Genomic DNA, 235,661 nt, shown 5'->3' on the forward strand with positions numbered 1-235,661 from the left:
TTGCTAATGCTGCCGTTTTGCAAAACATCAGAAATGGATTGGCTTTTATAAAGGAGGTTTATTTGGTTACAAAGTTACAGTCTTAAGGCCATAAAATGTCCAAGATAAGGCATAGACAATAGGGTACCTTTACTGGAGAAAGGCCATTGGCATTGGAAAACTTTTGTTGGCTGGGAAGGCACATGGCTGGCATCTGCTTGTTCCCAGGTGGTGTTTCAAAATGGTGTTCTCCAAATGTCACTGTCAGCTTTAAACAGCCGTCTTTAAAATGTCTCTCTAAGCTACAGCCAAGTCAGGAGTCCACAACCTCAAGCATCTCTGAGCTAAGTCAGCTACCATCTGGGTCTGTGCCAGCATTTTTAAAGGACTCCAGTGATTAAATCAAGACCCACACTGAATGGGAGAGGCCACACCTCCATGGAAATAATTCAGAGTTATCACCTACAGTTGGGTGAGTCACATCTCCATGGAAACAACTTAATCCAAAGATTCTAACCTAATCAACACTAACACGCCTGCCCATGCAAGAGTGCATCAAATAACATGGCATTTTGGGGGACATAATACGTCCAAATCAGCCCAGATGCTTTCTCAATTCTCAAGCGCATGTCCTATTTTGGAATTGCTTGAAACTGAAATCTTAGAACCATAAATAAATATGATCATAATTACAATCAAATGCATATTAAATTCTTCAGTGTAATACATTCCGAACTGCTTGTTTTGGTCTTTTTTTAGCAACGTTACCTATGTGCAATGAACTGGTAGGCAGTGCCTTGGAAATGCAAAAAGCTATGACGCCTACAGTGTCCAGTTAGGCAACCCAAATAAGTGAAGTGTGGGGATCGTGCATGTCCAGCCTACAAGAAGGCAGCTGCCACTCCTCTTAGCTCATGGTCGCCACGTGGGAATGTGGGCCCAGGAATGCCAGATTCTAAGACAAGCCAGAAATCTACATTTTGGGTGTGTGTGTGTAATCTGTTACCAATAATTCTTTTTTTAAGTTTTAAGAATATTTTAATGGACAGAAAGAATATTTCTGCTGTTCTTGCTAACTGACCAAGTCTAATTTGATCATGTATAATTCTTAAGCTCTTTGTAGTAGTAACCACAGCCACTAAAGGAGTTGAGGTGGGTGAAGGTTAATTAATTCCCCTTAATCTGGACATGAGGTTATAATGGAAACAAATTTCAGACCAATTTCTGACATATGTGCAGACATTTATTAAACAAAACAGTTCAAATAACCTGCTCTAACCTGCTCTATAAGCTTGATGAAACCATAGCTCTCTGCCCTTTAAGAGCTCTCACTATCTTCTTGCAAGAAGGGTTCACTTAGGGCAGATGTGACTCCATGCTGGAGGCTGAATTCTATAACCATTATAGAAGATGTAAGAAAACTTAGGGATCAATCTGTAGGCTTCCTGGATTCCTATACTCAGTTCCCATGCCAGGGTGGCAAGAATTTCTAAAACGTTTTAGATTTATCTTGAATATTGAATATATCCACATATCTTGAATATTGCTAATTTCATGAGTGAGATCTCATTTCTAATATCATACATGTTAGCAGCCAGAAATAAAAACCCATCTCTGACAAGATACCAATAACAGAAACTCTTATAATAGCAGCTTTTTGAAGTGTGGTCTTTCCCATGCTTTGTTTCCTGGCCACCTCTGGAACATGGAATTCTTAGTTTGGGCAACTAGAATTGAAGCTTAAACCAGCACGTTGTACATGCTGAAGTAGGTTAAAGTACATTAGAGTGAGCCTGTAGAATCTAGTTTGCCATGTTTGATGTATAGGAATTAGTCCCTGCTTTCTAGGAGTTTCCATGCTAGCAAGGGAGAGACATCATTTGAATAAGGATACGAGGAGAGAGAAACAGAAGTGCCCACACTACAGAGTATGTAGCCAGATGGAAGAAGCAGCCACACCTCCCCACACGGATCACAAAACTGGCACTGGGACGGGAGGAAGCAGTTGTGGAGGCAGTGCATCACAACTACTTTCAACTTTCCTAGCTGGTAATTTTATCCCTCAGAAGTTGATGAAGTAATAAGGAAGCTACTACTTTCTACCTAACTCTAAGTTATGAGGAACGATTTGGTTTGTGAGGTAAAAGTGATGGGAATCATGGAAGAAAGCACACACTTGCTTAGTTTACTTCAACAAACATTTATTGAGTGCCAGGCATTATGCTGGGCATAGGGTATTCAAAATGGCAGCTGGAATGATGATGGTCACCTAACCTAGTTGGGGAAAGCTTTCTGGAGAAAACAATGCCTTACTGAGACTTGAAAGATGAGTGACATACGCCTAGTGATTGAAGAAGGGATGAGGCTATGGGATGGTGGCCGATAGTATTTTAGGCAGCATTGAAGCATAAAATATCTAGAGTGCACAGAACTGCAGAATGTTTGATGCTATTGGAGTTTGAAGTGCAAAGCAGGGAGTGTCTGGAAATGAGGGTAGAAAGAAGGAAGGAACCAGTCACAGATGGCCTTGTTTGTCATCCTAAGAAACTGGAAATTTGTCCAGAAGGAATCACTAAAAGGTTTTAAGCAGAAAAGTGACATGTTAGAGTGCATTTTAGATAGTGCACTCAGGTTAAAGCCAAGTAGAGCAAGTAGAGCAAGGCTGGGAGATCAGTAAGGAGGCTCAATGCAATTTTGGCTCTACTTGGAGTTAGGTCAGACTCCACAGGTTAAGGTTGCAATCCTCAACAAGACTGCCCTCACTTCAGACACTGGTCACAAGTTCAGGAGGTTCCCAGAGTCACCCTCACTTCTGACTACCTGGCTGCAACTTGCACTACCCCCTCAAGTTTGATAATTTGTCAGAACAATTCACAGAACTCAGGAAAGCACTATACTTACCATTACAGTTGTATCATAGCAAAAAAGATACAAGTCAGGACCAGCCAAAAGAAAAGACACATAGGGTGAGGTCTTGGAGGGTCCCCAAATATGCAGCTTCTGTGACCTCTCCCCGTGAAGTCAGAACACATCACCTTTCTGGAACCTCAATATGTATTAACAGTCAGGAAAGCACACCTGAGCTTCAGTGTCCAGAGTTTTTAAATGTGGTTTTACTTCATAGATGTGATTGATTGAATAACCCCTCCCCTGAGGTTAGGATGATATGACATGGGTCAAAGCCCCAATCCTATAATCACATGGTTGGTCTTTTTGGCCTGGCCAGCCCCTACCTTAAGCCTACCTGTGTGGTCAGTCCCCCACTCCCCACCCCAAGTCACCTGGTTAGCCTATAATTAATAACAAAGACACTACTATTGATCTGGAAAGTCCAAAGTGTTAGAGGGAATCTATCCTCCAGGAACTGGGACAAAGGCCTAACCTCTCTTTGGAGACCAAATTCTTCACTATACAGGAGGCTATGCTAATAGTTTAATTAAGAAGTGATGAAGGAAGGTAAGGGAGGATTTTCATAGGATGGGAGAACACTTGAGCATGTTGACAGGCTGAAGGAAGAAACGAGAGAAATCTAGGAGATGAAATAATTGACAGAGCACAAACAGAGGATCTAAAGCTTAAGCAGAAGAAGGTCTAGTGTAACTCATCCTCTGAAACCATCAGGATGGAGAAAAAAGAGAGATGGGATAAATTCATCCTTGGAGGAATTAAGTAATGACATGTTAGAGTTCATGGGTGTGGTAGAGCTATCTTGATATTAGAAAAGCACATTTAAGTAAATTTAGAGCAAAGACTTATGGCTTTGAGTCTTACAAGTTGTGAGGCAGGCAAAAATAAAAGCCAGATCTTTACAGCTATTATAGTGAGAAAGAAAAGAGCGCATTGTAAACAGATTTCTCTGGAATTTTGGGGGGATTTATGTATTTGACTTTTGGTGAAAGGAGGGTTTATGAACAAGTTCACACAACACAAATGGCTTCCTAAGAGTCACCCAGAATGATCTGAAGGCTTGAGGAAAATGAGAAGGCCAGCCAAAAAGAGCTCATTAAATGTTACCTTCATAGAAAAAAGAATAAAGAAGATGGAGTATTACTGATTGGGAGAGAAGGCATAATGATAACAAATGGAAATGACAGAGAACAAATATAGAATTTCTTGTTTCCAAATTTTTTTATTAAGGAGCATAATCATCAAATGGGAAAGGGTAGAACAAACATTTTGTAGGGACCCTGATAATTGGACCATATTCAGAGGAGAGATAAGTCATGTGAATTGATTTGTTATGCTGTGTGTAAAATGGCTAAAGGAAGGGGCAATGCTTATCTCTGAGTGGGTTCTGGGGCATGAGAGCTATCTTTTCACATAGGAAGTGTTGACATTTAGAAAAGGGGTTATATATTTTTGTGTGGCAGTAGATATGGAAGAAAGAAAGAAAAGAGTCAATTCTTAAAGTTGCAGGAAACTGGATTCCAGCTCAGTGTTAATCACTTTCCACCTATTAGCATTCACCATACACAGTTTTCTCCCAACATTTTATTAGGACAATTTTCAAATGTACAGCAAAGTTCAAAGAGTTTTTTAGTAACATATACCCACCTCCTAGATTCTACCACTAATATTTTACTGTACTTGCCTTACCCCATATCTATCCATCTATTAATCCCTTCCCTATCCATCCATCCATCAATCTTTTTTTTCTTGATAAATTTAAAAGTAAATTCCATATATTTTTGACTGCCCTTGGGAAGACAGTGCATCGTACTCCCAGGACTATTCTTGTGGAGATTGTAAGAGATGTCATAGAGGCGACTTCTGCTTTGAGCAGATGGAGTGATCAAATCTGTGGCTTTCAAACTTTCTTGACTACTCCCCATGTAAGAAGTGTATTGCACATTCCTCTCCAGTGTGCACCACATACATAGTAAGATAAAAGTTTCAGGAAACAGAAACTAACGTGCAAAACAGGCCAAACATTTCTATTTAATTTCATTAAAAAAATGCTAGTCATGATCCATTAAATGGATTTGATGACCCACCAAGGGATTGTGATTTGCAGTCTGAAAAACATTGGACTAGTTGTGGGAGCCCTGGGCCCCCGAGTGTCTTGAAGACTGCACACAGCAGTTTGCTTGACCTAGGACAGTTAAGGTTTGACCTATTCTCCTTGTAATATCAGGTGCTAAATGTAATCTATACCCAAAACTACCTCCTCCCTGAGACTCCCTGACATACTGTTAACTACAAGATAATCTATAATCCTCCTCTTCTCCCTGTAGATTACAATCAATCCCTCCCTATGTTGCACAGCCCTGCTCCCCGCCTTATGCTCTCATACCCGTTGGAATATCGAGCCCTTATAACCAGTTTATTCAGCCCCACAAAGGGCAGGCTACTTCCACATTGTGCCCTTAACATGCCGCCATTCAGAGCAGCTCCTGAATCCATTCAGAGAAGAAGCTCCTGATTTCAGGGCAACGTGACTCGACTTCCCCACCCTGTAGGTAAGCCCCATAATAAAGGCTCATGTCTCAGAACATGTTCGGTGCTTTCTTTAGTCCTTTGGCTACAAAAGCCCTCTTGGACCGTGACACTAGTCAACCTCCAAAAAGATTCTTTTGAAAAAAATCTTGCTGGTACTACTACGATTATCCTAATCATCTCAAATATCAGGAGCCTGTTTTGAGTCTCAGCATATGACATTATGTTGCATGGCATGTGTAATTAACAGGAAAACTTTAAATGCCTGCTAAGACTTCTGCTAAGACTTCTGGGTGGATCCAATTCAAACAATCTTTAGAAGCAAGTTTACTAATTGCTTGTTATTTTTAAAAACAGGAAGATATAGTTATGTACTATCAAGATGGGTGTGAGGGCTTCAGCACTCAACTACTTCAGTCTTCTGTTAAATGTGGTTATGAAAGCCTGCTGTGGCTCTTACAAAGTCTAGAAGAGGATCAAAAGAGGAAATGGATGTGAAAGTGCCTGAAACCAACATTTTATCAATATTGTTATGTGATGCCAGGAGGCAGTGTCTTGGTATTCTTAAACCTTTCTGTTCCTATGGAACGGTTACATTAACCTATCATCAAGATGAGAGCCAGTATGAAGAGAGCAGAATCTGTGACTTTGCCACGGGTTTGACCCCACACTGCCGCGCGACACTCCTTCCGCACATGCGCAAGCGCCCCCCCTCCGCCTTCCGTGGGTTGGGCGGAACACGAAGGGCGGAGGGTGGGCCACGTGGGGTCTCGTGACGTCATCTCCGGGAGCCGAGGGTGACTGGACTTGCGGTGGGCTTGGAGGCGCGGCTGGTTGTATTAGCTGGATACCGGAGGGCGGAAGTGCAGCAGGGGCTCGATTCGGGCCTCCGCGCCGATACTTTCTGAGGCTGCGCGGGCTGTAGGAGCTCCTGGTTCGTCCGCCTCCGTGGGGCTGTGTATTTGGGAACCCGCCCCGCCAGCGCCTGGGACCTGGTTGCCTCCACCGGTGCGGGAAGCCGTGGGAGCAACCGGCACTTCGGGTAGGGGTGTGTGTGTGTGTGTGTGTGTCCCATTGTGAAGAAATTCCTGGGGGAAAAGGGTTGGGGAGGGGCCAGGTAGGTGTAAGAAGGAGGGGCGAGTGGCCGGCGGGCGGAGCGTTCCCTCGGGCGTTGATGGCTGGTGAAGGTGGTTCCTCCGGGCAGCGGTGGTGTTGGCGAGACGCCGCCCCCGGATCCCTCCGGCTGGAGGGTGTGGCCTCTGCGATCTTTTTCGTGGAATGTCAGTCAGTCTCTGATTGAGGTAGGAACCCAGGGTTTTATCGCAGGCTTTTGGAGTTCAGTTCAGAACTTGTATTTAGTTAATAGAACAGTTATTTAAATCATAATTATTTTCCAGGGCAGTTTGATTTCATCCGAAGTCAGTGGGTGTTTCCTCCAGGCAGTTTCTCTCTCATCGGCAATCATTAAGTCTCATTTTAATACTATCTAGTGATAAAGCCATTTTGTGCTGGCAGTGCACTTTCACGTACTTTAGTTACACTTTGGATTATTTTCAAATCATATCTGAACGCTGAGGAACCTGAGGAACTGGATTGGTTGTAGATTTTTCTGAGCTTTGGGGAAGCACTTGTCTTCAACAAGATTCAGAAGTCAGGAACTAACTACTCTGTAGCAGCCGAACTTCCAAGGCCTTCCCGAACTCACTTGATAAATCTGAGTCCTTGTGATTGAGGGTGTTTGGATCTGAACTGAACTATTGGTTGAATTTTGAATTTGAAGGTAAGGAAGTGTGTTGGGTTGAGATTAGTAGTTGAGGGGAATTTTCTAATTTTATGCTAAATTTAAATATGTGCTTTGATTCCCAAATTCATATTGGTTAAAATTAGGGAAAATGAACAGAATGAAACTCTGGATATGGAGTTTTAGAATACTGTACACCTTTAAAGTGTGGTTCATTTCATTAATTTAACAAATATTGGGTGGACCAAACATTAACTAAAACAGTGAACAAAATAGACATGTCTGCCATCATGAAGTTCACTTTGGGAACGGGGCGGGGGGGGTAGACATCAATATAAAAATCAATTAAAATATATGTCAGATGGTTCAAAAGTACTATAGAGAAAAGAGTGAGGAAGAATGGGGAATGTTGATGGTGTGGGTGAGTAAACTGTAATGGTGGCTTCAGAAAAGATGATATTTTAGGAGAGACCTAAAACTGATAAAGAAGGGTGCCATTTGGATATCAGTGGAAAGATCTATCAGGCAGAAGGAAGAGCAACCACAGAGGTCCTGAGGAAGGATTATGCCCTTTAGTTTGGCTGGAACAGTGAGCAAGAGGGAGAGAAATAGTAGGTAATCAGGTCAGAAACATAGTGAGATGGGACCAGGTCAGGGCCTTGTAGGACTTTGTAAGAACTTTGTTTTTTGCTTTTAGTGAGTGGATCAGTAAAGTGATCTAAGGCTTTAAAAGGATTGCTCTGTTGTTCAGACATAATGAGACCTGTTAGTACACCATTGCAGTTGTCCAAGTTAAAGGTTAATGTAACTTGGATCAGGGTTTTAATAGCAGAAGGTCATGAGAAAAGATCAGATTCTAGATTTGTTTCTAAGCTATAAGTGTCATGTAGAAGAGGGTTTAAGGATGACTTCAAAGTTTATGGCCTGAGCAACTAAAGAGTGGAATTGCGGACAATGAGATGGGGAAGACCATAAGAGGAATGGGGGAAGGGAGGAAAATCTGGGACTGTGTTTAGATTTGCGCATGTTAAATTTGAGATGCCAGCAGGTTTCCAAATGGGTATGTCAGTATGCAGTAGTATATATGAGATGAGGTCAGAAGAAGTCTGGGCTGAAGATATAAATGTGGGAGTTGGTGTATCTAAATGGTACTTAAAGCCATGAGAGAGATCTCCAAGGGAGTGGTTCATGGACTGAACCTTGGGGCATTTCAACTTTCAGAGGTCAGAGAACTGAAGAACTGGCAGAGAAGATAGAAAATACAAAACTTTTCACTTTTGGTCTTAGGGCCTTTTCATACTCTTAAAAATTATTGGGGATTCCAAAGAACATTTGTTTGTATAGGTTATATCTACTATTTACCATATTAGAAATTAAAATAGAAAACATTAAAACATAAGACTACGCAAGCACCTATTCCATTAACTATCAGAGGGATAATATCACACATTGTGCAGCCTCTGGAGAATTCTTTCTAATAAATCTGTGTATCACTCTGTGCCTGGCATGTTTTTTGTCTTAGGGCTGCATCAACTTGAGCCTGTCAAGAGTTGGGTTAGAACAGAGATTTTCAAAAGTGCAAACTAATTCTCCAGAGGCTGCTTGATGTGTGATATTATCACTCTGATAGTTAATGGATGTTTATGGGGGAACAGTAAGGGGTAATTCCTGCTGATTTAACAATATACATTCTAGAGTTCCATTGGTTGATAGCAAGGTACTGGGCAGAGGAACATTGTAGGGAGGTTTTAAGTACCAGACATTCTCCCTCTGCAAATCTTGAGTCCTCTTCTGTTACATCAGTGGTTAATTTGGGCATAAGAAGAGTCCACGTAGTCATGAGTAGAGTTCCTGTGGGAATAGGAGGCCCTGGGTTGGTGATAAAGATTTTAATGGGGAGTCAGGCAAGATGGCGGCATAGAGAGGAGTGGAAGCTAAGTAGTCCCCCTGGAACAACTACAAAAAACCAGAAACAACTAGTAAATAATCCAGAATAACTGCGGGGGGACAAACAAGACCATCCATTCATCATACACCAACCTGAATTGGGAGGAATGCCCGAGAACACAGCATAAAATCTGTAAGTAAAACCTGCGGAACCAGGTCGGGAGACCCCCTCCCCCATAGCCCGAGCTGCAAAGCCTCGTGGTGCCAGAGAGAAGCTCTCTCCCAGCAAGCGAATATAGCTCAGCTGAGCTCCAACTGGGGTTTTAAGTAGTGAGTGTGAACTGCTCACTACAGGTACGCATCCCCAAAAAACAGACAGAGGCTTTGGGTGACGACTGACCTTGGAGAGCCTTGGACTGGGTCTGAAGGGGGCTATCTGATTCTTTTTCGGCTCAGTGGAGAAAGCCATTTTCAGTTTCCAGGGCTGTGAAGCGGAGAAGGGTGGAGACAGCATGAGCAGAGAGCGAGACCATTGAAATGCTAATGACCTCCACCTGAGGGGTCTGTCTTCTCTAGGAGGAAAGGGGTGGGACCCTTTCCATTCAGAACCAGACTCCAGAGCCTGGGGGAACACGGCCACACCGCCTCACACCAGTCAAGAATTATAGGCTAACAGGCATCACCTGCTGGGCAGAAAAGCACAGTGACCCGAGGCATCAAAGGGTGGAGCAATTTTCTAACACACACCCGCAGGGAAAGCAGATACTGAATATTTCTTCCCTCTGGGACCTGAGCCTGTTCTGGTCTGGGAAACCTGATTTGGATAACCAAGGAAACCATGCCTAGACAACAGAAAATTACAACCTACACTAAGAAAAACAAAGTTATGGCCCAGTCAAAGGAACAAACGTACACTTCAACTGAGATACAGGAATTTAAACAACTAATGCTAAATCAATTCAAAAAGTTTAGAGAAGATATTGCAAAAGAGATAGAGGCTGTAAAGGAAGAACTGGACATGTATATGGCAGAAATCAAAAGTTCAAAAAACCTACTAGCAGAATCTATGGAAATGAAAGGCACAACAACACAAAAGATGAAAGACACAATGGAAACATACAACAGCAGATCTCAAGAGGCAGAAGAAAACACTCAGGAACTGGAGAACAAAACACCTGAAAGCCTACATGCAAAGGAGCAGATGGAGAAAAGAATGAAAAAATATGAGCAACGTCTCCGGGAACTCAAGGATGAAACAAAGTACAATAATGTACGTATCATTGGTGTCCCAGAAGGAGAAGAGAAGGGAAAGGGGGCAGAAGCAATAATAGAGGAAATAATTAATGAAAATTTCCCATCTCTTATGAAAGACATAAAATTACAGATCCAAGAAGTGCAGCATACTCCAAACAGAAGAGATATGAAGAGACCTACGCCAAGACACTTAATAATCAGATTATCAAATGTCAAAGACAGAGAGAATCCTGAAAGCAGCAAGAGAAAAGCAATCCATTACATACAAAGGAAGCTTAATAAGACTATGTGCGGATCTCTCAGCAGAAACCATGGAGACAAGAAGGAAGTGGTGTGATATATTTAAGATACTGAAAGAGAAAAACCACCAACCAAGAATCCTATATCCAGCAAAGCTGTCCTTCAAATATGAGGGAGAGCTCAAAATATTTTCTGACAAACAGACAATGAGAGACTTTGTGAACAAGACACCTGCCCTACAGGAAATACTAAAGGGAACACTACAGGGTGATAGAAGACAGGAGTGTGTGGTTTGGAACACAATTTTGGGAGATGGAGCACAACAATGTAAGTACACTGAACAAAGGTAACTAAGAATGCGGTTGAGAGAGGAAGATGGGGAGCATGTGAGACACCACAAGAATGGAGGAAAGATAACGACTGGGACTGTGTAACTTGGTGAAATCTAGAGTATTCAACAATTGTGATAAAATGTACAAATATGTTCTTTTACGAGGGAGAGCAAGCAAATGTCAACCTTGCAAGGTGTTAAAAATGGGGAGGCATTGGGGGAGGGATGCAATCAGCATAAACTAGAGACTGTAACTAATAAAAAAAAATAGATTTTAATGGGCATTTTTTTTATATAAACTGAGGTCTTATTACAATATTTTTGGTGACTCCTATTCCCCAGGGACCTAGGATTCCAACAAATATGGCTGCATAGGCCAGCACCAAGTCTAATTGACCTCTTTTTTTTCTTTTTAACTTTATTTATCAAAAAATTTAAAAACAAACAACAACAAAACACATTTCAAACAAAACAAAGCAAAGGATTAAGAAAAACAACGTAAAATAACTGCGTTGCTTCTAACATGTCCCTAACATACCCCAAGAAAATTAACAAACCCTAACATACAAAGGAATAAGAAAAACAAATAACTTAATAACTGCATTGCTTCCAACATGTTCCTTCCATACCCAAGAAAATTTGGAAACCATAATCATTCCTGAGCATTCCCATAACATTGAGATTATCCTCAATAGTTTATCTGCTCTTATTAGATTATCTTTCCCCCTTCAGTAGTGCTGTCTATCTTTAGATCCCCGACATTCTACAATATGAAATATTTATTTTACATTTTTCACAGAGTTCACATTATTGGTAACATACACTATCTCTCTTTTTGTGTCTGGCTTGTTTCACTCAGCATTATGTCTTCAGGGTTCATCCATGTTGTCATATGTTTCATGACCTCGTTCCTTCTCACTGCCACATAGTATTCCATTGTGTGTATATACCACATTTTGTTTATCAGCTCATCTGTTGAAGGGCATTTGGATTGTTTCCTTTTCTTGGCATTTGTGGATAATGCTGCTATGAACATTGGTGTGCAAATACCTGTTCATGTCACTGCTTTCAGATCTTCTGGGTATATACCGAGAAGTGAAATTGCTGAATTGAAGGGTAACTTGATACCTAGTTTTCTGAGGAACCACCAAACTGTCCTCCAGAGTGGCTGTACCATTATACAGTCCCACCAGCAATGAATAAAAGTTCCAATTTCTCCATATCCTCTCCAGCACTTGTAATTTCCTGTTTGTTTAATGGCAGCCATTCTAATTGGTGTGAGATGATAACTCTTTATAGTCTTAATTTGCATCTCCCTAATAGCTAGTGAATATAAACATTTTTTTCATGTGTCGTAGCCATTTGTATTTCCTCTTCAGAGAAATGTTTTTCACATCTTTTGCCCATTTTATATTGGGCTTTCTGTACTCTTGTTGAGTTGTAGGATTTCTTTATATATGCAAGATATTAGTCTTTTATCATATACATGGTTTCCAAATATTTTTTCCAATTGAGTTGGCTGCCTCTTCACTTTTTTGACAAATTCCGTTGAGGTATGGAAGCTTTAATCTTGAAGAGTTCCCATTTATCTGTTTTTTCTTTCGTTGCATGTGTTTTGGGTATAAGGCCTATGAAGCAACCTCCTAATACAAGGTCTTGAAGATTTTTCCCTACATTACCTTCTAGAAGTTTTATGGTACTGTTTCTTATATTGAGGTCTTTGATCCATGTTGAGTTAATTTTTGTGTAGGGTGTGAGGTAGGGGTGTTCTTTCATTCTTTTGGATATGGATATCCAGCTCTCCCAGCCCCATTTGTTGAATAGACTGTTATGTCCCAGTTCAGTGGTTTTGGGGGCCTTATCAAAGAGGACTTGGCCATAGATCTGGGGGTCTATCTCCAAATTCTGAATTCAAACTCATTGATCAATAAGTCTATCTTTGTGCCAGTACCATGCTGTTTTTACTACTATGGCTTTATAATAAGCTTCAAAGTCAAGGGAGTATAAGTCCTCCACTTCGTTTTTCTTTTTTAGAATGTTTTTAGCAATTCGAGGCATCTTTCCCTTCTAAATAAATTTGATAACTAGTTTTTCCAAGTCTGCAATGTAAGTTATTGGAATTTTGATTGGAATTGCATTGAATCTGTAGATGAGTTTGGGTGGATTTGACATCTTAAGGACTTTTAGTATTCCTATCCATGAACAAGGAATATATTTCCATCTTTTTAGGTCCCCTTCTATTTCTTTTAGTAAAGTTATATAGTTTTCTGTGTATAGGTCTTCTACCTCCTTGGTTAAGTTTGTTCCTAGGTACTTGATTTTTTTAGTTGCTATTGAGATGGAATCTTTTTCTTGAGTGTCTCTTCAGTTAACGTCATTTCTAGTGTATGGGAACATTACTGACTTATGTGCATTAAACTTGTATCCTGCTACTTTGCTAAATTTACTTATTAGCTCAAGTATCCATGTTGTCGATTTCTCAGGGTTTTCCAGATATAAGATCATATCATCTGCAAGTAATGACAGTTTTACTTCTTCCTTTCCAATTTGGATGCCTTTTATTTCTTTGACTTGTCAGATTGCTCTTGCTAGCACTTCTAGCACAATGTTGAATAACAGTGATGACAGTGGGCATCCTTGTCTCGTTCCTGATCTTAGAGGGAAGGCTTTCAGTCTCTCGCCATTGAGTACTATGCTGGCTGGGGTTTTTTTATACATACAGTTTATCATATTGAGGAAGTTTCTTCAGTTCCTACCTTTTGAAATATTTTTATCTAAAAAGGATGCTGGATTTTCAAATGCTTTTTCAGCATCGGTTGAGATGATCATTTTATTTTTCCCTTTTGATTTGTTAATGTGTTGTATTACATTGATTGATTTTCTTATATTCAACCATCCTTACATGCCTGGAATGAACTGCACTTGGTCATGGTGTATGATTTTTTTTAATGTGTCTTTGGATTCGATTTGCAAGTTTTGTTTTTTGAGAATTTTTGCATCTATATTCATGAGGGAGATTGACCTGTAGTTTTCCATTCTCATAACATCTTTACCTGATTTTGGTATTAGAGTGATGTTAGCTTCAAAAAATAAGTTAGGTAGTGTTCCATTTTCTTAAATGTTTTGAAAGAGTTTAAGTAAGATTGGTGTCAGTTCTTTTTGGAAAGTTTGGTAGAATTTCCCTGTGAAGTCGTCTGGCCCTGGGCATTTGTTTGTGGGAAGTTTTTTTTTTTTTTTTTTTTTTTTAAATCATATTTTTTATTGTGATTTATATGTATATATATGTATATATATAACATATATACATAGAAATGATAACTTTCCAAGTGCAATTTAACAAGTAGTTATGGAGCAAATTTCAAAGAATGTAATGGGTTACATTTCCACAGTTTCAGTTATTTCCTTATTGTGAAATCTATGTATAAAAAGGTGATAACTTTCAAATTATAATTTAATGAGTAGCTATAGAAGAAATTTCAAAGAATGCTATGGGTTACAGTTCCACCATATCAATTCTTTCTTTCTGCCTATTCTAATATCCTAGCAACTAAGAAAAGGAAAATTATATCGCGATTCAGTATTCATAATCCTTTGTTAAATTTACTTTGGGTTTTTTAAAAACTTTTTGCAGCAGAGAAGAGCTCCACAGTAGTCCCATGTCTCTATTGCTTCAGTTCCTGCCCAGAATACGAGGTCTTCCTGTAGCCTTCTAGTTTCTTTCTATTCCATGCTCTCACAGTCTGGGGAGGCCTTTTCCCCAGAGTCTCCGTAGTACCTGGATGACAGCTATGTCTTCAAGAAAATTCCAGAGCTTCAGGCAATGTCCCTATGAAACACATGTGGTTGTTGTTGTGGTACATATTTAGTGAATAGATCAATGAAACACAACTACACTGAGTCAATTGTATGTATTTGCTATGTAATAGAAATAACTGTACAGAATTATCTTTATTCAATAAAAGTTATTTGAAGAAATTAAAAAAAGGCTATTTTCGGGATACTAATCCCCAAACATTGCCTTCACTCCACCTTTAGTCCTTCTGAGCACTATCTCAGGAGTGGACCATTATTATCCTTGTAAGAAATACTTAAGCTTTTGTTGTTGTTTTTTCTTTTTTGTTTTGTTTTGTTTTGTTTTGTTTGTTTTTAGATTATATTCAGTTTTATTGAAATATATTCACATGCCATACAGTCATTCATAGTGTAGTCAGTTGTTCACAGTACCATCATACAGTTATGCATTCATCATCCCAATCTATTTTTGAACATTTTCCTTATACCAGAAAGAATCAAAATAAATATAAAAAATAAAAGTAAAAGAGAACACCCAAATCATCCCCACCATCCTACCCTATTTTTCATTCAGTTTTTGTCCCCATTTTTCAACTCATGCATCCATACACTAGATGAAAGGAGTACGATCCACAAGGTTTTCACAATCACACTGTCACCCCTTGTAAGCTACACTGTTATGCAGTCATCTTCAAGAATCGAGACTACTGGGTTGAAGTTTGATAGTTTCCGATATTTACTTCTAGCTATTCCAATACATTAAAACCTAAGAGGTGTTACCCATATAGTGCATAAGAGTGTCCACCAGAGTGACCTCTTGACTCCATTTGGAATCTCTCAGCCACTGAAACTTTATTTCATTTCATTTCATTTCATATCCCCCTTTTGGTCAACAAGATATTCTCAATCCCATGATGCCGGGTCCAGATTCATCCCTGGGAGTCATATCCTGCGTTCCCAGGGAGATTTACACCCCTGGGAGTCAGGTCCGTGGGAAGCTTTTTGATGACTGATTGGCTCTCTTTGCTTGTGATTGGTTTGTTGAGGTCTTGTAATTCTTCTCTGGACAGTCTAGGTTGTTCATGTGTTTCCAGGAAATTGTCCATTTCCTCTACATTATCTATTTTGTTGACATACAGTTGTTCATAGTATCCTCTTATAATTTTTAAAATTTCTTTGGGATCTACAGTATTGTCACCTCTCTTACTTATTATTTTATTTATTATTTTGTTTATTTGGGTCTTCTCTATTTTTTTTTTCTTTTTTTTTTATGTAGTTTTCTTTGTATAGGTCTTTTACATCTTTGGTTAAGTTTATTCCTAGGTACTTGATTTTTTTAGTTGCTATTGAAAATGGTATCTTTTTCTTGAGTGTCTCTTCAGTTTGTTCATTTCTAGCATATAGAAACATTACTGACTTATGTGCATTAACCTTGTATCCCGCTTCTTTGCTAAATTTGTTTATTAGCTCTAGTAGCTGTATCGTCGATTTCTCAGGGTTTTCTAGATATAAGATCATATCATCTGCAAACAATGACAGTTTTACTTCTTCTTTTCCAATTTGGATGCCTTTTATTTCTTTGTCTTGCCGGATTGCCCTGGCTGGCACTTCCAGCACAATGTTGAATAACAGTGGTGACAGCGGGCATCCTTGTCTTGTTCCTGATCTTAGAGGGAAGGCTTTCAGTCTCTCACCATTGAGTACTATGCTGGCTGTGGGTTTTTCATATATACTCTTTATCACGTTGAGGAAGTTTCCTTCAATTCCTACCTTTTGAAGTGTTTTTATCAAAAAGGGATGTTGGATTTTGTCAAATGCTTTTTCAGCATCTATTGAGATGATCAATTGATTTTTCCCTTTTGACTTGTTAATGTGTTGTAATACATTGATTGATTTTCTTATGTTGAACCATCCTTGCATGCCTGGAATGAACCCCACTTGGTCATGGTGTATGATTTTTTTAATGTGTCTTTGGATTCGATTTGCAAGTATTTTGTTGAGGATTTTTGCATCTATATTCATTAGGGAGATTGGCCGGTAGTTTTCCTTTTTTGTAGCATCTTTGCCTGGTTTTGGTATTAGATTGATGTTAGCTTCATAAAATGAGTTAGGTAGTGTTCCATTTTCTTCAATGTTTTGAAAGAGTTTGAGTAAGATTGGTGTCAGTTCTTTCTGGAAAGTTTGGTAGAATTCCCCTGTGAAGCCATCTGGCCCTGGGCATTTATTTGTGGGAAGATTTTTGATGACTGATTGGATCTCTTTGCTTGTGATGGGTTGGTTGAGGTCTTCTATTTCTTCTCTGGTCAGTCTAGGTTGTTCATATGTTTCCAGGAAATTGTCCATTTCCTCTACATTATCCAGTTTGTTGCCATACAGTTGTTCATAGTATCCTCTTATAATTTTTTAATTTCTTCAGGATCTGCAGTTATGTCACCTTTTCATTCATTATTTTGTTTATACGGGTCTTCTCTCTTTTTGATTTTGTCAGTCTAGCTAGGGGCTTGTCAATCTTGTTGATCTTCTCAAAGAACCAACTTTTGGTGATATTTATCCTCTCTATTGTTTTTTTGTTCTCTATGTCATTTATTTCTGCTTTTAATCCTTTTTATTTCTTTTCTTCTACTTGGTTTAGGATTGGTTTGCTGTTCATTTTCTAGCTTCTTCAGTTGATCCATTAGTTCTTTGATTTTGGCTCTTTCTTCCTTTTTAATATATGCGTTTAGTGCTATAAATTTCCCCCTAAGCACTGCTTTTGCTGCATCCCATAGGTTTTGGTATGTTGTGTTCTCATTTTCATTCGTCTCTATATATTTAGCAATTTCTCTTGCTATTTCTTCTTTAACCCACTGATTGTTTAGGAGTGTGTTGTTTAACCTCCAGGTATTTGTGAATTTTCTAAGTCTCTGATGGTTATTGACTTCTAATTGTATTCCATTGTGGTCAGAGAATGTGCTTTGAATAATTTCAATCTTTTTAAATTTATTGAGGCTTGTTTTATGTCCCAGCATATGATCTATTCTGGAGAAAGTTCCATGAGCACTAGAAAAGTATGTGTATCCTGGTGATTTGGGATGTAATGTCCTGTATATGTCTGTAAATCTAATTCATTTATCAGATTGTTTAGGTTTTCAATTTCCTTATTGGTCTTCTGTCTGGTTGATCTATCTATAGGAGAGAGTGATGTGTTGAAGTCTCCCACAATTATTGTGGAAACATCAATTGCTTCCTTTAGTTTTGCCAGTGTTTCTCTCATGTATTTTGTGGCACCTTGATTGGGTGCATAGACAATTACGATTGTTATTTCTTCTTGCTGAATTGCCCCTTTTATTAGTATGTAGTGGCCTTCTTTGTCTCTCAAAACATCCCTGCATTTGAAGTCTATTTTATCTGAGATTAATATTGCTACACCTGCTTTCTTTTGGCTGTAGCTTGCATGAAATATTTTTTTCCATCCTTTCACTTTCAGTTTCTTTGTGTCCCTGTGTCTAAGATGAGTCTCTTGTATGCAACATATTGATGGTTCATTTTTTTTGATCCATTCTGCGAATCTATATCTTTTAATTGGGGAGTTTAATCCATTTACATTCAACGTTATAACCGTGAAGGCATTTCTTGAATCAGCCATCTTATCCTTTGGTTTATGTTTGTCATATTTTTCCCCTCTATCTATTAATATCCTTTATTGTACCCATACCGAATCTCTTTAGTACTGAACCTTTCTCCAAGTCTCTCTGTCCTTTCTTTGTTTCTTTGTGTGTAGGGCTCCCTTGAGTATCTCCAGTAGGGCAGGTCTCTTGTTAGCAAATTCTCTCAGCATTTGTTTGTCTGTGAAAAATTTAAGCTCTCCCTCAAATTTGAAGGAGAGCTTTGCTGGATAAAGTATTCTTGGCTGGAAATTTTTCTCACTCAGAATTTTAAATGTATAGTGCCACTTCCTTCTTGCCTCCATGGTGGCTGCTGAGTAGTCACTACTTAGTCTTATGCTGTTTCCTTTGTATATGGTGAATTGCTTTTCTCTTGCTGCTTTCAGAACTTGCTCCTTCTCTTCTGTGTTTGACAGTGTGATCAGTATATGTCTCGGAGTGGGTTTATTTGGATTTATTCTATTTGGGGTTCGCTGAGCATTTATGATTTGTGTATTTATGTTGTTTAGAAGATTTGGGAAGTTTTCCCCAACAATTTCTTTGAATACTCTTCCTAGACCTTTACCCTTTTCTTCCCCTTCTGGGACACCAATGAGTCTTATATTCGGACGTTTCATATTATCTATCATATCCCTGAGGTCCATTTCGATTTTTTCAATTTTTTTTCCCATTCTTTCTTTTATGCTTTCATTTTCCATTCTGTCATCTTCGAGGTCACTGATTCGTTGTTCAACTTCCTCTAGTCTTGTACTATGAGTGTCCAGAATCCTTTTAATTTGGTCAGCAGTTTCTTTAATTTCCATAAGATCATCCATTTTTTTATTTAGTCTTGCAATGTCTTCTTTATGCTCTTCTAGGGTCTTCTTGATTTCCTTTGTCTCCCGTACTATGGTCTCATTGTTCATCCTTAGTTCTTTGAGTAGCTGCTCTAGGTGCTGTGTCTCTTCTGGTCTTTTGATTTGGGTGCTTGGGCTTGGGTTATCCATATCGTCTGGTTTTTTCATATGCTTTATAATTTTGTGTTGTTTTTGGCCTCGTGGCATTTGCTGAACTTCATAGGGTTCTTTTAGGATTTGTAGACCAATTGAAGTCCTTATCTCTAATTTATCAGATCTACAGCTTCGTGGAGTGCACTTTCTCTAACTAACCAGCAGGTGGCATCCACGAGCCACCTGTTCTCCACAAGCCAGTTCTCCCCTGCTTAGCCTTTTTGGTGAGTGGGGGAGTGAGTCTTGTGGGGTCCAATTGGTGTACCAAGCTTGCGTGTGTAGTTGGTGTTGCCTGCCCTATATATGGGGCGTGTTTCTGGGCAGTCAGGGAGAGGGGGGTGGCTCTAACAATCAAATCTCCCTGGTGATCCTAGAGTTTTAAAGGTTCTGCAATAGTCTAATCCTTCAGTTCAGTCCTGCCACAGTTTGTCTCTGCCACTGACCCACAAGTCTTTGGTATTGGCGTATGGCTCCTGAGACTTGCAAGTGGGCCCCTCTTCCAGGCCGTGCACCCCGGGTCCTCTGTTGAGGGATGACTGTGCTATGTCACAGGTGAGTGCCGTCCCCCCAGGGCAGTTCTGGGCTGCTGGGCTGTGTAGGGAGGCTCCCAGTCTGCTGAAATGATGGCTGAATGGGGCTTTGTTAATTCACACTGCTCCACCTTCCTAACTCTGGGACAATCAGCTGAGGTTGCAGGGAAGGCTAATGTCCACGCCCAGTTTTGTGGTGTGTGCCTGTTATTTGAAGCACTTCCATCACACTGGGTTGTCTGGGGCAGTTCTGGGCTATGGGGCTGGCGATGGGCAGGAGTGTTTCCTGTCCACCAGGATGATGGCTGTGAGAGGACACCCCCCTTTTCTTGGGAAGTTGTGGTGTTTAGTGAATTTTCTCAGCCACTGGATTATTGCGTTTTGTCTCAGAGCTCTCCTAGTTCTGCTCTTGACTTGACCTGCCCAAATTGCAAGTCTTTGAAGCTTTCTGTATTGGGCTTCTTAGAGTAATTGTTTTAGAAAAAGAAAAAAGGATTAAAAAAAAAAAAAAAAAAAAAAAAAAACGGGCTCTCCTCAGAGATCTAATAGGTTATTGAAATGCTAAGAGACAAAGCAACCAGGGCCATTAAGGAAAGGTCCACAGGGCAGAGAGATCAGCTTTTCTTCGGGATTTGCATATGCACCTCAGGGCCTGAGCTCGGGCCTGAGCTCTGCCCTTCCCCTTTCTATGTTCACCAGAACTCCAAAAATCCTCCGCTTTTATTTTGGAGTTTTTCGTGTTGTTTTTTTTCTATGCCTGTCTCCTCTCTGCTGGGCTGGCTGCTCTCAGATTGTCTGGTGTCTGGTCTCCGTCTATAGATTTCGCTGATCTCAGCAGTTCCATGTTTTCATGAGTGTTGTATGAAGTATGCCCAAAGTCAGATTGCTCTGTGGTGTCCAGTCCACGCAGTTCCTTGCTTTCTACCTAGTTTCTTGTATAGTTATCTTGTTTTCATAGACTGTCTTGACATCCATAAAGAATAATGTTTGTCAGAAATCTGTAAACTTCACTGGAGGATGGCAAATAGCGTCCGGAAAACCTCTCTTAGCTGGGAAGGCACATGGCTGGCATCTGCTCCAAAGTTCTGGTTTCAAAATGGCTTCTCCCAGGACATTCCTCTCTAGCAAGCTTGCTCCTCTTCAAATAACATCACTCACAGCTGCACTGCATCTATTTTTTATTTTGTCTGTCTAGCTAGGGGCTTGTCAATCTTGTTGATATCCTCAAAGAACCAACTTTTGGTTTTATTTATTCTCTCTGTTGTTTTTTTGTTCTCTATGTCATTTATTTCTGCTTTAATCCTTGTTATTTCTTTTCTTCCACTTGGTTTAGGATTGGTTTGGTGTTCATTTTGTATCTTCTTCAGTTGCTCCATTAGTTCTTTGATTTTACCTCTTTCTTCCTTTTTGATGTATGCATTTAGTGCCATAAGTTTCCCCCTCAGTACCACTTTTGCTGCATCCCAGGTTTTGATAAGTTGTGTTCTCATTTTCATTTGTCTCTATATATTTAGCAATTTCTCTTGCTATTTCTTCTTTAACCCACTGATTGTTTAGAAGTGTGTTGTTTAACCTCCAAGTATTTGTGAATTTTCTAAGTCTCTGATGATTATTGACTTCTAATTGTATTCCATTGTGGTCAGAGAATGTGCTTTAAGTAATTTCAGTTTTTTTAAATTTATTGAGGCTTGTTTTATGTCCCAGCATATGATCTATTCTGGAGAAAGTTCCGTGAGCACTAGAGAGGAATGTATATCCTGGTGATTTGGGATGTAATGTTCTATATATGTCTGTTAAATCTAATTCATTTATCAGATTGTTTAGGTTTTCAATTTCCTTATTGGTCTTCTGTTTGGATGATCTGTCTATAGGAGAGAGTGATGTGTTGAAGTCTCCCACAATTATTGTGGAAACATCCATTGCTTCCTTTAGTTTTGCCAGTGTTTGTGTCATGTATTTTGTGGCACCATGATTGGGTGCATCAACATTTATGATTGTTATTTCTTCTTGTTGAATTGCCCCTTTTATTAGTATGTAGTGGCCTTTGTCTCTCATAACATCCTTGCATTTAAAGTCTATCTTATCTGAGATTAATATTGCTACTCCTACTTTCTTCAGGGAAATATTTTTTTCCATCCTTTGACTTTCAATTTCTTTGTGTCCCTTTGTCTAAGATGAGTCTCTTGTAAGCAACATATTGATGGTTTTATCCATTTTAGCAATCTGTATCTTTTAATTGGGGAGTTTAATCTGTTCACATTCAGTGTTATTACTGTGAAGGCATTTCTTTAATCAGCTATCATATCCTTTGTTTTTTATTTGTCAGTTATATTTTTTCCCTCTCTTTGTTTCCTTTAACGTACGTTTACTAAAACTCTTTAGTTCTGTGCCCTTCCTCATGCCTGTTCTAGTTTACTAATGCTGCCAGAATGCAAAACACCAGAGATGGATTGGCTTATATAAAAGGGGGTTTATTTGGTTACACAGTTACAGTCTTAAGGCCATAAAGTGTCCAGGGTAACACATCAGCAATCGGGTGCCTTCACTGGAGGATGGCCAGTGGTGTCCAGAAAACCTGTTAGCTGGGAAGGCATGTGGCTGGCGTCTGCTCCAAAGTTCTAGTTTCAAAATGGCTTTCTCCCAGGACATTCCTCTCTAGGCTGCAGTTCCTCAAAAATGTCACTGTTAGTTGCGCTTGGGGTATCTATCCTCTCTTACCTTCTCTGGAGCAAGAGTCTGCTTTCAACAGCCATCTTCACAATGTCTCTCATCTGCAGCTCCTATGCTTTCTTCAAAGTGTCCCTCTTGGCTGTAGTTCCTCTTCAGAAGTACACTCTCAGTTGCACTGAGTTCTCTCTGTCCGTCAACCCATTTATATGGCTCCAGTGACTCAACTTAGACCCACCTGGAATTGCTGGAGCAACACCTCCATGGAAATTATCCAATCAGAGTCATCACCCACAGCTGGGTGGGGCACATCTCCAAAGAAACACTCAGAGAAATCTAATCAACACAGATAACCTCTGCCCACACAAGATTACTTCAAAGATAATGGTGTTTGGGGGACACAGTATTTTCAGACTGGCACAATACCTCTCTCTCCTTTTTTTCTCTGCTGGTAGGACTCCCGTTAGTATCTCTTACAGGGTGAGTCTCTTGTTAGCAAATTCTCTCAGCATTTGTTTGTCTGTGATGATTTTAATCTCTTCCTCAAATTTGAAAGAGAGCTTTGCTGGATAAAGAATTCTTGGTTTGCAATTTTTCTCTTTCAGAATTTTAAATATGTCATACCACTGCCTTCTTGCCTACATGGTGGCTGCTGAGTAGTCACTACTTAGTCTTATAGTGTTTCCCTTGTATGTGACCAATTGCTACTCTCTTGCTGCTTTCAGAACTTGCTGTTTCTCTTCAGCATTTGACAGTCTGATCAGAATTTGTCTCAGAGTGGGTTTATTTGGATTTATTATGTTTGGAGTTCATTGGGTGTATATGATTTGCGTATTTAAGTCATTTAGAAGGGTTGGGAAGTTTTCCCCAGCAATGTCTTTGAATATTCTTCCTAGTCCTTTACCCTTCTCTTCCCCGTCTGGAACACCAAAGATTCTTATATTTGTGTGCTTCATGTTGTCCATCATATCCCTGAGATCCATTTCAAATATTTCGATTTTTTTCTCTATTCATTCTTTTGTACTTTCACTCTCCAAAACATTTTCTTCAAGTTCACTTATTCGTTTTTCAAGTTATCTAATCGGCTGCTGTGTGTTTCCAGGATCTTTTTAATTTGATCAACAGTTTCTTTTTATTTACTCTTGCAAATTCTTCTTTATGCTCTTTTAGGGTCCTTTTGATGTCCTTGATGTCCTGGGCCATGGTCTTGTTGTTTGTGATTACTTCTTTGATTAATTGCTCCAAGTTCTGTGTCTCCTCTGTTTTTTTAATTTGGGCATTGGGGTTATCCATGTCTTCTGGTTTCTTCGTATGCTTTAAAATTTTCTGTTGTTTTTGGCCTGTTGGCATTTGCTTCTCTTAATAGGGTTCTTTGAGGATGTGCAGGCTTATTTGAATAATTTTCTATAGTTTGACAGAGATGCAGCTTGGTTGAGTGCACTTTCCCTGACCTACCAGCGGATGGCATCCCCGAGCCATCTATTATCCTCAAGCCAGTTCTCCCCAACTTTGTCTATATAGTGGGTGGGGGACTGAACCTTGTGGAGGTCCAGTCAGTGCACCGATTTTCCCTGAGGGTCGGGCATGTGCCCTGTGCAGTTAGGCAGGGAAGACAGCTTTAAGACCCAGAACTCAGAGGTATTCCCGGTGCTGTGACTGGAATACCCTGGGACTGTTGTACAAGTCCAACCCTTCAGCTCAGATTTCCCACAGTCCCTTTCTGCCATGGACTTTCTGCCACAAGTCCCTGAGACTGGTGTAGGGCTCTTAGCATGGACCCTGCCACTGAGCTGTGCACTCTGCAGGCCTCCATGGAGGAAGACTGCACAATATCACAGGTGAGTGGAATCCCCAAGGGAAGCTCTCGGCCACGGCACTGCCAAGGGGTGTCTCACAGCCTGCTGAAAAGATGGCTATATGGGATTTGGTAAATTCCCACTTCTGTGGTCCTGTGCCTGCTGCAGCAGCCCGTTTCTGGCTCTGGGACAAATAGCTGCGGGTGCGCAAAAGGCTATCACCCATGCCAGATACTGAGGCGGGTGCCCAGGCCATGGAAGGCACTTCCACCATGCTTGACTGCTCAGCTGTCACTGCTGGATCCACAGCCACTTTCCGGATTTTTAAACTAGTCCACCTCCAAATGCTGACCCCAGGTTTCTCCCCACTGTGGTGTGACTGCTGTTTCCCCAGCAGCCTCAAACACTCACTCGATTCCGAATGCAGTCTCTCAGTTTCACCAAGTGCACAGTCACTTTGGATGTAGCGGAACTTGTCCAGCCAGTAGAACCTGGAACTGCTATTCTGGAGCACTTTCTGTCTTTTATCTAGTGTTTTTCACAGAGGAATATTTTGCTCTCTCTCTCCTAATCTGCCATCTTGGATCCTCCCTCCTTTGACTTTTTAACATTTTTTTGAGACATGCTGTTTTTGGTTCTCAGTATTTGGGAGGCACTGTTCTAGGTGCTTTATGTTTTATGTATGTTGTTGTAAGTGCTGTTAATTCCATTCTACAGATGAGGAAACTGAGACACAATTGTTAACTCATTTTCTTGAGGTGTCACAAGTTTCCTGGCTCTTCAGTCTATGCTTTTTAACCCCTCATTCTGTTGTGCCTCTTGAGTTAAATTTTGTCCTGCCTCTGTTTAAAAAGGATTATTGAATGTTCATATTCTTTAATTTTATCCATGTACCACCTAGTTTTTCTTCTGTTTTTACTTAAGTGTATTCACTAGACTAGAGAAATACTCTCATATAATTCTTTAAAGATGAACATTTATTCATACTGAAAGATTAACATTTGACAGTTCTATACATTTGAGTTTCTGTATTTTGAGGCAGTAGTAGACTTGTTTGCTGTTTTCGTAAATTTGGTTTGCAGAGTTTCTGTTTGTGTTGCAAAGTTTATATTGACTACCTGCATTTCATGGTTTACCTATATTTATTTTACACTATTAGCTGCTTTGGCTTGGTTCAGCCCGTTTTCCCCTTGAAATCCTACAAGAAATATATACATAAGGAACAGTGGCATATGGGAAGTAAGGTACCCATATACATACATAATACATAAAGCACCTAGAACAGTGCCTCCCAAATACTAAGAACCAAAAACAGCATGTCTCAAAAAAATGTTAAAAAGTCAAAGGAGGGAGGATCCAAGAGGGCTACTCAGGGCCCCTTACCCTTCCACTGTTTGGAACCTAAAATCCACTGCAGAACTTTGGTAAACTGAAATGAAACACAGGATTAAAACCCAAGGCTACAGATGGGGTCTTGAGGTGTTTTCCCTCTCTATGATTCCAAACTCAGATCATTGTTTGGGGAGAGTCTCCCTCCTAAAAACAGGGGAGAGAGAGATACTGACCATTTCTTTTCACTGTTCCTAACACATGGAAGAAAAAAGCAGAAGAGAAGGCTGGAGAAGGATAGAGCAGGATGGTCAAGTGTTCTCCCATCTGGTAGAGTAGAGGAAAGAGAAGAGAGCCACAGCCACATGCATGGTATTTTGGTTTGTGGTAATCCCCATCTATTAATAAACACAGCTCAAATGATGTTCTGGAATCTGATTAGACAGATTACTGTTGTTTCTTGGGAGAGAAGGCATTTCCCTAGGTGGCCATACCCACTTTAATTTTGAATCCCATTCTATTCTATTCTATTCTATTCTATTCTATTCTATTCTATTCTATTCTATTCTATTCTGTTCTTATTAGGGAAGTTGTGGGTTTACAGAACATTCATGCATAAAATATAAGATTCACACATGTCACCCCACCATCAACACCTTGCTTTGGTGTGGAACATTGTTACAATTGATGGTAGCACATTTTTATAGTTGTACTATTGAAGTCCATGGTTTAACTTAAGATTCACTGTTTGTGTAGTGTAGTTCCATGGATTTTTAAAAAAAATTTATTCTGTTACCATATATATAATCTAACATTTCTCTCTTTTAGTCATATTCAGATATATATTTCAGTGCTGTTAGTTGCGTTCACAATGTTGTGCTACCGTCACCACCATCCTTTACCAAAACATTGTCATCATTTCAAATAGGAACCCTGTACATTTTGAGCCTTAATGTCCCATTCCCTATCCCCACCCTGTCCCCTATATTCTAGATTCTGACTGTGAGTTTGCTGCTTCTTATTTTTCAAAACAGTGAGATAATACAATATTTTTCCTTTTGTGTCTGGCTTGTTTCACTCAACATGTCTTCAAGGTTCATTCATATTATTGCTCATATCAAGACTTCATTCCTTTTTATGGCTGAATAATATTCCATTGTGTGTATAGACCACATTTCGTTTATCCATTCATTGTTGATGGGCACTTGGGTTGCTTCCATCTTTTGGCAATTGTGAATAATGCCGTTGTGAACATCGGTTTGCAAATATCTGCTGGAGTCCCTGCTTTCAATTCTATTGAGCATGTGCCTAGTATTGGGATTGCCTGGTGGTCATATGGTAGTTCTATACTTAGCTTTCTGAAGAACCGCCAAACTATCTTCCACAGTGGCTGCATCATTTTACATTGCCACCAGCAATGGATGAGTGTTCCTATTTTTCTGCATCTTCTCGAGCACTTGTTATTTCCTATTTCATTAATAGTAACCATTCTAGTGGGTATGAAATGTGTCTCATTATGGTTTTGATTTGTATTTCCTTGGTGGTTAATGATGTTGATGATCTTTTCATGTGGCTTCTGGCCATTCATGTATCTTCTTTGGAGAGATGTCTGTACAAGTTTTTTGCCCATTTTTAAATTGGTTTATTTACCTTTTGGTTGTTAAGTTGAAGGATTGCTTTATATATTCTGGATACTATTCATTTATTGGATATGTGGTTTCCATTTATTTTCTCCAGTTGTGTAGGTTATTGTTTTACTTTCATGATGAAGTCCTTTGAGGTTAAAAAGTTTTTGTTTGATGAGGTCCCATTTATCTATTTTTTTTCTTTTGTTGCCTGTACTTTTGGTGTAAATTCTAAGAAACTATTGCTTAACACGAGGTCCTGAAGATGCTTCCCTGTGTTTTCTTCTAGAAGTTTGAGACTCTTATAATAAGTCTTTGGTCTTTTTTGAGTTGATTTTTGTATATGGTGTGAGGCAAGGTCCTCCTTTTTTTTTTTTTTTTTTTTTAACAAATGGAGTTCCAGCTTTACCAACACCATTTGTTGAAGAGGCTATTCTTTTCCAATTGAGTGGTCTTTGCCATCTTGTCAAAAATCAGTTGGCCACAAATATAAGGATCAATTTCTGAGCTCTCCCTTCAATTCCATTGGTTTGTATGACTGTTCTTGTGGCAATGCCACGCTGTTTGCTTCTTGTTGCTTTGTAATACTTTTTAAAGATCAGGAAGTGTGAGTCTTTCAACTTCATTCTTTTTCAAGATGAACTTAGCTACTCAGGGCCCCTTACCCTTCCATATAAATGTGATGATTGGCTTTTCCATTTCTGCAAAGAAGATTGTTGGAATTTTGATTGGCATTGCATTGAATCTATGATTTGGGTAGTAGTGACATTCTAATGATAGTTAGTCTTCCAATCCATGAACATGGAGTATCCTTCCATTTATATTTATGTAGGTCTTACTTAATTTATTTTAGCAGTGTTTTATAGTTTTCTGTGTTCAGTGAGATTTATTCCTAGATACTTGATTCTTTTAGTTGCTATTTAGTTGCATAGAATTTTTTTCTTGATTTCCATTTCTGATTATTCATTGCTTGTGTACAGAAATACTACTAATTTTGGGGTGTTGATCTTGTACCCTGCCACTTTGCTAAATTCATTTATTAGCTCTAGGAGCTTTGTTGTGGTTTTTGTTTTGTTTTGTTTGTTTTTTCAGGATTTTCTGTATAATAGGATCATAGTATCTGCAAATAGGGAAAGTTTTACTTTTTCCTTTCCAATTTGGATGCTTTTTATTTATTTTTTTCCTAGGCTAAGTGCTCTGGCAAGAACTTCCAGTACAATGTTGAATAGCAGTGGTGACAGTGGGCATGCTAGTCTTGTTCCTGATCTCAGAGGGAAAGCTTTTGGTCTTTTCACTGTTAAGTGGTATGTAAGCTGTGGGCTTCAGTGGTATGTAAGCTGTGGGCTTCAGATATATGTCCTTTATCATGTTGAGGAAGTTTCCTTCTATTCCTAGTGTTCTAAGGGTTTTTGTCAAGAAATGGTGCTGTATTTTGTTAAATGTCTTTTGTGTATCAATTGAGGAGACCATGTGTTTTTTTTCCCCTTCATTGTGTTAATGTGGTATATTACATTAATTGATTTCCTTATTTTGCAAGCTAGGTGTAAGTCCCACGTGATTATGGCGTATCATTCTTTTAATGTGGTGTTGGATTCAGTTTGCTAGTGTTTTGTTGAGGATTTGTGCATGCATGTTTGTAAGAGATACTCATCTGTAGTTTTATTTTCTCATGGTATCTTTATCCACCTTTGGTATGACAGTGATGTCGGCCTTGTACAATGAGTTAGGGAGTGTTCCTAACTCTTCAATTGTTTGGAAGAGTTTGAGAAGAATTGGAGTTACATCTTCTTGGAATGTTTGGTAGAATTCTTCTGTGAAGCCATCTGGTCCTGGGCTTTTCTTTGTTGGGAGGTTTTTCATTACTGCTTCAATCTCTTCACTAGTAAATGGTTTGTTGAGACCTATTTTTTCTTGAGTGAAGGTAGGTAGTTTTTGTGTTTATAAGAATTTGTGCATTTCATCTAGATTATCTAATTCATTGGCATACAGTTGTCATAGTATCTTCTTATATTTTTTTATTTCTGTAATGCCTCCCTTTACATTTCTGATTTTTGTTATTTGTATCCTCTTTTTTTCTGTCAGTCTAGCTAAAGGTTTATCAATTTTATTGATCTTTTCAAAGAACCAACTTTTGATTTTGTTGATTCTGTTGTTTTTTGTTTGTTTTCTATTTAATTTGTCTCTGCTCTAATTTGTATTTCCTTCTCATTTTAGGTTTAGTTTGTTCTTCTTTTTCTAGTTCTTCTAGTTTTGAGGTTAGGTCTCTCTTTTTTAATGTAAACATTTGAGCTATAAATTTCCGTCTGAGCACTGCCTTCACTGAATTCGGTAAGTCTTGGTATGTTGCATTTTTATTTTCATTTGCCTCAAGGTATTTCCTGACTTTGCTTCTGATTTCCTCTTTAACCCACTGGTTGTTTAAGAGTATGTTGTTTAATTTCCACATATTTTTGAATTTTCCGTTTCTCTGCTGATTTCTAGCTTCGTTCCATTGTGGTCATTGAAGATACATTGTATGATTTCAGTATTTTTGAATTTCTTGACACTTCTTTTGTGACCAAACATATGGTCTATCCCAGAGGTTGATCCATGTACACTTGAGAAGAATGTATATTCTGTTTTCATTTGGGTGCAGTGTTCTGTATGTGTCTATTAGGTCTAGTTGGTTTAGTGTATCATTCAAATCCTGTACTTACTGATCTTCTGACTTGATGTTCTATCCACTATTGAGAGTGGTGTGTTAAAGTCTTCTATTAGTGTAGAACCATCAATTTCTCTTTTCAAACCAGTCAGTATTTTCTTCTTATATTTTGGGGCTCTGCTCTTAGGTGCATATATATTTATAATTCTTTTATGTTCTGTTGAATTGTCCTCTTTTTGAGTGTATTATGACCATCTTTATCCCTCATAACTGTCTTTTACTTAAAGTCTATTTTATCTGATATTATTACAGCAACCCCAGCTCTCTTTTAGTTACTACTTGCATGGTATGTATATTTTTTTCATATTTTCACCCTCAGCCTAGTTGTATCTTTGACTTAAAGGTGAGTCTCTTGCAAACAATGAATGGTTTTTTTAATTCAGTTTTATTGAGATATATTCACGTCATACGGTCATCTGTGGTGTACAATCAGCTGTTTGCAGTACCATCATATAGTTGTGCACTCATCCCAATCTATTTTTTTAACATTTTCTGTGTACCAAAAAAAGTAAAAATAAAAATAAAAAATAAAAGTAAAAGGAACACCCAAATCATCCCCCCATACACTATTTTTCATTTACTTTTTGTCCCCATTTTTATACTCATCCATCCATACAGTGGATAAAGGGAGTGTGATCCACAAGGCTTTCACAATCACACTGTCACACCTTGTACGCTACATTGCTATATAATCGTCTTCAAGAGTCAAGGCTACTGGGTTGCAGTTTGATAGTTTCAGTTATTTATTTCTAGCTGCTCCAATGTATTAAAACCTAAAAAGGGTTTTGTATATAGTGTGTAAGAATGCCCACCAGAGTGACCTCTTGACTCCATTTGGAATCTCTCAGCCTCTGAAACTTTATTTTATTTCATTTCTCATCCCACTTTTGGTCAAGAAGATGTTCTCAATCCTGTGATGCCGGGACCAGATTCGTCCTTAGGAGTCATATCCTGCATTGCCAGGGAGATTTACACCCCTGGGAGTCAGGTCCCATGTAGAGTGGAGGGCAGTAAGTTCACCTGCCGAGTTGGCTTAGCTAGAGAGAGGGCCACATCTGAGCAACAAAGAGGTACTCAGGAGGAGACTCTTAGGCACAATTATAAGCAGGTTTAGCCTCTCCTTTGCAGTAATGAGCTTCATAGGGGCAAGTCCCGAGGTAGAGGGCTCAGCATACCAAACCACCAGTCCTCAATGTTTGTGAGAACATCAGCAACAATCCAGGTGAGGAGGCCCAACACATCTGTATTTTCCCCCAGCTCCTCACGGGGGTCTTGCATATATATTTTTATTCTCTGCCCAAATTACTTTGGGATATGTCATTATTTCACACTAACTTATACAAACCTACCAGCTTTCGCTTCCTATTCAAAGTTCCATGTAATTATGATATTTGAACAAACTGTATGAGTTGAATTGTTTAGGAAATATAGATCCTGAACCAATTAAACATCTCTTCCTTTGGTCTTACATGGAATTTGAAGTTTTAAAACACAGTCAGAGAAACTAAGATGGCAGCTAGGTGAGACAGGGCAAAGGGACTCCTCCGTGAGAAACACTAGATAAGGACCAGAGAGTGACCCAGATACCGGCTGGACGAGATCTGCTAGTTCCCAGGGGCTGTATACTTGGGGAAACCGGGAGTCTGCATTCTGAAACGAGTGCGTAAGCTGGCTGGAAGTCCTGCAGCCACGTGGCGATCTGGGGAAGCCAGGGTTTGGCATCTGGAGACCGACGGGTTCTTTTAATAGAAAAAAAAAATAATAATAAAAGGGTAAAACCCAGGAGTGGCTGCATCTGCGATTCTGGGAACCACGCAGTAAAACACAGCAAGAGGGGGCTGGGCCTGGAAGATAGCCCGCTGCAGATATCCCTGGGGCTGGGGGAACGGAGGGGAGAGCTGGAAGCCGAATGAAACCCCGCGGCTAGCAGCTCGCTCCCAGGAGGGCTGGATAAACTCCTGCCCGGGGCCGTGCCCACAGCACAGAGCCCCGCCAGTTGTCCCGGAGCTGGGAAGGAGGAACTGTGCGAGGAGGGAGGTGTGGAGATGCCCCGTTCGGCCATTTTTGCATTAGGCTGAAAGCGAGCCAGCACGGCCCAGCAGCTCGGGGCTTCCCTTGAGGGACGGCATGCACTGTTGACGTAGCCCAGCGGCCTGGGGCTTCCCTTGAGGGACGGCGCGCACTGTTGACGTAGCCCAGCGGCCTGGGGCTTCCCTTGAGGGACGGCGCGCATTGTTGACGTAGCCCAGCGGCCTGGGGCTTCCCTTGAGGGATGGCATGCACTGGTGACGTAGCCCGGCGGACTGGGGCTTCCCTTGAGGGACGGCGCACACTGGTGTCGTAGCATGGCATTCCCTCCACAGAGGTCCTGGAGGATCGCGGCTGGGCAGGGGGACCTGCTCGGAGAACCCAGGGACACTACGCCAAGTCCGGTGGTTTGTGGGAGAGCGAGAGAGAGGGGCTGGGGCTGAAATGAAATGAAGGCTTGGACTCTTGCGGTGGCCTTGAATCTCTGGGAACCAGGGGGATTTGAATATTGAGGCTGTCCTTCCTCCCTGGCCACCCGTGCAAGCACCCCGCATTCAGGGCAGAGGGCTCCAGCAGCACACCCAGGCTGAGTTCTCCGGCTGGACCCCACAAGAATCATTTCTCCACACACCGTGGGGACAAGCTGGAGAACTGACTTGAGAGGTATAGGTGACTCACAGACGCCATCTGCTGGTTAGTTAGAGAAAGTGTACGTCACCAAACTGTGTTTCTGAAAAATTAGATAGGTTTTTTTTTTACAAATTGAAAGAACCCTGTCGAACAGAGCAAATGCCAAGAGGCCAAAAACAACAGAAAATCTCAATGCATATGATAAAACCAGACGATATGGAGAATCCAACTCCAAACACACAAATCAAGTTATCAGAAGAAACAAAGTTCCTCGCAGAATTAATCAAAGAAACACAGTCGAGGAACGAAAACATGGCAAAGGATTTAAAGGACATCAAGAAGACCATGGCCCAAGATATAAGTGACATAAAGAAGACCCTAGAAGAGCATAAAGCAGACATTGCAAGAGTAAATAAAAAAATAGAAGATCTTATGGAAATAAAAGAAACTGTTGGCCAAATTAAAAAGACTCTGGATATTCACAATACAAGACCAGAGGAAGCTGAACAACATCTCAGTGTCCTAGAAGTCCACAGAACAGAAAATGAAAGAACAAAAGAAAGAATGGAGAAAAAAATCGAAAAAATAGAAATGGATCTCAGGGAAACAATAGATAAAATAAAACATCCAAACTTAAGACTCATCGGTGTCCCAGAAGAGGAAGAGAAGGGTAAAGGTCTGGAAAGAGTATTCAAAGAAATTGTTGGGGAAAACTTCCCCAACCTTCTACACAATATAAATACACAAAGCATAAATGCCCAGCGAACTCCAAATAGAATAAATCCAAATAAACCCACTCTGAGACATATTCTGATCAGACTGTCAAACACTGAAGAGAAGGAGCAAGTTCTGAAAGCAGCAAGAGAAAAGCAATTCACCACATACAAAGGAAACAGCATAAGACTAAGTAGTGACTACTCAGCGGCCACCATGAAGATGAGAAGGCAGTGGCATGACATATTTAAAATCCTGAGAGAGAAAAATTTCCAACCAAGAATACTTTATCCAGCAAGACTCTCCTTCAAATTCGAGGGAGGGCTTACATTTTTCACAGACAAACAAATGCTGAGACACTTTGCCAATAAAAGACCTGCCCTACTTCAGATTCTAAAGGTAGCCCTACCAACAGAGAAACAACAGAAAGGAGAAAGAGATACAGAGAATTTTAACAGACATATATAGTACCTTACATCCCAAATCACCAGGACACTCATTTTTCTCTAGTGATCACAGATCTTTCTCCAGAAGGGACCATATATCTCAATAAAATGATGATTAAAAAAAAAAATAACACAGTCAGTATTGTCCCTTGGTCTTACATGGAATTTGAAGTTTTAAAACACAGTCAGTATTGTCCTTTTGGGTCATGATTTTTTATCCATTCTGCCAATCTCTGCCTTTTGACTGGAGAGTTTAATCTGTTTACATTTAAAGTCACAACTGATAATACAGGACTTCCTTCTGCATTTGGTGTTTAGCTTTTCTAAGACTTACACCTTTTTTGTCCCTCACTTCCGTTAAAGCCTGCTTTTCTATTTATTTGCATTTTTCTGTTGTATCATATTGAGTGCTCTCTCACTTCTATGTAGATACATTCTTCATCTATTTTCCTTGTGGTTACCATAAGGTTAAAATTTAACATCCTCTATATAGCTCGATCATATTTGGTTTGATACCAACTTAACTTCAATAACATGCACATGTATTCCTGTACACTTCTGTTCCCCCCACAATTTTTTCTACTTGTTTCACTTAGATGTTTGTACCTTGTATTTCCAAAAACATATTTATTATTACTTTTAATGCATTTGCTTTTTAGTGCCTGTAGGAATTAAGATGTGAAGTTACATACCAAACAATACAATACAATAATACTGGCATTTATAATTACCCATATGGTTACTTTTGTGATGTTTTCATTGATTGTATTTTTTCCCTCAATACCACCCTATTTTTAACACCTTGCAAGTTGACATTCATTTGTTCTCCCTCATGTAAAAACACATTTGTACATTTTATCACAATTGTTGAGTACTCTAGGTTTCACTTGAGTTATACAGTCCCAGTTTTTATCTTTCCTCTTTCCTTCTGGTGTCCCACATGCTCCTAACCTTCCTCTTTCAACCATACAAACAGTCATCTTTGTTCAGTGTACTTAGGTTGCTGTGCTACCATCACCCAAAATTGTGTTCCAGACCTCTCACTCCTGTCTTTTCCTGTCTGTCTGTAGTGCTCCCTTTAGTATTTCCTGTAGAGCAGGCTTCTTGTTCACAAACTCTCTCAGTGTCTGTCAGAGAATATTTTTAAACTCTCCCTCATACTTGAAGGACACTTTTGCCAGATATAGGATTCTTGGTTGTTGATTTTTCTCTTTCAGTATCTTAAATATATCACACCACTTCCTTCTTGCCTCCATGGTTTCTACTGAGAGATCTGCACATAGTCTTATCAAGCTTCCTTTGTATGTGATGGGTCACTTTTCTCTTGCTGCTTTCAGAATTCTCTCTTTGTCTTTGATGTTTGATAATCTGATTATTAAGTGTCTTAGCATAGGTCTATTCATATCTATTCTGTTTGGGGTATGCTGTGGTTCTTGAATCTGTAATTTTATGTCTTTCATAAGAGATGGGAGATTTTCCTTGATTATTTCCTCTGTTATTGCTTCTGCCCCTTTTCTCTTCTCTTCTCTTTCTGGGACACCCATGACGCATATATCCCTGTGCTTCATGTTGTCATTCAATTCCCTGAAACGTTGCTCATATTTTTCCATTCTTTTGTGTGTAGGATTTCAGGTGTCTTGTTCTCCAGTTCCTGAGTGTTGTCTTCTGCCTCTTGAGATCTGCTGTTGTATGTCTCCATTGTGTTTTTCATCTTTTGTGTTGTGCCTTTCATTTCCGTAGATTCTGCCAGTAGTTTTTTCAAACTTCCAATTTCTACCTTATGATCGCCCAGTGTTTTCTTTATAGGCTTTGTCTCTTTTGTTATATCTTCCCTGAACTCATCGATTTGGTTTTTGATTTGATATAGCATATTTCTTTGAAAATCTTTAATAGATTATTTCATTAAACTGAAACAATATCTCAACTGTATCTGGACTATATCTTTGTTTTTCCTAGTATAGCTTGTAGTTTTCTGTTGCCTAGGCATCTGGTTTCCCTGCTTACCCCAGTCAGATTTTCCCAGACCAGAACGGGTTCAGGTCTCAGAATGGGGTTATATTTAGGATGTATCTTAGAAGAATAACAGACTTTTCTTTGAGGTCTCCAGTTACTGTGCTTTTCCTAACCTGCCCAGCAGGTGGCGTCTGTCATCCTGTCGCTCCTGCCTGGTGTAAGGAGATGTGGCCCCTTCAGTTTCTGTTTTGGCTATTTTCCCCCAGGCTCTGGGGTCTGGTTCTGAAGGGAAAACTGGACCCCAGTCCTTACTCTTAGGGAAGATACACCCCCTAGGGAATTATCATCTGCGTTTGGATTGTCTCTCTGACTCTGTTATCTCCACCCCTGTCTGGGTCAGAGAGCTTCAAACTGAAAATGGCTGCGCCTCTGTCCTCTGAGCCCCTCAGATTGAGAGAGAGAAAAAGAACAGAAAGCCCCCTTTTAGAGCCAGTGTACGGCCTCCCAGTTTCACTCGTTGGCCAGAAGTAACACCTAGTCCTCTGGGATCCCCCTCCCAGGACAGATGAGTCTTCTGGTTCTTGAAGATTGTTCGACACTAAAAGCCTCTTTCTGCTTATTGGGGGTTTGTAACTTGTATTCAGCAATCCACATTTGTTAATTAAAACCCCAGTTGGAGGGGGCTGAGCTATCTTCACTTGCTCGGAGAGTGCTGCTTTCTATCACAGCGAGGTTTTGCCACTAAGCCTGCTGGGGTGGGGGGGGCTCCTGGCACAGTTCCACAGGTTATACTTACAGGAATGCCTGTAATCTCAGGCATTCCTCCCAATCCAGGTTGGTACAATGTGTGGACAGTCATGGTTGTCCCCCAGCAGTTTTTCCAAATTATTTACTGGTTGTCCCTGTTTGTTCGTTAGTTGTTCCAGGGGACTAACTAAATTCCGTTCCTTTCTATGCCACCATCTTGCCCACTGTCCCTCATTTTTGAAAGAGAGTCTTGCTGAATATAAAATCCTTGGCTGGTGATTGTTTTTGTTCAGCTCTTTAAGTATTTCAGCCAACTGCCTTCTTGCCTCTGTCGTTTCTGATGAGAAATCAGCACTTAATCCAATTGGGACCTCCTAGTCCATAACACGTTGCTTTTCTCTTGTAGCATTCAGATTTTCTACTTGTCCTTTACATTTGATAGTGTAATCAATATATGACGGGTTTTATTATTTTTCATGTTTATCCTGTTTGGTGTTCTCTGAGCTTCTTGGATGTACATATTCATGCATTTTGCTAAGTTTGGGAAGTTCCCTGCCACTGTTTCTTTGACTATTCTTTCGGCCTGTTTTTCTCTTTCTTCTCCTTCTGGGACTCTATAATGCATATACTGGCGTGCTTGATGGTGTCCCATAGCTGTCTTTGACTATTTTCTCTTTTAATGTTTCTTTTTACTTTCTGCTCCTCAGCCTGACTGATTTCAAGTATTTTGTCTTCAAGTTCACTGATTATTCTGCCAGCTCCAATCTGCTCTTGGAACCCTCCTGGGCATTTTTCATTTCAGTTATTGTGGTCGTCTACTCCAGTAATTATGTTTGGTTCCTTTTTAAAATTTCTATCTCTTTATGTAGACTCCCATATTGTTTGTTCATTGTTTTCCTGATATCGTTTCTTTCTTTCTTTTTTCATTTCTTCATCATCTTGAACATTTTTTACATCATTTTTTAAAGGCTTTGTTCATTATGTCCTTATTCTCGTCTTTGTTGGTGTTTTCTGTTTTTATCCTCTTCCTTTGTTTGGGCCTTCATTCCTGTTTCTTTGTTTATATTGTACTCTTCTGTTGCATGCGGTACATTTTAATATTTCAAAATGATAATTCTCGGATTTTCTTCCTGGGATGTCTGTTTCTTTGGTTTGTAATCAGCTGGTGTTAAGACAAGAAGGTCTGCCCAAGGCAAACGTAGCGTGCAGGGTTTTCCCTGTCTTATTGGGCCTCTGTCTTGTCCTGGGCTTTGCTTGTTAATTATTTTGGAGTTCTCCTATTTATAGGCATTTGGTTGTCCCCTCTCTTTTCCAGTAGAAAGACCTCCCTGTCTTGGCTGTTTGTTTGACACTGGCAGGCGTTTGTCCCAGACTACCCACCTCTATAGTTTTTAATACTCCTTTCTTTGTCTCACTGTGATTTTGTCTGGGGGCAAATTTTGGGAGGAGGGTCACCCCAAAGATAGCTTTCCCAAGTCGGACTTTTCCCAGCCAAATCAGGTCCAGGGACCCAGGAAGAGGGGCATTGACCATCTCCAAAGTAACCTGAGGAAAGACTGAGCTTTCCTGACTTTCCTAGCAAATGCAGCCCTTCAGCTAACTGTTCCCTGCAACCCCGAGGAGTTGCTGTGTCTTTAAATCTCTTCCACCTCTGCCCTTGTCTGGGGAGGGTGAAACAGTGTCTGCCTTGGTCTTTGTTGGGGCAGGGTTGAAACAATGGCTGTGCTTCCCTCCCCTCCCCCCCACCCTGATTTTTTCTGGGGCAGGTCGAAACAATATCTGCCCTCAGAACTGGGAACCAGCATCTAAGTTCACTAGTCAAAAGCCATGATCAGTGATTGGCCATGCATACCACTGTTCTTGGGGAAGAGGATTCTTACGTCTTTTTTTGTCAGCAGTAGCTAGCCAGGGGCTGGACCCCATGTTGACCTATTCCAAGAGTCGGGGATGGGCACCAGTAGCTAACGTGTGGAGAGAGCATTTTACAGTTCTTTACTGTAATTGATCAGCCTCTTCCTCTTGCTCTTCCCTGGATGCTTTACAGTTTTATTCTGGCCTCTGGAGTTTCAAAGTAGTTGTTTTAGACAGTTCCTGCCTGTTTAATAGTTATTTTGGTGGACTACCTGAGTCCTGGAGCTCCCTATTCCGCCATCTTTCCTGAAAGTCCCCTTGAATTGTTTTTTGAATTGTATTTTCTACTCCTTTCTTCTAAGAAGAAAAGTCATCCAACATAGTTATTGATAATGACTTCTTAAATTTAAAATCATATTTAAGTGTTCTTGCAATCTCTTAGGAAAAAAGCTCTTTGTGAGTATGAGAAAATCTGTCAGTTGTTTTCAATTAGATGTATCGTGGTTACAGAAACCACTGCATACCACCTTTATATTAGGATTCAGTTTTAAATTCATTTATTTGTCAAAGCACAAAGTTCATTATTTTCTACCACTAATAAGTTTTTTTTTTTCCAAAAAAAGCAAGCTGTTAAAGTTACCAAGAAGTAATGAGATCTTCCCTATTTTCAGTGAGTGCATTTTGTGTAATTTGCAAACTTGGAAATTTTCTGTAGAGTACAGAAGTGTGATATATATATATATATATATATATATATTCATTTGAAGGTCTATTAAGGTGCAATTATATGATGTTTGAATGCTATGTATCATATGTTTGAAATAGTGAATCGTATGGGTATATTTCAATAAACATTAAAACACTGGTATCCTGGAAAGAGCACTGGACTCAATTCAATTTACCAGAGTTCTTATCCTGTTTGACTGTTTCCTAGTGCTTTTGTGACATTGGATGGATTTTCACACCTTTCTCAGTTTATCTACTTGTAGATGATGACACTGCATTCATGTGACCTCCAAGGTGTCTTTTAGTTAATTTAAACATAGTGATGCAAAATTCAAAACTCTACTCAAGTTTTTCTTGCTAATTCATTTTTGGCAGTTTCAAGACACATGGCATTGATCAGTGGAAGACAAAAGAGAGAAAACAAGCTCCTTGAATAATTCAGTTTTAACGATTGATATTTGGCTAAACTAATAAGTTATTTAAAATGTCTCCATGGGCTATATAATGATAAATTATGAATTAGCATATGAGAGATGGAAAGTATTATTTGGGTAAGTAGAAGAATATTGAATTTTAGTATCCAGGTGCCACCTTGAGTTAGTCTGTGAACATTGGTTATTCACAGTATTCACTGTTTCATGATTTACTCATTTATTATGGTGTTATTTAGTTTTAGAACAGTGCTGGAAGACACTTGGATATTATAGAGGTCAAAAACCATGCCCCTCATACCTGGAATATTTCAGTTGGCAGACTTAGTGCTGTATTTGTGGTATAGAGAGTATCCTAAGTTCAGAGTAGACACAATTCTTATTTCATCAGGGCAGAGAATTGTAAGCTGGGTTTGCAGAGGCAGTAGGATTTGATTAAGTGAGAAAAGGGCATACTAGGCGGGGGATTGGTGGTGGGGCAGAGAACAAGGTGTTCAGAGAGCAAGATTCAGTTTTGCTAGAGAGTTTCTATAAAGAAGTGTAATAAATAATACTGGAAATATTGGTTTGGTTAAATTGTACACAAGATGATATACTGAATGGGGAATAGGTTTATACAAAGATCTTTCAAAGATGGAGAGATGTGTATTTTTGCAGAAATATATTGGATGGATGTTAAATATATTGCATGGGACAGCTATAATTTTAAGAATAAGATCGTTGGAGTTGAGCTGTATGGGATCTTAGGTCAAAGGTAAAGGGTCCATTTTGGGTGAGCGATAGACTCTTGTTCTTCTGGGGTTTGAGAAAATGATGCAAATAATTTCACTTTGGCTGTGGCTCGTTATTTGCATACAGTAGCATATGTAATTTTGAATTAATTACTTCTATGATTGCTTTAAATAAATAATAGAAGCTGCTGTACTTTTTACATTCATTCTAAAGAATGCTGATCACACAATTTTTTGAAATAAATAATCTTTATGTCATTCATTTTTTCCTATAATTTTTCTTTGCTTCATAGCATTTTCATTCATTCTTTGCAAGGATATAACTAATGCTCTTTGTTTTATTTTCAGTTTGACTTTGGTTGAAAAAAGAATTTAGCCTATATGTGCTGCTTTAACCACTGGAAGAATGACAGATGACAAAGATGTGCTTCGAGATGTGTGGTTTGGACGAATTCCAACTTGCTTCACACTGTACCAGGATGAGATAACTGAAAGAGAAGCAGAACCATATTATGTAAGTATGTAAGTGGCAAATGGGATATATAACTTTGACCGTTTTTGTAAATAAAGCTCTAAGAACCTGGAAGTGGTTACCTAACATGTTATATACAGTTAATACATGCTCATTATAATAAATTAGAAAATATAGATAAATAAAAAGAAGAAAATTAAAAACCACATATCCTATTACCCAGAGAAAAAAAACTGCTGTTTGCATATTGATATAGATCCATCTTGATTTTCTTTTTCTTAGTCGTATATAATAATATATAAATTGTAAGCTATAGTGTGTTTTGTAATAGGAAACTGTTTTGAAAATAGTTGGTTCAGCTTTCATGCTTTTGTATTTAGGTGATTCCAAGCAACTGTTGAACCAAATGTTTTTATAGCTCAAAGAATATATATATTTAGTAGTATACATTATAGATTACTGCATAGTCTTGTAGGTTTGTGTTAATGGATTATCTGTTCTAAAATGTTCCAAATACCTTCTGATTTTACTGTGCTTTTTTTCCCCTTTTCTAAGTACATATTTAATGTAAGCTTATGAATCTGTTAATTAGCAATGATGGTATCTTGTTTTTTTTACTTAGTAACTCCTAATAGGCAAACACAATCTCAGTTGTCTTTATTCTAGGTTTTCTCTTTTTTGTGTCTTGGGTACACGTAATATGTTTACCCAGGGAGGATCTGGAAAAGAAGAAATGTGTTGCTAGTGATGGAATATTTCTTCTCTTACACTTTAATAAAGCTTGTGCTTTGCTTTCTCCCCCATCTGTTTGAGAGGCAGCACTACTCCTCAGCCTGCTCCAACTATGGAAGTCAGACTGTCGGAGGAAGCTACTTAAGCTCAAATTCACTAACTTTTTGGATATAGCAACCATTTCGTTTTACTCTGCATTCTCAGCATCTGGCATGGGTTGATAGCTACTCAGTGAATGAAAGTCATCCAAGACTCATGGTGGGATTTTGTTTTAAATTGTCTCTTTGGATTTTCTTACATGGAGTGTGTGCCGGTTTGAATGTATTGTGTCCCCCAGATGCCATTATCTTTGTGGTCTTGTGGGACAGACGTTTTGGTGCTGGTTAGATTTGCTTGGAATGTGCCCCACCCAGCTGTGGGTGGTGACTTTGGTGGGATACTCCCATGAAGGTGTGACCCCACCCATTCAGGGTGGGCCTTGATCAGTGGAGCCATATAAAACATGCTGACTCAAAGAGACTGAAGGGAGTGCAGCTGTGAGTGACGTTTTGAAGAGAAGCAAGCTTGCTAGAGAGGAACGTCCTGGGAGAAAGCCATTTTGAAACCAGAACTTAGGAGCAGATGCCAGCCACGTGCCTTCCCAGCTAACAGAAGTTTTCCGGAAGCCATTGGCCATCCTCCAGTGAAGGTACCCGATTACTGATGTGTTGCCTTGGACACTTTATGGCCTTAAGACTGTAACTGTGTAGCTAAATAAACCCCCTTTTTATAAAAGCCAACCCATCTCTGGTGTTTTGCATTCTGCAGCATTAGCAAACTAGAACAGAGTGATAATGTCAGAGAATTTGGCAGTTTTTGTTACTAATACGTGGTGATCATAGCTGCTTGTATACATTTGAGTCCTTTTAACTTTAGAAATATCAACGGTTTTCTTTTCTGCCTTTAGAAAAACTTCCATACTGAGAAAATATGGTCATAGTTTACTTTTAGAATAATTTCATTAGTTACATGTATTTTTTCTGTTCTTCTTCTGTTAATATAGGTTAGTATATCACTTATGTTTTGTTTCCAAACTCGTTTTGCTATTTTTACCTTTACTTTGGATAGCTTACTAATAGTACCTAAACGAAGGGGTGTTTTTGTGTAGTCAGTCAGAATGTAGAAAACAGATTTTAGTCTGTTTACTTTTAAATCAGACTCTGATATTTGTACTTCATAACTTCCTGCAGTTAAAAAAGTAACAAGTAAAGAATATAGGGTTTTGTTGTTGTTGTTTTCTGTTTATTTTTTCTGTTTGTTTTTTTGCTTCATAAATGAATCTGTTTAAATCTGAAAAGGCTGTTGTGAGAACTGGGAAGGTAAGTTGTTTTCTAGCTGTTTCAAATTGAACATGGCAAAAGTGTTGGTAGGTAACTAAGAGGAAGAGGTTTGTTTTGTCTTGTCATTGTTTGTACTCTTCAATAATTCTTCCTAGTTCTTTACCCAGAAGAACTCCTTTATAGTTATTATGGATTGTGCTTTTGAAGAATGTTGGATGATAGGCTTATAGTAAATATCAAGCAAAAAGCTAGGGCTTAAAATCATATAGCATAGTTCAAATTTTGCTTTTTAAATACGTACATACTTAAACATAAATTAATGCATAAGAAAGAAACTATATAAAAATGTTTAACAATGGTTAGTTTTAGAATTATAGGTGAACTAAATTTCAGTGTCAATATAGTTGTATTTTGGGTAAGTGTAAGCTTTAAAATATTTTTCATTGCTTTGGTTTATAATAATGATAATGTTTTAAAGATTCTGGCTAAAACGAGGTTAAAAATACTGCAACCTGAGAGCCAGCAGACCTTTTTCCCAAACACTCCCCAAAGCTCAGGAGAGTTGACATTATTAGTGTTGTCACTGTGGCCTAAAGAGTCACTGTGGCCTGTTCAGGTGCAGGTGCAGAGTTGTCTCTGTGGCCTGTTCAGGTGGGGGTGAGTTAGGATGGGTAAATGGGAATGTAGTTTACTGTTTATAATGCTTGTAGCTCATTTCTTAGAAACCAGCTTTTGAAATATCCCTTTGTACCAAATTTGTAAGTTAAATAACTATTATTCAGAGAGTCTTCTTGAATTTTCTGTTCCCATTGTAGAAGTATATTAATATTAATGTTAAATATATTCCTGTTTATTTCTTCATTTGGAATTTGTTTCCTCTGCACATAAATCTTTTGACTTGCATCCTTTATGTGTATCATTGAGAATTATGTCTTATTTTGCAGGGATTATTGGGAAGGAAATTTGTTAGAAAGTAGGCAACTTTTCAGTTTTTATTGTTTCTATTATATTCATGTAAACTGTTGCTTTTCATTTAGATTATCCAATACAAAAACACAAATACTAATTTTCATTCATATCTTGTGACTTGTACCAGAAGAAATCATACAGTCAGACAGATGGTCATCAATGTCACTGGATCCTAAACACTGCCCAGCAGTCCTTTTGTGTTTTCCTTAGTCACCTGTCTCTCCGCTTCTCCACTATGACTATTTTAAATCTTTTGCACTCTGTTCAAACCTTGGAACCCTGACCTCATCCTTCACTCTTTAACGGGTGCCCTCACTTCCTCCTTGACCTTACTTCCTCCTTTACAAAGAAAATTGAAACCATGTAATAGAACCAAATCTACAGAGCCTATCTGCATTCACATACATTTACTTCCCTTTGCCTTCTGCTATAGTAGAAGAGATTTCTTTCTTCATATATAAGGTTCAACCTTCCATTTGTGTTCTCAATCCCATCTACTACCTTCTCAGGAAACTGGTGGTATCTAATAAATATTCTCCTCCCTCTACCCTCTACCTTTCTATTTACGTTTATTTTATTTGCAGGTTTTTCCTATATACAGGCTCCTTAACAGCATTTATGTTGTCTTAAATCCTTCCCATCCTAAAACAAACATCCTCTGTTGACTCCATTGCTCTATCTCTTGCCTTCCTTTCCCAACCAGACTTCCTGAAAAGGTTTTCTTTACTTATTGTCTCCTTCTTTCTGCCTCCCAGCATGTAGTTCAGTGTAACCACATTTCCACAGTACTCCAAGAAAACTGCTCTTGCTAAAGTCACATATGACATCTTTTTTGCCAAACCTAGGGTATACAGTATACTTAGATTTTCATTTGCTTGATCTCTCAGCAATATTTGATATTGTTGACTGTTCTCTCCATCTTGTGGTACTGTCTTCTCTTGATTTTGCCAGTGCCTTATATTCCTAATTTTGTTTGTGCCTCTCTTGTTTTTGCCAGATCTTTCTCCTTTGCTTATTCCTTAATGTTGGCATTCCTTATTGCCATGTCTTATTTTTTCCTTTTTGACTTTATTCTTTGAAACGCTCATCCATTTTTATATCTTTCTTTGGGAATCTTGCTAATTCCCAGGATGTCTCCTGAGCTCCAGACTTGTTTGTTTATCTGTTTACTGATATCCTCATTTAGAAATCTTGAAGGAATTCAAACTGATTGTATTTGAAACTGGACTCAGTATTTTTACCCCCAGAATACCTGGTCATTTGCCACTATTTCTTTCCTATTTTGGCGAGTAGACCTATCATCCATCTACTTAATTATTCCTTTGATGCTTCCTTCTTCTATATCCATGACATCTAGTCAGTAACAAAGTCTAGATGATTTTGCATCTCAACTATCTCTCAAACATATGTCCACTTCTTACATCCTCATTAACACCCTAGTCCAAATCACTAGCTAAAAACCTAATGGATTACATAATGCTAACCAACTTCCCTGCTTTCACTTTTTTGCCCTCTTCTCCATTTTCAGTTGCTATTGAAAATGGTATCTTTTTCTTGAGTGTCTCTTCAGTTTGTTCATTTCTAGCATATAGAAACATTACTGACTTATGTGCATTAATCTTGTATCCCGCTACTTTGCTAAATTTGTTTATTAGCTCTAGTAGCTGTATCGTCGATTTCTCAGGGTTTTCTAGATATAAGATCATATCATCTGCAAACAATGACAGTTTTACTTCTTCTTTTCCAATTTGGATGCCTTTTATTTCTTTGTCTTGCCGGATTGCCCTGGCTAGCACTTCCAGCACAATGTTGAATAACAGTGGTGACAGCGGGCATCCTTGTCTTGTTCCTGATCTTAGAGGGAAGGCTCTCAGTCTCTCACCATTGAGTACTATGCTGGCTGTGGGTTTTTCATATATGCTCTTTATCATGTTGAGGAAGTTTCCTTCAATTCCTACCTTTTGAAGTGTTTTTATCAAAAAGGGATGTTGGATTTTGTCAAATGCTTTTTCAGCATCTATTGAGATGATCAATTGATTTTTCCCTTTTGACTTGTTAATGTGTTGTAATACATTGATTGATTTTCTTATGTTGAACCATCCTTGCATGCCTGGAATGAACCCCACTTGGTCATGGTGTATGATTTTTTTAATGTGTCTTTGGATTCGATTTGCAAGTATTTTGTTGAGGATTTTTGCATCTATATTCATTAGGGAGATTGGCCGGTAGTTTTCCTTTTTTGTAGCATCTTTGCCTGGTTTTGGTATTAGATTGATGTTAGCTTCATAAAATGAGTTAGGTAGTGTTCCATTTTCTTCAATGTTTTGAAAGAATTTGAGTAAGATTGGTGTCAGTTCTTTCTGGAAAGTTTGGTAGAATTCCCCTGTGAAGCCATCTGGCCCTGGGCATTTATTTGTGGGAAGATTTTTGATGACTGATTGGATCTCTTTGCTTGTGATGGGTTGGTTGAGGTCTTCTATTTCTTCTCTGGTCAGTCTAGGTTGTTCATATGTTTCCAGGAAATTGTCCATTTCTTCTACATTATCCAGTTTGTTGCCATACAGTTGTTCATAATATCCTCTTATAATTTTTTTAATTTCTTCAGGATCTGCAGTTATGTCACCTTTTTCATTCATTATTTTGTTGATATGGGTCTTCTCTCTTTTTGATTTTGTCAGTCTAGCTAGGGGCTTGTCAATCTTGTTGATCTTCTCAAAGAACCAACTTTTGGTGATATTTATCCTTTCTATTGTTTTTTTGTTCTCTATGTCATTTATTTCTGCTTTAATCCTTGTTATTTCTTTTCTTCTACTTGGTTTAGGATTGGTTTGCTGTTCATTTTCTAGCTTCTTCAGTTGATCCATTAGTTCTTTGATTTTGGCTCTTCCTTCCTTTTTAATATAAGTGTTTCGTGCTATAAATTTCCCCCTTAGCACTGCTTTTGCTGCATCCCATAGGTTTCGGTATGTTGTGTTCTCATTTTCATTCGTCTCTATATATTTAGCAATTTCTCTTGCTATTTCTTCTTTAACCCACTGATTGTTTAGGAGTGTGTTGTTTAACCTCCAGGTATTTGTGATTTTCTAAGTCTCTGATGGTTATTGACTTCTAATTGTATTCCATTGTGGTCAGAGAATGTGCTTTGAATAATTTCAATCTTTTTAAATTTATTGAGGCTTGTTTTATGTCCCAGTATATGATCTATTCTGGAGAAAGTTCCATGAGCACTAGAAAAGTATGTGTATCCTGGTGATTTGGGATGTAATGTCCTGTATATGTCTGTTAAATCTAATTCATTTATCAGATTGTTTAGGTTTTCAATTTCCTTATTGGTCTTCTGTCTGGTTGATCTATCTATAGGAGAGAGTGATGTGTTGAAGTCTCCCACAATTATCGTGGAAACATCAATTGCTTCCTTTAGTTTTGCCAGTGTTTCTCTCATGTATTTTGTGGCACCTTGATTGGGTGCATAGACAATTACGATTGTTATTTCTTCTTGCTGAATTGCCCCTTTTATTAGTACGTAGTGGCCTTCTTTGTCTCTCAAAACATCCCTGCATTTGAAGTCTATTTTATCTGAGATTAATATTGCTACACCTGCTTTCTTTTGGCTGTAGCTTGCATGAAATATTTTTTTCCATCCTTTCACTTTCAGTTTCTTTGTGTCCCTGTGTCTGAGTCTCTTGTATGCAACATATTGATGGTTCATTTTTTTTGATCCATTCTGCGAATCTATATCTTTTAATTGGGGAGTTTAATCCATTTACATTCAGCGTTATAACCGTGAAGGCATTTCTTGAATCGGCCATCTTATCCTTTGATTTATGTTTGTCATATTTTTCCCCTCTGTCTATTAATATCCTTTATTGTACCCATACCGAATCTCTTTAGTACTGAACTTTTCTCCAAGTCTCTCTGTCCTTTCTTTGTTTCTCTGTCTGTAGGGCTCCCTTTAGTATCTCCAGTAGGGCAGGTCTCTTGTTAGCAAATTCTCTCAGCATTTCTTTGTCTGTGAAAAATTTAAGTTCTCCCTCAAATTTGAAGGAGAGCTTTGCTGGATAAAGTATTCTTGGCTGGAAATTTTTCTCACTCAGAATTTTAAATATATCGTGCCACTGCCTTCTCGCCTCCATGGTGGCTGCTGAGTAGTCACTACTTAGTCTTATGCTGTTTCCTTTGTATGTGGTGAATTGCTTTTCTCTTGCTGCTTTCAGAACTTGCTCCTTCTCTTCTGTGTTTGATAGTGTGATCAGTATATGTCTCGGAGTGGGTTTATTTGGATTTATTCTATTTGGAGTTCGCTGAGCATTTATGATTTGTGTATTTATGTTGTTTAGAAGATTTGGGAAGTTTTCCCCAACAATTTCTTTGAATACTCTTCCTAGACCTTTACCCTTTTCTTTCCCTTCTGGGACACCAATGAGTCTTATATTCGGATGTTTCATATTATCTATCATATCCCTGAGGTCCATTTCGATTTTTTCAATTTTTTTTCCCATTCTTTCTTTTATGCTTTCATTTTCCATTCTGTCATCTTCCAGGTCACTGATTCGTTGTTCAACTTCCTCTAGTCTTGTACTATGAGTGTCCAGAATCTTTCTAATTTGGTCAACAGTTTCTTTAATTTCCATAAGATCATCCATTTTTTTATTTAGTCTTGCAATGTCTTCTTTATGCTCTTCTAGGGTCTTCTTGATTTCCTTTGTATCCTGTACTATGGTCTCATTGTTCATCTTTAGTTCTTTGAGTAGCTGCTCTAGGTGCTGTGTCTCTTCTGGTCTTTTGATTTGGGTGCTTGGGCTTGGGTTATCCATATCGTCTGGTTTTTTCATATGCTTTATAATTTTCTGTTGTTTTTGGCCTCGTGGCATTTGCTGAACTTGGTAGGGTTCTTTTAGGATTTGTAGACCAATTGAAGTCCTTATCTCTAATTTATCAGATCTACCGCTTCGTGGAGTACACTTTCTCTAACTAACCAGCAGGTGGCATCCACGAGCCACCTGTTCTCCACAAGCCAGTTCTCCCCTGCTTAGCCTTTTTGGTGAGTGGGGGAGTGAGTCTTGTGGGGTCCAATTGGTGTACTAAGCTTGCGTGTGTAGTTGGTATTGCCTGCCCTGTATATGGGGCGTGTTTCTGGGCAGTCAGGGAGGGGGGGTGGCCCTAACAATCAAATCTCCCTGGTGATCCTAGAGTTTTAAAGCTGCTGCAATAGTCTAATCCTTCAGTTCAGTCCTGCCACAGTTTGTCTCTGTCACTGACCCACAAGTCCTTGGTATTGGCGTATGGCTCCTGAGACTTGCAAGTGGGTCCCTCTTCCAGGCCGTGCACCCCAGGTCCTCTGTTGAGGGATGACTGTGCTATGTCACAGGTGAGTGCCGTCCCCCCAGGGCGGTTCTGGGCTGCTGGGCTGTGTAGGGAGGCTCCCAGTCTGCTGAAATGATGGCTGAATGGGGCTTTGTTAATTCACACTGCTCCACCTTCCCAACTCTGGGACAGTCAGCTGAGGTTGCAGGGAAGGCTAATGTCCACGCCCAGTTTTGTGGTGTGTGCCTGTTATTTGAAGCACTTCCATCACACTGGGTTGTCTGGGGCAGCTCTGGGCTATGGGGCTGGCGATGGGCAGGAGTGTTTCCTGTCCACCAGGATGATGGCTGTGAGAGGACACCCCCCTTTTCTTGGGAAGTTGTGGTGTTTAGTGAATTTTCTCAGCCACTGGATTATTGCCTTTTGTTTCAGAGCTCTCTTAGTTCTGCTCTTGACTTGACCTGCCCAAATTGCAAGTCTTTGAAGCTTTCTGTATTGGGCTTCTTAGAGTAATTGTTTTAGAAAAAGAAAAAAGGATTAATAAAAAAAAAAAAATAGGGCCCTCCTCAGAGAACTAATGGGTTATTGAAATGCTAAGAGACAAAGCAACCAGGGCCATTAAGGAAAGGTCCACAGGGCAGAGAGATCAGCTTTTCTTCGGGATTTGCATATGCGCCTCAGGGCCTGAGCTCTGCCCTTCCCCTTTCTATGTTCACCAGAACTCCAAAAATCCTCCGCTTTTATTTTGGAGTTTTTCGTGTTATTTTTTTTTCTATGCCTGTCTCCTCTCTGCTGGGCTGGCTGCTCTCAGATTCTCTGGTGTCTGGTCTCAGTCTATCTATGGTTGGAGTTTGGATCAGTAGAATGAGTTTCCGATAAGAGCTGCCACTGCAGTTCTCCCTTCTCCTTCCTGGAGCTGACAGCCCCTCCTCCCCCGGGACTGAGCCTGGCAGGGAGGGGCGCGGGTCCCCTGGCCGCAAAAACTTACAGATTTCGCTGATCTCAGCAGTTCCACGTTTTCATGAGTGTTGTACGAAGTATGCCCAAAGTCAGATTGCTCTGTGGTGTCCAGTCCACGCAGTTCCTGGCTTTCTACCTACTCCTCTGGAGGAGTAACTAAAATATACAGCACACCAGTCCGCCATCTTGCCCCGCCTCCCCATCTTGCCCCGCCTCCTCCATTTTCAGACTGCAGTTAGAGTAATCTTTTAAAAGCTCATTTGATCTTGTCACTTGCTTGCTTAAAAATTTTAGTGGCTTTTCATTGTTTTCAGAATCCTTAATGTAGTTTACAGAGTTGTCTGTGATTTGGCAGTTTACTTCTTATACTTGATCAGTACTATTCTTTCCCAGGTGTCTATATTCCTGCCATATTCAACTTGTAACAGTTCCTCACAGCTATCAGTCTTTGTCTCTCTGGTTTGCTCCATGCCTTCTCTGTTGCAATTTCCTCTGTCTGGAATGGGCAACACTCTCCCTTTCCTCGTACCCACATCCAAGCACCCCATACCCACCCTTGTTTGGCTCACTTCGGGTTTTTTTTTTTGTTTTGTTTTGTTTTTTTACTTTTATATCCCTTTCCAACTTGCTTTTATAATATTATTTGCTTCGTCTTTGCTAGTATTCATTGTATTTGTAATATTTTCTTTTAGGATCTGTCATCTTTTCTAGCCTATAAGCTCCATGAGGGGAGGACTCTTCTTTCTTACTCAGTGATCCCCATTGCTTAGTGTGATGCCTCACACGCTGGAATTGTAAAATATTTTAATTCTTTTTTTGCTCTATATTAGTAAATCTCTAATTTTATAATTGAAAATTGTTGGGAAAAATAGAATTTGGTATAAAGAAATATTATTACAGGCACCTTTTTCAGAAACAGAAGTATTCAATACAGCTGTGTAAAACATATCTCTTTTAAGATATGTAGAAAAACAATGAATCATTTGTGTCATACTTATGATCACATTATACCAGTGCTAAATGAGAACCAACAAAGTGATATCCCCAAACAGGGTTGATCCTTTTCATATTAGAAGAATTTAAAGTAAACCAGTGTGATTCACCTAAGAAAAACAGTGAATGGTACAATCTGCAGGTAAAAGGAAGGGCAATGTCTTTTAATGGTTATTTTCTTTTCATTTTTGTCTATTTAAATATTTAGTAGATAAACTGTCTCTAGACTCTAGCAAAGTTATTCTTCAATCTTATAGATATTTCTCTTTTTCATGCAGTTTTACAGAGATATTCACATACCTTAAAATCATCCAAACTGTACAATCAGTTGTTCACAGTATCATCATATAATTGTGCAGTCATCACAACAATCAATTTTTTTTAACATTTTCATTACTCCAAGAAATAAAAATAGGAATAAGAATAAAAATAAAAGTAAAAAAGAACACCCAAAACATTGCATACTCCTTCCTTGCCTCACCCCCACCCCCCACAATTCATTTACTTTTTGTCCCCCTTTTTTATACTCATCTGTCCATACACCAGATAAAGGGAGTATGGGCCACAAGGGTTTCACAATCACACAGTCATCCCGTAGAAGCTATATATTTATATGATCGTCCTCAAGAATCAAGGATACTGGATTGCAGTTCAACAGTTTCAGGTATTTCCTTCTAGCTATTCTGATACACTAAAAACTAAAAAGGGATGACTCTGTAATGCATAAGAATAACCTCCAGAATGACCTCTCAACTCCATTTGAAACATCTCAGCCACTGAAACTTTATTTTGTTTCATTTCTCTTCCTGCTTTGGTCAAGAAGGCTTTCTCAGTCTCATAATGCCAGGCCCAGGCTCATCCCTGAGAGTCATGTCCCACATTGCCAGGGAGTCATGTCCTACATAAGGGGGAGGGCAGTGAGTTTACTTGCAGTGTTAGCTTAGAGAGAGAGGTCACATCTGAGCAACAAAGGAGGTTCTCTGGGGGTGACTCATAGGAACAATAGTAAGTAGGCTTTTCCTCTTCTTTGTAGTAATGAGCTTCATAAGGGCAAGCCCCAAGATTGAGGGATTGACGTACTACTATTGTAGTCCCCAGTGCTTGCGAGAATATCAGGAATTCCCCAAGTGGGGAAGTTTAATATTTCTAATTTTTTCCCCGTCCCTCAAGGGGGCCTTGCAAATACTTTTTATTCTCTGCCCAAATTACTCTGGGATATATCAGGGTTTTTTGCTTACCTGTACAAACCAACCAGATCTTACCCCCTATTCAAGGTTCTATGTAATTAATCTGGAACTCCATTAATTAATTACCTGGAATTCCATGTAATTAACCTGGAACTCCATTAATTAATTCCATGTAATTAATGGAACTAATTATATAGTTACATTTTATAGCATTCTACAGAAAACACAGATTTGCCACCAAATAAACTTCTCTTCCTTTGGTCTCACACAGAAGTTAAACTTTTAAAACATAGTCAATATCATCCTTTTCCCTTCATTCTGGTGTACCTTAGTCCTAACCAAGTCCTTTTTGTTCATATCCCTAATTAAAGTCTGATCTCTTTTTCAGCTTCTGTAACATTTGCTATATGGGGTAGTGCTGACATTCACAGCTGCTGAACTCTGGCTCTGAGTCTCAGGTGTCACACAGATTCCTGAAGTTCCAGAGACCAACCTGGTCATATAGAAACAGTTCATCATCTCAGAATTTAGAAATAACTGTTAGAACTCATGAATAGATGTGACTGCTGTAAGGGCTTACAATCTAGGAACCTTTACAATAAGCCTTCCCTTGATACCCTATGCTTTCAGATTCAATTCTCAGAGTTTGTACATTATAGTTAGTTCATATTAGTGAGGCGTTAAAATGTTTGTCCTTTTGATTTTGGCTTATTTCACTGTCCTTGAGGTCCATTTACCTAGTTGCATACCTCACAAATTCATTCCTTCTTGCCATCACTCAATATTCCCTTGTATGTATACACCACTGTTAACCATTCCATTTATCGGTCGATGTACCCTTAGGTCACCTCCATATTGCCGCCATGAACACCAGAATGCAATGTACTTTCATGTCCCTGCTCTCAGTTCTTCCAAATATATACCCAGTAAGGGGGTTGCAGGACCATATGGCAACCCCATAGTTAGCTTCCTGTGGAACCACCACAGTTTCATTCTACTTCCCTATCAGCAGTGAATAGATACATCCCTCTCTCCACATTTTCTCCAGCACTTATATCCCTCTGTTTATTTTTTAAACAGTTTTATTCACACACCATAAAATCCATTCTAAGCAAGCAAACGATTCCCAGTATAATCACATAATTATGCATTCACCACCCCAACCTATATGAAGACATTTCCATTTCCTCCACAAAGAAAGAGGAAGAGGAGGAAGAAAAAATGAAGAATGAAAATATAAAAGATAGAAGAAAAATAAAAATTAAATATAATGAGAAGGTTAGACAACACCACCACCAAGAATCCTGTGTTACTCCCTTATATCCCCCTCTTATAAACATTTAGCTTTGGTATATTGCCTTTGTTATAATTAATGGAGGCGTCTTAAACAGTGTTATTGTTGACTGTAGGCTCTAGTTTGCATTGATTGTATTTTTTTCCCTTACACCATCCAGTTTTCATCACCTGGCAATGTTGACATTCATTTGTTCTCCTTCCTGTAAAAACATTCTTATATTTGTACATTTAATCACCATCATTGACCACTCTAGTTTTTGCTAAGTTATACAGTACCAGTCTTTATCTTCTATCTTTCTTTTTGGTGTCATACATGACACTAGCCTTCCACTTTCAACCATACTCACATTCATCTTTGTTCAGAGTATTTAAAATATTGTGTACATCACACAGTATTTTACTATCCATTTCTGGATCTATACATCAATCCTGTTGAATCTTAAATACTCCTTCAGCATCAAATGCCCATTTTCTCACTTCTTTCTATCTCCTGACAACCTGTGTTCTCAACTTTTAACTCTCAAATTTCGCTCATCAGTGTTAGTTCATATTACTGAGTCCACAGAATATCCGTCCTTTTGTTTCTGACAAATTTCACTGAGTGTAATCTCTACTGTCTACTATTTTGTCTTTTGGATTTTATATGTTGTATCTTTATTGTTTCTCGCTCTTTCTCTCTTTACTCTTATTGATAGTCTTCTTGTCTATACTTTTCTCCAAACATCTCTCCCCTGTCTTTTCCTATCTGTCTGTAGTGCTTCCTTTAGCATTTCTCTTAGAGCAGCTCTCTTGTTCACAAATTCTCTCAGTGTCTGCTTGTCTGAGATTTTAAACTCTCTCTGATTTTTGAAGGACAGTTTTGCCTGATATAGAATTCTTGGTTGGCAGTTTTTTTCTTTCAGTATCTTAAATATATCATGCTGCTGCCTTCTTGCCTCCATGGTTTCTATTGAGAAATCTTCGTGTAGTCTTACTGAGCCTCCTTTGTATGTGATGGATTGCTTTTCTCTTGCTGCTTTCAGAATTCTTTCTTTTTCCTTGATATTTGATAATCTGATTATTATGTGTCTTGGAGTAGTTCTGTTTGGATCTGTTTGGGGTATGCTGTACTTCTTGGATCTGCAATTTTATATCTTTCATATAAGATGGGAAATTTTCAGTGATTATTTCCTCCATTATTCTTTCTACCTCTTTTCCCTTCTCTTCTCCTTCTGGGACACCCATGACACATATATTCATGTGCTTCATGTTGTCATTCAGTTCCTTGAGACCTTGCTCATATTTTTCCATTCTTTTCCCTATCTGTTCTTTTTTGTATAGTATTTCAGATGTTCTGTCCTAGTTCTTGAATCCTTTCTTCTCCCTTTTCAAATCTGCTGTTGTATGTCTCCATTGTGTTTTTCATCTCTTGTATTGTGCCTTTCATTCCCATAAATTCTTCCAGTTGTTTTTTCAAACTTTCAGGTTCTTCTTATGTTTGCCCAGTCTTCTTTATATCTTTCATCTCTTTTGCCATATCTTCCCTCAACTCGTTGATTTGACTTTTTAATTGATTTAACATATTTGTTTGAAGATCTTTAATTAGTTGTTTCAACTCCTGTGTCTCATTTGAAGTGTATGTTTGTTCCTTTGACTGGGCCATATCTTCATTTTTTTCTAGTATGATTCGTAATTTTTTGTTGTCTAGGCATCTGGTTTCCTTGATTTCGCCAATCAGATTCTCCCAGACCAGGCAAGCCCAGGTCTCAGGAAGAGGGTGTAGTCAGTATCAGGTTTCCCTGAGGATGAGACTCAGAAAGTTATCAGACTTTGATGTGAGGCCTCTAGATGCTGTGCTTTTCCTCTCCTCCTCAGCAGGTGGTGCTTGTCAGCCCACAACTTCCCACCAGTGTAAAGATGTGTGTTGCCTTTAATTCTCAGTAGACTGTGTCCCTTCCAGGGGCTGAGAGTTTCAGAAGCCAAGGTTAAGGTGTTTCTGTCTACCCCTCCCAGGCCGTAGGTTCTGAGTTCTCTGAGGCAGGGGCAACAACTTGAACTGGTCCCTGCCTCTCCCTTTTCTTAGGGAAGGTAAGCCCTTCAGGGATTTATCTCCTATACTTGACTTCTTCCAAGGACTCCACCCTTGCCTGGCACTGACAATTGAAAATGCCTGAGGCTTTCTCTAATGAGCTATTCAGAATGAGAGGAAAAAAAAAGGAAAAAGAAAACCTGTTTTCAGAGTGAGTCCCCAGCCCCCCAGTTACTGGTCAAGATCCATAGTTGGTGCCCAGGTCTATGTACCCCTTTTCTTGGGACACAGCCCTTTTCCAGTTTTCTGAGTTCAGCGAATTCCAAAGGCCTCTGTTGTTATTTATGTATTTTTTTTTCCATTGGCCCCGCCTCCTCTCTGCTTGGAGAAACCTCCAGGTTCCTTTCCTGCTTGCTCTGGGTTTATCTGTGCTTGTAGCTTGTATTCAGTAGTCCAAATTCGTTAATTAAAACTGCGAATGTAGCTTGGTTGAGCTACCTTCCCTTCCTCCTAGTAGACTGTTTCTTTTACCCAGAGTCTTCCAACTCAGCTTGCCATGCCAGTGGGGGAGGGTTAATCAGCTCCACAGTCTGAGGAGCTTTTACTTAGCGTTCTTATGTTGTGATCTCAGTTGTTTCACCCATTCCAGACTAGTGTACGATGTTTTTCCGGTCACAGATATCCCCCAGCAGTTGTTCAGACTATTTACTAGTTGTTCCTGGCTGTATGCTAGTTGTTCCAGTTGGCTGACCAAATTCTGTACCTCTCTATGCTACCATCTTGCCCCATCTCCATAGATATTTCTTAATGTTACTGTAAACATTTATATTAGTTATAGATTACTCCCACAGACCAATTTGGAATAGATGATTCCAAGTACATTTCAGTGTGGATCCTTCTTTATGAATAGGATTTCTTTCGTTCGTTTGTTTTTGTTGACAGCAAACTCTGGTTTTATTTGATTACATTCTTTTTTTAATTATTGTTTTTGGTTCTTTGCCTCAATTAACTTCTGGCATCTCTGATTCGTTCATCAGACATTTATCGTGCACTATTTTGGGCTTTCGGAACATAGCAGTGAACAAAACCAGCAAAAATCCCCATCCTAATAGAGCTTACATTCTAATGTTCTTCATTCCTTATTTTAAAGAAGTAGTTGTTTTGTGAAAAACATTTGTGAATTTTTCAGCAACTTTGGACCCTAGGCATGTAGTATTGCACTCTCCAAAATCAGGACCTGATATTTCATACTCATTAGCTGTGATGTGTTTTCTTACCTCCTTCATAGGTTTATGTCATTTGTTATAGAATAGATTACTATGGAATGCCCAACAGTCATTTTAAATTAAAGTTCTAGATTTACTAATAGAAAACGTATTGAGCTAATTGATTATACTTTTTTTATATTTTCAAAATGGCTAATTTACCACGCTGTTTTAATTTCTTGAGACTGTCTGTGTCATATGTTTACTGATTCTGTCATTTCTGACTCCACCAATTCTTTTCTCTGCCATTTACATAATAGCATATGATTTTGGCAAGTTACTTAAAGCTGTCTGTAAAACAACTAGTGCTTTTCCTGATACATGGTTTTAATTTCCTTTTCTTTTCTTCCCTAATCATATTCTAGTTGTTTCTTTATAAAAGAGGAGCACATGTTCCGTTAAATCCCTTATACTATCCAGCTTGTTCATAGTACCAATTCCTGAGCCAGCCATCTCCATCTCACTGCCTCCCCACCCCACCCTTATACCTGATGGCTCCTAGATCAGTCATGTCCTCCTACCTCGATGGGGCCTATTATCTTGGTCTTCAGTGACTAAATAGTAATTCTTTCAACCAAAATATTTCTTTGCGTGTATTCACCAGCCCAGTAGTTCTTCTTGGATTTGCTGATGAAAAGATATCATCTTGAAAGAACAGCATGCTGAATGGTGTAAGTAGATCACAAAAGCAGAAGAAAGAGAGTAAAAACAATTGGCAAAAGCAAAGGGAGGCAAACGCTTAGGAAAGCAAGAAATAGTTACCAGTGACTACTGTAAAGGAATAAAAACATTACTTTTTGCCAACTTCTTTCATTTGCTTGTGGATTCTTTTTTTTTTTTTTTTTTTTTTTGACTTTTTATGGTTTTATTTCACACCAATACAACTTGCATACCAGCTTTCTATTCATTTTCTGTGCTGTGCAGCCGGGCATTGGGGTTGGTGACTCTGATGGCCAGCTGTGCTGCTCTTTCCACGATGACTTTGTGGTTCTTGGAAGAAACATTGTGAGCAGTCTCAGCACAGTAAGATTTACTGCACATCAGTAGCACTTCCAGCTCCTTGACATTGTGAACCGGAAACTTTCAGAATCCACTGGGCAGTATGTGCTTCATTTTCTTGTTGCTCCCATAACCAGTGTTGGGCATCAAGATCTGGTCCTTGAATCTTCTCTGCACCCTGTTGTCATTGCCTCTGGGTTTCCTCCAGTTACACTTAATTTTGACATATTGGTCTGACTGGCACCGGGTGAACTTCTTGGTCCTCTTTTTGACAATCTTGGGCTTTACAAGGGGTCTGAGGGCAACCATGATGCTGGGTAGGAGATGGCTGCCACCTCCATGGGCAGTGCCAAGGAAGAAGAGTGCTTGTGGATTCTTTATATAAAATAATAACTAGTTTTCCAAAATCTGTTTTCTTTGCTTAACTTTTCTTGGGGAAAAACACTGACAGCCTTCATACTCTTCCAGTTGAGACTTTACCTTGCCCAGCATTCCCTCCCAGACTTCTGTGTCCAAAGTCCAGGTCCTACTATAAGGACAGAATGAGGGAATTGATTGATAGTAGCAGGATCATCAGTCTACCAGCATTATACCCTAAGCTTTATGGTAGTTTATGAGATTTAATGTGTTGCTCGAGAGAGTCATCTTTACCTTATCTTTTTCATTTTCCTTATTAGCAATCACCAAATTCTTTCTATTCCAACTGGTTTCCAGACCTCCAGGCTTTCCAGGCTTTCCAGGCCTTCATCTTTTTGTGTAATACTGCCTTATAAGACTTCCTGTTTATAATCTCATCTTCTTTCAGTCTTTTTAATATACAACTGCTAGAATATTCCTCAAGTACTATTTTTTATTCATGGTGTCTTAGTAGGTTTCTATTGTTCATCAAATGAAAATTTCAGGGTGACCTTTAAAGCCCTTTCTGTTGCTGCCATCTAGTATTTTTATAAGTACTTTTTATGAGTAGTTTTCTATCTCTACTTTATTTTAGCCTCAAATAGAAGTGGAGAGATTGTATCTTTGTCTAGTGTTATTCTCCATTGCAACTAAATCTGATACCTGGTAGATTATCAGCACATGATGAATTAGTTGAAAAGCCTCAATTGATAAGTCAAGGCAGACATCAAGACTGAGTTGCTTATCTTCTCGGAACAGTTTCTGAGAAGTTTCTGAGAACAGTGATTCTCAGAACTCATGTGACTCACTTTAATTTTTAAGTTATATGTAGCAGAATTATTAAGTATCCTAAGTATTATGACAGCTGATTACATTGTATTTTCATTTGAAGAAAAGTGTTACAGAAAGGCTGTAGATAGGATTGTGTTGTTTATTCTGGATTCTAGGCATTTACTCTGCAAACTGTAGTTACAGTAATGACCTCATAAGAAAATTTAAACATTTTAGCCTCTAGTCTTTGATTTTCTATAAAAAGTAGTTGGTCAAGATGAACTAATTACAATATGTAAACTCATAGACAGAACACATATTATGTAGGTTACCAAGATATAGAATGAGGCTAATGAATGGGGTGCAGTTACCTAATATGTGCAGAATGTTTAGTGTGAACTTAAACGTTTGGAAATGGACAGAGGTTGACGGTAGCACACTATTGTGAGAATAATTAACAGTGCTGAATGGTGTGTGAGTGTGGTGGAAAGGGGAAGTTTAGAGTCATGAATGTCACCAGAAGGAAAGTTGGAAGTTAAAACATGGGAGTGTTTAACACAGTGAATCTTGTGGTGTATAATGTCTGTGATTAACTGTACAAATATAAAAAATTTCTTTCACGAAGTAGAGCAGATATATGACACTATTATAAGGAGTTAATATTAGAGGGGTATATAGGAAAAAATGTACCTATTGCAAACTGTGGACTGTAGTTAACAGTGATATTTTAATAGTCTTTCATCAACAGTAACAAATGTACCATACCAATGCTATGGGTCAATAATATGGGGGGATAAAGGAGTGTGGGAGGATTAGGGGTTTCTTTTTTTATTTTTGTTTCTTTTTTGGAGTAATGAAAGTATTCTAAATTTGATCATGGGATTGTGTACACAGCTATATGATGATCCTGTGAACCAGTGATTGTATACTTTGGATGATTTCTATGCTATGTGAATATATCTCAATAAAATTGCATCACAAAAAATGTTAGTTCACTGTGGAATATTCAAAATAGTGCAAAGAAAATGACTGTTTTCCTTAAAACTCAAAAACCTATTTAGTATATATATATTTTTTTTTTGGAAAAAATAAACTAATAAATAAATATGGTTTTACAAATTTTCATTTCAGTTGCTTTTGCCAAGAGTAAGTTATTTGACGTTGGTAACTGACAAAGTGAAAAAGCACTTTCAGAAGGTTATGAGACAAGAAGACATTAGTGAGATATGGTTTGAATATGAAGGCACACCACTGAAATGGTGAGTGAATTTTTCTACATTATTAAACACTGAGTATAGCTAGCTTTAAGAAGGTATAGTTTGCTGAAGCAGTTGTAAAAAGTTCCATGAGGAAAAAAATCACTAGCCTAGCTCATATAATACACTGAATTTTAAACCGTTATTAGAATATAAAATTGAAAATATTTTGCCTTCTGTTTGGATATATGGGTGACTGGACTGATTCATTCTTTGCCAGCAATAGTTTTTTTTATGGCACAATAATAATAGTATACTTGGTTATGGGTTTGTTTATATTTTTTTTCCCCAAGATGTATTTAAAACTCCCTTGTGAATGAGTTCTCTGTCTCCCAAGTCTTTGTAACAGATCTTTATAAGCAGGTGTTTACCTAAAATGGCATCATTCAAACTGATGGCCATATTTAGTTGACCACTATTTCAAAAGATATCTTTTCTGGGCTTGGTTTAGTACTTAAAATGTATTACTTTCCTTTTTTTGTGAAAAATAATTTTTATTTTGTGTGTTTTTTAAGAGCAGTATTGAAAATAATGTGCAAATACTGTTTCTTTTGTACTTCCTCTCTTATAGGGGGTTCGATTCATTGCATTTCCAAAAATATTTGATGAACTGGAGAAATAACAGAGAAAAATATTTTTTAAATGAATGAAGGTATTGAAATGCTGCAATATGGATGTAGTAGAATGAAAGAGATACAGACTGAGACAAAACTTAAATGAAATCAAGAAAAACATAAATAGGTTAAAAATGGACTTGCTCTCTGAATCTGGGAATACTAAAACTCTTTTTGTAGCCTTCTTTATTAATCCAATCAGAATACTAAGCTTTATGATCATTAGAGCTCTTCTTAAATAGTTGTAGATCTCAGATAGCATAGATGACACCAGTGTTTTCTTTTTATTTCCAAGAAGAATTTGAGGTTTTGTAATGGGAAGGTGGCTTAGAAGCGTAAGGGGAGCTAGGATCGGGAGAGTAGAGGGAAAGGAGGGAGGGGGAACAGTTGTGGGTAAGTAGCTTATATAATGTAAGCTAAAGAATAGGATATATCTGTATATATTTGATTGTTTTTTCTATACTACAGTTGAATGTTGAAATTGTATTACCTTATGTATGTTAGTTATAGGTTCCCATAATAATTCATGTGACTAACATAAGGCTTTTCAATTTTATCATTACAAAGCAGGGTTTCTCAACAGGATCACTACTGACATTGTGAATCAGAGAATTCTTTGTTTCGGGGATATCTACTCTGTGCGTTGTCAAATGTATAGCAGCAACCCTGGCCTAGTGCCAGTAGCACTCCCTCCAGAGTTGACAACCGAAAATGTTGATAACCAAAAATTGCCAAATGTCCCCTGGGGGGCAAAAAAGTCCCCTGGTTGAGAATCTTTGGAAATTATGGGAAAACCTAAGTTTATCATGTATTGTAAATAATAAGCTAAGTCAAGATCTTTCAGCTGCTGTTTTATTCTGTCTATGTAATGTTCACTTTTGTAGTTTGATATGATTTGTATTCCATTGGTTTCTATTCTAGATAGAATAGACACATTTCTGTTATTGTAGAAGGTCTTTTACTAGCGAAGGAAATTATTTTCCCCTTTAGAGAGCTTACATGGAAGTAACTATATTCAAGTATTTAATTTTCATTTTGGGGGCATTACTTTTTTTACATATAATACCTCTTTCATAGTTATGTCATGCTATAAGCTAGTTGCATTTGATGACTTTTGATACAGCTTTTCCCTTAGTGTTTTTAGGTACTCCGTATATTTGAGCAATCAGTAACTTTCAGAGCCATGAATGTAATTCAGGTTCTCTGTGCTAAGTTTCAATCTTTTTTCTCTTTGCTCCCAGCAGTAGCCATTTTCTCCTGTGCTAAAAAAGAAGAAATAATCTTCTCCTGGAATTAGGCTATCACTGTAAAAATCTAGCTCGTGTTTAAGCAGTGGGCTTCATAGAATAGGATAATCCTTATAGGAAAGCAGCTACCAGTTTTGTAGGACTGGGGCACTTGAAACCATATAAGCATCTTATGAGTGGAGAACTATTTTCTTGTGTAGAATTACATCTTTCCTGTACTTGATTGTTTGGAGTTTTAAATAAACTCAAGCAGGAAAGGAAATCGGACACCAGTTCAGAAAATCATAAATTGATATTCCGTCTCTCTCTACAACCCTGTCTTTAGTCTTGTCCCCCAATTTAATTACTTAAGATTGTCTCTTTATCTAAGGTGACAGTTCTCAATTAAAGAAAAAAACTGCAGTCCTAGTCAAATCATGCCTTTTATCATACTAAGGTGGTAAAAACGTGACTTTATGTATAAACGAGTACAAGGAGGCTTTGTGGGGTGATAGAGCAAGAGTGTTGACGATCTTTTTTTTTCTTTTAAATAAATGTCTTAGATTTAAAGCTTTTTTAGAAGTATTTTATGTCAAATTATCAGTATAAAAGATAATAGCAGAACAGCGTATTCTTAAAGCAGATTTTATTTTCCCTTTGCTGTTAATTCTTTATCATTATACTTTATTCTCCAGCTTGACTGACAGAGACTCTGTGTGAGAAGGGAAAAATAATCCCAAACATATAATTAAAATTTTTTTTCAAGTTCATTTTATTAAGGTAAAATTCATCCTTTTTAGGAGTATAGTTTGTCATATGTGTAACTACCACCGCATTTATAAATAGAACATTTCTATCTGTATAACTACTAAGAACATTTCTATCACCCCACAGAGCCTCCTTGTACTCATTCATAGTACCTGTTCCCAGCCCTTGGCAATCACTGATCTAATTTCTGTCCCTGTAGCTTTGCCTTTTCTAGGATGTCATATAAATGGATTCATATAGTATGTAGCCTTTTGTATCTGGCATTTAAAGATAAAAACTTTAATTTTGGTTTCTGCATGTTTATTGTTAGTATGTAGGAATGCTATTGATTTTTGTGTATTGATATTTTCTCCTATTACCTTGCTGAACTCACTTATTAGTTCCAGGAGGTTTTTGTAGATTCTTTGTGATTTTCTACGTAGACAGTCATGTCATCTGCAAACAGAGATGGTTGTATTTCTTTCTTCCAGTAGTATTGAGTAAGAATGGTGAGAGTGGACCTCCTTATGTAGTTCTTGATTTTGGGGGAAATTCATTCAGTCTTTCCCCATTAAGTATGCCGTTAGCTGAAGTTTTTTTGTAGATGTTTTCTATCAAGTTTTTATCCCTAATCTGCTGAGAGTTCTTGTCATGAATGGGTGTTAGATTTTGTCAGACGCTTTTTGTTGCATTAATTGATAGGGTCATGCAATTTTTCTTCCTTTTTTATATGGTGGATTATGCTGCTTGATTTTCGAATGTTAAATCAGCCTTGCATACCTGGAATAAATCCCACTTGCTCATGGTGTGCGGTTCTTTTTTGTACATTGTCATATTCTGCTTGCTAATATTTTATTGAGGATTTTCTGTTTAAGTTCATGAGAAGTACTGGTCTGTAGTGTTCTGTTTTTGTGTACTGTCTTGGTCTAGTTTTGATATCAGGGTAAAATATGTTGGAAAGTATTCTCTTGTATTTTCTGGAAGAGAGTATATAAAGTGGTATTGATTCTTTAAGTGTTTGTTAGAATTCTCCAGTAAAACCATCTGAGCCTAGAGATTTCTTTTTCAGGAACTTTTAAATTATGAATTCAATTTCATTTATGCATATAAGATTATTCAGATTGTGTATTTCATCTTTACTGAGTTTGGGTAGTTTGTGGGTTTTGAAGAATTCATCCATGTCTTCTAAGATGTCAAGTTTATGACCATAAAGCTGTTCAGAGTATTTCCTTATTATCTTTTTCATGGCTGCAGAATCTCTAGTGATATCCCATCCCCTAATCTATTCTTGATATTGATGATTTGTGTATTCTCTCTTTATTTTTGTCAGCTTTGTTAGAGCTTTATTAATTTTATTGATTTTTTTCCCCAAAGAACCAGCTTTTTGTTACATTGATTTTTCTCTATTGATTTCCTATTTTCAGTTTCATTGATTTTTGTTATCTTATAATTTTCTTCCTTCTGCTTGCTTTGGGTATGTGCTTTTTCTAGTTTCTTGAGATTTGAAACCATACCTCATTTTTAATGTAAGCATACATTGCTATACATTTTCCTTTAAGCCCTGCTATAGCTGCAGCCTACAAACTTTGCTGTGTTGTTTTTTTACTTTCATTAAGTTCTATGTGTTTTTTAAAATTTCCTTTGAGACTTCCTCTCTGATAAATGGATTATATAGAAGTGTGTTGTTTAATGTCCATGTTTTAGAGATTTTCTTGTCTTTCTTTTATTGATTTTTATTTTGATTTCACTCTGTATGGTTTCAGTTATTTTAAATTTGTTAAGGTTCATTCTTCAGTTTTGATTCTTTCATTATCCAATCCTTAGATTCTAACTTCTAAATATGTCTTAAATTTCCCACTATTGCTACGTAAGTTCAGGCCCATCTAATTTCTCACTAGGATATTTTAGTAGTCTCTTAGTTTGTCTTCTTGTCTCCAGTGCTGTTTTCAGTTTATCTTCCCAAGTACCATAAATGATATTTTAAAAATGCACATCTGGCATTGCTGCTCCCCTTCTTAAAAACCCTTTTCTGGCTTCTAATCATCTATAGGTGTAAATTCAAACCCTATAGCATGACATGCGCATTAGGCCCTCCATGAACCCACTTATTTCTAGGTAAACTAAACTGTTTGTTTTAATGAATGTTGGATATATTTTGTGCTTCTTGCTTTGCATATGTTGTTCCCAGAATCTTTGTTGGTCTCCCCAGTGTCTTTTTTGTCTTGTTCCTCTGAACTCCTATTCATAACTTCCACCTTAAGCATCACCTCTGTTCTGATTCCCTTAGCCAAAAGTCATCATTTCTATCTCATGTCTTCTCTATAGTATGCACGCATTTCCTATATGCTTGTCATTTCTATCTCATGTCTTCTCTGTAGTATGCACATATTTCCTATATGCTTGTCATATGTCACTGCGTATTGTAATATAATCCAGGGTTCAGATTCCAGCTCTATGACTTACTAGCTGTGTAACCTTGGGCAAATTATTTAATCTTTCTGTGTTTCAGTTTTTCTTATCTGTAAAATGGGGATAACAATTGTACCTCCTTCTGTCAGTTTGTTTTGAGGATTAAATGAGTTGAACACCTAAAGTGTTTAGAAGAGTGTCTGGCACAGAGCAGTCCTCAGTAGGCCCTAGCGATTGTCATCAGTGTCACATTCCTCTTCCTCCTCATATTAATTGTTGTTATAATTTTCTAATCGTCTATGTAACATACTTAATCAGAGGCTTTTTATCTTAAGTAATAGCATATAGGAGGCACTAAATAAATGTTTATTCAGTGGATGAGTGAATGAATCTAGATTAGTCCCTTCATTTTATTGAGAAAACCTTCAAACAGGTAAAGTAACTTGTTCAAGTAATGAGCAAGCAGGAGTAGTTTTGAGCTTTTCAGTTCAGTACTCTTTCCACCACACCTGCTGACACTGTATTTGTTAGGGGTTTTTTTGCCCCCAACTTTGTATCTGTTCTCTCTAATTGCCTATGTTAGTTTGTCCCTATTAGAATAGAAAAAATACTTAAGAACAGTGATATTACATGTAATGCCTACTTAATGAAGGTATTATACCAAGGAAGTATTATTTTATTAGCACATTATCCTGTGTATTGCTTTGTCCCTTAAATTTTAACTTTAAGAATTATATGGCTGAAGTGGACAGTGCTGTGTTAACTCAAAATAGAAGAATCTGATTTTTGGACTGATACGACTTCATTAGTCAGCAGAGGGTGCTCTGACATTGCTTTTTGAGTGGTGAAGTTTCTTGGAACCACAATTCAAGTGTTCAAAAATTTGTGTTTGTTACTGTAATATTAGGATTATTTTAAGAGAACAGTTTTTGGTTCTTCTAAAAAACAGTAATACTTAATGTTACCTTAGTAAACACTAGTGTTTGTTTAGATTCCAGGTCATATGTAAACAAGTCTTGCTAATGGGAAATTATTATTCTGTGTAAATTACCTTATTTTCGAGACTGGTTGATGAAATAATAAGTCGAAATTGCTTTTTGAATTAAAAAAAAAGAACAAATATTGATGCTGATATTAAACATAGACATAATAGAGTGACCCAGAATTTAATACTATACCTCTGTGATTTTAAAAGTACATTTTAGCAAAGTGCTTTGGTGAAAACTTTTGTACAGTTTTTCTTTAAAGATTTTTAGTAACTTGAATATGTTAATTATAAATATAATGTAGACTTTATCGATTTATGTCAGTCACATTTTTAAGGTTATGAATTTCTAGAATTTTATGAATTATTTTGTAAACTTAGATTTTGGAAATGTGGTTTCCATGGCATTTTGTACTGGTGTCCTCTCGATTAGTTTTGTACTGTTTAATGTATAATAATTGGATTACATTGTTCATTTTAGATAGAATTAGAAAGCTGTGGCTGTTCTAAAAGTGTTTGTGTTTGTATCATATATAGAATAAGGCAAAATTGATAGTAATCATTAAATTTTTTTGCTTTAAATTTGAAGTTAGTTACACCCTTTTTTATTCAATGAAATGTAATTCTGTTTTTAATGAATTGCTAATGTAACAAACCCATGAATAGTTATGCATTTATTTAAGTGAAATGAGTTTGGGCAGTTTTCTCTAGTGTATGGGGAATATTCCTTTCAATGTTGATCTTAGATGAATAGTGGTTTGCTGTCTGACTGCAGATGTTTAGACTAGAGTAAGCACCCTTGGTTGACTTAAGAGCATATCTATTAATTGTTTCATTGTGTACCAGTACGTGTGTGTGTGTGTGTGTGTGTGTGTGTGTGTGTGTGTGTGTGTGTACTAGCAGTATTTAAAGGGTGAAGAAGAAGAAAGAACGTAATAAAAAAATGAAAATATTTCATTTTGATAATTGGAACTGGAAAAGACTAGAGCAATGTAAAGAAGAGGAATAAAAAGAATAAAATGTGAACATAGACCTAACACTAAATATTCAGCTGCAGTCATTATAGGGCCACAGATATTCCAGGTTCAAATCCTCATTTCTTTCTTTCTATTAAATTTAGGTTAGATGGCAGGAGGAATAGCAACATAACAGCCGGTGACTACATTATTATTTACTTAGAGTTAAAGTTATGTGGTTTTCTTGTGGGTTTAGGAACCTCCCTACTGTAAGGTAGCTACATACAGTGTCTGTCAAGAGTTGTGAAAATCAGTATTTTTGAAATCCTTGACATAAATCAGGTTAAGGAGCAAGAGAAACTCAGTACCTTTAATTTTTACCAGTTTTCTTCTGTAGATTTTCTTGAGTATGAATAGAATTATCAGAAATAAGCAATCTGGGAACCAATTAATTCAGAATAGTATATTTATTAGGATTTAGTATCCTTATATCAAAGTCATTCTAGCATGAACACCTACATTGAATGTATGACCTATAGAATTTGACAATAGAAATAAGTAAATGGTTATTTTACTCCTAAGTTTTTCTGGTTCAGTTTTATTTTTAAAGATTGTTATAGAATAATTATTAACTATTATATCATTTAGAATGCTTTTATGTTAATATTTTCTATATATTTAAATGTAAATGTAATTAATTTTTAGAAACTATAATATTTAAATTTCCATCCAAATCCTTAGTATATCAGGAAAAAGAGCCATCATCATTTACTATCTGGGTCCAATGAACTTTTTTTTAAGTCATTTTATAAATAATTTAGAGAAGTAAGAATAAAGGAGTAGTGTATAACAACTTTATTAGAAATTTTAAAAAGCAGTTAAATAAAGCACATTCAAATTTTTATTCTGTATTTTCTGGTTTTATAGACATATATATGTAAATGGACAACTCCTCTGAATCCAATTAACTGCTCATCAGTTGTCATACATAAACCTAGAAAATATGCATCTTCTAAATATTGATTCTAGGTTTCAAATAGGTCTCCTAAGAGATTCTAGCTTATCATTACTTCTGGCTCTTCTTGCACCTAACAGCAATACTTGATTTTGTTGTAAAATATTTTCGTTTTTAAATTAAATAAACCCCAATTAGAATGATCAACCCAATGAATTTTTCTCACTTCTACATCATCTTATTCCTTCCATTCATCTTTTTATACAAATCTGCCCTCGGTACTTGCTCACCACTATTAAGTAAATTACAGTGCACAAATAGCATAAAAGATGAAAGAATACTGTCACATATCCTTTTAGCAAAATAGAATGGTCTAGGTTCTTGTTAAAAAATATTGTTCGATGAAATCCTTTCTGTTGAGTGACTGAATGGATAAGAATACTGTGTGTCCTTTATGTCTTTAGAAATATATTGTTGACTTATCAATTCTTAAGTTCTATAAAATTCATCTAGGATGTCATCGTCTAAGATTTCACTTCAGTTTCACCATCATTAAAGTCTAAAGTATTGCTGTCTGTCTTTCTGCATTCATCTTCTCATTTGTCTAGTAACTGAAACCTCTTCCTTTTTCAGTTTTCTGTTCCTTGCCATTACAGGCAGAAAATGAAAAATTCTGAAATTTCAATTTTGTTAATGATTGCTAAAAGCAGACTCCAAAAATGGGGTCTCCATTCTTATTTTACACTGTCTTGAAAAATGATATAAATCTCCAGGCAACACAGTAAGAAAATGGGAGAAAGATGTAGTAGTAATGACTTACTTTATTATTGTATCTATCATCTTTCTAGGCATTCTTACTATTTTAATCATTTTTTAACATAGCTGGGAATAATTCATTTTATAATGATGAAATAATTCTTAGAATGATCCAGAGGAGTCATATGGCAATTGCAAGGTGAATGAAGTTTTTGTTTGTTTTTTAATTATTTTTCTATTTGTTGTTTGAAAATTCTTTAAGAAAGAATGAATAAAAATCATGAAGTCTCAATCCTTAAAATAGTTAGGTGCTTTAAAAGTATGCTTTAAAAGTAAACTGAGAACCTAAAGTTTGGGCCATTGGCTTTTGATGGTATACTTGAAGCTACCTATTTTGTGGATCTTTATTGATTTATGCATTCAGCAGTGATTCATTGATTATCTACATTGTTTGAGGTTCTGTACACTTAGAGTCATTATTTTTTAATATTGAGATTAAAAATATTGATGATTAAGTCTTATATTTAATTTGTATTTTGATCCTAATATTTATTTTAGTAACTGTATATGATTTTATGTAACATTATAGATTGCTTTAAGATATGGTATTTGATTTAGTTTTAGAATTTGCTTACAGTTCCATTTGTGAATGACAGGGAATGTGTGCAACACTGAATTGCTAATTATTTGATGAGATCCCTGTGGAATCTATCCAAATGATCAACTACATTGTTTGCTAAAGGAATTCTGTATAATCATTTTTGCAGTGCTACATAAAATTTGGTAAAAGCAACATGCTTTTGAAATTATTTAGTTTATTATGAATGTCAAGTAAATCAAACTTTTTGCCCACATTCATTCTTAACCTAGTTGTAGGTATCTAAAAGGGGCATTCTAAAAAAAATTTGGCCTATTTTGTAAAAGTACAAGGCATTATATAGAGCTAGTACAATTTTAATGGTTCTGAGAGAAAGACCAGAAAAGGAGAGAATCTGTAACTTGTCTTTAGTGCAATATATTTTAATATTGCTTAGTTTTAATATATATTTAATATATCATAATTATTGTTTTTATTTTAGTTTTTGACTGAGGCCAGGGTTTTCTGTGGTTTCAAAATTTATTGAAGTAATGATAATATAAAGAAACATTCTATTACTTAGAAAGTCCAAAAACCCACTAGGTGCCTGGAAAGTATACCATCTTCTAGGCCTGGCACGTAAGTGTAATAACTGTATAAAATGTTACCTTTCTGTGATTTGCAACTGTAGCCCCTGACATTTGATATTAAAACATGCTGGAAATTTATTTTGGAAGTAATAACTTTAAATACTTATTCTCTTAAAATATATTCTTTTATTTTTAGGCATTATCCAATTGGTTTGCTATTTGATCTTCTTGCATCAAGTTCTGCTCTTCCTTGGAACATCACAGTACATTTTAAGGTATAGTTTAAATAGCATTTCCCATTTGTCCCACTTGTGATAATAAATTCACTTAGAGTAGGATTTTTTAATAAGTAGAGCTGTTTATTGCTTATCCCTATATTTTAGTTGCTAAGCTGCCATCAGTGTCTATAAAATATCTTTCATTTCTTCCCTATTCTTGGTAGAACTGTTTAAACATTTAATGTTTAAATACCTTTTCTTTGTTGTTAGAGCTGAGTATGCCATCTTTAAAGTTTATAATATTTTGGAAATTTTATCGTAATTAAAAAAAAAAAACCTCAAATAGAAAGAACAACAATCCTAGGTATAGGTGTGAACGTGGGAGTAGAAAGGAAGAAATCTAACTCTTTAAGTTAATTCTATGGGTATTTTGGTTGCATTCAGAGAATAGTTAGGAGATACAAGTCCAAAGGCTTGATGTAAGTCTGTTTTAAAAAAGACCAATTTTTGTAGTTTGTAACACCAGGCCAAATAGTTTAAACCTAGGTGTAGCTTAATTCTGTCTCAATATATTATAAAGTGCTGATTCTGAATTTTATCCTTTCTCCCTAATCACTCCTCTCCCTGCCTGCCTCTCCCATCCCCACCTCATATCACAAGCATCATTGAAAGATCAGAAACACTTCTATTAGTGGATCACTAGGCAGAGATTCTCAAATGGCAATGGGTAGTGGAGGAATGCCTATGCTGTTTGAAAAAGTCATTTAGGTGTCTCTGATTTACCTTACCATGGGGGCACCCATTCAAAATCACTGCCCAAATGCTGCTCACCCATTCTTGCTCTAGATGCTTTTCAGTCCTACTGAACTTGAGCTTGTGGGTTATTATTGCTCTCTGAAATTTAAGAGCCATTGCTGTTCTCAGTAGTCAGGTGAAGGGATTTAGGAAATGCCAAAGGGAAGCAAGAAACACAACATTTCAAATTAAAGTATGTTTGTTATTTTCATGGAGTAGGACAATGATGCAGGGACCAACTTAACTAAATGAAATTTTACACATTTGAAGGAGTTTGTCATTGTGCAGCACTGACAAAATTATTCTCTTAAAACAACAAAGCATCTTGATACAGGTTAGCCTTTGAAGTGAAGGTCTGCATTTTACACTTGTATTGAAACTCAGTTATGCTCTCTTAAGAAAGTCATAAGGGAACTTTCAGGTCTTTATTTAAGCTACCAGCACAGTGGAAGTGTTCATGCCCTAGTGAGACTTCCGTACTCTTAGAATGAATTTTGTTATTATTAGATCTAGATCTCAGGAATATAGCTATTAAGTCTATTAAATTTTTGACATGCATAGAATTGATATGCTGGCTGGAGGGATTTGAAGTTGGATTGAAAATAAAATTAAAATTTCTTTATATTAGATTAACATACAGGTGGCTATCATTGCTCAAAATAAGAGGAGTATTTAGGAGGAAACTAAAACCACAGTAACCAGTGAAAAAGTAGATTTTGAAAAGGGCTATGAAGAAAAAGAACAGTGAGAAAAGAAAGAAAAGATTAACAAGATAAAATAATGGGGCTGGACTCTCAATGAGGGAATAGATCTATTTAAATTTGGGGAGTCAGTCATTGCAGATGTCACTAAGAAAGTAACTGTATGATTAATCCTAAAGGATGAGAAATGGTTAGGTGGATGAAGGTTAGTTTGGAAAGACTTTATAATGTATGAAAAGGTAATTTTATGTTGTTAGCACCAGTGATTTATGTTCATAGCCCTGTGGAGTCCTAGATGTATAAGCTGAGCATTTTGATTTGTTTATTGAATCTTAGTGTATAATGATTAGCTTGTATAAAAACTGATATGGTAGTTGTAAAGTACTGAGTAACAATATTACTAATTTCCACTTGCTTTTCTGACTCATGACCTTAAAAAAGTCCCTTAAACTTTGGAGCTTGTTCCCCTATACATTTGCACTAATGTGTTTTGTATAGTACCACGTCACTACAGGTTTCATTTATGGTGGAGCCGACTGTAGAGAGCAAGGACGTGGTTACAATGTGCATGCAAAGCAAGCACTGTCCATATATACAATGACTTAAGTCTAGAAGTTAAGTGAGAAGGTAAAACTACTCCAAGTGTGTTAAGGGCAGAGGTTCCTTATTACCTAACAGAGCTTTCCTGTTTTGTTGGAAAAGAGAAAAAATAGTTGCAGTAATTAAATTGTTCATTTTTGCATGTGTGAAATGTGCTCTAAAAGACTTTGAAATCTAGGTTAGAGTATATCATAGTTATCCATTTATTTATTCATTCAACAAATATTTGAGAGTCTACTTTGTATCAGGTACTGTTGTAGGAGTTTGGGATACATGAGTGAGTGAAGCAGTCAAAAACAACTGAAAAACTCATTTTATGGTACCCAGCATTTCTTATAGTGCATAATAAGCCCTCTGTAATTTATTGGTTGGGTGAGTCAATATATTTTAATATGATAGGAAAGCCTTGGGATTGTTATGATTGGTATATTGCAGTGGTGCTCAGAGTGGTCTGTGGATGCCTGGGGGTTCCCAAAACCCTTTCAGGGGATCCATGAGGGCAAATATATTTTCATGGTAATATTAAGATGTTATTTGCTCTTTCCACTGTCTTTACCTTTGCACTGATGCATAAAAGCAATGGTCGGTAAAAACTGTTGGCACCTTGACACAAAACAAGGCGATGCTGCAAACTGTACTGGTGGTCATTGTATTCTTCACAGCCACACTCTTGCAGTAAAAAGAATGTCTGGATGACTGTTCTGGATGAAGCAGTACAGATTATTGATTAGTATTAATATCAACTCTTATGTACATACATGTCTTTTTGATATCCTGTGTGATGAAATGGGAAATACACAAAAGCACATCTGCTGCATATCACATATGATGGTTGTCTTGCGGAAGAGCGTCTGTGCCATTATTTGGAGTTGCAAGCCGCCGAACTAGCCAGTTTTTCTGGGGAATACCATTTCTTACTTGAAAGAATGAGTGACAACTTGTGGGGTTTTCACACCTGGATATTTGTCTTGAAAATTAATGAAGTAAACTTCTCTTGCAGGGAAATAACTGATAATGTGCTACTGATAAAATCTGAAACTTTCAAGTGAAAAGTAGAATTTTGAAAACATTTATCTGAGACGCCTGAACTTGACAGCTTTGTGATCTTAAAGAAGTTTCTCATGATTGGTGGTCATTTAACAAATCTGATTTTTAAAATAGTTTTGTATAATGGAATGTGTTAACATTTGGAGATTTAATATAACTTAGTGAATGAGTACAAAGTAATGCATGTGCAAAAGACCCATTCCAAATGCAGTATTGAACAAGGGTTTCTAATGTAACAGAATATGAAGTATTCATTGATACAGTTTCAGATTCCACATTAATTTTACAATAAACTACACTGATTGACTTTTGTTGTAGCATCAAACAAGAATATCCACAGATCTCTAAATGTTATGCAAATATGCTTTTCCATCTACATGTTTATATGATGCTATTATTTTCTTCCTGTACTTCAACCAAAACAGATCGCAGAAGATTGAATGTGTAAGCCAATAAGATAATCAAAAGATGTTTGCAAAACTATAAAACAATGCCAGTCTTCTCACTGCATTTTTTTGTTGTTGTTGTTCTGGAAAATGTAGTTATTTTTGATGAAAATATAATTCCTAACATAACGGAGTTAATTGTTATTTTAAATGAATTAATAACTTTAAAAAGTCTAATTTCTAATATGATATATATTGATAATACAGTCCACATAAAAACAAACTATTTGGGGTCTTTAATAATTTTTAAGAGTGTAAAGGGGTTCTAAGACCATAAAGTATGAGAATCGCTAGTATAGTTAAAAGAAGAGATATTATATGTGGTATGACTTTAGATGCATCGTTTAACCTATATGAGTCCCTAGGAAAAATAATAACTATCAAATAGGTTGTATTGAGGAACAAATGATATAACATATGTAAAGTACTTGCCAGTTGCCTTGTATGTGGAGGGTAATCAATAAACTTTTCCTTTATTGAGTGATTTTCTAGCTTTGCTTGCCCTAAATCCTTCAGGGTCAGCTCATTTAGATATGGTCAGGTATTGTGAAAAATATGCATCCACTATGTTGATATGCATATGAGATTTGTCCTAAAGTACATGAAACAATTTTCTTTGCTAAATCAGATCTCCAACTGGGACTTTGGTCATTTGGGTAAGTTCTACATTCTCTTCCAAGTAGGGAATTTTATTTGAGAAATCAAAAAGAAAGCAGAGTCTTAGAGCTAGTAAAGAAATCATAGAGGAAATTTTAAGTTTTCTCAAGCTGTCAGTGTGTTTCTATCAGCTACTCTTGTTCTTTCTGTCTCTGGTCAGTGTTGATGAAAAATTACTGCACAGATTTCTATCTCCTAAATATATAAAAGCCTTGCTTACCTCAAAAGGTTGTCCTCAGATGTCAATTGATAGTTTGTATTGATGGTGTAGGTCTCCTCTATTGTACTACCTTATGACTTTTAATTGATTATAATAAAACTGGGTAAACATTAATTGGCAGGTAGAAAAGCCATGTTTTTAGAGTATGAGAGCAACCTCTTTTTTCTTTTTAAGTTTCTAGAAAATAGTTTATTCATTCAGCAGGTTGAACTTACCAAGCAACAACTTTAGCTCAGCTGGGTGTCAGCATTTATTTTTATGATGTATGGGAGACTTGAAATGATGTGTGTGTGTTTACATGATTGCTTGAATTTCTTATTTGTTTCACAGTTGTTTTCAAAGGTATTAATAAATTAGATTTAGTGTAAAACTAACGGCTCCAACATAACCCCCTACACAAACACACACACACATTTGGATTAGTTTGTAGTACAGACTGAGTTTGGTGCCTTTCATATTTTCTCTAGCTTTTAGTTGTCTTTGATGCTTATTTGAATAGATTTATAATGTTTACAGTAAATGAGTTTTAATGTCTAGAGCAGTACTTTTCAAAATGTAATGTGCATGCAGATCAGCTGTATGTCTTGTTAAAGTTCACATTCTGATTCTGTGGGTTTAGGATGTGGTCAGAGGTTCTGCATTTCTAACAAGTTCATAGATACTGCCTATATTGCTGGTCCTCTGGACCACATATTGAATTAACAGAATTTGGAGAACAGTGAAGATTCAAACGTTAATAATATTGTCTATAGAACCAAAAGGTTGTATGAATGAATTAGAAAATGGATGTTTTTGGGGAATTTTTGGATTTTATTTTGAATTCTGAGAGAAAAGCTGTGTAAAGTGTTGACTCTTAAAATATGTAGATTTGGATGGCTGTGAATTGAGCCAAATGTGAATGGCTGTGAATTGCGGTAGTGGGGTCAGTGTGTGTGTGTGTGTGTGTGTGTGAGTCCTACGTGACTTGGTTTAGCTGGGTACTGTTTTTTTTTTGTTCAACTAGTGTGTCTTGTTGACAAAATTGTGCACAAGTAAAAGCAACATTCTGTTATGCTCAAATTGTTCACTAAAGTATCCATTACATGGGAACAAATTTGCATTTTTCAAAGCAAGCATTAGAGCAGAAGCGTGTTTATCATTGTACTGGAGGCCCTTGGCAGTTCAGTAAGGCAAGAAAAAGAAATAAAAAGCATAAAGGTTTGAAAGGATTTGCTGATTAGTTAGAAAGGATTTGCTGATTCCATGATTCTCTGTATAGGAAATCTTAAGGCAGCTATAAAAATACTGCTAGAACTAATGCGTCATTGGGTAAAGGTCAATATACACAAATCTCTTGGATTTTGATGTAAGAGCAACAAATGATTGGAAAATGAAATGTAAAAAGTAATTTCATTTATAGTAGCAGCCAAAAACAAAATACTCAAGCATAAATTTAACAAAAGATGTACAAGACCTCCGCACTGAAAACTAAAAATATTTATGAGAAATTTGAAAAGATCTAAATATAGGTATATCAGCATATTCATGGATTGGAAGGCTCAATATTGTTCTGAAGTCAGTTCTTCTCAAAGCAATCTGTAGATTCAACATAACTCTAATCAAAATACCAGCAAGCTTTTTGTAGAAATTTGGCAAATTAGTTTTAAAATATATATAGATGTGCAAATGATCTGGCATGGCCAATGCAATTTTGAAATAAACAAAAAAGAGCAAAACACTCCCTGATTTTAAGTCTTACTGAAAAGCCTCAGTAATCATTGTAGTGTGCTAGTGGGGTAGAGCTAGACAAATAGTTAAATAAGCAGAATAGAGTCCAGAAGTTGACCCACACCCCTGTAGTTATTTGATTTCTGACAAAGATGACAAGGTAAATTCGTGGAGAAAGGATAATGTTTCAATAAAAGACACTAGAAGAACTAGATATCTATTTCAAAAAACTAACAAGATCCTTTATGATCCTTGGCACTTACCCAACACCATGTACTGGTTAACTCCAAATCTACTATAGACCTAAACTCTAAAATATCTAGAAGAAAACATAGGACAAATTCTTAGTAACCTTAAAGCAGAATTTCTTAGGCAGGAAACAAAAAGCACTGACTGTAAATGGAAAACAGTTGATTAATTGGGCTTCATAGAAATTGAAACTTCTGTTTTTCAAAAGATTCCATTTAAGAAATGAAAAGACAAAACACAAAATGGGAGAAAATGTTCTCAGTGTCATTATCGAACAAAGGTCTTGTATTCAGAGTATATAAAAAAGGAAAACTTTTACAACTCAATCATAACAAATAACCCAATTAAAAGTGGACAAAAGACTTAACTAGATAAGTCAAAGATGAACATATGTGAACACCCAATAAGCACATAAAATGATGCTCAACATCTTTAGTTATTAGTGAAATGTAGATTAAAACTACACTAGATATTGCTGCATAGTCAATAGAATTACTAAAATTAAAAAGGCTGACAGTACCAGGTTTGAAGACACAGAGCAACCAGAACTCTCATACATTGCTAGTAGGAATGTAAAATCATACCTTTTGGAAAAGTTTGGCAGTTTTAAAATAAATTTAAACATACACTTGCTCTATGATGCAGCATTTGTATTCCAGGTATATACCCAAGAAAAATGGAAACATATGCCAAAAAAAGGACTTGTACACTAATGTTCATAGATACTTTATTTATAATAGCTGTAATTTTGATTCAAATTGTGGTGTATTCATTCAGTGGAATGCTACTTAGCAATAAAAAGGAACGAACTACTGATCCATTCATAACATGAGTGAATCTCAGAAGCAAAGTGTCACATACTGCTGTGGTTCTATTTATATGCTGTTCTGTTATTGGCAAAACTAGTCTATGGTGATACAGATCAGGTCACTGATTGCCTGGGGTGGGAATGAGGGAACTGATTGCAAAACGGGCATGAAGGAACTTTCTCAAGATGATGGTAATGTTCTATGTCTTGTTTGAGCTGACAGATACACAATGTCAAAACTCATTAACTGTAAATGTTTAAAATCTCTGCATTTTATTGTATGTGAATCATAACTCAATAAAGTTGACTTATAAAACATTTATTGGGAGAGGACAGAGAGGTGGGAAGAGGAGTCATGATCTTTGCATTATGGAGTTTTCATACTCAGGTAACATAAGGATTTGTCAATAGGCATTATAATATTGACAAATAAATGCTATTATGGAGTCAAGTATAAGGGCTTTGTGAACTTAACCCATACTTGGAGAGAGTAAGGAAAAGTTTCTTGGAGGAAGCAATGGAGAAGATGAAGATTGAGAAGTATTTTTTAGGCCAAGTGTGTTAAGTGGTTGGATAATAGACAAGAGGAAGAGTGCTCCAAGGAGAGGGAGCAGTTTGTACAGAAACACAGAAATGAGAGATTATGGCTAAAAGAACTGAAGCAATGTTTGAGAAGTTGACAGGTAATTAAGATAGTTGTAGCAGAGAATGTGTCTGTGCTGGGAGAGAGGGGTGGAGTGTGTGAAATGGCAGTGAGAGGTTATGCTGGAGAGGTTAGTAGAGCCCTAAGTCATTCAGAATCTTGAAGGCTTTAGAAGGAGTTTGATTTTATTGTAAACATACAGCTTTAAAGAGTAGTGAGAGGAAGATCACTCTGGCTCCAAATGTGAAAATAAAGGTGTTAAGACTGTAGGCATGGGGCCCAGTTACGAAGTTTTTCTGAAATCATCGGAGTTGCCAGTTTGTGCTAGAAATGTAGCATTGGGGATGTTGAGAAGTGATTGAATCCCAGGTCTGTTTAAGAGGTGAACTCAAAATAACTTGACTGGATGTAGGAGAAGAGAATAAGGAAGAGTCAGAGGGGATAACCATTAGTTTACTTTTGGATTTGTTGAGTTTCATATGCCTGGGGGACATGTGGGACATATCTGTTAGATTAATGGATTTACCGGTGTGAAGGATCTTGACTGGAGACAGATATTGGGATTTATTAGTCCATACATGGTATGGAGATAGGTATGCTTATTCAATGTGAGTATATGAAGTGAAAGAGTGAAGAGATTCTAGGCTAGAAACTTGAAAAGTACCAGCATTAAAGGAATGTCAAAGGAAGAGGCTATTGCAAAAGAGACTGAGAAGAAGAGATATGAGGAAAATCAGAAGAGTGTGATAGCAGAGAAACTTGTGGAAGACTGCTTCAAGAAGAATGATCATTGGTATTAGATGCTTGGTGAGGGCTCACAACAGTTAAAGACTGAAATTCCAGGTACCATTGCTGACCTTGAAGACACTAGTTTCATTGGAGTGGTAAAGGTAGCAGACAGATTGCAGTGGATTGATTAAGAGCTGAATGGCCTTTGTGAGTTGAACGTTGGCTGTGAAGGAAAGGGAAAGTCAGGGTCGAAAAAGTTTTTCTTTTTCTCTTTCTTTTCTTTTTTTTTTTTTTTTCAGTAGTCATTGTTTTATTTTTAAGATGGAAGAACACTGATGGGAGCAAGTAATTAGAAAATATTTAAAGATATTCTTACAGGAAGGGAGTGGGGGATAATTAATTGAGCTGGGTTCTAAACATCTAGCAAATTGGATTTCGGGCACAGGATAAGCAATAGCCCTTAGATTGTAACAGCAAAGAAGGAGATGATTGATTGTAGGTAACTTTGTTGATTGGATCTTAATAGAATTGGAAGATTTAAGAGATTTGAGCAATTTTTTAAAACTTGAGCATTGACTCAGTTAACCTTTTTCGTGGTATTCACTTCTCTCATCTTGAAACTGATACTTTGGAACCATTTGAAAAAATCTCCTTTCTCTCCTCCTCTCAATACCTCTCCTGCCCCTCCCGCAACACAGATACACCAAGGTAATCTTGTAAAGAATACTAGGTTTTTATAAAACTAAACTTTTTAACTGTGGTCTCATATTTTCCCTGTTAGAATGCTGAGTCTGTTAGAGGTGATTCAACAATAAAATAATAGTGCTCTGGATTGTCTACTACCAAATGATTGATCAGATTTTAGATTCTTTATGGGTCTTATGGAAAATTCTTTGCTTTGCTTTCTTGCCTTAATAGAGCACCATGAACTTGCAGTGTTACGGATAGAGTGAAAGTATTTTTTTTCCACTAACTTGTAAGTAGTTTTAGTTTAGTGCTGTTTGGTCATCTCTAGTGGGTCTGGACACATTCCAGTCTGGATTAATATTTTAGTTAAAGGCCACGGTAATAATATCTAAGTAAATGGAACCTTTCAGATCACTTCTATAAAAGTGAAATTAGATTTAGTTTATCAGGCATTCTGACCTGGAAGATTAATGAAAGCAAGTAAACATGGTGTCAAACTCGCTACCTTAATGCAAGCAAGCAAATGTGGTGTCAAATGCACTACGTTTATTTGCAAGAATTTGTTTGGACTGAAAAGATAGGCATTTATATACAACTGCTAATGTATGTAAGAAGAGATTAGAAATGTAATGAATCAAGAGTCTATTGGTGACTTTATTGTGAAACTTTTTAGAAAGACCCCTTCACTCCCATGCTAATCATGGGAAGAGGAGCATTTCATTAGTGGGAGGTGAGGGCAGTTTGGCTGAGACATCTGTCTCCTTATTCATTGCTACAATTGATTCAGCTGCTCTGACTGCCTAAATAGATATTTCCTTTTTCTGTTATTGCGCTTGCACATTTCCCCTGAGTTCATTTCACTAAAGAGTTCACTTCTCTCCTAGACAGGTAGAACATTCTTTGCTGAAGGGTAGGTATACCAAAATCTACACTCTTCTGTTAGATGTCTCATTTGGTAAAAGGTTAGTTATTTGTAACTGTCAGATATCAGTTAATAGATGTCAGCATTGGTTGAGCTTAGAGACCTACAGAGCAATGGAACTCTTGAGAAAAGTAAAACTTCAGCACCTTCTCTGGTTACAGGAGCTATTGGGATTAGTAGCCTAGGCTGAGGCAAAAAACACACCAAAAATATTTTTTGCAGCCTCCTCAAGCCACTGTGTTGAGAGCTCTTAACTCCTTTTTTCATAACCAGTTTGTATAATATTTTAAGAAATTCTTTAAATCTACTTTTTGTTTAAGAAGTAAAATTTTTCTTCCAGTTCCTTTTGTACTAAAATAAACAAGAATTTCATTTATGTATTTTCTCCCTAAAAGTACTTAAGTTAAATAGGTGGTGAACTGAAACTATTTGAAAATGGTATTTTCTTTGGAATATGAACATTCATATTTTCAGCCATGCATTTATAATTGAACCAAATAATCTATTGTACAATAAGAGAATTGTACAGTTCCTGAAAAACTTTTAATTTTATAAATCAGGTATGCCATATTCAAAATTTTCTAGACATATTGTGTTCTATATTTATAGTATACTAGAACTTCTCTTTTTCAATTTGATGAACTTTTTATTTTTTTGAATATTGATTTATAGACCTGAAATGGAAAACAGTTGACCTTAGCCATCATAATGTGAATCCATTTGAATATAATAGAGTTGATATGAAATATATTTAATTCATTGTCCTGGCCAGGAACCCAGAACAAATCCCCTCAGTCTACCTTAAGCAAAGGAAATATTACTGATTGTAAAGTCAAGTAAAGCAGCCCTCCTCTCCCTCTCAACTGCTCCTATCCCCTCCCATCTTTCATTTCTGCCTTTCTCTCTCTCATATGCATTCTTCTGTTTTTGTGATCAAGTCTCTAAGGCCTTTGTATGCCAGTCTGGAAACATCCACCCCTATTCTTTATGGCTTTTGGTTCAAGAGCACCACAAATCTGGAGTCTGTGTTTACCTGAAGAGATAATTTGATTAGCTTATCTTGGATCAGGTATTCACCTCTGTTTCAGGCTACTGTGGCTCACCATTTACTCAGTAGAGGCTAATTTCAAACTCTATGAAAACAGACCGAGATATGAGCAGGGCAGGCAAATTATTAAGTCTCTCCTCTATTGTTAATTCCTGATGATTTGCATTTAAAAAAATCTACTTTAGGGACTAGCCATAGGTGGTTTGGCATCGTTTCTCTTGGTAGAGAGATATCTACTATAAGTTTCACAGTCATCCAGCAGCTTTGTTGTATTTCTCCCCCCATTTTCTGTATCACAGTTCCATAGCATGTATAATTGAATATTGTCTATTAATACAGTAACTTGAGTAGACTATAAATAAATGCTGTTTTCTGCCATTATTATGTAACTCAGTTTTTGTTAAAGGACTTATGAACAATAACTTTTTGTAAAATAATGTTCGATTGTAATGATTATCTAAATGTTTAGGTCTTAGACAAGAAGTAGTATTGTACAGTGATTAAGAGCTAGGACTCGTGAGTCAGACTAGGTTTAAATCCTAGCTCTGCCACTTGCAACTGTATAACCACTCTATCCACTCTTTGAGCCTGTTTCTGTTTGCTAAAGCTTCCAGAATGCAATATACCAGAAATGGATTGGCTTTTTTGATGGAGATTAGGTTGCAAATTTACAGTTCTACATTCTAATTGGAAAATATCCAAATTAAGGCATCAAGAGGTAGATACTTTCTTTGAGGAAAGGCCGAAGGCATCTGTGGTTCCTCTCTCACATTGGAAGGCACATGGCTGGCTCTGCTGATCCTTCTCTCCTGGGTTTAGCTTCTGGTTTCAGTGGCTTTCTCCAAAATGCCTCTGGACTTCTGTCTCAGCTTCTCTGAGCTCTCTCCAAAATGTCTCTGCCTTTTATCCTCCCATAAAGGACTCCGGCAAGGGGATTAAGACCAACCCACCTTCAACGGATGGGGTCACATTTCCAGGAAGACAATCTAATCAAAAGATCCCACCCTGAATAGGTCTGCCCCCACAAGATTGTCTTAAAAGAACATAGGCTTTTCTGGGTTACATAACAGATCCAAACCAGCACAGAGCCCTAATTTTTTTCATATGTAAATAGGAATAATAATATTGTTTACCTCAAGAATTGTCATGGGGCTTGAATTAGATAATCCATATGAAAAGTCTTAGTACAATGTTCAATAAATTTTAGGTATTATTGTTATCATTGTTTTTTGTTTTTTAGTTAAAATCATGTTAGTCATCTCATTTACATAATTGCTTATCTGTTCAATGATTGGTGCCTCAATTGCCTAAAAGATGTAGTGAAAGTATTTGTTGTAAATTTAGCTACTTTTTAGCAGCTTTTTGAGGTCTAATTGACCTATAATAATAAACTTCAGATATTCATTGTGTTCAGTTTGATAAGCTTACACCACAATTTGTTTATCCAGTCACCTATTTTAAGAAATGATGAAATTGTTTTCCAGAGTACTTGTCCCATTTTACATTCCTATCAGTAGTATATGAAAGTTCCATTCCACATCCTTGTCAGCACTTGGTATGATTTGTCAGAAAGATAGTTCTAAAATTACTACCTTTTAATGCCTTTTTCCATGTTGTTATAAACACATATGGTATTACATAAAAGCTATTTGGAAAATGTACACATGTGCCAAAGAGCTAAAGACATTTAATTAAGTTAATTTAAAAAGTATTTGGAGTTGTGCTGAAATCTCTTTTGGGGATGCTAAGAGATGATTTGTTAAAAATATTGGGAAATTGAGGGGATGCATTTCTCCTTTTAAAAAGCTAATTTTCTAATGTGTGTTCCTATTTTCTTTTGATAGAGTTTTCCAGAAAAGGACCTTCTGCACTGTCCATCTAAGGATGCAATTGAAGCTCATTTTATGTCTTGTATGAAAGAAGCTGATGCTTTAAAGCATAAAAGTCAAGTAATCAATGAAATGCAGAAAAAAGATCATAAACAGCTCTGGATGGGATTACAAAATGGTAAATACAGCAGCATTTAATTTCATAGTAACATGATTTAACTGTATGATGTAAACGTAACCATGAAGTGATTAGTGCATCTTAATATTGGTGTTACAAGTTTAAATTCCAGTCTCCAAGCCCAAAATTTTGCAAAGAAGCGACCTTTACTTACTCCTCACATTGTACCCTCCCAAATCCCTCTGTTTGTGGAGTCCGTAGCATTAGACTGAGCACTTTGCCCACAATATATGACCTTGACAATGTACCGAGGTACTTCCACTTTGGTGGAACCCGAACTTCAACCTCTGCTTTTTTGGCACAGTATGGCTGTTGCTTTATGCTTGGATTCTGTCTCCTTGCTGGGATTTATAAAATACAACCACATAAAGCTAGGGGGAGTCTGGAGCTCACCTCTGTGTTCCCCATCTTTTGGAGTCCATAGTGCCTTAATATTGCCTGTATTAGTTGTCCTCCAATCCTTTAAACACTTGTTTTATATTCAGACAGTCCTTATTTTGCACAGTTCAAATATGCGTGAATTTCGTTTACCATGTGTTTTGCTAGTGTTGCTGTTATGCAAAATACCAGAAATGGATTGGTTTTTATAAAGGGGATTTATTAGGTAACAAAGTTACAGTTTTAAGGCTGTGAAAATGCCCAAATTAAGATAACAAGAGGATACCTTCACTGAAGAATGGCCGATGGTGTCCAGGATACCTCTTGTCAGCTAGGAGGGCACATGGCTGGTGTCTGCTGGTCCTTTGCTCCTGGGTTGTGTTTCAAAGTGGCTTTCTCCAAAAGGTCTCTGGGCTTTTGTCTTAGCTCCTGTCTCTCAGCTCCTGTGCATACTTGTTTCTTTCTCCCAGGGCATTTCTCTCTTAAGTGACTGGGGGACCTCTCTTAGCTTCTCTGGAGCAAACTCGGGGCTTCATCTCTTAGCTTAGCATCTCTGAAGTTCTTTTGTCTGTATCTCCAAGCATCTCCAAGTGTCAGGAAACATCTGGGGTCTGTATCGACTCTTAGTTTCTCTCTCAAATACTCTAGTGAAGTAATCAAGACCCACACTGAATGGGCGGGGCCACACCTCCATCAAAAATTCAGTCACAGCTTCCACCCTAATCAACAGACTAATCAGTCTTCCCTCACAAGACTGCATTAAAGAATAGGGGGGACATAATTTTCTGGGGGACATAATATATCCAAACCAGCACACCAGGTTTTGGTTAAATAACACCAATTCCCCAACAACATGGTTCAAATTGCAGTTACTGTGGTGTATTATCTGAACAATTACATAAAGTACAAACTTATTGTTAGCTCTTCAGTCCACAAGTCATTATTTTACAAGGCTATGAGCATCATATCAGTGACCAATCACTTCACTTCTTTCAAAGTCATCACTGTATATCTGTCACTCAGTTCATCCACATTCAGGAAGGTGTGTAGTTACATTACTTCCTTGTCTCCCAGCAAAAAACTCCTGACATTTTATAAAAATGGGTAACTGAAAGGGAGAATTGGGCAACAAAGATGAAAGTGCAGCAGAGAAACAGAAAGTGATAATGCTGGAAGTAAAATTTGATTAGAATGTAATGGAGGTACAGAAGAAATAGCTGACTGTGGGAATGTTGACCCTGCCGTGGTTCAGGAGAATCTAGATATGCAGCTAGAAGAACTTAGTGAAGGGAATGTATTGACATAAATGAAGAAAGTGGTTATGAGGAAAAGGATGAAGATGTCCCAGAGGAAGTGACTCTGGCAAAAACCTTCACAATAAGGAACTCTCAGAGATATTTTATGACATTGAAAGCACAAAGGATATAAAATACTGAAAATCGATCCAGATTTAGAAAGGAGTATGAGAGTTTGCCAAGTCATAGAAAAGATGCTTGCTTTTAAGTTATAAATTAAGAAAGCAAGCACGATTCAAACTACACTTAAGTTTTTTAAAATGAAACACTTTTAATTCTTAATGTTTCTAATGTTCTAAATTACAGTGTACTAGGTTTCCCTTATGCAAGCTCCAGCTAGACATCCCAAATGGCCACAGTATGCCATGCCCTTACCAAAAGTAGTTCCCAAATACTTAGGTCCCTACCTAAGATTGAATAAAAGATTCACTCACTAAGTTTTATGTCTCAGAATCTTAAATCCACCAGAGTGTTCCTGTACCAGACAAGTCCTAAAACCCAGGGGCAATAACCTCTGTAAGATCAGCAATTAGATGCAGCCCCCTCCCCATACTGTCAACACCCCCTTCCAATATGAACAAGTTAGGGTGCTTACTGCCTAGACACCCCTGAAGATTGCGAAAGAGATTGAGAGGAAGGGGTAGCAACACACAAGATAAGACTGAACAAAGGTCAATGAATAATGAAACTTTATATAATTACATATATATATATTTTTGGATGCTGGAGTGTTGGAATGGCTGGAAGGAGGTAAATGGCATGGTGGAACTGTAGCCTGTAACATCCTTTGGGATTTGCTCTATAGCTGCTCACTGAATTGTGTCTTGAAGGTCTTCACCTTTCTGTTATATACCTTATATTGCATAATAAGGAAAGAACTGAAATTGTGGAACTGTAACCCCTAACAATTTTTGAAATTACCTAGAAGACTGCTTGTTGAGCTGTATATCAAGGGATGACACCTTTCTGTATGTATGTTATATTTTACAATAATGGAAATGGCTGAAGTTGTGGAAGTGTGATTCATGACATTGTTTGAAATTTGTTCTCTAACTGCTTGTGAAATTGTACATTGAAAGTTGTCACTGTTATGTATATGTTAAAGTTCACAATAAAAAGAAAAAGAAAAAAATTACAGTGTACTAAATAAATATTAGTTTTACTTTTTAAAAATTTTCTTACACATTTATAATAGTATTTTGACATAATTTTTTAAAGATTGCAGAACAATCATAATTGTTAAGATCAGTTGGCATAATTTCAGCTTAGTGTCATTGTTCTAGTCCTGTATTTCTGTGTAATGTGAGGACTGCCTATATTTTGTCCATCTTTGATAGTTGCTTTCAGTCAAGGAGTTAGTCCAATATAAGCTACGTTTTCGTGACAGAACTAGAATAAAATAGAAGAATCCCTCTCCACCCCACTCTTGAAAACAGCAAAACACAGGATATCTGTGACCTAAATAGCACAAAAGGCACGTATTTTATGACAATGTGTACTGTAAAATTTTCTCATTTCTTTATTCTTTACATTTCATGGAGTTGTTCCTTAGTTTTTTGTTTTTATATCTAGCTTTCCCTTACTAGATTATAAGCTTCACAATGGCAGGCCCCAGGCCTTTCCTTTCATCTCTGTTGCTTTAAGAAGGTGTATTTTTTCCTTTTTCTTGTTGGCTATTTGATATTTTTGGTGACTTGTGAATAAGAAGATAGCCTAAAGGGAAGAAGTGAAGGGATCATGTAAAGAAAAAAGGGGTCTCAGAGTAATTTGGCTTCAGGATCAAATTGACGTATATAATTTAAATGGCTAGATAGGTAGATGTTCTTGAATATGAAAAAGAGTGTGAATGTGTTGAGTCTGTTTTCATGAGCTCAGGGATTCAACAGAGGATTCTAAAAATGATTGAAATAGTTCAGTTGGGACATTGGAGGATTGGATATGGAGGGTTATGGTTAAGAGTTGTAAAAAGAACAGGGACCTGGTATTTAGTCTCATCTCTACTAGTAGCTCCTGAGGGCAAGTTACTCAACCACTTTGAGCTTCAGTTTTTTAATTTTTAAAACAAAAGAATGAATATCTAGTATGTTGTCTTACAGATGTCTGTAGAGACTTTAAGGAAATACTAACAGTTTATGTGAAAGTGTTTGAAAGGAAGTAAAGCCGTCTTGAGGAAAGAAATTATTGAGAAGCCAATTTGAGATTCTAGAATAGGGGTTGGCATACTCTGATCACAGGCCAGCCACATATTTTTGTAAATAAAGCTATACCCATTCATTTATGTATTATCTGTGGCTGCTGTTAAATAGTTCTGTTAAGAGACCATGCAGCCCTCATGTCTGAAATATGTACTACCTGCCTGGCCCTTTAAGAAAAAGTTTGCCAAACCCTTGAAGGCTGACCAAACCATAGCTTATATTTATCATGTGTCAGACTTTGCTTAATTACTGCCTTCATGGCTATTTTTTTAGGCATAAAATTCTTTTTTTCCTATTTCTGCTTTAGCTCATATTCTTTGTTGGATATGTGACTATTGTAAAGTTAACTTAATTTTATTAATTTTCAGGTGGGGTTGCTCATTAAATCTGACTTAATGGCATGTGGTTAAAATATACTTTATTCCATTTTTATTTCGGCTATAAATTATTTTTGTAGCTATCAAGTTTTGATTTGTTGTAGTGATTGAACTTACACCATTCATAGTGTTATGAGTGTGGATCTAAAGACCTTGGCATTTTATTTTCTATTTTTTGAAAATTAAAATATTCATTTGGGAAATCTTCAGCTAAGTAAATGTTGTTTGTGGAAAATATATTTTGGAGTAACATGCTGAATGTTACTGAAGGTAATTGGTGAAAGGTGGGTGTGGTTCATTCTGTTGCTTCTGCCTGGAATGCCCTTTTCCTACTTATTTTGACTCTACTTTAACTGTACTCATGTTTTAATGCTTACCTCTTTTTTTATCTTCTATGTGAAGCCTTCCCTTTTTCCTTTGCTTATATAGTCAGATATTTATTGAATACCTAATGTGTCTGACACTGTGTTAGGTGCTAGCGATCATTCAGCAGTTTCAGAACAAAGGTGTCTTGTGTTTTCATGGAGCATTGACTAGCGGAGACAGAACTATTTATCCTTTCATCCTATCATGGCTACTTCTCCATAATAGATGTTTTTGCTTTTGTATTTTATCACACTCTAGTATAGTTATGTGGTTTACATATTGTGCTAGAATATAAATTTCTCCTGGTCAGATTATATCATATATTTTGTATCTCCAGCATCTAGTAGAGTCTTAGACATAAAAGAGACAAAATAAATATTCACTAAATCACTCTTTTATTCTTTTCTAAAACTGCAAGTAAATGATATTAACAGCTTTTCATAAATACTTTAATATTAGTATACAGTAGAGGATAAGTGCCTTGTTTGAATTTATTTATGGCAGTGGATTTTAGGTTTGGTAATTTTCTTGAAAAAGAAGATCCTATAAATTTGTGAAGTCAGAGATATTTTATCTTTTGGTTAGCATGATTGTAAATTTGTCACAATTGAGACATAGCAGATGGTAAATTTATTTCATTCAGAACTGCACCTGTAGAGCATAATGACTAATGATTTAAACAATTTTTGAATGCTTTCAAATGCTAATTTTAATTTCACAGATCTCTGTGAAAGAGAAATAAGAAAAGCTTATGAAACCAAGAAAACTCATTTAAGACATACTGTGCCTTTCAGTATTTTTTGTAGGTTTTCATTTTAGATATAAAAATATTTAACCTCCCTGTGAAACAAAGTCAATGACCACAAAAAAAGAAAAGAAAGTAGCATTTTTATTATTTATAAGGCAGTTGCCATACATGTGTAGGCTATTTTTTGTATTGAATGTTGAACTATTTTTCCCATAAGTTAGAGATTTGAGAAAATCACAAAAATATGTTTTGAACATAATATGACTCAAGTTTTCAGTCTTTTGTCAATTTATATTAATAATTATTTAGAAAGGGATGGCAATAAACTCAGTTAACCTTCAAATAAAGGCAAGATTTGACTGCTAAATATGTTGAAAATTTACATTGTTTCTAAATTGTGGTTAATCTTTTTGAGCTAATTAATTTTTAGAGACATCTATTATTTGAAAGTGTCATTTTAACTTAAAAATGGTTTCTAAGAGGGATAGTAATTAGCCTAATGTGATTTTATAACAAGTCATAGCATTTTGAAAATATATTTGGTAAGTAATGAAAAAGATAAATGCAATTGTTGCTCCTTGGAAACTGATGGGTTGTAATTGCCTTGCTTTGGTTTATTTTTAATTCATTGTGTATTGTAGAATAAGTATTGATTGAGTATATTGGTCTGAGAAGGAGCATTGGACCTGATGTATTCTTTGCTGTCTCTCTTATTAGTTATGTGTCCCTGACAAATCACTTTTCTCTCTAAGCTGGAGTTTCCTTGTGGTAATACCTCACAAGGCTCAAATTCAAGGGTATAAAAAGGTCACATAATTCTGATGATAGATATTCTCAGTTGGTTACAGAAGGACTTCCTAGAAGAATAATTATTGTTAATAGGTGGTATGGAAGGAGATTCCTACCTAGAATTATCAGTAAGTGGCATAAAGTATACTACTCTTGAACCTTTTTGCCTCAATGAAGGGTCAGTATTTGTTCAGCTTCTTTGTTTTAAAGTTTTTCTTCAGTAAAATTAAGATTTTTGCAAGTCATGAGAACACTGAGATCACATTGAGCATGTAGAAAATTTTTAAAGATTTTAATATGGAAAATTTCAAATGTAAACATTGCAGAGAAAATAGTATAATGAACCCTCATGTAACCATCACCTGTCCTCAGCAGTTATCTATATATGGCAAGTCTTGTTTCATCTGTTATCTTCTTTTCCCATTTTGAGTTTGTAGACATTTTTATTCTTTCATCCAGTGTCACACATATTACTCACATATTTATATTCTTCACAGATTTTATACTTTGGTATTCAAGTAAGTCTTGGGAACAACATTGGTTATAGGAGAATCATGCCCAGAGCCTGATAGTGTGGTTTAAGCAATAACAATAGCCAGCCATGTGCCAAGCACTTTGCCTAATCACAGGGGACACAAGTTGGGTGTATGTGAGTGAAACAAGCATGGAATTTACAGTCTAGTGGAGGAGACAGACATTAAACTGATAGCCTTTAAATAATTACATTTATATTTGGAGTTTTAGAGGAAGGGATAGTTGATGCAGAGGGAATGACCCAGACTAGGCTCAGAAGTGGAAAAGAGCTTAAATAACTTCTGGGAGCTGAGAGAAGGCCAGCTTAACTAGGGCATGGTGTTCAAGATTGAGAGAGGCAAATAGATAACACTGGAAGTTAGAGACCCTATCTATTCAGAGCCTTTTGGGTCATTTTAATGATAGTGGGCGTAAGGGACAATTGCAAGATTTTAAGAAGGAATGTAACAAAATTAGATTTTCCTTTTTAAGAGATCCCTTTGACTACAGTATGGTTCATGGATGAGAAAGGGGCAAATATGGATTTTAAAACCAAGTAGGAGTCCATACCAGTCAATGGTCGAGTGAAAGATGGTAATTGTTAAGGCCACAGTGGTGACCTTGGGAGTAAAGAGACATGGGCAGATTTGAAAAATATTTCAGATGTAGAATAATAGGATTTAATGTAAGATAAACCACTTTTTTGATAGCCAGTCCTTTAATAGTATCATAAAAGGAATATAGGTTACTTTGATACCCTACATATTTTCAAATTTATGCTAATTTCTAATTATTTTGCTTCCTGAATGCTCATTATTTTGCTAGGGATTGATGTTGAATTTACCAGTCAATAAAATGCATTTGCATTTTTAAATTGAAACATATGCCTGTCTCCTGACCTCTGGTACCTCTTCCATTTTCCCTTGTTTCATGAGATTAAAGACATTGGTTCTGTAATCATATCTTTATTTTTTTTTAGTGCCCTCTGAAATAATTCCCATTTATTTGAAGATTTGCATTAATTTAGACCAGCAGAGTATCTGCCATTACCTGAGCCTGTCTAAGCATCATTTTACCATTGCTGTATGTTTTCACCCTTTTCTCTTTGAAGACCATTCTGTACTTGGAGAAAATGGGAGTTAAACAGAGGTTGAATGGTTGAGCTTTCTGTCATCTGTTAATATGATACCACCTTCCCCAGTGTTTTTTACGCATTCCTTTTTTCTTACCCAAACACAGTTTATGAAGTTCATTTTGTTTTTCTTATTACTTTTTACAAGCCTCTTCTCATGCTTGGTGTAAGCCACTGTTCTAACATGTTCTTGCTGTAACTTGGTTCATAATGTTGTACATTTGTTATAATTAATCAACCAATATTGTTACATTATTAATTTAAGTCCATAGTTTACATTAGGGTTCACTCTGTGTGTTATATAATTCTGTAGGTTTTGACAAATGCATAATGTCATGTATCCACCATTATAGTAGTATCACACAGAATATTTTCACTGCCCTAAAAATACACTGTGTCCACTGATTCATCCCCTACCCCCAACCCCTGGCACCCACTGGACTTTTTAGTGCCTCTGTAGTTTTGCCTTTTCCAGAATGTCTTATAGTTGGAATCATACAGTTTGTAGCTTTTTCATACTAGGTGTCTTTCACTTACAAGTATGCATTTAAGGTTCCTCCATGTCTTTTTGTAGCTTGATAGCTCATTTCTCCTTATCTGTTGTATGGATGTACCACATTTGCTTATCCATTCGCTATTGAAGGCTTTCGATTTTTGACATTTGCAAATAAACCTAGTATAAACATTTGTGTGCAGGTTTTTGAATGAACATAACTTTTCAGCTCATTTGGGGAAATATGTAGGAGTGCAGTTCCTGGATTGCATGGTAAGCCTATAGTTAGCTTTATTCCAAACTGTCTTCTCAAGTGGCTTTACCATTTTGCATTCCCACCAACAATGAATGACAGTTCCTGTTGCTCCACATCCTCCCCAGCATTTGATGTTGTCAGTATTTTGAATTTTAGCCTTTTAGGTGTCTTGTGGTATCTTGTTTTAATTTGCAGTTCCCTAATGACATAGGATTTTGAGCATCTTTTCAGATTCTTATTTACCATTTGTGTACGTTTTGGGGGGAGGTGTCTGTTCATATCTTTTGCCCATTTTATAAGTTTATCTTCTTACCATTGAGTTTTGATAGTTCTTTGTGTATTTTGGTTATAAGATACGTGTTTTGCAAATGTTTTCTCCCAGTCTGTGGATTGTCTTTTCATTTTCTTAATAGTGTCTTTTGCAAAGCAGAAGTAATTAAATTTTAATGAAGTCTAGTGTAACAGATTTTTTTTTTTTTTCCTTTCATGGATCATGCTTCTGGTGTTGTGCTTAAAAAGTCATCACCACACCCAGGGTCACTCATATTTTCTGTTATCTTCTAGAAGTTGTATAGTTTTGAATTTTACATTTAGGTCTATGATCCACTTTGAGTTAATTTTTCTAAAAGTTGTAAGGTCTGTGTCCGTATTCATTTTTTTGTATGTGATATCCAGTTGTTCCAGCACCTAGTTGTTGAAAAGACTATCCTCATTCTGTTAAATTGCCTTTGCTGCTTTGTCAAAAGATAAGTTGACTGTATTTATTTAGGTTTAGTTCTAGTTTCTCTTTTTTGTTCCATTTGATATATTTTTATCTATTCTTTTAACCAAATAACCACATTTTCTTGACCATTTTACCTTTATAGGAAGTGTTGAAGTCAAATTGTGTCAGTCCTCCAACTCTGATCTCTTTAGTATTACAATGGCTATTCTTGGTCTTTTTCTTTTCCATGTAAAAGAATCAGTTTGTCAGTATTCACAACATAACTTTCTGGGATTTTGATTGGGGATTGCATTGAATCTTGGGAAGAATTGACGTCTTTCTTTTTATCCTTTCTCCCTGGCAGTTCTCATGACCTTTCACTTTTTTCCCCACTTGGAAGACTACTTTGTATTGATAGCAGTTTTCATTGGTCTCTGGCCTTCTTTGATTCCCTTAGATGCAGTTCCTTTTGTCTGAGATGTTCTCCTGCTTATATTTAGAGACTTCTTTAAATAGAAAGAAAATACAACAACCTTTCAGTCTAGTTTTATACTTAGCCTACAAAGTTTCTTGAATTGGATGGGGAGTGGAGGAACCATACTTGGACCATCATGAGTGATAAGAGTTGGCTGTGTAATTTCTAGGATTGTCTAAAGGCATTTTCTGGTTGGATCAGTATTTACTGCTGTCAGGTGGATCAGTATTTACTGCTGTCAGGTAGATTTTTAAAATTAATTTGTTAACCAGCTTTTAGGATGTGTATATTATCATCATTTACTTAACATTTACATGGTGTTTTACATTTTATAAAGTGGACTTACATAACTTTTTTTAAAAATCTCTTTTTGTCTTTATAACAGCTCTGTAAATTTATTATTATCCTATTTTGCAACTGGGGAAACAGTTGTTGAGCAATCTGTTAGATCTCAGAGCAGTTCATTTAAAAGTGGGTCTTGGAGAGGAGCTAAGATGGTGGTGTAGAGAGGAGTGGAAGCCAGTTACTCTCCCTGGAATAATTCATAAATGACAGAAAAATTATTAAATAACCTGGAATAACTGCGGGAAGACAGACATGACTGTCCACTCATCATACACCAACCTGAATTGGGAGGAACGCCCGAGATCACAGCATAAAATCTGTTAAGTAAAAACTGCAGACCCACATCGAAAGCCGAGAGCCCCTCCCTACAGAAGCCTCACGGTGCTAGAGAGCAGAACTCTCTGAACAAGCGAGTCTACCACAGCCCAGCTCCAGCTGGGGTTTTAATGTTAACAGCTCAATACAGACAGCAAATCCCCAACAAGCAGACAGAGGCTTTTGGTGATGACTGACCTTGGGAGAGTCAGGGGACATATCTGTCTCAGGTGACGGGTGAATCTGGGGGCTTTCTGTTCCTTTCTCTCTCTCTCAGTCTGGGTGGCTCAGTGGAGAAAGCCTCAGCCGTTTTCACCTCGCAGTGCTTTGCAGTAGAGAAAGCCTCAGCCATTTTAAAATCGCAGCACTCTGACCCAGACAAGGGTGGAGATAGCAGAGTCAGAGAAACAAAGAATCTATTTATATGCAAATGACCTCTCTCTAGGGGGCATAGCTTCCCAAGAGGAAAGAGGAGAGGCCCAGCTCTACTACCTGCCTTACATTCAGAACCAGACCCCGGAGCCTGGGGGAGGAGAGCCGCAGGCCACACCCCCTTACACCAGCCTGGAGTGACAGTCTGACAGGCACCACCTGTTGGGCAGAAAAGCACAGGGTGTGTCAATCCTCTAAGACACACCATCACTGAATACTGAATATTTCCTCCTCCTGTGACCTGAGCTTATTCTCGTCTGGGAAAACCTGATTGGGGTGGCCTAGAAAGTCAGATGCCTAGATAACAGAAAACTACAACCTACACTAAGAAGAAAAAGTTATGGCCCAGTCAAAGGAACAAACTTACACTTCAACTGAGTTACAGGAATTTAAACAACTAATGCTAAATCAATTAAAAAAGTTTAGAGAAGATATGGCAAAAGAGATAAAGGCTATAAAGAAAACAATGGGCATACATAAGGCAGAAATCAAAAGTTCAAAAAAACAACTGGCAGAATCTATGGATAATGAAAGGCACAACACAAGAGATGAAAGACACAATGGAAACATACAACAGCAGATCTCAAGAGGCAGAAGAAAACACTCAGGAACTGGAGAACAAAACACCTGAAAGCCTACATGCAAAGGAGCTGATGGAGAAAAGAATGGAAAAATATGAGCAACGTCTCCAGGAACTTAAGGACGAGATGAAATGCAAGAGTGTACATATCATTGGTGTCCCAGAAGGAGAAGGGAAGGGAAAAGGGGCAGAAGCAATAATAGAGGCAATAATCAATGAAAATTTCCCATCTCTTATGAAAGACATAAAATTACAGATCCATGAAGTGCAGCGTACTCCAAATAGAATAGATCTGAATAGGCCTACGCCAAGACACTTAATAATCAGATTATCAAATGTCAAAGATAAAGAGAGAATCCTGAAAGCAGCAAGAGAAAAGCATTCCATCACATACAAAGGAAGCTTAATAAGACTATGTGCGGATCTCTCAGCAGAAACCATGGAGGCAAGGAGGAAGTGGTGTGATATATTTAAGATACTGAAAGAGAAAAAACACCAACCAAGAATCCTCTATCCAGCAAAACTGTCCTTCAAATATGAGGGAGAGCTCAAAATATTTTCAACAAACAGACAATGAGAGACTTTGTGAACAAGACACCTGCCCTACAGGAAATACTAAAGGGAGCACTACAGGGTGATAGGAGAAGACAGGAGTGAGAGGTTTGGAACACAATTTTGGTAGATGGTAGCACAGCAATGTAAGTAAACTGAACAAAGATAACTATGAATCTGGTTGAGAGAGGAAGGTTGGGAGCATGTGGAACACTAGAAGAAGGGAGGAAAGATTAAGACTGGGACTGTGTAACTCGGTGAAACCTAGAGTGTTCAACAATTGTGATAAAATGTACAAATATGTTCTTTCACAAGGGAGAACAAGCGAATGTCAACCTTACAAGGTGTTAAAAATGAGGAGGTATTGGGGGAGTGATGCAATCAACGTAAACTAGAGACTATAATTAACAGAGTCATTGTTTTATGCCCCCTTTAATGTAACAAAGGCGATATACCAAGGTAAATGCAGATAAGGGGAGGGATAGGGGAGGGATGTGAGACACTTGACATTGGTGGTGTTGTCTGACTCTTTTATTCTACTTTGATTTAAGGTTATCTTTCCTTTTGCTGCTTCCTAGCTGTCATGTTTTTTTCTTTCCTCTTTCTTTTCTCTTTTTCTTTTGCCTCTCTACCTTCTTTGACTCTTCCTCCTGTTTTGTGGAAGAAATGTAGATGCCCTTATATAGATGGTGGTGAACACATAAATATGTGACTATGCAGGGAACCATCGATTGTTTACTTAGGATGGAATGTATGGCATGTGAACAAAACCATCTAAAAAAAAAAAAAATGGGTTGATGACGAAACCTTGAGGGCAATATACTGAGTGTAATAAGCCGGACACATAAGGACAAATATTGCAGGGTCTCACTGATAAGAACTAATTATAATATGTAAACTCATAGACATGAACTATAAGTTACCAAGATATAGAATGAGGCTAAAGAATGGGGAGTGGTTGCTTAGTATGAACAGGATGTTCAACTAGGATGAAGTTTAACACTTGGAAATGAACAGAGGCGCGGTAGTGCATTGTGAGAATAACTAACAGTGCTGAATGATGTGTAAATGAGGTGGAAAGGGGAAGCTCAGAGTCATATATGTCACCAGAAGGAAAGTTGGAGGTCAAAAAGATGGGAATATATAAAACTGAATCCTATGGTGGGGCAATGTCTGTGATTAACTGTACAAATATTAGAAGTGTCTTACATGAACCAGAACAAGTGTACGACAATACAACTAGAAGTTAATAATAGAGGGACATATAGGGGAAAAATATATACCTATTGCAAACTAGATACTACAGTCAGTAGTATTTCAGTGTTCTTTCATAAACAGTAACAAATGTACTATACTAATACTATGAGTCAACAATAGAGGGGGGGTGGTTAGGGATATGGGAGGATTTGAGTTTCCTTTTATTTATTTATTTTTTTCTTCTTTGTCTTTATTTCTTATCTAGAATAATGAAAAGTTTCTAAAAATTGGACAAAAATTAATTGTGATGGATGCACAGCTGTATGAGGGTATCAGGGGCAATTGATTATACACTTTGCATCTTTGGATAATTGTATGGTATGTGAACAGTCTCAATAAAAATTAAAATTAAAAAAAAAAAAACAAAAAACAAAAAACAAAAAACAGGACCCAGCCAAATTTAACCTTGTATGTTTAGACAGCAAAGACCACCATTTGAAGAGATGGTCCTGATCACTGCAAAAGAAAGACTGGCAACTTTTTATGTAAAGACCAGATAATAAATATTTCAGGCTTTGCAGACCAGACAGAGTCTATCACAAACTAAATCAATTCTGCTGTTGTAGTTGTGAAAGCAGCCACAGACAATTTCTAAGAGAATGGGAGTGACTGTGTTCCAATAAAACTTTTTTATTAAAAAAAAAAAAAAGTGGGTCTTGTACAATTTTTTAAGAAAGTTACTTAAAGCAAATTTGTAACTGCTTGAACATTCAATTAAGTTTTACTTTGGAACAAACAAGCATTTTACTATATACATTACATGTTTCAAATCAGTCTCTCAGTGTTCTACTTTCTGTAATTAAAATAATGGTGGAAATCTTAAAAAGTCTATGCGTTTGGCTTTTTGACATAAGGCCATAAAGGTAATTTGCTAGGCTTCTGGAGAAAGATTGCTCTTTAAGTTACATGATTTAAATGAATAAATAAATTTTGTGATAATTTGGATCATAGTCTCTTATAGGTGCTTTGGATAGACTTGGCAGTAAATATAGATAATAAAACAGTAAAAATTTTTGGAGAGTTATTTCACAATACAGTAAAAATTATACTAAGATAGGCTTGTTGGCAAGAATCTGTTAATAACAGTGAATGGTCATATATCCCAGAGTTAAAAAATGATAGGGAATACATTGTTGCAAATGAGATTCAGTTGATATACTTATAAATCTCTATATGAGTAAGTTGATTAGTAATTGAAAATATTTTTTTAATGAACGCTTAAAATAGTTTACAGAAATGCAGAAGTGTAGCTTTGTAATGCCCTTTTAAAATAAAATTTTTATCATTTAGAGTGAAAGACTGCTTTATCATATCTTTTGTTTTATATTTGGTCCAGTTTAAAGAACTTTTTAAAACTTATGGCTTCCTAAGATAGTGTCATTTTTTAGAAGTTAAGTTTGGGAAGGTGCAAGAAGCTTTTCCTTAGGAATGTTGATAACACTATATATAGAGGAAATGCAGATAAAAATTTGTCTAATCAATGATTCTCACTTTGAAGTTAGGACCTGTCATTACTGTTTGAGTTTACATCAGGATTCTTCTTTTATCCCTTAAAAAAAGAGACACACAGGCATATACAGATACATGCAGGCATATATAGTTTAACTTGTTTTGTTTTTGAATGAATCTTTTGTTTTGGAACATCTCCCTAAGAGAACAGAACGTCCTCTAGGTGTACTTAGTTTTCCTAATCCTTTTTTGTTCTGTCAGTTAGCTTCTCATCAGCTTTCTCTGGAGCAGTGGTTCTCAAAGTGTAGACCCTGGGCAGGAAGAAAAAGGCATTACCTGGGAACCTATAAGAAATGCACATTTTCAGGCCTCACCCTAAACCCACTGGATCAGAAACTCTGGGGTATGGCCAGGCAACCTGTTTCAGCAAGCCCTTCAGGTGATTATGATGTGTACTAAAATTTGAGAACCTCTGCTCTGGGTCAGGATCTCTCAACTCCAGCACCGTTGACAGTTTGGACCAAATAATTCTTTGCTATGTTGGCTGACCTATGCATTGTAGGATGTTCAGCAACATTCCTGGACTCTACTCACTACATGCCAGTACCCCTCTCCCCCATCATGACAATTAAAAATTTCTTCAGACATTATGAGATATTCCCTTGGGGACTAAATCACCCCGGTTGAGAACCTAGAGAGAAGTAATGCAGAGGATCACTGTCTTCACACCAGCCAGACCTGTATCTAAGCCTTCCCATTTAAGAGGTTATCAATTCTAGCAACTCAGCCCTTCACAAGAAGTGTGTTCAGTTATTATAATGATTCATTGGACTGTGTTTGGAACGATATTCTTTTTTAAACAAAAGGAATGTGGCATATAAACAAATTAAACATTTATTTTAACCAGTTACCACTTCTTATATGTAAGCTTAATGATTTAAACTATTACTTGTAAATTTTGCCTTAATTGTTTCTGGATGATGGTGGCTATTTTATTTTTGCTGAGGTGACTATTGAAAGACAAATGAATCAATGGTATGTTGCTTTTTAAAAATAGGTAACATGTATCGTCTATATTTTTTCTTTTCCCTCTTCTGTTTCCTTTCATTTAGTTCTTGATCTAGATCTGGGTATCTTAATAGTACTTCTTTCTTACCTCTAATTTAGCTTGTCCTTGTCCCATTCTTTCATTATCTTTCTATGGTCTGGATGGCCAGATACACATTTTAGCTCAAAAATAAGTAGTTAATACTGGCTTAATTGGTTACTTCTTCCCAAACATCATGTGCTTTTTAAATGAAGGTCTGGAAATTAGTTGTATTGAAAATTTCAGGATTTCAAGACCCCCACCCCTGGCCCCAGTGTTCTGTTTACTCCATCTCTGCCTCTGCAGACTAGTCCTGACTAGTGGCTGTGATGGCTGTGATGACTAATTCTGACTGTTAGAATTCAACATATTAAGGGTATTATTTCCTGAACCAAAGTCAGTACAGTTTTACAGCAGTGCTAGTTTCTTGTTATGTATCACATGCCTTTACTTTTTTGCTATTTTAGAAGCTGTAGAAGATTCAGAGATCCTTTTATATGAAAATCACATTTAAATATTATAAAACTGTTTATGCCACTGTTTTGATTAGCATTCAGAGAGTTGTAAGATTTTTACCCAAACGCTAAAAAACCAAACAGCCCACACAAAAAAATGAGTACAAGATAAATGGGTTGGTTCATTTAAAGATGCAGCTTATTCAGTCAGGTCCTGATTATTATCTTCAAAGTGGCTTTCTAATTAAGAAGCATTTCTTCCAACAGGGTCCATTTAGGAGCCAAGCTATTCTTGAGTTCCTGGAGCTCTTTCATATTTAGATTCATTTCTGTCTTTTCCATTATTAGAAGAATACCAATAAAATGTTCCAAACAGTGTTTCTAATTGGAGTTGATTTCCATACAAGATTTATCAAAAAGATTTCACTTCATTTCAAGTCACTGTAAGCCACATTCAAGACCTAACTTCAGGATTTTGTGGCTATTTTTCTTAAACTAGCTCCTTGTTTTTGTTAATCCTTAGATTTTCTTTCTACAGATATATTAGCCTGCATTTACTTTTCATTTCTTTTAAAATCAAATTATTTTTATGTAGGATTTTAAAAATATCTTTATATACTTTTTGGAAAGATAAAAGATATTTACAGTTGTCCACCTGTAATGTGAGTCTAGGAAGTAGGAAGAGATGGGAGACAACTTCATAGGCTTGTTGAATTAAAGAGGAAAGGGGCTTTACATTTAGAAGAAGCCCCCCCCCATACTTTATCATCATTTACTCTTAGCCACTACTATTCAAAAGAATACTGTGTAGGATTCAGATATTGGAGTTATAAATGCATAATTTTAGAATAATTTTAAATTTTAGTGAATGTATTCTCATTTTTATTGTTAAGGATTCTTGGGAATCATGATTAAATGTTTGTGTCTTGTATGATACTTTATGTATTTCACATCACTAAAAGCTACTGGATACATTTAAAATAATATTTAGTCTAAAATGAACTCATAGGATGTGATAAAGTATGCTTTATAAAATATTGGGTGGGCCACATTTTGAGATGTTTCAAGAACCAACTTTGTTTTGACAATGAATGAGTTGCTATAACAAATCTAATGCTGTAGAAAACTCCACTTGAACAATCCTGGTAGCTAGAAGTTGAACTATGAATTTTCTAGTTTCACTCATTGTCTTTATCTTAAGAGTGATTGATGCTTTAATTGAGTGATGTTTTTAATTGATTATCACAGTGTTACTTCTCTGTGTACTCATTGGAAAATTATGCCTTAATGAACATGTTGAAACCAATAGTATTTATTTTTCCACAGCTACTACTTTCTGTTCAGTTTTGTAATCTGTGACAAAAGGGACAAGAGTTTTTAAATTACTATACTTAACCATGAACTTTGAAGCATAAAACCCAGGAATTTTTGGTAATATGTACATTTCATTCATTAACAATTTCCCAGATTCCTGTTAATCATAAGTCATTGAATTGGCTGAACTTTGGATTTTACCAAACAGACAGTGCTTTCATCTATAAAAATATAACTGAAAATTTTCTGCAACTTGTTAGCATCACTGAGAATCTACTGGCCTGATAACCATGGGCAAATTATTTACCTTCTTTGGACCACAGTTTTTTCTCCTTTAAAATGAGGAACAACCTCACTAAATTGCTTAGAAGAAAATGGGAAATGATATAGGGAATGATTGTGGAGTGGGACCACTTCAGTTAGGATTATGAGGGAAATCCTCTCAGGAGGTGACACTTGTGTTGAGACCTGAATGTTAGGAAGGAAGATTAGAAAAGCGAGGATTCCAAGCTGCTAAAACCATGAGATGGGAATAAGCTTGGCATTTTCTAGGAACAGAAAAACAGAAGTATGACTTGCAGTTTAGTAAGCAGATTGGTAGGCAATGAGATCTCAGAGGAATGCAAGAGTAGTGTTCTTCCAGGGGCCTGGGGGGATGCTGGTAGGATCCCTCCCTCCTCTATCGTCATTGCTTCCCACCCGCATTCCCCCAGAAGTATTTTATTACTGACATTATTTATGGTTACCTATGTGTGAAGTTTGGGCAGGGAACAGTCCGCACCACTTGCACACCTTGTGAGGGTGGGGTGGAGATAGTGGGTTGTTTTCCTTTAAAATATTGGAGTACTTAACTTCAAATATGCATATAGTTAAAGTGAATCATAAAGCATTCCTTATGGTCCATTAGAGCAACATTTGAAAATTTATTAATTAATGATACAATTTAATTTATGTTTAAAAAGGGCATTCTGAATGCTGTGTGGAGGGGATAAAAGTGGAACTTTTGGGGGTCTGTTGCAATAGTTCAGGTGAGAGATGATAGTGATTTAGAGGAAAGTTGTAGCAGTGAACACGGAGAGAAGTAATTGGATTCTAAATATATATTGGTAACTGCCCTTGACACCAGTTTTCCTAGACTTCTTTTGTAGGGCAAAAGATAGTAATATTACAAAATAATGGATAATCCAGTATAAACGACACTTGATTGTATACTCATTCTCAGCACTCATTTTCTTTTACTGCAGTTTTTATCAGTCTTATTAATAACTTTTACCAGTTAAAGTTATTCTTTGTTAGTGTTTTTAGTGTCTACTTTACATACTTAAGAACAACATTTTTTTTAGGATTAAAAATTAGTATTAGTTAATACAGATATTTTATCATATCTTTATACCTTTTTTAAAATAGTTTTATCAGTCTGGGTCCAGTCAGGAGACAGAAACCACAGAGTGGGTTAAGCAGGATAAGTTTTGTATAAAGGATTAATAAACTCTGATAGAAGAGTAACTGTAAGATATGAGAATACTGTATATGGTACTCTAGGGCTGAGGCAGAGTATGCAAAAGAGGACAGACTTGGAAAGGGGGCCCTTCCCTAAGGCTGGGGTTCAGATCTCGTTGGAAAAGGCATAGTTCAGTCCACTGGGTGAGTAGAGAAGTTCACTCTGTTTTGCCCAGGCAGGAGCTGGTCTCCAGTCATCAGGCAATCAGGCAACAACCCTCTGGATAGTGCAGGTGGAATTGAGGTGATCAGCATCTGCTGGCATGGATTTATAGAGAGAGTAGTGGCTGTATGGAAAATGCAGGCAAGCTGCCTGCTTGGGCTTCCAGAGGAAATTAGGGTGACCATAAGGGCAAGGGCCTTCCATGTGCCTGTAGGGGCTGGAGACATCTGGTGTGCTGATTTCTGTGTTGTGAGGGCAGATTATCACCATGCCATACTGAGGCTGCAAGGATGCTGTTAGACAGCCTGTCTGGATGTGTGGTTGGGTTGGGTAGCGCTCCACCTGAAGTTCTCACTCCACAGTGCTGCTGAAAACTGCAGGGAATTTCCTTCCTCTGCAGTGTTCCTTTTACATACTCTACAGAGAAAGCTTAATGGCATTCTCACTGTAAAGGAGAACTGCTTGCAGGAATTCTGTCCATTATGGCAGTACATATATTGAAGGGTGAATTGAGCTGAGAGGCAATAAAGTGATAACCTGCACGAGAGTGTTCCTTTTTCCAGTTTTTTTTTTTTTTTTTTTTTTTTTTTTACATAAATAGATGTGAAGAATTTTTACTTTTTAACCTTTCCTGTCTTTTTATTGTTTGTATTTGCTTTTCTTCCTTTAGCCCAGGGTTTCTTAGTCTCAGGTGTTTGACATTTTTGGTCAGATGATTCTTTGTAGTGGGGAGCTGTCCTGTGCATTGTAGTATATGTAGCAGTATCCCTGGCTTCTATAGAAAAGTAACACACAAACACACACACACACACACACACACACACACACACACACACACACACACGTCCAGTTGGGGCAACCAAATAGGGCTCCAGACGTCACCAGAAGGCCCTGGGGGAGCAAAATCTGGTTGAGAACCGCTTCTTGAGCCCATGGTTTTTCTCTGTTGAAATCAGGACAGTTTTCAATTGATTCATTTCTAGTCCCATGGTTGCACAGCTAGAATTAGAACCCCGTTTTTTTTTTTTTTAACTTTTTTTTTTAACTTTTTATTTTGAAATAAATTCAAACTTACAGGACAGTTGCAAAAATAATAGAAGTTCCATACACAGAACTCCAGCCTCCCCAACCCCCCTCCACCAATACCCAGGTCTACCAACTTTAATATTTTGACTTTACCATTTCTTTTTTTCCCTGCCTCCCTCCCTCCGTATCATCCATAATCTATTGCTCTGTCTTCTGAACATATGAGAGCAAATTGCACACATCCTTGAGCAAATAATGTAATTCACATATACTTTTCCTATGAACAAAAATATTCATTTATGTAATCACATTAAGTGTAGTTAAGAAATTGAAGAAATTTAACATTGATATAAAGCTTACATTCTATATTTCATTTTTTTTCTTATGTCCCAGTTGTGTCCTTTTGAGCCTTTTCTCCTCTTTTCTTAGATCTCATCCAGGATCCTCTATGGCATTTAATTGTAATTATCTATTTAGACTTTTTTTTCAATTGTGGAAACATATATACAGCATAAATCTTCCCATTCCAACCTCTCCCAAGCATTCCATTTAGTGGGAATAATCACACTCACAATGTTGCAATGCCACCACCTTCCCACCATCCATTACTAGAAATTTCACTTCACCCCAAACGGAAGCCCTACATTCATTTCTTATTAACTCCCCATTGCCCCTTCCCCCACTTCTCATAACCCATACTCTACTTTTCATCTCTGTGATCCTCTGATTCTTTCTTTGTGTTTACCATGGGGCCTAAATTTAACATCCTAAACCTATAACAATCTTGTTTTCTTTGATACCAACTTAACTTCAATAAGACATACAAACTATGTTCCTATACTCTTCCATTCCCCTACCTTTATGTAGTTCTTGTCAAAAATTACGTATTTTACATTGAGTCCAAAACAACTGATTTATCATTAAACTTTATGTATTTTAGATCCTGTAGGAAGTAAATAGTGGAGTTACAAATCAAAAATACAGTAGTATTGGTATTTCTATTTACCATGTGATCTTTACTGGAAATCTTTATTTCTTCATGTGGTTTCAGTCAATTCTTTAGTGTCCCTTTCTTTCAGCCTGCACAGTTCCCTGTAGCATTTCTATAGGACTGATCCACTGGTGATGAAGTTCCTCAGCTTTTGATTATCCAAGAATGTTTTCATCTCCCCTTCATTTTTAACTTCCAGGTGTTTGTGAATTTTCTAAGTCTGATGGTTGTTGACTTCTAATTGTATTCCATTGTGGTCAGAGAATGTGCTTTGAATAATTTCAATTTTTTAAAAATTTATTGAGGCTTGTTTTATGTCCTAGCATATGGTCTGTTCTGGAGAAAGTTCCATGATCACTAGAGAAGAATGTGTATCCTGGTGATTTGGGATGCAATGTTCTATATATGTCTGTTAAATCCAATTCATTTATCAGATTGTTTAGGTTATCAGTTTCCTTTTTGGTCTTCTGTCTGGTTGATCTATTTATAGGAGAGAGTGATGTGTTGAAGTCTCCCACAATTATTGTGGAACCATCCATTGCTTCCTTTAGTTTTGCCAGTGTTTGTGTCATGTATTTTGTGGCACCGTGATTGGGAACATAAACATTTATGATTGTTATTTCTTCTTGTTGAATTGCCCCTTTTATTAGTATGTAGTGGCCTTCTTTGACTCATATAACATCCTTGCATTTAAAGTTTGTTTTATTTGAGATGAATATTGCTACTCTTGCTTTCTTTTGGCTGTAGCTTGCATGAAATATTTTTTCCATCCTTTCACTTTCAATTTCTTTCTGTCCCTGTGCGTACAGTGAGTCCCTTGCATGCAACATATTGATGGTTCATATTTTTTGATCGATTCTGCAAATCTATATCTTTTAATTGGGGAGTTTAATCCATTTACATTCTATGTTATTACTGTGAAGGCATTTCTTGAATCAGCCATCCTATCCTTTGGTTTACGTTTGTCAGATATATTTTTTCCCCCTCTCTCTTATTGTCCTTTAATGAACCAATATTGAATCTCTTTCGTACTGAATCTTTCTCCTTCTCTCTCTCTCTTTTCTTTGCTTCTCTGTCGTAGGGCTCCTTTTAGTATCTCAAGTACGGCAGATCTTTTATTAGCAAAATCTCTCTGCCTTTGTTTGTCTGAAAAATTTAAGATCTCCCTCAAATTTGAAGGAGAGCTTTGCTGGATAAAGTATTCTTGGTTGGAAATTTTTCTCTCTCAGAATTTTAAATATGTCATGCCACTGCCTTCTCACCTTCATGGTGGCTGCTGAGTAGTCACTACTTATTCTTATGTTGTTTCCTTTGTATGTGGTCAGTTGCTTTTCTCTTGCTGCTTTCAGAACTTGCTCCTTCTCTTCAGCATTTGAGAGTCTGATCAGAATATGTCTTGGAGTGGGTTTATTTGGATTTATTGTATTTGGAGTTCACTGGGCATTTATGCTTTGTGTATTTATATTGTGTAGAAGGTTGGGGAAGTTTTCCCCAACAATTTCTTTGAATACTCTTTCTAGACCTTTACCCTTCTCTTCCCCTTCTGAGACACAAATGAGTCTTATATTTGGACGTTTTATTTTATCTATCATATCCCTGAGGTCCATTTCTATTTTTTCGATTTTTTTCCCCATTCTTTCTTTCGTTCTTTCATTTTCTCTTCTGTGGTCCTCAAGGTCACTGATTCATTGTTCAGCTTCCTCTAGTCTTGTACTATGAGTATCCAGAATCTTTTTAATTTGGTCGACAGTTTCTTTTATTTCCATAAGATTATCTATTTTTTATTTACTCTTGCAATTTCTTCTTTATGCTCTTCTAGGGTCTTCTTCATGTCCTTTATATCCTGTGCCATGCTCTCGTTGTTTGTCTTTCGTTCTTTGATTAACTGCTGCAAGCACTGTGTCTCCTCTGATCTTTAATTTGGGTGTTTGGGTTTGGGTTATCCATATTGTCTGGTTTTTTCATAAGCTTTAAAATTTTCTATTGTTCTTGGCCTCTTGGCATTTGCTTTACTTGATAGGGTTCTTTTAGGATATGTAGAATTATTCAGAGACTAATCTCTAATTTGTCAGATCTACAGCTTGGTGGCATACACTTTAACTAACTAGCAGATGGTGTCTGCAAGTCACCGATTCCCCTCAAGTCAATTCTTTCCAACTTTGTCTTTGTGGTGTGTGGGGGTCTGCTTCTTGTGGAGTCCAGTTGGTGCACCAAGTTTGGGTGTGTTGTTGATGCCCTCCACCCTGAATGTGGGGCATGTGTCTGAGGGGTTAGGGAGGGAGGGCAGCTTTAATATTCAAACCTCCCAGGTGTTCCTGGAGATTTAAGGCTGTTGCAAGAGTCTAAACCTTCATTTCAGTCTCGCCACAGATTGTCTCTGCCACTCACCCATAAGTCTTTGGTATTGGCTTATGGTCCCTGGGATTTCCGAGTGGGTCCCTTCTCCAAGCTGTGCCCTTCTAGGGCCTCTGCTGAGGGAAGGTTGTGCTATGTCACAAGTGCACACCGTCCCTCAAGGGAAGTTCTGGGCCACCGGGCTGTGTAGGGGCATTGCCAGCCTCTTGTAAAGATGGCTGAATGGGGCGTGTAATTTCCCCCTTTCACACAGCTCCACCTTCCCAGGTCCAGGACAATTAGCTGTGGGTGCATGAAAGACTGTTGTCCATGCCTAATATTGTGGTGTGTGCATGTGTTGCTGGAAATACTTCCTGTCACACTGGGTTTTTTGGTGCGGCTCTGGGCTGTGGCACCTGTGCTGGGCAGGAGTGTTCCCAGCCCACCGGGAAGATGGCTGCAAGGGGCATGGTTTTTTCCCCTTTCGGCTCTCCTCTGCCTTCCTCGCTCGAAGAAAATTAGCAGCGGGTGTGCGAAAGGCTATCTTCCACGCCATATATTGAGGCATTCGCACAGCCCATTCCTGCCACGCTTCACTGTGCGGTTCTCGCTGCCGTATCTGCAGCCACTTTTGTGTTTTTTAAAAAAGAACTAGTCCGTCTCCAAATGCCAACCCACAGTTTCCCCACACCGCAGCATGGCTGCTGGATATTCAGCAGGCTTACTCACTCGTTCCAGATCACAGACTCCCGGTTTCACCAAGTGCACTGTCCCTGTGGATTTAGCAGACCTTGTCCAGCTGGTGCATCACTGTAACTGGTGTTCTGGGTCACTTTCTGGCTTTTATCTAGTATTTTTCATGGAGGTGTTTTTTTGCCCTGTCTCTCTTAGCCGCCATCTTAGGTTCTCCAGAACCCCCGTTTTTAAAGTGAGAATTATGTTTGTAGAATTCTATTATATTCATTAAGTCAAGAACATTTATTATATGCCTAAGGAATGCTAATGCATGCACTATGCTAAGTGTTGGAGATTTAATGATGAGGCAGTGGGTATAATTTATGTATGCTATTTTATTTAGCTATCACATTCTTGCTTGATAGCTGATAGTGGAAAGTCACTTGATAAAAAGCACTGAAAGCATAAGACTGAAGATGGCAGCATAGAGAGGAGTGGAAGCTAGTTAGTCACCCTAGAACAACTAATAAACAACAAGGAACAGCTAGTAAATAATCTGGAATAACTGCAGGGGGACAAATGTGACCATCCACTTATCAGACACCAGCCTGAATTGGGAGGAATGCCCAAGATTGCAGCATAAAATCTGTAAGTAGAAACTGCAGATCCAAGCCAGGAGCCCCCTCCCCTCAACGGCCCGAGCTGCAGAGCCTGGCAGTGCTAGAGAGCAGCTCTCTCAGAGCACGTGAATACAGCTCAGCTGAGTGCCAACTGGGGTTTTAATTAACAAACGTGGACTGCTTGATACAGGGCAGCTATGAATCCCCAACAAGCAGACAGGCTTTGGGTGATGACTGACCTTGGAGAGCTGGAGGGTGGCCGCGGACTGGCCCTGAAGGGGGCTTTCTGTCCCTGTTTTGGCTCAGTGGAGACAGCCTCAGTCATTTTTAGTTCCCAGTGCTCTGACCCAGACAAGGGTGGAGATAGCACAGGCAGAGAGAGACCTTGAAATGTTAATGACCTTTCCCTAGGGGGTCTATCTTCCCTAAGAGGAAAGAGGTGGAGCCCAGCTCGACTACCTGCCTTCCATTCAGAACCAGACCCCAGAGCCTGGGGGGAAACAGCCAGTGCCACACCTCCTTACACCACTCTGGAGTTACAGGCTGACAGGCGCCACCTGCTGGGCAGAAAAGCAGTGACCTGAGGCCTCAGGGTTTACCAGTTTTCTAAGACACACCCTCAGGGAAACCGGATATTGAATATTTCTTCCTTCTGGGACCTGAGCCTGTTTTGGTCTGGGAAAACCTGATTGGGGTAACCAAGGAAATCATGCCTAGACAACAGAGAACTACAACCTATACTAAGAAACATGAAGTTATGGCCCAGTCAAAGGAACAGACTTACACTTCAACTGAGTTACAGGAATTTAAACAACTAATGCTAAATCAGTTAAAAAGTTTAGGGAAGACATGACAAAAGAGGTGAACCATATAATGAAAACACTGAGCATACATAAGGTAGAAATTGCAAGTTCAAAAAACCAACTGGCAGAATCTATGGAAATGAAAGGCACAGCACAAGAGATAAAAGACACAATGGAGACATATAACAGCAGATCTCAAGAGGCAGAAGAAAACACTCAGGAACTGGAGAACAAGGCACCTGAAAACCTACACAGAAAAGAACAGATAGAGAAAAGAATGGAAAAATATGAGCAACATCTCCAGAAACTTGAGGACAAAACAAAATGAGGAATGTACATGTCATTGGTGTCCCAGAAGGAGAAGAGAAGGGAAAAGGGGCAGAAGCAATAATAGAGGAAATAATCAATGAAAATTTCCCAGCTCTTATGAAAGACATAAAATTACGGATTCAAGAAGTCCAGAGTATCCCAAACAAAATAAATCTGAATAGGCATACTCCAAGACACTTAGTAATCAGATTATCAAGCATCAAAGATAGGGAATCGTGAAAGCAGCAAGAGAAAAGTGATCCATCACATATAAAGGAATCTTGATAAGACTATGTGCACATTTCACAATAGAAACCATGGAGGCAAGAAGGAAGTGGGGTGATATATTTCAGATACTGAAAGAGAAAAACCACCAACCAGGAATCCTATATCCGGCAAAATTATCCTTCAAATATGAGGGAGAGCTTAAAATATTCTCTGACAAACAGACAGTGACAGAGTTTGTCAACAAAATGCCTGCTCTATAGGAAACACTAAAGGAAGCACTGCAGACAGAAAGGAAAAGACAGCGAGGTTTGGAAAACAATGTAAGTACACAGCAATGTAAGTACACTGAACATAGATGACTGTGAGTATGGTTGAAAGAGGAAGGTTAGGACCATGTGGGACACCAGAACAAAAAACGGAAGATAAAGACTGGGACTGTATAACTCAGGGAAACTTAAGGTGCCAAACGATTGTAATAAAAGGTATGAATATGTTTTTACATGAGGTAGAACAAATGAATGTCAGCATTGCAAGATGTTAAAAATAGGGTGGGGTTGGGGGGGAAATACAATCAATGCAAACTAGAGACTATAATTAACAAAAACATTGTATTATGCTTCCTTTAATATAATAAAGGCAATATACCAAAACTAAATGCATACGAGGGGCAGGGGAATAGGGGAAGGGTATGGGACTCCTGACATTGGTGATGTTGTCTGATTCTTTATTCTACTTTAGGTTAATGCTGTCTTTCCCTTGGTTGCTTTCTAGCTGTCATGGTTTTTTTTTTTCCCCGTCTCTTTTTTCTTTTTCTTGTCTCTCTGCCTTCTTTGACTCTTCCTCCTTCTTTGTGGAAGAAATGGAACTGTCCTTACGTAGATAGTGGTGATAGTGCTGAATACATAAATACGTGACTATACAGGGAACCAACAATTGTTTACTTAGGATGGAATGTATAGTGTGTGAACAAAACCATCTTAAAAAAAATGGGTTGATTAAGAAACCTTGAGGGCACTATGTAGAGTGAAGTACGACAGACACATAAGACAAATATTGCAGGGTCTCACCAATATGACCTAATTATAATATGTAAACTCCTAGACATGAAATATTAAGTTACCAAGATATAGAATGAGGCTAAAGAATGGGGAGTGGTTGCTTATTATGAGCAGAATGTTCAACTAGGTTGAACGTAAATGTTTGGAAATAGACAGAGGTGATGGTAACATGTTGTGAGAATAAGTAACAGTGCTGAAAGGTGTGTGAAGGTGGTGGAAAGGGTAAAGCTCAGAGCCACGTATGTCACCAGAAGGAAAGTTGGAAGTTAAAAGATGGCAATGTATAAAACAGTGAATCTTCTGGTGGACAATGTCCATGATTAACTGTACAATACTAGAAATCTCTCTCATGAGCTACAGCAAATGTATGGCACTGTAACTAGAAGTTAATAGAGAGGCATATAGGAAAATTATATATATACCTATTGCAAACTATATACTACAGTTAGTGGTATTTTAACATTCTTTCATCAACAATAACAAATGTACTGTACCAAAACTATGAATCAATAATGGAGGGGGTTGGTTAGGGGTATGGGAGGATTTGAGTTTCCTTTTTTTGTCTTTATTTCTTTTCTGGAGTAATGAAAATGTTCTAAAAATTGAAAAAAAAATTGTGGTTATGGATATACAGCTGTATGATAGTACCATGGGCAATTGATTGTACACTTTGAATCTTTGGATAGTTGTATGGTATGTGAACAATCTCAATAAAAAAAAATTAAAAGCAAATTAAAAAAAAGCACTGAAAGAATAATTGTTTTATATATGAAAGAACTTTGGTCAAAGGAGCACATTTTAGCATTAAGGTGCAGTTTTGTGGCTGCATCTATTAAAACATTTGTGAATATTTGTGAACTTTGAATCAGAAGACTAAGATTCTGGTCTTGGACATAACGATCTGGACCCTTAACTGTCATCTGTGAAACTGCACTGGACTAACTGGACTCTAAATTCCCTATCTTTCCAGTTCTAATATGCTGTGAGTCTTCCCCCCAGATTGGAGTTGGGTATTAGAGCAGAGAAGGCCTAGAACCTGTCACAGACTTTTATGACAGGCCAATAAGAAGAAACAACTAAACTTTTCCTTTATTTAGTAATGATAGCCTAAGTAGTATTAATAGATAGCCAGTAAATTGTATTGAGAAGAATCAAGTGGTAGAGAAAGGGCTTGTAACATTAAATTGAATTGAAATCCTGGAGCCATTTATCTGTTCTACAGAAATTTTATTGTAAGATAAATTTCTGAGTATAAAAGGGATTTTATTTTAAGGTAGGATTTTTGGGTTGAGTTTAAAAGGAGTTACTTAAAAGACAACAACCCACAGAATGGGAGAATATACTTGGAAATCATATATCAGATAAGGGGTTTACAAAGAATTCTTATAATTCAACAATAAAAAAAGAACCCAATTTAAAAATGGGCAAAGGAGTTTTGAATAGACATTTCTGCAAAGAAAGTGTATAAGTGGCCAATAAGCACATAAAAAGATACTCAACATCATTAGTCATCATGAGAAATGCCAATTAAAACTGCAAGATACTACTTCACATCCACCAGGATTATTATAATAAAAAAGATGAACAATAGTAAGTGTTGAAGAGGATGTGGAGAATTTAAAACCATTATACCTTGCTGGTGATGATGTAAAATGGTGCAGCCATTATAGAAAACAGTCCGATAGGTCCTCAAAAGGTTAAACATAGAACTATCGTAAGACTGAGCAGTTCCCACATAGTTATATACCCAAGAGAATTGAAAACATGTCTACACAAAAAATTTGTACATCAGTGTTGGTGGCAGCATTATTCATAATAGCCAAAAAGTGAAAATAATCCAATAAATGAATGGATAAACAAAATGTGGTATCTCTGAACATTGGAAAGTTATTTCGCTATAAAAAGGAATGATGAAGATGTTAGATTTGCTACATCTAGACTTTAGAAACTCACGCAACACAGGCACCCTAATCACGGCTTACAGTATAATCAGTATGAAGATGAGGCTGATGAACCTAGTTAATTGTCTCGTGTGTCATGTGAAAATATCCCTGAGTGCAAAACATTTATGTTTGTAACAATGGTAACTCTTATGCCATAATTTCAGCAGCTTTACAGAAACTGGTCATTCAACTGAAGGATTTTTCTGTTGTGCTACGTGTAAATGCCTGAAAAGCAAAATATTCTGTGTATTTCTATAATGTCTATGAAGGATGAGGCAGTGCTGTTTTTCCTTGTTTGATGTGAGTGGTGATTTTGCTAGTTGAATTGGTTCTCTGTCCTTTGTGAAGAGATTGTGCATAAGTCAGATTTCTCGACAATGGCTTGTTTGCTTGCTATTTCAGGGATGGTAAAGGAAAAAAAATATACTTACAATCTCAAACATCCAGGTCCCCAAATAGGAAAATAAAGATACATAATGACTTTTCTTTTATTTTTATTCTATGATAATTAATTTTAAGTATCATGGCATACTTTCCAAAAAATCTACTGTGTAATAAAGGGAAAAAAATGTGGCTCTGTAATCCTGAGAAGGTGGGACCCTTATTTCCCAGCCTCATTCTTCAGGTCTATCTGAAGTCAAAGGGATGTCACTCACAGATTTTGGTTTAGAAGAGTCTCTCAGAGCCTTTCCTCAAATAATATCAATTTGTAGTATCCACCTCCAATTATGTATGCAGGGTATCTTAATTAGCATTTAGAATCCCTACAGGAGTTATGATGTATTGTCTAAAGTTAGAGCCAGAACAAAATAGGAACAGATTGTGTTCTTTGGTTTTATACTATATTTGGAATTTGCAGCTTAAAGGACCCTATCGTCATATGCTGGTAAAGAAAAGAAAAAGAAAACAAAACACAACTTTGGCTGTTATCTGGAAGCTATTTTCCTCTTGATTTAAGTTTTCCCTTCCATGGTAGAAATTACTGTTTAATTTTACCTCCTACCTGTTTTTGTTACCTTCCGAAATCAAAGTACTTTTTTAGAATATGATGTCTGTTTATGTCTCATGTTGATCTAAAGTCTGATACTCAGTATTGATTAACTAGTCCCAGTCTCCTGAACACATTCACTGTATCCATCCTTTGTTACCATTTTCTCCCTGCTTCAAATGTGCATGCTTGCTTGAGAGAAACCTTGGGAAAAGTCAAGCTTATGGATGACATAGACTTTTAGAGGATCAGATCAATATTGTAATTTGGTAAGTAGGATTTTCATTTTTTAAGGGTAGCTTCACCTACTGTTTTAAATGAAGAATCCCAAATAAGAATCTTGACACCAGTCACATAAAGGTATTGGAAAAAAACGAATCTGCACACCCTAGACCAATGTTCAGAAGCTGCTGTATGAGTTAGAGAGCCCAACAGGTCATTCTTCACTTCTCCCCCAGGCACTCATGAGAGATGCCAAGTTTACAGAATGAGTATTTCTTGGTGATATAGGGAGAGATGGAGTCTTTGTGCTTACTGAGGAGTCCCAAAAGGCAGGGACAGTTTTCAGTTTTTGTAAACGTTAAGTATTCTCCATCATACAAGAGGCTACTTGAGGAACTTAGTTTTGGAGGAGGGGGTTGGATGGGGTAGAGTCTGAAGAGGCCAAGAATGCCCTAATTTGGTGACTGCATTCTCTCTTTTGTACCATCTGCTATCTCTGCAGTGTTTTCCACAGCTTTTACCCTTCCAGAGCTAAGAGCATCCCCACCTTTCCCTGAATCCCCTCGGTCTCTGAGATAAAAAGTATACATTGTTTGTATGCGGCAGCATGTTAGAGATTGTGTATCTGTCTCTGTAATCCTCAGTCACCCTCCTTTTGCAGAGAATGATACCCTCTGGAACTGATCTCAGAACACTGCCTTGCCTGCATGTGGTTTATGCTTAAAATCTGATATATCAGCACATATCGAAATCTGTGATTTCAGGAATCTCTTAAACCCTGAAAAGAAGTCTTTCCAAATAGGGAGTTTGGCAGGGAAGATGACTGGGTTTTTAATTCAGAAACCTACTTACATACTGTTTAAATTTGAAGTATTATAGTTTATGCTAAAAGATAATTTAGTACTAGGAGTTTCTTTGCAGTCCTTATCATGATAAATTAAGTAATAAATACGGTGAAAATGATTCAGTCACCCAGGGGAGTGAATCTCCCTGGCAACGTGGACTTTGACTCCTGGGAGGAATCTAGACCCGGCATCATGGGATGGAGAACATCTTCTTGACCAAAAGGGGGATGTGAAAGGAAATGAAATAAGCTTCAGTGCAGAGAGATTCCAAAAGGAACCAAGAGGTCACTCTGGTGGGCACTCTTACGCACAATATAGACAACCCTTTTTAGGGTCTAATGAATTGGAATAACTAACAGTAAATACCTGAAACTATCAAGCTACAACCCAGAACCCATGAATCTTGAAGACGGTTGTATAAAAATGTAGCTATGAGGGGTGACAATGTGATTGGGAAAGCCATATGGACCACACTCCCCTTTGTCCAGTGTATGGATGGATGATAGAAAAATGGGGGCAAAAAAAAAAAAAAAAAGGCACCCAGTATTCTTTTTTACTTTAATTGTTCTTTTTCACTTTAATTTTTATTCTTATTATTTTTGTGTGTGTGGTAATGAAAATGTTCAAAAATTAATTTTGGTGATGAATGCACAACTATATAATGGTACTGTGAACAACTGAATGTACGCTTTGTATGACTGCATGGTATGTGAATATATCGCAATAAAAATGAATTTAAAAAAAAAAACCCTTCAGTGAAATGTTCAGATGTTGGTTGTGGTGATGAATGCACAACTATATGATGATCTGTAAACGACTGTACTCTTGGGATGATTATATGGTGTGTGAATATATCTCAAAAAAATTGCAATTTAAAAAAAAAGTAAAAAAGATTGTCAGTAAATTATAATGAGTTTTTTATTTTGTGGTGTTTATCTGCACTTTGTGTATATGAAAGTATACAAATATGTAAATAATTTTGTGTTATTCTTAATCTAAATTGCTACAATACCTTTAATGTATATTTACACTCTATTTTAAATTACTTAAAAAATAAACTTTGTACGTTCATTGTAATTCAGGTGGAAAAAGGGATGAGAGACAGATACATGCTACAGCATGGATGAACCTTGAAAACGCTGTGCCAAGTAAAAAAAAAAAACAGATGTGAAAGACCACATATTGTATGACTCAGTTTACATGAAATGTCCCAAATTGACAAATCCATAGAAATAGAAAGTAGGTTAGTGATTGCTACAGGCTAGAGGGGAGGGGAAAAAGGAGAATAGCTGTTATTAGGTATGGAGTTTCTTTTAGGGTTGATAATGTTCTGAAATTAGATAGCAGTGATGGTTGCTTAACTGTGTGAGTATATTAAAAACCACTGTATTTTAAGCTTTAAAGGATGAAATTTATGGTAGGTGAATTATATCTCAGTAAATATGATTTTTTTAATGAGCCTGACAAATAAAAAAAAGTTAATCAGTCTGAAATTAAGCTGCAGTTGACTGTTAGAACTATCAGTTCCACATTTCTTTAAAAGCCTTTCCTGAAGCTTATCTTCTTTGTTCTTTAATGTTTACTGTGTTTGGTATTTTGACTTTGTTTCTTTAAATAAGCACTGCTTAAAATTTGGATCACTTGAAGCTGTGCCTTTATAGGTTAGACGGTAGGATCAAAGTAATCAAGACATCCATCCCTACCTGCTGTTTTTTGCCTTAATACAATTAGCCATATATCCGTGTAGGAAAAGGAAACAATAATATAGAAAAAAATTAATTTTATATCTAACTTAATGTTTAGTTAATGGAAAGATAAGTTAGATTAAGAAAAAATTACATATGAATGATGCCCTTTTGAAAAACTTTTAGGAAGCTGTTTACAACTTTCAACCCTTCTTCATATGAGGTATTATATTATGATGTTCATTTTTAATGACAAATAATTTATCATTGCAGACAGATTTGACCAGTTTTGGGCTATCAATCGGAAACTCATGGAATATCCTGCAGAAGAAAATGGATTTCGTTACATCCCTTTTAGAATATATCAGGTAGGAAGTAATGTTTTTATTTAAAATATCCAGATGTGATAGCCTTAGATGACATCTTGAAGCACTCTAGTTCAAAACTAAGTTTGCAAAGGCAATGAACAGTTATGTATAAGGGCTTTCCAGATCCGCGTCTTTTGACAGCAACCAAATCGGAGAGTACAACTGAAATACTTGACTCATTTATCTATTTGTTTTAGATGGTGAATTCTCTGTGCTGTGGAACAAAGTATACAATAGGCTCCCACGTCTTCCTTATAGCCCACCTTCATGGAATAAAGAAAATCCTTTGTTTCTGTAGAGTACTTTAAAAATCCTATGTGTTTGTCATGTAGCAAATGAATGAATGACCTTCCAGAAGGATAAGAAAAAACATCTAAGAACAGGAATTGAAACATAGTTTCACAGGCATAGCAGAACTTAATACTCAAACTCACATCAGACTTCCTTTAAAACTCAGAGGTTTTAAAGGTTTTCTTTGTAGCCATTTCTAGTATCCCATAATCGTTACTAATATTTCCTTTTATAGTTATTTATTCTTTTATAGACCCAACATATTCAAAGAGGAAAACAAATTGTCTAATTGAAAACAAGCAAACAAAAACTCCAGTATACTAGAAAATGAAAAGTACTTCTGGTTTAGTGTTACTACTTACTTTTCATTTGTTTCATTGATATAATGACAAATAGGTAATGTTTTCTATAATGGGGTCATAATTGGACAACAGAAATAAAATCAGAAGAATGCCTGAAGGAGTAAGACCAACTGATGTAATTAGCCACCCACCTCTGCTTTCTCTCTTATAGGAAAATAAGTTTTTATTTAATTCACATACCACACATTGGGTTTTAGAAATAGCATAGTATATTTATGTATACTCTGCTTTGTGTCAGGAAGGATCTGAGGCTATTTACAAGAATATGTAATCAAAATAGAAAACAAATGTAAAAATCAAAGGCACTGAAATATGCAGCAGAAATTCAGCATGAAATTATGTAAGCTATATAAATTAGTGAGACCCTCACATTTATTAAAATTGATCTATAAATTTGACCCCATCTTCTTAGTAGTGAGAGCATGGACCAAAAAAAACGTGTGATGAGATATAAAATGATAACCTGCTAGTTTGTCAGGGAAAGCTAAACTTTTTAGGGCATTGAATAGGGAAGAAATTTCTCATGTGCTTCATTTAGAGGAGACAGTAAGTAGTATACTGGACAATATCCTTAATAACTTACCCTATAGTAAAAATATAATAGTAGTTTCCATAAAACTGCTTCCTAAAATGTCACTCAATGAAAGCTTTGTTGCTGTACCATAAGCCAAGGATCATCCTACAATATAATAAAGAATTGAGTGGGGTTATGGAGAGGCTGAGACTGAAAAGGTATTTAGGCTATTTTTTGAAAGAGTGCGTATATAAAATAAGAGGGAAAATAATTGATGGAGCAAGGCAGAGGGATTGGGATTAACAGTAAAGGTTCAACCGTGGTTGGAGACATTTGCAGAGAAATGTTAAGGAAAAGGTAGAGGAAAGTTTGGTGCTGCTCATATTGGAAAGCCTCCATCCTCTCTCTACAGTTACAAAGGAAGCCATTTGCTGAGGAGAAAGGTGATGCAGTTTTGGTGACTCCTCTGTTTGACAGTGGACAAGTAGAACAGTTTCTGTATTTGTATAAAATAAGGGGAGAAAGGTGGCTGAAAGCCAAGTTGTTTGTGTTCAGAGAATATCTCATACTAGATGAATCTGTATTTGCCTGCTAGGTATTACCTAAAAGAAACTTCAGTAGTAATTTTACAGAGCTGGATTCAGTAGTGATGTACTTTAGTTATTCCACAGATAAAAGCCAAAATAGAGCCAGACTTTATGGAGTAATAATATTGTATTACAAGTGTAATAGTTAATAGTTAGTAGGATTCTTTATGTAGGCTATAAATCTCATTGGGAGAATCTACTTCTTCACCATGGCTGATGTCAGTGATTAAATTTAGTAAAACAATAACAGATTATCATAGAATTTTTAGAGTAGTCCTTTCATTTTCTGAATGGATTTCAGATTTTTTTCCTTTAAGTAGCAGCCCACTTTGGAGCTGAGCTTGGAAGGATGGGTGGGTACAGGTGCGCCTGGCCCAAATGCTTGCCTTCTCTCCTAGGGCCAATAATTGTAACATCAAATATTTATGGCAACTTTGAAGCACAGTTTCAAAATCACCTATCCGTCTAGGATTAGACAGGTTCACTGCTTTGCCCTAGCTTGTTCTTGGTTATATTAATACCCTCAATATGATAGTGATCTTTGAAGATAAGATTAAATTTTTTTTTCTAATCCATATGCAGTAGGATTTAGCATGGTATTGGTTATACTTTAAGTGCTTCATAAATATTATTTAATCATATCCTAGGGTATTATAGGCATCAAAGATCACTTAATTTTAAAGCTGAAAAGGATTTTATAGTTCATTAAATCCAAAATTGCAAAAGCTGGCAGAATTCCCATGATTTTATATGTGTGGTGGCTTTAATAGGGATAGTTGTAGTTGAAGAAAATGAAACCTTTTAAAAATTTACTAAAATGATGGGAGAAGAGTAGGAGCAAGCAGAAAAGAGCTTTTGGAAGGGTTGCATTAAAAAAAACAACAGTACACAATAGATCAAGATCACTATTTTGCCCCATTCACTTCAGTTTTCTAGCCTGAAAATTTGTACTTCATCTCCCTGAGCTCAGAAAATTGCAGACTATTTGAGACATTACACTGAAGTAATTGCCCTTGGAAAAATGGTCTGTTTACTAGAAAGAGAACTGAAGTAGCAAGGAAGCTATGCTAGATCTGACACCAGCTGTAAAGCATGGGAAGTTACTCTGCCTTTCTGCACCTGTTTCCTCATCCACAAAATGAAGGGAGCAACTGAGTGAATTTATATGTCCAATTGCAGTCATTCTTTAACAAAATCATATTATACATTATTATTACAGAAGTGGCATTTAAAAAATTATAAATTGTTTTAGGACTTAAAATATCACTTCAATGCTAAAAAATCATATCAGATATGGAAATAAGGCACAATAGTAGGTGATATGTCCATTTTAAAAATACTTTTTAATTAGAGAAGTTGTAGGTTTATAGATCAATCATGCAGAAAATAGAGTTTTCATATACCCTCTCCACTCCTTCCACACCCCATTTATGCACATAGTTTTTCCTAATATACTGTTAACTATAGTCTGTAGTTTACAATTGAGTTTACTGTTTGGGTTGTACAGCCATATATTTTTTTTAATTCTGGTAACATTTACAATCTATTATTTTCCCCCTTTTAACCACATTCAAATATATAATTCAGTGGTGTTAATTACATTCACCAAGTTGTGCTACCATTACCACCTTCCATTGCCAAAGCTTTTCATCACCCCAAACAGAAACTACACCAATTAAGCCTTGTTTCCCCATTCCCTATTCCCACCTTGGCCCTTGGTAACTTGTATTTTAGTTTCTGACTCTTTCATTTACTTATTCTAATTATTTCGTATCAGTGAAATTGTACAATATTTGTCCTTTAGTGTCTGGCTTATTTCACTCCACATGATGTCTTCAAGGATCACCAATGTTGTCTCATTGATCAGAACATCATTCCTTTTTATAGCTGAATGATCCATTATAAGTATATACCATATGTTGTTTATCCATTCATCTGTTGGTGGACAATTGTGAATAGTGCCACTTTGAGCATCGGTGTGCAGATATCTGGTTGAGTCACTGCTTTCAATTCTTTTGGCTATATTCCTATAAGTGGTATTGCTGACTCATATGATAAGTCCATGCCTGACTTTCTGAGGAATTGCCAAACTGTCTTCCACAGCGCTTACACTATTTTACATTCCCATCAACAATGAATGAGAGTTTATATTTATTCACATCCTCTCGAACACTTGTTTTTCATTTTTTAAATATAGACATTCTAGTGGGTATGAGATGATATTTCCTTGTGTTTTGATTGGCATTCCCCTAATGGCTAATGATGTTGAGCTTCTTTTCATGAGCTTATTGGCCAGTTCATATCTTCTTTGGAGAAATGTCTATTTGAGTCTCTTGCCCACTTTTTAATTGGGTTACTTGTCTTTTTTTCTAGAGATCTAGTATTTGTTCATACATTCTGGATATTAAACCCTTATCAGATATGTGGCTTCCAAATATTTTTCCCCATTGTGTAAGTTTTCCTTTTACATTCATAATGAAATCCTTTGATACGCAAATGTTTTTAATTTTGATGAAGTCCAATATATCTATTTCTTCCTTTTGTTGCTCATGCTTTGAGTGTAAAGTCTGAGAAACCATTGCCTAACACAAGGTCCTGAAGATGCTTCCCTATTTTTTCTTCTAGGAGTTTAGGGTTTTATTTCTTATATTTACATCTTTGATCCATTTTGAGTTGACTTTTGTGTATGGATTTTTGCAAATGGATATCTAGTTTTCCCAGCCTCATTTGTTGAAGAAACTGTTTTTTCCAATTGAGTGGACTTGGTTCTGGATTTTACAGGGTTTTCTGTATATAGGATCATGTCATCTGCAAATAGTGAAAGTTTTACTTCTTCCTTTCCAATTTGGATGTCTCTTATTTCTTTTTGTTGCTTAGTTGCTCTGGTTAAAACTTCCAGAACAAACACTGATGAATAACAGTGGTAACAGAAGGCATCCTCATTTTGTTCCTAATCTTAGAGAGAAGGCTTTCAGTCTTTCCTCATTGGGTCCTGTGTTAGCTGTGGGTTTTTCATATATGCCCTTTATCCTGTTGAGGGCATTTCCTTCTATTCCTATTTCTTTAAGTGTTTTTATCAAGAAGAGGTGCTGGATTATGTCAAATGCCTTTTCTTTGTCACTTGACATGACCATGGTTTTTTTCCTTCATTCTATTGGTATGGTGTTATACATTAATTGGTTTTATTATGGTGAACCGCCCTTGCATACCAGGGATAAATTATACTTGATCATGGTATATAATTCTTCTAATTTGCTGTTTAGTTCAGTTTGCTAGTATTTTGTTGAGGATTTTTACATCTATATTCATAACAGATATTGGTCTGTAATTTTCTTTTCTCCTGGTATCTTTATCTGACTTTGGTATTAGGGTGAGGTTGGGCTCAAGAGGTAAGTTAGGAAGTGTTCTGTCCTCTTCAGTTTTTTGGAAGAGTTTGAACAGAATTAGTGTTAATTCTTCTTGGAATGTTTAGTTAAAATTCACCTGTGAAGCCATTTGGTGTCTACATCAGCAAGATTACTGATTCAGTCCCTTTACTAGTTAAGTAAACTGTTTCTTCTTGAATCAGTATAAGTAGTTTTTGTGTTTCTAGGAATTTTTCTGTTTTCATCTAAGTTATCTAATTTGTTGGCATACAGTTTGCTCTAGGTTGAATCTGTTAATGTGCCCTAGAAAAACCATGGTCTTTTAATCCAGTCTTGTGGGTGCAGACCTATTGTGAGTAGAACCTTTTGATTAGGTTGTTTCCATGGAGATGTGATCCCACCCATTCAAGGTGTGTCTTGGTTCCCTTGCTGGAGTCCTTTATGAGAGATAAAAGGCAGAGACATTTTGGAGAGAGCTCAGAGAAGCTAAGATACGTAATCCAGAGTTTCCCCCCGGGAGAAGCTAAGAGAGAATCTAAACCATAAGCCCAAAGACATTTTGGAGAAAGCCATGGAAACCAGAAGCTAAACCTGGGAGAGGACCAGTAGACTCCAGCAATGTGCCTTTCTATATGACAGAGGAACCCCAGATACCATCAGCCTTTCTTTAGAGAAGGCTTCAACGTCTTGATGCCTTAATTGGGATATTTTCATGGCCTTAGAACTGTAAATTTGTGAACTAATAAACCCTCATTTTAAAAACCAGTGCATTTCTGGTATATTGCATTCCAGCAGCTTTACCAAACCAAAACAGTTGTTTATTGTATCCATTCAAATCCTTTTTTTGTCTGTGGGGTCAGCAGTAATGTCCCTGTTTTCATTTCTGATTTTAGTTACTTGCATTCTGTCTCTCTTAATCTAGCTAAAAGTTTCCCAATTTTATTCATCTATTTTTTTTATTCTCTATTTGATTTACTTCTCTAATCTTTATTTCCTTCTGCTCACTTGAATTTACTTTGTTCTTCATTTTCTATATCTTCCAGTTGTGAGGTTAGGTCTCTGGTTTGGATCTTTCTTCTTTTTTTAATGTAAGCTTACTAATGTAAGCATTTCCCTCTTGGTACTGCCTTCATGCTATCTCATACATTCTGGTATGTTCTGTTTTCATTTTCATTTGCCTCAAGATACTTCCTAATCTGCTTTGTAATTTCTTCTTTGACCGATTGATTGTTTAAGAGTGTTGTTTCCACATATTTGTGAATTTTCCAGGTCTTCTATTACTGATTTCTAGCTTCGTTCCGTTGTGGTCAGAGAAGATATGTTGTATGATTTCAGTATTTTTGAATTTATTGAGACTTGTTTTGTGACCTAACATATGGTCTATCCTGGAGAATGACCCATGTGCATTAGAGAAGAATGTGTATTCTGTTGCTGTTGGGTGAAATGTTCTATAAATGTTAGGTCTAGTTGGCTTATAGTATAGTATCATTCAAGTCTTCTGTTTCCATCTGTCTGTATGTTCTATCCGTGGTTGAAAGTGGTGTATTAAACTCTCCTAATGTTACTATAGAACCATCTATTTCTCCCTTCAGATCTGTCAATATTTGCTTCATGTATTTTGAGACTCTGTCATTAGATTTTTATTTATAATAATTTATAATTGTAATTCTTTCTTGTTGAATTGAACTCTTTATGGTTATTTGGTGGCCTTCTTTGTCCCTCGTAACAGTTTTGAATTAAAAATCTATTTTATCTGATATCAATATAGCTAACCCCAGCTCTCTTTTGGAAAACTATTTGCATGGTATATTGTGCTGTTTTGGATGTATTATGTCCCCCAAAACGCCATGTTCTTTGATGCAGTCTTGTTGGGGCAGACATATTAGTGTTGATTAGGTTGGAACCTTTGGATTAGGTTGTTTCCATGGAGATGTGACCCATCCAACTGTAGGTGATAACTCTGATTAAATAATTTCTATGGCGGTGTGGCCCCACCCATTCAGCATAGGCCTTGATTAGTTTACTAGAGCCATATAAAAAAGCTGACAAACAGAAGGAACTCAGTGCTGCAGCTGAGAGACACATTTTGAATACGGCCGTTGGAAGCTGACACTGACATTTTGGAGAATGCCATTTTGAAACACAACCTAGGAGCAAGCAGACACTAGCCACATGCCTTCCCAGCTAACAGAGGTTTTCGGACGCTATCGGCTATCCTTCAGTGAAGGTACCCTTGGACGCTTTATGGCCTTAAGACTGTAGCTTTGTAACCAAATAAACCCCTTTATAAAAGCCAATCCACTTCTGGTATTTTGCATGCTGGCAGCGTTAGCAAATTGGAACATATATATATTTTTTTCTATATTATTTTCACTTTTAGTCTATTTCTGTCTTTGAACTTAAAGTTTCTTGTAGACAGCATAAAATTGGATATTGCATTTTTATCCATTTTGCTAAACTTCGTCCTTTTACAGGAAACTTTAAACCATTTCCATGGGAAGTAATTACTGATAATGTGAAACTTTATTCTGCCATTTTGTTATTTGATCTTTGTAAGTCTTATATCTTTTTTGTCCCTAATTCTTCCATTGATGCCTACTTTCATATTTATTTCATTTCTTTTGGCATACCATTTTGAGTCCCTTCTCATTTGCTTCTCTGTAATTTTTCAGATGTTTTCTTGGTGGTTGTCATGGGGCTTAAAGTGTCTATAACAGCAGGTTTGTTTTGATACCAACTTAATTTCAATAGCTTACACAAACCACTGTTCCTATACCCCCTCTGCCTTCCTCCATTGTTTGTTGTATTTGTTACAACTTAAGTCTTTATACATTGCATGTTCCAACCCATAGATTTATCATTACTTTTATATATTTGCATTTTAGAAGCTGTAAGAAATAAAAAGTGGAATTACATACCAAAAAGTATATTAGTACTGACATTTATGGCTACCTTTACTGGGGGTTTTCATTTCTTTATGCTGCTTTGGTCTAGTATCTAATGTCCTTTCCTTTCAGTCTGGAGAACTCCTTTTAGGATTGCTTATAAGGCAGGTCTAGTGGTCACAAACTCCCTCAGCTTTTGTTTATCTGGGAATATCTTAATTGCTGCCTCATTTCTTAAAGACAGTCTCATCCAATATAAAATTTTGGCAATTATTTTCTTTCAGCACTTTAAATATTTTGTCCCACTGCCTTCTTGCTTCCAGGGCTTCTGATGAGAAATTGGCACTTAATCTTATTGGGACTCCCTTGTATATAACATTGGTTTTTCCTCACAGCTTTCAGAACTCTCTCCTTTTCTTTGGCCTTCCACAGTTTGACTAATATGTGTCTGGGCATGGTCCTCTTCAAGTTTATCCTGTTTGGTGTTTTGAGTTCTTGAATGTATATATTCTTTTTTTTTTTTTTTTTTTTTTTTTTTTGCCAACTTTGGGACGTTTTCTGCTATTATTTCTTTGACTATTCCTTCTGCCTATTTCTTTCTTCTCTTTCTGGGACTCCTATGATGTGTATATTGTTATGCTTGATTGTGTCCCATAGGCCTTGTACTGTTTGCTCTTTTTCTCATTCTTTTTCCTCTCTGCTCCTCAGCCTGAATCATTTCAGTCGCCTTGTCTTTGAGCTCACTGATTCTTTCTTCTCCCAGGCCCAAACTGCTGTTTAAACTCTCTGGGGAATTTTTCATTTCTGTTATTGTGGTCTTCAACACCAGTAATTCTCTCTGGTTCCTTCTTAAAATTTATCTTTCTTTATTGAGAAATTCATTTGTTCATTCATCATTTTTCTGATATCCTTTGATTTCTGCTTGTGGAATTTTCCTTCTTCCCCTTAAGCATATTAAAGATCATTTTTTTGAAGTCTTTGTGGATATGTCCAAAGTCTTGTTTTCTGCCTTTTTTATCTTCTGAATTTTTTATCTTCTTCCTTGGGTGGGCAGTCACTTCTTGTCTCTCTATTTGTCTTGTAATCTTTTTCCCACAGAGTACATTTTTTAACATTTTAATGTGCTAAGTCTGGACTTTTGTTCCTTTGCTGTCTGTTGCTTAAGTTTGTATTCAGCTAGTGATATGACGAAAATAACCTTGAGTGCCAGGAGCTAACAGAACCAAACAAACCAATGTGAAAAAACACTTTTCACAGTGTTTTCAAATTGGCTCTGAGTTCCCTGCTGCTCTCCTTCAGTTTAGCTGTCCGATCAAGATTAGCAAATGCAAAGTGCCACCTCCTTTCTGTGTCTAGGTCTTATTTTGGGCTTGAGCTTGCTTGTGGCCTGAGGAATTCCCCCTTTTATAGGAACTGGAATGCCCCTCTACTCCCTGTGAAACAGACTTTCTCCCCCTTCTGGGTACTCTATTGTATGACTTAAAAACAGGTAAATCTTTGCCCCATGCCATTTAGACATAATTGTTTCTCATACTTATGAAAGCTGTTTCTGCCCACAGGGCAGATTCTTGGAGAGTGACCCAGAGGGGAGTTGCCTGATTCAGTCTTCGTGCTGCCGCCAGATAGGTCGGCACCAGCATACAGGCAACCCCAGTATGCTCATACTGGTTTCTCTGCTCCCTCAGGAAAGGATCAGGGACCCACAATGGGAAGTGCTGGCCAGCTCTACACCATGCTAGAGAGGGAGTGAGTGAGGGGCCATCAAGGGTGCCATGAGTTTCCAGAAACTTTTTTAAAGCTGTATTTTCTTGATTCAGCACTGGCTGAGTTACTGCAACCCTTTAGCTGTTTTCTGGAGTTTTGAAGAAGATGACTCTGCCAGTTTTTGCTAATGGTTCAAAGATTCTGTGGGGAATGGCACCCTGGAGCCTCTCATGCCACCATCTTGGTTGAAAGAAGTAGATATTCTTATTTTTAAAACATTTTTTAATGTGATTTTATTGAAATATATTCATATACCATACAGTCGTCTAAAGTGTACAACAACAGTTCACAGTTACATCATATGGCTGTGCATTCAACACCACAATCAATTTTTGGACATTTTTATTATTCCAAAAAATAAAATGGGTCAGCAGGGCTGCCAATTGAAAATGCCTGAGGCTTTCTCTAGTGAGCAGCTTCGAATGAGAGAGAAAAAAAAAAGGAAAAAGAGCAAAAGCCCCTTTTCAGAGCCAGTCCCCAGCCCCCGGCCCCTCAGCTTCACCGGTTGACCGATGTTTGTACTCAATTCTCTGTGCCCCTTTTCTTGGGACACAGCTGTTTTCCGGTATTCTGAACTCATCTGTCTCCAAAAGCCTTTGTTTTTCTTTAGTTATATATTTTTTTCTTCAGCCCTGCCCCCTCTCTGCAGGAAGGTTCCTCAGACTCCTGCTTCCTCAGGGCTTATCTGTGCTTGTAGCTTGTATTCAGTAGTCCAAATTTGTTAAATTAAAACCTCAATTGGAGTTTGGTTGAGCTACATTCCCTTTCTCCCACAGCGAAGTTTTGCAGCTCAGCCTGCTGTGCTGGGAGGGGTGCCATCTCCAAGTCTTAACTTACAATTTTTATGCTGCAGTCTCAGCCATTCTACCCATTCCTGACTGGTGTATGATGTATGAACAGTCACGGATGTCCCCCAACAGTTGTTCCAGACTATTTACTAGTTGTTCCTGGCTATTTTCTAGTTGCTCTAGAGGACTAACTAAATTCCACACCTCTCTATGCCGCCATGTTGCCCTGCCTTTAAAACATTTTAAACTCTTGCCTTCAAAACAAATTTACCATCCTTAACAATAGATGTAGTCCTTTCCGTTATAGTACTGTTTTGACTATCAACCTTTGTGGTACCATATGGCTTTTAATCATTTCTAAAGATGAAAATTATAATATTCAGTGGTTCATATTTATCATGAAGGCAGGATAATTGTTTTGTTCTTGCTGTTTGTTTACAGTCAAGAAAAGTGCCTGGCACGTAGCAGGAATTTATGAATATTTGTTAGTTTATTAAATCGGTCATCAGCCATTAACTGTTGATTTGAGACTCTTCTATTGTGCCATGAGCTCCATGACAACATGCACCAGAACAAATCCCCAAGCCTAACAAATTATCTTATTCGTGGAATTTTGTTGAATAGAATATGGCACAGACTGTAAAGACATTTCCAAAAGAAGAGTTCCAAAATTATTTTGAGATATATACCACCATCACCACCACCACCCCGCCCCCACACACACACTCACACTCATTTGGATGGAAAAGTTCTGGAATGTATATTTAACTATACTGCAGTTTCTGTATTGTAAATATTTTAAGCTCTTATGTGGGGAAAGTATTATACTATTAATTGAGAAAGTGTTACTGTCAAAATGATTGTGCACATATACTGAAGAGAGGCCTTCCTTTTTCATATTTGTAATTCTCTTTCAGGGGAAATTGTCAGATTTATCCATACCTCTTACATGCATTATTAACAGAGAGAGAGAGAGAGAGGTGGATGCAAGAGAGAGAATGTGTATGTGTGGTGGGGTAGGTGTATGGGGAGAAATGGAAAGGGAAAGAAGGAATATGTTTGTGAGAAAGAATGACTTTTACAGTGTTTATAATTATATAGAACATGGGAAGCCAGAGAATTCTCAAAATTTGCTTGACAAAACCCAGCTGCCAGGTGTGGGCTCTGTTATGGCCGAGTTTGTTGCCTGATCTTAAGATTTTCCTTAAACAGAAAGAGGCAAGGAGCCTGAGGACTTTGTTTGTTCTCAGTTGGTTTACTTGTCTTAGTGTGATTCTGACCTACACGACTTTGCTTTCAGCTTTACCCCTTTCCAATTTGGTTCCTATTTGAATTTGATTAAAATTTTACGAGTAAAATACGTAAGTGAATATGAACCATTACAAGGCCTAGTTTTTGCCAGCTTGTTATTTCCTGGCTTTCTTTCTCCATTTTGTATTTTTGAATCTTTATTCATACCTTCACCAAAGAAGGATGGGCTCTGCTTTCCCGTTTCCTCATGATATGCTCTAAATGCATCATTGGGTTTCTTTTGCGAACTCCTTTAAATCTGATTAGTTTATATGGTTGTGATTTTCCACTGATTAAGTATAACTTTTATTTATGCAGCATTTTGATTAATCAGTAGCTTTCATTTCTCATCAGTACTAAATTTATTTTAGTAACATACCGACAACCTAAAATTTTCCCTTTTAGCCTCATTTGGATCTTAATTCAGTAATGTTAATTACATTCACAATGTTGTGCTATCAGTACCATCATCCATTACCAAAACTTTTCTATCTCCCCAAACAGAAATTTTGTACCAATTAAACATTAATTCCCCATTCCCTGCCCCTCCCCAGCCCCTGATAACTTTTATTCAAGTTTCTGGCTTATGAATTTGCTTATTCTGATTGCTTTAGATCATAGAGTAATTTTCCTTTTGTGACCTTTCGTTTCTTTAACACACTAAATATAAATCCTTGTTCTGAGACCATAAATTAGTAGATTTTAGCAAAATCTGAAAATCCGAGTTTAGAATGAATAGATGAAGGACTTCATTTTTGCTAAAATACTTATTTTTCTTTGCAAACAGATTCCTAAAGAATTCCTAAATAGCAAGGGGTATAAGAAATGGGCTCTAAGCATGCTCGAATGAGACCCATTTTATCTTGTTGAAGCCTCAGAGCCACCTTATGATATTGGAGTCATCTGGTTATACATATGAGGAAGCAGAAGTTGAGGGCTCTTAAGTCACTTGTCCAGGGTCACACAACTTAAAAAAAATGGAGGAACTAGAATCAGATCTAGATTTGACTTAGGAACAAAGTTTGATTTTATGTATAAAAATTGTTTCAACACAGAATTTTCAGGTATAACTAACACATAAAGTCAAGTCCTCCTGGACCAATTAAGTTGATATAAACCTGGAATACTGACTGGTAGTCTTCAAAGATTGGCTTTTGTACAGATTGTTGGAAACTAGTTCTTTTTTATCTGTAATGTGTTTATCATGGGCTCAGAAGGACTGTAATCAAGTGACAGTTTTAGTGGTAAAAGTTAAATATGTCAAAAACCATCCTAGAAATGTTGAAAGACCAAAATGTACCAGTTCTGTCATTTACATAGCAGTTTAGTTTGGTGTGTGATTTTCAGGCTTGTGTTCCTGAAATCCAGGTGCTTAATATTTGCTAGTATTCTAGAGATTGTTAATGGCAGGAAGTGTTTCAGAGATGTAACCAAAATATTTAGAATAGCACTTGTAAACAGATGGTGATTGATGAAGATGTCTGTCAGAAAGATTTGTAAAATAACCGTGAAGTCCTCAGGCAATAGTATTTAGATTTTAGAGTAAAAATAAGGCAAATAGTTTTTGCTTTTCAGAAAGCAATTAATTCATAAATTTATCCTGTCAAAATATTTTGGGTAACAAAAGTTTTGTTTCTTTCATTCATTCAAGTTCACTTACTCACAAATATTTGCATGGTATATACCATGCTATGCTCAGGGGGTATGAGTGGTGATTAAAATCATACATAACCCCTTACAGACCATGTAGTCTGAAAGTAGAGAGAGATTAATCCACAAAGAGATGTAAAATTCTAACTGATTGGTGCTGTGAAGGAGAGGTATGTAATCCAAGAAGTCTCTTCCCCTAAAGGAATTTGATTTTGTTTGTGAAGTCAGAGAAGGCTTCCTTGAGGAAGTATTGTATCTCCTGAGATCTGACAAACATGTAGACTTAAAGTAGGCAAAGAGTGATGAGAAGGGAACTTTCCAGGCAGAGGGGACGTTGTGAGTATTAGTCTCAAGCACACATAGTTTGGGAAGATGAGGCTGCAAAGATAGGGGTCAGGCCATATAAGGAGTTTTATCTTTATCCTGTAAAGAATGGAAAACCTAAAAAGTTTTTCATTCATATTTATCCATTCATATTTGTTCAGCAAAGTTTATTTAGTACTACTTCACTCTAAATTTTATTCTATGAAGAAAATCATGATCCTTAAAACCTAACATTATTTTTGGTTTTAAAAAAAAACCACAAAGCTGAAAAAAAGTGTTTCATTTTCTAATAAAGTTAAAATGGCTCCTACTTGTCTTTGGAAGAAATACATTATCAGTTATATAGTAGTAAAACTAGAATTGAACTTAGTTTTGCTCTCTTTCATAATCCCCACGATGCTACTTCCTTTCCCGTTTATTTCAATGTAAAATTGTTAAATTATGTCCTTAAAACTCCATTAATATTTTAATTCTGTTTGGAGGGTTTTTAAAGCCATTTTATTTAAGCAAATCTATGTAATGTCTATTTGAATATGCTGAAATTTTTAAGAATTTGGGGGGAGAAAGAGTACATTTTTAAAAATGGAAATCAGGATGTTAGAGTTAAATTTGGCACTTCCTAAACTGAAGAAGGAGTAAAAATTCTAGATTCTGATTAGTTTCCAGAAATGTTAAATTATGAATTTTGAAAAATGAGGACAGTGGAAATGTGTGGCAAATTTAATCGGTGTTTGTTAGGATCCCTCCTCCTCCAGGGTTCTGGCAGTGTTGGTGAGAAATTGTAATTCTCTTCTTCCATCGATTTCCAGTTTAGTTGATATCTTGTGATAATATCTATCAGAAAAGCCAGAGGCTGAGCAGAGAGACCTTTTGGTCAGGAAACTGAATATTATTCCTTTTAATTGGTTTTTCAGTCGTTTCAAAAAGACACCGTGCATAATTTTTAATACCTTTTGAGCCATGCAGTTTAGTAGAATGTAAATATTCTTTGTTTCACACTTGAACATGTTACTTAATTTTTAACTTATCATAATAGCATTGACATATAGCTAGTGAAGACTATGTAAAGATAAAGTATAATGATTGATGTATTTTTTAGTCCCGAATTATTTTAAAGTCTGTCTTTGTTCATGATTAAAAATTATTGAAATGAAAATATCATTTGTGGTAAATGGGATTCTTTTAATGTTTAAATGTCATTACCAATTTAACAATTTGTTAAGCTATTTCTTTGACTAAGGAACTATGGAGATACAATAGTAAGATATGACCTTAGTCTTCAAAGAGTTTAGTCCCAGAAAGGAAATGTTTTATATATGTGAAAACTACATTACAGTGTAGAAGTGATCAATATTGTCAGAATTTGTGATGAGAAGTGATTGCCTCTGAATTTGAGTGTGATAGTAGAAGAGTAGAGAGGACTTCATACCCAGTGATTTGAGCTAGGCCTGAGGATAACTAGGGTTTGGATAGTTGGAATTGTGACTGGAGGGGCAAATTTTTGGTAGCAAGAACATAAATAATTCTATTGCCTGGCTTCAAGTCAAGCTATTTCCCCATTTGGCTAGTCTTGGGAATCACTATGGTTTATTGAACACCACAGTGCTAACTATGTTGCATATATTGTCTTATTTTAATTCTTATAATACTTTTTTTTCTGTTTTACAGATTATGGAAACAGGCTTACATAGGTTAAGTAACTTTTCCAAGGCAACACAGATTACTAAAGAGGCAGTAAAATATGCTAATAGTTAAAAATGCAAGTAAGCAAATAATTTAACTTGTATGGTCAGTTTATTCAAACACTGTAATTACATGGAACTTTGAATAGGAAGTGAGATCTGGTAGGTTGGTACAGGTTAGTATGAAATTCAGATATATTCCAAAGTCATCTGGCAGAGAATGAGGATGTATTTGCAGGGACCCCTGGGGAACTGGGGAAAAATGCAGAAATGTTGGACTTCCCCACCTGGGTTGTTACTGGTGTCCTCACAAAAGTTGAGGACTGACAGTTTGGTAGGATGAGCCCTTGATCTTGGGGTGTGCCCTTGTGAAGCTTGTTGCTGCAAAGGAGAGGCTGAGCCTACTTCTAATTGTGCCTAAGAGTCTCCCCCAGAGAACCTCTTTGTTGCTCAGATGTGGCTCGCTCGCTCTCTCCAAGCCCACGTGGCAGGTGAGCTCACTGCCCTCCCCGCTACATGGGACTTGACTCCCAGGGGTATAAATCTCCCTGGCAACATGGGACATGACTCCTGGGGATGAGCCTGGACCTGGCATTGTGGGATTGAGAAAATCTTCTTGACCAAAAGAGGGAAGTGAAATTAAACAAAACAGTTTCAGTAGCTGAGAGATTTCAAATGGAGTAGAGAGGTCACTCTGGAGGGCATTCTTATGTGCTATATAGATATCCTTTTTTAGTTTTTAGTGTATTGGAATAGCTAGAAGGAAATACCTGGAACTGTTGAACTGCAACCCAGTAGCCTTGACTGTTGAAGATGATTGCATAACTATGTAGCTTACATGGTGTGACTGTGTGATTATGAAAACCTCATGGTTCACACTCCCTTTGTCCAGTGTCTGAACAGATGAGTAGAAGATGGGGCAAAAACTAAATGAAAAATAGGGTGGTATGGAGGGGGGTGATGGAGTGTTTTGGGTGTTCTTTTTTTACTTTTATTTTTTATTTGTTTTTGGAGTAAAAAAAATTGTTCATCTGTGAAAAATGTAAAATAAATGGTTTATATTGTAGAATGTAGGGGACCTAGTGATAGATATCAAATGGTGAAGAGGGAATGATAATCTAATAAGAACAGATAAATTATGGAGGGTAAACTTAATGTTATGGGAATGCTCAGGAATGACTATGGTTTGTTAATTTTTTGGGAGGTGTGGTAGAAACAAGTTGGCAGAAATGTAGTTATTTTAGGTTACTTGTTTTTCTTATTCCTTTGTTTGGTTATTGTTTGTTTATTTTCTTAGGGTAGGGTAGAAACATGTTGGAAGCAATGTAGTTATTTTAGGTTATTTTGTTTTTTCTTATTCCTTTGTTTTGAATTTGTTTGAAATGTATCTTATTGTTTTTTAATTTTTTGCTAAAGTTAAAAAATTTTTTTAAATTTAAAAAAGGAAAAAAGAAAAATGTTCAAAAGTTGATTCTGGCAATGAATGTACAATTATATGATGGTACTGTGAATGATTATTGTACACTGGATGATTGTAGGGTATGTGAATATATCTCAATAAAACTGTGTTAAAAAACAAGTAAATAAATTATGAAAAGTAATGTTGATATTAGATGCAAATAAATAATGAACACTGACTTTTAAAAAAAATGCAGGTAAGCTCTGGAGTCAGACTTCCTGAATGTATGGACTTCTGCAGTTAAGAGGTTTAGTCTTTCTGTAAAATGGGAATTCATTCATTCAGCAAATATTTAGTGACCCTTGTGTGTCAGGCATTATTCTGAGAGCAGGTATATCAATGACTTAAAAAACAAATAAACAAAACACAAAAGAAACTTCCTACCTTCATGGAGCTTTCATTTTTATAGGTAGGCAATGAAGAAAAAAAATAATGATGTGTATTTATTACAAGAAGATAAGGGCTATGAAGAAAAATGAAGCACAGAGTGGGATAGAAGTTCTGGGGTTGTGTATGAATTCAGTAAGGAAGTTGGGGGAGGTCACATTGAGAAGATGATATTTGAGGAAAGACTTGAAGGAAGTAAGGGAATGACCATGTGGATTTCTGAGGGAAAGGTATTCCAGGTAGAGACCCTGATGTGGCAGTGAGCCTTGTATGCTTGAGGAACAGCAAGGAAGCCAGCATGGCTCACGTGGAGAGAGCAAGGGTGAGAAAGTAGAAAAGTCAGAGAGCTAGAGGGCTTTGTGGGGACGTGGGCTTTCACTGTGAGTGACACAGTGTGCCATTGAAGGATTCACGGCAGAGGATAATGTGACCAGACTTAAGTACTTAAAGAGTTATTTTGGCTGCTGTGTTGAGAACTGACTTAAGGAGAAGAGGGATAGAAACAGAGAGAGCCTTAAGAATCTAGTGCAGAATCCAGGTGATAGATCATAATTTTGGTTTGGACCAAGATGTAGCATTGATTCAAGAACAATGCCCCATTTCTAGAATAAACAAAAACGTGACAGATCTTAGTAGGTCTGTCATCAGTCTTAGGTTAGAAAATTAGAACTTTAGAGGGTACAGTTATCAATGTTTTCTTTCATGTTGTCACTTTGATTGCACTAAAATTTTAATTTTTAAAATTAAAAACTGCTTTTTGGCTGTTTTCAGAAATAGGAAGTAGTCAGTGGCATTTGTAATTCACATATGGTCTATATTTTAATTTAATTTTCTGTATTTGATGTTTTTAAAATACAACAATATGTTCTTGTTCTTAAATGAAATAATACCATATTAAAGATATATTAGTGAGCTAATGTATCTCTTCATCCATCCTTAAGATCGCCCCAGTTTTCCCCTTGCTGATGTTACCAAGGTTAACACCTAGAGTATCTTTCCATACCTTTCTCCTTATTCAAGCATAAATATTATGCATATTTATTTATATATATATGTATAACCACATATACACAGTTACTTGTTTTTACCAAGATAGAGTCATTTTATACACATTACTTTACTTGAAAATATATGAAGGGCAGCATTACAGGTTAATTGATACCTAATTTCAGTAATTTTGTTATATTTGTGCAATTTTACCTAAATGGAGTTTTGTCTTATACTTGTTAAGGTTGTTTTATTTTAGTGTACTCTTTGTTTTCTTTTATCATTGCCTCTTCAACCATCTCCTCCCACTCACACACACAATTCCCAATACTCCCTTTTGCTCCAAATGACTGAACAACCCAGAATTTTTTTCATGTTCAAATAACCAGGCATATCCAAAAGTATCTGTTTGTGTCGGGATTTTATTATTTAATCATTGTCTGCTTTATACATTTAGGATCATCTTATATTCACTGACAAAAATTAATTTTTAAAAAGAATTAATTAGTGGTCTACTAGGTGAAAGTAGCCCTGGAAAGAGATCTGTTGTGTAGGAATTGGAATTGGAAATGGAGAGGAGAGAAGATACATTAAGCTACCAAGTACCCAGCATCCCTTTCATATATAGTTGTTAATATCTATGCTGAAAAGTATGATGTGTACTCATGTGTGAAGAAAGACAAGAAAGTATAGAATGGTTGCTCTGTTCTTAAAATCACTTCACCTCTGATCCAAGTGAAGATCGCAATTATAAAGGTAAGTACTGTTGACAGGAGATCATTCATTTTCATCTTTATGTGTAGATATTCGTGTAAGATCAGTTTATGAAGTTAATTTCACCCCCCCCACCAGTACTTTAAACAGTCAAGGAGAATGCTTCTTTAGTAAATATAGAGAAACTAAGCCTCTGTACTGTACTTGTATTTTGTGCTCTTACCTTACACATAAGGGATGCTTAATAAATATACAATAAATGAATGAGCTAAGGAGTGATTGTCATTCAGACTTTTAATGTATTATACCATGATATTTATAACATAAATTCTTACTGTAGAATTCTGGGTCGGATTTTTAGTCAGACAATTACTTTCATTCTCTACTATTGCTCTGAAGTTGTAAGACAAAGCAACATGGGATATATAATATAAAATAATTTTGTATTTGCATAGTACTTTATAGTACCTTGTTTGATCTTCACAACACCCCTGTGAGGTAGACAGGTCAAATTTATTACTTCTTCTAAGTGACAATGTTTAAGCTTAGAATATAATGACCAGACAAAAGACAAAAAGCTAATAAGCAAGATCTGTCACTAAATCAAGTGACAGATCTAGAATGCAGATCTGTCAAAACAGTTATGTGCACATGCACACATTATAAAGGTATATCTTTTTGCAAGAATATGAATATACATATTGAGGCTTTAGCAGTTGCATATGAAATTAATGTTTTATGGGTATAGGTTAGTTCAATTAATGAAGAGTTGGAGCATTATACAGTACTTTGAATTTTAAAGGATTAAAGAAATATAGCCAACATTTTTTTTTATTTGATTTTAGTTTTGCTTTTATTTAAAATTTCCTTTTTGTAATATGTATTTTGATGTTAGCTCATAGTTTCATTTTTTAAATTAGTTGGAACTTAAACTAATTAAATTAATATGATTTAGCAGAGTAGAACAGGGGGTCTGTTTAAGGCACAGAGTGGGTGTTGAGTAGACTGTAAGATCAGATTATGCTAAAAATCTGAGAATTTTTAAAGCCAAAGGCTCAAGAAGTAGTCTCCTTCAATTTATGGGTCTGATAATTTCCATGTGTGTGTGTGTAATTTTTCATGTATGTGTGAGTACAGATATTAAGTTACCAGATACACTTAGTTACTGCTTTGGACAGGCACAATCCTGCTTGCTGGTGATATATTAATTCCGAAAACAGGAATTGTGTTTGCTTTCATGGGGCTTGGAGTAATAGACAGAGCAAACTGCATATATTTAGAGTAGAATTTAGAAAATCCTTTTCATATGTTGCTATACTTTGTATTTGGTTTTTGTTGAGGATTTTGCATCTATATTCGTTAGAAATACTGGTCTGTAATTTTCTTTTTTTGTGATGCTTTGTCTGGTTTTGGTATTGGAGTAATGCTGACCTCATGGAATGAGTTCTCTTCTGTTTTTTGGAAGAGTTTGTGAAGGATTGGTGTTACTTCTGTAAATGTTCAGTGGAATTCATTAGTGAAGATATCTTGTCCTGGACCTTTCTTTGTGGGAAGTTTTTTATTATTAATCAAATCTCTTACTGTTTTTGTTATAGGTCTGTTCATGTTTGCTCTTTTTTCTTGAGTCAGCTTTGGTAATTTGTGTCTTTCTAGGGATTTTTTCATTTCATCTAGGGTTATGATAATTTGTTGGTATGCAGTTGTTCATAATATTCCCTTGTGTTTTGGTTAGCTAAAGCTGCTGGAATGCAATATACCAGAAATGGGTTGGCTTTTTCAAGGGCGATTTATTAGTTTACAAATTTACAGTTCTGAGGCCATGAAAATGTCCAAATTGAGGCATCAAGATGAAGATACCTTCTCTGAAGAAAGGCTCCTGGCATCTAAGGTTCTTCTGTCACATGAGATGGCACATGGTGATGTCTGCTGGTACTTCTTTCCTAGGTTCTGGTTTCAGTCACTGTCTCTCTCTCTGCTCCTCTGGGGGCATTCTTCTCTTTTATCCTCTTAAAAAGGACTCCAGTAAAGAATTAAGACCCACCTTGAATTGACCTGTGTCACCAGTCAATTGAAATAACCTAACCAAAATACCCCACCCACAGTAGGTCTGCACCCACAAGAATGGATTAAAAGAACATGACCTTTTCTGGGATACATAACAGCTCCAAACTATCAACCTTGTAATCCTTTTATTTTTGAAAAATTGATAGTTATGTCCCCTCTTTTCACTTCTGATTGTATTGATTTCAGTGTTCTCTCTTTTTTTCTAGGTCATTATAGCTAAAGGTTTGTGGATTTAGTTGATCTTTTCAAAGAACCAACTTTTGATTTTGTTGATTTTCCCTACCATTTTTTTATTTTCCATTTCATCTGTTTCCTCTCTAGTCTTTATTATTTCCTTCTTTTTGCTTGCTTTGAGTTTAGTTTGCCCTTCTTTTTGTATTTTCTTAAGATGAAAGTTTAGGTTCTTGATTAGAGATCTTTTTTAATATATAGGCATTTACAACTATAAATTTCCCTTTAAGCACTACTTTACCTGCAACCTATAAGTTTTGGCATATTGTGTTTTATTTTCATTCAACTCAAGGTATTTTCTCACTTCTCTTGTGATTTCTTCCTTGACTCATTAGTTATTTAGGAATATGTTATTTAATTTCCACTTATTTGTGAAGTTCCTTCTGTTTTTGATTTCTGTTTTTCTTCCATTGTGGAGAACATACTTTTTATGATTTCAGTACTTTTAAATTTATTGAGACTTGTGTTATAGCCTAACCTTGTGATCTATCCTAGAGACTATTCCATGTGCACTTCAGTTCCACAGTTGTTAGGTGGAATGTTCGATAGATGTCTGTTAGGTCTAGGTGGTTTATTGTTGTTCAAGTCTTCTATTTCTTTGTTGAGCTTCTGTCTAGTTGTACTGTCTATTATTGAAAGTGGAGTATTGAGATTTTCAACTGTTATTGTTGAATTGTCTATTTTTTTCTTCAATTTTGTCAGTTTTTGCTTCATATATTTTTGGGTTCTGTTGTTAGGTGCATTTATGTTTATAATTGTTCAGTCTTATTGATGGATTGACAGTTCAACATTATGAAATGCCCTTCTTCATCTCTATCAACACTTTTTGTCTTAAAGTATGTTTTATCTGTTAATTAAGATCTCCATTCCAGCTCTTTTTGATTACTGTTTCCATGGTATATCTTTTTCCATTGTTTACTTTCAACCTATATATATCTTTGAATCTAAAGTGTTGCTCTTAGATACAGCATATAATCAGGTCGTGTTTTTTAATCCATTCTGCCTATCTCTATCTTTTTGTTAGTGTTTATTCATTTACAGTGAATGTCATTCTCATAATCTAGGATTTCTTTTTCTGTCATTTTGCTATTTGTTTTCTATATACATGTCTCATGTGTTTTTATTCTGCTATATCTCATTTACTACCTTATTTTGTGTTAAATATTTTCTAATGTACCATTTTAATTCCCTTGCCATTTCTTTAGCTTTCTTTTAAGTTATATTTTACTGATTGACCTGGGGATTACAATTAACATCTTAATTTGTGACAAACTAGTTTAACTTAACACCAGTTAATTTTAGAAGTTCACAAAAACTTCGTCTTGTATAACTTCATTCCCTCCCTTCCTTCTTTGTGCTGTTATTGTCATGCAGATTACATTGTTATAAGTGGTATGTCCTTCAACACATAATTGCTCCATGTAGTTGTCTTTTTTTTTTTTTGGAAGAAAATACTAGAACTTTAAAAAAATTAATACAGTAGTAAATGTATATACTTTACAAATAAATATCTACCTATTGGAGGTACAGGTGCCAAAATTTTGATACAGTCGCAGGTTCCACAATCAAAAATATATGGAGATCACTGAATTAAATCATGTGTTATAAATGTCATAATTTGCTATTATTCTTATATCCAGATATCATGATTTTTTTTTAATTTAATAAATTTTACTTTGAAATAAATTCAGTCGTACAGGAACAGTTGCAAAAACAAACAGTACAACCCCCATACATAGAACTCCATCATACCCCAACCCCCCTCCCCCGATACCCCGATCCATCACCTTTAAGATCCTGTCACACCACCGTCTCTTTCTTTCCCTCCCTCTCTCCCTCCCTCCCTATCTATCATCCATCATCTATTGCTCTGTCCTCTGAACATATGAGAGCAAGCTGCACATATCTTTGAACAAACAGTATAATTCACATATACCTTTCCCATGGACAAGAACATTCTTTTATACAATCTCATTAAGCACAGCTAAGAAGTTAAAGAAATTTAACATTGATATAAAGCTTACATTCTATATTTCCTTTTTTTTTTTCTTGTGTCCCATCTGTGTCCCTTTGAGCCTCCTCTCTTCCATCCTCAGATCCCATCCAGGATCATCCTTGGCATTTAATTGTCATCTATTTAGACTGTCTTTTTTTTTTTTTTTTTTCCAATTGTGGAAACATATATACAGCCTAAATCTTCCCATTCCACCCCCTCCCTAGCATTCCATTAGTGGGATTAATCACATTTAGAATGTTGCAATGTTATCACCTTCCCACCATCCATTTCTAGAAGTTTCCCTTCACCCCAAACAGAAACCCTACTCTCATTTCTTAACTCCCCATTGCCCCTTCCCCCACTTCTCGGAACCTCTACTCTACTTTTCATCTCTATGGTCATATTCGCTGATACTTTCTTTGTGTTTACTGTGGGGCTTAAATTTAACATCTTAAGTCTATAACAATCTTGTTTTTCTTTGATACCAACTTAACTTCCATATGACACATAAACTATGTTACTATACTCCATCATTCCCCCACCTTTATGTAGTTCTTGTCAAAAATTACATATTTTACCTTGAGTCCAAAGCCACTGATTTATCATTGCAGTTCATGTATTTTAGATCCTGTAGTAAGTAAATAGTGGAGTTATAAATCAACAATACAGTAGTATTGGTATTTATATTTACCATGTGATCTTTACTGGAAATTTTATTTCTTCATGTAGTTTCAGTCAATTGTTTTAGTGTCCCTTCCTTTCAGCCTGCTCATTTCCCTTTAGCATTTCTTATAGGACTGATTACTGGTGATGAAGTCCCTCAGCTTTTGATTGTCCAGGAATGTTTTCATCTTTCCCTCATTTTTATCCTCCAGGTGTTTGTGAACTCTCCAAGTCTCTGATGGTTATTGACTTCTATTTGTATTCTATTGTGGTCAGAGAATGTGCTTTGAACAAATTCATTTTTTTTTTTTTTTTATGTTATTGAGGCTTGTTTTTATGTCCCAGCATATGGTCCATTCTGGAGAAAGATCCATGATCACTAGAGAAGAATGTGTGTCCCAGTGACCTGGGATGTAATATTCTATATATGACTGTTAAATTTTTCTATATCTCTCTCTCTCCTTTCTTTGTTTCTCTGTTGGTAGGGCTCCCTTTAGTATCTGAAGTAGGGCAGGTCTTTTATTAGCAAAATCTCTCAGCATTTGTTTGTGTGTGAAAAATTCAAGCTCCCTCAAATTTGAAGGAGAGTTTTACTGGATAGAGTATTCTTGGTTGGAAATTTTTCTCTCTCAGAATTTTAAATATGTCATGCCACTGCCTTCTCACCTCCATGGTGGCCGCTGAGTAGTCACTACTTAGTCTTATGTTGTTTCCTTTGTATGTGGTGAATTGCTTTTCTCTTGCTGCTTTCAGAACTTGCTCCTACTCTTCAGTATTTGACAGTCTGATCGGAATATGTCTTGGAGTGGGTTTATTTGGATTTATTCTATTTGGAGTTCACTGGGCATTTATGCTTTGCGTATTTATATTGTATAGAAGGTTAGGGAAGTTTTCCCCAACAATTTCTTTGAATACTCTTTCTAGACCTTTAGCCTTCTCTTCCCCTTCTGGGACACCAATGAGTCTTAAATTTGGACATTTTGTTTTATCTATCATATCCCTGAGATCCGTTTTTATTTTTTCGATTTTTTTCCCCATTCTTTCTTTTGTTCTTTCATTTTCTGTTCTTTGGTCCTCAAGGAGGCTGAGTTGTTGTTCAGCTTCCTCTAATCTTGTATTATGAGTATCCAGAGTCTTTTTAATTTGGCCTACAGTTTCTTTGAGTTCCATAAGATCTTCTATTTTTTTATTTACTCTTGCAATATCTTCTTCATGCTCTTCTAGGGTCTTCTTTATGTCTTTTATATCCTGTGCCATGCTCTTCTTCATGTCCTTTATATCCCGTGCTATGCTCTCATTGCCTGTCTGTAGTTCTTTGATTAATTGTGCCAAGTACTGTGTCTCTTCTGATCTTTTGATTTGGGTGTTTGGGTTTGGGTTCTCCATATCGTCTGGTTTTATTGTATGCTTTAAGATTTTCTGTTGTTTTTGGCCTCTTGGCATTTGCTTTACTTTGATCTTCAATTTGTCAGAATTGCAGCTTGGTGGCGTACACTTTCTCTAACTAACCAGCAGATGGTGTCCGTGAGTCACCTATTCCCCTCAAGTCAGTTCTCCCCAACTTTGTGGTGTGTGGGGATCTGATTCTTGTAGGGTCCAATTGGTGCACTTAATTTGGGTATGCTGTCGGTGCTGTCTGCCCTGAATGAGGGGTGTGTGTCTGAGTGGTTAGGGAGGAAGGGCAGCTTTAATAATCAAACCTCCCAGGTGTTCCCGGAGATTTAAGGCTGTTCTCTGCCACTGACCCAAAAGTCCTTGGTATTGGCGTATGTTCCCTGGGATTTCCGAGTGGTTCCCCCTACCCTGCTGTGCTCTTCCAGGACCTCTGCTGAGGGAGGGCCGTTCCATGTCATAAGTGTGCGCCAGCCTCCAGGGAATCCCTGGGACGCCGGGTTGTGCAGGGGTGTTCCCAGTCCGCTTCAAAGATCATTGAATGGGACGCATTAACTTCTTCCTTTCCGCACAGCTCCACCCTCCCAGCTCCGGGACAGTCGGCCGTGGGTGTATTCAAGGCCACTGTCCACGGCCGATATTGTGGCGTGTGAGCGGTGCTGTGGGAAAGACACCCTGTCACGCTGGGTTTCTTGGCGCAGCTCTGTGCTGTGGGTTTGGCCCGGGCAGGAGTGCCTCCGCCCACTGGGGAGATGGCTGCAAGTTGTGTTTTTTTTCTCTCCTTTTGGCTCCCCTTTGCTCCCCTGGGCCTGAGACAATCAGCAGTGGGTGTGGGAAGGGGTATCCTCCACGCCAGACACCGAGGCGTTAGCCCAGCCCGTGCCCGTCGTATCTGCAGCTGCTCCCGGGCTTCTTTTTTTTTTTTAAAGAGCTAGTCCGTCTCCAAATGCCAACCCACCATTTCCCCACACCACAGCGTGGCCGAGGGACTCTCACCCGACTCACTCATTTCAGACTGCAGACTCCTGGTTTCACCAGATGCATGCTCCCTGTGGATTTAGCAGACCTTGTCTGGCTGGTGCTACTCTGGAAGTGGTGTTCTGGGTCACTTTCTGGTTTTTATCTAGTATTTTTCACGGAGGTGTTTTTTTGCACTTCTCACCTAGCCGCCATCTTATGACCCTATTTGTAGTTGTCTTTTAAATCAGATAGATAGCAGAAGAAAAGTTATTTAAAAAATACATGTATACAGTCTTTTACATTTATGTATGTAGTTCCTTTTACTGTTACTCTTCATTTCTTGAAGTGGATTTGAGTTACTGTCTTGTGTCATTTTATTCAGCTTGAAAGACTCCCATTCATATTTCTTGTAGCAATAAATTCTCTCAGTCTTTATTTATCTCAGAATGTCTTATTACTCATTCTTTTGTAGGAAAATTTTGCTGGTTATAGAATAGTTGGTTGACATTCTTTGTCTTTCAGTGCTTTGATTATGTCATCCCATTGTCTTTTGTGCCTCCATCATTTCTGATGAGATTTAAACCGTTAATCTTATTGAGTATCTTATATACTTTCATGTCGCTTCTCTCTTTCTTCAAGATTCTCTCTTTGTCTTTGGATTGTGACCCTTCAATTATGATGAATATGCTATCTGCCCTTTTCTCTCTTGTCTCCTTCTGGGCCTCTTATTATGGGTTTATTAATGTGCTTGATGGTGCCCCACAGGTCTCTGAGACTTTATTCAATCTTCTTCATTGTTTTTTCATTCTGTACCTCAGAATGGATAATCTCAATTGACCTATCTTCACGTTTGCTGATTCTTTCATGTCTGCTCAAATCTGTTCTTGAGCCCCTCTAGTGAATTCTTCACTTTAATTATTGTATGTTTTAGCTTTAGAATTTCTATTTGGTCCTTTTTTATATAATTTTTCTTTCTCTGTGGGTATTCTCCCTTTGATGACACATCATTCTCATACTTTCCTTTAGTTTCCTTTAGTTCCTAAACATGGAACTACAGCCCGGTGTCTGATCTTCCTCAGGAATAGTTTCTGGTGACTGATTTTTTTCCTGTGTTTGGGTCAGTCTTTCTTGTTTCTTTGTCATAATTTTTTGTTGAAAACTGGACCCTTTTATGTTACTATAACAAAGCAACTCTGGAAATCAGTTTTCCCCCCTCCCCAGTTTTGGTGTTGGTGGTGGCTGTTTTTGTTATTGTTCTATTTGTTTGGTGACTTTCTTGAGCTAATTCTTTAAGGTCTTTACTTAACTGTCATGTGTTATCACTGAAATCCCTGCTTAGTTAGCTTTGTGATCATCTAATGATTACAAGAGGTTTCCTTAAATGTTTGAAAACAGTAAGCCTCCCTATCTTTGCAGAGGGACTGTGTACATGTTCAGGCTTGCCTTTAATGCTCAGATAGGCTGTTTACTACTACTCTACCCTAGCCCCTAGCTTTTACTTCCTGCTTGTACAGAGCCTCAATGTTAGCCAGAGAGAGGTAAGAACTTAGGGCCTTCACAGGTCTTTCCTGAGCATGTGCACACAGCCCTTCATATGCATGTGGCTTCTAGATTCCCAGGAATATATTGGAGCTTTTCGAAGATATGACTATGGTTGTCATTCTCCAGATTTTCCTTTAAATTTTTTTCAGTTACGTTGTTATTTGACCCAACTGTTACTGCCCCTCAGGCAGCGGTGAGGTTAAATAGTTGCCACTAATTTTTTTTTAACCAACACTCCTGGGGAAAAAAAGGCTCTTCATACTGTCTGAGCTCTGAGTAAGGTCATATAAGTAAAGTCTTGTGAGTGGGGTTTTCCAGAGAATTGCCAGACAGGTCATATAATGACAGTTCTCTGTGAATGGGGCTTTGAAAGAGCTTTGACCCAATTTGGACCCTTCCAGTGGCTGCCAGTCTGCTGGTTTTCAGTGTGATTGTGGACTGTTGATTTTCAAGGCTACCGCAGAGCTGGGGAGAGAGGAGAGAGGGTGGGATTAGGGCAAGTTCACCACAGAGTTCACTTTTCTTACCTACCTAGATTGAGCCATTTTTCTTGAATAAATGCTCTCAAGGTTGTTATAAGCCTTGGTTTAATTCCGAGAGCCCTTAAAAAGTTTTATTTTAACAGCAGTGCTCTCACTGCTTTGTGTAGGAGAGGATATTTGAGGTCCTTACTCTGCCATTATCAATGACATCACTGCTTCTAATGATTCTTAACCTACAGGTTTGGCTAAGTGGATTTTGTAAAAATTTGGAAAAGAGAGTGAAGACTGAAGGGTTTTCTAAGTTTTCTTGATCTGTTCTTTCCAATTTTTTCTAAAACACAAAAATTTTAATTCTCAGTTTATTTCTTAAGAATTCTCAGTGTATTGCTTTTATAAAAGTTGCATAGTCTTGATTTTTTTTGCAAATTTGTTTTCCCACGTAGATTCCTTGATAAAGAACCTTGAAAATCCTGAATGAATTGGAGGGCCTTTGATTTGGTAAATCTGACATTTATATCCAACTAGGTGTGTGATTGGGGTATCCACCTCACATCTTTGAGCCTCAATTTTATCATCTGTAAAATAGAGATAATGATATTTCAGAGGGTTGTTTTAGAGATTAAATGAGGTAATGTTTTTAACACAGTGTTATACCTGGTACCTAGGAAGTAATTTGTAAATTATATGTTATTATTGTTAGAATATTTTTTTTACTTAAATTATTGCACTTTTGCTGAGAATTATTTTATCAGCAGGGATGATGGCTTACTGCGCCTACTATGTTCTTTTATTTTATGTCTAATGGAACATATATGGTAAACAGCTGATAATTTATTGATGTATTTCCTGCCTTAGAATAGTCTTCCCCATGAGTTTCTAACTGATCCCAAAAAACTACTTCCCACCATTACCAAATACTTAAATAAATGACTCCTGTTTGAGTTCCCTGTTCCTTTATTGCTTTGCTTCATGTTCCCAGACTTGATATCTTGGAAACATTTTTGATCAGTTTCTTAGAATTATAGTCTAATGTATTAGAGCCATTCTGTTTATCCTCATCTTGCCATTTTCGCTGACTAACTTAGTTCATGTCCCCTGATTCCTAGCTGAAGTATTTTACTGATTCTTAGATCTTTCTGCCTCCTTTCTCTCCCTCCAGTCTACTAGTTTTTACACTAATGCTAGTTAAATCTTCCAAACACAGAGCTAGATTACAACCAAATAATGCCATACATTATTCCCTAAAACATGCTTGATGTTTTATTTTCTTATTCCACTCACCACTCCTAGGAATGGCCCAATTCCCAGCATGCTTCTAAACTCACCTCAAATGTGACCTCTCCCAAGAAGTTTCTTGATTTTCTCCACATATGCCCCAACCCTTGAGACCATCTAGAAGTTGTCTTCTTTCTCTGAACTTACTTAAATAATTTCCATTTACCTTTTGTTATGGCAAATGTAATGAATAGAATATTAGAGCTGAAGCAGCTTAGGAATCATCTAATTCAGCCCTCTAATTTTAGAAATAAGACAACTTGTACAGAACTGACTTGTACAGTATTAAGCAGGATATTTGATGACAGGGGCAGGAGAAGAACATGGATCTTGGATCTCTGGTCTATGTTTTTGTTTTGTTTTGTTTTTTGCTATACCCAACATTATGGTATAATATAGACATTTCATAAGCCATTTTGCAATATTTCACAATGATTCTGTTAGTCTCCTTAACATCTTTGTAGGCAATAACCTATGAATTCCTTGGAGGCAAGAATTCAATTTTCTGTCCTTATAGATGGTGCTCAGAGACTGTTTCCTACCACAATGAATGAATGAATGAATGAATGAATGAATAAAAAACTAATGTACTTCAGAATTTATTTATTTAGTAATATACTTCAGTACTTTCCATTTGAGACTGTTCCCAGTTTTACAGTTTTTCCAGTATTAATGTTCTTAATGTAAAACTTGAATAAAATTTTCCTTAGACTTTTTAAAAGATATTAGGTACATTGAGGCCTGTAGGGGGCAGCCCAACACAACAAGTTTTGATTGCTCTTGCTCTATAAGCCATTTACTATTCTCTGAGATTTTTTTTTAGATTTAAATTTCTTCCTTTGTGGACTTTTGAAAAATGAAAGCAATTATTGATTATAAATTATTTGTCATGTGTATTTTAAAACTATTATCATGTATAGGAATAGGAACCGTTTGATATAAATGATTTGCTATTTTGTTTTCAGAGCACTGGATGAAAGCAAATTATATTAGATCTTTTATTTCTTTATTCATGAATTTCAGAATAACGTTTGTAATCTGAGGGCAAAAGTTATCCCTAATTTATAGCTGGAGAAACTAAAATGTGCTGAGTTAATGATGTTATCCCACACTACTAGAGTTATTAAAATCAACATTTTCTCATTACTAATTATTGCATTAAGCTGGGTCATTGTTTTATTTAATATTTTCAAGATTAATTTTAAAATATTGCTAGTAATTAAAGCAAACATAGATGAATAATAACAATAATAGCTAACTTTTGTTGAGTACTTCATTGAGTACCAGGTACTATTTTAAATATTTTGCAAGTACTAGTTCATTTAATATTCGTTTTAATCCTTTGTCTCCATTTTATAGATGAGGTAATTGAGATACAGATAAACATGCCCCAGGGTCACTGAGCTCTAGTAAGTGGAGAAAACTGGTATTTGAACTTAGGCAGTCTGGCTCCAGAACCAGTGACTCTTAGTCTCTATTCCCTTTGATATATTAACAGCATTACTTTTCTTTTCTTACCCTTTTGTATCATATCTTTCCATTTGAGATTGTTGTCCAGTTTTACACACATGAGGCTTCTCCCCTCATTCCCTCTAGTTCTGTCATTCCCAGCCTTCAGTCTGTTTTTCTTTTAATAGAGAAAATGAATGGACAGAAAGTAAAAACATCTTCCCTTTGGGGTGAAGAGATTGAAATGGATTGCTAAAATTGAGGTGTTTTTTATTTATGGAATGTTCTTTTTATATTTACCAGTGAAGGAATTTTTAGTGATCACATGAAAATATGAACTCTCAAATTTAGGGGTAGAATGAATGTTAGTTTTTATGTTTATGCATGCATTACTATGGGGTAATTTTAGAAACCAGAATAATAAATACTTCATTTTAAAAGAGAGACACCTAGATTATGAGATGGTTTTAGTTATTACTTTACTAAAAATGGATTTTTAAGCCCCTTTCACAAAGAAATTCTTGTTTGTAACAAGAAACTTAGTATATTATGACATGTAAACATGAACCTTACTGTTAGCTATTCATGAGTTTATTTGGTATTCATTTTCTTTCTCACTCTTGCCTTTTGGTAACTCGTCTATCCTTAATATATCTTTGAGAATGAGTAAATACATAAAAAAAGGTGGGACTCCAATTGGTCAGTTTTGAAATTTGATAAAAGTTTAGTTGTTAAATGTGAAGTAGTTTAAAAAGTTTTAACTGTTGGCTAAAACTAGTCCATAGCTAATTATTCATTAATATTTATCTCACAAAATAAGATCTTAGTGTATAACTCATAAAATATTTTAAAGTTAAGGTTTACTACCTGATTTATTATTATTATTTCTGTAAGCACCTCGATTTACAGCTAATGTTTTGAGTTCCTATGAAGAATTGTCAACTGTGGTAATACTTGCCAGAGATAACCTACACTTTGGATGTGTCAGCCATTCTTATTGCTGGTTTGGTGATTGACTTAGATTCCTCCCATTTTTCTATAAATGACTTAGGCTTTATTTTCCCAATTTACTGCTGGCCTAATAAAGTCTAGACAGTTGTCCTAAGAATATTCATTCTTTAAACCTATTATTCAACAAGATCTCCAAGACCCAAATTGACTTTTTTTTAAATGCCATTATCACTTATTTCTTTCCCTTTCTTTCCATCAGTGAGAATACCAATATCCAGAAATGAAACTGCTTAGCTTGACAATTCAGACTATTGACAATTTCAAGGTGTAAGAAAATCTGCTTAATCACATATCTATTCCAGTAGTGAAAACTACCTTCTGATTTTTTTTTTCTGTTCTTCTCATAAATGATTTTCATATAACATGCCAGAACACACAACACCTGTCTCTTAAGAACAGAATTAGTTGGCTTTGATTCTTGGTAGTGGTTCCTTCTTTTAGGTAAATATGAGAGTTGCTTTTGGTCTAATTACCGATACTTTTTAAGTAAGTACTTGCTAATAATTTAGAGTGGGTAATAAATAGATTCATTCAGGAATATTAGAGGGAAAAATCCACATGAAAATACGAAGACTAATATATTCTTCACTTCTGACCTGAGCCTGGACAATTTTGTTTGACATTTCATATCAGGATATCATACTCAGTTGTTGGGGTCATACCTGTTTTTCCTTTTAGTTTTCAATGTTTTGTGAGATTTTTATACATTTTTGCTACCTGATCTGTGTAGATTGTTTACAGTAATACAAGTGCTAAGGAAATATTATAAATACAGATATATGTATAGATATACTGATACATACATTGATCATGTTGATACTACATATAGGTGCAGATAGGAATATATACTACTTGAAACCCCTCAAGTCTTTAAGCAAATTGTTTCTTTTACAAGTAGATTGTAATGTATTACAATGTAAATTGTCAGTTAATAATTATGGTCTGGTATAAATATTGAATTGTGTTACACAACTTCAGTGTCTTACGTACATTTTACAGAATAGACCCTGTTTAAAACAGGATGTATCTCTCAAAGGATTTACTTGAAAAGAGGCTATTGATTTAAAGGAAGGTCAGTGCTGCTTTAGGTTAGCGGGAGTAGAGGATGGGGGAGAAGTCTCTTGTCAGTGAAATGATTCTGATTATAATCAAGTTCCGCAGGTTTGGATCCACAGTTGCAAACCATATTTGAGTAGACCGTATGCCTACTTGGGTGTGATCTTTTCACAAAAGTCACCTGTCTGCATTACATATGTTGTGACACAATTATGTACAAAATGTAAATTAATAAAAATTATAAGAGTTGTGAAATTATATGAGTTGGTAAGCTGAAGATTTCAAATGAGTATTGGTGTTCACTGGTGAGCTGTATTTTAAATCTGTGGCTGAGTTGATTTGCATGAAACTTTAAATTTGAAATTTAAAATTTGATATTTATTAATAGAATGTTTTCAAAGCTAAAGACCGAGCAGTTCAACATAGTACTTACTCTTAACATTAGATTTGTCTAGATTTTCCAAGCACAGTTAGGGGAAACATAGGTTATTTCTTGTATACAAAAGGTAAGAATTTATTTTGCTTGTTTAGAATTTGAAAGAAGTAATATATTTTAGTAGGTCCTTCTACCTTTTTGGTCTTTCCTTTTTCTCCCATTTATTTTTCTCCCTCCTTTTTCTTTTTCTTCATCTTTCTGTCACACCTTTCCTCCCTCACTGGGTCCTTCCTTTTCTCAGTCTCACTAAATCTGAAGTGTTTGTTTTTTTTTTACTACATAGTAAAGCATTTCCTATTTTAATTAAACTTTTGAGGTTTATTTTTAAAAGGAGACCTTTGCCAAAGGAGAAACACCTCTATTAGCTTACATTTTAAATCCTTTTCATCGTGATGAGTGTAATTATCTGTTACTTTTAAGAAGTAAGCCATTGCTAATTTCTGACTCTGCATATATGTTTAAAGTAACTTAGAACCAGTTCGGGACAGTTCTGACGTCTGCTTATGTAATGCAGCATCTGCAGTCTTTACTAGGTGCTCATTTTAGCTACAGATGCTTCATATAAAACAGTAGGGTAGCTTTCAAAGGGATCTACACATCAAAGGCTTGAGCTCTGATTTTTACATTGCTTGAGAGATGCTTCATGGAGTAGAAGTAGCAAATTTGTTTTCCCCCAGTCACATTATCATCTTAAAGTTTTTGATAATTTTTATTTCCATGCTTTTCTAAACCCTGTCACATACAAATGAATAGTTTCATTACTTTGCAATGTTTTAACAATTAATGATCACATTAAATATTACTGTAATTCATGTTCTGTGTAATGAGGAATATTTCTTTTAATTGTCATTAATTCTGGGAAATCATGATGCTGCTTTTGGAATAGTAAATAAAATTCTTTGAGTAAAACACTGTATTTTAAGTCAGAATACCACACTCTTTTACTTATTTCTGTAATTTGGCTGATAACTGTGAGACCAAGTTTATCATCTTTTAAGACGTGGTTTCTAAAAGGGCTTCAAAATGAGTGCAGTGATTATAGCTTTTGCCACAATGTATCCTCTTTTTCTGCAGAATGTCTTGTTGAACCCCTCACTGCAGTCTCTCCCATTTCTCAGATGCATAAACTGTCACTTTAATTATGTAGGACTTAAATTAATCTTTGTATAGGATACTCTTATAACCCTATTTAAACATTACTGCTTTAGAGTACTGAATAGCAAGATGTTTATACTGTTTAAAAGCTCCCATTTTAGAAAAGACATGTGTTTTGACTTAATTGAAAGTTTTGGATTATTAACTTGAAATAGAATACTTTGGGAATTTATCAACCTACTTTGGATTCTCTAGACAGATTCTCTATTCATATATTCTGTTCCAGAAATTCAAGTCAGTTTTATAGAGCTAGGAAGGAACCTTTATTGTAAATGATAGTCAACTTCCTAGGATAGATCATGTAAGTAATACTGAAATTGAAGTATAGTATCAGTTCTGCAAACCCTAACCTCCATGTTATAGCATTATTTTTTTTATCATTCCAGAGTCTAACTCAAGAATCTGTGAGAGGAAGAGTTCCCTCTTCCTGCAGAGTCGCTCCTCCTCAGTGTGAGTGGGAATCCAGAGGTTCCAAGCTAATAAGGAAGTAGGGAGATGAGGAGTACCATAGCTACCCTCATAGGTGGGGAGGTTTCTGGGGAAGCTCAGAAATAGTAGATGTGATGAGTCTAAAATAAGCAGCAGTTTATCAATAAGAACATTTTTTGTGTGTGCAAGCCAGACACCATATTTGGTAACATAGATTACTTATATTTCATATTACTCCTTGTTATTAAATTACATATATATTTTAGTAAGCCTTTTTTTGATTAGCATTTTGTAATTTCAAAACTTTTTTGCTTCCTTTTTAATATTGAGTTTTGGTAAACATGTAAGGCAAAGTGATTTAAATGCCCACAGATAACTTAGAATTGCCATGGTGCTACACAAAATTTTTTAGGATATCTGTGATTTTTCTGAATTGATGAGGTCAGGCCTTTAAAATTTTTTTAATAAAATTTGAAATAAAATGAATGTTTTTTAAAAACTCAGACATAAAAAGACATATTAGATATGAAGAATAGTTATAAATCAAACATTGATGAAGCTGGTCCCCAGATGGACTCCACTGCCACCCATATGTAGTGTTTTTACATTGAAAGTAATAATAATAACAGCTTTAAATAGCAGTTACTCCCCATTCCCTCCTTCCTCCAACCCGTAACAGCCACTAATCTACTTTTTGTCTTTAGTATATGCCTATTCTGGACATTTCATATAAATGGAATCATAAAATATGTGGCCTTTTGTATCTGCCTTCTTTCCTTACCATCCTGTTTTCAAGGTTCATCCTTGTAGGCAGGTATCAATCAGTACTTTGTTTTTTTTCTAATGACTGAATGATACTCCATTGCGTGGATATACCATGTTTTGTTTATCTACCCATCAGTTGATGGACATTTTGGTTGTTTGCACTTTTTGGCCATTGTGAATAGTGTTGCTGTGAACATTCATTTACAAGTTTTTTTGTGGACATATGTTTTCAGTTCTCTTAGGTATATGCTTAGGAGTAGAATTGCTAAGTCATGTGGTAACTGTATGTTTAACCTTTTGAGGAACTGCCAGACTATTTTCCAGTGCTGCACGATTTTACAATCCTACTAGTAATGTATGAGGGTTCCAATTTCTCTACATCCTTGCCAACATTTGTTATTGTCTGTCTTTTTTATTATAACCATCCTGGTGGGTGTGAAGAGATATCACATTGTGATTTTGATTTGCATTTCTCTAATGACCAATGAGGTGAAGTATCTTTTCTTGTGCTTACTGGCAATTTGCTTACCTTCCTAGCTGAATTGTCTATTCATATCCTTTGCTTATTTTTAATAGGCTTTTTGTGTCTAATATTGAGTTGTAAGAGTTATTTATGTATTCTGATTACTAGGCCCTTACCAGATATATGTTTGCAAGTATTTTCTCCCATTCTCTGGGGTTGTCTTCATTTTTAGATAGTATTCCTTAAAGCACAAAAGTTTTCATTTTAATGAAGTTCAATTTACTTATTTTTCTTTGGTTGGTTGCTTATGCTTTTGGGGTGTCATATCTGAGACACCATTGCCTAATCAGATACCATGAATCCTTTATTTTATTCTAAGAGTTTTATATTCAGCTTTTACATGACTTTTTTTCAATGTTCATCAGAGCAGTCAAGTGCTGTTTTTCAGATTTTCTTAATCTGCAGATTACTTGCTTCTATTTGCTATTTATAAAAATTCCATAACAATTTATATGAAATCTAATTTGATGATACTACAGTGGCATAAATTTTTTTAAAATTTTATTTGTGTCAGAAACAAATATAGACATTGCTATATTATAAACTTTAGTATTCACTGTAAAACCTACAGGCTATAATCTCAGAGGAGTGGGAGTGGATGAGGGTCTTTCGTAGAGCTTCAGTAGTTCCTAGTCCAAGTTCAGAATCACTTGTCTCATGGATAAGATTCTTGACTGGGCATCAAGAGAACAGAATTTCATTTCTGTCTTTTACTCAGACATTTCTTCTTGTTACTTTGATTTCCTTATTTGTGCAAATTAAAAATACTTATTTTCTAAGTATACCATAAAGATAAAAACTTCTTTATATAAAAGATCCCTTCAGTTCTTCAGAAGGAAATAGTTTATTAATTACATTATTCTTGTATTAGACTAGCTTTTAAACTTTGGATAAAATTAGCAAAGGTATTTTAAAGCTCTTATAGATGATAAAATTTAAACTGTGATTCCCTTGGTATGATTTTTTTCATCTTTTTGAAATCATTGTTGAAGAACTTAGATGAATATTACTAATATCAGTCCTAGCACTTTTAAATGAAACTTCTCCTTTGGCTACTCTACTAATAATTTCACATAAAAATAAAGAATAATATGACTTGTTTTATAAATTGGCTCCTAAGCAGTGTCAAAGTGATCCCAATCTTATGTGAAATAGAGAAATAATGCTTCCCTGTAACACATTGTATTCAATGAGGATATGAGGAAGACACCAATTATTGCTGTATTTGAAGAAAATTTTTTTAACTATTTGTGGCAATATATTTGTCATTGTCTAGACAATTATAATAAATATAACAATTTAAATAAGACACAACATAAACTTCAAAACAGATGTGTGGATATAATTCTTATGAGTACTTTCATTTAATCATAGTCTTAATTAAGACACTACTGCTCTGAGAATTAAATGTCCTTGACTACAATAATGACAGCTTTTGAAATGTTAATTATTAGTTTTTAGTGTTGTCAGGAATATTAAGAGTGGGCTCCAGACACTTGTAACACGACTACAAAAAAGTGCTTATTTTCAAGTCTCCTGTTTCACTATATAAAGGGATAAGAGTAGTCTGATTAAGTGGCACTGACCCTAACCTGCTCCCCTCCCTACTTCCTCATCCCCTACCACCAAAAGGACTTGTTTACTGTAAAGTCTGAAAGCATTCATTTTTAAATGGCCTGTTCTTTTTATTTAATAAAGTATTGTAATTGTGTATATTTTTAAGCTAATTTTAATTTGAGGCTTCTTTTGAAATAAGCATGGAGTGAAGTGTTTGACATGCATGAATGTATCTTTGGCCAAATATACATGTGACAGTTTAAAGCATGTGTCATGTGTCATTGTTGGTGAAGTCTGGCAGCATAACCTGTGTAAACCCGTTTTCTCTCTCTCTTTGTGCCACATAATATTTATTCTGGTTAATGAGACTTCAAAGGAAACTGATGGTTGAATTCCAGTTATTTTTTATTCCCTCTATAATTTTTCTGTAAAGACTGAATACCCTGTTACCTTTCTTTGGTTCCGAATTTAACAGTTTAAAAACAAAACATTTTAAAACATTTTAGGGAGGAATGAAAAGAACTAGCCATTATTAAGCACCTGTTGCATTAGATGATTTATGGATCTCTTTTAATTATCTTAGCGATCTTTCAAAGGTTATGTATTATCCCTGTTTTTCAGATTCAGAAACAGACTCCCAAAGGTTGATGTAATTTGTCCTAGGTACCCAGTAGCTTGTGGAATTGAGATCCCAACCAAGACTTTGTTAATTCCACTACATTTGGCATTCCAAGTTCCATATGCCATGGTCCTTAGCCTACCTTTCTCTGCTTATCTACTAATTTCTCACAGGAGCCTAATATTCCAGCTGCCCCCTGAATACTATAGGGGAGAGGAGGCAGATGAAAGGGATGGGTTGTGTTGCACTCTGCCTGAAATGGCTTTATCTCTTTCTGTATTTTAAAAAATGTTACCTATTTTAAGTCAGAAACTTGAAGACCTTCTGTAGTCTCTTCTATGTTTTCATTATCTTTTGAAACTCCCTTCTGTTTTAATATTTTACATTCTCCCACACTTAGATATTTTACTTTGCACCTACCACTCCTAGAAAATGAAATTATCTGTTGGGTGATTGACTGATTGATTGACTGACTGTTGTAGCTGCCAAGAAATCTAGTGTTAAATTTTGTGTTCAGGCTTTGTAATTTTCTCATAGCACTTTATATGTATTTCTGTTATCGTTTAACTCTGTATTACAGTTATTTTTATTTGTCCATGTGTGCCATAATCATCTTTGTGTCCACTAGCACAGCAACACCCTAGTAAGTGCTGAGTAAATGTTTAATGAATGAAGATTTCTCATATAATTTATCCCTGCCCTTAGTCAGAGATCCCGGATTTGATAATTCTGTTCAAGCTGTATATGTGTTCATTGTTTTTGCTGTTGCTTTCATTTTCAGTAATCTCTCATCTTTTTTTAAATATAGGCAGCAAATAAATACAGTATTCTACATTGCATATAAATTATTTTTATATCTTTGTTGTGCCTGTCACCGCTATTAATGGAATATCAACAACTATATGATTCTCTTCTTTGTAAAGTTATGTATTACATTGTGGCTTTATTCTAGGAATCTATAAGAAAAGTTTTATTGGTATTCATCCTTGTCACCACTTTGGTAATAATCAAAGCTTTCAGTACTATGTAAAGTTTTTCAAAACTAGTAAATTTAATTCATTTATTTTAAAATTGTCAAGTGAAAATATACTGATTTGGGTGGCTCTAGTGATTAATTGTTGATAGGGTTCTTAATAATGGAAGATATCTTTTGTGCATGGAAGACATATATTTACATGAATTCAATCTTCACAACAATCCTATGAAGTATATACTATCAATATCCTCATTTTGCAGATGACATAACTAAGGTGCATGGAGGTTAAAGTACTTAATTATGGTCACACAAGTATTAACAGATACCTCTGGAATTTGAATCCTAGCGCTGAATCTAACTATAATAATGTGCCAAATCTAGGACTTAAACCTCGGTCTTTTCACTTTAAATTTAATGCTCTTACCATTTTGCCACAATATGAATTATTTAAAATATGAAGGTTCAGTTTTAATATGTTTGTGACCATGAGATATGAGATACCAAAGGTAGAAAATTCTAGAGTTGTTTCTCATTAGAAGTGCCATTTAAAGGATTTGAATGCTGTATTAGTTATTAACTAAGTGACTTTAATTCTGATGAAATTCTTATTTTAGAAGGTTTTAAAATAATTACCTTTGCTCTGTTACAACAGTTTATATTGTCTGTCTTTTAAAGATCTGAAATATTATGACCATTCATTTGGTTTTAAGCCTCAGTTGGCTACGTGCTATGTTTTTCAGCTGGAGGTGAGAGGAAATACATAATTAGAATCACCTAAAAGGTTTTTTTTCCTTCCTACATGAGTTCTTAGTCCCTCCTTTTATTCACTTACCCTTAGGGTGAGAATCATTGCCAAACTGAGCCACTGTTTTTCATGGCAATTTTATGTCAGATGGGTTGGAGTGAAAATTGGTGCTGTAGATCAGTGTTTCCCAAACGTACTGTGAGTGAATCACCTGGGGATCTTGTTAAAAATACAAATTCTGATTCAGGAGGTCTGAGGTATGCGGCCTAAGAATTTGCATTTATTACAAGCTCCCAAGTAACACCAAAAATGCTGCTGGTCCTTACATTGTACACTTTTATTAGCAAGGATCCAGATTATAGTTGGGTGTTTTTTCTTTTTTTTTACTTTTTATTTTGAAAGGATTATAGATTCATATGCAGCTATAAGAAATAAGTGAACCTATTTCACATCCTATATAACCTTCACCCAGGTTCCCTCCCCACTCCCATGATAATATCTTACATACAGTATCACAACTAGGAAATTAACATTGATACAATCAACTGATCTTATTCAGATTTCATTAGTTTTACATACGCTCTGTGTATGTGTGTGTGCAGTTCTGTGCAGTTTTATCACATGTGTGCGTTAACCTCTGACAGCCACTAATTTGTTCTCCATTTCTATACTTTTGTAATCTCAAACTAATGTTATATAAATGGAATCATGCAGTATGTAACCTTTTTTTTTCTATTTTGAAATAAATTCAAAGTTATAGGAACAGTTGCAAAAATAATACTGACCCCATACACAGAATTCCATCATACCCTGACCCCCCTCCCCCAATAGACCAATCCACCAACTTTAACATGCTGTCACATCACTATTTCTTTCCCTCCCTATCTGTCATCCATCATCTATTGCTCTGTCTTCTGAACATACGAGAGCTAGCTGCACACACCCTTGAACAAACACTATAATTCACATATACACTTCCCATGAATAAGAACATTCTTTTATGCAATCCCATTAAGCGCAGCTAAGAAGTACAAGAGATTCAACAATGATACAAAGCTTACATTCTATATTTCCTTTTCCTTATGTCTCAACTGTGTCCCTTTGAGCCCCCTGTCCTCCATCCTCCAATCCCATCGAGGCTCATCCTTGGCATTCAATTGTCATCTATTTAGACTGTCTTTTTTTTTTTTTTCCGATTGTGGAAACATGTATACAGCCTAAATCTTCCCATTCCACCCCCTCCCTAGCATTCCATTAGTGGGATTAATCACGTTTAGAATGTTGTAATGCTCTTTCCCACCATCCATTACTAGAAATTTCCCTTCACCTCAGAGAGCACCCCTACACTCATTTCTTAACTCCCCATTGACCCTTCCCCCATTTCTCTTAACCCATACTCTACTTTTCATCTCTACGGTTATATTCTTTGATAATTTCTTTGTGTTTATTGTGGGGCTTAAAATTAACCTCTTAAATCCATAACAATCTTGTTTTTCTTTGATACCACCTTCATTTCAATAGGACACATAAACTATGTTCCTATACTCCTCCATTCCCCCACCTTTATATAGTTGTCTAAAATTACATATTTTGCGTTGAGTTCAAAACCACTGATTTGTCATTAGAGTTTGTGTATTTTATATCATGTAAGACGTAGATAGTGGAGTTACAGTTCAAAAATTATTGACTTCTATTTGTATTCCATTGTGGTTGGAGAATGTGCTTTGAGTATATTCAATTTTTTTTTTTTTTTTAATTTCTTGAGGCTTGTTTTATGTCCCAGCTTATGGTCCCTTCTGGAGAAAGATGCATGATCATTAGAGAAAAATGAGTGTCGTGGTGATTTGGGATGTAAGGTACTATACATTTCTGTTAAAATTCTCTGTATCTCTTTCTCCTTTCTTTGTTTCTCTGTGGGTAGGGCTCCCTTTAGAATCTGAAGTAGGGCAGGTCTTTTATTGGCAAAGTCTCTCAGCATTTGTTTGTCTGTGAAAAATTTAAGCTCTCCCTCAAATTTGAAGGAGAGTTTTGCTGGATAAAGTATTCTTGGTTGGAAATTTTTCTCTCTCAGAATTTTATGCCGCTGCCTGCTCGCCTCCAAGGTGGCCGCTGAGTAGTCACAACTTAGTCTTATGTTGTTTCCTTTGTATGTGGTGAATTGCTTTTCTCTTGCTGCTTTCAGAACTTGCTCCTTCTCTTCAGTATTTAAGAGTCTGATCAGAATATGTCTCGGAGTGGGTTTATTTGGATTTATTGTATTTGGAGTTCGCTGGGCATTTATGCTTTGTGTATTTATATTGTGTATAAGATTGGGGAAGTTTTCCCCAACAATTTCTTTGAATACTCTTTCTAGACCTTTACCCTTCTCTTCCCCTTCTGGGACACCAATGAGTCTTAAGTTTGGGCGTTTTATTTTATCTATCGTATCTCTGAGATCCATTTCGATTTTTTTAATTTTTTTCTCCATTCTTTCTTTTGTTCTTTCATTTTGTGTTCTGTGGACTTCTAGGACACTGAGACATTGTTCAGCTTCCTCTAATCTTGTATTGTGAATATCCAGAGTCTTTTTAATTTGGCCAACAGTTTCTTTTATTTCCATAAGATCTTCTATTTTTTAATTTACTCTTGCAATGTCTTCTTTATGCTCTTCTAGGTTCTTCTTTATGTCCCTTATATCCTGGGCCATGGTCTTCTTGATGTCCTTCAAATCCTTTGCCATGTTCTCATTCCTCGATTGTAGTTCTTAGATTAATTCTGCCCAGTACTGAGTCTCTTCTGATATCTTGATTTGTGTGTTTGGAGTTGGATTCTCCATATCGTCTGGTTTTATCATATGCATTAAGATTTTCTGTTGTTTTTGGCCTCTTGGCATTTGCTTTGCTTGATAGGGTTCTTTCAAGTTGTAAAAACAAAGGTAACAGTAGAGAACAAAAAAACAATAGAGAAGATAAATATCACCAAAAGTTGGTTCTTTGAGAAGATCAACAAGATTGACAAGCCCCTAGCTAGACTGACAAAATCAAAAAGAGAGAAGAACCATATAAACAAAATAATGACTGAAAAAGGTGACATAACTGCAGATCCTGAAGAAATTAAAAAAATTATAAGAGGATATTATGAACAACTGTATGGCAACAAACTGGATAATGTAGAAGAAATGGACAATTTCCTGGAAACATATGAACAACCTAGACTGACCAGAGAAGAAATAGAAGATCTCAACCAACCCATCACAAGCAAAGAGATCCAATCAGTCATCAAAAATCTTCCCACAAATAAATGCCTAGGGCCAGATGGCTTCACAGGGGAATTCTACCAAACTTTCCAGAAAGAACTGACACCAATCTTACTCAAACTCTTTCAAAACATTGAAGAAAATGGAACAGTACCTAACTCATTTTATGAAGCTAACATCAATCTAATACCAAAACCAGGCAAAGATGCTACAAAAAAGGAAAACTACCGGCCAATCTCCCTAATGAATATAGATGCAAAAATCCTCAACAAAATACTTGCAAATCGAATCCAAAGACACATTAAAAAAATCATACACCATGACCAAGTGGGGTTCATTCCAGGCATGCAAGGATGGTTCAACATAAGAAAATCAATCAATGTATTACAACACATTAACAAGTCAAAAGGGAAAAATCAATTGATCATCTCAATAGATGCTGAAAAAGCATTTGACAAAATCCAACATCCGTTTTTGATAAAAACACTTCAAAAGGTAGGAATTGAAGGAACCTTCCTCAACATGATAAAGAGCATATATGAAAAACCCACAGCCAGCATAGTACTCAATGGTGAGAGACTGAAAGCCTTCCCTCTAAGATCAGGAACAAGACAAGGATGCCCGCTGTCACCACTGTTATTCAACATTGTGCTGGAAGTGCTAGCCAGGGCACTCCGGCAAGACAAAGAAATAAAAGGCATCCAAATTGGAAAAGAAGAAGTAAAACTGTCATTGTTTGCAGATGATATGATCTTATATCTAGAAAACCCTGAGAAATCGACGATACAGCTACTAGAACTAATAAACAAATTTAGCAAAGTAGCGGGATACAAGATTAATGCACATAAGTCAGTAATGTTTCTATATGCTAGAAATGAACAAACTGAAGAGACACTCAAGAAAAAGATACCATTTTCAATAGCAACTAAAAAAATCAAGTATCTAGGAATAAACTTAACCAAAGATGTAAAAGACCTATACAAAGAAAACTACATAACTCTACTAAAAGAAATAGAAGGGGACCTTAAAAGATGGAAAAATATTCCATGTTCATGGATAGGAAGACTAAATATCATTAAGATGCCAATTCTACCCAAACTCATCTACAGATTCAATGCAATCCCAATCAAAATTCCAACAACCTACTTTGCAGACTTGGAAAAGCTAGTTATCAAATTTATTTGGAAAGGGAAGATGCCTCGAATTGCTAAAGACACTCTAAAAAAGAAAAACGAAGTGGGAGGACTTACACTCCCTGACTTTGAAGCTTATTATAAAGCCACAGTTGCCAAAACAGCATGGTACTGGCACAAAGATAGATATATAGATCAATGGAATCAAATTGAGAATTCAGAGATAGACCCTCAGATCTATGGCCGACTGATCTTTGATAAGGCCCCCAAAGTCACTGAACTGAGTCATAATGGTCTTTTCAACAAATGGGGCTGGGAGAGTTGGATATCCATATCCAAAAGAATGAAAGGGGACCCCTACCTCACCCCCTACACAAAAATTAACTCAAAATGGACCAAAGATCTCAATATAAAAGAAAGTACCATAAAACTTCTAGAAGATAATGTAGGAAAACATCTTCAAGACCTTGTATTAGGCGGCCACTTCCTAGACTTTACACCCAAAGCACAAGCAACAAAAGAGAAAATAGATAAATGGGAACTCCTCAAGCTTAGAAGTTTCTGCACCTCAAAGGAATTTCTCAAAAAGGAAAAGAGACAGCCAACTCAATGGGAAAAAATTTTTGGAAACCATGTATCTGACAAAAGACTGATATCTTGCATATATAAAGAAATCCTACAACTCAATGACAGTAGTACAGACAGCCCAATTATAAAATGGGCAAAAGATATGAAAAGACAGTTCTCTGAAGAGGAAATAGAAATGGCCAAGAAACACATGAAAAAATGTTCAGCTTCACTAGCTATTAGAGAGATGCAAATTAAGACCACAATGAGATACCATCTAACACCGGTTAGAATGGCTGCCATTAAACAAACAGGAAACTACAAATGCTGGAGGGGATGTGTAGAAATTGGAACTCTTATTCATTTTTGGTGGGACTGTATAATGGTTCAGCCACTCTGGAAGTCAGTCTGGCAGTTCCTTAGAAAACTAGATATAGAGTTACCATTCGATCCAGCGATCGCACTTCTCGGTATATACCCGGAAGATCGGAAAGCAGTGACACGAACAGGTATCTGCACGCCAATGTTCATAGCAGCATTATTCACAATTGCCAAGAGATGGAAACAACCCAAATGTCCTTCAACAGATGAGTGGATAAATAAAATGTGGTATATACACACGATGGAATACTACGCGGCAGTAAGAAGGAACGATCTGGTGAAACATATGACAACATGGATGAACCTTGAAGACATAATGCTGAGCGAAATAAGCCAGGCACAAAAAGAGAAATATTATATACTACCACTAATGTGAACTTTGAAAAATGTAAAACAAATGGTTTATAATGTAGAATGTAGGGGAACTAGCAGTAGACAGCAATTAAGGAAGGGGGAACAATAATCCAAGAAGAACAGATAAGCTATTTAACGTTCTGGGGATGCCCAGGAATGACTATGGTCTGTTAATTTCTGATGGATATAGTAGGAACAAGTTCACAGAAATGTTACTATATTAGGTAACTTTCTTGGTGTAAAGTAGGAACATGTTGGAAGTTAAGCAGTTATCTTAGGTTAGTTGTCTTTTTCTTACTCCCTTGTTATGGTCTCTTTGAAATGTTCTTTTATTGTATGTTTGTTTTCTTTTTAACTTTTTTTTCATACAGTTGATTTAAAAAAGAAGGGAAAGTTAAAAAAAAAAAAAGAAAAAAAAAAGAAAAACAAGGAAAAAAAAAGATGTAGTGCCCCCTTGAGGAGCCTGTGGAGAATGCAGGGGTATTCGCCTACCCCACCTCCATGGTTGCTAACATGACCACAGACATAGGGGACTGGTGGTTTGATGGGTTGAGCCCTCTACCATAAGTTTTACCCTTGGGAAGACGGTTGCTGCAAAGGAGAGGCTAGGCCTCCCTATATGTGTGCCTAAGAGTCTCCTCCTGAATGTCTCTTTGTTGCTCAGATGTGGCCCTCTCTCTCTGGCTAAGCCAACTTGAAAGGTGAAATCACTGCCCTCCCCCCTACGTGGGATCAGACACCCAGGGGAGTGAATCTCCCTGGCAACGTAGAATATGACTCCCGGGGAGGAGTGTAGACCCGGCATTGTGGGACGGAGAACATCTTCTTGACCAAAAGGGGGATGTGAAAGGAAATGAAATAAGCTTCAGTGGCAGAGAGATTCCAAAACGAGCCGAGAGGTCACTCTGGTGGGCACTCTTACGCACACTTTAGACAACCCTTTTTAGGTTCTAAAGAATTGGGGTAGCTGGTGGTGGATACCTGAAACTATCAAACTGCAACCCAGAACCCATGAATCTCGAAGACAGTTGTATAAAAATGTAGCTTATGAGGGGTGACAATGGGATTGGGAAAGCCATAAGGACCACACTCCACTTTGTCTAGTTTATGGATGGATGAGTAGAAAAATAGGGGAAGGAAACAAACAGACAAAGGTACCCAGTGTTCTTTTTTACTTCAATTGCTCTTTTTCACTCTAATTATTATTCTTGTTATTTTTGTGTGTGTGCTAATGAAGGTGTCAGGGATTGATTTAGGTGATGAATGTACAACTATGTAATGGTACTGTAAACAATCGAAAGTACGATTTGTTTTGTATGACTGCGTGGTATGTGAATATATCTCAATAAAATGAAGATTAAAAAAAAAAAAAAACAAAGGTAACAATCTAATTTTTCAGAAACACAGTTTAGTGATGTACACTTTCTCTAACTAACCAGCAGATGGTTTCTGTGAGTCACCTATACCCCTCAAGTCAGTTCTCAACCTTGTTCCCGTGGTGTGTGGGGAAATGATTCTTGTGGGGTTCAGTTGGAGAACTCAGATTGGGTGTGTTACTGGAGGTGTCCGCCCTGAATGTGGGGCATGTGTACGGGTGGCCAGGGAGGAAGGGCAGCTTTAATATTCAAATCCCCCAGGTTCCCAGAGATTCAAGGCTGCCGCAAGAGTCTAAGCCCAGACCCTCTCTCTCTCTGTCCCTCAAACCACTGGACTTGGTGTAGTGTCCCTGGGTTCTCCGAGCAGATCCCCCCACCCAGCCGCAATCCTCTAGGAGCTCTGCTGAGGGAATGCTGTGCTACATCACCAGTGCGCGCCGTCCCTCAAGGGAAGTCCCTGGCCGCCGGGCTGTGCAGCGGCACTCTCAGCCTGATGCAGAGATGGCCGAACGGGGCATCTCAACCTCCTCCTCATCACACAGTTCCTCCTTCCCAGCTCTGGGACAACTGGCAGGGCTCTGGGCTGTGGGCACGGCCCCGGGCAGGAGTTTATCCAGCCCTCCGGGGAGCCAGCTGCGAGCTGCGGGGTTTCTTTCAGCTTCCAGCTCTCCCCTCCGTTCCCCCAGCCCCGAGGTTATCTGCAGCAGACTATCCTCCAGGTCAGACACTGAGAGGCTGGATCAGCCCCCTCTTGCTGTGGTTTACTGCGTGGTTCCCACTCCTGCAACTGCAGCCGCTCCTGGGTTTTTCCCTTTTTTTTTTTTTTTTTTTTCTAAAAAGAGCCAGTCAGTCTCCAAACACCAAGCCCTGGCTTCCCCACAACGCCGCGCAGCTGCAGGTCTTCCAGCCAGCTTACTCACTCGTTTCAGAATGCAGACTCCCGGTTTCACCAAGTATACGGCCCCTGTGATACTAGCAGACCTTGTCCAGCTGGCACATCGCTGTAACCGGTATTCTGGGTCACTTTCTGGTTTTTATCTAGTGTTTTTCACGGAGGTGTTTTTTTTGCCCTGTCTCACCTAGCCGCCATCTTAGTTTTTTCCAGTATGTAACCTTTTAAGAGTGGGTTTTTCCAAACTCAATATAGTTCCCATGAGATTTGTTCAAGTTGTTGATGTATCAATAATTTGTTTCCTTTCGTTGCTGAGTAGTGTTCTGTGGTGTGTATGTACCACAGTATGTTTAACCAATCACCTTTTGAAGGACATTTGGATTGTTTCCATTTTGGGCTATTATGAATAAAGCTGCTAGGAACATTCATGAACAAGTTTTTTTGTGAACATAAGTTTTCATTTCTCTGGAATAAATGCTCAAGAGTACAATTGCTGGGTCATACGTAAACTGTTTCATAAGAAACTGCCATACTCTTTTCCAAACTGGCTATGCCATTTTACATTCGCACCAGCAAATATTGATGGATATTATCACCATATTTTATGTTGTACTTTCTGGTAGGTATGTAATGATATCACATTATGGTTTTAATTTGCATTTTTTGATGACTAATTATGTATAGAACATCTTTTCTTGTGCCTATTGTCATCTGTATATCCTCTTTGGTTATATGTCTGTTCATGTTTTTTGCTGATTTTCTAATTGGATTGCTTATTTATTGTTGAGTTTTGAGAGTTCTTTATATATTCTAGATACAAATCCTTTGCTAGATATATGCTTTGCAAATATTTTCTCCCAGTCTTAGCTTGTCTTCTCATTTTCTTCATAGGATTTTTTTATGCAATTTTAGTGAGATATAATCACATAACATACAGTCATACAAAGTGTATAATCAGTTCACAGTATCGTCATATAGTTGTGCTTTCATCACCACAATCAAACTTTGAACATTTTCATTACTCCAAAAAATAAAATTAAATTAAAATAAAAAAGAATATCCAGAACATCCCATTCCCCTTCTCCCCTATTATTCATTTACTTTTTTTAATACAGTTTAATTGAGATATATTCACATACCCTATAGTCATCCACAGTGTACAGTTATTCACAGCATCATCATACAGTTGTATATGCATCACCAGAATCAATTTTCGAACCTTTCCCTTACTCCAAAATAAAAATAAAAGCAGAAAAGAACACCTAAATCTTGCCATCCCCTCCATCCCACCCTATTCTTCATCTAATTTTTGTCCCCATTTTTCCACTCATCTGTCCATATACTGGATAAAGGGAGTGTGAGCCACAAGATTTTCACAGTTACAGTCACGCTATGCAGTCTACATGGTTATACAATCATCTTTGAGAATCAAGGTCACTGGGTTGCAGTTTGACAGCTTCTAGCCATTCCAACACACTAAAGACTAAAAAGGTGATATCTATATAGTGACCTCTTGACTCCATTTGAAATCTCTCAGCCACTGGAACCCTACTTTGCTTCATCTCTCTTCCTCCTTTTGGTCAAGAAAATCCTCTCAATCCCACAGTGCTGGGTCCAGGCTCATTTCCAGGAGTCATTTCCTGCGTTGCCAGGGGATTCACACCCCTGGGAGTCAACTTCCCACGTAGGGCGGAGGGTAGTGAGTTCACTTGCTGAGGGGACCACATCTGAGCAACAAAGAGGCTCTCGGGGGGGGGGGACTCCTAGGCACAATTATAAGTGGGCTTAGCCTCTCCCTTGCAGCAGCTAGCCTCACAGGGAAGGCCCCAGATGGAGGGCCCAGCCCACTAAATTGGCAGTCCTCAGTGTTTGCGGGAAAATCAGCAATCACACTTCCGCATTTCTCCCCAGCTCTGGGGAGTGGGGGTGGGGGTTGCCCTGCAAATACTTGGATGTCCATATCATTCTGGGATGTCTTCACAGGATCTTTTAAAGAGCAAAAATTTTGATGTTGATGAAGTTAAGTTTGTCAATATTTCTTTTTACAGATTGTGCTTTTGCTATCAAGTTCTAAGTTCATTTTGAATTTAGAGAAGATAGATTGGAACTTAAAGAAAATAAAACCTTGGCTCTACTAAATTGGAATAGTATTAAGTTAGAATAGCCATTACAATTGTGATGGTTAGTTTCATGTGTCAACTTGGCCAGTTGATGGTGCCCAGTTGTCTGGTCAAGCAAACATGTGCCTAACCATTACTGCAAGGACATTTGTGGCATTAATAAACCAGAAGGCTGGTTTATTAAATCATCAGTCAATTGAGTGCATCTGTGGCTGATTACATCAACAAAGGAAGTGTCTTCCCCAGTGAGACAATTCAGTAAGCTGGATTTAATCCAATCAGTTGACGGCTTTTAAGGAAGAAGAGAGAGAACTTTCACTTCTTCAGCCTGCCTGCCCTATGGAATTTGGACTTGTGTACCCCATAGGTGCCTGAGACACTTTTTATAAAATCTCATATTTACATATATCTCTTGTTGGTTCTGTTTCCCTAGAGAACTCTGACTAATACAACAGTATTCTAAAACAGGAGTGGTGGAGGGTGGTATGTTTGCTGTGTGTCAAGATTGTTCTATGCATTTTATTATTCTAAAAACTGCAGTGTAGGTATTACCCTGTGTGTATTTGTGCATGTGTATACACCTATGTCTGTACACATGTATATAATTGTTCCTGTTTTATGGTTTAGGAAACTGTTTCCTGGAAGTTAGGTAACTGTTCCATGGTCACATCATAAGTGACAGAACCAGGACTTGAAACCAGTTCTTTCTGTTGCATTATATGCCTTATGTAGCCCATACATCCCAAACTTTATCTTAATGGTATGGTTGTGCATGTTACTCTTAAAGTCCATTCAGTGTCTAATTTTTAACTTACTATAGTAAATCAGCATTTCTTGTTTTATGGCTATATTGGAAATAGATCTTTTCTCTGTATTTTATGTCTTAGTTAATAAATTTGATAAATATCAAGATTAGCCTGCAGTTTACACTATAGCTATAACACAGACCATTTATAAGAATTTTTTTATTCTTGAACTATTGAAGAAATTATAGAACTCACTGAAATTTTACAAATTTAGTTTGAAATTTTTACAAATTTGGTTCTTCCATTTTTGTTAGTTTATCTCCAAGATAAGTCAACAGCATAACTTTCCTGCTACAGGAAGAGGTTATTATGCATTGGTAAAGATTCATGAGTAGAGGAGGGATGGGGAGCAGCCATCCAGTAGCACCCAAATTTGTATCCCATTTAATGTTTTTAAGAAATGACTAATGTATTTGTAAAAATAACAAGAACAATTTCAAAGATGACTTTACCAAGTCCTGTTATTTCTCATGAGAGTGTAATACTATTTCTTGGAAGTCACTGAAATAGTTTGCATATTGACAAATATATGGCTGTGTCAACTAAGTATTGTGCTACATTCCTAGTATGGTGACTTTCTTGGCCGTCAGGCTTAGGTTCAGATTACCATGGATATTGGTAACACTGTCTGGTTTCATATATACTGAATCACAGTTTACAGATTTCATGTTCATGGAAATATTTATATGTGTATTTTTAATTCTTGCTATATTCAAAAGGAAGATAGCTTTTAAATACATCTTGGTATAATTCAGTTTTCTCTGCTGAGCTCCAACATAGGTTAATGAAGTCTATTGACCTGCTTTGAGAAATCTGCATGAATCTTCCTCTATTCCTCTTGCCCCTCAGAACTTGTAGGAGTACTTGAATGCATGATCTGTCTGTGGAGGGCTTTTATTTTAAGGGTAAAGAAATCCAAAATTGAATATTTCCATAATCCTTGTTATGACTTTTATTCAGGCACTTAATTACTATTTTCTAGCATACTAAAAACAAGAATATTGAGATTTTAAAGACACTGTGTAATAAATATTATACTGAAAGTGTTTATCAGATTTTTGATTTGGGTGTTCTGGGTCTTTATCTTTTAAAATAAAGTTTTCATTATGTGAGAAATAGTACTTTACTCTAATGAACATTTTCCTGGTTACCGTACTATAGAATATAGGTTTAATATGTTAATAGTACAGAGACTTTTTTTCTCTTAATTGAATATACCATTAAAAAAGATTTGGAAGTTATGCCCTTTTAATGACCACTTGGATTTGGGAAAGGGGGTGGAGGAGAGGTACAGAGAAACAATAGACCATTTTTTTTCAGGAGTGGATGTAGAGGAGAATTTCTGTTTCTTAATATGTACTAAGACTGCTTGGCCTTTCCTATTTAGCATATTATTTTTGGTAATTTTATTACAGCTTAGCCACTTCAGTGTTCTCAAAAAATTTCCTTGACTTTACTGAAGTCCTTAGCTATTTTCAGGTGGGACTAGGAGAGGCACATTTTAACTTTCTTCTTTGTATTAGGGGTACAGTCCTTCCCCTCCTTTCCACTGACCCAGTCCTAGTTGTCATCACATAGGCTTGCATTATTCAGACAGCTTCTTACTGGCCATCCTGATGTTTGTTGCCTCTCAACCAAGTCATCGAACTCAGTGCTGCTTTCTATTAACCTTCAGAAAGAGCCTCTTTCATCACGTCGCTTCCTTTGCTAAAAAGTTTTAAAAGCCTCTCCATTGCCTAGAAGACAGAAAGCCCTAAGTGGATGGTGGCTATTTTAAATTATGACTACAGTTACTATTCCTTTCTTCTCTGAACTCCGCTAAGCCTTATTATCTGAACATAATTAATCACTTGATGGTGTATGATATTGTTCTCAGTTTCATTTTTTATTTAAAAAAAAAGAGTATGAACTTGAACTGAAGGATGTCATACTTTTTGAAAATTTTAGCTGAAGAATTCAGTTATTGAAGTGAATGAATTATATTCAATGCATATTAATTATCAAGATTTTAAATTATTTTCTGAAGTTCTTTTTCTTTCATTCTTGCTTCCAGAAACTAAACTGTGTGAGTAGAATATCATTATTAACATTTATTACATTCCACTAAATACATGTTGCAGAGTTGGGGAAGGTAGTTCACATGCCTGTACGTTTGTTTTTTCTTATATTTTAACTTTATATCAGCACATAAAAGCAGATTTTTTTTTAACCAAATCTGTAGCAATTATGTCTAAGGAGTAGAGATTTACCTCTGTGATTAAAAAAAAAAAAAAAGACAAAAACAATGGCTAGGTATTTGAAATCATATTCTTATAAAGTATAAAGCATTATTCTGTTGTAGGTTTTTATGATTTTTTCACTCCAGAAAGCTTGAAATAAAAACTTGCCATCTTAAAATGAAATAGCATTTATGGGGCATGGAGGAAAAAAATATTTAATACCCACTGTGTACTTGGTGTCGTAGTCCCTCATTTGTTTTCACAACAATCTTAAGAAATATGGAACATCCTAAATTGACAGCCAAAGAAACTGGGTGCAAGATCATACAGGCCATAAATGATAGCACTGACAGTTGGCCCCAACTTATGCCAGAGTCTCTGCACTTTGTTATGATGAGGCCTCCATCATCCTTGTGGTGCTCCTATATAGGGCATTTAGGAAAACAAAAACTAAGACCATATACCCTTCACCTTGATTCACCTATAATTAACATTTTTCCATATCTGCTCCTTCTACACACCCATCCACCCCCAACACACACACTTTGTTTTAACCATTCAAGTTAAGTTTCAGACATCATAGTACTTCATCCCTAAATATATGAGCATGAATTTTTTAAAAATAAGGATACTGTTCTTATAATCTTTGTCACATCTAAGCAATTTGACTTTAATTCCATAATGTCACCATTGAGCATTCTGTATTCAGATCTCCCCAGTTATCCCAAAAATGTCTTTTATAGCTGAGGGGTTTGGTGTTTTATTCCCCTCCTTCTATCCAGTATCCAGTCAAGATTTAGGTTTATTATTTGCCTTTGGTTATTAGGTCTCTTCAATCTCTTTTATTCTTTTTGGTTTGTATTGTTTTTTTAATGCCTTTGACTTTTCTGAAGAATCCAGGCCAGTTCCAAATTTTGGATTTGTGTGACTGTTTTCTCTTGATTAGATTTACCTAAACTTATCACCTTAAACATTTTTGGCAATTATACCCCATCTGATTAAAATATATCAAAAGGTACCTATGCTACCTTAAAATTTCTGATCTATTAATTTGTAATTAGCAGCAATGAAGACTTAATTGCTTAAATTATTTTTTTATTTTTCCAAATAGACAACAACTGAACGACCTTTCATTCAGAAACTGTTTCGTCCTGTGGCTGCAGATGGACAGTTGCATACACTAGGAGATCTCCTCAAAGAAGTTTGTCCTTCTGCAATTGCTCCTGAAGGTAATGTAATGAACAACAGTAAAATGTTTCTTTTATTTCTTGTTTTAAACTTTTTGTTACAGAGTTAGCTTAAGCATTCTACATTTTTAATAATATTCTCCCGGATTACTTCAGGAAGATATTTTATCTTGTCGGGAAAAATCTTTTGAAACAGAAATACTTACATTTTATAAATTATTGGCATTAATAAAATAAGGAATCAGTTCTCTTTGGTAAAATAAGATACACTCTTTTTAAATTATCCTCTTATCACAGTTATGGTGGTGTGGGCCTCTTTTTGTGAATTCAATTCTGGTAATCATTTTTAATCTTGCACTGTTTCTTAATTGTAAAGAAATAAGAGATAGTTAAAAAAAAACAGCTTCCCTTTGGTTGATATTTGAAATTTTGAAATGCTGAATAATAGAGAAGTATTTTATTTGAAGTTTCTGCTACCTTCTACATGATTAGTTCTTTTTAACTCAACATTGTTCTTTCAAGCTTTGACAGTTTAATAGTCTGATGAAGAATTTGTTTTGTTTCATTGTCCTCATTTTATTGCTTAGATTAAAATTGTTTTCTTGTAGGCAAAGAGGAATCACAGAAACTGGTGAATTCTTTTATCTTGATTGCAATATAGAGAACACTTATATATGCAGAAAATAATAAAAGAAAAAAATGCTTATAATCCCTTAACTCATAGATACCATTATTAGGGTGTATGTGTGTTATGTTTCAAGTTATTAAAAATTCTTGGAAGCTATTTTTTTAAATAATGGTATAGTAGGCCAAATTGATATACAATAATTTAATCATTGCATTGTTATTGAATGATTTATAATCCTAGTCCTATTTGGTCACTAAGCTATAGGGGAAATTTTCAGTGGCGTATTACTATATTTATACATAGAAAAATTTAAAAATTGCCACTTTCAATCCTTATGGAAAGTGGTATGGCATTTATAACTGCATCAGTATCAGTAGATAATGCTGCCTTTCTTATGAACATATTCTAAATTAGAGGGACTACAGTATTACTAATATGACTCGTAACTACATCACACAGTTTAAGAAGCATGTAGACTAAGGAAATGATTTGCCTAATAAGTAGAATTAGAAACAGAGTGGGATTAGGGGGAATGTTGCTATTCCAGCCTAAATGACTAAACAGAGAATGTAAAGCTGAAATTTGTCATTCTTTCTATATAACTCTTACTCAGCCAAGTATACTTGCCTGTACTGGCATCCCCGGGTATATCTAGCACTTCTAAAATGTCAATAGGAGGAGGAGAGGAAGGGCATCTAAAAATACCATCAGAACTAGTACCAGAAAGGATTGAAGAAAAAAGACCATTTACCAGTACTCAAAATTAGTGAAATTTATCGAATAGGAATAGTTGGTTTAAAAGGTTAGTGTTTTATTGAAGCGATATGAAATGCATATTTTTAAAGGCTTCCTATATCATTTGTCTTCACTGAACTCTACTAAACTATATACTAAAGGTTTCTGATGGTGTCTTTCTTATTCATCCTGTATCTCTAGTGCTAACATAAAAGTTTGCTGAATATTCCAATTATGAAATTTATTTGTATCTTTATTATCCTGAAATGTAAGATTTATGATCATTAATTCATGGAATAATGAACATTAAATTGTTTATAATAGCATTTTAGAATCCTAATCCATCTTTACTGCTGTATAATTTTAGTTTTCAATATGAATTTCAGGTAAATAATTTTTTGACAGGTCAGTGATTTTTAGTAAACTTATAGACTTGTGTAACCACTACTATAATATACTTTTAGAATATTTCCATAATCTACAATAGTTCCCTTCTGCTTGTTTGTAGTTAATCTCTGCTTCCACCACCAATCATGGGCAACCTCCTTTTTGTCTCTATAATTTGTCTTTTCTGGATATTTCACAAAAATGGAATCATTTATAGTTATTTGCAACTTTTTTTTTCTTCTTAGCATGTTTTTTAGTTTCATCCATGGTATAGCATTTATCAATTGTTTATTCCTTTTTGTTGCTGAGTAATACTCTATTTGGTGGATATATCACATTTTGTTTATCCCGCCACCAATTGATGGACGTTTGTATTGCTTCCAGTTTTTCATTTGTATGTAAATAATGCTGCTTTGAAAACTCACATACAGGTCTTTGTGTGGACATGTTTTCATTTCTCTTGGGTAAACTGCTATGAGTGGAATGACTGGGTCAAATGGTAAGTTTATGTTTAACTTTTTAAGAAGCTGCTGAACTTCTCAAATGGTTGTACCTCATTTTACTGTCCAACCAACAATATATGATGGTTCCAGTTTCTCCTCATCCTCACTAATGTGTGTTGTTTTATCTTTTTTATTCTAGCCATCCTAGTGGTTGAATAGTGTAGCTCATGGTGGTTTTAATTTGCATTTCCCTTATGACATGGCCTTGAACACGTTTTCATGTGCTTATTATCAGCCATTTTTTTAATATCTTTGAAATGTCCATTCAATCTTTTTCTCATTTTTTCATGGATTATTTATCTTCCTATTACTGAGTTTTGAGAGTTGTTTATATATTCTGCGTATAAATCCTTTATCAGATACATGATTTGCAAATATTTTCTTCCTGTCTAAGGCTTGTCTTTTCATTTCCTTTTAAAGCAGAAAAGTTTTAATTTTGATGAGGTCCCAATTTATCAATTTTTTGAAGTCCATTATTATCTTTGAAATCCAAAGTTATCAATTTTTTTGATGGACTGTGCTCATTTAAATAATTTAAAATATTTTTTTCTACTGGACAATACATTTACATAGTTCCAAAATCCAAAAATATATAAAGGAATTATTTGGAAGGTCTCTCTCCCAAGTCCTAGCCACCAAACTCTAACCCAGTTACCCTCTCCAGAGGCAACCAATGTTAACATTTTCTTGTATATTCTTCCAGAGTTAGTTTTTAATTTTCAATACTTTTTAATTTTGAATTCAGGTTACAGATATTTTGGCTGGGAAGTTCCTAATAACTTTTATTGTTCTAGTTCGTTTTCTCTCTGCCATAATGGTTTTTTTTTTGGTCCTGTTTAAGAGTGCTTTGTAATATTTTAAGGACATTTAGAAAATATTTTTATCAATTAAAAGCTAAAGCTTAATATTCAAATGACTATCTTATTGTAGTTTTCCTGGGTGTTTTTGATAATCTGCTTTCAAAAATATTATGTCGTTTTATATGTATTTCTTTATAAGAACCTCTGCTATTGAGTGAGAACATCACAATGAGATTCAAAACCGTAGATGAAGAATGTTCTACTGTATTGATCTGTCCCCTAACCAGCACAATTGTCAACAAATACACAAAATGATCATTACTTTTCTAGTGTGAGTTTAATGAGTTTTGCTGGATACAGCTGTGTTTTTTATTTGTGACAACTAAGTTCAACAGTTGTTTGTTTTGGGCCAGGAAAGAGGACTTGTTGAAATTTTGTCTGTTTTGTTAGAACACCACCAGTCATTAGTGTAATTCATGTTTTAAGCAATTTTATTGAGATAAATTCTCATACCATATAATCCATCTAAATAAAGTGTACAACCAGTATCTTCTAATATATTCACAGAGCTGTGTATTCATCACCACAGTCAATTCTAGAACATTTTCACCTTCAAGAGGGTTCACTGTGTTATATAGTCCCATGTTTCATCCTTTGGCTTTCCTTCTAATGGCATACATGACCCTAAACTTGCCCTTTCAACCACACTTACATACACATATCATCGCTGTTAATTACACTTGCTATAATGTGCTACTATCACCTCCATCCATTTCCAAACATTTACAATCAACTTTATTACATATTCTGCACAAATTCAGCATCAGCTCCTCATTCTCTGCTCTCATTCTATTTTCTGGTGACCTATGTTCTAGATTTAGCACCATGAGTTTGCTTGTGGTATTTAGTTCATATTTAGTGAGGTCATATACTATTTGTCCTTTTGTGTTCTGACTTTTTTCACTCAACATAATGTCCTCATGGTTCATCCATGTAGTCACATGCATCAGAACTTCATTTCTTCTTAAGCTGCATAGTATTCCATCATACATATATACCACATTTTGTTTATCTTTTCTTCGGTTGATAGACACCTGGGTTGTATCCATCTTTTGGCAGTTGTGAATAATGCTGCTAGAAACATCAGTGTGCAGATGGCTTTTCGCACCCCTGCTTTCAGGTCTTCTGAGTGTATACCTAGTAGCAGGATTGCAGAATCATATGGCAGTTCAGTACTTAGCTCCCTGAGGAACCGCCAAACTGTCTTCCACAGCAGCTGTACCATTCTACATTCCTGCCAACACACATCCTCTCCAAAACTTGCAGTTCTCTGTTTTTGTTTTTGTTTTTTTTGATAGTTGCCATTTTAGTAAGTGTGAAATATCTCATTATACTTTTGATTTGTATTTCCCTAATAGCTATTGATGTTGAACATCTTTTCATGGCTTTTGCCCATTTTTAAATTGGGTTGTTTGTCTTTTTATCGTTGAGTTGTAGGATCTCTTTTTATATCCTGGATAGTAAACCCTTATTGGATATGTGGCTTCCAAATATTTTCTCCTGTTGAGGAGGCTGCCTTTCACTCTCTTGACAAAGCCGTTTGAAGAACAAAAGTATTCAATTTTGAGGAGGTCCCACATATATTTTTTTCTTTCCTTTCTTGTGCTTTGGGTGAAAGGTCTAAGAAACCACCTCCCACAACAAGATCTTGAAAATGCTTCCCTACATTTTCTTCTAGGAGTTTTATGGTTGTGGCTTTTGTATTCAGGTCTTTGATCAATTTTGAGTTAATTTTTGGATAAGGTATGAGATAGAGGTTCTCTTTCATTCTTTTGGCTATAGATATCCAGTTCTCCCAGCACCATTTGTTGAAAAAAATGCTCCATCCCATTTGGATGGACTTGGCAGCCTTGTCAGAAATCAGCTGACCATAGATGTGAGGGAATTCAATTCATTTTTATTTCATGTTTGTCACTTTCTACATGGTGGTGGGTTGGGGGAAGAAGAGAAGAGAAAACTTACTAGAGGAGTGTAGAAAGAAGTTAGTTGTGTGTTAGTTTTGTATTAGACATCTCTAAAAACTCATATAACTGTAGAGTCTTAGAGATAGTTTAGTTCAGTCTCTTTATTTTTTGGATGATTTACTAACGGTCAGTTAGCTACCTTAATTGCAGAACTGGGTTTAGAACTCAGCTCTCCACTTCATGGTTCATTGATTTTTCCACTTTAGTATGCTGCCATGTATTGTTGTCTTGTTTTTCATTTCATTTCTTTTCTTTTTTTTTTTTTTACCCTTTTAATTTAGTTTAAATTAAATTCTGAAATGCTTGCCTTTTCCTAGCTCTTTATCCTATGACTTGTGTGTAGTACCTAATCAGGCTACAATGCTCTGTGCTCTCTTACTGTGTTTCCTGATAATCTTAGGAACCCTTAGCCTCTACTGTAAAAACAGTAAAATATAATAAAATTTTTATTATTGTTTGTTTATTTTGTTATTTTAATGTTTCTGTATATAATTCTGGCTACTCTTCTTGTTGAGTTTACTAGAATGCTGACTCTGACTATCAGGCATGTAAATGAAAAGCGGTCATGCTCTTTGCGCTGATGCCCTATGTCAGAATGCACCTTTATGCTCTATCTTGCAGTTCCTACACTCAGATCACAATAATTCATATAGATTAACATGGCCTCCCCTGCACAAGAATGGCAGATTTGTGAGGCTTTGTATTCTTTTAAAGAATTTTTGTTCTCTTCTAAATTTCTCACCTGTCCTGTCTGCACACCCATTCCCTGAAGATCGGCAGTGTGACTTCCCTTACGTCTTTTTTTTAATGGAGGGGCAGGTGAGATGGCCACTCCCAACTTGAATCCACAGTCCTGCTTCTTAGGAGATTTCAGGTATAGTAGGAGGATAGTTTTGTATGACAGATTCCTCTACCCCCACAAACTGTCAAATGATTATATTGGTACATACACTTGATTGAAGTGGTATAAATTGTACCAATACTTTTGAGGCACTTATGATAATTATACATTTCTAACACCAATATCTTTTCATTGGAAAAACTTTTTTTTTTGCTCTTCCTTTTGTTACATCAATTTGGAAAATAACTTTCATTTCAAGATTTGAGGGGACTATCTAAAACATCAAGTCATTGTTTCAGTGAAGAATTATTTACTGTCTGGTTCAATACACCTCTGGTATTGTTAGTTGTGAAACATTTTGACACACCTCCACCCAACTTAAGTTGAAAGCGAAAGACTTTTAAGGTTGGGTGTGTATGGATAAGAACTGTCATCACTTGATAAAAAGAGAAAGTACTTCATAAAAGTTGTGGCGCCATTGCTTCTCCCACAACGAGTGATTAGGCATGAAGGAATTTTGTCTTATTTCATAATATGTAAGTAGAATATACTTATATTTATGGAGACGTGCTTTAGGTCACTGTTCCCGTGTGTATTCCTTTTTTTGTTTTGTTTTGTTTTGTTTGTATTTTTTTTTTTTGGTTTTTTGTTGTTTTGTTTTGTTTTATAAGTGGCTGGAGGAGTTAGCCAAGTTAGAGGAAATAGATAGGAAACAGCCAAAGGTGAGCTAAGGTAAATTGTTTTTGTGGTTTCAGCTGGAGTTAAAATGACTCAGAGAGCTAAGCTTCTGTACCAGGCCTAAAGTGAAAGATTTCTTTCTTTGTTAATTAAAAACACGTATGCCCAAGAATATCAACAGCAAAATTTTTTAAAACAGCATTTATACGTTTATTTATTTCAAAGTTCCAGTTGATCAGTTCTCTCTAACAATATCCGTATTCAATATTGTACAAATGCGGTGCATGTGTAGGGAAAAGCTGATGTTCCATGGCAAATTAATAAAGGTTCCCTGCATCTCTCCCACCACCAAATAAAATTCCCATAGCCACTTGCCTTTTTCTGTTTCATTTCAGCCCTACTTCCTGGGAATTTAATTACTCCTTGACACCCTTCCCAACTACCATTTAACTCTTGGGGTTCATTTTGTGGTACAGATTGCATTATTCACCAGTCAGTTTCTTTGCATTATACTACTTATTGGCACTGGGGATACTGAGATGTGTAAGACATAGTCTTTGATCTTAAAAAGCTTTTGGTCCAAAAATGCGTGATTGTGCAAATATTAAAAAGCTCTTTCATAAACTAGAACAAGGTATGACACTATTACAAGGAATTGTAATAGAGGAGCATATGGGGGGAAATGTACCTATTGTAAACTATGGACTATAATTAATAGTAATATTTTAATACTCTTTCATCAGCAGTAGCAAATGTAGTACACCAATACTGTGGGTCAGTAATGGAGGGGGATAAGGGGTATGGGAGGATTTGAGTTTTATTTTTATTTTTATTCCTTTTCTGGAGTAATGAAAATGTTCTAAAATTGATCATGGAATTGTATGCACAACTATGAGATGATACTTGAGCCAGATGGTATCTTGTGAGCCAGTAGTAGTATACTTCAGATGGTTTGTGTGGTGTGTGAATATATCGCAATGAAACTGCATTTTAAAAAAAGAGCTCTTGGTCCAGTTGGAGTGAACAGAAAGATAGCAGAGTTGCATTTGTAGGAATGGAGATACACAAAGAATATTAGGAAACACGTAAAATTGCGATTTTATCCATTCTGGGGGATGTAGTGAAGACTGAGCTAAGTCTTAAAGGGTGAGCAGAAACTTAACAGATGAAAAGAGAGGGATGCAGTCACATATATGCCACATGCCTACTATAGTATCTCTCACCACCTACCCAGGTCCTGGTGGCTATGGGGTAATATGCAGTCTGTTTGCTGAGGGACTAGCCATGATTCTCTAACCCCTCTCTCCCCCCAATATGTGCATTTAATTTTCAGTGAGGTCAGAAGTGTAGGAAAGGCACTGAGGAACTAAGTGTCTAAGATTGATTTATTATTTGCTTGGTTTGTACATTGAAAGATTATCTTAAGTTGAGGCTAGGAACTCATGACACCCTATATAGGATAGTCTAACTTAAAAATTATATTGCTTTATGTTTAATAAGCCTTTAAGAAACCACAGAGTAGTTGTTAAAAGATGGTGTATTCACATTTTTCCTCCTTTGCTCCATAACATATGATTGATTTGTGTGCAAAAAGGGAATTAACTATTGTAAATAAATTTTTTTCATACATAGAATAATTAGAGAAAAAAAAACAACTAAATTTGAGCCCTCAAGTGTTTGGACAGAAGTAAATCTGGTTGACTGGTATCTTATGATTTGAGGTTTGAACCAGCAACAGTTTCATTTGTCAGTGTGATGACACTGCCCCTCAAGAGTCAGCATTTCAGCATATTTGTGCATAGAAACATAAAACTGCAACCCCCCAGATTTTATCAGAATGAGTGTTTAGGGTCAACAGTAATTATCCAAAATGATTTTACAATTTTGGTGATTGTTTATGCAATTATACAGAATTTGTTTTCATTCTGGTATCCCTGTGTACCTTCACATTTTTAATTTGAAAGATCACTTAGATTTTTTTGGATCCTGGCTTCTTGTTCTGTAAAATAGGGATGTTTCTTGCCACCAAGTTCACGGAAGCCAAAGGTTTTTTTTTAAGTGAGATTTGATAAATCTTTTTGTATTTTTCAAAGGTTTTACAATTAACATATTTTTTGTTTCTCACAGCTTTGTTCATTTTTTTTTACAAATAAAAGAAAGCAAAGTTACAAAGAAGCAATTTTGGTTTTCTTTTTGTTGTTCTTTGTTTAATCATTGAAAATCTCACAGTCAGGTATTTTTGATGTTTGGTTTATGCACAGAAAGTGCAAATCTGTGATGAACTCCAAATGCAAACCAATATTCTAACTCCTGATAAAGATAAAATACCTCAAATTTTGGCAAGAGTTGCATGCCCCTGATTTTTACCTTTTTTAGAAATAAATTTCTGGCCATAAATTGGAAATGCCGGAAATAAGGCTTTTGATAATGAAGGAATAAGCTAATTTTACTAAGTCATCTCCATGGTCATTACATCCCCTGTAGCCAGCTTGATTATCATCATACATTTGTTAAAATAAATGAAAGTAAAGCTCTTTAAGGCAAGAGGTCCAAAAATAAACTGCAATAGGTGGTGCTGCTAGTGAAAGTTTTTCGTTGAGGAAGACTAAACAACATTTCACACATTTATTTGACATCTCGACTATTTAAACAAACCCTGGAAGGTCCATTTGTAACTTTGCTGAGACACTGTAAGCCTGACATGTGGGATGGGTCATTTGGCTAATGTGGGAGCCTCTCCCTTTCAGGCTTACCCTAACCCTCTGTGTTCTTCATTGTTCTCCATTCTTCAGTGTATACATATTTTTTGGAAGAAACAATAGTGCCTTCACAGTGGGAATTAAAAAAGTTCTTCAAATGTAACCCTCATGAGCAAAGATCATCCTCATGTTTGGACAGAAATAATCTGTTAGGCTCAATTTAAAATTTGTACTTATGATATATTTTCTTTTCTTAAATTTATTATTATGCTGTCACATGCTGACTTTATATGGATCATTTCTTTGCCTTGGATCAAATTCTTTGCCTTGATTGCTTCGTTTGCTCTCTGTCTCTGTGCTTTGTTCCAAGGCATGGACAACATTGATTAATCAGTTAATTTTGAAATATTCTATAACTCATACTTGACAAATATGAATGGGTTTGGATCCAGCCAGCTAGAATTGCTGGGCCATTTTATGTAAGCAGATCAAAAGCATTTGAATTTATATTTTCAAAGTTTATTTCAGGGTTTTCTTTTCAAAGAACTGATTTAATTTCTGATTTTTACTACATTCCTTTACCTTATTGTCAAGAAACTTTTAATCAGTTTATAAAGACAAGGTATTGCAGTTACTTGTTTTATCACAATTTTATAGTTATAGCTAATTAAATGGGGATTTTAAATTAAGATTTTGGCTTATGCCCTATTACGAAGAAACATAAAGATTATAAGCAAAAATCAATGAAAGAATTAACATGAACATATTTTGAATAACTTGTTTAAAATGGTAAGTGTTGAGGCTCTGGAAAAAATTTTGGGCAGAGAAAATAAATATAGAAATATATAATGTAATATATAATATAATATAAGCATGGAAAGGGATATGTGGTTTATATTACCTGTGATACTATATGTTCATTAAGACCTGTACTACTAAGTGAGTATAGATCCGGAAGAAGTTAATGTAAGTATTTTTAAATGGGTTTGTATTTCTCTGATAAACAGCACTCTCCTTCTGTTTGTGATCATAGGATGAAAGCTCTGTAAGCTTGTATATGTTCATTTTTACTGCTACATCATGTAGTGTGCTCTTAAGATTGAGATCTCATTCCCCAGGAAACATTTCTGTCCAAGATTAATTGCCCTTTTAAAATCAGCGTTTGATGTATTCCTTTGGCTATATCCTGACTTGGTTTAACCCTCTTTGACCTGACCTCACTGACTATTACCGCCCTGGCTGAGTCAAAATCCTTCAGCATGATGTATGCACTTCAGATTTCAGCCTGTGGTTTTTCATGTCAATGGATTCAATTAGTTGGCATTTTACTAATGAACATATCAGAGATTAAAGAATTTGTCAGACAGAACACAGTTGTTCATACTTGTGGTAATCAAAAAGCTTATCTCTTTATTTAAAACTTTTTCAGAGGTATTAAGTATTTTCGGAAGTTTTACCTTCAGCAACACACATTCCAAGATAGAAAATCAAGTAGTTTTCTGCTGAATTACAAAATATAAATGTGAAGCTACAACAATGATTGCAACTTTTGGCCTTAGATTTTTTTAATTCCATATTCACAAGTATGAACTAAAAACCCTTTAATTAAACTGAAATTTTCTGATGAATGCCTGTATGAATTTCCCTTGAGAATATACCATCCATTTCCTTAGCCTCCTCCATATTAAAATATATCCCCACGCATGCAGTATTCTTACTAATAGTAATAGGTAAACTCAAACATCTCACTAAAATCTCAGATAGCCTGTTTTTAAAAACATTTAGGTCACATTCCCTGTTGAAAATTGGCCAAGAAATAAAGAATAAAATACAAATTGAGATGGGAGATGTTATGAGCCATTGGTAATAGAAATTTCTAAAAGGCAATTCATCACATAGGCTGAGTTTGCAAATAGTGTTGTATTTTTTAATGTATAACATAAAGATTTGGGAAGGTTTTTTTCCTCCCCTTTCTGAACGTTTTCATCTTTTTTTAAAAAAAAATTAGACCCTCACTTAAGTGGATTAAACAATAGTAGAGTAGGACTCATTTGACTTATAGATGATGTGCTCTACTGAGTAGGTATGTTAAGACCCCTATTCAGTGAATGCTTAGGGCTTAAAAGTGCTGAAGGAATCTTTTTTTAAACATCAAGCATTCATTTAACTGTTTACATCATCACTGAGTCTTTGGGTTTTTGCATTTTTTTTTAATGTTTTCATAAAAGTCTTGTACCATGCTGTATAGACATGCAGCTAATTCACAGTATATATTAAAATGAGGCCAAATTCTCACAGCCATTTATGTGCCAGACACATCATTGAATCTCCATGGTTTTTTATGCTGGTATCTTTTGCTGTATCTAATACTAAAAGAATTACATTATGCCCATGACTTTGTGTGCAGGCAAGAATAATTATTATAAGTCCTTACTTTTTGTTCGTAAACCGTGAAACTAGTCTTCGTTAGGGGTGTGGGAAGGAAAGTTACTCACTTTATTGAATGCCTACTTATGTCCCAACCCTGGCCAAACTGTGCTTGGATGCTTTCCTTGGATATTCCACTTGACCCTCCATACAACCCTGGAGATTAGAATTCTTTAACCTGCCTGTCAGATGAGGAAACTGAGACTCAGAAGATTAAATGTTTTGCCTAGTAATTAAAAAGTTTTGTATTATAGGCCTATTATGATTTTAACTCAGAATAGAAATATTTTGTTGTTTAGACACAAAAGGCTTATATATTACAAGTGGAAGACATGTTAGTGATCATCTGTTCTAGATCAGTGGTTTACAAACCGTAGCCCTACAGAGTTATCTCAGAAACTGCCATGGGTCATGGGTCAGCAAGCAGGTCTTGGGAGACAGGTGTAACCCCAGTATCAACCAGAGCAGCCCCACCTTCACCTGGTTTATGCATAAAATTTTGCTTAAAAAAAAATTCTATACTCACATGATCGTAAGATATATTTGACAGTATATTTTAAAAGAGACTTTACCTCGGAGATTTAATTCTAAAGATCTGGGAGCTTATGTATTTTTAAAAATCTCCCAAATGATTTGATGGTCAGCCAGATTTGCAAACCATGGGTCTGTACCTTCATTTCATATGTAAGAAGCAGCCCAAAGAGATAGGAGTGCTGTCCAATATTGTTCATTACCAGCATTGGAAGTCAAGCTGCCTGACTCCCAATTAATCTTTCAGTAGCACCTTGTTAACTGTCAGTACATAGTTTCCCCATCTCCTTAATTCTCATTTATACTTTTGTATACAGTTATATTCATGGCGTATATACCTTTGCATAGGAATCATTTTTTTATATCTGCATAAGAAGTTAATATTGTTTTAAGTTTGAGATTTGCACTAACGATTTGTTTGGCTAATGTGATTTTTTTTCCTCTGTGTAATTCCCACCATTCTAATCATACTACAGAAATCTGTGTGAATATTTGTTTTTTAGTGTAACACAATTCCAAAAATGCACACTTTAAAATAGATTCTGGTTAAGACTTGACTGTTCTTACTAGGCCGTTGGTGATAATGCAAATATTATGTGGTACATTTACATTTTGATTTCATCATACTTGGACTTTTAGATAAGAAATGAAGTTTTATTGTGATGTTCTCTGTAGTGGTATATGATCTCTTTAAGACTTAGTATCTAACTCTTAAAGTGAATTCAATTTCTCCTCTACCTAAAGAAAGTCCATGTCTCTGACATTTATTTCTGACCTTTTCTTTCACAATCCCAAAGTATTTTTTGAATGACTGTCCTTATATTTACAAGATGAATTAGGGTAACAATAGTTTTAGATTTTAAAAAAAAAGTGATGTAGACCTTCTACAAAATAATGACATATACTTTTCAAAATTGTCACTGTTAAGAAACGCAATGAAAGTCTAAAGGAAAATAGAGAGATGTGAAATTAAATGCAGTGTGTGATTCCTGAATTGGATCCTAGGCTGAGGAAAAAAAAAAAAATTGGGGGGACAGTTGATAAAATTCCAGTATGGATTATTGATTAAATAATAGTATTATATCAAAGTTAAATTTCCGGATTTTGTTCACAATACTGCAGTTAAGTAAGAGAATGTCCTTATTAGAAAATATACACTGACTAAAGTTTTTAGGGGTAAAGGGGCTCAATTTTTCCAACTTACTTTGAAATATATATATATTCATGTTCTTAATACAGAGAGAGAACAAGGTTTGAAATTATATCAAAATGAAAGTTACTCCAAAAATGTGCCCTATATAAGGGAAGTTCATATATAGACCTAGTTCGCTTGATTACTGTCTCAAATGTTTGCTGACTTTTTAAGGCATTAAACCAATTTTTTAAAAATTTGAAGTGTAGAGTAACATTTTTCTCCTGTAGTGACATATTTCTCATTCCCAAATTTTAAATTCTAGATTCCCATTTTGAAGCGTAAAGACATGGTTACTAAAAACATGGTTTACTTTAGCAATATCATCAAGTGTTTCTAGTGTTAGAAATAAAATAAACATCTGCTAATTTTCACTGTTCCCTTTTGTTCATTCTAATATTGTCAAAATGTCCAGTCATGCTTTGTTGTTAATTATGATAGCATATATACTTCTTGGCTTGACTGGAAATATTTTTTATTTTTTGCTGTTTTAAAACTTAAAAATCAAAGCAGTGTTTACAGGTAAAGCCCTTCTGTATAACAGAGCTGGCCATCAAAAACTATTCTCAAAATATTAATCTTAGGAGTGTATTCTACCAGCAACAAAATTATCCAAGTTATGATCAAATTTATTGATCGATTACTATGTGTCAGGCGCATAGTAAGAGAAACTTCAGTTAATAGTTCTAAGGCAACTTAGTCCTGTTTCGAGAATCCCTGTAGTTAACAGTTGTGTTGGGCGAAGCCAGAAAACAGACAGAAAAGACAAATACAGACAAGTGAAATATTTCAACAAATGTAGGCAGTGACAAATAATATATTTAAAGCATTAAACTATTATGTTAAGGAATATGACAGTCCTTCTAGGTCCTTTTCCTTAGTTGTCTGTGTTTGGTTAGTGACATTTTCATGTTGCTGATTGAAAATGGCCCCAACTTCTAAACCAGAGAATCATTGCTGCCTATGCAGGGCTCTGGTAATGTGATTATTAGGTTTGCCACACAAAGTGTTTGTATAGTGTTATGTTCTCCAGTTTCCGTTGTACAGCTCACAAACTTCATCTATCCTTTTCTTAAGAGGGTTGCTCTTTTGTCTTTCAAACACATTATATGTCACCAAATGGCATATTGTATTTGCTCCCACACTTAAATATTGCTTTAAGTATGGTAACCTAGATATTGAGTTGTGAGCTTGTTTCTTCTACTCTGTTTCAGTGTACCCAGAGGTGACTCTGGCTTAAGGAAAAAGTTTACAGATAAGGAACTTTTACTCTTAAACTACTGTTCTTTCATTTTTTGACTCAGTGCTAAGTAGGAGGAAGATTCTGAGAATGTTAAAATACTTGAGAGAAATACAGTGAGAATATGAAAAGAACTACACCGGAAATATTTTCAAATATTCTAAGAAAGATTTAATACAGTAAAACCTTGACAATCCAGGACTTATAGAGAATTCATCATTCCAGATAGCTTACGGTTTATCCCTCAGCTTTGAATACCAATTTGAATATCAACATTTTAAAATTTTCCCAAAGTACTAATACCATGCCTTCTACAGTGTTTGGTCTGTAGCTTAATCTTATTTATAGGTGATTCATATCATCATCATCATAAAAACCAATTGTTATATTAACACTGTGATCACAACTGTTTGAAAAATATATAGCTGCAACAAAGATTGGCAGAAAAATCAAAACAGTGAAAACATTTTAGGTGGTATCTTTTTCTAAAGACTTTTTTAAACTGTGACACAGTAATTGGGGGCTTTGTTGGGAGCTTTTTATTTAATTGGCTTTAGGATTAATAGTATGCTTGTTATATTTTTACATTTTTTGGCATTCTTTTATCAACTTTCGATAGTTTTTTTGTGTCCATGTTAATCTGTTTGTTGTCACGTCCCTTGACTGTGCTGCCTCTTATAAGAAGTTTAAATATTTTGAAAGAGTCTCTTGTTTCAGATTTTAAGGTACCAGCCAAACTGTTATCACCATACATCATCAGTCCATTTTGTCTAGACTTTAGAGCACTAAGGATTCAAAAGCCATTTTGAACGGAACAAAAGGAGAAAAGTAGGGTATTTGCTCCTCATAAAGATCCTTGAATTCTCTGTTTCCTTGTTGTCTTCTGTCTCCAGGAAGCTGAGAAGTTAAGGCATTGTATTTTGAAGAAATCACAAGGAGGCTATGAGTTGTGCTAAAAGGGCAACACAAAGATTCTCTTCAGTGGTCCTATATTCTGTTTTGTTTTTCCATTAAAAGGGTTGGGTTTTGCACTCTTTGTTTTCCTATAACAACCAAGGGTGTTTCTGTTTAAAGGTTGTCACTGTATCATCCCCAAATCATTAAAAGTACAAACTAATCTTAAATTTATTTTGGAATAGAATTTTAGTGTAAAAGAGAAATGTGAATTACAGCACCCTTTTAATTAGAGAATGGATGTTAATAAAAATCAGTCAGGTTTCGTGACTCCAGAATAGGAATCCGAGTCAGACTTTTAGTTCCTTCTTATTAAAACTTTAACTCTTATTCTAATAGTCTTTATAAAACCTTTTGATATATACTTGAACTTTATTGAAAATTAACCTAAAGCTCCCATCTATTTTATTAGCATCTCTTTAAACACTGATGTGATTCTTGATGATTTGTAGTCACATTTATATTTTCCATTTTTTTAAAATATGCCTTGACCTACTTCATGTCCCTGTCATTTTAATAGCTGTATACTACAGTTTTTAATGTGTAACTAAAATAAATTTGGTCAGTGGATACAATGGGCTGTTTTCTCCACTATAGTTTCATTAACGTCAATCATAGGTAAGCACAGTAATTAAGAAAGAATGAATACTTTCACATACAGCAACAGAATTTTTATCAGAATTCATTGTAACCCTCAAGTTTCTGTTTTTGGGTAATACATATTGCAAAATTTGAACTTTCTCTCATGTCCACATTTCCTGCTCAGGAGACAGACCAGATTTAAACTGTTAAAGCTGTAAAAAATCCATTTTATGCATGAAGGATTCTCAAGAAAAGTGGTTTATTTTTTCTTCAACTATTTGACTCTTATTGTTGGATTTCTTTCTTGGAATAGATGGGGAAAAAAAAAATCAAGTGATGATTCATGGAATAGAACCAATGATGGAAACACCTCTGCAGTGGCTGAGTGAACATCTGAGCTATCCGGATAATTTTCTTCATATCAGTATCATCCCTCCACCAATAGATTGAAGGATCAAAACAGTTCGCTTGAGTGGAATCATCCTTAAACAGGGCTTATCAGAGCATGTCACCCTTCTGCTTCATTCAGATTTGGTGGAGGCAGTCTGACCAGAAACACTTCTCTGCTGCAAGCCCAACAGGAAAAAGATTCCATGTCAGATAAGGGCAGTTGGGCTGGTCTTACTTTGCATCACCACTGCTTTCCTCCACTGCCGTCATTAAACCTCAGCTGCGACATGAAAGACTTTACAGGTCCACTGCAAGTCTTCTGTTTTCTTGTAAAATATAATGAAGCTGAAACCTTCGACCTAAGAAGAAAATGGAAATATGTGCCACTCAGTTTGTATTTCTGATTAACAAATAAACAGGGGTATTTCCTAAGGTGACCGTGTTTGAACTTTAGCTCGAGAAAGTGGAAACATTGGTTTAATTTTCAAGAGAATTAGACTTAAGAAAGTAAAAGAGAAATTCTGTTATCAATAACTTGCAGTAATTTTTTTGTAACAGATCAAATTACAGTAAACCCATCTTTCCTTAATGAAAATTTCCTATGTTTACAGTCTGTTGGTATGCAAACAATCTTGTAATTTTGATAATGAACAGTGAGAGTTTTAAATAAAACCTCTAAATGTGTTTTTTCATTTAGTAACATACAATTTTATCACTTTTCAAGTACTTTCTGAGTCATGAACAGATCACTGGTTTTACTTTATATGTTACAATTTAGACAGGCTATCATTGACACGGGATGGATGGAAATCATAGGATAACTTCACTCAGGAGCTGTCATAGGATTTCTTGCTGCCAGTTTTCAAATCTGTGTTCTTTACATGCTAAAAGTATAAATAATGTTACAGCTTATCTGTGCTGTTTTGTTTATCACTATAAACCTGTCAAATCATAGTATGCTAAGCTTCCGTAAGAGATAATTTTGCACATTTGGAAAAACCCATTCCTTTTCAAGCTAGTGTTTTTCATTGGCTCCAGGTCTAATATCTCACAATGTAGTCCTGGCAGCCAGGCTTTGAAGTTTGAAGATGACCTATCTCTTGACTGCAGTAGCTTTTCCTTAAGTTTACCAAAAATATTCAGAGTTACTGGAGTTCTTATTCAATATAAGGAAATTTTTGCTGCACTTTATTACCAAGCTGCTGGAATTCTACCAGCTGAACATATTTGTGCATCACAGTATGTTTTTTGTTAGCTAGCTTGCTGTCCATATTGAATGTTGACCCATTTAGGTATACTAAAAGGCTTAGAGTATCACACAATAATGGTTTTAGATTCCATAATAAAAATGAACATCCTCCTATAAAAATTATACAAATGTTGATGTGTGTTCCCACTAGTGCTCATTGTTTCCTTTTCTTTTTCCTTTTGTAATTTTCACTGATGAGTAGCAAATTTATTCACACAAAGAGAGAAAGTTGTACTTGGCCAAAGAGCAAATATTCTGCAATAGAAATTACAAGGCACAATCAAAAAGAAAACTACATGGTACCAGTATGATCGGAGAAAAAGAGAAGCAAGTGAAAATAAGTGGCTGGTGTAAATATATGAAAAAGTGGCATTTTAGTTAAGGCAGGAAAAAATAACAATATTTGGGTTACTTAAGGATAAAAAAACTACTGACTTGTATTTTTGCAAAAGAAGTTGATCTGAATATGATTGTTCACATTAAAAGTATTTATTCTTCTATCAGTTTGGGGATTTTCCCTGCTCGATGTTTTGACAGACTGAAGTCAGCTTCAGTGAGCAAAAGGATCACTCTGATGAAGAAAGTGCGGTAAGAATGGTAAGCCATAGTAATTCTCCACAGATGAGACCAATGTTAAGGTCTCTGTAGTGGACTTAGTATTTATTTCCGGATTTGAAAGTAAATTTTATCAAGTCATTGCCCATTTTTTCTTATTCATTATTACACCAGCATCTTAACTTTAGTACTTTACTGTAGTCCTCTAGTACCAGGTAAGTCAAGCCTCCAACACCCAGCAGAAGAATAAAAACACAAATCAGTGCTTGTCTTAAATATCTATTTTTGTTTCTTTTTATTTGAATATTTAAATTTTATGGTTTATTAAAAAAATTAAATAAACTTAGTGTCTGTCTTTATTCCTAAAAGTTAAAAATGAAATTTATATAAAGCAATTGCCCATTGGGGAAGTTATTAAAATTTCCTTAGTCATGTTTACACCTGTCATAAAAATTTCTCAAGGAAATTTAAAAGGTACGAGTGATAAAAGAGAACATAAGAAAGAAAATTGGGGAGGGCCACAATCTCAATATGCTTTTTAACTCATACTTAGTAAATAGTGACCTTCTAGGAAGATGAAAATATGCTTCACAAATAATTGGCATTGTTGACTAGGAAGAAATGCATTAAGCCTAAAGAAATCATTGCTTGTCCTTCGTAATGTCATTTTTTTCATTTGGATGGATAGAATTGAATTGATAAGCACAATGCCTTCCTCGTGTGTCTAGAGACCAGAAGTAGCCAGTTCCTAATTAAACAAGGTTGACCTACCAATCATTATAGAATTCCATTCTGAGTTGAAATGATTCCATGTCAATCTTAAATTTATCCAAGTTCACTGGAAATTAGATAGGATTTGGTCATTTTCCAAGAAAACTGTGTAATATGCAAGATTTGTACCAAGTGGCAGTAACTTTTAAGATTATTTTTCTAGGGTATGTTTATTTCTTAATAGGCTATTTAAAAGGTACTTTTTCATCCTTTCCATTTTCAGAAATTTGGTTTATGTGGGTCATGCCAAAGAGTAGCAACTGTCTCACTATTTATTCATCATACTATTCATGTTTAGGTCTGAGGTAACTTGGGTTTCCTGTTAGACGTGCCAAAATAGTTGAAACACAAGTGTAGACTCTTTGCATGATCAGGAAAAATATAAAATGTGAAGATATTTTGGAAAATCTGGACCCGTTCAAAGTCAGTCACTGGGATGGAATCAGATATCTACTTGCCTCTTTTGAGTTTGGACAGCCTCTTGAGTGTTTTCTAAATATATTCATCTCTTGGTCTGAAAGAATTAAAAATTATGCAGGAGCAAACAAGGGAGAGGGAAAGGCATGTCTCTTCAGATAATTTTAGATTAATGGACACTGTAATTATAAAAATTTATTTACTATGTAACTTCAAACGTGAATTACAATTTGTGGTTCCTCATACTTCACTACATGTGTTAGCACATGTAATGCTATTGTGGTATCCAGCAAGCATAATATACTAATCAGAGAGTGAAAAAATACTTTTCTTTTTTAGATCCTTTAGGTAGTTCATTAAGTAAGTTTTTAAACACTTGATTATATTTGATAACCAAGAATGTGTTAGAATGATGAACAGTGAGATAAAGACAAATGTGAAGATTTAAGAATTTCAACATGCATTGGCATTACAGTTGATTTCTTCTGAAAGCAGTTAGTTTGTCTTACCACTCTGTAGCTTCCCCACCCACACATAAGGATTTTTTAATGCCATTTTATTGAGATATATTCACATATCAGATAGTCATCCAAAGTGTACAATCAGTGGTTCACAGTTTCATCATATACTTGTGCATTCATCACCATAATCCATTTTTAAACATTTTCATTACTCCAGAAATAAATAAATACATAAAAATTAAAAAGAACACCCAAAGCATCCCATACCTCTTTCCCTCTTATTTATTTTTTGCCTTTATTTTCTACATAAGGATTTTAAATGAAGCACAACCAGGCTTTTTCATCTTTGTTTTCCCCAGTTCTTAGAGCACCTAGTACATAACCTTAGTAAATTTTAATAGAAAGAAAAAAAAATCAACTGAGGGTTATTTAATGACGCTATAAAATCAGTGTTACATTTTCCTGTTAAGAATGTCACGACCCTATAAAAATAGGAACAACCTTCTTCAGAAATCAGTATATGAAGTGCAGTTGGTTCAGGATGGCATTACATCAAAATGATGAGGACTTGCTTACTCAATTGACTACTTTCAGTAGGGATCATTGTGGACCAGATCCTTGCGTCAGTCCACACTCATTTTAGTTGCAGTATAGACCACAGCACATATCTTGTGTTTCAACATCACTCTTAATTTAAGCAGCCCCTAAAGTTGGAGCTATTCTCACAAAGCATCTGCAGGTGTTTGTTAATTCTGACCTTTTCATAAATGAGTGATTTGTGTCTTGCTTTTGCCTCTAAGACTCTACTTCTGAAAATGTAATACATTTTTAGCTAAACAAGTGTGTTAAACCTGTGAACAAGGTTATTCAAACTAAGGTAGAACATTGGAACCTTCCTTTGAGAGCTTTAAGAGAATATTTGGGCTTCAATCTTTTATATGAGTGGCAGAGGATATCTGCCTGCTTCCCATTTGACTTAGAAAATGCTGATGAACTTTTCTTTCATAACACTTGCTGTAGTTTATAATTAAATACTTGTGTGGGTATTTTTTCCCTCACTGGAGTATAAACTCCACAAAGGCAGGGACCAGGTCTGTTTGGTTCAGTATTGTATCCCCAGGATCTAGCATTGTTCCTGGAATTTAGTAGTTGATAATAAATACTAGTCAAATAAATGAATAAAAGTTTGGAAAAAGTTGTATTTCATATCTCCCTTTTAGAATCCAAAGCTCATTAACATATTAAAGACTTGAGATGTTCTAAGATTGAGACCTTATAAACGTTATAAACTAACATTTCCCAAACTTTCTTTTTTCCGCCTAGTATCAACTACATCTCCTGAATTTTAGTTTGGGGAATGGAGGATTAAAATTACATCTGAATAATCTAGGGTTAAACAGCATAAGTTTTATCCCTCCCTTTATGACAACTTTTTGACTTTGAAAGAAGCTTTCAAGCTTCTGACTCATCTCCAAGCAAGGTAACTTCAACCATTCCTTCCTCTAGGTAGTCCCGTTTGCCAGTATTGCTGTTAAAATTCATTCACCAAGTGTTATACTTAGTACCTAACATATGCCAAGTATTAGGCCATGTGCCAGGAATGCAGCAGTGAATGTAACAGACATGGCTCCTGTCCTCATGGAGCTTCCGATCCAGGGACAGTCATTGAACTGTGCTTCAGATGTGATCTGACTAAAACAATGCAGTGTAACTTGTGCCTCTACTGTCCTGGAACTAGACATAGTGCAGCCTGAAATTAGAGCTGCATTTTGGACAGCCATGTCTGTCTAATGAAAGTGCCTCTCAGCAAGGAACAATTATTGTATGCATGACCCTGCCACTTTGATTTAAATGCTGCCAATATTGGGTGGGTAGTCTAGCTTCCCAGTAGTGCATGGTCTGACAGGGCCCAGCAAGAGTAAGATTTAGTAAAAGGGCTGGGAATCCACGACACATCTATTCAAATATTAAAAACTGAGGAAAGTGGCCAGTGGATTGGAGAAAAACACTGCTCATTAGGTAAGTAAGAGTTGAAGGTGAAATATTTGCTCAGGGAACCACCATAAAACTAGCCAAGAGAACCTAGGAGCTGAAATACAACATTCTGTGAGAACAGTCATGAGCCCCAAATGGAGCACACCTAAAGCCAAGCAGAGGCTGGCTTCATGGATGGGCCGTTTTCTGTGGCACTGGCGTATGTGCCAGCAATTCCTGATCCCCAGTTCAGTATTGTACTATTTGCGATGCGATGACTATCTTTTTGTGTTGTTGCACATTTTCCAGATGCTATGAAGTTATGTTGCAGAAAACTTAACATCCTCAAGTTGGATGTTGATACTTTATGTTACTCAAAATGTTGGTTTTTAGCTTTCTTATTCCTGAGAGAGTAAGCCATTGACCCATAAACTTTCTCTGACCCTTAAGATTTTGTGCAGGCCTGGGGAAAAATTCCATCCTTGACTACCAGCCCTTTTCTGGTTGTTAAAGAATATACCATCTCTACCATGCCTTCCTTGAGAAGTTGTTCATTCATGTTCCTATATTAAAGCTCCCTTAATTGTTTTGAAATTACTTACATCATATGAAATGTCAGCTTACCCTAATGCCTAATAATGAAGCTAAAGTTAGAGTGTGACAGAGAAAGTTATTCATGACCTTTGAAGGTATCAACAGGTCCTGGAGCTAACTTTTAAAGGTAGCCAGGTCAGGAAAACAAGCCAAATTCCATGTAAATATCATGTGGGAGCAAATCTAGGTAAAAGCTAAGTTAGTTTTGGACTGCCATAAGCAGAGGCATTGGAGTTTTAAAATATATTTATATGTAGATGGGGTGTGATTAGCAATAGTCCATCAAAGATGTATAGCAGGTATCTTTCATTCTAGGTAGAACAAAGCTCACACATTAAAAGGAGAACATTTAGGATATCTCAATAAAACTAACTGCTAACCCTGTCAGGCATATTCTCCCAGGTTTTATAGAGTTCCACATCAACCATATATCCAAACATTTATTCCACAAATAGGGTAGTGGATGTTCTGGGAGGAACAAACATGATGTCTGGGAACAGAAGACGTACAAAAAATAACCATACAACATAATACTTGGAAATTGGAATGAGAAAGATACAAGCAAATTACTATGAGAATAGAAGTGAGTGAGGGATTTACTTTGAGCTAATTAGTTAAACGCTGCTTGGCCACTCAGCAGCATTTGACAGTTGATCGATCTCACCTTCATTCTTGAAACACTTTCTTTACTTGAGAACACACCCTTCTGACTTTCCTCCTACCTTGGCCCCTTTCTCAGTTTCCTTTGGTGATTTCTTTCTTTTCTTGACCTCAACATGTTTAAATGTCCCAAGGCTGAGGCCTTCTTCTCTAGCTGCACCCACATGATATCACGTCGTGGTTTTCAACACCATCGTGTGTTATCTCCAGCATTAGCCTTTCCCCTGAGCTCCAAGCTTACACTCAACCCCTTACTTGACATCCCCCTATAGATGTTTAATAGGCAGTTCAAATTTTATTGGTCAAAGCAGAACTCTTAATTGTCCACTCAAATTTGTATTTCTCCCACTTTCCCATCTTAATAAATGCTACCCATTTATTAAGTCCCCAACCTACAAGTCTACAATTCCTCTCTTCCCTTCCCATAACTAATACATTAGCAAGTCCTGATAAGTTCACAATGTATCCTGAATGTATTTACTTCTTACCACAAGTAAGAAGTTCACAATGTATCCTGAATGTATTTACTTCTTACCACATCTGCTACTACCTAAGTCCAAGCAACCATCATCTCACAGTCCAGAGACTGTGGTCTCCCTTCTACTTTTGCTCCCCTTCAGTGTTTTCTTCAAAGCATAGTGCCTCCTTAAAACATAAATGATGTTATGGCAGTTCTTTGTTCGTAACTTTCCAATATCTTCCCATCCCACCCAAAAGAGACCTTTACCAAGCTCTGCTTAATTTGGTCCCTGCTTGTGACCTCATCTTCTGTTGCTATCTGCCTCCACTACTACATTGTATCTACACTGACTTCCTTGCCCATCTTGTCAATTGAATATGCCAAGATTATTCTCTCTCCAGGGACTCTGCACTTGATATCATCTCTCCCTGGAACTCAGCCTGGCTTGCTTCCTCATTCGATCCAGGTCTCTATACCTGTGATCTAAAAGCATACCCCACCCTACTCCCACCCCCATCTTACTGTCACTCCCTATCCCCTCATCATCTCCTACCTCCTTCATAGTACATCTCATCCTCTGAAATAATGTATTTATTTGTTCATGGTTATATAGCTAACATTTATTGTTTACAAGGTCCTGGGCATTGTTTTAAGTGCTTTCAAATATTATTTGATCTTCATAGTCCTATGAGGTAGTTACTAATATTAGCCCCAAGGGGAAATAGAGGCCAAGGATGGTTCAGTAATTTTCTCAACATCATAAAGAAAGTAATGGAGTCAGGATGTAACCCAGGCAGAAAGGAACCAGAGCTAGATGCTTACCCGCTTCCTGCAGTTGCTTACCTTTGGTGTCCTCACACCAGGATATAAGCTTCCTGAGGACAGGACTTGACTCATTATTCTGTTTATCCCCATACCTCTAACAGTGCCTGGCACATCATATGGGCTTATTAAATATTTGTTGAATGGATGAGTTTCCATAACTTCTGTCTGAGTAGATCAGGAAAAACTTCATTAAAGAAATGGACTTTGAGCTGGACCTTGAAGGAAGGGTACAGTTTTCACAGATGGGAATGAGTAGAGTGGGTGACAGCAAGCCAGACAGTACTGCATGAATAACAGGTAAGAGGGATGGTTGGCCAATTGGGCTGGGACCAAACTCATTTGTAGGAGAGAGGGAAAGGTGAGACCAGAAAGATATATTCTAACAAGATTATAGAAAATCTTGAGTACCAGGCTAAGGAGATGAGATTTTATTTGATGTGCAATAAGAGCTAGTATTTTTAATAGTTACATCATATGCTCAGAGCAAACTTGTAAGATGATGACTGGTGACCATGTTTAGGGAGATTTAGAACAGGCTGTCTTGGAGACCAATGAGAGAGAGCTATTGTAAGTGGTTTTCAAACACTTTTTAGCTTCAGAATCCTTTCTTCAATAAAATATCCAGTAAAACAGGTCAAAGAGGAGCTTCTGTGATTAAAGCAGAGTAGCATGTTTAGAAGCTGACCTTCCAGCTCCAGTTGTCTCCTATACCAGCCTTTAGGGCACCAGTCCTGAAGTTTTTGCTCCTCAGAAAACTGTTTGAACACCTCTGACCTGGACCTTTGAGTAATAAAGTCTGATAAATTTCAAACCAAAGGCAAAATAGTGTTAGTGGAAAGGGACATGAAGAGATAGTAGAGGAAGAAGAAACTAAACAGTATGGGAGACTTGAGAGGAAGAAGTCAAAGGTGATGAAAATACTAAGAAATTGGGAAAATAGTTATCCAAATAAAAATTAGTTGGTGGAAACAAATGATGTGTTTAGTTTTTTGTTTGAAATTTTTATATTTATTTTTAATTACAAACACTCTATACCCACCAAACAAAAATTCCCCTTTCCTCCCCTTCCCCATCCCCTGGTAACCTCTAATCTACATTGTCTTTGCAAACTTGCTACTTCTAGATATCTCATATAAGTGACATCATACAATATTTGTCCTTATGTGTCTTGCTTATTTCATTCAGCATAATGTTTCTAAGGTTCATCCATGTTGAAGCATGTCTTAGAACTTCACTCCTTCCTATGGCCAAATGATACTCTGTTGTGTGTAATGTGTGCATCACATTTTATTTATCCATCTGTTTGATAACGAACATTTGTATTGTTTCCACCTTTTGGATACTGTGAATAGTGCTGCTATGAACATTGGTGTGCAAGTATCTGTTTGAGACCCCCTTTTCACTTTCTTTCACTATATACCTAGGAGTGGAATTGCCAAGTCATATGATAATTTTTTTTTTTTTTGCAACTTTTTAACAGCAGCCTTAGAAACCTGATAATTCTGTATTTAACTTTTTGAGGAACTGCCATATTACTTTCCACAGTGGCTGTACATTTTTTCATCCCCATCAACAATGCACTAGAGTTGTAGTTTCTCTGCATCCTCTCCAACACTTGTTATTTTATGTTTAATAAATAATAATAGCTATCCTTGTGGGTGTGAAGTGGTAGCTCATGGTTTTGATTTGCATTTCCCTTATGGCTAATGATATTGAGCATCTTTTCATATGCTTTTTGGCTGTTTGTATATCCTCTTTGGAAAAATGTCTGTGCAAGTCCTTTGCCTATTTTTTAATTGGGTTGTATTTTTGTTGTAGTGTTGTAAAAGTTATTTATATATTTTGGATATTAAGTCCTTATATGATATATGGCTTGCAACTATTTTCTCCCATTCTGTAAGGGGTCTTTTCACGTTCTTGAAAATGTCCTTTGATGCACAAAAGTTTTAAATTTTGATGAAGTTGAATTTATCTGTGGTTTATTTTGTAGCTTGTACTTTTGGAGTCATATCTAAGAATTCATTGCTGAATCCCAGGTCATGAAGGTTTGCCCCTATGTTATATAATGTTATTTCATGGTTTTAGCTCATATTTATATTTAGGTCCTTTATCCATTTTGAGGTAATTTTTTAATATGATGTGAGGTAGGGATCCACCTTCATTCTTTTGCATGTAGATATCCAATTTTCCCAACACTATTTGTTGAAGAGACTATTCTTTCCCCATTGACATCCTTGTCAAAAATCAGTTGGCCACTCAGCAGGTAAATTCACTGCCCTCACCCCTATGTGGGACCTGATTCCCAGGGATGTAAATCTCCCTGGCAACGCAGGATATAACTCCCTGGGATGAATCTGGTCGAGGCATCATGGGACTGAGAACATTTTCTTGACCGAAAGGGGGATGCAAAATGAAACAAAGTTTCACTGGCGGAGAGATTTCATATGGAGTCAACAGGTCACTCTGATGGACATTCTTACATACTATATAGATAACCCTTTTTAGGTTTTAATGTATTGGAATAGCTAGAAGTAAATACCTGAAACTATCAAACTCCAACCCAATAGCCTTGACTTTTGAAGATGACTGTATAACAATGTAGCTTACAAAGGGTGGCAGTGTGATTGTGAAAACCTTTTTTATCACACTCCCTTTATCCAGTGTTTGGATGGATGAGTAGAAAAATGGGAACAAAAACTAAATGAAAAATGGTGTGGGATGGGGGATGATTTGGGTGTTCTTTTTTACTTTTATTTTTTATTCTTACTCTTATTGTTTCTGGTGTAAGAAGAATGTTCAAAAATTGGGGTGATGAATGCACAACTATATGATGGTACTGTGAACAACTGATTGTACACTTTGGATGATTATATGGTATGTGAATATATCTCAATAAAACCGAATTTAATTATTAAAAAAATCAGTTGGCCATAGGTGTGTGGGTATATTTCTGGACTTACAATTCTATTCTCTTGGTCTTTTTGTCTGTCCTTATGCCAGTACCACACTGTTTTGATTACTGTAGCTTTGTAGTATGTTTTGAAATTAGGAAATGTGAGTCCTCCAACTTTGTTCTTCTTTTTCAAAATTGTTTTGGCTTTTGGGGGCCCCTTGAAGTTCCATTTGAATTTGATGATTGACTTTTCCATTTCTGAGAAAAAGGCTGCTGGAATTTTTATGTGAATTGCATTTAATCTGTAGATCACTTTTGGTAGTATTTACATCTTAACAATAGTAAGACTTCCAGTCAGTGAACATGGTATGCCTCGGCATTTATTTAAATATTTAATTTCTTCCAGCAGTGTTTTGTAGTTTTAGGTTTTATAGTTTTTATATCTTTAGTTAAATTTACTCCTAGATTTTTTTGTTTCAGATGCCATTGTATATGAAATTGTTTTCTTTATTTCATTTTCAGATTATCATTGCTAATGTATAGAAACACAATTGATTTTTGCATATTAATTTTGTACCTGCCACTTTGCTGAATTTGTTATCTCTAATAGCTTTTTTGGAGGATGCCCTTGGATTTTCTATGTATAGGATCATATCATTTGCAAATATAGTTCTACACCTTTTTTTCCAATTTAGATATCTTTTATTTCTTTTTCTTGCCTAAATGCCCTGATTAGAAATTCTAGTATGGTATTGAATACAATAGTGAAAGTAGGCAGCATTATCTTGTTCCTGGTCTTATGGGGAAAGCTTTTATTCTTTAACCATGGGGCATGATGTTAGCTATGGGTTTTTCATAAATGGCCTTTATCATGTCGAAAAAGTTTCCATATATTCATAGTTTTCTTAGTTTTTTTTTTTTTTTTTAATCATGAAAGCATGCTGGAATTTGTCAAATGCCTTTCCTGTATCTATTGAGATAACCATGTGGGTTTTTTCCCCATTGTTCTACTTATGTGGTCTGTTACATTGATTTTTATATGTTGAGCCACCTTTGCATTCCTGGGATAAATCTCACTTGGTCATGGTATATAATCTTTTTAATATATTTTTGGATTTGGTTTGCTAGTATTTTGTTAAACATTTTTGCATTTATATTCCTAAGGAAAACAGGTCTGTAATTTTCTTTTATTGAGATGTCTTTATCAGGCTTTGGTGCCAGAGTAATGTTGGCCTCATAGAATGAATTCAGAAAGGGTCTCCCCTCTTGAATTCTTTGGATGAAGAGTTTTGTTTTTAACCAGGTTTAAGTACTCAGGTATTGAGGTGTTATGACAGACACTGGTTCTGTACTAGTTTACTGCACATCCCACACACTGGTGGAGATACTTTGAAATACATATTCCTGCACCCCCAACCCCAGGTGGTTCAGTCAATTTGGACAGGACCCAGGCATCAAGACTTTTTTGACACCCCACAGTGATTCTGAGTTGCACCCCCCAATTGAAGGCTTACTACTAAAAGGTACTGGATATAGTATTGTCAGTGAGCACTGTAAATGTGGGCCCACAGCTCCTGAGAGAGATCAGTACTGGAAAGGCTGGACGTAGGTGTGGTAGTCATCCACCTGGAAGTGTGAATTGAAACCAAGAGTTTGGCAAGGAATTGAATCAATCACATCCCCAAAACTTTCTTAACCATCCTCTTCCATCCTCACTGTGAATCCCCTAGTCCGAGCTACTAACATCTCTTGACTATTACAGTAGCCGTGGATCTGGAGTCCCTGCATGCAATCCTGCTTCTTCAATTCCATTCTCCATCAGGCAGCCAGAAAGAGCATGTAAAACTTCAGATCAGATCCACTTTCTCCTCTGCTTGAAGTCTTTTAGTGGCTTCTCATTGCCTTTAGAATAAAGTCCAGAATCCTTAACATGATAAAAGCTTTGCAAGATCTGGCTTCTCCCAACTAGATTTATCCCCCAATACTTGTCTTCTTTCAGATTCTCAAAAGCATTATTCTCTCTCTCATTACAAACTTGCCTCAACTATTCCCTCCCTTTGGAATGTCTCCCCTGTCTCACTATTGACTTTTGCTTGCTAATTGCTACTCATCTTTTCTCTCAATTTCTCAGGATTTACCTCTGTAACTGACATACCCCCTTCCTGGTAAGGTTGCCATATTTAGCAGATAAAAATACAAGACACCCAGTTAAAGTTGAATTGCAGATAAATAACAAATAATTTTCTAGTATAAATATATCCCATGCAATATTTTATGCATATTTATATTAAAATAATTTGTTTTTAATCTAAAATTCATCTTTAACTAAGTGTATCCTGTATTTTATTTAGAAACCCTATTTCCTGAACTAGATTTAGTTATATCCTCCCCTAATTCATTCTCTGATTTTACTCCATATTTATCCCACTAGTATTAATTGCCCCATATCTATATTTCCTGGTAGGCTCTAAGTTCTATGAGGTAGCAACTGGGTCTGCTTTGCTCACCAACACTTAGCACAGTGTAGTGGCATATCATAAGTCCTCAATAAATGTTTATTAAAGGAATGAAAACAATATGAGATTGCTGGAGTTCTAAAGAGAGGCCAGGTCTTAAGATACTGCCTGGGACATTTTCTGAATGCAGGTGACCTTTGAGGGAGAGTAGGGTAGAGTGGGGAGAACATACAGTGGAATTATAGAGCAAAAAGAGAAGAGAAGGCCTTGGGCTACCTGAGAGGAATGCCCATGCTTGGGTGGCTGAAAGGAAGAAAGAGATGCCGGAGACAGAAAAGTTGCTACCTGTATATGAAAATCAGGATAGTGTTAAAGAACAAGGGAGTCTAAAGAATTCATAAGCTACAGAGTGATCTCAGGAAGTGGCAGTGGAGACCAGGCCTTTCGATTCGGCATTTAAATATTTGGGGACCTTCAAGAGAGCAGTTTTGGCAGAGTGGGTCTTACAGCTGTCAGGTAGCATTGTGGAGGTAAAGAGGTAAAGAGGGCAAATATAGACAATTCTTGAGAATATAGTGCTGGAAGGAAAAAGATAAGATTGTAGCTGAGATGTTGACTTGGTGGTGAGAAAATGCATGTGTGTGTTTTATGCATAAGGGAGCCCTCAGTGTGTTCATTGGTGAAAGGGAACAAACCAGTGGACAAAGAGGGTGATCTTGGGAAGGGACGGGGTAATAGACGGTCTGGGAAGAAGCGAGAAGGGATGGATTAATAGAAGAGAAGGAATGTTTCAGAAGTAAGAGAAGGAGGGTGTGAACAACTATTAGTGCAGTGAATTTCTGATAAGTGTGACTCTGGTTAGTGCCACCTGAAAAGTCCCATGGTCCTCATTACTAACAATAATGATAATATACAGTGTTCACTAAAAAGAATAACCTGAATTTGAATATAGGTAACGTTTCTTAGCCCAGTGCTTCTCAAACGTTAGCAAGCATAGGAGCCTTGTTTAAATGCAGATTTTGATTGAGTAAGGTTGGGCAGGGCCTGAGATTCTGCATTTCCAACAAGCACCCAGTGAGGCTGCTGCTGCTGGTCTTAAACCTCTCATTACCGCTTCTCTGAAGCTTTTTCTTTTTTAAATGGCAGCTGAACGTAAATGTTTAACATTTGGCTTAACCTCTTAATGAAATTTTTGTAAGAAAAATTGAACAGCCTTTCTCCTGAAGTTAGCTGAAATGTTATGGAATACAGCTTTTCACAAATGCATTCTGGTTTTAAATAACTCAAAATGTGTATGTGTATGTCAAACACTAATTCTTTCAGTACTAAGCAAGAAGTTATCTTTGGAGTTGAAACCATATTGCTTTGGAATATGAGAAAATAGAAAATTGCCTCAAAGCAGAATGTGAGCTTGATGAAATATTTATCTATAGTGAATTATTATAAATACAGTGAATTATTTGACGAATCTATTGTTTGTTGATTCAAAGGGACTCCAAAAATCTTTTCTTGAAATGTTTTGTGTGCTATCAGTGTGATTCTTTGTTTAAAGATGCTTTTAAAATGTTTACATTTAACAAAGTAATGCTTTTTAACAGAAAACTACAATATAATCCAAGTATATTATGTACAAAATAACAATAGAATTTAATTTTTTAATTAATTCCTAATTTAGACTATATAGACTTTGATGAATATCTTTTATTTCCAACCCCATTAATGTACTTCTGTGAATGTATGTAAAACCTCTTTTGAAATTATGTTAAAAGTGAGGATTTGACAGGCCAAATAGCCTACCTGTCTATTGCCTGACCACATGCTAGAGCCTGCATAAAGTGAAAGGCTAAGGTAATCCAAACATTAACCAGAGGAAAAGTTTATTGTAATCTGTAGCCCAAATTCAAATTTTCTGCCTCTGATTTTTGTCTTTTAAGTTTCAAATAGGTAACATATGTATAAAATTCAAAAGGTTCGAAGAGTGTATAGTGGAAGTCTCTTTTTCCTCTCTTCTGCCTTTTTCACAGAACTCCCCTCTGTTAGTTTTTTGTGTGTATTTCAGAGTACTGCTAGGCATTTATAACACAGTATGTTTGCAGGTACACACACACACCACCTATAATGTAGTAATGTACTAATTATTCTGCAACTCCTTTTTTTCACTTGATATATTTTGGACAGTATTCCATATAAATGCATGTAGTCTGCCCTGTTCTTATTAATAGCTGCATAATTGGGAATGATTTTTCATAATTGTTTCCAAAATTTGAATTTTTTCATACACAAGATTACATGCAAGTGAATATTTTAGCATTTAGAACCTTTAAGGAAGAATATCAGTGGATGCCATAGGAAAATTCAACATCCCCCTAAACTGTCTTACATTTCAGGAGACCATATCTAAAGCTTCGAGCCCCTGCTAACTCTGTCGATGCCCACAAAGTCATGCATTCCTGCTGGGTTTTACAGGATGTTAGGACAGAGCAAGGAGAAGATGCCTTTCATCCCTGCTTATTTATTAGACACACTAGTTAATACCATTATAAATGCTTCAAGAAACTAAGCTTATGTCCTAGCACTTCCATACCTGTGGATGAACATTAGGGCCATTCAAAACCAAGGCTACCATCTGCATTCTTTCCAGAAGTTCTCTAATGATGCAAATACAGTCATTACACATGTACAAAAATGATAATCCAGAACAGCCTGGGAGACCTAGTATGACAACAGTGGTTCTGGAATTCAGGAGGGGCTCGAGCAGGACCTTGCATCCATCTATCTAGTCACTCATCTATTAACACAAATTTTTGAACGTTTACATTTTTTAGGCACAGTTTTAGGTACTAGGAATATAATGATGAGAAGACAGACAAGGTTCCTGTCTTCTTGGAGCTGGAGCTTACATTCTGTGGGTAATAACTTCACCCAACCAAAACCAACCAGAACCTCCTCTCTCACTTTCTCACTCTTGTCATCACTTTCTCCCTCTCTCTTTCCCTCCTTCTCTCTCTCTCACTCTTGCTCTTATCCCTCCTCCCCCACCCATTCTCTCTAATCAACCTGTAAACCTCCATGTGTTGCTCATGGTTTTCACCACCCTGGATGCCCTTCCTTCTCTATATCCAACTGACATCTTCCAAGGGTTTGTTAAGTGTCTTCTTTGTGCCCAGCAATATGTGAAGTGCTTTGCAGGTGCTCCATAAAACCAACAGAATGGAGGCCCTGCTCTCAGCAATGAGGCTGAACTTTTTTTTCAGTTAACTTTTTATTTAAGAAAAAAGTTTATATTTACAGAGAAGTTGCAAAGACAGTATAGAGAGTAACTGCACGCCCCTCACCCAGTTCCCCCTATTGTAAAACATCTTACATTACTACGGTACGTTGGTCACAGCTAATGAACCAATATTTATACATTTATATTAACTGAAGTCCATACTTCGTTCAGATTTCCCTCATTTTTCAATAAATTTCCTTCTGTTCCACCAACCCATCCAGGATTCCATGTTACATTTAGTCATCACATCTCCTTAGTCTCCTCTGGATTGTGACAGTTTCTCAATCTCTCCTTGTTTTTTATGAGGTTTAGACAGATTTGAGGACTACTAGTGTTTTAGTTTCCTAGGCTGCTCAAGCAAATACCATGCAGTGGTTCAGCTGCAACAATGGGAATTTATTTGCTCATGGTTTTGAGGCTAAGAGTCAAAATCAAGGCATCATCAAGGTGATGCCCTCTCCCTGAAGATTGGTGTTCTGGGGCTGACTGCCACCGATACTTGGTCCTTACTTTTCTGTCACATGGCAATGTGCATGGTGGCCTCTTCTGGCCTCTCCCCTCTCTTCTGGGTTCCACTGATTTCACCTTCTGGCTGCTTCCTCTGTGGCTTTCTCTTTTTCTGCGGTTTTGAAATTCATTCTGCTTATAAAGGACTCCAGGAATAGGATTGAGACCCATCCTCATTGACATGGGCCACACCTTACCTGAAGTAATCTCATCAAAAAGTCCTACTTACAATGGGTTCACATCCACAGGAATGGATTAAGTTTAAGAACATGTTTTTCTAGAGTACATACAGCTCCAAACCACCACAGCTAGTCAGATACTTTGTAGAATATCACTCTGTTTTTACTTTCTTATGATTTGGTCATGGTTACACTGGGGTTATGGGTTTGGAGGAGGAATATCACAGAGGTGAAGTGCCCTTCTCATCTTGTAGCAGGGGTTACAGGATGATTTCACTGCAAGGTAGTGTTTGTCATGTTTCCCTGCTATGAAGTTACCTTTACCCACCCACCCCGCATTCCCTACTCTGCTCTTTGGAAACAAGAAGCTCAGTGCACCACACACACACACACACACACACACACACACACACACATACACCCTCAATGTGGGGGGAAAAGGTAGTTAAGGTCTACCCTCTTGAGGACAGAGTATCAACATAAATTATTTTTAATGCTTCTGTAAGGAAGATTTTCTTTTCTCCCCCTTTTGTGTAGTCAATCTTTTATTAAATCAGTGTGGACTCATGGGCATTTATTTAATGCTCTGTGTTATAATCCATTAGTAGGTTATTTTATTGCTCACATTGTTCCAGCTTTGCATAGAGAGCTCTTTCAGGTTGGCTCCTGAGTCCCTTTGGCATGCCCCATCCTTTTTTTTTTAAACACTTCCTTGCTTTCTGGCACTACAAGATGCTGAAGACTCATCTGTTAGAGTTCCTGCTCCAGCCTCAGAATCCACCACTTCTCAAAGGAAAAACATGTCAAACGCTACCTTGCATGATCAAGGTCAGGTGATCAAGGTCAACAGCATCAGTGATTGGAGAGGCTTATTTTTTAATCCAGGCCTCAGCCTTACATACTCACCCGTTCATTCACTCACTCATGTAGTCAGTCAGTCAATGAAGAGTTTTTCATATTCTACCCTGGTGCTAAACAGATGCTGGATATGTAATGGTGAACAAAGCAGCAGATTCCCTAACCTCAAAAGCTCACAATGTGGTGCATGCAACAATGAGCAAGTCTCAACAAAGAAATATAAATTTGTAATTCTGATACATGCTCTGAAAGGAAGGGATGAGGACTGAGATTTAAAATAACTCCAGTCAGGGCCTGGTTTAGATCAGGTGGTGGGAGAAGGCCTCTGAGAGGATGGCATTTAGGGAGAAGGCTGGAGGAAGACAAAGGGGCAGCCATTGAAAGAACAGAAGGAGGAGCATTTTCAAACTGCAAGTTAGTGGGTCATGACTAACTTTTAAAAAAAGGAATAGAAAACACCAGGAGCGTGTTCATATAAGACTTTTGTTCCCTTTATATGTAAGTATGTGTTTATGTATATTACTGGTTCATGATATTAAATGCAATTCATACCATGGATTATGGTCAAAAAAGTTTGAAAGCAACTGTTTTAGGTGGAGATAAAAGCAGGTTGAGAGTCCTGAAAAGAGAAAGAGCTTTAACATACTGGAGGATCTGAAAGGAGGCCAGTGTGTCTGGAGAGGAGTGAACACGGATGTGAGAAGAGGTCAGAGATGAGGAGGGTACCCGCTGCCCAGCAGGGCCTGGGAGGCAGTGGAGTTTTAACTAAGGAGTGATGGGAAGCCATGGGAGGGCTTTAAACGGGGAAGTAGTGATATTTTGAAAAAACCTTTTAAGCTACTATGTGGAGAATGGAAGGAAAATGCAAAAGAGGAAGCAGAGAGAGGTCCAGGCAAAAGAGGATTCTCTAGAATGTGTGGTTCTCGTTCCCTTGTCAGTTTTGCTCTCCCAGCTGCTAGAACAATGCCTGAAGCATAGCATACTTTCAATATTTATTTTTTGAGTGAATAAATAACATGGTTACAGTAAAGATGGTGGAGAGACATGGAAGCATTAAGACAAATTTGGAAAATGGTGAATCTTACTCATAAGTTGGGTATGGAGGGAAATGGAGAAGAAAAGAGTGAACCCCCTTTACACATCTCACTCTGCCATACTTGTTTATGCTTCCTTTCTGTCTTCTTGGACTAAATAGAATAGTTACAGGATTCTTTTAACTGTTTAGACTCTGTTTCTACCTTTGTGCTTAGTCATACTGGCCAGAAGTGGATGTATCAGAATTTTTCAAGAGAAACTGAAATTGAATGGAATTGCAGAAAGCCAGCTCTTATCACAGATTTTCAGACCCACAGGACTCTGCACAGTTCTTGATCATCTTTGATGCCAAATCTCTGAACCTTTTTGAGACTCGACCACTAGCAAATAAAGACCCTCTGAGTGTTGTAAAAACTCCTTTGGGAAAGGCTAGGCCTCCCTATAATTGTGCCTAAGAGCCTCCTCCCAAATGTCTCTTTGTTGCTCAGATGTGGCCCTCTCTCTCTAGCTAAGCCAACTTGGCAGGTGAAATCACTGCCCTCCCCACTACGTGGGATCTGACACCCAGGGGAGTGAATCTCCCTGGCAACATGGAATATGACTCCCGGGGAGAAATCTAGACCTGGCACCATGGGATGGAGAACATCTTCTTGACCAAAAGGGGGCTGTGAAAGGAAATGAAATAAGCTTCAGTGGCAGAAAGATTCCAAAAGGAGCCGAGAGGTCACTCTGATGGGCACTCATACGCACAATATAGACAACCCTTTTTAGGTTCTAAAAAATTGGAATAGCTAGCAGTAAATACCTGAAACTATCAAACTACAACCCAGAACCCATAAATCTTGAAGACAATTGTACAAAAATGTAGCTTATGAGGGGTGACAATGTGCTTGGGAAAGTCATATGGATCACACTCACCTTTGTCTAGTTTATGAGTAGATGAGTAGAAAAAAGGGGGAAGAAAAAAAAAAGGCACCCAGTATTCTTTTTCACTTTAATTTTTATTCTTATTATTTTTGTGTGTGTGGTAATGAAAATGTCAAAAATTAATTTTGGTGATGAATGTATAACTATATAATGGTACTGTAAACAACTGAACATACGCTTTGTTTTGTATGACTGCAAGGTATGTGAATATATCTCAATAAATATGAGTTTAAAAAAGAAAAACTCCTTTGGATTCAACATTCTGACAGGGAGCTATTGGCCAGTTGCATTCCAAAGAAACCTTCTCCTGCCTGTTTTTACACTATATTAAAAATATTTTGTGCAAAATCCTTTCTTGATATTTCTTTTCTTGTCAGTACTGATGCCTGAGAACTGCAGTTGGCTGCCCACTTCCCCTGCTGGTTTCCTCAGCAGGGTACAGCTATCTCTTCTCACTGTGGTGGGACCTGGAAGAGAACCAGACTAGACTGAGCTAAGATGAAGCAGAAAGCTGTGAAAAGGTCAGACCCCAGGCACAGAGAAATGGCAGTCCTCTCTGGAGAGTTGGGCACCAGGGATAGGCATGCCCCAGAAATGCTGATTAATGGAATTGGTCATTTTAGTCAAATGGGTTTTATGCTATTGAGAAGTCAAGACAATAATCACATTTTATAGGCAGTGGTGCCCATGGTGTCTGTGTTGGTTAAGAATTTTCATGTGACAGTCAAACTCAAGCTGCCTTAAGCAAACAAAGAGATTACCTTGGCTCATAGCTTGATCTAGAGTTTACTCCCTCCTTAGGATGTCAGCTCTGGTCTGTTTCATTCCAGCACCGCCGCTGCTATGTGGTGGCTTCATCTTCAGCCAAGCCACCTCTCTTGATGGCACAAATGGCTGAGGGAATTTTGGACTCTGTATTCTCCTACTAAACCATACAGGAAAGGGGGGATTGTTGCCCTCTGGTAGTCTAGTAGAGAACAGAGGAAGCTTCTTTTCCCAGAAGTCCCAACAAATGTTTCCTCAAATCTCATTGGCCTGAATCATTCATAGGCCTATCCCTGAGCCAATCACCATGGCCAGATGACAGGTATTCTGATTGGCTTAAGCACATTAGGGCCTACCCCCCGGAGCTGGATGTAGCTACCTGCCAGAGAGGGAGTGGTTGGGAAGTGGTTCCCTCAAGGCAAAATCTGGATGCTGTGGTAGGAGAAGTGGTGAATGGATGCAGGGAGGCAACTTATGAATGTTTACTACATCAACATCATCATCACTATTATTTTGATAAAGGCCAAGTTGTAAACAATGCAGATATAGTTAAGAAAACTTTTGTTCAGAGCTCTAGCTATGCCTTCTTGGAGCTAAGCCACTTACTTCTTCAAGTCTATTTCTTCGTCTAAAAAAAATGTGGGCAATAATAACTCAGGGAAGAGTTACGGATGTCAAAAAATTGTATATTTGAAAAAATAAAAATCAAATATTAGATACCTTTTGTATTTTCTTGAAGTACCAAATCCAGTCCTGTTAAAGCCAGAGTCCACATTTCCACCCTGCAGGATAGCAGAAGAAAGGAAGACTTCCCTGGCCACCATGAGTCTGTTGGGCAAGTCAGGACCCATCCCATGTCTTCATCACAAGAAAGAAGTTTCACTGGTTCAGAACCAACTTTAAGCAGCAGGTGTTCAGGGCTGGGGTGGTGAAGTTTCAGCTTTGATTTTTCTATGAAATTGTTCAGGTTATTAAAATGTCGGCCCTATACTCTTGTTTAAGAACTGGTTTCATTTCTTATGACACAGCACCATCATGCCATTCCTTGATTTAGTCACGAGAACCAAAACTAATGTGTGGCTAGTTTCGTGTCATTTTTATAGCAGTTAGTACAGAGAACAACAAGCTCTTGTGAAAACAGATGTATTCACTATCTATTTCTCTATCTGCTACCTCCCAAACTCAAAACCTGATTTCTGAGATGGCTAAGGTAGAACACATCTTCTGTTTTGGTCCTTGTGTGAGAGGCTCCCATGAGTACAAGAACTTGGCTACTCTTCTATGTGGGGAACCTTTTTACAAGAAGGAAGATTTAAACCCTGTAAGAATTGGAAACAGATATCAGAAATGGCTAAGGTAGAACACATCTTCTGTTTTGGTCCTTGTGTGAGAGGCTCCCATGAGTACAAGAACTTGGCTACTCTTCTATGTGGGGAACCTTTTTACAAGAAGGAAGATTTAAACCCTGTAAGAATTGGAAACAGATATCAGAAAGAGACCATTCTTCTCTTGAGCGAAGATTCCCTCAGCATTATTGTCTACTATGAACACAGAGGGGTGTTCTTTGTTTGATGAGCCTCTGTAAACTTCTTAAAGGCATTGCATGAGAAGGTGAGCCTGTATTTAGTATTTCCAGAAAAACACATCACCTTAAGAACAATAATAATGCTAAAACTCTCATAATGACAACACAGCAAATCTCTTCCCAAAGGCTGTTTTCCATGGTTTCAGAGAAAGAATGAATTATAGAGTTTAATTAGAGTCCGGGACTAATTTTGACTGCAAATTTGCTTATCTCTCTGTGTCTGGCTTTCCTTATATATACAATGCAAATAATAATAGTAAATACCTCATGGGTGATGGTGGAGACTAAAACTAATGCCTGTCAAGTACTTAGAATAGCATGTGGCACACAGTTACACACAAAAAGTATTAGTTTTGTAGTTATCCTCACTACCAATTTCTCTCAGTTGCATGTTGATGCCCCTGTCTCTGCAATCCCACACCACCACCATTGCACATACACACACACACACAGAGTGATTCTCCTTCCATCCCTACTCCTCTCACCCTGGGCTCCCTGTAACCTCAGTTATTCATCTGATCTTCAGACCCAACCTGTCTTCCAATCTCCATCTCTGTCCACACTTGCAGACTAAAGCAAGCCTTGCTTCCATGCTAGCAAGCTGCCGTGTCTGGGGCCATCTCACTAGTCTTTTTTTGTTGCATTTTAATGAAAATGTGACTCTTAGGGATACCAATTTAAAAAAATAATAATGATAAGTTGACTGTCATGTTCAGGTAGATTCAACTTAGCCAGAAGACTGGATTTGGCAGTTACTCCTCCTGTTCTTTGCTTTGAGTTGGAACCCAGGCTATAGTACAGTTGAGTCCAGGTAGACTCCTTGGCCCAGTTTTTAATTTTTCATCCAGTTTGACCACATGGTTTGACTTAATTCCTGCACTGTTGTGTGTGTGTGTGTGTGTGTGTGTGTGTGTGTGTGTGTGTGTGTGTCTAATTTCTACATTAACTTTCCACATTTCATTTCTTTTGAGTCATTCATTCATTCATTCTTTCAACCAATATTTTCTTACTGTATTCATCTGAGCAGTCCCAATAATATTGCTGCTCTTTAATGCTGAGTCTATTCATCGTGTCTCTTCTCCTAGATTGCAAATTTCTTGGAGCCAAAATCCATGGTTTCTATTTCTTTACATAACCCACTAGAACACGGCTCTGCTTGGAGATTAGCTCATGGAGGGATTGTGAATGCATATATAGGTCTCCTTGGTCTTTTCCCCCTGCATAAATCCTCTTTCTTTTCTGAACCTAATACTCTCACAGTCCCCTTCTGCCTGAAAGTAGTTAGGCCTCCAGCAAGCAGAGACACAGATTTCTGTGTCTGATCTGTCCTGTGTTTGGGGGTGCAGGGTGATGTGCTCGGGGCTGTTCTTGGGCCTGGCCTCAGGCACCATCTGTTGGTGTCTGTGCTGGCAGACAGCCTGCCATTTCCTCAAACCTATGACTGGGTCTTCTCTTCCTGTCTCATTGTGCTGCCCTTGGTCTAGTCTCTCTCCTCCCACCCCCAGTCACATTTGTTTGACTTTCCCTGATTCTTTCCAGGACCAGCCCTTCTTGTGGACCTGGCCTCTGTTCAAGCCTTGGCCGTTACTCCTGCTTGATCCTTCTATATGTCACACTTTGGTTTCTGTTCCCTCTGGTTCTTTTTCTTTCACTTTCCCCCCGCCCACCAGTCATTCTTAACCGTGTCATCATGACTTACAGTGTGGGAACATGGTACTCGCCGTCTCCCACACTACACAGCCACCCCTGGATTTTATGTGACCAACATTCCTTTCCTGAACCACTTGGGCAGGATGGAAGCTCCACCACAGTCAGAGGCCAGAGTTGAGCTCGTATGGTACATCCTGCTTCCTGCCTACCTCAGGAAGCAAAGCTAGGGCAGAAGATGGAAGCCACAGAAAGTACCCTAGACCTCTTGTCAGATCCTGTCAGGCAGTGTGAGCTGGGTGCACCACTAAGAACAGCTTTGCTCTGTGAAAGAGTGAAACAGGGAGGGTTCTCTTAAAGAAATGGTATGGGCTGTGGGGAAAAGGTGGGGTAGCAAATTACAACTGAGACCAAGGAGGTTTTCAGTGCTAGCATGACCTGACCTCCTGGTCCGCAAAACTCAGCTGAAACACCCAAGCCCAATAAAAAACAGGGTCTCAGTTGTAAGCAGAAAATGCTCTTCCCTTTTTCTTCCCTCAGCCTCTCACATGCAGGTTTGTGCAATCTGTTCTTATGCAAAGGTTTGCAAAATTGTTCAAGTGGTTTGGAGTTTGTTAGCCATACCTCCCTACCTAGAGGGTCAGCCATAAGCCATGACAGCGAAACCACCTGGAATGGCAGAGAGAGGAGGGGTGGGGAGGAATCAGGATACTGAGGAATGGGGCCTTCCAGCTATCCCAGCTCTTTTGTTTACTACTTGCATGGTATATAATTTTTCTGTCTTTTCACTTTCAACCTACTTATGACTTTGAAATTAAGGTGAGTTTCCTATGGACAGCATGTAATTGGGCCATACTTTTTATCTATTCTGCCAATTTCTGCCTTTTGACTGGAGATTTTAATCCATTTAAATTTAAAATAACTACTGATAATGCATAACTTTCTTTTACCATTTTGCTTTTAGTCTTTGTAAGTCCTATACCATTTTTGCCCCTGAATTCATCCATTAATTCCTACTTTCATATTTTTTTTATTTTTTTTTTTGTATTATATCATATTGACTCACGTCTCCTTTCTACCTGGATATATTTTTCGTCTATTTTCCTTGTGGGTACCATGGGGTTGAAATTTAACATCCTGAGTATATAACAATCATATCTGATTGGAAACCAACTTGATTTCAATAGCATACACATACACTGTTCCTATACCCCTCTGTCCTCCCACCCTTTTTGGTACTTATTATCACTTACATTTTTGTACAAGTACAATACCATAGTTTTATCTTTTATGCATTTGAATTTTAGCACCTGTAGGAAGTAAGAAGTGGAGCTACACACCAAAAAAAGGCAATACAATAGTACTGGCATTTATAATTACCCAAATAGTTAGCTTTACTGGAAGTTGTTATTTCTTTATACCACTTTGAACCACTATCTAGTGTCTTTTCCTTTCAGTCTAAAGAACTGTCTTTAGCATTACTTGTAGGGCAGATCTAGTGGTGATGAACTCCCTCAGCTTTTGTTTATCTGGTAGTGTCTTAATGTCTCCCTTATTTTTGAAGGAAAGTATGGCCATATATAAAATTCTTGGCTAACAGTTGTTCTCTTTCAGCACCTTAAGTATTTCAACCCACTGTCTTATTGCCTCCATGGATTTTGATAAGAAATTGGCACTCAATCTTATTGGGACTCCCTTGTTCATAACCTGTTGTTTTCCTTGTATAGTTTTCAGAACTGTCTTCTTGTCCTTTGCATTTGACAGTTTGATCAGTATATGATGGAACATATTTGTCTTCAAGTTCATCCTGTTTGGTGTTTTCTGGGCTTCTTGGATGTGCATTTTCACATCTTTTGCTATGTTAGGGGAGTCTTCTGTCATTATTTCTTTGAATGTTCCTTCTGTCCTTTTCTCCCTTTCTTCTCCTTATGGGAATCCCATAATATTCATTGGTATGCCTGATGGTGTCCCAGAGTTCTCTTATGCTATTTTTGCTTTTTATAATTCTCTTTTCTTTTTGCTCCTCATCCTGTCTCATTTCAATTGTCTTGTCTTTGAATTTGCTGATTCTTTCTTCTTCCAGCTCCAATCTGCTGTTGAAACCCTCCTGGGAATTTTTCAACTCCAGTAGTTCTGTCTTAAAATTTCTCTCTCTTTTTTGAGAGTCACATATTATTCACTCATTGTTTTTCCCGATATCCTTTAGTTCTTTCTCTGTATTTTCCTTTATCTCCTTGAGCATATTGAGGATGATTTTTTTTTTTTAAGTCTTTGTCTGGTATGTCCACAGCCTTGTCTTCTTTGTTGATGTTTTCTGGATCTTTTATCCTCTTCCTTTGGATGGACCATAATTTCCTGTTCCTTTGTTTGCCTTGTAATATTTTGTTGCACACTGTACATTTTAATATTTTAAAATGTTAACTTTGAGATATATTCCCTGAAATTAGTCTGTTTCTTGAGTTTTTAACCAACTGGTAATACGACAGAGATTTTCTTGAGTTGTCAGCCCTCCTATCTGAGGGGTCAGCCCAAGGCAAGCGCAAAGTACAAGGTCTTCCCTGTCTTTTCCAGGCCTGTGTCTTGGCCTAGGCTTGTGCTTGCTAGTGGCCTTAGCAGTTCTTCTATTTATAGGACATTGGATACCCCCTCTACTACCCTGGATCCAGAATTGCTCCCTGCCCTGTTCTGTTCCACTACAGGACTTAGAGCGGGTAAGCCTTTGCTCCAGGCTATCTGCCTCAATTGTATCTTACATTGCTTTCACTGTCTCAAGCTGCTTTTGCCTGGAGGGCAAATTCTGAGAGGTGGGGCACACCAGAGAGGAGTTTCCCAAGTCAGTCTTTCCTGGCCAAACAAGGCCAGGAACCCACAAGAGGAGTGCCAACTTGCTCCAAACTACCCTGGAGACGGGGTGAAGGAGGGGCCACGAGGGGCACCAGGAAAGTCTTCCATGACTCCCCAAAGGTTGGCTTTCTTGACCTACCCAGCAAATGCAGCCCTTCAGCTGTCCTTTGCATCTCTGAAGAACCATACCATCTTTAAGTGTCCTCTGCCACCTTTGTCCGGGACAGTTAGGAACAATGGCCACCCTCAGAGCCAGTGATCCAAAGTGGCTAATCAAAAGCAGTGATCAGTGATTGGGTCCTGGGCTCCCTGATTCCCTCCCCAACCACAAATCTTGGGGAACAAGGTTTTTTTGTCCTTCTCTGCCACCAGCAAGCTATGCCATTAACTAGACCCCACTGCTCACATTCCCAGCTGAGGTTGAACAAAATGATTATCTGCCTTGTTGTTTCAGCTAACATACTATAAACAAATGTTCTTTCTGTGATATATTTTCTACCACATTTTTTTGCAGTTTTGTGATTTTTGAAGGGGCTTTGCTGTTTTAAATGGTCCCTAAGAGTAGTATGGAAGTACAGAAGTACTGTTTAGTGTTCTAAGTATGAGAAGGCTGTGATGTGCCTTACGTAGAAAATACATGTGTTAGATAAGCTTCATTCAGGTGTGAGTTACAGTGCTATTGGCCATGAGTTCAATAGTGATGAATCAACAATATATAATAAATAAAGGGTCTTTAAACAGAAACATACATAAAACAAGGTTATGTATTGATTGGTTGACAAAAATGACTACAGGCTTGTAGGAAGCTAATTCTGTATGTCCCCTAGGAACAATGGTTAAGTATTACTAATTCAGTGATTATGGAGACTTTATAGAACATAGCTACCACAAACAGTGAGAATCAACTGTATATGTGTTTAAATTTACAAATTTAAATATATATATATATATTATTTATTTATTTATTATGGGGATGTTTGTTTGGATTGGATTGTAAGATCAAAAATGTTTGGTGAGACCTGTTTCTGGCCCATATTGAGCAACTGAGACCGTACTTCCCACATGCCTGAAACAATCCCCCAAACAGAAAAGAATATATGAAACAACAGTTTTCAAGACACTGAACATCAGGCTATGAAGAGTAGTAACCCTTGAGAGGAAACAAATGGGCCCTACAATTGCCCCAGCTCACAGCCTAGAGAGAGTTTCCAGTCTGCAGCAAAGGAAGAGTAACCCAGGTGGAGCCCGCTGTACTTCTTGAGTTGAGGAGACATAACTGAGAGACTGTAGGGATCAAGGCAGCTAGAGTTCATGAAGGACAGTATTGGATAAAAAAGAACTCTGCATGGAGAGACCCCTGGAGATCTGCAGTGGATTCATCTTGAGTATTTAGCAGAGTACTAGTTACTGCATGCATGTGAGAAAACTACCAAAGCTGTAAAAAAATAATCAAATACCTAAAAGGATTATAGGGAATAGCGTCTGGCACTCACACAGCCAGAAATAGTACCTGCCCCTACCAACCAGACTGGAAAACCTCATATTTTACAAGGTATTGTGTAAAGCACTCAGAAAAGTCTTCCGTTGTTAGTGAGGAATAATTAGCCGTAGATTAAATACTGCATTTCCCACAAATGCTATAAGATTACAACCTAGCAAATCTTAAAATCAAGACCCAAAAGGATCAAACTATGTCTAAGTAATTTAACTGTGTTCCAAAAACAAAACTCAAGAATATTTATAGAAATACAAAAGTATCCAACACCCAATAAAATGAAATTAACAGTTTCTGGTAACCAATCAAAATTACATGGCTTGCAAGCCATGTACAATACAATTCATAAGGAGGAGAAAAACCAATCAAGTGAAATCAATCCAGAACTGATACAGATGTTAGAATTAGCAGACAGGAATATTAAAAGGGTTATCATAACTGTGATCTACCTGATCGAAAAGTTAGGAAGATACAGGGGAGATATCAAAAAGACCCAGATTAAGCTTCTAGAAATGAAAACTACAATGTCTGAAATGGAAAATACACTGGATGGGATCAATTGGCAGATGGACATTGCAGAGGAAAGGATGAACTTGAAGACACAGCAATAGAAACTATACAAAAGAAAACACAGCAGGATAAAATAATTTTAAAAATGAAGAGTATCCATGAGCTGTGGGACAACTTCAAGCAGGCTAATATATTGTGATTGGAGTACTTAAAGAAGAGGATAGAGAAGAAATATTTGAAGAAATAATGGCTGAAATTCTTCCAAATTTGATGAAAACTATAAACCCACAGATCCAACAGTCAATGAACCACAAGCACAAAAACCATTAAGAAAACTACAGTAAGTCACATCATAAGCAGAGTTCTCAAAATCAGTGATAAAGAGAAAATGTAAGAGCACCAGAGAAAAAGATATATATTATGTACCCATACAGAAGAATAATGTTAAAGATTTCAAGCAGATTTTTCACTGGAAACAATGCAAGCAAAAAGACAATGGAATAACATCTTTAAATTACTGAAAAGAAAAGAAAAAAAACACAAAATAAAGTAAAACATTGTCAACTACAATTCTATGCCCAAAAAAATACCTTTCAAAAATGAGGCAAAATTGATCTTTTCAGATATACAGAAAGTTCTGGTTTGTTAATGCTACCATTATGCAAAATACCAGAACTGGATTGACTTTTATAAAGGGAATTTATTAGGTTACAAATTTACAGTTCTGTGGCCATAAAACTTTTCAAATCAAAGCATCAACAAGAGGATATATTCACTGAAAAATGGCCGATGGCATCCGGAACACCTCTGTCAGCTGGGAAGGCAGATGGCTGGCATCTGCTGGTCTTGAGTTGTGTTTCAGCTCCTCCCTCTCAGCTCCTGTGTGTCCTTGCTTCTTTCTCCCAGGGAGTTTCTCTCTAAGCATCTGGGGGTCCTCTCTTAGCTTCTCTAGGGCAAACTCTGGAATTCATCTCTTAGCTTAGCATCTCCAAACATCCTTCTGTCTGCATCTCCATGCATCTCTGAACCTCTCTGTCAGCTCCCAGGTGTCTCTCCAAAAGTCTCTCTTAGCTGCTCTGAGCGCCTTCTGTCTGTGAGCTCTCTTATAGGACTCCAGTGATTTAATTAAGACCCACCCTGAATGGGCAGGGTCCACACCTCCATGGAAATAATTCAATTAGAAGTTCCACCCTAATCAACAGACTAATCAGTCTGCCCCCCACAAGACTGCATTAAAGAATTTGGCCTTTCTGGGGGGCATAGTATATCCAAACCGGCACACAGAAGATAAAATAACTTATTACCAACTACTAGAAATGTTAAAGAAAGTCCTTTTAGAAGAACAAACATGATACTAAAGGGAAATATGGATCTACACAAAGGAATAAACAGGTTGAGAAATGGAGCCAGGCTCCATGTTGTAAAGAAGCCTAGTGAGCCCCATGAAGAGGCCCATGTGTCGAGGAATCAAGACCCATGTCCATAGCTGCAGCTGAGCTCCCACTCCACAGCCATTAGCAACTTGCCATTTGGAAGTGAATCCTCCAGTCCCAGTCAAGCTGCTCCAGCTGATGCTTCATTGAATAGAGTGAAACCATCCCCTGCCCAAACTACAGATTTGAAATCAGAAGAAATGATCATTGTTTTTATAAGCCACTAAGTTTTGGGGTAGGCTATTACTCAGAAATAGATAACCAGAACAGGCTAACTGGGAGATGGCCTAACTGGCTCTGCTATACCAACCATCACCCCATCACCTCCTCCTCCTCCAGTTTGTGTTAAATAAAAAAGATTAGGATAAAGAGACCACAGAGTTGTAAATAATTGACTTAGTAGGCTTGGTTAAAAGAACCGTGACTCATTTCTTCATAAGTTAAGTGGGAATGTGGTGGAAGTTGGGGAATCTGGCTCAAAGATTTGAGAATGCTTGCAATACGTGGTGACTGGTGTTTCATTTTCTACTTGTACATATGCTAAGATATGGAAATGCGGTCTTGGCATAGTTCTGAAAATGGGGTATAATAAGGAAATCTTAGAATTTTGTCATTTATCTCCTGGAGTTTGGGAGCACATTTAGATACAGAAATTTGTGTTCACCAAAATTTCTGAAGGCAGAGGACTTGCTGGAGAAGCTTACAGCAAACTGAATGGATAGGATTCTATCATGTGTTTCTAGGGAAAAAAAAAAAATGGGAGAAATGCTCCTTCAATTTTCCATAGCCTTCAAAGCTTAAGAAAAGACTTCAAGACAGTTGTTCTTTGGGACTGCGGGAGAGCCTGGGGGTTAAGGAGGCTGTGCAGAAGCCATGGGCTGCTCGTGGGGCTGCCAAGCAAGGGGTGCTCCTTCCAGACAGGATGTTTTTAGCATGAAATGCTCATAGGGGATGGAAAGGAGACACAAATGAAAGCATCATAGCAAAGGGGACTGGGTCAAGTAAAACAATGACCTGAGGAAAATGTGTTCCTGCCTGTCTATGGAGACTAGCCTTTGCAGGGAGGTGATGAGCAACAGAGATCTGGACTCCGTGAGATCTAGACTTGGGGCGTTCTATCACTGAGATGTGTCCAGTTCTTAAAAAGACACCAGCTTTATTCCCCTTCCAGCCCACATCAGAGGAGCAAGGCCCAAAGACGGAGAAGTAGAAGAAGAAAATGAGATCTAGAGAATATCCCCAATACACTCACTTCTGCTGTAAGGGGATGGAGCATGAAAGAACAGATCCTGCCTCCACCCCACTCCAGATCCGTAGGACTGAAACAACCTTGCAGGTATTTGGGAGAGAGAGAGGATGAGATAAAACTTGAACATTTTATTTAAGCAGCTTTTGTGAGGTAAAAATTACACATGATAAAATCCACTCATTTTAGGTGTTCAATTCAAAGATTTGTGGTAAATTTAGAGTTGAGCACATATCACCATAATGCAATTTTTGAAGAGAAGCTAAGGAATGTAATCCAGCGTTTGCCCCCAGGAAAAGTTGAGAGATGCTTAGAGAGAAAATGACCAGAGGCATTTTGGAGACAGCTGTTGAAACTAGAACCAGGAGATGCTAAGCTCAGATACGAAGTCCAGAGTTTGCCCCAGAGAAACTAAGTGAGAACCCACAGATGATTATGGAGAAAGCCACTGGAATCAGAAGGTGAAAGCAATGCAACCCAGGAGCAAAGGACAAGCAGACGCCAGCCATGTGCTTTCCAAGCTGACAGAGGTGTTCTGCACACCATTGGCCTTTTCCTCAGAGAAGTTTTCTACCTCTTGATGCCTTAATTTGGACATTTTCATGGACTTAGAACTGTAAATTTGCAACCTTTGTTAAAAGCCAGTCCATTTCTGGTATATTGCTTTTCTGGCAGCTTTAGCAAGCCAGAACATTGCTTAATAAACCTTGATTGAATGAATAATGAAGCTCTCCAGAGAAGACCCAGAATAGTTAGATCATAAATGATGGGATGTTAGAGTCCAGATGCACTTTAGAGATTAGTCCAGTTTCCTCCCTGTATAGATGAGGACATTCAGGACCAAAACAGTGCAGCGACTTGCCCAAAGTCACACAGCCCCTTAGTGGTAGAGTAACTGGAGCTCTTCTCTATAAACCAGCCCTTGAGTTAAGCTAGGCATGAACACCACCCTGCAGAAGGTCCTTTCTTTAGAATAATTCTTGCTATTCACAGAGCAGAGGTGTGACGGGGTTCTATATATTAAATGTATTGTGCTCAGGAGCAGAGTAGGCATGCGGAATCACTGTGGGCAAAGTTACTGAGAGTCAAAGATGTGACCAAACACTGCTTATTTCTGGAAAGATATTTGAAGAAACTTTGAGGTTGGGCAAAGGGCAGAGGAGGATCATTTCATTTCTAACATGAGCCCTCGCTGTCGCCTGAGATTCTTTGAGATGAGATCTTGGGCTCTGGATCAAGACAAGACTATCTATCTGGACATTCCAAAAGACTCTGGAACTGACAGAGGGTGGTCACAGGGCTTAGGCGCCTATGCCAGGACAATCAGCACTTCCCAGAATGGCCCTGCAGGCCATAGGTCTGTCCAGGGAGTGGGAGGAGGGTGTCCCACAAAGAACAGGCCCACAGTGAGACTCTCATCCCACAGCCAGGTGGTGTATAGGGTACCAGCAGGCATGGCCCAACATGCTCGAGGACCCTGCATGGAGAAGACTGAGTGCCCAGGAAATGCTTGTCAGTCGGGCCACAAGATGTGTTCATCTTGGAAGGATCTTTCTGCTCAGGATCAAAGCAGCCCCTGATACTATACCCATCAGGTTGGAACAAAGTCCCATGGGTTGGTTTTGACCTCTCTCTGAGGTTTGGTGTTTAATGAGGCAATCTTGACTATGTTGCCTCTCTGCCCTGGTTTGTCCTGGGTTCTTGTGGGAAGCAGCAGTTTTCATCAAACCCTTTCCCTTTGGGTTACTCCTCACTTCAAATCACTGACTGTTCCTCAAAGTCCTTGAAAAAGCATTCCAGCTCTTTCTAAGCACTTTGTTAGGGGCTGGAAAATTCTAGGACATGTCAATGACTGCCTGGTATTTTCTTGAGAATTTTAAGACTTGATCCAGCCTAGCATAGGGAAGGGACTTCTTCATCCTTCCACTCCCCCCACCCCCACTAAAATATGTCTTTAAGACATATGGGGTGGAAGCTGTTTGTCTCTTGTTTCGAAGACTGTAGTAGCCTCACAGTGTGACAGTTTTTCAAGAGACATTTGAATTTGATAAATGACAAGGTCTGAAAGCAAATGGTGATTTAAATGTGACTTATCAAATTTCTTAACCATGTAAATCCCAGGAAAGTTCCTCTAGAAAGGAATCTTAAGTTGGTTAGATTATATAGCTTAACAGGAATCCATTGAACAGAAGTGCTATTTGATTTACTAGATATGAACGTCCTTGGGCCCAGGTCCCAGGTTGGTGGTCAAACATGTTAAGCTCTGTGCACTCTGTGCCCTTCCCCAGCTGACTTGTCAACTGGAGTCCTGGCAGAAGTCACAGTGCAGCACCCTGGAATGGGAAAAGGCATGTTCCTGGCAGCCCATGAGAGTGAAGTGTTCTCTATGCACTAATTAAACTAAGCAGCCAGCAAAGGAATTGTTAGTCCCCATTTTATAGATTAGGAAACAAAGGGTCATTGAAAGGTCAAATAAGATGCCCACAGTCACAGGATGAGGCAGCAGTAAAACTGCATCCAGGATGCAAACGTTGTACCTTCTATGTCCAGCATTTGACCCTACTTAGACTCTGGTCTCAGAGATAATGTTTCCTGCTTTATCCAAGAGTTTAGCAAGAGTTCTTTGCAACATGCTTTTTTGTGAATCCTGCCCTAACACTATCAGTTCTGGCCTCAATAGGCAAAGCCCCTGCCTTTCCCAATCTCCCTTCACATGGCTCCTTAACCTTCCTGCAGACTGTACAGCTCCCATGGGCTTCTTGTAGATTCATCTTAGCTGGACTCCCCACTCATCCCAGAGCATCCACAAAGGTGGTCCCCTCTGCCCTTGTCCTTGGCCATGCCAGCAACTTCCTTGCTTACTATGAACCAGAAACACAGCCCTACCTGGGAACTCCTGGGCACTTTTCCTTCCTTGCTGCTTCTGCTGCCCACGCTGGTCTCTTTGGTTCTTTTGGGTTCAGCAGCTCCTTCATCCACTCCTTGCACCATCCTCCTCATCTCTATTCTTTGCCTATAAAACCTTTCTCTTCCCATATCATCAAGCCTTCTTCAGGAATTCCAGGTCCCTCCCAACTTTTCAAGAACTCCTAAAGGCTTTCCCTGTTTACAATGTCTTCCTACATTGATTAAAGGAACACGGTGTCCTCTCCAGCCACCATTTGCCCACAAATTGATTTGTCTTCAAATCCCTCACCAGTGTCTCAAATATATATTTAAGGTGATGTGGTAGGCAGAATTCAAAGATGGCTCCTCAAGATTTCTTACCCCCATGGTAGTTTGAAGCTGTTACATACCCTGCAAAAGGCCATGTTCTTTTAATCCTTTCCTGTAGGTGAAGACCTACTGTAGGTGGAACCGTTGTTTAGGTTATTTCAATTGAGATGTGACCCACCTCATTCAAGGTGGGTCTTAATCCTGTTACTTAAATCCTTTGTAAGAGGATAAAACACATATAGAAGCTAAGAGAAAGAGAAGCTCATAGAAAAAGCCCCAGAGAAGCTGAGAGGAAGCCACTGAAGCCAGAAACTGAAAGCAATGAAACTTGGAAGAGAAGGACGAGCAGACATTGCCATGTGAGTTGTGATCTGACAGAGGAGCCCAAGCTTACTGGTAGCCAGTCTTCAGAGAAGGTATCATCCTGTTGATGTTGCTGGCTCTGAGACAAAGATGAACTAGGACACCATTCTGCCCTCAGGGGCTTCCAGTCTGGTAATTATACCAACACATAAGTGAGTCTAATACAAGGAGGAGGAGAGGAAGAGAGAACATAGAGCAGAATGTCTGGTAAAGCTCAAGAGAAGGAAATCATATTCAACGGGGGAATCAAAAACTTGATGAAGGATGTGGCATTTGACATGGACCTGAAAGCTGAGTAGGATTTTACTTGAGAATTGGAGGTAGAAGAGCAGAGTGTGTTCAGAGAAATGGTGTGCAATTTCGTTGTACAAAGTGTGGGACATTTGACACATCAGGTACAGTATGAGTGAGGATGGAAACAGTATTCTGGGGCCACAATGCAGAGGCTTTTGAATTCTAGGGAGTAGTATGCTTGGATTATTGGCAAGGAATGGGTGGCCATGGAAAGTTTGGAGGCTGGAGCAGGATAGAATCAAGGTGAACTAAGCATGTAGGATGGATTAGAGTAAAGGCAGAAGAGTGGGAGGACTATTTGCAGACCATAAGAGTAGAGGGCATAAAAAATAATCAGAACCCTCATGTATTGCTGGAGGGGGTGTAAAATGGTGTAGCTGCTGTGAAAAACCGTTTGTTCATTCCTTAAAAAGTTAAACAGAGAACTACCATATGACCCAGCAGTTCTACTTCTAAGTATATACCCAACAGAACTGAAAGCAGGGACTCAAACAGATGCTTGTATACCAAGTTTCACAGCAACCTTATTCACAGTAGCCAATGGGGGAAGCAATTCAAGTGTCTTTCAACAGATGAATGGACAAACAAAATGTGGTATATCCATACAGTGGAATATTATTCAGCCATAGAAAGGAATGAAGTTCTGATATATGCAACAACATGGATGAACCTTGAAAACATTGTGCTAAGTGAAATAAAACAAAAACAAAAGGGAAAATATTGTATGATTGCACTTATGTGAAATATCTAGAATGTGCAAATTCATGGAGACAGATTAGGGGTAACCGGGTGTTAGGGGTATGACAAGGAGGTATTACGAATGGGTGTGGAATGTCTGTTGGGATACTGAAAAAGTTTTGGAACTAAATAGTGGTAATGGTTGCACAGCATTGTGAATGTAATTGAAACCACTGAATTGTACACTTAAAATTGGTTAAAATGGCAACTTTTATCATATATATATATTTATGACAAAAAGTCTAAATAATAAAAGTGAACTTCAGTGCCTTATTCCATAAATAAGTAAAGAAATAATCAGAGCCTATATCAGGGCTCTGACAGAGGGGACAGAAAGGAGATGGAATGGCACAGTCAGTGGAGTAGACCTTCACCAACTCGGCAAGGGAATGACCAGAGCATCCAGCACAGGCCTGTCCATGAGAACATCCTTCTTCCGTTCAACCAAATGTATATTAGTTAATATTTGTTGCATATCTCCTTGTAGTGGGTTAAATTGGGTCCCCCCAAAAGATCTGTGAATTGCTTACCTGTGAATATGACCTTATTTAGAAATAGAGTCTTTGCAGATGTAATCAAGTTAAGATGCGATCAAACTTGGTTAGGATGAGTCTAAATCCAGTGATTGTTGCCCTTATAAATGGCACAAAGGAGACTTAGGGAAGAAGACCGTGTGAAGCCAGAGCAGACATTAGAGTGATGCAGCCACAAGCCAAGGCATGCCAAGGATGCCAGCAACCACCAGGAGCTGGAGGAAGCAAGGCAGCGTTCTTCCCTAGAGCCTTCAGAGCAAGCACGGCCTTGCAGACACCTTAGTTTTGGACCTCTGGCCTCCAGAACTGTGAGAGAATAAATTTCTGTTGTTTTATGCCACCTATAAGTTTGTAGTACCTGTTACTGCAGCCATACAAACTAAGACACCTCTGTAGCCAATGATCCATACCAGCTGCTGCCCAGAATATAAAGGTCACTAATTTGAGGTGATAAGAATGACTATAATACTAGGCAATAAATGGTAAGCCCTAGAAGAGAGGCCTGGCTATAGAACTACAGGCTTAGGAGGGAGAAAACACCCAGCTACAGCCACAGGGTCTTCAGGAAGAATGGCATTGAGTCATTGTTTATCTTATAGGTGGCAAATTTAAAAGACACCTGGGCATCTCTCCACTAAACTACCAATAAAACGTCACCTCAGTATACACCCACCCACCTGTAGACACACGTGCACATGCCCCCCCACACACACACACACAAATACAGCTGCAGCCTACTGCCCCCAGTTTGTATGACTTTCAGAATGACAAACAGGGAGAAACAGTTATTCCTGCAAACGCTTGGTTTGGCTGTTCTTGAAGATACCTTGGTGGCCATGAAATGGTCCTTTGGGCCCCTGCTTAGACACTGGTTTTGGGTTGCTATTCCTAATCATGATTTTATAGGGTAAGAGACATATGACATAGTCTTTGTTAAAGCACCACCCAGCCCCACTCAAGGCCAGACCAGGCCAATGAGGCTGTTCCTCCCTCTTCCTTGGTTCTGGATAAGCACACTTCTCCCACCCTTACTTTAAAGGCAGACGATTTGTTTTCATCATTTGCCAACACAGCTGAGGATGATTATTAATTAATCAAAAACACTGACTTTTAACTTCCCACGCTCTCTCCAGAGATGCTCCAGTGACAGCTTGCATCTGGACTTCAGAGCTGTTTAGATAGAAGTGGGCACCATGCAGCAAAGGCTTGTTGTTGTTGTTTTTTTTTTTTCTTCTGGTTTATTCTTTTTAAAACACAACCCTCCATCCCATTTAGCCAGTAAACTTGATTTTAAGGTGGTCTCATTTTGTGGGGTTTTGTTGGTCTTTTCATGCAGCTTCTTTTGAAACCAGGAATGCTGTGTCAGGATTTTGCAAAAAGGAAAATAAGTTCAGAGCACATGTTCTGTGCATCAGAAGCTCAAACTGAAGCACATCAGCAGCATGTTTCCACAAATAATGAAACACCATTGTATTACCCTGCTTCTAACCTGATGTTCTAGTATTACCCGCCGAATTCACATCTTGGCAACAAGTACCTAACGGTTTCTGAACTCAAGTTTGAAACGTTACGTTTGAAATATCAAAACAAAGGATTATCTGCTTCAGTTGACTGAGGTCTAAGCAACCGAATTCTTTTTTCCCCTCTCTGAGATGGCGCTGCCGGGCAGCCATCCTCCCCTCTGCAGTTCATCTTTGTGGCTCTAAGGTGGTTTTCAATGAAAAAAGAAAGGGGAGGCAGAAGATAGCTCACATCAAATTACACATCAAAGCCTACTATACGCTACCATCCAAAGGCTGCCACTGGGAGATGGGGTTCAGGGCTTTACCACAGGGCAGGGGTTTGGAATCAAAACCTGATGCTTTGAGGGGCTGCATACACTGATAAGACTTTAAGCAAAATTGATAAGATTTTAAGCAAAACTGAATGCTCTGTTTCCATCCAATGAAGGCCACAACTTTAGAATCTCAAATCCCTGGAATGAGCGATGTATTGTAAACGTATCCAATCAGAGCCTTGGACAAGTATTATTAGCTTTGGCTTTCTGGGTTTCTCTTACCCACCTTTCAAAAATAAATGTTTCCAAAGCTCTCCAACTTCTTTAAGTCATTCCTGGGAGCTGTTCTAGTAGTGTCGAAACCACCCAGGCTTTTGTTTCTTCTCTTTGCTCTCCTGCCACCTGCCTTTTTACCTCTTGTCATTGTTCATTAGCGTCTCCACTGGAGGTGTGTAAGGGAAATAAAAGGAGATAAAAACTCCCCTTGTCACAGTCCATTTGCTTCTTGTCAACAGCTCTGCTAAAAGACAGAAGAGGAAGCTATTGGCCAAGATAAGAGTTTAGATAAGGTTTGGGGATTATCTGTAAAATTCATTTATTCAGGGTTACCATCTCAATCACCTAAGGATAATGGAGCGTTATCTTTATCATGCTTTTTCTTTTTTCTTTCAGGAAACTCAAAGCAAAATTCTTGAGTTACTTCTAAGAGTTGGTCAAAATGATGAGATAAAATTAGTGTAGCTACTTTATATCTTGGTGATATAAAACTAGCATAACAGCTGGAAACAGCTAAATATCCACTCCACTGCTAAACAGCTATATACCCACTCCATTGTTTAACTCCCCTAGAGCCACTGCTTCTGGAAATGGAGAATCTCTCTCCTTAAACAGGGAAAGAATTTAACTCATTATTGGGTTAATAGGTATTCCTGGGCAGCTTTGCAGGTCTTCTGAATGAATGGGAAGAAAGCAAACTGAAGAGATAAATTTGGGTCTTTGATTACAAGTAATAGAAAACAGCTGAAGCTAATTTAAGTCAAAAAGTTCAGTTTATTACAGAGACCCAGCAGGGGGTTTCGTGGGACCCAAGAGCCAGGCCTCTGCAAAGAGCTGGGACTGAGAACGTGGAAGGCTTTTGGAACACTTGCCCTTTTATTTTATTTTTTTAACTTTATTTATCAAAAATTAAAAAACAAAAACAAAAACACTTGCCCTTTAAAAAATCCTCTTCGGTCCTCTTTAACTCCTCTTCAGTCCTCTCGTATACCTTAGCCCTCCCACTTATCCACCCCTTTCTCCTCTAGACACAGGGCAGAGGAAAAACAGCTAACCCACGGCACCCAAATTTCCACAAAAGAAACAGACACAACTCTCTTTTGGTACTTGTTTAAAATTCTCAGGAGATAGCATCTGATTGGCTCAGTTTGAAGCCAAGTATTCACCTCTGGGCCAGTCAGCTCTGATGGGAGGGTGGATCATGAATATAAACTAGCTGCTGGGTCTCAGAGAGAGAGCGTTCTCAGAAAAACTGAGAAGGTGATGGAGTAGGACTGCTCCAACGTTTATTAATCCAACAAAAGAAAAGAAGCATGGTTCCTGTCCCCTGTTGCTTACAATCTGGAGACAAAACCTACACTTTTAGGAAGACAGACAGAATCATTTAATGCAAATGCTATGAGGATAAAACTGTGACTAGAATGAATACTGCTAGGAAATAAGTGAAATGGCTCATCTTTGGTAGAATAGATAAATACATTTAGGACATGCATAAAACAGAACCCACAGTACAGCAGTGAAAATGAATGAACATTACAGTGTGCATGAGTCTCAAAAACATAATGGTGCATGAAAAAAGCACAGAAAAACACATACCAGATGATTTTACTTATGTAAGGTTCAGAAACATGAAAAGTTGGACAATATATTACTTAGGGTTATATACTTATATGGTAAAACTATAAAGAAAAGCAAGAGAATAATGGACAGTATTCAGGATAGTGGTTATCTGTGTGTTGGGGGTGGGGGGGGTGTGATCAGAGAGGGATAACGGCTTTGAACTGGTGAGTGATGTTCTGTTTCTTAAGCTGGGTGTTGGATTTAACAGCATTAACTTTATTACAATTTAATCTTTCCATATGTACTCTTTTTGTTTATATGATACATATTGTAAGAATGTCATTAAGCAAGAGTTTTATATCATGAAACCATTTCCCTGTCCTGGGTGATGGCCAACAGCGCTGGGCACACTCAGTCAGGGGACGAGGGTGAGTTAATTGTTTGTCAAAGGCTTCTCTGGTTTCTGTCCGTGTGACAACAATCCTAACATGGAAAGTGTCTGGGGTGGCCGGTTGGCAGGAGAGAGCCTGAGGGGTAAGCCATGCTGTTCTCAGGTCTTTTGGCCTAATGTCATGCTACACTAATTATTCATCTCTACTTCCATCTTAAACATCCCAGCCATCTGCACCAGAGAAGGCTACCTAACTGCTGAGCATTTCCATCAGAGCACACCTAGGAGGAGCAAAACGGTCCTGGGGGGAGGTCAATGAGGGCACAGCTTCCCTTTCCCTTCCTTAGATTTCCACCTAAGTTATCTGTGCCAGTTGCCTGCAGAGGAGCTGCACACCAGTTTATTTCCAATCCAGTCATGCAGTCTGGGAACATCATTTCCAGTACTCTTGTCAATCCAACAAAATGAGAAGGTATGCATACCTCGTGGAGTATGGTAATGTGGGATTTTGGTTGGTCTGGAAGTGAGTACGTGGGTACAAAGCCAAGTAAGGAAGCCTCTGGTTTCTTTCCTGCCTGGATGGGAAAGGTGGGCCAAGGCTGTGGGATGAGAGGCCTGGATGGTGTTAAGACTGCAGGGCCTGCTTCAGAGATATGGCAAGCAACTGAAATTCTGGATTCCAAATGTTGTGATTGGTGGCTGGTTGATTTCAGTGTTTTAGAAGAAGAGAAGGAGAAGGGGAAATATATTTTGCTCAAGTCCATCTTCTGTTTTCTTTTAATTTGTTGAGACCAAGTGTTTGCTGCTGATATGGAGAATGCCATATCTTGATTTAAATAGGTCAAGATCGTCCTGGATCCTGAGAATGGCTGGGAGGAAAGTGTAATGACTGGTTAAGATGGGAGTTTGAGTTGTAGGTCATAATACCCGGTAGGAGCCAAGGGTATGACACAGCCAGGCTTCGGGCAGGGGCCTGGGCCACAGTATGGCTTTCAAGGGCCTTGGGCACTGTTGCATTTGGGAGCCCCTTCCACCATAATGATATCAATACAAAATCATTCTTAATGTAACTTTAAATACTTAAACATTTCTTTCTGTTTGAGACAAAGTTTAATTGATTTTTGTGGACCCTAAGAATTTCACTTTTTTCTGATGAGAGAAAAAAATGAAAACATTTCCATTGGCCCCTACAAACACTGTCACCCCTTAGGTACTATGCCCTCTCTGTGTAATGGGTTCATCAGCCCTGGGAGGGACTCAGACATGTCATCTTATATCTCTACCTCTATGTCTTCTTCTCAGGTAGTGTTCTGGTTTGCTGATGCTGCCTTTTTGCAAAACACCAGAAATGGATTGGCTTTTATAAAGGGGGTTTATTTGGTTGCAAAGTTACAGTCTTAAGGCCACAAAGTGTCCAAGGTAAGTCATCAACAATCAGGTACCTTCACTGGAGGATGGCCAATGGCATCCGGAAAACCTCTGTTAGCTGGGAAGGCACATGTCTGGCATCTTCTCCAAGTTCTGGTTTCAAAATGGCTTTCTCCCAGCATGTTCCTCTCTAGGCCGAAGCTCCTCTTCAAAATGTCACTCTCAGTTGCTCTTGGGGTGTTTGTCCTCTCTTGGCTTCTCCGGAGAAAGAGTCTGCTTTCATCGGCTGTCTTCAAACTGTCTCTCATCTGCAGCTCCTCTCTCAGCTCCTGTGCTTTCTTCAAAATGTCCCTCTTGGCTGTAGCAAACTTGCTCCTTCTGTCTGAGCTTATATAGTGCTCCAGTAAACTAAACAAGGCCCAAGCTGAATGGGTGGGGCCACACCGCCATGGAAATTATCCAATGAAAGATCTCGCCCACAGTTGAGTGATCACATCTCCATGGAAACATCCAATCAGAAGTCTCCAACCCAATCAACACCAATATGTTTCCTGCCCACACAATAATGCATCAAAGATAATGGCGTTTTGGGGGACTTAATACATCCAAACCAGCACAGGGAGGGAAAGGCTTTGAGATTATCTGATGCCACCTCCCATTTGGACAAGAATCCCACCAAGACATCCACGACCTGGGCTTATGCAGTCTCTGCCTCCAGGTGTGGGGTCCAGGCTGTTGCTGCTGTTTGTTGTAGCTTTAAGTGTAAGCAAGTTCTTCATATTGAGTTACTGAGCTAAAATCTGCGTCTCTGTGATTTTCACCAACTGCTCCTACTTTTGCCCAAATGGAACAAGATTTGAAGGCAGCTGCTATGTATCATCACTACCTTTTCACCCATGCTCTTTTCTCCAGATTAAGCACCTGAGATCATGTGTGACATGATTTATACACCCCTCATCCTGCCGATTGTCCTCCTTCAGATAAGTACCAGTGTCCCCTTGGTAGTGGTCTGATCTGATCACAACCGTCTCCTCTGCTACAACAACGTCCTTCTACCAATGTCAGTTGTTAGTCAACAAATCACAAGTTGGCATACACTCACTCTGTGATCAGTTAAACCCCATAGATGTTTCTGGGTTTTGTTTTGTTTTGTTTTTTGCCTCCCAAACTGAAGTTAAGCCAGTGTCTCTCAATCGCTACTGGAGCCACTGACTTTCTCAGTATGGAGGCATATTCTCTTTGACCTGACTCATCACTATCGTATTAAGATCTTCTGAATCCTTACTTCCTCATCAAAGACAGAGGTTGTCCTTTTCATTCTTGGCTTTCTACGGATTTGACAAGCATGCTTTCTTTGTCTTCATCCTGGAATGGCAATGATCAAAATTTCTATTTTCAAATTTGCCAGCAGTTTTTTTCCTGTTATTGCAAGTTGAGTCTTGACCCTGACATGGTTGAAGCTGATAAATTGCCATTTTGGATTTGTGAGGGATTCTTTTGCATTCTAGGGAAGAGGGAAATTAGTCCTTGAAGTTAATTTGTCATTTTGTTCTGGAAGGAACCCCTCTGATGTGGGTATTTTTGTTGTTTTTAACTCTCCGAGTGTAAGGTTAGATGTTATGTAACATCTTTCTAGGAGAGATGCTCTAACCTGGCCACATGGTGGTGGACCAGGGCTTTGGTAAGGGGTAGCTCAGAAAAGATAACAGTGATGAGGGAAAGCAGTGGCCTGTGGGAGAGCTGCTATCCACTTGAAGTTTCTTTTTCTGCTCTTTAATTCCCTTACGTTATGCTGGAGGCCCTCGGCAAATGCTGTTAAACTGTTGGCTGTGTTTGGGGAACCACAAGGGGTCTGGGAGGACACAGAAAGGTAGCAACATGAAGACAGACGATGAGGCAGCTGGTGCTGACCAGGAGGGGCAGGATGCCCGCCCAGTGGTCTGGAGTAAGAGACAATAAGAAACAACCAGGAGAGATTAGGAGAACACGGACACATTCTCCAGGGAGTTCCAGAAAGGTGAGGCGGGGAATGAGAGGCTGGTTGAACATTCTGACATGGTTATTCAGAAAGGGTGACCTGGGAGGGCTGATGAACATGGGATGTCCAGATTTTGGGAGGCATTGCTAGCAGTGAGCAGGTAGGATCAGAGGAGCGCAACTCTAGCAGGAGACTTTCAGAGGCTATCAGTTACCAAGGAACATGTTTTGGAAGTGGATGCATACCTGGGGTTTTTAACCAGCTGAACACTCCTCTAGGTGTATTGTCATTCTTCTGCCCACTTGTCTACATCTTCATAGTCTATGGATTTGTGTTTTTTGTTTTTTCCTTTTTAGTTACAAAAGTAAACTGTGCTCCTTATGAAAATCCAAATGATGCAGAAGTATATTGGAAAAAAATTGTCAAATGTATTAAAATTCACATGCACCAGACCTGTGGCATTTGCCAGATCTCTTTTGACAATAAATCTCTTGTTGACTTAACATGTTACCTGCTTTCTTGTCTGCCTGCCCCCCCCCCCCAGTTCTATAGTTTGGCCCTGAAGTTCATTACCATAAGCTTCCTGAATAGCTAGGGACATGCAAACTAGCAAAAGAATCATGTTTGTTTTTAAGTAACTAAAGGAGGTGTTATGACTTAACAATAGAATGTGAGGATCAAACTAGGGTTTTATGAGCAGGAATGGAAATAACATTTAAAAGAATATTCTGTTAGTGTAGATGATTGTCTCTGGATGTTCAGGCTGCCATGACAAATACCACACAATGGGTTGGCTTAAACAATGGAAATTTATTGTCTCATGGTTCTGGGGGCTAGAAGGCTTGCTTTCTCCTAGGGTCAGTAGTATTCTGGTGCTACTCAGGACTTGCCAACATCTCTACCTAATGTTGCATGGCAATGTCCTCTCCTTTCTCTTCTCTTCTGTCACTTCCCAGTTCTCTTTATAAGGCCTCCAATAATCCAGATTAAGACCACCTTCATTCAGTTGGATCACAGTTTAGCTAAAAATAACATCTTTAAGAGGTCCTGTTTGCAGTGGGTTCACACCCACACAAATGTGGATTAAGATTAAGAACATGTCTAAATTGGGATACATAATTCAGTCTACCACTATGACAAAATGTTGACTTTTCTATTCGTACACATAAGGTAGTAGTCATCTGTTGGTTTTATCTGCCTAATATCCTTTCCCTTTTCTTTTGCCAACAGCAGCCCAGTTTTCTTTGAAGGAACCCCTCTGCCCCCATACTTGACCCCAGTGGCCTATGAGGGGCTACCCCATACCCTGGCTCCATAGGCAAGCAGACGACCAAGGCCTAGACAAGACTGCCATAGCCTCCTGTCACAGTGGCCTCACAGAGGGGTGTGGGGTCCAGTGCAGCAGCCACAGTCAATCTCAGGACTTTTTGCGGGTGTCTAAGTAAAGGACTCTCCATCAGCTGAGGTTGCTCCACTGGAGGGTGCTGGCCTGAGTTCAGGTGGCCACAATCACCCCCACACAGGAGCTCTGACTAAGGACAACACTAGAGATGGAGAGACTCAGATGTCCCAGTGACATGAGTTACTCACAGGGATCCAGCTGTACCTGATGCCACCCTGGAATTGTCCATTTAAGCCAGTTTGCATGGAGTTTGTGCCACTGACAACCAAAAGAAGGCAGAATAACAGTTGCACAAAATAATTGTCTCCCTAGAAAAAAACAGTTGGCTTGGTAGCTGTATTTTGCTTATTCTATGTTGGAATGTATATTTTATGAGCCATTTGAGAGTATGAGTGGAGGCTCTTTTGAATCACTGTACAGGCATTATTGAAAGTTTTTACTTTAATGTAGGGTTTATAATACTCAAGCAACAATTGGACAAGGTACACAGGAGGAGAGCCCATCCCCATGTGGTGTCTAAGGCCTGGGGAAACCGTCTTCAGTTCTCCAGTCAGGACAGTGAATTAACCCTGTCAACTCCTTAGATCAAACTACAAAGCCGAAGGAGGCAAAGAAAGGAAGTAAAACCCGCTGAATGCATTTACCTTTAAATTGCAGTTGTTAGGAGTGCTGGCTTTCCAACTGTGGTCTGAACTGGAAGGCCACCGCCACACTTCACCTATCTTTTTTTCCCAGACTCCTGGAAAACTGCTCTTTTTTGCTGTGTTTACAAGTGTGTGTATGTATGTGTGTGTTTGTAATTGTTGTGTCTTTAAAGATAGACATGTGTGATCCAAGCCACAGACTAGGCAACAGGGAAGGCCATATTTTAATTTGAGGTATGCTACTGAGTCCCTGTGTGGCCTTGAAAAAGCCACTTGACCTCTTGGCCTCAGTTTCCCTGTCTGCAAAACAAGGCTCATCATCCAAACTTACCTGCCTCACAGGGCTGCTGTGTGCATTAATTATTATTTATAGTGCATGGAAGTTGAGGTGTGTTAATTATTATTATCATTCCTGGGTCTTCTAGCCAAGTTTAAGCCAAGCCCTTGCCTTGCTTTAGTTCCTGAGATCTGACAAGACAGCCCAAGGCTGTGAGGAGGGCCATAAATTAAAGGCTAATCAGCAGATTATGCATATCTCCCAGGATAAGGCAACTGGCCCCAAAAAGCTCTGCCAGCTGCAGCCCTTCTATTATAAGCCAGAGACCCACAGGCTTTATTAGAACCTCATTCTAATAGAGCAGGAGTTCTAAAGCTGCTGCCACACGTCTGTCCCTCTCCTCTTTGTGTGCCTGCCATTTAATTTACTAAGAAGTCTGGAGATCAATAAAAGAAGCTCACCCCGTCATTAGACAAGGCCCTAAATTGCAAGTTGCAAGTAGACAAGCTTTAGAAGTATTGTGATCGCTCATGAAGAAAGATGACTAATCGCTTTCTTCTGGTCACTTATTTGGCTATGACTTGGGTTTCCACTCTCTAAATACAACAGTTATCAGATTTCCATGTAACCAGGAGGCTGACAATTGGTATGTCCAGCTTCTTTTAAAACACTTGTGGGTTCTGCCACTTGCCCTAGTCCAAATTGCTCAGTTGTATTTTTTCCCTACTGTAATTTAAAGTTCAGGAGACAGGTGAAGGAGAGAAAGCTCACCTCACCTCCCCTGTCGCCATCTCCGTCAGCATCAACATCAACACCACTGTTGAGCAGCAGAGAGACACCGTGTGTTTAACCTTTTGGGGTGAGGTTAATCTCCACGTTTCCAGTGCAAGTTGGATAGACAGTCCCAGCAGGTTTGAACCTTGGCTGTGTACAGAACCCTATAGTTTAGAAAAACAAAAACAAAACTGCCTGAACATTCTGGAGAGCAGGGAAATCCACGTTCTAACAGGTTTGAAACGGACTCTCAGGCACAGCTGCAACCTGTTTCTTTATGTTCACTAATAGGGATAGGGGCTAGGGCAGTCTGCTTTAGGGAAATCCTAAGCCACCTGCAAGCACCCTTCTCACCCACCCAGGACTAAATCCAGTTGTGCAGTGGTAGACTGTGTTGTTTGCCTGGGTGCTTGACATTTTTCCAAGGAATGTACCCACATCTTTTTGCACTAATTTATAACTGTCTCCTGAGTTTCATCCTTGATATTAATACCCAATCCTCCCCCCTC

General features: G+C 37.2%; 1 protein-coding gene and 1 pseudogene across 3 annotated transcripts; one reads left to right on the forward strand and one right to left on the reverse strand.

Moving 5' to 3' along the window:
* Positions 1-6,206: 6,206 nt before the first annotated feature.
* ATG5 (autophagy related 5) lies at positions 6,207-190,090 on the forward strand. Of its 3 annotated transcripts, XM_037842605.1 has the most exons (8): positions 6,207-6,457; positions 40,547-40,712; positions 60,001-60,128; positions 70,137-70,215; positions 83,262-83,424; positions 116,594-116,688; positions 171,258-171,375; positions 187,868-190,090. In XM_037842605.1, the coding sequence occupies exons 2-8, from the start codon at positions 40,605-40,607 to the stop codon at positions 188,002-188,004; spliced, it is 828 nt and encodes a 275-aa protein (XP_037698533.1). In that variant the 5' UTR covers positions 6,207-6,457; positions 40,547-40,604; the 3' UTR covers positions 188,005-190,090. The 3 variants fall into 3 exon arrangements, with proteins under 3 accessions (XP_037698533.1, XP_037698535.1, XP_037698534.1); XM_037842606.1 differs by lacking the exons at positions 6,207-6,457; positions 40,547-40,712; positions 60,001-60,128 and adding exons at positions 60,753-60,777; positions 68,900-68,972; XM_037842607.1 differs by lacking the exons at positions 6,207-6,457; positions 60,001-60,128 and having other exon boundaries at positions 40,608-40,712.
* LOC119539246 lies at positions 57,604-58,011 on the reverse strand (annotated as a pseudogene).
* Positions 190,091-235,661: the final 45,571 nt, after the last annotated feature.

The sequence above is a fragment of the Choloepus didactylus genome, chromosome 7, assembly GCF_015220235.1.
Source record: "Choloepus didactylus isolate mChoDid1 chromosome 7, mChoDid1.pri, whole genome shotgun sequence".
Lineage (NCBI taxonomy): Eukaryota > Metazoa > Chordata > Mammalia > Pilosa > Megalonychidae > Choloepus > Choloepus didactylus.

Coding starts and splice junctions, on each gene's coding strand:
- ATG5 (XM_037842605.1), top strand. CDS start 40,605: ATGACAGATGACAAAGATGTGCTTCGAGATGTGTGGTTTGGACGAATT. Junction 60,129..70,136: donor GAAGGCACACCACTGAAATG/GTGAGTGAATTT, acceptor TTTTATTTTTAG/GCATTATCCAATTGGTTTGC. Junction 116,689..171,257: donor TCCCTTTTAGAATATATCAG/GTAGGAAGTAAT, acceptor TTTTCCAAATAG/ACAACAACTGAACGACCTTT.